At 41.4% G+C, this 264,465-nt stretch overlaps 12 protein-coding genes, 1 long non-coding RNA gene and 1 other non-coding gene across 28 annotated transcripts; 6 read left to right on the forward strand and 8 right to left on the reverse strand.

Annotated features, from left to right (window-relative positions):
* The first annotated feature begins 476 nt into the window (after positions 1 to 476).
* vipr1b (vasoactive intestinal peptide receptor 1b) lies at positions 477 to 52,997 on the forward strand. The gene is made up of 13 exons (XM_026179607.2): positions 477 to 714; positions 10,478 to 10,568; positions 12,905 to 13,015; positions 33,390 to 33,490; positions 35,788 to 35,885; positions 37,968 to 38,100; positions 41,046 to 41,199; positions 41,331 to 41,391; positions 41,545 to 41,617; positions 45,266 to 45,357; positions 45,988 to 46,117; positions 47,979 to 48,020; positions 49,884 to 52,997. The coding sequence occupies exons 1-13, from the start codon at positions 664 to 666 to the stop codon at positions 50,073 to 50,075; spliced, it is 1,329 nt and encodes a 442-aa protein (XP_026035392.1). The 5' UTR covers positions 477 to 663; the 3' UTR covers positions 50,076 to 52,997.
* Positions 52,998 to 85,380: 32,383 nt separating this feature from the next.
* sec22c (SEC22 homolog C, vesicle trafficking protein) lies at positions 85,381 to 88,843 on the reverse strand. 2 transcript variants are annotated; one of them, XM_026179615.2, is made up of 7 exons: positions 88,704 to 88,843; positions 87,273 to 87,484; positions 86,883 to 87,046; positions 86,547 to 86,726; positions 86,273 to 86,391; positions 85,832 to 85,897; positions 85,381 to 85,731 (listed from the first exon to the last, which is right to left on the reverse strand). In XM_026179615.2, the coding sequence occupies exons 2-7, from the start codon at positions 87,452 to 87,454 to the stop codon at positions 85,531 to 85,533; spliced, it is 912 nt and encodes a 303-aa protein (XP_026035400.1). In that variant the 5' UTR covers positions 87,455 to 87,484; positions 88,704 to 88,843; the 3' UTR covers positions 85,381 to 85,530. The 2 variants fall into 2 exon arrangements, with proteins under 2 accessions (XP_026035400.1, XP_026035401.1); XM_026179616.2 differs by lacking the exon at positions 88,704 to 88,843 and adding an exon at positions 88,026 to 88,166.
* Positions 88,844 to 88,945: 102 nt separating this feature from the next.
* On the forward strand, positions 88,946 to 106,350 carry nktr (natural killer cell triggering receptor). Of its 7 annotated transcripts, XM_080306014.1 has the most exons (19): positions 89,039 to 89,114; positions 90,985 to 91,063; positions 91,613 to 91,687; positions 93,991 to 94,098; positions 94,603 to 94,647; positions 94,926 to 94,949; positions 96,022 to 96,109; positions 96,392 to 96,417; positions 96,919 to 96,948; positions 97,601 to 97,746; positions 98,468 to 98,687; positions 98,871 to 99,038; positions 99,159 to 99,246; positions 99,438 to 99,586; positions 99,667 to 102,348; positions 103,048 to 103,131; positions 103,334 to 103,393; positions 105,288 to 105,389; positions 105,628 to 106,350. In XM_080306014.1, exons 9-19 carry the CDS (start codon positions 96,929 to 96,931, stop codon positions 105,695 to 105,697), a joined length of 3,789 nt encoding a protein of 1,262 aa, XP_080162140.1. In that variant the 5' UTR covers positions 89,039 to 89,114; positions 90,985 to 91,063; positions 91,613 to 91,687; positions 93,991 to 94,098; positions 94,603 to 94,647; positions 94,926 to 94,949; positions 96,022 to 96,109; positions 96,392 to 96,417; positions 96,919 to 96,928; the 3' UTR covers positions 105,698 to 106,350. The 7 variants fall into 7 exon arrangements, with proteins under 7 accessions (XP_026035394.2, XP_026035395.2, XP_080162140.1 ...); XM_080306013.1 differs by lacking the exon at positions 96,392 to 96,417 and having other exon boundaries at positions 89,089 to 89,114; XM_026179609.2 differs by lacking the exons at positions 94,926 to 94,949; positions 96,392 to 96,417 and having other exon boundaries at positions 88,946 to 89,114.
* Positions 106,351 to 108,360: 2,010 nt separating this feature from the next.
* Positions 108,361 to 135,171, forward strand: zbtb47b (zinc finger and BTB domain containing 47b). Its single transcript, XM_026179617.2, has 6 exons — positions 108,361 to 108,566; positions 127,090 to 128,472; positions 132,290 to 132,437; positions 132,885 to 133,000; positions 133,822 to 133,966; positions 134,580 to 135,171. Exons 1-6 carry the CDS (start codon positions 108,564 to 108,566, stop codon positions 135,026 to 135,028), a joined length of 2,244 nt encoding a protein of 747 aa, XP_026035402.2. The 5' UTR covers positions 108,361 to 108,563; the 3' UTR covers positions 135,029 to 135,171.
* Positions 135,172 to 141,390: 6,219 nt separating this feature from the next.
* On the reverse strand, positions 141,391 to 145,489 carry klhl40b (kelch-like family member 40b). The gene is made up of 6 exons (XM_026179619.2): positions 144,211 to 145,489; positions 143,888 to 144,048; positions 143,681 to 143,788; positions 143,363 to 143,548; positions 143,027 to 143,176; positions 141,391 to 142,769 (listed from the first exon to the last, which is right to left on the reverse strand). The coding sequence occupies exons 1-6, from the start codon at positions 145,339 to 145,341 to the stop codon at positions 142,658 to 142,660; spliced, it is 1,848 nt and encodes a 615-aa protein (XP_026035404.1). The 5' UTR covers positions 145,342 to 145,489; the 3' UTR covers positions 141,391 to 142,657.
* Positions 145,490 to 146,791: 1,302 nt separating this feature from the next.
* On the reverse strand, positions 146,792 to 154,464 carry hhatlb (hedgehog acyltransferase like, b). Its single transcript, XM_026179620.2, has 12 exons — positions 154,284 to 154,464; positions 152,234 to 152,377; positions 150,865 to 150,932; positions 150,663 to 150,776; positions 149,529 to 149,723; positions 149,239 to 149,448; positions 148,801 to 148,972; positions 148,441 to 148,585; positions 148,320 to 148,355; positions 148,034 to 148,235; positions 147,799 to 147,940; positions 146,792 to 147,724 (listed from the first exon to the last, which is right to left on the reverse strand). Exons 2-12 carry the CDS (start codon positions 152,337 to 152,339, stop codon positions 147,513 to 147,515), a joined length of 1,602 nt encoding a protein of 533 aa, XP_026035405.1. The 5' UTR covers positions 152,340 to 152,377; positions 154,284 to 154,464; the 3' UTR covers positions 146,792 to 147,512.
* A 548-nt stretch (positions 154,465 to 155,012) lies between these two features.
* LOC113029814 (glycine--tRNA ligase-like) lies at positions 155,013 to 162,436 on the reverse strand. The gene is made up of 17 exons (XM_080306519.1): positions 162,277 to 162,436; positions 160,814 to 160,915; positions 160,566 to 160,668; positions 160,293 to 160,434; positions 160,134 to 160,222; positions 159,453 to 159,529; positions 159,225 to 159,370; positions 158,992 to 159,141; positions 158,755 to 158,917; positions 158,455 to 158,619; positions 158,237 to 158,345; positions 157,300 to 157,444; positions 157,129 to 157,214; positions 156,893 to 157,002; positions 156,715 to 156,808; positions 155,444 to 155,634; positions 155,013 to 155,349 (listed from the first exon to the last, which is right to left on the reverse strand). The coding sequence occupies exons 1-17, from the start codon at positions 162,319 to 162,321 to the stop codon at positions 155,236 to 155,238; spliced, it is 2,031 nt and encodes a 676-aa protein (XP_080162645.1). The 5' UTR covers positions 162,322 to 162,436; the 3' UTR covers positions 155,013 to 155,235.
* A 1,723-nt stretch (positions 162,437 to 164,159) lies between these two features.
* On the reverse strand, positions 164,160 to 171,128 carry LOC113029332 (glycine--tRNA ligase). 2 transcript variants are annotated; one of them, XM_080306517.1, is made up of 17 exons: positions 170,750 to 171,128; positions 170,207 to 170,308; positions 169,368 to 169,470; positions 169,119 to 169,260; positions 168,701 to 168,789; positions 168,155 to 168,231; positions 167,907 to 168,052; positions 167,672 to 167,821; positions 167,412 to 167,574; positions 167,153 to 167,317; positions 166,962 to 167,070; positions 166,714 to 166,858; positions 166,541 to 166,626; positions 166,354 to 166,463; positions 165,973 to 166,066; positions 165,696 to 165,886; positions 164,160 to 164,667 (listed from the first exon to the last, which is right to left on the reverse strand). In XM_080306517.1, exons 1-17 carry the CDS (start codon positions 170,999 to 171,001, stop codon positions 164,542 to 164,544), a joined length of 2,250 nt encoding a protein of 749 aa, XP_080162643.1. In that variant the 5' UTR covers positions 171,002 to 171,128; the 3' UTR covers positions 164,160 to 164,541. The 2 variants fall into 2 exon arrangements, with proteins under 2 accessions (XP_080162643.1, XP_080162642.1); XM_080306516.1 differs by having other exon boundaries at positions 166,714 to 166,854; positions 166,958 to 167,070; positions 170,750 to 171,080.
* Positions 168,867 to 169,003, reverse strand: LOC113029933 (small nucleolar RNA SNORA84). The gene has a single exon (XR_003273527.1). It is a non-coding gene; the product is annotated as a small nucleolar RNA SNORA84 (small nucleolar RNA).
* A 7,782-nt stretch (positions 171,129 to 178,910) lies between the features above and the next one.
* ctdspla (CTD (carboxy-terminal domain, RNA polymerase II, polypeptide A) small phosphatase-like a) lies at positions 178,911 to 218,748 on the forward strand. 2 transcript variants are annotated; one of them, XM_026179626.2, is made up of 8 exons: positions 179,047 to 179,440; positions 199,588 to 199,754; positions 200,979 to 201,011; positions 205,024 to 205,125; positions 214,682 to 214,738; positions 215,462 to 215,554; positions 215,643 to 215,828; positions 217,571 to 218,748. In XM_026179626.2, exons 1-8 carry the CDS (start codon positions 179,365 to 179,367, stop codon positions 217,694 to 217,696), a joined length of 840 nt encoding a protein of 279 aa, XP_026035411.2. In that variant the 5' UTR covers positions 179,047 to 179,364; the 3' UTR covers positions 217,697 to 218,748. The 2 variants fall into 2 exon arrangements, with proteins under 2 accessions (XP_026035412.2, XP_026035411.2); XM_026179627.2 differs by lacking the exon at positions 200,979 to 201,011 and having other exon boundaries at positions 178,911 to 179,440.
* A 1,277-nt stretch (positions 218,749 to 220,025) lies between these two features.
* Positions 220,026 to 232,288, forward strand: vill (villin-like). Of its 4 annotated transcripts, none has more exons than XM_026179629.2 (20): positions 220,026 to 220,209; positions 224,462 to 224,542; positions 224,676 to 224,750; positions 224,848 to 225,047; positions 225,464 to 225,572; positions 225,869 to 225,979; positions 226,929 to 227,134; positions 227,238 to 227,316; positions 227,414 to 227,512; positions 227,746 to 227,899; positions 228,046 to 228,146; positions 228,250 to 228,387; positions 228,493 to 228,651; positions 228,903 to 229,082; positions 229,192 to 229,337; positions 229,698 to 229,842; positions 230,181 to 230,369; positions 230,607 to 230,675; positions 230,841 to 231,128; positions 231,805 to 232,288. In XM_026179629.2, the coding sequence occupies exons 1-20, from the start codon at positions 220,171 to 220,173 to the stop codon at positions 231,916 to 231,918; spliced, it is 2,682 nt and encodes an 893-aa protein (XP_026035414.1). In that variant the 5' UTR covers positions 220,026 to 220,170; the 3' UTR covers positions 231,919 to 232,288. The 4 variants fall into 4 exon arrangements, with proteins under 4 accessions (XP_026035414.1, XP_080162143.1, XP_080162142.1 ...); XM_080306016.1 differs by lacking the exon at positions 220,026 to 220,209 and adding an exon at positions 221,253 to 221,394; XM_026179631.2 differs by lacking the exon at positions 220,026 to 220,209 and adding an exon at positions 223,075 to 223,225.
* On the reverse strand, positions 232,280 to 246,319 carry plcd1a (phospholipase C, delta 1a). Of its 3 annotated transcripts, none has more exons than XM_026179633.2 (15): positions 246,133 to 246,319; positions 242,659 to 242,817; positions 238,593 to 238,821; positions 238,379 to 238,508; positions 238,046 to 238,274; positions 237,725 to 237,926; positions 237,237 to 237,381; positions 236,938 to 237,090; positions 235,091 to 235,240; positions 234,843 to 234,999; positions 234,643 to 234,759; positions 234,372 to 234,550; positions 233,677 to 233,812; positions 233,433 to 233,582; positions 232,280 to 233,022 (listed from the first exon to the last, which is right to left on the reverse strand). In XM_026179633.2, the coding sequence occupies exons 1-15, from the start codon at positions 246,161 to 246,163 to the stop codon at positions 232,931 to 232,933; spliced, it is 2,259 nt and encodes a 752-aa protein (XP_026035418.1). In that variant the 5' UTR covers positions 246,164 to 246,319; the 3' UTR covers positions 232,280 to 232,930. The 3 variants fall into 3 exon arrangements, with proteins under 3 accessions (XP_026035418.1, XP_026035417.1, XP_080162144.1); XM_026179632.2 differs by lacking the exon at positions 246,133 to 246,319 and adding an exon at positions 244,731 to 245,001; XM_080306018.1 differs by lacking the exons at positions 242,659 to 242,817; positions 246,133 to 246,319 and adding an exon at positions 241,413 to 241,664.
* Positions 246,320 to 250,569: 4,250 nt separating this feature from the next.
* dlec1 (DLEC1 cilia and flagella associated protein) lies at positions 250,570 to 261,679 on the forward strand. Its single transcript, XM_026179636.2, has 38 exons — positions 250,570 to 250,795; positions 250,893 to 251,033; positions 251,131 to 251,287; positions 251,974 to 252,087; positions 252,168 to 252,352; positions 252,574 to 252,791; positions 253,323 to 253,407; positions 253,509 to 253,596; positions 253,887 to 254,060; positions 254,162 to 254,298; positions 254,402 to 254,494; positions 254,648 to 254,738; positions 254,821 to 254,983; positions 255,250 to 255,442; positions 255,554 to 255,630; positions 255,759 to 255,921; positions 256,015 to 256,111; positions 256,220 to 256,350; positions 256,433 to 256,576; positions 256,669 to 256,799; positions 256,929 to 257,079; positions 257,233 to 257,349; positions 257,426 to 257,544; positions 257,639 to 257,818; positions 257,898 to 257,965; positions 258,041 to 258,192; positions 258,536 to 258,651; positions 258,754 to 258,824; positions 259,215 to 259,432; positions 259,560 to 259,721; positions 259,803 to 259,925; positions 260,026 to 260,120; positions 260,268 to 260,355; positions 260,470 to 260,667; positions 260,756 to 260,917; positions 261,002 to 261,152; positions 261,268 to 261,385; positions 261,495 to 261,679. The coding sequence occupies exons 1-38, from the start codon at positions 250,679 to 250,681 to the stop codon at positions 261,607 to 261,609; spliced, it is 5,103 nt and encodes a 1,700-aa protein (XP_026035421.2). The 5' UTR covers positions 250,570 to 250,678; the 3' UTR covers positions 261,610 to 261,679.
* LOC145430946 (uncharacterized) lies at positions 252,533 to 253,574 on the reverse strand. The gene is made up of 2 exons (XR_013911293.1): positions 253,315 to 253,574; positions 252,533 to 252,778 (listed from the first exon to the last, which is right to left on the reverse strand). It is a non-coding gene; the product is annotated as an uncharacterized LOC145430946 (long non-coding RNA).
* Positions 261,680 to 264,465: the final 2,786 nt, after the last annotated feature.

Here is a 264,465-nt window from a genome sequence, read left to right on the forward strand (position 1 = left end):
GCCCCCTCTTGATATACATTTGATGGTAGTGAAATGCAAAGTAGTGACGCACTCGAAGAAGAAAACACTAAGCACGAAAACAATACGCACGACAAATATTTAGTGAGTCAGCTTGGTAAATATTTCATGTTTCTGGAAGAAACATATAAAATTGTATGTCATGTTTATTTCGGATTGTAATATTCTCAGTCTCTCCATAATCAATGTTTTGACTCTTTGAATAATGCAATCATCTATGGTTCTAACACATGCAACACAATACTTCAGAAAATCTGCAGGAAAACACCAACCCACACTTGCAGGGTTTATTCCGCAGTGTGTGTTGCCACTAGCCCCGCTGTGGAGAATCGGCGTGTTTGTCTACAAAAGCATGCATTGTGTTCACAATTAACCAGCCTGACAGACTTGTCAGCAGTCTTCAGGGACGTGACAGGCGGCGTGGAGTTGTGAATGGGAGAGGGGGCGGGTACAGGGAAGCAGACGCAGCTCTCCTGCCGGAGGAGCGCACACAGAAAAGCGCAATCCGATGGAGCGTAGGCGGTTTACCTCACACACCTAAACACGCGTAAACATACGCACTCACTTCTCCTCAAACACCTAAACCAGTCTCCAAAGGAGGTTTTTTTTTTTACCCAAAGAGAATAAAAAAAATCTAAGGACAGGATGGATTCTGCACAGCTGCTCCTTCTGGTGTTGTGCGGATACCTGCCAAAAGTAAGTCTCTGTCTCTCTTCATACTGAAACCATTAATTTATACTTTTACTACAGGCATATTAGATTAAATCCGCTGTTGGACTCTTAAAAAACATTTTCGAGTGTGTTTAATGTAATAAAACAAAAACCCTTTTACTTCTATTTTACTTTTCCTGCTCTATGATATTTCCTGTTCATCTCCTCGTAAGACATCTGGCTTTAGAAAGATAAACTAGGCTGCTTTCACCCAGCAATATATGTGTGGTTGGGTAATTTCAGTAGCTGGCAACGTGAACAGTTGGCTTTAAAAAAAAAAAAAAAAACCGTGAGTGTAGTAAAATAAAAAGTCCTCTAAATTCTTAAAGATCGCACATGATAGTGGTTCAGATCAGAAACCTTTGTGTGTGAAATCCACCAGCCTGGCTGCTTTTTACTTTGTTCCTCCGCCTGTTTGATTTATTGTATACAAGTGGACACCTCATACAGGGCTCCCCACTATTTTCATCCATTCTCCCAGGTGGATGAGTGGAGTAATTTACCTAGGCTCTATTTTTACTACTCTAGTAAATAGTTGTAGTCTCTCTAGGTTTATATAATTACATAGAAAGCCTTTGAGCATTGCCACCTGGCAATAAGTCACCTTTTAGTGGCACTCAGTGTTTCTGCAGGGAGTTTTTCTAAGCCTGCACTGTGAGTGATGGATGCATAGGCTTTCCCGCATCTCCTTAAAATTACACTCACTGTAGACGTAAGCAGGAGTGAGGCATGAGTCTCTGCTGGTCTGCTCGGTTGTACCTTTCGGTCCTTTTGTGAGCAACAAACCGAAGCGCCGTCAGGTTTTGCCTCATTTTTCAGAAATGTTATGTCAATTTCACTTCAGTTTTATTTTTTTTACTACACAATAGCACCGGTTCACAACAGTCAATATTTGAGAATATTTGGAATGTGAAGAGGGCTCTCACTGCATTTCAGTAACTGAGGGCAGAGGTTTGCTCGTTATTCATCTAATCTCTGTCAGGAACCTGTAGTTTCAGCGAACTGAAGAGGCTTTTTGTTACAATTTTCAGACATGTGGGAGAGAAAAGAAATAGACAAATATCTACTAATAGTTATAATTTTGTGCTGATCTGAGTCATCTGTCCCTGAAGCACGGCTTCCTCAATGCTTTCCACAGAAGCTCTTATCAGGCAGACTACACTGTGAACATCTACTGTATTTGCCTGTGTGAGAATTTCTCCCCGCTCACCTCTCATGACTCTTTGATATCAGGCTCAGCCTGACGTTTTAGCTTAGCCAGATGTGTGATTAGTTGACATACTTTATTGGCTCATATGCCGTATATTTGTCTCTTTTTTTCCCCCTAAGTCCTTAGATGGCTGCTTTATAATAACACACCGTGACATGTTTCATCAATATGAATATGTCCAATAAGGAGTTGTGGTGCTGAGTGAAGTGAAGAAAGTGGTTAAAAAGGGTATGTTAGTGGCTGGATGTTGCTGTTATTGATTTAACCGAATGCAGATGGGAGAAGGAGAAGAGCAGGGACAGGGATGAGAGGTGGTGGTGGGAGGTGAGGATGGGGGCAATAATGATTTCTCTTCCTCGTCTCTCTCTGAATATGAAACCAGTCGAGAAAAACCTTAAGGAACTTTTCTTCCAAATAATCACAGAAACCCATTTACGCTGTGGGGTGGTGTGGGAGGTGCAGCACAAACGTATTTTATTTCTTCAAACAGTTTCCGTTCCGATGCGTGAAAATGACTTTTCTGTTTTGGTTCAAGTGTGTAAAAAAAAAGCAAATATATTCTCTGCCTTAATATCCTTATGTGTCTGTACCAGTGGCTGAATGTAACTAAGTACATTTACTCAGGTGCTGTTTTGAATTTTATGATAATTTAAATCTCTACTCCATCTCAGAGACAAATATTAATATTATGTATTTGTCCATAAGCTTTAGTGGCATATTAAAACTATCATATTCCTCCTCTCACGTCGAGGCAAACCGCAAATCGCCAAATTTGGAGATTTTAAAATTAAATCAGGCTGAAGGATATAGTGTTCCTTTGTTGGCTGACAATTCTTTTTAAATATTAGCAGGTTATAAATGTAAAATAAAGCTAGAAAATGCAGAAAACAGGACTTTGAGATGCATAGTTCTCACAGGGCTCTGATCCTACAAACACATGGTGCAGATTAAACCGTCCGACAGTTTATGAAGTTCAAAATAGCTCAACCTTAAATTTCTGCAGCAGTAAAATTCAGCAAACGCATTAATGAATCAGTTATATTACCCCTAAAACATCATGGAAGATAGTAAAACACTTTTACTCGTGGAGTATTTCAACAGTAGTATCATATTGCTTCTTAAAGTAAGCAAGTGAAGGCACTGAATACTTCTTCCACCACGGGCTCTTAAAGTTTAGAGGTGTTTCCACTCTCTCTGCAGTCACACAGTAAGTCAGCATTTCCAAACTTTGACTGCGTAAAAATAGAAATGAAAATATCTGTAGCATTATAGGATTACTTTCAAAGGATAAGCATAAAGAATGCTTCAGAAATAACGGTGTGCAAACAAAAACAGTTGTCTAAGGAAGCAGAAGGCCACAAGAATGCAGTTCAAAGCAGGCCTATATTTCTAAACGTGCATGTAATATGATCTTTTTTAAATACTAGCACGTGCAGATATTACGGTATTGTTTGGTCTCTTCATGCTGTTGGCAAACTGTAATACTTAATCACATTGAAAAAACAGGGGTTGTAAATCTTATTTATATAAATAAGTAAAAGATAAATATGAGGCCTATTGTATAAAAATTAATCCCTGCAACACTCAAAGCCTGCTCTATTATATAAATCTGGCTGTAGTCTACTATTGTGTTGTCCATTATGTAGCCTCTTATGGCAACACAGTGGCATCATAATATGTCATGTCATAGTTTTGTGCATATAAATTAGATGTTGCTGTGCTGGATGTAAAATAAAACAATGATTTTTCGGGATGTTATAGGTGCACGGACATTAAAAGTTATTCATTTGAGCCCATTGGTAGGTGGTTGCTAGGCAACAGGATTACATCATATATGTAATATTGATAAGAACCTTCTGTGGCCGGAGAGGTACCTGTGTGTCAAGTTTGGTTGTTCAGCTCCTGATTGTGTTGGAGGAGTTTGTGGACCAACAAACAAACAAACAGACAAACAGACGTTTGGCCCATTAGGATGTACATGGAGAAAACTGCGCTGTGAAAGACTGATGTGAAATATTCCAAAATTTTAGCTTTATTTATCAAAGATTGTATTTCACAAATACCGCACAATTGATGAAAGCTCACTCTGAACTGATCATAGAGCAACAAGTTGTGTTAAAGCAGAGCTGCTTTGGGTTATTGGTTACAGATATGTGGCAGCAGCTACTCCGTCAGCTAATTTTGGCACTTGTACTGGCAACTGGAAACGGCACTGCATAATTGGAACCACATAAATCCACAGCCTGATGTTTGATCATTCAGAAACAACATGATAATCACTCAAGCTCTTTGAAGACCATGCATAAGCACATTGTTCTCAGTAACTGAGAGCAATTCAAAATACTGCTCAAGTCGTGTCAGACGTGTCCTGTGCTTTTGTTTGTTTGGCTTGCACGGTGTTCAAGCCTTCGTTTTTTGTCAGATTTTTAACAACAGGCAACCATTATGTAGATGCTGCTCGTTTTTGTTTTGTTCAGTGAAGTGTAGAATTGGGAAAAACATATTAGTCCACAATGTCAGACACGAGTTTCACCTTTCATTCTTCTGTCAGCTCTTCCTCCTTTTTAGAATTTGATTGTTATCTCAAACAATGCCAGACTGGGAGCCACTTTGAATAACAACAATCACTAAATACTTCCTTGCACTGCTCACGATGAGGTCTACGCAACCAAAACTTTAAATCCTGCAGGTATTTATTCAACGTTTTCCACCCTGAGACAACGTGCATACGTGTTCTGTGTGTATATGTGCTTGTAGCTAAGTCTTTGATGAGGTCCACTTATCATCTGTACAATTTTGCGTAGTTTGGCGCTGACATTTTGATTCATTCCTCAATACAGTCATCTCCATAGGTGGCTGTCTAAGTGCTTGGTATTAGTAGGTTTCCAGTATCTCAAGCGGCAAGCACTTAGTTTTTGTCTCCTCCTTTTTGAGCCCAGTTATAGATCACTGTCGCATCTCCTCCCCTCCTGTATCACTCCAGCTGTATGAATCCCTTGCTGTGAACTCTGATGACTGTTTTATCATTGGTCTACCTCTTTGTGTGCTCTGGCTCTATTCACAATATACAGGATTATGTGAACTAATAAACTACCTCCATGCAATAGAGAAAGCTTGATCCCAGCAGCCTACAGTAGAAAGCCATGCTCACATTCCACTGCTATGTCTGTTTTCTTCCCTGATGAGGGACTTTGTTTCAGTTTTTCTTCTGTTTATGCAGCATTAGTGGCTTTTGGGAAACGTCACATTCAAAATGAGTTACATTTTGCAAAAGCTGCAAGACACGAAGCAACTTTAATTATCATTGACATTTTTAAAATTGTTGGCTGTTACCCAGATCTTTTTATTATTATTATTATTGTTTTTAGAAAATGCAATTTATTCAAATAAACATAAAAAAAAGAATTTAAATGCAGATTTGTCATTGTAAAGATAATGAGAGTGTTAATGAGATTCAGGATGGCCCTGTTATACTGTGGGGAGTCAGCATGCATAATCCCTAGAGTTGAAAACACAAACAGATAAAGTTTAATTATTTAAACTTATTGAGTCTCTTGCTTTAAGTCCTTTGGTTAAACCCTGCCAGTAGGGGGCAGCAGAACAAACGTGAAATACAAAATATAAGTACATTAATCTCTATAAGCAAATATTTGCATGTTAATAGAGTCTGTATGAAAGGGACACAATTTATTGTCCTGTTTTTTACATTTTATTTCGTAGTCTGATTTCTATTGACCAATCACAGTTGACAGACATCGACCCGAAGTCCTGAAACAGTGGCCATACAAAAGACACCAGACGCCAAGTAATCAGAAAACACCTGACAGTAGATTACAAGTCAAAGAAATTTAGATTTTCACACATAGTTAATTACTCGGAGGGATTTTTCTAAGACATTAGGACATAAAACTGCTTTTTGCTCTCTATTTTTGGTCCCCACGATGAAGTACCTGATAGGACAGCTGGGACTCCGGAGGTAGAGCTGGTCACTTTCTATACAGAAGGTTGGTGGCTTGATCTTCAGGTCCTCCAAAATTTCAAAGTGCCCTTGGGCAAGACACTGAATTTCACTTGACTCTTGATGGATCCATTAGACAGTGTGAGATCCATGTGACTGAAGTGCTTAAAGGCATAGAATACAGTGCTGTATGAATGGGTGAATGAATCTTTTGGTAAAAACATCTTCTGCAGACTCAGAGTAGAAAGGCACTCTATAAGTACCAGACAATTTACTATTTGTTTCGCTGCTAAATTCTGCAGTAGGTTAGCTGCTTAACACACTAAATAACCAATCACAAGGCAGCAACTCAAACCATTTAGGCTTGTAGGGATGCTCAGAATGACCTGCTGAGGTTCAAGCTGAGTATCAGAATGTGCAAGAAAGGTGATTTAAGTCACTTTGGCATGGTTGTTGGTGTCGGTCTGAGTATTGCAGAAACTGCTGATCTACTCGAATTCTCTCACACAACCATCTCTAGGGTTTACAGAGATCTGTACAACTATCAAACATCAAACACCCAGTTCTATGGGTGAAAATGCCAAGTTGAGGAGAATTTGAGCTGATAGGAAGGCAACAGTAACTTAAATTATCACATGTTAAAACTAAGGTATGCAGAAGAGCATATCTGAATGCACAACATGGTAAACCTTGAAGCAGATGGGCTCTGGGAACAGAAGACCACACCAAGGTCTACTCCTGTCAGCTACAAACTCAAAACAGTGGCTCAAACGGTTAGCTCGTGGTGCTAAAATTGCTCAAATCTGCAGCAACTGCATGACACTATCATGTCACTGTGAACCTAATCTCTGATGTTTCTGTCACATAGTTCAGTCAGCCATGAAGTAGCCCAACACAATACAAGTAAGGTATAACTAAAGTGGCCAGTGAGTGAATATTTGACGCTGGGTAATCAGACTGCTGTGGGGTTGTCCAACATTTGGCGACTACAGATGCAAATCAGCTTTAATCTGCATCTGCCAAAGTAAATATAATGTTTTTATCAGTACATTTAGTGCATTGGTGAACCCTATTACAGTGATATCATTACTACACCATTTTGCACACATTTAATAACACTATACTGATAGCAAACAAATATTCTCAATGGTGTAATGATTTTTTTTAAAGGAGCTTTTAGTGACTAATGTAACCGTCACTGTACTTGACATTATAATTGCAGTGGAGATGTTAAATCACTCGTGCACATAATAAAACTTTCTGTCACGGACTGGAGGAACTTGTAGTCTGCAATGTAAACTCACTATGAGGATAGCATTTTCCACTCAGAGAGGTTTCTGGACCCAGATCATCTCTAAAGTGCTTCATTTTTACATTGTCTTACAATCAACATCATTCTAATGAAAAACAGGGTTACTGAAAGGTCTGCCCAACATGAGAGTTAGCAGTTTTCTTTCTTTTCAAGCAGTGCTGCTACCATTTCCTGAGGATATGTTGGACTTTCTGCTGTAATCAGTCACAGGCAAAGACTCTCATCCCAAAGCTGTGTGGATTATGAGAGTGTCAGGATGACCTTCAAGAGAGCAAGCGAGGCAATGAGTAACACTCAGGGAAGGCAGTGCAGTGTAGACAGGCAAATTACAGCGAGATTTTACATGGTTCGTACCGTGCACTGAACTTCATCATTAAAATTGTTTATTTTGCTAACTTTTTAAAGGAAAGCCATCTTATTATACTTTACAATGTTTGAATTATCAATATCCAAGAAGGAAGGACTCAGTCTGGAACCATAGCCCTGGCAGAACAAAAAGCAATCCCAAGTAATTTTTTAAATGTCATTCTTCTGATTGCCGACCGTTAAACAGTTTGATCTTGGGGAATGACTGAAAGGGTAACTGGTGTACAAACTACCATGTCAAACAAAATCAAACCCACTGTGGTGATTCCACAGCATATGGGAGCAACCAGAAGTAGCTTCTTCTGACAGCTTTTCTTGTGTTTGATCAATCATTGTTTGCAGGTCAGTCACTGGGGGCATCTTTTAATTATCTTTATGTTAGGTTAGCAAAGCTGTGACAACAAAGGTGGGTTCCTAGATTCACAGACATCCTCATCAGTTATATATAGTTTTCATCAAAGTGTCAAAGGTGGGGCCGAAGGGAGGCCCCTGGAACAAAATGCAACAATGGGTGGAAGCTACACAGGGGATAAAGAGGTCTCGCTAGTCCTACCACTCTGTTAAAATTTAATATATTTACTGTTGAAAACAGATTATTTCTTATCCGGTTAAATCGCTGTTAGATCTTGTGCATCAGGGCACCTGCTATTAATTACTGCTCTCCTAATGTATGGAGGCAGGAGGTCTGTGCTCGTTACCATCATTGTAACTCAGCGAATGGTCAGCTGGTCAACATCTGGTAGAAACAACCCCCCACCCCCTTACTCATTGCTGGATCCCCCTGTGCCACCCGAATCTAAAAAAAAAAATCCTGTAAGTGCTCCTGTAAGCGTTATTTATGCATGAATAAAAACAGAGTTGTGAAGTAAAGCACTCCAGCCTTCCTGATCTCATTCAAGAATAATTTACTGCTCTTCATAATATTTTAATCTAAGTCTAATATAATGAGTGGGGAGTTGTTTTTGAACTAACTCTGTTGCTGCCAGAAGCATTGAGGCTGCACTAATTTGTTGTTCCCAAAGCTGGATCCCACTTGGATTCTACTATTTGAACTTTAACTAAAAGTAAAAGTAGGTGTCGCTTAAACGTTAAACTTGAATAGATTTTTACTACTAAAAAAGGCTGATGGGGTATTGTTGTTACCCTGTCGGGCAGCTGGACAACTCGATTTCATAGATATACCTGCTAAAAATCTCAGCCGAACTCGAATCTCAGTGACCTCGACCTCAAGGTCAAGGTGAGAGGTCAGGTTTTCTGAACATTTTGTGAATGCAATAACTGTAGGCGTGTCTACTAGGACACAGGGGTAGCACTGGGGGGCTCCCTGTTGATGTTATGGTCCTGAGTGCATGTGATACTGCTTGTTTTTGATACTGCTTACTGAGTAACCTCAGTTTTAAACAGGAATATAACACTGGCAACCAGTTAGGTCAAGTCTCCTATCGCAAAGAAACACGTTGCAGACAAGTTGCACTGATCACAGCAGACACACTCAGACTGATTGTAATGTCATAGAAATCTATGTTTATAAATTAGATGGCAATTGTTTGCAAAGCTTCACTAATGAAGAGTGATTGCAGTCAGTCCAAGTCAGACGATGATTGTTTGGAGACAGGTTGCTTCCCACCAGGTGTCTTGAGCAATCACCTTGACATCGAAAGTGATCATCTAGAGGTTGAGGGTATTGCATGCTTAACCTATGAGCGACCAGTTAATCACCCCATCTCCTTGTAGTTCAATTAGGTCACTGGAAAGCCGTCAATTTTCACTAATCACGCGGGTTAGTGTTCTATTTTTAATCTAGTGTGACTGTGCTTTTGTGCTTCTGTTTTTGTTTTGTGTCTCCCACCTGCCTCTGTGTTCTGCTTGTAGGTCCTCTCATCACTGTTTTATGACAGCTGATAAAGCGGGACATTAATAGCATGTGTAAATGTCACCTCATTTGGTGTTTGACCTGTGGCAGTTAAGACGAATATTGGGCTCATATCAGCGTATGATAATGTAACACTGATATATCAGTGTTCGTGCTGCGAGAGGATCCCTTGTTTAACAGATGAACCTCTGACTATCCCATGCCTCATTAAACTACTAACATGAGACGTGTCCTTTTTCATTTGTGATGGTTTGAGGTGTTTCTCTCGCCCGGGGTGCGCATTGCATCGCTGACTGCTGTTTACAGCAGCGTAATATCATTTGGGAACTCAACCCTGCACTAAGTAGGACATTTCTGGATGATTGATGAGGATCATTTGATGTTTGACAGCTCAAAGGTGGCCGGGACTCATGAAGAACCACTTATAGAGAGGATGAGTCGAACAAGCGTAAATGCATCTTTGTGCTTTAGCCCTCCTCACTGTGACCTTTGCTGCTTTGAGCGTTGCCGCTTGGTTAGCAAGGTGCACACTGAAGCTCTTCACTAGGAGTTCATGAATACGCTCTGCTTCACGCCGACTTTTCTCTCCTCATCTCCAGTGACCTTCTCAAGCTCCTCACTGCTCGTCTTACACATTTTCATTGACCCACCGGCTCTCCACTAGCAGCCGTCATCCTGCATTTTTCAGCGTGTGTTGACACAGATGAACAGTCACAGCAGATTACTCAGTGGCTCCCTTCTCCTCTCCCTAATTTATTTGCACAAGAAAATCTATTTCCCTGGAAAAAAGGCTCAGTTTGAGAACATTTCTTTCTACTTAGCGTATTATTAGTCATTAGTTCAGTCTAATAAAATATAGCATGAAAAGCTGGTGACGGTGACGAGAAAATGTTTACTAATATAACTGCAAACTCATATTTTCTGGTGTTCTTGTGTGCGCCTTGCTAAATAGAAGTTCTTTCTGTTGCAGGACAATAGAGGCATTTTTTCACTCCTGAAACTTAAATGTGCTTTCTGTTTCATCCGTAGGTGCTGTCAGTGCAGATGTGCGACGTGGTGAACGAGATCCAGCTGGAGAAAGAGCGTTGTGAAAATAGCACCTCTGGGAACGTCACTTCAGGTCATTATGGAAAACATATGTAGTCTCTCCAGCTCTTTAGGGTGTGCAAAAGGCTACTTAAAGAAAAAGGGAGGCATAGTTGGTAAATATATAGTAAGGTGAGGTCAGACAGTGTGTGAATGTATATTTCAGAAATACATTTCTTCAGGACATAACAGCCACATTCAGACACGAGAGGGAAAATAACTTTCAAAATAAAACAGGAAGAGACTGAAATAGAAACATGTAACACAATGACAGACAAACAGCAGGAGACACAAACAAGGAGGCACAGCAGTAAGCCACATGCATAACAGTAGTACACTTTTATCCTGTTAAAGTAGCTAAAACTACACCAATGCCTTTTAACTCAGACACCAATTTAGATTCAAAATGTAATGTATGCTTCTCTTTTTGGCCCACTGAGATATCTGCTTGGCCGTCCTTCCTGTGACTTTAGGAACGCAGTGAAATATTGATGTTAAACGTTGTTGGCACTATCTCCATTTCCTTTCATTTTAATAAAAAATCACTACACGTGCTGTACATACGGCATGCTGCGTTAAGGTAACAGTGGAAACAGCGTTCTTTATTGCTGTAATGGCCCTTATTTTTCTACTTTCTTATCTACTTCCTCAACCAGAACATAGTTGAAGTGGCAGTCAGGGGTCACATCCTGAGTAACTGAGTTAACATGAGTGTTTGTGGGGAACCATAAGCTTACAGACTATGGCGGTGCAACATAATACATCAAGGGATCCTTCAGCAGTTCCTTGGTTTTCTTATAATATTTTGGACATTAAAACATTTTGATCGAAAGTAGATTTTAGCTTGTAGCATTAATCAAGTATAAACATTTTATTAAAGGACAATATGGTGATTGCACAATATGTCATAATGAAGCTGTTTGTTTGCTTTGCATTGCTCACGTCATCATTTCCTGGGGTTAACTCGGGTGTTGTCAAGTAAGTCATGTATTTGAAAGGTGCAGCTGAATAACACTTTCAGACTGCTAGGTTTTCACTTTTGTTTTTCAAAATTATTATTTAGAAATATGTATTTTTTATTAGATTTTATTAGATTAATAAAAAAATAATAACTAATTATAAATAAAATAATAAAAATGAATTAAGAATTTAAAATACTTAAAATAAAAACAATTAAAAATATGTTCAAAATAATAATAGATCAAAGAAAAACAATGGTGTGCTTGGTTTCAACGTAACTTTATTCTTTCATGAGTTATTTACAAGTTTCTGACCACTTATAAAATGTGTTCAATGTGCTGCCCATTGTGTTGGATTGTCAATGCAACCCTCTTCTCTCACTCTTCACACACTGACAGCAACACCGCAGGAGAAATGCCAGCACAGGCATCCAGTATCCGTAGTTTCAGGTGCTGCACATCTCGTATCTTCACATCATAGACAATTGCCTTCAGATGACCCCAAAGATAAAAGTCTAAGGGGGTCACCATTGTTTTTCTTGTGACATTACCAATAAGTTTGGTGTGTCACATGGCCCTCTTCCTATTGAAAAAACAAAAGTTGTATCCAAGATGGCCGACTTCTAAATGGCCACCATGGTCACCACCCATCTTGAGGAGTTTGCCCCCTCACATATACTAATGTGCCACAAACAGGACTTTAATATCACCAACCATTCCCATTTTATTGCGGTGTATCCATATAAATGGCCCACCCTGTAGAGTCAGAATTTGATGTAAACAACATGAAAGCATGGGTCCATTTTACCACGTATCACCATCTCACAAAGCTCGAATCATCTTAAACTCAGTATCATTTCTTATATATGACAGTGAGTTCACTGGACTCAAACGGCATCCACAGTCACCAGATCTCAGCAAACCTGCAGCAACTGTGGATGAAAATCTCCATCTTTCCCCCCAAAATTGTTTCATCTGTAGAATAATTATTATTAAGGTAGGGGCCTAACTCCATATTAGTGTCTCTGATAAACTTTCCACTGAGACTCTCAGGCAGTCCATTATCTCAGATAAATGTCAAGCTGATTAAATATTGATTGTGACAAATCAATATGTTTAAAAATAAAAATTCATCTGTTGCTTGAAGACTGGAGGCATAGAAGATGAAACCACCATGAATGAGTTTTTCTTTAACCCATATTATGACATTTACAAAACTCTAAACCTGTAACTAAGTCCCTAAAGTGAAACTGAGTGATAACACGCAGCTGCTGCTTGCCATTAATTACTTATTCAATTTGGCTTTAGTGTTGGACATGATTTCATTTTGTCATCGTGGTGTTGGTGCTTGCACGTGTGTCTCTTACAATATGAGCGATGCCATGTTGATGTTATTATGTTCACCTGGCAGGGTGCCAAGGCATGTGGGACATCATCGCCTGCTGGCCTTCAGCTCGGGTCGGAGAGGTGGTTACAATAACCTGCCCGCCTTATTTCAGCTACTTCAGTGACCATCAGAAAGGTAAATCGATTACATTCAGTGCAAGTGCACAAAAGAAGGAATAACAGATGTTCTCTATGTGCTCTTCCGTAAAATAACAAGCTCAAGAAGAAGAAAACTAACCGTCATTTAAATGTATGTAATTTTCTTTATGAAGGAAATAACTGCTTTGTGGCCAAAAAGCCTAAAGATGCCATAGCAGGACTTCGCTCAGCAGTGCTGTCACGGGCTAACACATTTATTTATTCTTTTATAACTGTGAGTATTTTCATTTTTAAAAGGTTATTTGCATACAGTTGAGCCTTTGGGTAGACACTGAAGATAAAATTTTCTCCTTGCATACAAATGGACTTTTAAAATATCAAGGACAGTCACTGGATGCCCAACAGAAAGCCTGCAGCAAACATCTCAGGGGAGATTGGATTGGATATTGATTCATGAGGCCCATAAAAAGCTTCATTTCATCATTTTTGACACGACAAATCCATAAAATATCAAAAGGTTTTGCATGTATCCATTTTATTAAAATGCAAAAAGAATTTAACCGTGTCAGCCTAAAATCAACCAAAGCACATGATTATCAACTTTAATGTTAAAACAGTCCTATTTATGTAATAGTGGAGCGGGGAACACAGACAGGATAGTGGGGAGAGAGAGAGAGAGAACGGGAGGACATGCAGGTTGAATCAAAGCCAGGCCTCTAGACATGCGGCATACTGTCGTCTGCTCACCCACTGAGCTAAACTGATGCCCACTAGCACAGATTTTAAAAGTTGACTACTGTTAGTGAAGCTTACCGATTAGCTGTAGAGGTTTGGTGCTTGGAAGTGTTCAGCTGACTCAAGCCTCTGATAAGCGGAATAAAACCATAAATATCAAACATCTCAGGGGCAAGCCGATGCAAGCAATTACAAGGGTTTTAAAATGAATCCTAAGCTGTACAGGTAGCCAGTTTAACGATACCAAGGTAAGTTTAATAGGTTCATCTTTTCATTTACGAGTATCAGCATTTTGGACTAACTGCAATCGTCATAAACGTGCCTGGCACGCTCTGGCATATAAAGAACTGCAGTAATCGAGTGTGGCTGTGGTAAAATCACGGATCACATTCTGAAAGTTATTAAAAAAATAAAAGGTCTCATTTTGGCTTTCACTGAGAAAAGCTTAAAAAAAATCTAATCTGCAAATCTCATTTCAGACTCTGTTCAAATTTGTCTTTTTCTACCACATTTTCCCTGATTCCTGATCACGTGCTGTGAGGGTTTTCTGAAGGAATCGATTTTGCAACTTATTAAGTTGTGCTTAATACCTCAAAGGAAGTCGTGGAGTGAAGTTTTACTGTACAGAATTTACCTGCATTCAGTTGGTTATGCAGATGTATAAATGCATAAATTCTTTTACATTTGATTGTAATTTACCACCAAGTCTATTTTATGCTGCTGGAACTGCAGGTAAAAGAGTAAAGATGAGAAAACTAAATTAAAGAATAATTAAATTTAACTTGGATGTGACCACAAATTACATTGCTTTCAACATCTCTCTCTCTCACGAGGATATGCACTCATGTATAAATATAAATATGTTGTCAGAACTATAAGGCAGCAGCTGTCAAAGAGTGACGGTTAAGAAATAAATGTCAAGCACACGAGGGTTAAAATAAATATATTACATCTCTAAATATATTACCTCTCTTGACTCATTTGCAGGATCTGTGTTGCCTTTTGCGATTATATTTTCACATCCCATTCTTTATCTGTCCCTATCACCGGTTTTTCTGATAGTGTCTTTGACAAAAATAGGCAGCCTTCAATTGGTCCATTTTGTGCAGAAGGAGAGCCAAATGACACCTTTTATGTGAGCGTGCACACAGCCTGAAGCAGAGAGAGCTGATAAGCACTGTCATAATACCCGTCATGTCTGATTGAGGTTTTAAGCTGATGTGTTGTCAACCTAATGCACAGAAAGCCTATAGCTATGCTGAGCTTGCTGCACAGTGAACTGCACTGTTAAACAACTACGTCATCGTGCTGTGTGGAAGGACATTGTTCTGATTGAAGTGTCTCCACATAATACTAGTGTTCTGTGTTGAACCTGCAATGTGTATGTATGGTGCATATAGAATTTGAAAAAGCGCTTGATGTTAACGTTAAAACTTCACTGAGGTTACTGTAGATGTAATGAATGGACAAAGCCGAGGACTAGATGTAAAGTCTGGACAGACTCGATCACAGTCTGGAAGAAAACTGCTCAAACCCCTGCTTAACCTTTATTCTGGACGACGTACAGACACAAAGTGTTATGTGACAGCTGTGTGCAGACTCCGGAGACAGAAAGTAACTCAAAACAGCTTTAATGCTGAACTCAAAAGGGTAACAAAAACTAAGAATACAAAATACACCTACACAGACTAAACACACAGCAAGATAAAGGCAGATCGCAACAATGACAAACTGAAACACAGGGCTTAAATACACAGAGGGAGCAATCAGGGAATGGACAACAGGAGGGAAACACAGCTGGGGCAAATCAGGACTAACGAGACAAAGAAGCGTAATCTGAACACACTGAGATAAGACAGAGACCTTCAAAGTAAAACAGGAAACACATAACACAGACTGAACAAAAGACACACACTCACATGCAGGCAGAGGGAACAGAGACGTGTGACCAGGGCAGACACAGACACTGACTGGACACGGGGATATAGCGGACAGGGGAGACAGCAACTAAGGATTTCACAGAGACAAACCATAAGACATGACTCTAACAAAAACCCAAAGACTAGAAATGATAAATAATATAATAAACTCAAAAACCCAGGCATCCTAACACAAAGGAGAGGAAGGGGCTGCTGCTGTTTCAATGAACTAAGACAAGAAAAATAAGCAATAAAACTTTTTTAATATCATCTACAAAGTCCAAAAAGGTTATATATAAATCACACTTTTGCAATTGAGCCAAGTTTCTTTCCACCCCAGCTCCCTTCTTACAGTAAATTAACACTTTTTACTTCACCAAGAATGTTTGATCTTGTCAATGGCTCTACATAAGAAAAAAAGCTGAACGGTCATTTATCTTTTTGCAATTACATATTGCCTGTCTTGGATTTTTTTTTTTTGTTAGCTTTACTTTCTTTTTAAACTCGTGTCCTTCAGATTTACTCTCAATGCCTTTACAGCCGAAGCTTCACATCTGTGACTAAACAAAGAAATCTCATTTCTTACTCTCTTTCTTCTTTCAGTTGAGGAAAAGAGAAAGAAGATAGATATTGTCACAGATGGTCTGCTTGAATGGACAGACTATAGTGAATCACTTCAGCGTCTGTGCTGCATTGATGTCTTTGTTTTCGAAAGAGAAACGGATGTTTTGTTTTGTGTGTTTTAGGGGTTAAAGTAGGATTTGACAGACCGGAGAAAAGAATTACGTCAAGGCCGGGTAAGGCTGTGATCAGCTGACCTGTGCTGCTCCTCACTATTCACTACTATTTTACTATTTACTGCTCTTTGTGGATTTAACTAAATTCAAAAAGATACACTCTGAAAAAAATAAATGAAATTTTCACTCTCAATATACAAAAAGCAATAATTCAGAGTAAAATGAAACAGAAATGTATAAAAGCAAAGGTTTATTTATTTGAATACCTAATCTGTAAGGAAAATGTGCTTGGTATAAACTGAACGTGTACAAATCAACATTTTACACTGTAGTTGTGTAACAAAATTAGGTGGAAATTTACATGTAACTAAACTAAATAAAGTCATCAGTTTGAGCAGAAATCTTTTCTTTTCACTCCTTATACGTTGTTGTTTTATGAGCTGTATTCTAACTCATAGACCATATAAAGCTAGTATAAAACATAAACAATGGCATAAACACCTTAAAGCTGCAATGTGTAAAATCTCAATACTAGATATAAGTAGATTGCAGATTGCAGTCGAGTGAGTTTTGTTTTGTAAGCCTCCCAGTTCAAGTGCATAATCCTAGCTAAGTTCACAGCTAAGTTCACATGAACTAAGTTCAAAGCTGTCAGTCAACGTCTGTTTACTCTGCAAGAGGCTGAAAACTTTGTGAAAGAAGTCATATATGAGTCAGTGAAGCTCTCTTCTGTTCAATAACAGCAAAACTGAAGTGAGTTGTTGAGCTGAACTTTTACTGTCAGTAAGTGCTGCTGTTAGCTGCTGTTAGCCTATGTTAGCTGCTGTTAGCCTATGTTAGCTGCTGTTAGTTAACATTAGTGAAACTGTTTTTGAAGTGGATCTAACGTCGTTGTACTGTGGAGGACCCTATTTAAGATGTATAAAAACACAAGTTCTCTTTTCCTCCGCCTTTGAGATGCTACATATTGAGCCGGTCTTTAGCTGCATACATAACTAGGTTAGGCAGAACTCAAGATAGCGGGGCAACATGGTGGCATCAAACTGGTACCTTATGCACTTTTAATGGCTTGATTAATTCAGTTCAATCCAGTTATATATATATATATAATACCAAATCACAACAGCAGTTGTCTCAAGGCAATTAATTAGAAGTTCATTTCAATGTGGCAGTTTGTTGGAAGACATAATTACACAGTGTTAATGTCCGCTACCTTGATGTACCCTAGTAACAATACCCTAGATGCAGCCAGTCTAACATAGTGCATTGCTGTAAACTTTGATGCAGTACTCCAAACTAACCCACCTTTGAATAACACTGATTCAGTTGGTTTCCCAAGATATTTCACAAAAATGTAATCCAGCAATACATCACGTAGATCCAATATCTGAGTTAAAAACTCTAAAATGATTAAGGATATTACTTGCAAATATCCTTAAATTTCCAGTTCATAACTTGCAGGGAAGTCCTTACCTTTGAAAATAATCTCTCATCTTCCTCTGTTTTCCTGTCTTTCTTACATCTTTCTCCATCTATCAATGCCGCACATTAACATTTTTCTTCTCCCTGTGAAATATAGCAGCTGTAATTTAGCTCATTTTGTAACAAGTAGCACACAAACAATTTGTGTGTTTGCTGGTATTTGTTGTGCTGTTTGAAAAGTTGCATTTGACATTTTCTGCCACTTAAAAAAAAACGTTATTCCGTTTATGCACGCTTCTCTTCAGTACCACTAGCTGTCCGCTAAAGTACCACCAGAAAATGGTGAAAGCAGCGACAACATTATTTTCTCATCACTGAGCAAACGTCTCCATGCTGTCACTGGATGTAACACCAGGCACATGAAAAATCAACTCGTTTAATAGTAATATGCATTAATCTGCCTACTGGATTTAATCACTCATCAATGGAAGTGCCAGTCCACTTTAACCCCTGGTTATATGCATGCTATTGCTAGATAATTGATAAACAGAAATCAGTATTTCACGTTAACAAACGTTGGATGGATGGACTGCCTCTGACGGTTTTCATTTTTGCTACACCAAGTACATTTATGCTTTCCAGATGTTATTTCGAATAACAAAATACAAAAAATGTTTTTAATTAAAGTACCAGGAGTATATAAAATATTGTTGACAATGTTTTTATTTGTTTCCTATTTTAAAAAAAAAAGGCATCTTGTATACTTTTTATTTGTATGTACTGCCAGGACTTGTGGGTAAATGTAGAGCAGTGACTTGGTAGTCAACATATGTGCAGTATTATAAACTATCATCTCTAATTAACCTTTTCAACCAATGCATTTGTTGGCTAAAGTTATCATCAAGGGTCTGGATGTGACCCTGGTTGAGCTTTACAAGCTCAGGTGTTGTACTAATTCACTAAATATTTTCTGGGGTGCCTGTAAGCTAGAAAGAATGGGCATTACAACAGGTTGGTAATACGTTTGAAGTTTAAACTAAGAGAATTGCCTGTTAAATTGTATACCTTTATGATATTAGTAAAATGACTCATTTTAATTACCATATGACTTGTGAGGAATGAACAAATGATCTTTGAGTTTCTGGGGGCCTTAGGTGCTGAGGTTGTAGTGGTGTGTCGTTACAGTATATCTACTATGCTGTAAATGTTACTGTAATACACAAAATCTGTGTGTGTGTGTGTGTGTGTGTGTGTGTGTGTGTGTGTGTGTGTGTGTGTGTGTGTGTGTGTGTGTGTGTGTGTGTGTGTGTGAACTCATACATTGTCAGTAGTATATCAGATATAATGATGTTTTCATGTTACCTAGCAAACACCTAGCAATGAATTAAAATGACCCAATTGACCTAACTGCACGATAGTCTCAAGGCTCATTTCTTTATCATTTGTTTCCAATGGGTCAGACTTTCTTGTAATTTTATAAAGTGGTTTAAAGTGGTTTCAAAGTTTTTCTTTGGCTGATTTTTCACTCATTTTCAGTCCAGTCCAGCTTTCCTGACAGACATGAGATTGTATTTCTGCATCATCAAAGCAATTCCCAAAGAGGTATTAACGAAGGAAAATGAAGGAACTAACACACTGACAAAAGGTGAAGAGGAGGAAAAAGATGAGACTTTTAACAACACAAGAAAGGAAATCAGTTAAATCCCAAAAAAGGAAATATTCAACAAGAAACCAGAACCATGGCACAGTACTCCTTATCCTGCTGATGCTCATATTGGTTCTCTTTTATTACTAAATAATGGTTTTAATATTATTATATGAAAAAATATAAAAGGATGTAGTTTCCCAACCATCAACACTAATGACTACAGCAGTTATGAAGTCATGAAATTAACTCAGTATTTCATGGGAGTGTAAAATAAACTGTCAGTGAACAGGAAGTAATATTTCATGAAAATGGAGAGAGAAGTTTAAAAAAGGAGGAGAGTCGTCCTCCTTTCTCTGCTCCTGGCGAGTTGGGTGTCAGTCACTCAGACGTCATATAGTTTTCAAAAGCATGCTGTGATTAACAGGTAATGCAATAAATTAATCTTGCTGTGATTGTTTTGATTCGTTTTGCAGTAATGAGTGAAATCAAGCAAAGCATTATCTCTCACTTGAGTTTAAACCATTCATTTGTGTCACGTGCTGTGAGAGTCTTCGAATGTAGAGGGAACATGATGATTAATCAGGTGTTAGCACCAGCTTAAAGAGTAGTTATTAAGGTGATAGATGTGGATGCATGGTGCATGTAAATAAAATGATTTCTCTTGGTTTTTGTGGGTTAGGCAGAATGTGGTGGTTACAGGAAAATACGATTGAACGACACTGATCATCTTCCCAAAAGATGATTAACTTGAAACTTTACTGAAGTCTTCAGTGAAAATTTTCCGTGACTCCCACCTTTCTCAGATCAACATAGATTGTAAATATTAGGCGATATTATGTTGCGCAGCCTACTGACAGGGATCGGGGACCTGCTACTGTGAATTTGCTTGCGTTAATCTTGTGCTGTTGAAGGTTAGTGTCAGCGTGTTGGACTGATGCGTTTGACTGTGACCCTGGGCTGTATTGAGACGGATCGTTAAACTCTAGTTTGTTAATTCAAGCATTATTACTGGCATTCAAGCTGTTTAGGTTGTGAAAAACCTGCAGCAGGTGACTGCATTTTTCTGTTTTCATTGCATTTGCATGTACAGTAAACAAGCTAGAAACATGAATAGAAAAGTTGGGCAGCACTTTATAATAATCTGTGTGTTAGATATAGGTATCATTATTAGGTATAAGACTAGTAAGGTAATAGCAAGCACTTCATCATTTAGATATCATTACTCCTCCTTATCATGCCATTTATAAATACAGATATGCTTATCCATCTGTTACTATTATACCATATACAGCTGTCAATGTTGCTACATCACTGCTTGTAATAATCATAGTCCTAATAACATATCTGTATTTATAAATGGCCTACTAAGGAGGAGTAATGCTGTATAAATGATATATAATACCTTACTAATACCTTAATCTTGCTCAATAGTGTGCTATTATTATAAAGTTCTGCAAAAAATTGACTTGTGAGTAGGGCTGGGCCATATTATATTGTTAGGCAACGATAGGAAAATGAAATATCGCGATAGAATGGGAGTAAAACGCGCATGCGCAGTGCCTTTGTTTTCATACACACATGGCCGATTGTTGAGTGAAACAGATGAACCAGAATTGGTTTGTAAAAATGGTGCAACTTCCGTGATATGGAACTGGTTTGGTGTTTGTCCGTCAGATACACAACAAAGCACATTTTTTTGCAGAACATGCAAGCGGCCGTTGTTATTGTCATATTTGTCGGACTAAGATGCTCTTAAATCTGGGAGTAATCTGGGTCCTAAACTCTGTATACTTCAGGTCAAACAACACTGCAGCATCACTTAGAGTTAAAACCAGAGGTGGGACCAAGTCATTGTTTTGCAAGTCTCAAGTAAGTCTCAAGTCTTTATCCTCAAGTCTCAAGTCAAGTCTCAAGTAATGTCAGGCAAGTCAGAGTCGAGTCTCAAGTCACTGGTGTAAAAGTCCGAGTCAAGTCACAAGTCTGAAACTTTGAATTTCAAGTCCTTTCGAGTCATTCAAAAAAACGAAAAAAAGCATGTTGCAGTTATATGCTAAATGTAAATATTAGACCATGTAATTTTTAAATCTGTGTTTTTCTCAACACATGACAAAATAGTGAACTTAGAAAATATACACAAATTGTGAAATTGCACCTCTTTAAAATGCAGCTCAATTAAACTTAGCTCCAAGAATAATTTTCACCGACAGTTCTGAGATAAGCTGCATGTTATTCTTGGATGCGCTTGTAGGACCGGCTTTAAAATCGCATGACAAAAATATCATACACATTAAAAAAAACTGCATCACCAACGTAGCCTGGACAACATTTGCTAGTTAGATGAAGTCAGCTATCTCATCGTAGCATATTTATATGCATATTTATAATCATACGGTTCTTGGAGTGAGTGCATACACTCATGAAGTTTAGTAACTTCAGGTCACTGCAACAAGCCCAGGTACAGTTTACCGACGGATGGGTGCAGGACCAAGAAACGCACCGTGTAGAACGAAAGACCATCGTACGTATCATAAGTTTACCAGTCTCACAAACTGTCGTCATAAATACACATTCCTTAACCGTTTATTAATAGGACCTTTGAGCTCAACGATAATTAATTAGTAGTGGAAATAATTTCTGGTAGCATCACAGAAATGTAGCAGTGACAATAATATTGTATGCTGTAATCATACTGGGCAATTAGTGATACAAAAAAACCCGTTTTATCCTGTGAATAAAAGTATGTTTTTGTCAATGTACCATAATAACAGAAGCGAAACGCAATATTGTGTCAGGACAATTCACTATTTATGCACAATAAATAAAGGAGCATAGCGCGACAATTTCTGTTCAGTGCCAGACTTGCTTGTAACCTATATCACCAATTATGTTATGAAAATGACGTATTAACTACTAAAAAACACTGACCTTCGTGTAAATGCTTGGAGCAGACTAACCTGTGAGCTGGAGTGTTCTGGGACGTTATATTTGATCTTTGAATGGCTGCAATCCAGGCCATCCGTCGCGTCTTTGTTACTTCGGAAACATGGCTCGAACAATTTCTCTTCAACGACGTAATCCGATAACAACCGATCTCTTTACCCGTCGGCTTCCCGTGGCTGTCATGCGACCGGCTATTGCAGTTAATAATACAACAGCTTCTTGACATTTTTGTGTTTCTTTTTATCGCTGTATAACTGATTTCAATTGAAAGTCTGTGTGCGCTAGTACCTCTTGCCACGAGTTCCCAGAATCCTTTGCGGTTCTACCCGTGAATGACGTCACATTTTCAATCTCTATATAATATGCATGTTAAATTTTATATTTGGGGTAAAATATCAAGTCTTTTCAAGTAAACAGGTTCAAATCCAATTCAAGTCCCAAGTCATTGGTGTAAAAGTCCAAGTCAAGTCACAAGTCTTAGAACATTTTTTCAAGTCAAGTCTAAAGTCGTAAAATTAATGACTCGAGTCTGACTCGAGTCCAAGTCATGTGACTCGAGTCCACACCTCTGGTTAAAACCTGTCTAAATTCTTTCATCTTTAATAAAACGATCAGCATTGCTGCTTTACCAGGTGTAACTATAAAGTTTAACTTCCAGGCATCCATGAAAACAAAAGTTATTACATTTAACGGAGTTAGAAGTTAGCAGGAAGCTAGCGGAAGTTAGCTCGCTAGTTTCGCTAGTTACCTAAGCATGATATTGCATGTTCTGACTGAGAGATTTCTGAAAAAAAATCACACGTACAGCTCTGCTATCACTTCCAACATAAATGAAGACAGGAAACTAAACAGCAGTGACGTTTGTAGGGTTACTGAAGTTGGGCTAGCTGGTATATAATGATGTGCTACGTGATCGCTAGCGACACAGCTATGTTAGCATAACATAAACAGTGAAGCTGGAGGACGAACACTAACACTTTTCCACTTATAAAAGTTAACGTGAAGGTTCTTCATGGTTAGAGACAAATGCAATCGCATGGCAGGATGCTGTAAACGGACCAAACTTCAGTCAGTAGAACAACTGAGATAATCCATCCACAATACGAGGTTAGTCATTAATATACTGCAACAACATGGGAATAGAGCAGCTGCCAGAGAATTCAACATTAATGAATCAATGGTACAGAAGTGGAGGAAGCAAGAAGAATGAGTTTAATAAAGTTTGATTTATCTGACTGCTTTGTTTCGCTTAATGTGCCTTATAATCCCGTGCACCTTATGGTCCGAAAAATGCGTACTGCACACTGCAGTTTAATGTTGCAAAGCACCTCTTTTTAACTTCAGTGGATATTATACATGGTTATGCTCAGGATATGTCAGCCCATTTCTACTGGAAATGCCTTTTGGTTAAACTTTCAGCAAGGAATTTGCATTTGCACTGTTACATTTTTATAAAGCTTTAATGTACATAAAAACCAGCTTCTTGTTTAAGTGAAAATAAATGGAAGGTTGTCTTTTTGCGCTAGTAATGTTGTGGAGTTGTATTTTGTCTCGCATCAATTATATCGTCGGTTATATCGTTATCGCAAATTTTCAAATATATATCGTGATAAATATTTTTGGCCATATCGCCCTGCTCTACGTGTGAGTGCTAATAAATGTTTACCCCAACAGGAAACAGGAAGCCACACGATGGCTCTACAGCCTAACGGTGACGTTTCATCACCTGGGATGTCTAGCAGAGTCCCTGCACCACGTTTGTATCTACATCTTAAATAGATATGCAACTTTTATCACTCAGAAACAAACACAATGTGCAGCTTGAACACAGTCAGTTTCATGTGCTCGCGCATGCATTTGGCACAAAACATGAAGAAGGATCTTAGAGTAGTTTCGGTAAATGAAAAGAGTTTATTTAATTTATTTATTTTAATCAACTTTATTGTAGCACTAAAGGTGTAATATAATACTGTTTTGTCAAGCTGCGGGGACACACTGGTTCACTATAAAGATAGTTTTTGCTATAATCTCGTAACACATGGATTCATATTCCCAATTGCTTCTGATTACATTTAACTGTGCCCTTAAAATCTTTAGACCCATTTTTACCATCTCATATTCAGACGTGTTCCTCCTCTGTGTAACCTCTCTGGCTTCAGTTATTGGACATGCAGCTTTTAATAGTTTGAGAAGTATATTAATTCACTGACGTTCTTTACAGTTCTTTTTTATCTGCCTCTGATGAAATGTTTGGATATTAAATTAAGCATGGCAGGTGAACAGTGAAGCACGGGATCAAATAACATTTCCTGACACAAACCTCTCAGTCGTTTCCATTCCTCGCTGAGAGCCATTTTTAAATTGGTGCTGATAGATAGCCATTACTTCTTTGCAACACCTGCAGGCTTTCTCCCTGCTCCTGGCTCTGTGACCCAGCAAGTTAATGTTACCCTGACTGATATGTGCTAATATCCAATCACTGTCAGCTCCACTGGAGCAAAATATGGCTGATGGGGCTTTTACTGTTACAAATCCATTTACACTAACTGATGTTCCTCACAGACAGACAGACAGAGAGATAGACAGATAGATTTGATTTAACCATTAACATAACATAGAGTCATAAAATGGTATGTATAAGGATGTAGCTTCTGGGTTTGAGGCCTTAAACCTACATCATCTGGTTATAAAATAATTGGTTAATTATTAGAGACAAAAAGGATGTAAAGCAGACTTTAAACAGTTTTTTAAAATTTTGTTTTTAGGATATAAATAGCGTGACAAAATAGCTCAGGGAAGACTGTAAACATCTCAAAATGTCACCGTTGTTCTTTGAGGGCTGCTTCTGTCTTATTAAGATGTTTTTAAACTCGCCTGTGGTTTGGCTTTAGGTTAAAACCTGGCCTGTTGTTCTGATTATTTGTATAATGTACACCTGTTTTATCTACACAAATGAATCAAAATATGGTAACAAATGGTAACAAATTATTAAAAACACGGGAATTATTTTATCTTCTCCACTTTTCTTGTCAGATTTTGCACTCTGTGTAGTAAAATGTGACCTCGAAATATCTTTATGTTTCATCTACACCCACTCCTGAGCGTCACAGCTAAGCAAAGAGAGACTTGAGCTTTGTGCAGTGGTTAAAAAATGTAATTTAAAACCTCTAAAGGTGAGTAATTAAAAGGTTAAAATTCCTTTATTTAACCTGTAGCAAAAGCAAAATGGAAAAACACCAGCTTCTGTTTGTCAGGGATTTAGAGACGCTTGTTTTTTTTGACTTAGCCCAACAGCTGATTTGTCTTTTCCAGTTTTAAGGCTAAGCTAAGTTGACAGGCTTTGTATTTAGCACCTAACTATTGGAAAGTGAATCAGCATCTTAAAAAAAATTTATCACTCCTTTAAATTGTGTTGAACTTGTGTGTTATTTATTTCTGGAAAACACTTCACTCCACAAACTGTGCCTTTTCTTACTTTTCTTACTCTTAAACTTTTTCACAAAGTTTCCAAACTTAGCACCTCTCTGTATATTTTCCCGGCTTGTATCCAAAAAGCAGATGTGGCTTTTTCAACGCTGCATATTTTTTGGGTGTGATGAAAGCCAATCCATCACCTTTTAAAAAGCCAGTCAAAATTCCCCTGAGCTTTTTCTGCAAGCTGATCTCTTCTTTTTTTTCCCCCCTCTGGAAGTGAAGATGCACTCATACCTGCATTAGCCCCTCAGAGAGTCAAACAGCAAATTAGAGTCCTGGGGAAATTTAACACTTCATAGATGGTAGATGGATTTTCAGCACTACATGTACAGATGCCTTCGTGAAAGAGGGTGAATTCAAAGCTAAAAATCTTGGATTGGTTTAAATGGACCTGTGAGTTTAAAATCACCACAGGCAGTATTGCATGTTGGCCAAATGTTGGCAAAAGAACAACCAGTAAAAAAATTCAGTTTATTCATTTTTTACCTTAATATATATGTATTCTTTTTTTTTGTTTTTTTTAATTTAAATAGTGTTTTCCTTAAATATGTAATATATTAGCTAGGGGTGGGCGATATATCGATAGAAACTATATAAATTTGGCCAACGATAGAGATTTTGACTATATCGCTAAAAAAACAAACAAAAAAAAAAACTATATCGCTCTATCGCGATAGCGCATGTTGATGATGTTATCAAGCTGCGCCTGTTTTGGTCGAAAGCATTGCGGCGGCTAAAACCATTATCATCTGCAAATTATGGCGGGCGACAGTCATAGCAAAGAGATGAAGCACTTTTGAAATATGGGGAAAGCCAAAAACTGCGCTTCCTCCACTTCCGTAACATTGATTCATTAATGTTGAATTCTCTCGCAGCTGCTCTATTCCCATGTTGTTGCAGTATATTAATGACTAACCTTGTATTGTGGATGAATAATCTCAGTTGTTCTCCTGACTGAAGTTTGGCCCGTGTATAGCATCCTGCTATGCGATTGCATTTGTCCCTGACCACCATAATCCCTCACGTTAACTTTTATCAAGTGGAAAAAAGTTGGCGTTCATCCTCCAGCTTCACTGTGCTAATGTTATGCTAACATAGCTGTGTCGCAAGCAATCACGTAGCACAACATTATATACCAGGTAGTCCAACTTCAGTAACCCTACAAACGCCACTGCTGTTTAGTTTTCGGTCTTCATTTATGTTGGTAGTGGTAGCAGAGCTGTACGTTTTAATTAGTTTCAAAAATCTCTCAGTCAGAACATGGTATGAAATGTTTAGGTGTAAACTAGCGAGCTAACTTCCTGTTAACTTCTAACTCCGTTAAATTTAATAACTTCTGTTTTCACGGATGCATGGATGTTAAACTTAATTGTTACACCTGGTAAAGCAGCATCGCTGATGATTTAATTAAAGATGAAAGAATTTAGACCGTTTTTAACTCTTAGTGTTCGTTTGACTTTGGTACCTGAAGCGGACGGAGTTTTGGACCCAGATTACTCCGCGAAGCTCCTCACTACAGCAGCCGTGATGCTCTGACAATCCATCAAGCAGTGCGGCTTACCAAAGTAGTACTAAAACATTTTTTAACAGATTTCTGCACGCCCAAATCGGTTCAAGGTCAGTAAGCACAACCAGAATTCATACATAAGGCGCACTCTCGATTTTTGAGAAAATGAAAGGATTTTAAGTGTGCTTTATAGTGTGGAAAATACATTATACAGAAGAAAAGAATATATCGTGATATATATCGTTACCGCACATGCTTCAAATTATATCGCGATATGAATTTTAGGCCATATCGCCCAGCCCTAATATTAGCATCAGTAATAATATATATATATACATATATATATATATATATATATATATATATATATATATATATATATATATATATATATATATTTGTGCCGAGTATAATCTGGAAGTCCCGAGGTCAAAATGGGAGATGCCCCCAAGGGTGGTGGAGAATGACCGAGCTAAGATCCTGTGGGACTTCCAGATACAGACGGACAAAATGGTGGTGGCTAACCAACCGGACATAGTGGTGGTAGACAAACAGAAGAAGACGGCCGTAGTGATCGATGTAGCGGTTCCGAATGACAGCAATATCAGGAAGAAGGAACATGAGAAGCTGGAGAAATACCAAGGGCTCAGAGAAGAGCTCGAGAGGATGTGGAGGGTGAAGGTAACGGTGGTCCCCGTGGTAATCGGAGCACTAGGTGCGGTGACTCCCAAGCTAGGCGAGTGGCTCCAGCAGATCCCGGGAATAACATCGGAGATCTCTGTCCAGAAGAGCGCAGTCCTGGGAACAGCTAAGATACTGCGCAGGACCCTCAAGCTCCCAGGCCTCTGGTAGAGGACCCGAGCTTGAAGGATAAAACCGCCCGCATGGGCGTGCTGGGTGTTTGTAGTTTAGTACTTCTGAAAAATCTCACCCAGTTAATGGGGTAAACTTTACTTTAAAATCAGTTTTTCGTACTATACAATGTGTTGTGACAAATATAGTTTTCTTAATGGAAATCTTTGTTTCGTCCCTCAATTTTCTGTTATTCACTTGAATTCGCTCTTTTTGCTTGCCCACCGTCTTATCTGTCTCTCAGATTAAAACCACGATTGACTTTTAGCTACAGCCACTCTTTTGTGATTGCTTCACCTGTAATAAGAGGCATAAGTAAAGAGAAATGGCTTTTACCCGAATCCAACTCATCTCTCTCTCATTTTGTGTTAAAAAGCTGTCTTTTCTATTCTTTAATCTTCGGTCGGTGCATTAAGGAGCCATGTTTATCAAAAAGCCCACACTGACAAACGCAGCCGCTGTCCATATTTAGTAACAGACTTTTGTGTTTCAGTAAAATTTCTGGGAGCTTATTAAACCCAAAGCGTACTCCTCTTATCAGCCTTAAAACACAAGGATTCAGCATTACACTTATGTCATGTGTTACATTTAGAGATCTGGGTCTCTGCTGTTTTTGTTCCCACCACTCACCAACACACACTGGATTAAAGTGAGAATATTACCTATTAGTTTCTCATTCAAATAACATCATAAAACTGTAACTAAACTATTTTTTTTATTATTTTGATTTCATCAGTCTCTTATATTAGCAAGCCTCCCTGAGTTTTTGCAGTGAATTTTGCAGGATTTCCTTTTGGGATTTCAGGATTTCAGTCATCATTTTGGGAATAAATATCTTTCGAAGTGAAATCCATTGCAGTGCTAACACAGACAGGTCGACTTCAATTCACACTGTCATTCATATCTATGGCCGAGTCACCACCTAACCTAACAGGCATTTCTTTGGACAGTTGGAGGAAACTCATCTCACCTCTAGTACATTTTTGATACCACAACATCAAAAGTAGGAGGGAGACCCAAAAAAGACAATATTCTGCTGACAGTTTTTAAACGTTTCTTTCCCAAATCAGCTTTTCTGTATTGGAGTTCACTAATAAAAATTATCTAGCTTCAAGTAGAACAGATTGAAACTGCTCCCACCAGAAAAAGTGGTTTTTTTTTGTTGTTGTTGTGGATTTAAACCCACCTCCTTCCTTCCAAAAAGCAAGTTTTTTTTCCAGTTCATGTTTTTTTGCTAAATTGTGTTGTGTTCTTTTGTGGCAGCGATACCAGGGACACAAACTAAAGGCAACCATGGAAAAATTACGTTACCTTTGCTGTCATGGTGGGGGGATTTCCCTGAGCGCTTGTGATAAAAAAGCTTGTTTACTGACATGCCTGGTGGAGAAATCACAAGCTTTGCTTGTTGTGAGCTTCTTGTGCTCTCACAGCTTTACACCTGAGCTGCAGCTGACATTTGAGTGGCAGCGTTAGCGCTTTGTCAGAAAAGCTGTGGAATTTATTTAAAGTCCGAAGTTCTGAGTTAGGTAAAAAGTATATATGTAACAGGCAGGGAGGTCGGTGGCTGCAGTCATTGAATATATGAATATCTGGAAACCTATTACAAAGACAAACAGCTAGAGAGAAAAAATGTGTACATGAAATAGAAAGCTTGATGGTATTACCCGCTGATAACAACGACAAAGAGTGAATGCAAATAGGCAAATAAAGAGAGAGGGAAATAGTTTGAGGTAAAGTCCTCTCGAGGGATACAAAGACCGCAACTGCATGTCTGGAATAAATCTCTTTAATCTTCAAACTCTAAGCGTATTGTAAATATTATTTACAATAGTCACATATTACATACGGTAAATATTATAGATGTTGCGCATGTCAGCATCTGGATGTGCTGCGTCATGCTGGGCATCATGATTAGCTAGCGTGACTTTAACCAAAAAAGACAACCAGGACTGAGCCGCATCATTTTCCATCTAAATATCAATCTGACGTCAAAAGCAACACCAAATGCCAAAATGCATCAATTAGTGCTGAGAAGCAGTCCGAAATATCCCAGCACTTAAATTTGTAACAATCTACTGGCTCGTCAAAAATTCGATTAGAGAAAATTGCGAGCTACTAGACTGTGGCTATTAGAGATCAAATGAGTAGGAGATTTCTTTGTGTCCCAGCGCTTATTGAGTTTGCAGTTTGGCAAAGACAAATACCCAATAAAGAAAAATCAATATCAAAGAGACGAAAATAATCGAATAAATCTTTGCCCTTACTTGAGTCATAATTGATTCGAGGGCATCTGTAGCCTTTGTGTGAGCTTTATTAAATACGCTCATGTAAATGTACTCTTTTTTTTTTTTTATGGAAATGACAGAGGACAAAAAGGAAATTAAACAAATTAGCATCAGAAATGATGATAAATTCAATATTATCCTTCATACTTGAGGGACGAGTGAGATAAGTTCATTCATAAATGGCATTTGAAGATGCTCCTCATAGAGACATGACCATTGTGGTGACTATGCTCCAGCTCTCAGAGGGCTCTCCGTTTCTCTGCAAATGGCTCAACCATGTGACCAGACAGCAGATCTCCACTTATGCAGCCTGACAGCATCCTGACAAAACATTAGTCCTGCATGAGAATTCACAGATTAAGCTGTTAGTCAGCGTAATGGGACTCTCAGAGTCCGCCGGTATCGCCTCTTATTATTATTGTGAATTGTGTCCATGCAATGAAAAAACAAACAGCAATCATGGGTGACTTTACTGGTGTGTTTCTGCTGAAACTGTTAACATGCTAAATAAAGTGAAGAGTCCTTTGAAATCAATTTTCTAGCTTTTGTTTCTGTACTTGAAGGTGGTTGAATTAAAATTTTGCTTTTTCTCCCCCTCTTTTCTTTTAGAGTGGGATTTGTTTGGATTATTGTCAATTTCTTTTACCATATTTAGCACTTTTTGTTAAACCATATTCGAAAACATCTCTTATCAAGTAGTGGGTGCTGACAGACAGCCTATTTTCCAACTCTTTTGGGACATTGGTATATAGATTTCTTTCTGTAATCTAAGCGATCCATATAAACACAACATTTGTTCAACGGCTCTATGCTTCAAAGTTTTATTTGTGAAATGGTCTCGAGTATAGGTCAGGTCACGCTGCTTCTTGGCGATTTTCTGCTTTGCCGTTCAGCAATACCCTGGAGTAAATCTTGTGGAAAGACCGAATCCCTTCCACCCAGACTATAAATGAACATGAGTCCATGTGCCTATACGATTACTTCAAGTCAGCTTTAGTCAGTGTATTCATTCAGGATTCTCTGGAGGATTTAGCTCGTGCCGTTCGCTTCAAAAATTGTCTGAAAAGTTGTGTGGTGACAGATGAGGAATGTGGAAGATGTTGATTTAATGAGCCTGATGTTGTGTGTGTGTGTTTACTTACGCATCCATGAAGGTGTGTTTGGCAAATTGGGAAATTGATTTATGGTAAAATAAGACTCGAGCATCTGAGCATGATGCGTAAATGCAGTCACAGAAGAGGTATTCAGTCACATGACCGCTCTTATGCTGTAGAAACAACCTCCTGCTGCACATTCTTTCATTAGCAGCTCACTGCCTGATATCATTTGGTTATAAGCGGCTTTGTTTATATGCACAGAGCAGCTTGTCTGTCGGTCACATTAAAATTAAGGTCTTTTAGTGGTTAAGCTGTTTACATGAACAGTTGATGCCCCATGAATGAATAAACCATGAACAAATTTCACAAATAAACCAAATGACAGAGTTTCTGCTGCAGAGTGAGAGAAATAGTAACTAAACATCCTTAAAATAACGTGGCTCAATATTTTTTGTGACCATCTAAAGAAGTCTCTATAGGAAATCCACAAAAAAGAAGAAAAAATAAACTCAATCATAAATATTAGAAGTGAAAGTTCAGTTCCATACAAATCAATAGAAATCAGGTTATGGAAAGCAGATAATATCGGTCACAGATTTGTGTGATTCTCTTTTATTGCATACTTCATTTCAAAGTCAGGAGGTTTAAAAAACAAAAGAAAAGCTATAATGAAAAAAAAAGAAATAGAAAAGAACAGAAAACTCAAAATATCACCCTGTGACAGACTGCGACCTGGCCAGTGTGTACCCTGCTTTTCGCTCTATGGTAGCTGGGATTTCTCAAGAAATTGTGTTTTTTCTAGGAGTGATTTATACCAGTTTTGAAAGAAAGTCTCACACCATCCAGTCAACGCTCTCTGTCAATATATTATGGAATTATGTTGTAATTAAATTAATCTGGTGAGGTGCAAAATGTTGAGACGTGCAGTATGAATCACTCAGAAGGTTCCAGCAGAATCATTCATTTATTGTTTTTTGCCTACGTATATCATCTTACAATAGAGCCAACCTGATATATCAGCATGGTCAATATCGGGCAATATATCAGTACCAGCATTTACAACAGAATTAAAAACATCAAGAAGAAATAGAAACATCCTTCAACCATATTATGAGTCCTGAGTGCTGTTTCATAGTTTACCCACCAGAGGGCACTCTGCAACCTTACTGTCACCAACACCAACAACCAGCTGATTTTAGCTGACAGATGGTACACAAGTAATATATACAATTTGTAACAATTTTTTGCAAAAAGATTATTATTATTATTAAAATGTAATCTGATATTATTATAACTCATAATTAACAAATCAGGAAAATCTGAAAGAAAACATAACCCTCAATCTATATATAATATCTATAGTAGACCTATCATGATTAACATTTTTAATTATTTTTATTCATATTATCATCAGATGTTAAACAATAGGCTGTTAGAGTAAATTTTAAGCAGTATGTTGTGGGCATGGTAGTATTATCTGGTGCATGCATTCTTGCCTGGATCATTATGTGGGGTTAGATGAATGGCAAGATACGGATCAGTCAATATCTGTAACAGCAGAGTGCCTTTCTGCAGGCTCAGGTAAAGTACAAGTCAATAGCGGCTCACATTAGCAGGAAAGACTTTTTGTGGCACTTTGCAGAGTTTGGTTTTTTTGCCGTTGTTTGCTGTTTGCAGTGACCTGTTGGGTCACTGACAATGTCACAACGTGTCCAATTTGAACCTAATGGGTGGCAGGCAGAGGAAATGTAACGCTTGGGTGGCTGTGACCTCTTTGGTTCTTCTCCGTCTCCAGGTAACCTTTCGAAAACCTGCACAGAAGATGGCTGGACCGAGATGCATCCTATTGACATTGCTGTGAGCTGTGGATACAATCTCAACAGCACTAGCGATGATGTGAGTAGACTGACACAGTCTCATAGTGAATGACCAGAGCTGCACAGCGGGAAATGGTGTCCAGAGCCAGCGGTCAGGAAGAATTGAATGAGAAGCTCTTTTCTTTGCTCTGTGGGTGGGTGTTATTGGCTGTATTGGGGAAATTACTGTATTGATTGGTTGCCACTGTGTACCTCATATACGCTTTTGTTCACTCCTATGTATTGAGTTGTCTCAAGTGACTGAGTCTACAGAATATATAGAATGAAGCTGTCAAAGAATACTGTTTATATTTTCATGTACAGGCTTTTTATTATTGTTGGACTAAATGTCAATATAATATAGAAATGTACAGAAATGTCAGGAAACAGCAAGATGAGGAAATTAATGAACAGCTGTTTGTTAGACTGCATTTTAAGAAATTTTCTTATAAAGCAAAAGTTAGCAGGAACACAGCAACATGCCCAACTAACTTAACAGCTTAATGCAGTATGTTCCTTAGTATACCGGTAGCTTGTCAATATACAGAGGAAGGTGCATTAAATTCACTGATTCATAACTGTGAAGTGCTGAGTTAGAACCCGAGATACTTTGACTAGTTCAATATAAAGTGTGGAAGTAGATAACCCGCTAGTCTTTACAACGCTAAAGATAGCATTACTTAGCATTACTGCATTGCTAAAGCGTACTTATTTCTACATACTGTATTTACATAGTCGCTAACTTAAAATTGTAATCTGATGCATGCAGGTTACGCAGTTCTGCAAAAAAAAGTTTTCCGGCTGCATGGGATAATTTTGGGTAAATTTGATGTTTTTTAGGTACTGAATCTAAAAATGATCTCCATTTCCCTCACAGTTTTTCTTTTTTACAAAACAGGAGGAGTTTACATTTTAAAAAAAAAAAGCACAACAGCAATGAAAAAATAAATATTTTATTACAATTAACTATGCATAATTTTTCGGAGATTCCTTACCTTTTGCTATGAACAAAATAAACCTGTTGGGACATGATCATCTGAGCTCCTCACACTGCCAAACCCACCGTACACTCCCCCTCCTACTGACCCCCTCAATCCCTCGCATTTTCTATTTGTATTTCTCTTGAGTCTCGCTCTTAGAAACATTCAATTCATGTGAGAAATCATTAGTGGATACGATTTTTTGACTCAAGTATAGGATACCAGATTTCAGTTTAAAAGGGGAAATGAAACTAAAAACATGAGTTTTGCAAGAAAACCTGATGTGATGGAATTTTTAAAACGTTTTTCCCGGTTTCAGTAAAAATCCTAAGCAGTTTTTTGGTTGCAGACCTGTGCTATTTAAGAGGAATACATGTTTGTGTACAGATTCAACAAAGAGTAACAATGTGTTCTGATAAATGTATATTTTAACTGTAAAGATAACCAGAGTAGCTGTACCCTGTGCTAGTCATACATTGGGAGAAAGATGGGATTAGAAAGTAAATCTATGGTTATAAGGTAATTTGGTTTGATGCTGTAACAAAAACATTCGTATTGTAATTAAAATACGAATGTCTTTGAAACACACTTGACATAATTGACACAGACAGGTCAGTAATAACTCCCGCCTCCGTTATCAGGCATTATGAGTCATTAGAAGTTATTCAGAATCCTTCCAGGAGTAGGACCAGAATAAATAAATCAAATGCTGCTCTTATTTAGTTCAGTTTTACTGCAGCCAGAGCTAATCTTGTCCGTGTTGACGAAGGTGGAGCAGAGTGAAGAGTGGATGTGCACTGCAGGGTGGTAAAAGCTTTCTTGGTGGGCACTTTGCTCTCTGAGTCAAAGAGGCGGCCTCATTAGTATGCCACATAGGAAGTCAGGAGGGACCTGGCCCGGTGAAGTACTCTAAAAGGAATTTGATGTCCATCTTACTGCAAACATGATATGTGTGAGTGTGCCAGAGGATGCAGGAGATCTTAATTTAATTTCCATCAAGCGCACAACATACAGTGGCATGGCAGTAACATAGCGAAGCTTCTCTGAAAGGATCCAGAAATTCAGGATGCTGTTACAGTATATCGCATGACTGGACTGATCCAGTATTTGGTAAGAGAGAGACACAAATCCGTGGTTCAAGAGCTCTTCAGTTACAACACTTAAAAATGACAGGAGTGGAGCCTAAATGCTTAACAACAATAATAAAAGACATCTCTAAGCCAAAAATTGAAACAAATCAATGTTTTGAATGGTTAAATCAACTAACACAAGTGATGTCACTGTTTGAGTGTGTAAACATGCACCGGCTGTTTCCTTTTCTTTGATTTGTTCTCTGTTTTTATGTTTCTTTGTGCAGGGAAAGTTTTTTTGGCAAGTGAAGATCGGCTACACCATCGGCCACAGCGTCTCGCTCGTCTCGCTTTCTACCGCTATTGTGATCCTCTGCATCTTCAGGTATGTAGATGCACAATAGCTCAGCTGTTTTATATTAAGTACTTATGTGCTATTTAATTGCACTCACTGTGAATTTCATTCCATCTGGATTAACTTATTTTTATGTGGTCAGCTGTTTAGAAAAACGATGACCGGAACAAAAAGTGAGACTTTTGTGAAGAACATCAGTACGTGCTATTATCTACAAAGCACGCTGACAGTGGCATTATCCCTGCCGGCTGATGTGACATGAACATTGTGACAAATTGCACATTTCTGTGTCACGCGTCAAACACTTTTCACTGGAATTTGATCGTCTCTGATCACTGCAGCTTCACACCCGAGTATAATAGCAGGCTTAAACCAAGATGAAAGATACAAATAGCTTCCAAATGAAATAAACTGTCACTCAAACTCTGCTATCTTTTGATGGCGCATGCAGCACTTTGAAGGTTAGACGTTTGAAGTATTGCGGGATAAAAAAAGGACCGGCATTTTTGCTTGATAAGCCAGGGAACGATTGTAACCTCCTCAAGTGCAATTACAGTTCTGAGGAAGAATAAGAAGCCAGCTTTAGATTGCAACATCTTCACCCTAAAAGATAATGAATGGACATTTCAAGAGTGACTCGCATAATACCGCACATTACTTTTTTTGGAAAAACTGCTGTATGCAATTTGTCTGCCTGAGTAAGACGCAAAGTGAACTTTTCTCGCTGAATGCTGCAAAGAAATAACTTTTGTGTACAAAGACTGTATGTGTAAATGGGTGGGCCACATTCGAGCACTTCTTCTTCCTGTGTGCTACACCCCCTCCAAACACTGTAAAAACTCTATACTCTATATACTGTGCAGCTGCAAAAATTCACACCTAAGTGCATGAGCTGTGAAATGATGTGTGCTGATTTTCATTTCTTACATGGAAGCTGCTTTCTCTCAGTGTACTGCCATCCATTTCTCTTCATGGCCGCAGTGGTGGAGTAACATTTATTCTGAATTTTATTTTTGGTCACATTTTTCTTTTTGAGTCTTTTGCCGATCATGTCACCGGAAAGTGCCTTATTGAATTAGTTGCTGATAAGAGGCACTTTTCATGCTTTCTGCAAAGACAAGCAATAGGTGTCAAAGTGTGTCCACCTGAGAGTTTTGCTCACCGTCACGCACCCAAAGTCACAAGGCCGGCCATGGTCAGGGAGATAAAAGGTGTGAAGGTGTGAAATCAAAACAACCCACAGATTTGAGCCAGAAAGAGCATTATGACCGTCGGGTATTATGAGCAGTATTAGTGCTATATGGTTCACTACACGCATTTCTAAAAGGCAACATATGGAGGAACCCCAACACATTAAAAGTAGATTGGATGAACAGTTGTTGAGCTCATACAGACATTAAAAGTCAGGTTTACAGTTTCTAGAGTCAGATGTGAGACCATCTGTCTGACACTAAAGGCTGACCGAAACTGAATAAAGAAGAACTAGAAGAAAGTAGAAGTAGAAGAAAAATAGGGATTTAAATGAAATAGCAGTTGCTGTTTGATGTGAGTATAAAATCTGGATAACATTGGTATCATGGCAATTTACTCTCCTGGGAATGAGGTACGGTTAAATGAAACTGTTATGATGTCCAAGGGAACATTAACTGACTGGGCACGTGCTGTACTCCAGGCGAATATTTACCTGCCCAGACAACAACCATTTCTGACTTAAAAAAGTGATCGAAGCTATTAGGAACCTGTTTTCCCCAATTACCTCTAAAGTATTGATAATGTAGTCAGCAGAAGAAGTGTTAAAAGAACTGATGTTTTAGGACTACTTGTTTCTACTACTGTAACTTCTTGGAAATCCACCTCTCCTGCCTATTTTCAAAGGTGTGTGAAGAACCATAAAAACCATTTATTGTGCTCTAAAACTGATCCACCCACACAGTGAAAGGGAACTAAGAAACTTAATTATGATTTAACTGTCTGTGAATTGCTGTCATTTTAAGCTATTAACTCTGAGGACATTGTGTAATTAGCATGCAGGGCCTCTTTATTGAATTCTCCGCGTGTCTTGTCGCTTTGTCTTGATCTGTTTTCTTGTATCTCTCATTCTGTGTGTCCTAGGAAACTCCACTGCACAAGGAACTACATCCACATGCATCTATTTGTTTCATTTATCCTGAAGGCCATCGCTGTCTTCATCAAAGATGTGGTTCTCTACGAGGTCGGGGAGGTGGACAACTGCTCCTCGGGCTCTGTGAGTTAATGCTGCTTGTTAATGACTGCTCTCCTAGAACTTCAGATAACTCAGCAAGACTTCAATACAGTCAGTATTACAGTACATTCAGTACAGTATTAGTACAGTATTGTAGCATCACTGATCATTATTGATAATTACTGACATTTTAAGTTCTCATATCATAGCTGATAAATAACTTAAAAGTTTTGAAAACGGCTTGTGTCAATTTTCAGTTTCAATCTCACAACAAAAGCCACATATTAGCCAAGTATGTTAATATTAAAATAGTAATAAAAACATGGACTTACAGCCCACAGTCTTTGATTGTTGTCCTTTGGCTTTCAACCATCACCCCTTCACAATGAGCCACAGTCCAAAGCCCCGTCAGGTGTGTGGCCAATAAAAATGAGGTTCATGTTACAGAATTTAGCCACACAATGAGCAGAGGCTCACTCTATTTGTTAGTGAGCTTTGTGGTCGGCTGCACTACGTTAATGGACTCGCTGGGTTGACGGGAGCCAGCTGCTATCATGGCACATTTGAAAGAGACATTATAGAGACGGGTCTGGTGCTGCGGTGCTCATCGTGACCCCAACATTAGTTCCATTACAGCTGTTAGCATTGCTTCTGCTGTGTTTATCTGTATGTGTGCAGGTGTTCTGCATGCTCCATTCATTATCTCTTCTCATACAGCTGGATGTTTGCCATAGTTAAACACCCGATTAATTCAAAGCATATTTAAAAAATGCATTTTTTTAAGGTACGAGCATGGATCCGTGTCTGAGCTTCCTGTTATTCCCTGTTTTTCCAGTGGCATAATATCTCACAATTTATCCTCCTTTAGCGACTAACGGCAGGCTTTTTAAAACTCAGCTCCAGCAATCAATTTGTACTGATTTGCACATATTAAACTAAGCAGCAAGGCTTAGGCAGCCCATCTGGGTCCGTTTTCTTCCCCCTCAACATGCCAAGTGGGAATCAATTTATATGGGTTACAAAATTCCTGTCAGCCCAGTAACAGCTGCTTCAATGAGCTGTCCCAAACTTTAACTCCATGCACAAGGACTAAAACAGAACAAGACATTTCTGGATTATGTGAATATTTTCAATACAGCGCATGTTTTTGGAGAAGCTAGAAGCAAGACATTTCATACATAAAGACTTCTGTCTACTCAGACGGGTTGCTCGTTTTGTCTATATTCTGCCTGTGTAGAACATAGACTGCATACAAAAGATTGCCAAGGCCACTGAAAACAGAAAAAAAGAAATCACTCACCCATACAGGAGACTTTTTAGACAGGCTGCAACATATTTTTGGTATTAAAAGTGCTGCAAACAAAGTCAAGAGACCCAGTTCTTGGATTTAAATTAACTGAGTTGATGACTAGCAGAGAGCCACCAGCACAATGTCAGCCTCGAATGCTAGTTTCTTTAAGTCTCCTAGTCATTAAAAATCCTCACGTTCAAGCCAGATTCAGATATTATCAGATAGCCATAGATTATCATGTTTATTTAGCTTTCAAAACCTATTTCCCATCGAAAAAATTTTTTTTTAAATTCAACATCTAAACAATATATCCATCTAAAATGTACTACAGTAGAAAGTGGCTATAACAGAAAGCATGTCGTGATTGCATTTTGCATTTTAGATTTTTAAGAGGTAGGTTCTGTCCAACTACACATCATTATTTGTTTGTTCTTCTTTCAACTCTATTGTCGTGACAAAGACCTGACAGCTTTTTCTGATTTTCTTTTCTTTATTGTGACTTTGTCTTCTTTACTGTCCACTTTTCTCTACCCATAATGCCCTTCAGCCCAGCCCTTCCTATTGTGTTGCTGTACTCCAGCTGCTAAAGTGCTCAATGTATTCACTCTTACGGAGTCTTTTTAAAGGAGCACAGTTTATTGGTTTTTCTTATCCGTGTGATGTCTTCTGCGTAGGATCTCCGCGTTGCTCACTCTAAAGCTGCTTGTACAGGCTTGTAGATCTGACCAGCAGAGTGAATTTAGAAACACTGCAGACAAAATCAGCCTTTTTATACATGTCATTGTGTAACAATGTCAATAGCAGCCTGCCTCCCCAGCATTCAGCATCGGCAAGCTCAATTTTGAATGAACTCATCCACCCTCACGCAAACGTTGTTCAGCCAACCAGAAGAGAGCTTATTGTGTTTTCCTGTGCTATGGAAATCTTGTGAATGCAGACTACGCAGAAACATTTTATTCAGCTATCATAATATCAAGCAGAATGAGCACGCCCAAACAGGCTGTGAAGGTGTATTGTTTCCCAGCGAAGAAGCTTATTCCCTATCAGGGCATCTACTACTACTACTCATAAATCTACTAATTCAGCACACTTGCCACTTCAGTCACACTCAGCTTCGGCTAATCTCAGAAGCTATGGGTCATTTTGTTCTTTGGGAAAACATTCTTTAAATCCAATCTTTCGTAAATGCTTCATGAGTGCTTCAGTGTTAATCCTGCTCACTTCCTGCATTATATTTCGGAACATTTCTGCACTTTGGCAGCTTTTCTTTCACTGAATGAGGCAGAGAGCTTATAAAGTGCAGGCTGAATAGGACACAGATTTGCACTACCTTTAAAGCCATTATTTACAAAAGTTTCATAAGTAGTAACTCGCTTTTTTAGTGCAATATGTCCATGGAATTTATTGATAATAAAAGAAGCATTTGAGTGAATCTCTGCTTCCAAGTTATTAATAAGGGCACAAGAAAAACTAATTGTCATTCTACTGCAGTCATAGGATTCATATTGATATAAAAGAACACAGATATATACCTGCTTTCACCAACAGGAAACAAACAACTCCAATTTATTCTTTCATTTTCTAAATGCAGTTTTTGGCCACAACTGGGAATAAATTTCACCGTATCATCTTCAACATAAGGTTGTCCCTGTTAACTAGATCATTGTATGATTCATGCTTTTGTGTCCATTGCCAGGTTGGCTGCAAAGCAGTGATTGTGTTTTTCCAGTACTGTATAATGGCCAGTTTCTTCTGGCTGCTGGTGGAAGGCCTTTATCTGCATGCATTGTTGGCCGTTTCCTTCTTCTCCGAGAGGAAGTACTTCTGGGCTTATATTCTGATCGGCTGGGGTGAGAAAGTCTTGTTTCTTGTTCTATTAGCGAGACCTTATAGAGTGTCAGCAGTACATGAACTACATGTCGAGAACCTTACAGCTGGAATCCACAGTAACATTTGGTTGTATACTTTTTTTTGCCCCCAGGCGGTCCAGCAATTTTCATCACAGCTTGGAGCATCGCTAAAGCCAACTATAATGATGTGGGGTGAGAGACTAGGGAACTGCTAGACCAGAATCGAGCAGAAAATACTCTTTTGTGTTGTTTTGTTTGTTTGTTTTTTTGGGGGGGGGGGGGGGGGGGGGGGGTTGCTTTGTTTTGCTACATCTTATACATTAAAACTCTTTCACGTCTTACCAGGTGCTGGGATATAATAGAAAACACCGATGTGTTCTGGTGGATCATTAAAACTCCTATTTTGGCATCAATTCTGGTAAGTTCATGAGCTTTAAAAACATTTTCATGGTTTATATCAGCACTAGCCAGCTTGAGCTAGCTCTTTCAAAGTAAATGGCACTAAGAGTGGAAAAGTTGTCTTCATTCGTCTATTCTGAGTGACACAAAGACTGAAAAAAGCACTTGAAAACAACAAAAACCTATCTCTAGTTAAGCTGCACGCAATCCAAGATATATACAGATGTACTGGTAAAAGTATTCTCTTGCTATCCAAATCATTGAATTCAGATGTTCCAATCACTTCCATGGCCACAAGTGTATAAAAGATCTAGTCATGCAGACTGCTTGTACAAACATTTAGGAAAGAATGGGATGCTCTCAGGAGCTTTGTGAATTCCAGCGTGGTACTGTAATAGGATGCCACCTGTGCAACAAGTCCAGTTGTGAAATCCCCTCATTACTAAATATTCCACAGTCAACTGTTAGTGGTACTATAACAAAGCCATGAAGTGGTAGGCCACGTACAAATCACAGAGCGGTGAACTGTGCACCTCAGTTCACAGAACTCGCCAACTACAGATATCCAAACTTCATGTGACCTTCCGATTATCTCAGGAACAGTGCATAAAGAGCTTGATGGAATGGGTTTCCATGACAGAGCTGCTGCATCCAAGCCTTACATCACACAGTGCAAAACAGTGTTGTATGCAGTAGTGTAAAGCACGCTGCCACTAAACTCTAGAGCAGTGGAGATGTGTTCTCTGGAGTGACAAATCAGGCTTCTCTGTTTGGGCAATCTGATAGATGAATATGGGTTTGGCAGTTGACAGGATAACGGTACTTGTCCTATACACTGTGCCAAGTGTAAAATTTGATGGAGGGGGGATTATGGTGTGGGATGTTTAATCAGGAGCTGGATCTGCCCCTTAGTTCCAATGAAAGGAACTCTTAATGTTTCAGCATACCAAGACATTTTGGACAATTTACAGCTCCCAACTTTGTGGGAACAGTATAGCAGTATGCCACTTCCTGTTCCAACATGACTGTGCACCAGTGCCCAAAGTAAGCTCCATAAAGACACGGATGAGAGAGTTTGGTGTGGAAGATCTTGACTGGCCTGCATAGAGTCCTGATAACAACCTAGCAGAACACTTTTGTGCTGAATTAGACTGGAGACTACAAGCCAGGCCTTCTCGTCCAACATCAGTGTCTGACCTCACAGATGCACTTGTGGAAGAATGGTCAAAAATTCCCATCAACACATAAAGCCTTCCAAGAAGAGTGGAAGCTGTAATAGCTGAAAAGGGTGGGATGACATCATATTAAACCCAATGAATTTAGAATGGGATGTCACTTAAGTTCATGTCCTTGTGAAGGCAGACAAGCGAATATATTTGGCAGTATAGTGTAGAAACAAGTTATAGTATTATGCGACAAAAGGACTCCAGAAGGAAATAGTGTCCAGTCAAACCGATAATTTAATCCATCATACTCAGTAAAACCACAGATATGGACTTTTACACTGTGGTTCTGTGCTCGTATTCAAGTCTTTGATGAAATTCAGACAGAAATAAGCTGTTAAAAGCAGCTGCTTGCCTCATTTTTAAGTCACAGTTTCAAAGTCAAGATAACAGGCTGCTGGAAAAAAGTTTAATATTTAGCATGCAAATTTGAAAGCAGAAAGGTAATTTAAAAAATGAGTTTTTCTCCAGTGCACGGATCAAAACCCCAAAAGATAAAAATGCTAAAGTGTGACAGCTCAGATGCAGATTGAACCGCATCTCTAGTAAGAAAAACAGACTCTAATCTCTGCGTGAGTGAGACTATTTCAGAGGAGTGCAAAGCGTTCAGCGGATCCCATTGAAATACTTCTTCCTTCCTTCTCTTAAATGTACTAATGTGCACCCTCATTGATGTTTTATTTTGCAGGTCTGTAATTTCCTAACCATTTTTTTGTTCAAATAAAAGTTTACAACAGTGCACAAGAGAGGTGAAGAAGAGAGTGCAGGCAGGGTGAAAAGACTTGTGTCAAGGGTGATTTGTGACAGAAGGATAGCAGCAACAGTGAAAGGGAAGCAGAGAGTGGGGAACAAGATGGTAGTGAGACCTGCTATGATGTATGGTTTGGAGATGTGGCAATGACAAAAAGACAGGAGGCTGAGCTGGAGGTGGCAGATCTTGAGATTTTTATTAGGAGTGACCAGGAGGGACAGGATTGGAAATGAGTACATCAGAGAGACAGCTTAGGTCTGGACATGTGCAGAGGAGGGATAGTGGATATACTGGACAAAGGATGTTGAATATGGAGCTGCCAGGCAGGAGGGAAATAGTAAGACCATAAAGAGTGTTGAGTGAAATAGAGACCGATGATCTGTGGCGATGAGCAGTTGCAGTTGCAGTAAAAATAAATGCTTAGAGACATATGCAATAGAGAAACGTTGCCAAGCTCATGTGTCCATTTGAACACAATAAAATTAAAGCTGCATGTTAGTGAACACTGGTAGCTTCACACAGTGTTAGTTAGCATTTACACAACCCAACACATGCTAGTACTCAGGTTTTTCTTTTTGCTAATACAAACTTTGTGCTTGAATTTCATTTAAATGGTTTAACTTTACTACTTGAACACTTGTTTTGGTCTATAGTATGCTAATACTCAAAAGTGGCCCACTTTTTAGAAGCCTGCCTATAGCTTTACTCGAGCATTAAGCTAATTTAACGATACCAGAAGCATTATAAAAGTTGAAAAGAAGAACAGACTCTGGCTAACAGCATGCAAAAACCAGGCCAAAGTCCAAAAATGTACATTTTTCACTTTTAAATTAAGAAAACAGATTTATTTTCTATGATTTTTTAACTCTAATCTTTAAGTTGTTGTTGTTTAGTAATGATGTTGTCGCCATGGTTATGAGATTTCTAGTAACTGGCATAACATATGTGTGTTGTCACATTACCTATTTGGTCACTCGTGAAGTGACCTGAAGTGAACTTAGCATCTTATCAGCTTTCTTAATGGAAGTAATCGCTATAGTAACAAACACTGGAAATATTGTCCGGTTGCTCCTGATTACGTCATTTCTTGGCCATTTTTGTGCAGCTGGGGTCCACAGCCTACGTCTTTTTGTGTTCTGCGTCACATTTATAGAAAATCTAGTGGATGCTTTTTGAACCTTTTGCAAAGAACCAGCTGTTTTCTGTGTTTAAATATTTGTGGTTAGCTAAATCATGAGTGGTACTGATCTTCTCATGGAAGGCGAAAAAAAAAAGAAGCTTTTAATATAATTTCCAGCTATTAAAAGCTTGCTCTGGACAAAGTGTCATAGCAGACGCCTACTAGTGTCCAAATGGGTCTGTTTAGTTATTTGCTAGCAGTTGTTCCCAGAGGAGGGTCAGCTTCATTATTTAACATGAGTGTCAGCGGCCTTACTGTTAGTACACTCTGTTTTTCTGTACTTAGCCAGTGACTGATAGCTGGGAGTGCATCATGATGACTGATGTGTTGCAAGTTCACACTCACAGCCCAAATCATCAGTTTAGAAATGCTCATTTTCCCACAGGCCAGCGCCACAATCCAACGCTTCTGTTTATGAGTTGAATCTCACAAACATCTCCCCATATGCATTAGATGCAGTGTGAAATGCCTCAGTGCTTTTCTCACATGACTTTTGTAATGTATTCTCCACAGATGAACTTTATTCTTTTCATCTGCATCATTCGGATACTTCGCCAGAAGATAAACTGCCCCGATATTGGAAGAAACGACTCCAACCAGTACTCGTGAGTGTAATTAAATTTCTTTTTCATGCTGGAAGTTTGTTTTGTGTATCAGCTAATAAAGGATGAAATGTCACTGATACGAACGAGGGTGTTTGGAAAGAGCTCCGCCACTTCTGTCTCGGTGGACATTCTGTGAACATTAGCTGCTTTTGTAAGGATAAACAAAGATTCGTTTGAATAAACTTGCAGAGCAGCAGAGTAGCACGCACTCCTGAGTATTCTTCCTGTAACTATTGCTGCAAATGTAACTTTTTTTACGCTCAGAGCGATGCAGGGATAACTAGTCCTTTTGGATTTCAGAAAAGAAAATCTTAGCATGCACAGCACACTGTGGTTTTCCACCATCCAGCAGCTGCTTTACACAGAGATGTAGTGCTATATGTATTTAAGTGGTTTTTCATATGATGGAGAGCATCTCATAAGCCAGTCATAATGCATGAGCTATTTTCCAACTGACACTTTTCATGGTGTTTCCCCCCCCCCCCCCCTCCGTCTCTGGTCTGCTGAGCTGAAATTTAAAATGAAAAGTACTCCTGAGCTGCATTTCATTATTGGGGTATACAGAGACAGATTGGATGCTGGTTTGACTGGAGGGAGGGATTTGAATTTGTTTTTGCCTTATCATTTCAGGCGACTGGCAAAGTCAACGCTGCTTTTGATTCCGCTGTTTGGGATCAATTATATAGTGTTTGCATTTATCCCCGAGCAAGTGAAGACTGAGCTGCGGCTGGTTTTTGACTTGATTCTGGGATCATTTCAGGTATGAGATCAAATGTTTTTGAGGAAAAAGTGATTGTTAAAAAAATACCTGTAGATTCCTAAAATCCAGTGCCTTAAAATAAATGTAGTCTTCTAGAAGTGTGGTCACTTAAACTTTTAAAAAGTCCAAAAATAGTGATTTGGCATGCTTTCAGCCCTGAACTAGCGAGTGCTACTATTAAAGAAAACTGCATCAGGTCTCCAAGCACTTTGCTGGCTGGCTCAGTGGCACTGTCACTGTTTAAAGCTCTGATGTTATTTCAGTTCATCATTTAATGAGGAATGATGGAGAATGCAGCCAGACAGCACAGCTGCATTACAACAGCTTGGAAGATATGGAAACCTTTCCAACACAATCCTCTCCTTACTCCTTTTATTCCCCCTTCTTATTACAACTCGACTCCCATTTGTTTTGTCTGTGTAATACATTTATGACTGTCATGACTGCCACATGTTATTTTTTACAGCTTTTCCTCTGTTGCTTTGGCTTAATTAAGACAGTTAAAGCTGTAAGAAGGTATTTGGAAAACAAACACAAGTGTCTACAATCTTTATAACCAAGAGAGATTAAGTCTTCTTCATGAGTTAAATAGTTGTGCTCACCAACTACTTTGTTAGGTACTCGTTGCTAATACTGGACTGATCCCCCTTTTGCATTCGGAACTGACTTGATTCTCCGTGGCACAGAGTTCCTCAGAGATTTTGGGCAATATTGACATGACAGCATCAAACAGTTGCTGCAGATTTGTTGGCTGCACATCCATGATGTGAATCTCCAGTTCCACTACAACCCAAATTGAGATGGGGTGACTGTGGCGGCCATTTGGGTACAGTGAATTTGGCTAATAAAATATCCCCAAACACCATTACACCACCATCACCAGCAGTCTGGTCTCTCGATACAAGGTAATCCAGATTCATGCTTTCATTTTGGTAACACCAGCCTACCACGTTTTTCCAATCTTCTGTTGTCCAATTTCCCTGAGCCCGTGAGAATTGTTGCCTCCTTGTCTTAGCTGACACGAGTGGCACATAATGTGGTCTTGTGCTGTTGAAGCCCAGCTGTTACAAGGTTCAGTGTGTTGTACCTTTAAGCCCCTTTTCCATTAGTACCTACTACTAGTAGTCAGATCATCAAACCCATTTCCCATTAGGTCATAGTACCTGGTACAGGTACTTTCTTAGTACCTGCTTGCCCGGGTTTCCAAGCGATCTGAGCATGTGCTAAAATGTGACATTGTCAGACTGCATGCACATCACAAAGGAGTGTGGAATTTCTCGGGACTTGGATCAGCTAATGTCACATACTGTCCAGTTAGCTAACAGCTGAGGGCCATTAGTAGGAGTGTTGTAAAACACATTTACTGAGCTTTAGCGCACCAACGTGTCACCAGTTTGAAAACAAGGAAGAGCCCACTCAGATACACCGAGGAATCGGACTGGACATTGAAGAGAGAAAGGAGTAAGGAGGTGGGAGGGAAAGATGACGTAAAAAAAAAAAGTGTAGTGAAAGTTTGTGGATTATACAGGGGTTTCTCGCTTCTTACACTGCAAGGGAGAGCATTAACCGTGAGGTGCATGAGAATAGGGAGAGCGAGGGAAGTCCAGTGAATCATACAAGTTAAAATCATGTCTTGTTGAATCTCTCAGATAATAATAACAGTTCCACAGAGTAGGTATTCAGATTTGCTAAAAACACGGGGAAACCATCCTTAGTGCTAAGATCTTAAAAAGGATGCCTCTGGAACTGAGAAAAACTGTAAAAATAACAAATAATTGATAAGACGAGATGATCAAAGAAGAAATTTAACCATTACATCCTCTGCTCCTGCTTTCTTATCAGTGTTTTTCTTTCCTTTTAGGGCTTTGTGGTCGCAGTCCTTTACTGCTTCCTGAACGGAGAGGTAGGTGATGTAAACACTGCTGATATAAACACACCACAGTACTTCCACACAGAGATAGCCTGCAGTCGTGCTCTCATTCTCAGAAAATGTAGTTTATCTGTAGTTTCTCCGTCGCTCCCTGTGCGCACCATTTACATTCACACACAGTCCTGACAGGTAGATGGAGCGGCGGGTATGAGTCACCGGCGCTTGTCGTTCCAGCTCCTCTCTTGGACCTCCCCACAGCATATTTTCTGCACTTTGCCTGCAGGGTGGGAGGGCTGTAAAAAGCACACAGTCTTTTTGGCAGGGAGCTATTCAGTGATGTCTGCACAGGCTCTCTGTGGGCAGATTATTTATGTTCTCAGTGCTGGGCCAGATTGAATCTGGGCTAGATGGCGAGGCTTCACACTATGCTGCCTGAATTTTAATCTCATGCAACTTCCAGGTGTCCTTTACTAAGTGTGGAAGATTTGTGCACTGCTGGTAAGATATGTTAGGTTTAGTTGTTGAATTCTCGGTGCTTAAGGAATGGCAGACATGTCGATAGCAAGAAAACAAATATTGACAAGGTAGAAGTGGAAGAAAATGACTGAAGAAAAAGCTATATTGATTTTCTTTTTGCCTAAATAATGCAAAACAGTTTTTAAAGTGTCATACTCTCGTAAAATTCATGCAAAAGAAAAAACTGCTGGACTCGATTGCGAGGCAGGACTGTCTTTAAAAAAGAAGATACGTGGGTCCAAATGAGGGGTTGAGGATTTTCTGGAGAAGCCGGTGGAGAGTGTGCAGCCAGGTTTACTTAACAAGGAGTTGGCCGAACAAAGTGACGCAAGCTGGTAGAGCACAAGGAAGGACCTAGACTCTAGGTCCTAGAGAAATAAATGTGAAGCCTAAGTGTTCTTATTGCTGCTGCCGATGAAAGCACATGATGGCGAGTGTGTGTGTGGATGACTGTGTGTGGGAGGGGCGGGTTGATTAGTCGATGAGTGTCAGGTGTGCCAGCCAGAGTCCAGTGGGAGCTGGAGCAGTGCCGCATAAACAGGGAAACATATGCACACGCACATACTCAGAGAGTGAAGGGAGACCTTGGAGATGCACGCACTATTTGGGGGAAAAAATGAATGTAGTCTAATCCAGTAATAGAAGTGTACAGTGTGCAGAATAACACAAACACCTGGCACAGCCCCTTAACCTGTAATACATGACACAAAAAAGCAACAAATTTCCAAAACCTGCAACTGACTGTAGATAATGTTCCAACATAAGCAAATATCTGCAAAAAAACAACAAAAAAGGCACATTTAAAAATATTCAATCCTCCAGCAGAAGGTTTGGTTCACTTTCCTCCCTCTGACATGGTCTAAATGAAAACTAATGTCAGTGTCGGGTACTGCTTTTAATGGCGCGCCACCTCAGCGCTGGCGGCGTTTAATTCTGTGGATTTTCTCTGGGTGCTTTTCATTTTTTCCCCTCCGTCCTTGAGCTTCGTCTGCTGCTGAAAATCACGCCAACCAATTTGTTTTTCTGTTTAATTAAAATGCAGGTCACCCGCTTTTAAGAGAGCTGCAGTTTTTATAGTCGATTATTCAAAATCTTCTAAATTGTCCAAATTTGTTGTATGAAATAAATTCAAGTAAAACACTTGGAGAATGACAGAGGTGTGTAGGGAGTAACAGCAGGGCCTGTCCACATGTACACGGGTATTTTGGAAAGCATTTGGCAGCATTTTGTCCTTTTGTTAACATATAAACTCTGTTTTTGGTCAGAGGTGTCAAAAACATTATCAGTGAATTCCCAGCAATGTTTTATGTTGGTAAAGAACATGTAGCTCTACTTACTGAATAAACATGTAATTGTCCCTTTTGCTCTAATCGGTTTCAGGTCCAAGGAGAGATCAAGAGGAAGTGGAGGAGGTGGCACCTGCAGAGATACATGGGCTCAGACACCAAATACCAGCACCCGTCTATTGGCAGCAGCAACAACTTCAACACCCAGATCACCATGTTGACACGGTGCAGCCCGAAAACTCGCCGGGCTTCATTATCCTGTCACGATGACTTGTCTAGCATCTGAGTCACAGTGACACAGACACACAAAATGCTGTACAAAATGCTCTCATGCCAAACATTAGGCAGAACATCGCAGCATATATAAGCTTTACCATAAGTACTCTTGGGTCATGTGTGTGGTGCAGAAGATGGAAAGTGATGAAAGGATTGGAAAAAGAGATATAAGGACACGATGTGACCATAATCAGCTTTGAAGCAGTTTGTAACTGTTCCAAAAAATACATTTAAATGAGAAGCTAAGTTGCACATTGCTTAACAAACAAAGCGTTTGCGGAGAGAGTCATTTTTGCGCAGGTCACCTGTACAGGTGAATTCAAGTCATATCACTACAGCTCTTATTTTTTAAATATCCTGTGTGCTTAGGTGAGTGGGCTGGTGTAACTCTGAGCCTTGTGCACTCCTGCAGCTCCAAATAGTCAAGTTTTGTGCTAAAGCTTTGGAAGAAATTGAGGTGATGTATTTTTCTAACAGCAGCATCACAGGCTAACAAAGGTACTATACCAGAACTGGACTGTGAGGGTGTGTTTGAGTGCTGAATGTAAATAGTGCTGGAAAATTTGCTTTAAAACATACTTTAGAGTATCCAAAATAAGCATAATACTACACTTCCCCCCCCTTTGCTGTGTAGGAAGACAGAAAAAAAGACAGGCTTACAGAGCAGGAAACTTTATTTCCATAAATGCCAAACAGATTAGGCTTCAGACCAAGTGATGCTGATTCACAATGATGGGTTTGGAGCACAAATGCCCTTCTCTGCACTATCATGCTCATGAGAGACCGGTTGCCCTTTGCCTTCTTTTATCAACACAGCCTTCCCTCTTGGCGTGTGCGATTCTGAGCCTATGATTAGGTAGATATTTTTCATTATTTAGGGCACTGTGGCGGTTTTGTGTCGATCACTGACGAGTGCCTGGGTTTGGTGTGTTGAACCGACTTCTGCGGTCTAGTCTTTGCTGGCTGTTGGGCAGTACAGCAGCTCTGAAGAGGAGATGTCCATATGCAGCTCATTCCTTGAATGTTTACATTTACTTGGGAAGAGTTATAAAAAATGATGCACAGTCAAGTGTGCAGTGTAAATAAACTTGGAATGCTTGTACAATACACATCACATTGTGGTTATAATAATAGTAATGAATCACTAAGTGTCGTTTTTTCAAATTAAAGCATGACAGGATTCAGAATCTTCTGAATCTCCATTATGCATAATATTTTTTGAATTCTTCAGGTTCAGACTTACTTCTCCATCGGAGGAGTCTGAACTTGACAAGTCAGCAGAGAATATTAGATCCTGTATGCAAAGCAAAGTGACAAGGATGACTGGCCCTGTCACAACGATGCTGTCTTTGTGCTTTTGACCTCGCGTAGGTTTGAAAGTAAGGCTTGTACATACTAGAGGGAACAACGGGGGGATCCAGCTTTACACGGGAGGAAGGAAATCATCTCAACCCACCAGTGATTTAAAGGTTTAGATCATCATTAAGTTTAAGAATAATAAAAAAATTCTAATGTGGTAATATGTGTCAAGGAAATATTGAATATCAATATATCGCCTTCAGATTGCTGAAAGTAATAATTATACATTTAGAGAAAAGGAAAAAGATTGGAACCACTTTCATATTGTGGTCAGAAGTTTACATACACTCATCATGCAGGTGAATGACATGCTAATTTTGCAGCGACTTCTTTCTTGATCAGCACTTCACTGTGGACAGTGACACTTAATCCTTGGCGGTTCCTGCCTTGTTCCTGAACATCTAACCAATTTGCTCTCATCTAAGGGTGACATTTTCAGTCTTCTTCTAGACCAGGGGTGGGCAATCTCAGTCCATGAGGGCCGGTGTCTCTGCAGGTTTTAGATGTGTCCTCGAACCAACACAGCTGATTTAAATGGCTAAATTAGCTCCTCAACATTTCAGTGTAACAGTGTAATTTAGTTAGACTGCGTTTTTAGTTCTGAGTTACATGATGACCAGATCACATAATGCATGAACCCTAGGAATTCCAAATAGTTCACAAACATTACTGACTCTAGCTTCATATTTAGTGTGCACACATGAGTCAATTTAAGTCGCAGGATTAAGGCAAATAGACACATTTGCCAAAAAGCACCAAATCACAACAACAGTCACCTCAAGTTGCCTGATATTGCAACTTATAGACCATGCAGAGAAATCCCCAACAATCAAGCGACTGCCTACAAGTGACCATTTGGTGACAGTGGGAAGAAAAAAACCCTTTTAACAGGAAGAAACCTCCGACAGAACCACACTTGGGGAGGGCCAGCCAGGACAAAAGGCACATTGCGGAAGAGAATCAGAGATTAAAATGTCATTTTTCACGTTGCTTATAAGTGTGTGCTTAAATACTCCTACATTTTTTGCGTCTGTCTTTTGTCGTCAGTAACTTTAGTGTAATTTTGTGAATTTTCCAGTATACCTCTTAAAATGGTGAATGTAAATAGATGTGTACAAAGTGGGAAAGCAATTATATTAGACAGTGTTTCTCAAATTCAGTCACATATGTCTCTTGGGTTGATTGTTTTGGTTACCAAACATTAAAAAGGGATAATATATATATATAAGAGTGCACTTAGAGTAACTATGTGCAATGTAAATCTGATTTTTTGTTAACTGGATAATGTGTTGTGCATATCTGGGTTTAAGATCATTTGTTTGGTTTGCTGTTGTGCGGTTTGTGTAAGACTGGTGTAAAGCATTACATTGTAAATCTGCAGTTGTACAATTTGGTCACATCTGTGTACACATAAAGCCATGCTTTCCTTTTAAAAACGGCTCAATGTGCTAATTAATTTTGCCATTTTAATGTGTAACTTTAAAGGTGTTATATTAGCAAAAAACTTACTTTACCAAAAAACCTTTCTCCTCGTGTATTGTATGAAATAAATTATTCAGAAACACACGAGAAAGTGGAAGTCTAGTATCCCTTTGTAAAGTTCCTCTGTGCTTCAGTATTGTTTTAAATTCCTATACCTTTAACGTAAAATGAGCTTTTTTTGTGAAAGATATCCTATACCATGCTTTTGTTACCAAAGTAAGGCTTATTTTCACAAGGGCTTTTGGCTACTCAACAAAGGCTCGGCTTTAACCTCCTAGGACCTGGCGTCCACATATGTGGACATCACATTTTGGGTTATTTAGACTAAAATACTCAATTTTGCTCTACATGGGCCTGATATCCACTTACGAGGACATTATACTGCTACTGTTCTATCAAAATTTTAAACCAATATCCTCATTTTTCTTAAAAACATAAATAATGTATAAAAAAAAAATTTGGTCATTCTTTTTTTTAACATTCATCGGGCCCAATATGCCCAAATATCAAAGAGAAATTAGGCGGTTAAGTCACTTATTTCTTTATATAACTCTGAGGAAGACTCACTTAAAGCAAGTTTTTCATGCAAATATGCTAATGCCTGCAATAAGAACAAAAATCTGCCCTCCTTTCCTTGTATATTTAAATATTCACATTTTACACCCATTTCCTCTTTGACCAGCAATTCTGATCATGTTTAGCAAATAAAAATGTGTCTATTTCAGGACAAATTTCAGCTAATATGAGTGCGTAATATCATCACAAGGGAGTACATTCGATTCTTGTGGCAACAGCGTGTTTGTAGCAGACAACCCAATGGGTTGAAAACACTCCCTCTCTGCACCCCACACAAAAGTATTATCCCATTAAATGGCTGTAGTTTTTCCCTTCATTATGTGCCGTTACAGGTCACAGTGCCCTGAGAAGAACAAAATATCTTAAAACTTACACAATACACTTTTTTCCCCTCCCGGGGCTTCAGCTATTCAGTTAAGCAAAGAAAGAATAATCAGATTTACATAAGTGGGCGACATATATTTATATATATATTTAGAGAGTATCTTCCACCAAGGGCGGGCCAGTGGTTTACAATGGAAGAACTCACTGAAATCTCACAAATATTGAACAATCCTGACAATATAAACTTCTTGACATAAAATAATCATTTATGCCAATAAGATTTGTAAAGACTTGAAGAGTTCAGTTGTTTGACATCTGCGTCATCTTTCCACTGCCTTAAAGATGACAGTAATGGTCCCATGCGTTAGGAGCTAAGCAGAACAAACAGTTAATTATTGCTGGTGGGAAAATGGCTTTAAAATTCATTTTTAGCGTTTCATGTAGAAAATGTATTCATTATGTTTGTAAGATGTTGTTGCTCAATTTGGATACCCGGGTTAGTAGTACATTTCTGCACCTCACAAACATTTACACCTATTAAAGATGACAAAAACGTGAAAAATACAGGAATTTTGCAGAGGTTTGTCTTATGGATTTTGATTTTCTTAATCGAATTAAAACAGCTGATTGGCTAGTGTGTCTGATTTTGTGTTTGTTACATTGTGTTGCAACATCAATGAAATAAAATGCTGCATTAAAAAAATCACTACAATTTGGCCCTCAGAGATATTTTTCTTTAAGTAAAAATATACAAATATGAATGAAAGTAAAGATTCGTGCACCTCAAACTGATTTTCAGTATTTGATAGATATGACTGACCCTCAGAGTTTGCTTTTGTGTATAAAACTTCAGCTATTAAAGTTCATCCTTATGTTGTCCCTCATTTTAATTTCTACAATTCACTGACTTGAGTGTGGGGCACCTCGTGCGGAGTTCAGCAACATAAAGAAAAACAAATTCAACAAAGACAAGGCTCTGTGTGCCATAAAAGATTAACAACTACACTGCTTCATGCCCTGTTCCTCTGATCAGCTGCTTTTGGGTCTCATTTTTCATTAGCTCTGTCCATGAAGGCAAATTGAGCTTGCATATAATGTGATTACCAATGCACTGGAAAGGTAGCAAATGTAAATAAATGGATTAACCGGTTTGGAGGATTCCGCATGAAATTCAATGCAGAAAATAAAAAGAAGAACCTTGAGGCTTGTGTGTGATCATCTTTGTACGTTTATGTTTATGCTCTGCTGTTGAATATCGTGCAGTCAGATGAAATGTTTGGACTACTTTTGGTCTAGACTTCGAAATTTGTCAATGTAAGGTCACAGCTGTGAGATTTCATGAAGACAGCGTGGGATGCAGACAAGACAGAAGACGGATGAAGTTATTTTCAGATTCCCTGTGACTCTTAAAATGCGAGACAGGTGTCTTGCCTTTGAGCATCATTCAGTATTCATAGCACTGGTTAAATATTCATGTGACAAATAAGGAGAAGCTTGGAAAGGTGAACGACTGAGCAAACAAGTGAGCTCTGTGAGGCTGTTTTGATCACATCTGCTGATTAAAAGAGACATTGTCTGCCAAATCCAACCTGATCTGTGGCTGAGAGTCAGTAATAAATACTGAAGGTTTGCCTACTTTCCACAGGTAGTGCAAATCTAGGACTGAGTTATTGTACCCCGTGTATGGGATGGCTCCAGTAACTGGCTGTAATTCACAAAAATATACCCACTAACTGATGACAAATGTTAGACTTTCTATGTCATATGAGGAGCAATAGCAGTGATTTGCATATAACAGAGAGTGTTACAATAAACTTTGATTTCTCACCTTGAACTTTATGACCATTTCACACATTAGCATGCCAACCATGACTTCCAACCAATGCATGGTGATTTTAAAGAACACAGTGGCCCTGAACTGACCCGGCTCAATGACCCCCAAAGATATTCTGCCACGTAAACTCCCCAGTAGTTTCCCTCAAGCAGCCACCTCCACACACTTGAGGCAGGACTGAGAAGACTGCCATGTGCACACACAGCAACAAAGCCACTGTGGACAAATCCATGAATTTGAATAGATTTATTTTTATTTACATGGTTGCGTGGAGTGTGGTCTGGGTCTCCGATGCAGAGGAGGGGTGGTGCAGTGGGTTCAGGGGCCAGTGCTGGGGAGGCTGGCTGGGGCTGATCTGGTAATCAGCCTCTCCCTATATCAGGAGGTCACTGATGAGAGAGAAATCACTGTAAATAAAATGTCACCAACCCTTCAATATTGTATACATGACAGGTCCTTTGGTCACAAACACGAAACTTTATTGTCATTTTTTTCAGGTAAATCGCCTAATAAATAACTGTATAGTATTACTTTTAAACAACTTTTTGACAGACATAAAAAAATAGTGTTTTCTTATTTTTATGACAGGTAGTCTAATAAATCAGTTACAGGTAAATTACTTATGTTGCACAACTGCCCTTACATCATAAATAAAGGCCATTAGGTCACTCTTTTGAAAACTCAATCAGTGCCACCGCCTGACCCCCTCACAACCAGCTGATTCACTATTTATTTATTTAATTAATGTAAAATAACTTTGGCATCTTTAAATAAACCATGAAAACTTACAGCACATATGGGTCAAAATTTTGCATTTTTTGAGTATCTTTGAGTCCTTGTCACTTTAGAAACACAGAAGATATCCACCTGAAATTCGTAAGGAGATGTTCAGTGCTAAAATATCTTATTTTTTTTCCAGCACTGTTGCACTAACATTATAATAATGGGATATATATTAGTTTAAAGCAGGGGTCTCGAACTCCAGGCCGGGCCGGTGTCCTGCAGATTTTAGATCTCACCCTGGGTCAACACACCTGATTCAAATGATTAGTTCATTAGCAGGCCTCTGGAGAACTTCAAGACATGTTGAGGAGGCAATTTAGCCTTTAAATCAGCTGTGTTGGATCAAGGACACATCTAAAACCTGCAGGACACCGGCCCTCGAGGCCTGGAGTTCGAGACCCCTGGTTTAAAGTAAACCTCCACCAGTGTGATGTCAAAATGCTGATTTAATGCTAAAAGTGCATTTTGTGTAAACTTATATCATCATGTGGGATACTAAGTGGTCGGTCAAAACAAGTTGCAGCACATGAAGGGACTCTTTTCATCTACATTTTGAAACCAGGCTCTATAACATAGAGTAACAGAAACAAGCAGATCGATCACTGAGGTCAAAGTTCAGTTTGCAACCTCTGACACCTGTAATGTGAGGTATAGGATGTCATTTTTCCTTTTGATCTCTATGGCTGCCGAGCTGCTCTTTCATCTTGCTTTTAAAAAAATAAATGCTCAGCTATGATTAAATCACACCCCAGTTAATTAGAATGAAACACATGTGCTCATATTCAGTATACATACAGTGATTTATCACCACCAGCACATTTGCCTGGTTGGGCATGAATCATGCCTAACCAGGCAGGGTGTAAACAAGCTTGGGAAATTACACCACACATTTATACAATCACGGGAAGCTTGATCTCACGTATGAAATGAATGCACAATTCATCAATGGAAATTATTACTCACATAGCATTTAAAGTCTTGTCTGGGTCAAGTATTTGTATTGTTTGAAAGTTCTTGTGCCTTCATGTGGAATTTCTTTGCAGCTAAATCAATTTAATTAACTCTTAACGCACAACTGTATCCAAAATTAGGTTTTTCTTGCATTATCAGATTTAGATTTAAAAGCCCTGCAGCAATGTCGTGAATCCACCAAACGTCCAACTTCAAATTAAAAAAAAGAAACTAAAGAAAAAACTAAAACACCTGTTTAAAAAGCAGACTGTGTTTTGAAATAATGACTTTTCATCTGATTGCTTTTCTAATGTTCATTTGCAGCAGCTTTGTAGATAGCTCACACAGGAGCGGTTAGTGTGGGACTGATAGAAGAGCCAATTTCTGTCTATCTCTGTGTTCTTATAAAAGGACAGGAGGTGGATGAAAGCAAAAAGAGTAAAGTAATGGGATTATGGGGGGTATTTTTTTAAAAGGCTTTACATCAACACCAGAAAAGGGCAAATGAAACACACAGAGCTCAACGCGTGCTCTTTACATGCATGAAAAGATGTTTAGAAAAGTGCAGACTTTCAGCTTTAATTCAAACGCTGTAGCAAAAGTATTGTAATAACCGTTTAGGCTTTACAGCCGTTTTTATTCGCAGCCCCCCGTTTTCAGAGGCTCAAAACCATCAGTATGCTGAGAAAAATGTGAATAAAATGGAACGCAACCCAAGTTTTATTCACAGCAGAACATAGAAATCATATCAAATGTTTAAACTGAGAAAATGCTGCATTTTAAGAAAAATATTACTTCATTTTGAATTTAATGGCAATAACACATCTCAAGAAAGTTGGGACAAGACTAAGTTTACCACTATGAAATATGCAGGGCCTTCTGCTTGTTAGGATGCCTGGGTCGTTGACCCAGGGTTTTGAGTTTATTATATTATTTATCATTTCTATTCTTTGGTGTCTTCGTTAGAGTTATGTCTTATGGTTTATGTCGCTGTGTAATCCTTAGTTGCTATATCCCCGTGTCCAGTCAGTGTCTGTCTGCCCTGGTCTGTTCCCTCTGTTGCAGTGCCTGCATGTGAGTCTGTGTCTTTAGTTCAGTCTGTGTTATGTTTTCTGTTTTATTTTTAAGGTCCATGTCTGATGTTAATGTATCTGGTTTTGCTTCCCCTTGTCTCGTTAGGCCTGATATGCCCCAGCTGTGTTTCCCTCCTGTTACCAATTCCCTGATTGCTCCCTCTGTGTATTTAAGCCCTGTGTTTCTCTGTGTCCGTGTTGCGATCTACCCTTATCTTGCTGTGTGTTCTGTCTGCGTAGGTATATTTTGTAGGCTTAGTTTTGTTACCCTTTTGAGTTCAGCATTAAAGCTGTTTTGAGTTACTTTCTGTCTCCGGAGTCTGCACTTTGGGTCCTTCTCCTGCCTGCACACAGCCGTCACATAACACTGCTGGGTGGGAGCAATTGTTGCTCCAAAACTTGAGTATACCTTCAGCACTGATGGTGCCTTTCCAGATTTAGAAGCTGCCAGTTTGATGAAACGTACCCACACTATACATATCAGTCATGCAGGCTTTTGAATTGAGTGCTAATGACAAGTGATGGTCCTTCTCCTTACTACAAAGTGATTTCAATGACAGAATCATTCCTGCTTTTAATGCAGTGCTATCTCAGGGCCTCATAATAATGGGCTTCCAATATTATTTTCAACCTTGCGCACAGCGATTTCTCCAGATTTCTGAATCTTTCAAAGATGTTATGTGCTGTGGATAACGAGAGATTTTAAGTCTTCATAATTTTTTTTTTATTATTCTGAAATAGTTCCACAATTTGTAGACACTTTCATTGTTGTTTTTTGTGTGTTGCTTTTGTTCTTTTTGCAGATTGCTGAACCTCTGTTCATCTTGAACTTCCTCTGATCATCAACTCCCCACGCTGCCACCTACAGAAGTTCTCTGACGACTCTGCCATAGTCGGCCTCATCACAGGTGAGGACGACTCAGAGTACAGACAGTGGACTCTGGACTTTGTTGACTGGTGTCAGCAGAACCACCTGCTGATCAACGCCGGGAAAACCAAGGAGTTTGATTGACAAAATGGCGCCGGTGAGGTCGGCTGCCGTGCTGGATGCTCTGCCCTAACTTCTCCACTTTTTGCAGTTTTTCGTCACTTTTTGCTATATCTGCGATAATCTTGCATGGGCATCATGGAAAACACACAAATCCGCTACAGTAGAGACACTTTGGTTTCTATTGGTCTGCAGTACACGAACATTTCATCATGTTTAACTCCGGACCCAACCTGGCCAAAGGAGATCCTGAGAGAGAACAAAGGACGCGACCCTAAGCGACGGCCTCGAGGTAAAAGAGCCGGCATCAGGAACAGGCTACGGGCTCGCGCACACCGCGCACCCATGCCCAGTATCCTGCTAGCCAATGTTCAATCCATCGAGAACAAGCTTGATGACCTCAGAGCCAGAATCAAGTTCCAGAGAGACATTCGGGACTGCAACCTCCTCTGCTTCACCGAGACTTGGCTGAACCCAGCGATACCAGACCACGCCGTGCAGCCGACGGGGTTCTTTTCGGTTTACCGCATGGACAGGACAATGGAGTCGGGGAAGAAAAGAGGTGGTGGAGTGTGTTTGATGGTGAACAACAGATGGTGCGACAGCACAAACATCTCCCCACTCACACGCTCTTGCTCGCCCAATCTGGAGCTTTTGATCGTTAAGTGTCGCCCTTTCTATCTCCCTCGGGAATTCACTGCGGTCATTGCCTGCACTGTTTACATTCCGCCTCACGCGGACTCGGACACTGCCTTATGTGAGCTACATGAGGCTCTCACACATCAACAAACACTTCACCGAGATGCCGCACTCATTGTTATGGGAGATTTTAACAGAGTGAATCTCAAACGGACATTTCACAACCTTCACCAGCACATCAACTGCCCCACCCGGGGCACGAGGACATTAGACCACTGCTACACCCCGTTCAAGAACTGTTACAAGGCTCAACCCCTGCCGGCATTTGGAAAATCGGACCATTCCGCCATCTTCCTCATACCTGCTTACAAACAAAGGCTAAAGCAGCATCCACCAATCAGGAGGGAGGTCGCTCGCTGGACGGACCAATCGGTGGCCGCGCTGCAGGACGCACTGGATGACGCAGACTGGGACATGTTTCGGCGCAGCTCTGATGACATCAACATGTTTACGGAAGCGGTTGTGGGATTTATCGGGAAACTAGCGGACGACACAGCCGAAAGAACTATCATCCGAACGTTTCCCAACCAGAAGCCGTGGGTGGATAAAAACATCCGCGACGCTCTGAGATCACGCACCGCTGCCTACAATGAAGGGCTTGTCTCCGGTAATATGGACCTATACAAGGCTACGTCCTACAACGTGCGCAGCGCGGTCCGAAAGGCAAAGCGGAGCTACGGGGAAAAACTAGAGTCACAGCTACGACAGTGCGACTCTAGGAGCCTGTGGAAAGGACTGCGGACTATAACGGACTATAAACGACCAGCTTCTTCAATGATGAATGCCGATGCTTCACTGGCTGATGAGCTGAACACGTTTTATGCTCGCTTCGACGCCGCAGCAATTAAAACAACAAACGGCTGCGCACGCTTGGAGTGCACCAGTGAAGAAAATGCATTCGTCATCACAGAGCATGCCGTGAGGAACACCTTCAGGAGGGTGAACACCAGGAAGGCAGCAGGACCAGCTGCAATCCCTGGCCGGGTCCTTAGAGCCTGCGCTGATCAACTAGCACCGGTGTTCACGGAGATCTTCAACCTCTCCCTGGCCCAAGCTGTGGTTCCCACGTGCTTCAAACAGTCCATTATTGTCCCTGTTCCAAAGAAACAACAGCCCGCTTGCCACAATGACTACCGTCCAGTAGCACTGACTTCAATTGTGATGAAGTGTTTTGAAAGACTGATGAGAGATCACATCACTTCTTCACTTCCTCCCACCATCGACTCACTTCAGTTTGCTTACCGGACTAATCGTTCCACAGACGATGCCATATCTCACCTGCTCCACACATCCCTGAGTCACCTGGACACTGGCAGAGGGAATTATGTTAGGATGCTGTTCGTGGACTACAGTTCAGCATTCAACACAATAATTCCCTCTAAGCTTTTCACCAAGTTGACGGATCTAGGACTCAGCTCATCACTGTGTCAGTGGATCCTCAACTTCCTCACAGACAGACCCCAATCAGTGAGGGTAGGAAAACAAGTCTCCCCCTCCATCTCACTCAGCACTGGAGTGCCTCAGGGCTGTGTTTTAAGCCCCCTGCTGTACTCACTGTACACTTATGACTGTGTAGCCACATCCGACACCACCTCCATTGTCAAGTTTGCTGACGACACTGCTGTTGTGGGCCTGATCTCCGACAACATCAAGACGGCCTACCTGGAGGAGATTAGGAACCTGGAGACCTGGTGCCAGGAGAATAACCTCCTCCTAAACATCAGCAAGACTAAGGAGCTGATTGTGGACTTCACTACAAAGCAGGCGAGGAATTACAAACCCCTCATCATCAGTGACACGCCAGTGGAGAGAGTGGACAGTTTCCGATACCTGGGTGTCCACATCACTCAGGACCTGTCATGGTCCTGTCACATCAACACCCTGGTTAAGAAAGCCCGTCAGCGTCTCTTCTTCCTCAGAAGACTTAGAGACTTCCATCTGCCACTGAAGGTGCTCAAGAACTTCTACTCCTGCACCATCGAGAGCGTCCTGACGTCAAACATCTGCACCTGGTTTGGGAACAGCACCAAGCAGGACAGACGAGATCTGCAAAGGGTGGTGCGCTCGGCAGAACGCATCATTCAATCAGAGCTCCCTGACCTGCTGTCCATCTACACCAAGCGGTGCAAGTCCAAAGCTAGGAAGATTATGATGGACCTCTCCCGTCCCAACAATGGACTCTTCTCACTGTTGAGGTCTGGGAAGCGCTTCCGCTCCCTTAAGGCCAAAACAGAGAGAATGAGGAGGAGCTTCTTCCCCCAGGCTATTTGGGCCCTGAACCAGGTGTAGGACTGAACTCTCCCAAACACGTCACTATAAGACTGGACTCTCACACACGTCACCACACGCACCACCACACATTTCCTATAATCCTATAATTTATAATCCTTATCTTTATAATCTCTTCTGCTATTTGCACATTCTTTACTGTAAATTCCTAAGTTAATTTGTAAATTTTTGTAGTAAATTGTAAATATTGTAAAACTTTTCTTCTGTCATTTAATGGTCGGGCATTGTACAGCTACAAGCATTTCACCCCCATGTCATACTGTGTATGGTTGTGTGTGTGTGTGACAAATAAAATTTGAATTTGAATTTGAATTTGAGTTGGTGGTGGACTTCCGGAGACGCAGACCCACCACACTGACACCGGTGAACATCCAGGGAGTGGACATTGAGATAGTGGACTCTTATAAGTACCTGGGTGTTCACCTGAATAATAAACTGGACTGGAGCCACAACACTGATGATCTTTACAGGAAGGGTCAGAGCAGACTCTACCTGCTGAGGCGGCTGAGGTCATTTGGAGTACAGGGAGCGCTTTTAAAGACCTTCTATGACTCTGTGGTGGCATCTGTCATTTTTTACAGTGTGGTATGTTGGAGCAGCAGTTTATCGACAGCTGAGAGGAAGAAGTTGGATAAACTCATCAGGAAGGCCAGCTCTGTTCTGGGATGCACCCTGCACCCAGTGCAGGTGGTGGGAGATAGAAGGACTCTGGCCAAAATAACATCTCTGATGGACAGAGTCTCCCACCCCATGTATGTAAATGTTGCTGAACTGCAGAGCTCCTTCAGTGACAGACTGCTGCATCCTCGATGCATGAAGGAGCGTTTCCGCAGGTCCTTCCTCCCTGCAGCTGTCAGACTGTACAACCAGAACTGCTCCCAACAAACATAGATGTTTACATCAATGCTGTAACTGCAATAAGTTAATTAACCAATTCGCACCACAACCTGGTTTGCCTCTTACCTGTAGTTATTTTTATTTAATTTAATAACTGTACAGTACTCTATAGTAACCATTGTCCTTAATGTAAATGTGTAAGAAATTTTGTATGTTTCTGTTCTGTGTCCTGTGTACTGTTTGTTTGTATATGTGTCTTTTTGGCTGCTGTTACAACCAAATTTCCCCTTGTGGGACAATTAAAAGATTATTCTATTCTATCTTTACTTCTGAGAAACCCTCTGGCTGTTTCATTTTAGCACCACTTAGTTTTCCAGCCTTTTGTAGCCCCTGTCCCAAAAATTCACAAATTCATCAGGGAACAATTAATTGAACAAGCAAATTACGATTTCAATTCACTAAACTCTATCACCATTCTGATTGCTCCAGCAACAGATAACTTGACTTTGTGGTGAAACTGGTTCTCATCCGCTGTTTCTAAAAAGTCAAGAATGAACTTTGAGGCTCAGCTTTACAGAGAACATCTTAAAGTCCTTAAAAAAACTGAATATTTGTCAGCTTCATGAGTTATAATATCAATCCATGGCAGACATGGATCCTTAGTCAACTCTGTCTGATAGGCTTCAAATCCAAGTGGCATAAAAATAAACTTGTATGTCTATATTATTCTGTGTAGAAATGGCCAAGCTGGATCCCTGAGCAAGGAACATCAAAGACTCAGGGCTTCTGAATTGTTGAACGTATGATAAGCATGAGGAAAATGTGGTTTTGCCTTAAGGTTTGGAGTCCCAGACTTAGATTCACCACATCACAGCTGGAACATGATGAGAATGTAAAACCTTAGCCATTATTTTTTGCAACAGTAGACATCTAAAGAGTGCAGACTGCAAAACTGAAAAGGTGTCTGGATGAAAATAATAAGTGCTTCCTTACAGAGACTCCAAAATCTAAAGACATAGGGTTTGAATTCGACAGTGTATCATGGAGGATTTAGATGATTTTGTGTGTTGATATGCCCCTAAGCAACCAAGAAATCTGTTAATTTAAAAACCTGCACTGTAGTCACAAATACAATAAGGAAAATGTAAGCTTTAAAGGTGAAGTTCATTGCTGCCCACAGCTAATAAAATAAAGAGAGAAGGAGAAAAGTTCATCATATTTTTTTACACTTTTGATATTGAAGGCCTCCACAGGGAGACTGTAACACTCATGGCACCTGGAATGAAAGATGAATGATGCGTCTGAAATTAATGGGAAAGGCCAAAGTGTAGGCTGTCAGCTGAGCAGTGAACCTGAGACAAAGATTAAAAGGATAGAAATGGCTGCCAGGGTGACTCACCTTGATTAAATCTGAGAGTAATTTCATATAGTCCTACTTCAGAAGACCGGACCCTGCAACCGCATTAAACAGGACACTTCTGAATAACGTTTTTTTTTTGGTGAGTTTCTGCGGTCACAGTCATGTTAACCCTCTCGGACTGAAAAACTAAATTTAACCAAATCATGTCAATAATACACCTTTAAATGTATTTAAATGGACGTCATTATAAAAGTGTAAATCACAATCAGAACCTCTCTAAGTAATGTTTCCAATCCCACTGCTGATGTTAAGGTGGGTTTGGCCAGGTTTTAGGGGAAGTCAGATTTTACTTACTTATGTTTTACTTGTATGTTTAGAATTTATCAGTTTCAACTAGAGATGGACCGATCCGATATTACGTATCGGTATCGGTCCGATACTGACCTAAATTACTGGATCGGATATCGGAGAAAAATAAAAAATGTAATCCGATCCATTAAATATCACGAAAGCACCTGGCAAAACTTGCAACACGCCGTAACTCACCTCAGAACGTTAGCAGTCGGAGCAGTATGCATCACGTGATAGAGCAGCTGTGGCATGCCCGACCTGTCGGTGGTCTGGATAGCATGTGGAGCTTCGCTAGCAACCTGGCATTTCATCTCCGACAAAGTTATCCCCGAGAGAAGTAAAGCAAGTGTGTAAGTCCATCTCTGAATGTTTGTAAAGCATTCCCACGTTAAGCTTAACAAGCGACTGCCTCTCGCTCTCCAGCTGCTACTTCAATCGTGAAACTGCTTAAATGATCAGCTGATCGGCTTTTCTGTTGCGAGTCCGTGTCTCTTGTTTGTTCCCTTTCAGTCGATTCACTCGGTACAACACATAAGTATGGGATATCACGCCCTCGCGTGTCCTGGCTGAAGAAACCTTTATTCACGCCTTTACGGCAGATGACGTGTGATGACACGCGCAAGGCCCCGCCCGCACATATAGCCGCTGCCATCACCGTCATCCCTCAGTTCTTACGCTCTTCACCTCGCTGAGAACACCTCTGCTGAGTTGGGCTAGCTAGCTACTGCTAGTTAGCTCCGTTGTCTGCCAACTTGAACCTAGCTTAACTGCCCCTGTTGGTGTTAGCCTCCACCGCCCAGCTGGTGCGTAGGCTGCCCGCGGAGCGCTATTTTCAAGTTTTTCTTGTGCAGCGTTTCCCTTTGCGTTTTGGGAATGGACTCCAAACCGAAGCGAGCAAAGCAGAAATCTTCTGTTCGCCCCTGTCCTCAGGGATGTGGTTTCTCTTTGCACGACAGCGACCAGCACGATGCCTGCCCTGTCTGCCTGGGGATCGTCCACGCTAGGAGAGCGTTGACGGAGCCCGAAGCTTGTGCGTTTTGTCGCCAGCTCCGACGCTCGACCCTGGAAAGACGGGTGACGTTTGTGGAAAGAGTGCTGGGACGCTCGGCTGTCGCACGGCATGACCCTCTTCTTTCCGAGTCTGGAGCCCCGGCTTCGTCCGAGTCCGAAGACGAAAATTTTCAGGTCGATGTCCCCGCGATTAGCTGGGCTGACCACATGGAATACGTTGACGGGTTAGCCGATGACGGACCGGAACCATGCAGGAGCGCTGACGGGCTTCAGCCTGGGTTGAAGCCCGCCAGCGCTCCCCAGGAAGACGATGACGTGCTGGACATCGGCCTGGACATCCATGGTTTGTCGGAGGATGAGCAGGAGAGCTCATTGTCGACCCAATATGCCGCCGCTGCTGCGCCGGTCGGCCACGATGACACCTCTCTTTTCTCCCTGTTTCGCCGTGCCGCTGAGAAGCTGCAGGTGGACTGGCCCTCTCCTCCACCAGCTCGGAAGCCGTCGCGGTTTGCGGGTTTTTTCCTTCCACCGGAGCCCGCAACGGCCAAAAACTGCCTCCCCATGTTCCCAGACTTTCTCTGCGAGCTAACAGCGTCATGGGACAAACCTCTGTCTACCCGCGTCACTGTGCCCGGCTATGGACAGTACATGGAATTGGACGGCGCCGAGGGAGCTGGTTTAGCTAACCCACCCCCTATGGAGCCGTCTCTGGCTGCTTATCTGGCCCCGTCCCATAACCATGGTGTCGGTGGCCCCGCAACTCTGCCGTCCAAGCACTGCAGATTCTCGGCCTCGCAGCTGGAGAAGATTTATCGGGCTCAGGCCGGCACCGCTCGAGCCATGAGCTCCGTCACCATGCTTCAGACGTACCAAGCAATGTGCCTGGCGGAGCTTGGATCGCTGGTTCCGGAGGACAGCCCGCTGTCACCTCTTCTTAACGAGGTTAGAGTCACCACGGATTACATCCTCCGTGCGTCTCGCTGTGCAGCGCTCTCCCTGGGCAGAGGGATGGCTTCGACAGTGGTGGCGCAGAGGCACCTGTGGCTGACCCTCTCCGACGTCCCTGATAGAGACAGAGCTGTGTATCTGGACGCACCAGCGTCTGCGGCTGGGTTATTCGGACATTCACTTGAAGCCATTCAGGCTAGATTCGATCTGAGGAAGAAGCAGACGGAAGCTCTGCGCGACATCATCCCCAGACGCCAGCCCAAGCCCACTGCTAGCTCTCACAGGCCCGCCGCTCCTCTGACAGCTGGCAAGAGACCGGCGCCCACTGCTGGAGTGGGAGGGCCGCCGGCGAGAGCACGTACTCCGGCCCGAGCTCCACGCCAGTCGGCCTGGGGCAAAGGCCGGGAGACGCAGGGAGACGCTGCTCTTACCCCTCTGTTGCCGCACAAGAGGTGCCGCTTAAGTTCTGTTCAGGTTGTCAGCCCCAGAAGGCGCTGCACTTCCCTATCGCGGTCTCCCAAGCACATAACCCCTGCACACGGTTCAGATGTGTTGAATGTTCAAGCGACCACATCGAGTGTTCCCGCTGTTTTTCATTGTTATGCCCCGGAAAAGGTGCACCCAACAAAATGTATAAATGTACATGTTCCCATGTTGCAATCAATAAAGAGTGTTGTTTACTCTCAAACAATCTCAAATGCTCAACCTGCAGGCGAAATGAGCCAGGTCAGGCAGGGGATGCAGTCCCCTGCAGACACACTGGGGGGCGACGGCGCCCCGCCGTCAGTGCTGCAGGCCAGCCGGCTGGCTGCTCACTTCCCTCAGTGGCGCGCTTGCGCCCCCTCTCCGTGGGTGCTGCAAACCGTTGCCATGGGTTACCGGTTGCAGTTCCGGGTCAAGCCGCCTCGTTTCCAAAGAGTCGTGAACACGATTGTCAACCCCGAGGCAGCCTTGGTACTCAGAGAGGAAATACAGGCGCTATTACAGAAGAGAGCAATGCGGGTGGTCCCCGCTTCGGAGACGGACAAAGGTTGGTACAGCCGTTATTTTGTCATTCCGAAGAAAGGGGGAGGGCTTCATCCCATCCTCGACCTGCGAGTCTTGAACACGTACCTGCGAACGTACAGGTTCAGGATGCTAACACTCAGACAGCTCCTGAGTGCAGTCGGCCCGGGAGATTGGTTTGCGACAATCGATCTAACAGATGCTTATTTTCATGTCGCTATACACCCGAAACACAGGCAGTTTCTGAGGTTTGCGTTCGAGGGCGTAGCCTACGAATACCTAGTGCTGCCGTTCGGGCTGTCGCTCGCTCCCCGCACCTTTACGAAATGTGCCGAGGCAGCGCTAGCGCCCCTCAGGAAGAGGGGCATCCGCATCTTGGCCTACCTGGACGACTGGGCTCTCGTGGCTTGCTCCAGAGAACAGGCGGAGACGCAGCTGTCGCGGGTTCTGTCACACATTCAGACACTGGGGTTCTCTGTGAACTTTCAGAAGAGCTCGCTAATCCCAGGTCAACAGATCGCTTTTCTCGGTCTGGAAATATGCTCTCTTTCCAGCCGCGCACGGTTGTCAGAGCACAGAGTGGCCGCGTTTCATCGCTGCCTCGCTCAATTTCAGCTGGGACGCAGACTGCGTTTCCAGACGATATTGCGCTTGTTGGGCATGATGGCATCTATGATCGCCGTAGTGCCGCTTGGGCTGTTGAAAATGAGAGCGTTTCAACGCTGGACTCTCTCTCACCGTTTGTGTGCTTCGCGTCACCTCCGGAGGAGGCTGCCGGTAACTGCGTCTTGCATGCTAGCTCTCCGTCCTTGGAGGGAGCCCGGGCTACTGCACCAGGGCTCTCGGATTGGGAGGGTGTTGTTTCGCAAGGTGGTGTCCACAGATGCTTCCCTAAGTGGGTGGGGAGCGCTGTGCGAGGGTGCGTCAGTGAGAGGGATCTGGTCCGCGGCTCAGCGCCAGCTGCACATCAACCACTTAGAGCTGTTGGCAGTGTTCTTAGCTCTAAAGCGTTTCCGTCCAGTCCTGCAGGGCCAGCATGTCTTAGTCAGGACGGACAATTCAACAGTGGTGTCTTATATAAACAGGCAGGGAGGAACACGCTCTCTTCCCCTGTTGCAGCTGTCTCGCTCTCTGCTGTTATGGTGCAGTGTTCATTTTCTGACTCTAAGAGCCACCCATGTCCCGGGCCACCTGAACCTGGGGCCGGACCTTCTCTCCAGGGGGGGTCCTCTGGTGAGAGAATGGAGGTTACACCCTTCAATAGTGGCTCAGATTTGGGATCTATTTGGCGAGGCGCAAATAGATCTTTTTGCTTCCAGGGTGAATGCTCACTGCCCCCTGTACTTCTCCATAATCGACCACGATGCACCCTTGGGCTTGGACGCGCTAGCGCACCAATGGCCAGACGTGCTCCTGTATGCATTTCCCCCAGTGGAAATGATATCTCCAATTCTGGAGAGGGTGCGTCGGCATTCCCTCTCTCTGATCCTGGTGGCCCCTTGGTGGCCCGCGAAGTCGTGGTATGCAGAAATAATCAGCCTGCTTGCAGCAAGTCCTTGGCAGCTTCCTCTCCACAGGGATCTCCTCTCTCAGGCGGGGGGGGAAGTGTTTCATCCGCGCCCGGATCTGTGGCACCTTCATGCTTACCTGCTGAGAGGTTAAACTTGGTTGCTAAGGGTCTGCCACCTAGTGTGGTAGCGACGATTCAGAGCGCCAGGGCCTCGTCTACTAGAGGCTTGTACGCTTACAAATGGCGAGCCTTCGAGCGATGGTGCCAGGACCGCCACACTCTCCCATTTCAGTGCTCTATTGTGGATGTTTTGACATTCCTGCAGGAGCTGTTGGATAAAGGCCTTTCGTTTTCAACGATCGAGGTTTATTTAGCGGCTATATCTGCTTGTCATATCGGTTTTGACGGGGTGACACCAGGTGCGCATCCCCTCGCCGTGCGTTTTCTGAAAGGGGTTCGCCGGCTGAGGCCCGTGCTTAAGTCCAGTGTCCCGGCTTGGGACTTGTCTTTGGTGCTGGAGGCCCTTTGTGGCCCTCCGTTTGAACCCGTTGAGTCGGTAGATATGAAACTTCTTTCGTATAAGACCGCATTACTTCTCGCTTTGGCCTCGGCGAAGCGAGTGGGGGACCTTCATGCGCTGTCTGTGCATCCTGCCTGCACACAGTTTTCTCCTGATGGCCGCAAGGTCGTATTGCGTCCGAATGCCGCCTATCTTCCCAAGGTCATGCCTGCATCTTATAGTTCAATGGAGTTTGAGTTGCTGAGCTTTTGCTCCCCTCCTTTTGAATCTGAGGAGCAGAGGAGGGTGCATTCTCTTTGTCCGGTGCGTGCGCTACGCACCTACATTGAGCGCACTCGGGATGTGCGTTTGTGTGACCAGTTGTTTGTCTGCTTCGCTAATCCGAATAGAGGTAGAGCTCTGTCCAGACAGAGGCTGTCCCACTGGATTGTGGAAGCTATCTCGCTGGCATACAGCACCGGAGGTTTTGCGTTGCCCCACGGGGTGGGAGCTCATTCCACCAGGGGGATGGCGACCTCATGGGCTCTTTTTAGAGGGGTGCCTGTGGCTGATATTTGTGCAGCGGCTAATTGGGCGTCGCCGCACACTTTTGTGCGGTTTTATCGGTTGGACGTTACAGCCCCTTCGGTGGCTCATGCTGTCCTTTCTGCTGGGTCTACCACTCACTAAGGATGTGGTGGTCCCGTTCCGGTTCGGTGGCTGCTCTGCGGGGCGTGTATATAGGTCCCATACTTATGTGTTGTACCGAGTGAATCGACTGAAAGGGAACGATTAGTTATGTCTATAACTTCTGTTCCCTGAAGGAGAGGAACGAGGTACAACACAGGGTGGCCCCACTGAGCAGTTGGCTCGGTGAAGAGCGGCTATCGAACTGAGGGATGACGGTGATGGCAGCGGCTATATGTGCGGGCGGGGCCTTGCGCGTGTCATCACACGTCATCTGCCGTAAAGGCGTGAATAAAGGTTTCTTCAGCCAGGACACGCGAGGGCGTGATATCCCATACTTATGTGTTGTACCTCGTTCCTCTCCTTCAGGGAACAGAAGTTATAGACATAACTAATCGTTTTTGGCCCACTTTGCACCAGAAAGAGGAAACCAGCGGCTGAACAACAGCAGAACGTTTAAGCTTGATAAGCTGTTGTTACAATTTATTTAATATTACTTTCTACACCAGGATCTTTTTCTACGTAGCTGACGCTGGTAACTGTGCAGGGGCGGATCTAGCAAAGTTTAGCCAGGGGGGCCGATAGGGCATGAACAGGGAAAAGGGGGCACAAAGACACACTTTTCTTTCTTATTCTCATTTAAAATGTCGAGCTTTTAATAAATAATTATCTGACACCCAAAGTTTTAATTTGATGTAAAATGAATAGAAGTCAATTACTGTATATAGTGACTATTAAGTCTAATATACCCTAGTAAGCTATAGTACTTTTTACTTTGGGAAGGTACCATCTGTGCAGTCTGCAATTTTGTTGAAGAAAGATGTTGAATCTATTTAATATTTCTTGAAAAATAATTGATTTCTGTGCATTTTTTTTCACACTGCATCAAATTAAGGTTGATTACGTCGATTAAGCATCATGAGGTGGAGTGTGAGGGGTGGTTCCCTATTTTTTATTTATTTCTTTTTGTTGTTGCTGGGAGTTGGAACCCTATTAGTTAGGTTGCTTAATATTTACGCTAAGTACTCTTTAAAATACCAGAATAGGGAGGATGGTGTAGGTCTAAGTTTATTAGATTGATCAGTATTGCTGAACTATGAAATATTTTTTTTGTATACAGGTATAACAGAATAGCTTTAGTGTAGTTGTTGTTTTAAACTTGAGTATGAACTTGCAGACTTGCAAAATGCAGCAAGATATTTTAAAAAACAGTTTTGTTGATTAAAAAACACTATATCGGATTCATATCGGTATCGGCAGATATCCAAATTTATGATATCGGTATCGGTATCGGACATAAAAAAGTGGTATCGTGCCATCTCTAGTTTCAACTTATGATTCACCTATTTTCAGCAGTTTGATCAATACTTGGTACTCAAACCTTTTTTTTTTATCTATACCTAAGAACACATACATTTTTTCAGCTTAAATAATTTAGTCAATAATTTATTTCAAATAATTATCTATAAGGGGAAAACAATTATCCATTATGTACCTTCTTCCTTTCTCTGCTTGCGATTTCTGACACTTAAGTACTCCCACAGTTCAAAGAAATGGAGTTAGTGGGGTTAGGTTAAATGATAATTCCAGATTGCCCATAGGTATGAATGGTGATCTGTCTCTCTGTGACAAACAGGTGACCCGTCCGCAGTAGCCTGCATTTCCCTCCATGACAGCTGGGATAGATTCCAGCCCCCTACGACTCTGAAATGGATACGAGGATAGATGAATGTATCTACTACTTTTGGGTTTTCTGTGTGAGCTATTTCATTGCTCTATCATTATTCTTCCTATTTTAAAATACACTCAACAAAAATATAAACGCAACACCTTTGTTACTGCTCCCATTCCCCATGGGATGGACGTAGAGACCTAAAATTCATTCCAGATACACAATATAACCATCCCTCCCAAACAGTGGTCACAAATCAGTCCAAATGTGTGGTAGTGGGCACATCTGCTATATTGAGATAATCCATCCCACCTCACAGGTGTGCCACATCAGGATGCTGATCTGACATCATGAGTAGTGCACAGGTGTACCTCAGACTGCCCACAACAAAAGGCCACCCTGGAATGTGCAGTTTTGTCTCACAGCAAAATGCCACAGATGCCACAAGCAATGAGGGAGCGTGCAATTGGCATGCTGACAGCAGGAATGTCAACCAGATCTGTCGCCCGTGCATTGAATGTTCATTTCTTAACCATAAGCCGTCTCCACAGGCGTTTCAGAGAATATGGCAGAACATCCAACCGGCCTCACAACCGCAGACCTCGTGTAACCACACCAGCCCAGGACCTCCACATCCAGCAGGTTCACCTCCAAGATCGTCTGAGACCAGCCACCCAGACAGCTGCTGGAACAATTGGTTTGCACAACCAAACAATTTCTGCACAAACTGTCAGAAACCGTCTCAGGGACGCTTGACTGCATGCCCGTCGTCCTCATCGGGGTCTTGACCTGACTCCAGCTCGTCGCCGTAACAGACTTGTGTGGGCAAATGCTCACATTCGATGGCGTCTGGCACGTTGGAGAGGTGTGCGCTTCACGGAGGAATCATGGTTCACATTGTTCAGGGCAGATGGCAGCTGAGAATGTCCCAGTTCTTGCATGGCCAGCATACTCACCGGACATGTCACCCATTGAGCATGTTCGGGATGTGCTTGACCGGCGTATACGACAGCGTGTACCAGTTCCCACAAATATCCAACAACCTCGCACAGCCATTGAAGTGGAGTGGACCAACATTCCACAGGCCACAATTGACAATATGATAGACTCCATGCGACGATGTGTTGCACTGCATGAGGCAAATGGTGGTCACACCAGATACTGACCGGTTCTGGGTCCCCAGACCCCCAATAGCGCAAAAAACTGCACATTCCAGGGTGGCCTTTTGTTGTGGGCAGTCTGAGGTACACCTGTGCACTACTCATGATGTCAGATCAGCATCCTGATGTGGCACACCTGTGAGGTGGGATGGATTATCTCAATATGGCAGATGTGCCCACTACCACACATTTGGACTGATTTGTGACCACTGTTTGGGAGGGATGGTTATATTGTGTATCTGGAATGAATTTTAGGTCTCTACGTCCATCCCATGGGGAATGGGAGCAGTAACAAAGGTGTTGCGTTTATATTTTTGTTGAGTGTATATACATTACCTTCACAATACTGAGACAGCTTACTTCAACACTGTATCCACATTGTCCTGAAAAGTTATGCGTTTTTACTAATCTTCTATTATTTATTTGAATTTTGGGTTTTCAAACTTGTATCTATTGCCCTTTACTTATACTTGTTCAGTATATGCGATTATGGTTTGAATCCTGGACAAGCCCCCATTTGTTATGCCTGGCTTATTTAGGATGTAACAACAAAAGTAGAGTTACAGAGCAAAAATGTATTGATCATAATTCAAAAATGGTGAACAAAAGAAAACTGTCATGGTCCTGGGTCGGTGACCCAGCGCTTTTAGTTTATTATCATTTTCTAGTTTATTAGATTGATGATTATTATTGTTTGAGTTCTATGTGGTATATTCGGTCTGCCTCTGAGTCTGCGTCTGTGTCTCTGTCTGTCTATGGTGTCACCCCGTCTGTTTGTGAATCTGTCTGTTTAGTTCTGTGTCTTGTTTGGTTCCCCGTGTCTGAGTTTCCTGTTTTATTATGAAGGCCTCAGTCTGATGTGAGTGTGTTCAGTTTACGTTTCCCCTGTCCCGTCAGCTCTGATTCCTCCCAGCTGTGTTGCCCTCCTGTCTCTCATCCCCTGATTACTGGTGTGTGTATTTAAGCCCTGTGTGTTCTCCTGCCTGTTGCCGGTTTGTCTGTGTTACTCTGTGGTCCACGGTGTCCTGTCCCTCGTCTGTGGCGCGCTGCCTCTCACCCCATTCTGGTACCCTCTTGGGTTTGTCATTTAGCTTTTCCAGTTTAGATCTTTAGTTTTGTCTTCCCTCTTGCCTGTTTTGCCTTCTCACCACTGTGTAAATAAAACATCACCAGCATTATCATCTACTGCCTGCGTTTTGGGTCCTTTCTCCCTTCAATACCACACGGCTCGCCTCGGCAGCCGTGACAAAAACGAATCTAAAGCTACATGTGGCTTAAACTTGGAATAACTACAACACAGTCAAGCCAAAGCAAATAAAAAACAAGTGTTCCAGGAAGAGAGAGACACATTTCTGAAGGAAATCAGCTTGCATATGCTCCCAATCAGGTGAAGTCATTTCCTTTATTAGATGGGAGAGCTGCTAATTAGAACCTGCAGGAGAAAACAAAGGGCAGGCCTACTACTGAAGGCATAGGACAGTCAAAATACAGAAAAGCACGTAGCATGATTACCCCTGTCATTTGCAATGGAGCCTAAATGAGGCCAAGAGATAGCTTCTGATATACCCATCTTTCACACAGTGGGGAAAAAACATTTTTCTTGGTGTATATATATTTCTAATGGAGCTACTGACATGAAATTTTCAGCAGAAGCTGGTGAACCTAATTGATGACATAGAAAAAGGCAGTTATTAATTTGCACTGATAGAGGGCAGGATTGCTTTCTAAACATAGAAAGATTTCAGCTGGTTTCTTGAATTGCCCTTTTGCACATGCTTTTCTTCACATGTTCAATACTAATTCACTGTATCACTCCACTTTATCGCACATAACTTAATTTATAGAATTATTTGTTTTGATTTCTTTGCATGTGTGGATTACTCTTGTTACCAACATCTGGTGAAAAAAACAACTCAATAGCTTCCTTAGAGATACATTTACTGAAAAAATGTTTATATGTTTTGTACTTATTTTCCCCACTGTATGTGGGAAACAGGACAAGTGGGAAACCTACCAAACACTAGACATGCAAATAAAGAATAGAAAACATTAGTTTAATATTTACTTACCGTATTTTTCAGATAATAAGGTGCACTGTCGATGAACGGGTCTGTTTTCATACATAAGGCACACTGGATTATAAGGCGCATTAAGCAAAAGAAAACAGTCAGATAAGTCAAACAACTCAACTCATTCTTCTTGCTTCCTCCACTCCCGTAACATTGATTCATTAATGTTGAATTCTCTCGCAGCTGCTCTATTCCCATATTGTTGCAGTATATTAATGACTAACCTCATATTGTGAATGGATTATCTCAGTTGTTCTCCTGACTGAAGTTTGGTCCGTTTACAGCATCCTGCCATGCGATTGCATTTGTCCCTAACCATCGGGAATCCTCATGTTAACTTTTATAGAGTGAAAAAAAGTTAGCGTTCATCCTTCAGCTTCACTGTGCTAATGTTATGCTAACGTACCTGTGTCTCTAGCAGAGATGGGCAGTAACGCGTTACTTGTAACGCGTTACTGTAATCTGATTACTTTTTTCAAGTAACGAGTAAAGTAAGGGATTACTATTGCAAAATCGGTAATTAGATTACCGTTACTTTCCCGTAGGAACGCTGCGTTACTGCGTTACTAAAACCGTGATTTTTTTTGCGAGAATGTCTCATGACAGTGACGTAAGCAAGTGCGACGTTGGTGACAGCAGCTGTGTGCAGATCAACAATGGATAATATATCGAGTACAGGAGAGAGTATGAGCGTGCAGCGTTTAAAGTGTGGAAGTACTGACCTTACTTTGAGTTTGATTCCATAAAAAGTGACAAAAACATTAGCGTCCATCGTGCGTGGGAAGAAAACTTCTTTTTACAGCGAAAAAAACCCCTAAACTTCCGAGCAAGCACCGAGTAGCTACGACGTGATGGGAAACTCACAGAGACACTCGTGCAGATTCTTCAACTGACCGCAGCACACCTACACCAGGGTAACCCTCCGCCTGCCCTGCTCCTGCTTTACAGGTGAAAATAGAGCAAAAGGACCACTGAGTCTTTGACTTTATTTATTTTCTGCTGTGTTTTACTTGCATCTGTTTGAAAGAGTGAGTGAAAACACAAAAAATATTTTATTTTATGTGCTGGAATGTGTAGAAAATAGGTTTAAATGTTAAACTAATTTATTCAAGTCAGAGAATGTTACATATAATTAAATGTTTTGCTTGATGCATAAAGTTAAAAGATTAAAACTGATAAAACAAGTTAAAAAAAGAGACTTTTCCATTTGATTACATTTTGTATGATGGATTATGTAGAAAAAGTAGAATTGGGCTGCAAGATCTATCACTTTATCACCTCTTCAGGTTGTAAATTGTGTTTTTAAAAAGTAACTAAGTAACTAAGTAACTAAGTAATTAATTACTTTTGAAAATAAGTAATCAGTAAAGTAACGGGATTACATTTTGGGGGGAGTAATCAGTAATTAATTACTGATTACTTTTTTCAAGTAACTTGACCAACACTGGTCTCTAGTGATCACATAGCACATCATTATATACCAGCTAGTCCAACTTCAGTAACCCTATAAAAGTCACTGCTGTGCAGTTTTCTGTCTTCATTTATATTGGAAGTGATAGCAGAGCTGTAGGTTTTATTTTCAGAAATCTCTCAGTCAGAACATGCTATATCATGTTTAGGTGGAAACTAGCGAGCTAACTTTCTGTTAACTTCTAACTCCGTTAAATTTAATAAATTCTGTTTTCATGGATGCATGGATGTTAAACTTAATTGTTACACCTGGTAAAGCAGCAACGCTGATCATTTTATTAAAGACAAAATAATTTAGACAGTTTGTAACTCTCAGTGATGCCGCAGTGCTCGTTTGACTTTGGGACCTGAAGAGGACAGAGTTTTGGACCCAGATTACTCCGTGAGGCTCCTGACTACAGTGGCCATAATGCTACAACAATCCATCGAGCGGTGCGGCTCCGTAGCTTACCAAAGTCGTACTAAAACATTTTTTGACAGATTTTTGAGCACCGTGTACCACATAAAATCGGTTCGAGGTCAGTAAGCACAACCAGAATTCGTACATAAGGCGCACTGTCGATAAGTGTGCCTTATAATCCCAAAAATATGGTACTGAATAAACTGAAACGAGTCTATTGTCGATCAAACCACTAACAACCACCCAAACTTACCTGTCTTTTATCCAAAAAACTAACCTAATAATGGAACTAGCACACACATCAGAAGGAATGTTTTTAGTGAATACTTCTGCGCTTTAGGTACCTGTGCAAAGGTTTCACAAGCCATGGTTGTTCCAACTTATTTGGAACGCTCCACTTGTGGCTCACATTTTACATGCACTCTCTCAACACATGTGTTAAACCAATTAACATTCAGATTTTTAAAATGTAATTCCATTTATATAACAATAAGGATTTTTAAGTACCCTGTGAACAAGTGCTCCTGGGATATGCAAACATACACCGTGCAGCAGCAGTACCTTCTTCAAACCACAGCTTGCCTTTTTTACTCTGTAAACTTGTTTATCACCCAAAGCGGATAAGGCAAACAGTGCTGCTGTTCTGTAAACATGTAGGAGGAGAAGTGCAAAAGAAATGTGAGCCATAAACACTTCAACAAGACCACCCAGCTGTTACGTCTATTTGTTAGGGGAAAGAGAGCTTCTCGACAGCAGTAGCCCCCGCCAATTAGGATAAAAGGGGTTAATCTCTGCTAATGAGGATAACATCTGACACTCATTGTTTAATTTAGATGCAATGTGGCACTGCAGGATTATATGTGAGCTCCTTTCTAGGTTGCAACTTCAAATATTTCTTTCTTTATTTGATGCGAGAACACTGATAAACACTTAAAAGACTGTGCTTTACAGAGATAACACAAATATGTCAGTGCTTTTGAATTAGTGGAAACAGAGACAATCTGTCAGAGTTGCAGGATACTTTTATGGGTTCAACTCTCAGATATTAAATAGACACTTGATATAGTTTTAGGCTAAAGATCTTTAAAGACCAATGCACATTTCAATGAAACTACTTTAGCATCATTCCCATCTCTGCAGAGCCTGGCATCAAAGGCTGAATATGTTCTGGACCAAATGTTAAGATTCAGACACCAACAACAAGAGAAGAACAGATACAAGACACTTTATTTTTATTTAATAAAAGACTGACAGCTTTTCTCATTACTCTCAAGGCTGGTCCTGTACCTTCAGCTGCATAAAGATTTAAACCCCTGAAAAGCACATCAATGACTCTGAACACTGACCCTAATGTGGAATGCTTAATTTTCCCAGACACAGCAATTTACTGTAAACAGCTTCTTTTTAAAAATCAATTTACATTTAGTCAAAGAAGCCTGATTTTTTTGTAATATTCTAAAATATTCATTAGAAACAAAGACTTTGAGGATTTAATATAAACATCCTATACAGTGCGTTTACACCCTAATCTTCTAAGGCTTCTTTTATGGCATAAAAAGCATATTGTTTGTTCGAGTCAGCACCAGCTAATCTGAATCGACACATTCATAAGGTCAGGCTGGAGATCCTTCTGCATTCTGAATGGCCTTTATTCCTCACTAACACGTCATTGGAAACATTCATCACATAGGTTTAGTCCATGCTGACATAATAGCATCCCAGTTTCTGCAGATTTGTTGGCTGCGCATCCATCCGTGACACAAAACACCCAAACCCAAAGGTGCTCTTTTGGATTGAGATGTGGTGATTGTGGAGGCCATTTGAGTATAGTGGATTCAGTCATGTCATGTTCAAGTAACCAGTCTGAGATTATTTGAGTTTTATGACATGTTGTGTTATCCTGCTGGAAGCAAGCATTACAAGATGGGTACACCGCAGTCATAAAGGGATGGACATGGTGAGGAAGGATACTTATTTATGCTGCGGTGTTTAAATGATGCTCATATTGTACTGAAGGGCCAAAGTGTGCCAAGAAAAACATCCTACACCAGTACACCACCATCAGCCTGAACAGTTTATACAAGGCAGGATGGATCCGTGCTTTCATGTTGGGGGCACGCCAAATTTAGACTGTACCATCCAACTATCACAGCAGAGATCAAAACTCATCAGAAGTTTTTCCAGTCTTCTGTTTTCCAATTTTGGTGACCTCGTGTGAACGGTATCCTCCGTTTCCTGTTCTTTGCTGACAGGAGTGACACCCAATGTCATCTTCTGCTTCTTCTTCAAGGTTTAAAGTAATATGTGCATATCTTGGCTGTAATGATCGGTTATTTGAGCTAGTGCTGCCTTCCTATCAACTTGGTCATTCTCCTCTGACCTCTGGCATCAACAGATAACTGTTGCTCACTGGATATTTTCAGACCATTTTCTGTAAACCCTAGAGATGGTAATGTGGGAAAATCCCAGTAAATCAGCAGTTTCTGAAATAACCAGACCAGCCCGTCTGACCCCAACAACCATCCCACATTCAAACTCATATAAATCACCTTTCTTCTCTATTCTGACTCTCAGTTGGAACTTCAGCAGATCATCTCCAATACTAAATGCACTCATTTGCTGCAATGTGATTGGCTGATTAGATATTTGAATGAACAACAATATCATAAAGTGGTTGGTAAGGATATATGTGGACTTTATTTACTCCATGTTTAACCCTTGTGTGGTGTTCATATTTTTGTTACTCAGCCAGTGTTCATGGGTCTGGTGGACCCGCTAGAGTTTTGGCTTTCCAAATCAACACTATCAAACAATTTTATGTTAAATTACTCAACAGATGTTTACTTCATCCCAATTACAAGCCATATGAACAGCAAACATGGTTAATTTTTTCCCTTTACCTTTGTTAGATCACATTTATGAATTAATGTGCTTCTCGTTTTTTTTTGTTTTTGTTTTTTTATAAAATGTTATAAAAAAATAAATCAGTTATAATCAAGTGGAGTGAGTGGAACACATTTACACGTGAAGCAATATGTTTCACAACTAAATGGGATCAGCTGCTCATCAATGGTGACATTAGGCCCAGGTTTGTAAAACAGGGGGAGGTGGTGCACACACTTATCCCACACTGTCCTGATGGCAGCTAGCTTGTCTCACTGCCGTCGAGCTGGTCTGTCGTCTCGGTTATCATAACGGATAATCCTGGAAATTTTGTGGAAGTTTTCCAGAGACACTGATGAACGGAAAGGTTCTTGCCGGTTTCTGCATCCCACAGGGATTCTGTGGATTCACCTTTGGACCTGAAAACTCCTGCAAGGATAAGAACCCCAAAGTAGGCCTTTGAATTGAATTTGGTCCATCTCCTTCCACCTCTCTCCAAAAACACACCTTCCTTCTAGATTACTGCAATCCAGAATAATTTTCTGGATGGAATCTGGGATGAAAAGCTCAAATGAAGACTTGATGTCCTGCACATGAGTAACTGTCAGCCGTGTTGGCCCTGGCTTATCACAGTAACAGCTCTGCAGGGTGGCTCATTTCTTGGGCAAGAAGACCATTCAATTTCACCAGTTATTGACATCCATATTTCTTCACTTGCTGTCTGGTGGGCTTGTTCTGGTCCTGGAGCTGGCAGCAGATGGGGTGCTCGTCTTCGTTTTGTTACTAAATGATGCTCAACCTCATCCTCTTCTTCAAAGTCACTGTCAGACTGAATTTTCAGAAATGTGAAATATTCTGAAACCTCTTTGTCAACATCGTCATCCGAAGCCCCTCTCTCTTCCAAAATCAATTGGATGGCCCTCACAGCAGATAATCTTTTGCCATCTTGATCAGTTGTGATAAAGAACCACACTGGCAAAGTCTTATTTATAGTATTATGCCCCTAATTTGCAGGTGGGACAGGGTATGAGAAAATAAAATTTGGATCCCTCAAGAAAGAGGGTAAAATGTGCGGGAATGTAAGAGCAGACGGTGTTGATAGTTGAATTTTCAACAATGTTGCAACTTTGTGCGGGAGCAGGAGGGGAAGAAAACACTATCAGCAGCACCAGAAAGGAGGAAGACAGAGTGTGGGAACACAGGACCTGCACTTTCAACACTTTTATTAGACCTGGGTCCAGTGGACCCGAACACCTTGTATGTAATGTAAATGCGTGGGGGGAGGTACAGTATGAGGTCATTGAAAATTAGTTCGGATTTATGTTCTTCACAGAAAATAAGCCAAAGCCAATGAATTTCAGGTTGAAAAAATAATTAATTGTTTAATTTTTCTTTTGAGAAAAACTGAAAACGGGTCTCACAGACCTGAACACCATACAAGGGTTAATGTCATAACTTTAAAGCTTCTCTATCAAGTGTGTTGTGTAACCTGTTGCAACACTAGTAGTTTTACGCACATTTTCTCCCTTCCCAACAGGCTTTATTCTATCTTTGATGTTAAATACATAAATAAAACTATATTTACTATATTATCTAGTGTCACAGGGCTGTTCCACAATATTCTCCATGTGTTTAAAAGCTTCAAAACATTTTTGAGTTTCATTTGTTTCTGTCAGTGACTGCAAGTCTCTTTGACACTGTAAGAGCTCCATCTGGTGTAATATTTGGAAAGTACACTCAGTGTGGTCAGTGTTTCAGGTGTGCTGTGGCATATTATTGGCATATTATTTCTAATTTGGTTACTTGGCCAAAATCTTTTTTGATTTGTTTTGCATGCAATTTCAGATTTAAAATTCTGCATATAGACATATATAAAAGTTAAATGGGCCCATTAGTCAAAGTAATTAACATTTTTCATGTTGGTACTGTTCAATCACTGCTGCAGGTTTTCCTGCCATGAACTCACAAAGCAAAAATAAGGAAATGGAAAAAAAGACACTATTTATTAATGAAATGTCAGTTTTACCAGATGGGGAAAATGCCCTGTAATCAAAAGCGTTTTTGGCAGTTACAATAAATGACACAGTTCCATCATTTTCAATCATTATAAATAGAGTCACAAAACAGTAAACCCACAATTTATACAAATAACTGTTCTTCATTTTAAAAGAGAAACCGTCCAAGGATTAGAGACTCAGGCTGGTCTCGCGAACATAAAGGGTTTTCTAACCTGCAAACTTGAAAACTGTCACATTTCAGTTACAGGCTGCATTTGTACTGTATGTTTTCTTCTAAAAACAAACTTTATCCTTCGTTTTCATTTCAAGAGGAAAAAAAAAATGCTCCAAATGGTTTGGTTCAACATCTTAAAAACATTTTGTTACAAATCATTTGGTCAGCAGTGTATTTAAATACAGTTTCTCTACTGGAAAATGCTGAATCAGTAAAACCTCCTACATATCAAAAATATTAGCATCACCAAAATCCTACGCACAAAATATCCAGTAGCGGCTGACAGGCATAGGATTTTTAAAACCAATACCGAACAATATTTTTTCTTCTGGCTTCACAAAACATAAAGTTCCCGAACATTTGTTATCTGTAATTTCTTTATGAGTCCTTACTGAGATATCATGACAGCGTACTTTAAAAATAATCTTGCTTTATTGTCACAACAAGTTGCAGATTACTCGTTTATGCTCAGCCAGACTCTACTCAGATCAGCTGGTTGTGTTTGTGGCGTTCACACTAATGCTGCCCACAGAGATGTTGCAGAGGGTCCTCTGGTTCACACACTACACCAACATTCATACCATGGATGAAGGGCGTGTTCTCCATCTCTCCTTTACTTTTTAATTTTTATTTAGGATGGTTATACATAGATGCCGATATCAACAGCGAACATACCCGCCGCGCCAATATAACAGTTGGACTCAATTAATCAGTAGCATAACAATTAAAAACAAAATTATGTTGTTTGAACAGTTCACTATTCCCTAATCTACTTGAAACCTCGCAGCCCCAGTGAACTTCAGTGAATCTAAAGGCTTTTCATCAAGCAAATGCCAGGAGTTCAGGATAAAACAACCTTTTTAAGAAAAAAGTAAAGTCTAGCATTACTAAAGGGCACACATGTGTAAACTGAAGCTACATTACAATAAAACTAATGAGCTTTTTTGTCCCTCTCTAACAGTGCAATAAAGTTAAAGACCTTCGGATTGATGTAAGAAATGCAGCCTTTAAAAGTCCTCGAACAAGGGATCAAACATTAAAAAAGAAAGGATGGATTTTACATAATTCCTGATGCTACATGTTTAACTAACTCTATAAAACTAACGATCTACTTCCTCTGATATTGAGTGCAACTTTTAGCCATTAAAAACGGAGTGCGTAAGAAAAACAAAAACTGACAGTAAAATTATTCTTAGTCTACTTCTTCAGCAGCACAGCAGTGGTATTTATCTAGATTTCTATGTTTACATCAATGTGAGAAACAAATATTGGATCTACTCCACTCCCTAGGAAATAGAGGCTTTTGAAACAAACCAACAGGTAAACAGAAAACAGGAACATATTCAAAGGATAATTTCCATAACTGTCTCCATAAATAGTGCAGTTTTTCTAACAAACTGCAATATAATCAGTGCTTTTACACGTTCACATACTTTCTCATATGTGGAAACATGAAATAGGAATTACACTGGAGAAGAAGGATTACTTATTGTTGGAAATGCGTACATTCAATACAAAATATGCTGTTTAATATCCTGTTATAGGTAGTTAAAAAAAAAAAAACCTTTCATGTTCTTGTCTATGAATTTTAATAATACCTTTATAAGAAGGGCTTGCTTCTTCTTTTTGCATCTTTGTGAATGCATACCAGACTCCCAAGGCCCGTACTATGAAGCTGGATTTGGCAGACACTCATCTTGCTCCTTTGTCTGCAGTGGGTGTGTTGCTTTCAGTCTCTTTTATGTGTTTAACCTTTTCATGTTTCCCCCATTGTATTATTTTATCTTCCTTTGTAAAATCAGCTGCTATACTGCCAGCAGTTGTCCACGTTTGTGATTGGTCAGATACTGCCAACACCACCCCTTTCAATTGAAGGTCCAAAGGAGACCCTGGGTTAACTTCAGGGAGTCAATAATTAGCTTCACGTGACTGCTGAATGCCAGCGTTAGCAAAAGTGAACAGGTAGCATAAAGACACCCTGGTATGTTGAACTTTCTTCATAGTACAGGCCTCAGGAAGAACAGCTAAGGCCGACCTTAGCAATAGCTTAATAAAACAAGCATATTGATATCATCACAATTTAGAGATCAACAGCAAGCTTATTTTGGAGATGAGGTGAAACAACTTTCTTCTAACGAGGGGTCTAAAATGAGTCGTTGTTAAAAAAACAAACAAACCTCAAAATCAAACCACAGCTGAACATATGATTAACACATTCCCTTTCAGAACAGACTGTGAAGTTGCTAAATAACGAAGCCCTTAAATGTGAACCTTTGCAACGAGAAGCTGAGCACTGGCTATAAAATATATAACAAAATAAACCAAACCCATCAACCATATTTGCACTGCCACACAGAAAGAAGTAGAGCAACCATAGCTTTATATTTACACATTTGATTTTTTTTTTCCTTTTTAGGCTATAGAGTAATTCAGTTAAGCTACATTAAATAATTTAGTTATCATACGCCTACCAGCGCAGGACGGACTATCTTATTTTCTGGGAAAAGTACAACTGAAATCAATTTTAACTTGATGTCACTGAGTGTAAAATGATTATGAAAAGCTAATCAGTGCTCTGTGACAACAGAAATACTGAGCTGGGTGTGAGAACAAATGCATTCAATTATAAACCCACCAACATAACGGGAAAAACTTTGACTGAAAAAAAGCTCTTCCATCTTGTTTCAAAACTTTTCCCAAAAGTTGGGCTTGACTGGGATTCATCAGTGTTGTTCTTCATATGCATTTTTTCCTGGTTTGAGGTTAATCGGAGCATTTTAAGAATCCAAAAATCACTGCATTTTCCGATATTCTTGTTGTACACAAATGTACAGAAAGTTGGAGTACATACTGCACATGAGAAAATACGAGCCTGTTATTGTACTTTTTCAATCTTTTGTTAAAAATCCACAAGACATCTTCGTTATCGTGGATCGAGCCGATTACGTCCTCGCTCTTTCTCGCCTGCACTGAAAACTGCAGCGGTGCAACAAATTTCGCTGTCCTGCGCTCCTCAGACGCCACAGTCGCTGGTTCTGTCTTGGACTTTGCGAGTCAGGATGAGCACGGTAGACAAGGAGGCAACGGAAACGTGGAAGAGGAGCTGCCACGCGTTTCTCAAGCCGAGCAGGTGCAAGTTGCATAGGACGATCACACTTAACAGAGTGAAGCACTTCAGTTTCTTCACAGATGAGTGGAAAAGGTAGAGGTGGCACTACGGAGCGATTCACACGGAGAAGCGTCAGAGAAAGATGGACGGCAGCATATTTCTGTTTGCAATCAAGAGTCAAGCTACTATGTGAACTACTATTTACCTGAAAAACACAGCAAGCAAATGCCAGGAGAAATGCCACAACATTCCAAATGCTTTCATAATCATCCTGCGAAAACAAAAATAATACATAAACTTTTAAAAAAGTTGATTTGTTTTCCGGTCTCAGTCGGCTTGCTGCGTTTATTTCTGATTAATTCACCCAATTTGTGCACACCTCATGATAACAACTCAGCTTTCACCGTAAAATGCTAATGCACAGCGGTCAGTTCAGCCAGCTTACCTTATCTGTAATTAAAATTAGCTTACGCAAGCCTATTTCCAAATATCCCGACTTAAACAAACAAACAAACAAACTGGTTTGCTATGCAAGAGAGAAAGTTACAACTTATGATTGTTTTTCACATCATTTAGACTCCCCAAATAAACAGCACCATTAATAATATTTGAAATGACAGTAATCAGATGCCAGCACTAATTGTACCTGGAACGTGTACTCCATGAGGTGAACCCCACGGATAACATTCAAAGACGCACACATGATATTGAGGATGAGAGAGAGGATGCCCGGGGCCGTCACTGGTTCCAGTCTTTGATTTTGACCTGTTAAACACAAGAAAGCGACAATATAAATACTTCAAAACAAGAAAACACAATGAGAAGCAAGAAAATATCCTCATTCCTGCATTACAAAGAATTCATACTGGCTGTCAAAGGCAGGAAGCAGAGTGCTCTGTTTCAAGTGCTTTTAGCCTTACCAGATCCAGGACCCTGCTCCATGTGCCCATTTGCAGTGCCATTGGTTAGCTCCACCTCATCCAGGTTTATTACTTGAGGTGGATGGATCCTCAGCTCCTCCTGGACTTCTGCCAAAGTCACCTCTAGGGCCGGGCCACCACTGTGGTTGTACTGCTGCTTCAGCTTCTGAATAATGCTGTCTGTCAGTTGGCAGCAAGATTCAGAGGTAAATTCAAAGATTTAATTTATTTAATTGTGTGTTAACACATCTTAAATTTAAAGCAAAAGAAAGAAAAAACTTTTGCAATCCCAAAAGACACTATCAAATCTATATGAGGCAATTTCGCTCCCCTCACCAAATTCCAAAAATGGATATGGCCTGGCTGCCAAGGCAACAACAGTGCTTTTGAAGCATGCTGTGAACTCCCAGCGCAGATCTTCCAGGAAGCAGAAGGCTTTAGCAACAGGGAGGCTGCAGTGACACACAGTCATGTAGGATACACCCTCTGAAGAGACGAAGCTGAACAGGTGAGAGGAGAAAAGGTGTTTAGTAAACAAACAGCCTGAAGCAGCGTGACGTGGATGCCCCTCTGTTCACATGGACAACACTGCGTATGTCGACCGTACCACAAAACCAAATACGTGCCGATTTGCTTTAAGGCTGTGTGTTGTGCATTTTTGCAGTTAGACAGGTTCTTATGAATCTGTGTGCTGCTGCTGCTGCTTTTCGTTTGTTGCGTGCTTACTATATATTGAGCTCCTGGCCCTTAATGGTCCCTCTGTCGGGGAAGCGGGCCAGCGCCTTGCTGATGGTCTTAATCTGCTGCTTCCTCTGCTGGAGCTCTCGGTTGTGTTCAAAGTCTGTGGAGGCTGACAGGGGGAGTCCATCCCTGACCCGAACCACAAAGGCAAACAGGATCACAGACATTATCCACTCGGTCCATGAAGCACACACTGCCTACGCAGAGCACAAAGCAAGATCAGATTACTGTTATCATATTGATTGGAATAGCACATTTAAGTTGGGGATATAGTGCTGATGATAGCTGTTATATAAACTGTCAGTAGTATAAATAAATACAGCTAGTATCATGCTAATAACACATAAAATAAACTGAGCTGTTAGTCTTACACTCAAATTTAGTATTCTATATTTTTTACACTACATTTTCCTTTCTTATCAAATTGTGTGTTATTATTCTATTATAATAAAATACTTCATGTAGAATATTTTGGTCACAATATTTCTTCTTCTTCTTCTTTCAGCTGCTTCTGCCCCCATCGGACCCTATCCTCAGAATTGTCCTCTGGCACACCAACTCTCCGCATGTCCTCTTTCACTATACATCAACAAAGCTCCTCTATGGTCTTCCTCTTTTCCTACTGCCTGGCAGCTCTGTATCCATCCACTACTCCTGCTTTCCACATATCCAAAGCATTTCAGCCTTGCCTCTCTAACTCTCTAGCTCTAAACCTAAATAAAATCTTAACATTCTCACCTCTGGCACCTCCAGCTGTGCCTCCTGTTTTTTTGTTTGTTTTTTTGTCAGTGCCACCGTCTCCAAACCATAAATGAAAGGAGGTCTAACTTGCAAACCATCTAGTAAAACTTCCCTTTCACTCTTGCTGGTATCCTTCTGCCACTAATCGCCCCTGACATTCGTAACACTCCCACCCTACCTGCCTTGTTTTGGATGGTTGAATCCAGGTATGTAGCCCATCGACATTCATTACCTTTCCTCTCCCTCTTAGTTTACTAACTTTCATTCCTCTTTTCTCCGGACAATACCTGCACCTTTTCAGGTTCTCTCCCACTTGCTCTTTCCTCTAAGTACAAATCCCAACGTTGTCTGCAAACATCATATACCAGCGAGACTCCTGTCTGACCTCACCTGTCAATTTGTCCATCACCATTGGTAACGATATTTGTCTACGTGAAATGTGATATTGTTTTCATTAATTCTCCTTACATTAACTAACTAAATAAATAACTTTCCGAAAAAAACTAAACACTGCATTTCAGACTGCATTAGGTTTAGTTGGTGTGAATAGATGGTAACTGAACAGGGAAACTGCGTAGGTTTAAAATCTCTGTAGTCTCTGTAGTTAAACACCACTTAGAAATCTTTGAGCTAAGACAATTTAAACACTCGTAACAACATCTCGTTGCAGCTTACCTCATTATCATGGGTTTCATGCTGCACCTTGTCCCTAAGCTATTGTAGTTGAGCTGACTAATGCATCTTATCACAAACAAAAACACGCCATAAGCAGGCAGGAAACCCGCCCCAGCTTCGCGATGCAAAAGCAATCAATGATCGATAAAGAGAGCCGTCCTTAATAACGACTTATAATAGCGAAGTAAGACCTTAAATCAAAATTAGTCCAGCGAGCTAACTTCAAATGTGCTTCCTGATACAACAAAACCACAACAAATCTTCTACGGCAAGCCGAAAGGGACAAAACTACTAAACTGCCCACCCACCAGTCGGCTTTCTAACCAGCACTCGTCACTCAAAAAAGGGAACTCAAATGCTAAGTGGCGACCGTCAGTGACTAGCTGATTCTTGGCTAGCTACTGTACAGAGGTAAGTTACATAGATCAAAGCTTTTAATAACCTTTGGTAGGATTTTCAGCGTTGAAATAAATGCTAACAGTCTCTGCAAACGAGTGATTTTTTTTTACGTAAGCTGCTTAGCTAACTTTAGCCAGCTCCTAGCTGTTAGCTCCGCCGCTTTGGAAAAGCGCCTAACATTTGTGTGAACAGTGTTCTCGTTGTAGCCTGGGGAGATTTCACACCGTTTTAATACTCGCAGCATGGCTTAAACCCTCAGTAACCTTAGGTCGTTTTCAGATAAACCCGAGCTACAAGGTGTGCCGTGCTGGCTGCTAACGTTGTACAAGAAATGCAAAAGGACATTCTCGGTTTCTGGGTTTACAGCATTGTTTTAAGGTTTTGTGTTTTGTTTTTTGTTTTGTTTAGTTTTGTTTTGGGGGGGGGGGGGGGGGGGGAGTGCGCTTTAGTGGTTACTGTAGTCTGCATGACATGCAAGGTAAATATCTAAAGAGCTCAGTGGAGGAGGGACTTCTCCAGAAGTTGGTTATTGTTTTCTATTCGTAGCAGCCACGATCTAACTGTTCATGCAGATGCCATTCCTCGTTAACCAAACATAGTCAAGGCTAGTAATATGACACGAGTTCTGCTGTAAATGCAATGCAGCTCTGCTTATCTGAAAAGACAGGCCTCTTAGGCGGCTATGTATAGATTCAGTATTATCATCTTGACACCTTGATATACTTCCTCCTGTGCAGTAATGCCAGAAAACACTCCAACTTAACACCAAGCTCACTTCTCTTCTTGTGTTCTGGGGGAAAGCTAAAGTTAAACTATAGCTAATAACACAAAACACTGCAGCTCATGTTCACTCACATCTCTGCACAGTTAAAAAAAGAAAAGAAATATTGAGCACATACCATGGACATGAAAAGAAGAGAATTTGATGAATGCACATTGCTGAGAAGTTGTTGTGATTTCTTTTTTTTTTTCTTTTTTCCCCCCTCTTCCGTACTGTGTTGCACTTTCATTACTCGTAAAGCTCTTTGGCAGTTCAGTCTGCTCACCCACACAAATTCCAGATAGACCAAACATTTCCTTGTACTGTAGCTGTCATTAAAACTGCATTGCTCAGACTAAAAACATTGTGGTTTTCCAACTCATGGCTCAGCAGTAAAGCTCTTCAACAAGTTGGTGCATGGTTTTGAGGAGATTTCTTTTGTGTGTGTGTATGTGTATATATATATATATATATATATATATATATATATATATATATATATATATATATATATATATATATATATATATATATATATATATTTATATATATATATATATATTATATATATATATATATTATATATATATATAATATATATATATATATATTATATATATATATAATATATATATATATATATATATATTATATATTGTCACATGATGAAGGTAAACATTGGGATCTATTGATGGTGCTTGCTTTAATTGTCTGCTGGGTGCTTGTCCATATATAAATCAAACATGCTCAAACTAAAAGCTGTAAATACACTTCCAGGTTATTGTTAATGTTACAAAGCAGGCTCAGCCAGAGTGGTGACATTTCAGTGTTTGTCACAGAGCAATAAATATACAGTAAGGAGTCTGTGGTGCGCTCTGCTCGGATTTGCATAGCCTCTGTATGTCCCCACAGACTTCTCTCTCTGTCTCTCCCCTACCATTGCTCTCTCCTCCCCTTTCTGTTTCTTCCTCCTTTGCTGTCATTTAGTCTCTCCGTTGTATACAGCCTCTTTCCAATGTGCTGTGTCTCTGTTGGCTTAAACATACGTATAAAAAAAGGGGGGGGGGAAGCATTGTTTTTTGTTTTTTTTTATGCTTAGCTTCTTTTGTTTTTGCATTTTAGGTCATCTGGACTTTGATCGCAATGGGGGTGAAAGACCGCCCTCAGTGTTACTTTGATGTGGAGCTCAACCGGGAGCCAAGTAAGGGAAATCCTTATCAGTTTACAGGTGGAGGGAATAGTTAGTTAGAGCCTACCTTAACTTCCATACTTTGAACTGATATGTAAAAAAAGGATTTTTAAATTAATGTTATGTATAGATTTTGTTTTTGGTGTTCAAGCTTTTCATTGATATTCATTTACAAAATGAAAGTGGCTCACTCAGTGGTGAATAAACTTGATAGACTGGTTTAGCGTCAGCTGTATCTGTGCTGAGAGGTTATATTTCTATATAACCCCTGATAGCTGCTCAGAATGGAAATATTGACCAGACTGTTTTAGTGACTTTATCCTGAAAGATGTAGCTGATGCCCTTCTTCCACAGCTGCCCCTCACATAGTATCAGACTTGCCATTAGCTACAGAGAGGTTTCTGTAATAGAAACTTGTAGCTTGTAATAGAAAATGTAGCTGTGAACTATTAAAGATTGTTTCCGGTTGTTTACATGTTGTTGTTTATATGTGATTTATTTTGACTTTGTTTAAAGATGATACTTTTAGTGACTCTTCTTTCCCCCTTATGTGTCTTGTAGTTGGGCGTATAGTCTTTCAGCTTTTTTCGGATATTTGTCCCAAGACCAGCAAAAACTTCCTCTGTTTGTGCACTGGTGAGTAATCCTCATTCAGAGATATCTTCCAGTCAAATGTCATGACCTTACAGCATTTCGTTAATCGCATATTTGAATAATTCTGCTTAAAAATGTGATTCAACATGGCAAAACCCAGACTAAAGTGCAAGATTTTCACTACTTTAACTCTAAAATTTCAAAACTACTTGATTAACATGGAAAAACACATTTCATTTATGTAGCTTTCTTTTCTGTGTATTTGTTTAAATTCATTTTTATCAAATGTCAAATTGTCCCCAGTGGTTTCATAACGATGCAGGTAAATAGTGAATTGTAGCAGGTTTTTAAATCGCCAAATAAATAATCCACCAGATAAATAATCCACTTTGTTGACAAAAGGCTGTTTATCGATCAAAGTCTGCACAGCATTATCACCACAGGCTAAAGACTGAAGAGTCGGCAGGATCGCTGATGTGGGAATTATTGTCCAGCGGTAGTAGTGCGTCAGCACTCGTTGGTAGTCCGTTGAGCCACCTGCACAGATTGTCCGTTGTCAGATAGGGGCAGTGTCAAAAATCTCTGGGGTACTCCGAAGCTGCAGAGAAGAGTGATGGCACTATTGCCATTGCCATTCATGGCAGATTGCACAGTGTTTTAGTTTCATTTAGTTTTGTTTCTGCAACACTGAGTTGAAGACACGTATGAAGTGTATGATAGTCAGTTTTTAATTGCCATTTTAATGATATATCCATACACAAGCTCATAGTTTGACACACTACACATGGAGGGAAGCTACAGCAGTTTGAAAAGATTAGACTTTCTTGAATAAACACACACGGCAATGTCTTTGCTTCCAGTTTTGACTTCTTTCCTTTATCAGCACTGACGTGGCGACACCTAACCTTCAGGAGAATACTGCACACACTACCTGCGCTTTAACAGTGAGCGTAAACAGAAGTGGTTCTGTGACAGTGATAACATCAGCGTGCAAAGCGACTAACTAAAAGCTGAAGTGAGGGGAAAACAAAGTTAAAAACAACAAAATTCATTTACTGCACCACACCAGTCCGTAGTTTTCACGCTGTATCTTTTCATCTGTGATGGATTTTTTGGGGGGTGCTTAACTTCCTGTTGAACTTTGAAGGAATTTACAGAAACATATTTGCAGTGGTTTAAACCTCTTTCCAAAGGCTCGTCTGCTTGTACAAATGACCATAAATAAAGTGTTAAAGGGGCAAATTTCACTCGCTGACTGATCGAGTCACAGCTTTAGAGACGAGGTTTTCTCTCACAGTCGAGAAGTTTGCTGAAGTTTAAGCGTCAGAAACTGTTCAATAAAATAAAATTTCTGACATAATTTTGAGAGATAACGTCCTGTGATGTGCTGCATCACAGATGTTGTCAACCTCATCTGTTTGGCCTTACAGAAGTGCAACTTAACAAGGTTTATCCAAGCACTGCAATACAATAGCAATGAGAACGTTATTAAATAAGTGAAATAAAATGACAATAACGTAATAAAAAACATACACCATTTTATGACTTATGTTGTGGCTGCTCTGTTTTCTAGATATTTCATCCCACAGAGCAGTGTAGTGTACTGTAGAGGCAGTGGTTTGCCTAGAGAAAGTCATAAATCTGCAGACACATAGCCGAGCAATCCCCCCGTCTCATTTTTCACCCTACCTGGCCAACGGGAATGCGATGGCAGCAAAGGCAGACATGGGAAAAGGCTCGTTAGTCTGTTCCTGAACCAACACATGCACAGACAGCACACCAGTGAAGCAGTAATACACACCCGCATTCAGCTGGTGCAGTTTGCTGACTTTCTCAAAGTTTCTAATGTGTCCTTTTAGAATTGGATCAGCTCACTCCAAAGGAAACCAAACCCCTGGAACAGTGCCGAAGCCAAAGAAGTAAAATACTAAACCCTTAGCTTAGCTTTTCAATAGGACACACAGCCTCTTTCTGCTGAAAGCCACCTTCAACACATCACCGCATCTAATTAAATCCTGCCTTCACGTCATTTCACCCCAGGAGTAAGGGGACTCTGGAGGGTAATAGCTTTGGGCCAGTATTGTGTCCCCGGTTAGTATTGGTCCAGTGGAAGATTTATTAATGAATTTGGCAGTCCTCCAAGGGAGTACCAGCAGGATGCCAGACCAAAGGCATATAGCTTACTGAAAGCCACCACCCAAATGTGGTTTTCATTCCTTTGTGGCAATATTAAAAGCCTTTTGTTTCTTAAAACCATCTAGTAAACACAGAAGCACTTTGTGTATTAGCAGGTTGAGTGTTTTTGTTTTTTGGTGAGAGCTCAGTTAACATGAATGTCATTGCAGGTGAAAGGGGAACTGGGAAAGTCACAAGGAAAAAGCTGTGCTACAAAGGCTCCACGTTTCACCGAGTTGTAAAAAACTTTATGATTCAGGGAGGCGACTTTACTGAAGGTAATGTTATAATCCCCCGTTTACCTAAGAACGTGTTCACAGTGCTCCACCTTTTTCTAATTTGCTAGTTTGTTCGTTTCAGTCCAAAATCTAATGAAAGCCAACAGAGCGTAACACAGCTTATGTGAGCGGGGCGAAAAAACCTCTCATTTGGGTTGTTTTAAAGATGGATTAAATGCTCTCCAGGTGGGAAATGTTTTTCAATAATAACATTAATTAGAGGCCAAATTAAAATGGGTAAAAACTGATCAAAGCTGTTAATCTCATCAAAGTGCCAACATACCGTAAACATGCTCTGCGGCTTTGTTGTGGGTGTTCATGGCAGGAATCCAGGAGACTACAGTTTCCTGAACATGGCAGCCACTTCAAAAATGAGCCCAATAAACATGAATCACTGCTGCCTTTGCTGATGAGGCAGCATCTTTTTCAGCGGCTACACACAATTACACTGCTGCAATATAAAGAAGCTGCTGTGAATTTATTTGACTTTATTAATCTTTGCAGGAAATGGAAGAGGAGGGGAATCCATATATGGAGGCTACTTTGAAGGTATTTGGAATATCAAGTTATCTAATAATCTAATAATAGTGATGCATATCTATACTAAAAAAACAAAGCATGCATATAAAGTTGCATAGATGGTTAATGGGTTTTGTGTGCGAATTGTTCTATGTTTGACTGCGCTGACCTTCACTTTTCCATTGTGTAGTTCTTCTATGTAGTAACAGCAGTAGGCTTTATCAAATCAAGATGGAGAGTAGGCATTCTCTTTACTGAAAGCTACAATCTTCCTGCCTAAAATTTTCAACATATTCTCTTATTTATAGAGTGGTCTTTTGCAAAATGAAAAGGTAAGAGATGTACACAGCTCCGTAACACCATGCCAACATCGTCCCCACCACCTTCCTCAGTCAGTGAAAGCAGTGCAAATGCTCGCAGCGTCACAGATTCACATTTGTACTGAAAGGTCCCCCCCCCCCCGCTCAGATTAGGGTTTTTATGTTAAATAGGTGGAACTAGCAGGACATGGAGCCAGAACCAGACGGGTGGTTTTGCTCATCAGTAAGAAGATATTCCACTTTTAACTTTTATATTGTATATCATCTCTTTGTTAAAACTGTACATTACGGGGACTATTTTGTTTTTGCAAAGCACTCATTAATCTCCAGCTTTGAAAAACCCCTTGAAACTTGAAGTGATCCAACAGCGTCGCACCGCCTTATGTTACTGTTACAGCCGTAACTGCTTTTTCTAAGCAGGGCCCTCAAAGTAAGCACTGTCAGTGATGGTGCTTACTTTTGAGATGGACCAGACCCTCGTTGAGAATCTCCTAAATCAGTGGTTTGGACATTTTTCTCTAACTTTTTAAAGCTTTTAGAAACAAAGCTTATGTCACCCTGCTAAACCCAAGGGTGAACTCCAGAGCAATATGTAAACCAGACTTCTAAACACAACTTGCAAAGTTCATTCCTGGTAGCTGTGCAAGCAAAAGATAATGGTTCCTTTTATAAATTCGACTGAGTGTGTTTTCTGGAACTCCTACAGCGGATTAACCCTCGAATATATCAGAATGCAGCTCTGACTTGAAGACTGTGATGTAAGGTTGACTTTGAGAAATGCACGTAATATATTGCACACATCAGCAAGCAGATCTGCTTGTAGCTATGATGTGAACAGAAACCAGTGTGGTACCTTTTCATCTGAAAAGTGCAAGTTGTTGAAAGTCATTACTGGTTTGGTACTTTATAAACAGACTGCAGTAATATTTGGCCCAACAGAAACCTTTTGTTAGAGCTGACTTTATGGAAGGATAGGTTGGTGAGACAGCGAAAAGCTTTAATGAATTAATAAACCTTTTTGTTTTGTTTTTTTTAAATGATTATTTTTATTAACACTTGAATCCTCTGCATCTGCCCCCGACAGATGAGAACTTCACTCTCAAACACGACAGAGCCTTCCTGCTGTCGATGGCCAATCGTGGGAAGGACACCAACGGCTCACAGTTTTTTATGTGAGTAACTTTTAAATTAAAACATTGCTTTTAAGAACTTACCCCCCAACCACCATTATTTTACTGTCATTCTTAAGAAAGTTTCTTATTAGTTTTTGCTTTCTATCCCTTTTTTTTTCCTGTTTTGAGATTTTAGAGTAGAATTTGTCATTAAGTGTGACCATCAGCAGTCCCTTCTTCTGTGTGCAGTTAGTTTCAAAGTGCAGAGAAACATTGGATTCATTCTTTTTCACCTACAATTGTTACATTTTTTCTCTTGCCGTTTTTGTGTAAAATTTACAGAAACTCTAGCATCCTGCTCTTCCAAGGTAATGTGTCTCAAAGGCTGTGTTTCTCTCTCTCCTGACTGTATTTATCATTGAGTAGTTTGTCTTTGCAATTGTTGGACTTGCTTAAATATTTCACAAATGGCTTGAGGTGACTCAAAATGTTATTTTGGCTTCCGTTGTCACAAAAGCAGGTTCTGAACATACGATTGACATTTTCCTCCATGATTACAAATTCTCGAAGGAGGAAATGTAGATATGTAGTCTTTGTGCAAATTGATTTTTATAACAGAAAAAATGATAATGTAATTTACCACACTCTGCTGTTGAGTGTTTTCCTAATTGAGTTGCAATCAGATGTCATTAAAGAAAGGTTTGTTGCACAATTCCTTTTGAGATTTTCCCTGTGGTACAGTAGCATCCCCGCTTTGATCGAGGTATTTGTTTATTGTTATTCTTTTCTCTTTTTTCCCACTTTCATGGCCCGGCTTCCACCTTTGGTTGACTCCCCACCTCACTTACTGCTGGATTATCCATAATCAGCACAACTAAGATGGCGCCTCATCTTGATGGGTAGGTACATCTGATATTATTATTTCACATTCTAATTCTATATAGAAATCTGAAAATGAGACTTTCAGTGTATTGATATGAAACTTTTTGGGGAAAAAGAATCCCAACATCCCAACAACTATTGTTAGGTTTCTATGTTACTAAACTGATTATAGCATGTTTGGCGTTAGTCACACAGGCTGGCAATCACTCAGCAAGCACCTGTTGCTTAGGAAAGATGTGTATTCCTTGACCGGTTGCTGAATATTTGCTGGCTGTCACTAAGTGAAATGGGTTGCAAATAGGTTGGTTCACCAAAAACCCTCCTGGTGGTTCCTTTGGTCTTTAGCAGATTGCCTCGGTCACTCGTAGTTTGCATGGAAGACGCTGTGCAAACAACGTAAACGGACAATTTTACCGAGCATCAGGAAGCAACCTCCAGCAGCCACTCGCAGTTGCTAGCTGTTAAGCAGGCCTGTGTGAGTGGGATTTTAATAGATTAGAACCCTTTTGGTAGTTTTCAAACTTTAGCTCAATGTACTGTGCTAATGTAGGATATTCTGTCATAGGAAGTTGATTGAGGCAAAACCTAAATGCTCTCCAGGGCTTAAAACTAACATAATAGTACATTTAATGTTGCTTTTAGTTTCAAGTCTGTCTTGCGTCTATGCAGAGTCCACGTCGTCTTTGGTCTGGTCATCTCCGGATTTGAAGTGATAAAGAAGATTGAGGGGCTGAAGACTGATTCTGCCAGCAGACCGTACGCTGACGTGAGAGTGATCGACTGTGGTCAGCTGATCACCAAGTCTGCAAACGATGGTACGTTCAGTAACCTTCTTAATTGGAAGGATTAGCTTTGTTGTATTTATTCATTTATTTTTGATAAGTAAATCTGATGAAAAGGTCCCATGCATCCTGGGTACTGTAGTTTTTGGAGAATTGTATCCAAATTTTTTCTTTGATCTTTTAGAAGATACTATTAGACAATACCCTTAGACCCACTGTATGAAATCTTTGGGTTTGTTTAGATTAGATGTGTTGCCACTCAGCCAGTGTAGTGTGACTGTAAGTTTTGTTATAATACAAAAGCTTTAATAGAATATCTGTAGTGAAAGTTACATATTTTATGCTCATTTGTTTTTGTTTCCAGTGAGGGATAACGTGTGTTGCCTGTGATTATAACTGGCTCGTATTTCATGCTCATGTTCATTTTGTTGGCGTTTGGATGCCAGCGTCTCCCCCCGCCACTGGCATTAACACGGGGCGTGTAACTGGATCTTCTGTTTAATGAGGATCAGCGAGGTGATCTCTGTGGAGTTCAGTTGGCTTCAGCCCACCTGACTCTGCCAGGGCTGCTTTCATTGCCTTGAACATACCAGGAAAGAACAGACAAAGCTTTTCTTGTACTTGTACCATCATGAAAATGACTCCTGGCGTCTGAGCTTTCCCTCTTCTTTTACTAACTATACGAGTCAAGTATTCTTCAGAATTAGCACATTTTAATTTATTTCCACACGTTCTGTTGTATTTCTTCCTGCAGTGCTAGAAGGCAAGCGGAAAAGAACTTCCCATTCTGCTGACTCGTCCCTGAGCTCCCATGACTCGTTCTCCCAGTTCTCCTCAGTGGAGTCTGAAAGTGAACTTGATGAAAAGCACAGGCGTTACAAGCAAAAGAGACATTCGAAAAGTAAACGGCCTAAAAAGAAAAGGAGACTGTCAAGGAAGGACAAAGATGCAGATAGTCTGCCTTCCAAGCAAAGGTGATTTTTATTTATTTTATTATGTAAGTTCTTGTTCATGATCACATTATAACGTTTTTTAATAAATACTTACACATATCTTGTGTGTTGTCAGTTTTCACCAATTGACTGTATAGACTTCAGTACTGACATCTGTAGGAGCTTTTTGTTGTTTTCTTAATAAAAATATAACTGCTGTCACAGCCCTGTGGGAAGAGAGCTACGAGAGGGAGAGAACGAGGTGGAAGAAGAGAGGGAGCTGGGTGGGAAGAGAGAGAAGCCCGTTGTTCGGCCAGAGGAAATACCACCTGTGCCAGAAAACCGCTTCCTGCTGCGACGGGACATGCCATCTCAGGAAGATAGAGCAGATATGTCAGTTCAAAGTTGTGCTTCATGTATATACTTTTTTTTTATTAATGAGCAACCAAAACACTAATCTAAGTAAACACAGCAAGTGCTGCAATTTGATTTCAATTTCAAATTAATTTTCAGAGTTGAAAAAGAAGAAGCAACTCTTCCAGCTGACCCGAAACCAGCTGTGTCCAAGTCTGGACGGAAGATCAGAGGCAGAGGAACGATAGTAAGCTCACCTCAACTAAGATCAGAGATTGCTAACATAATGTATATGTAAATATTCAAATTTTTGGATTTCTTTTTGAGTCACAGGAGTGAATTTTGTAAAACGTGTTTATCTAGTCTAACTCTTATGCAGAATTAGTTTTAATGAATTGTTTGCAAATGCACAGTTTTTACTTTTTTTGTCTTTCGCAGCGGTATCACACTCCTACGAGGTCTAAATCACGCTCTGCATCTGTAGAGGAGCGTGGAAGCAGTGAAACTCCACCGCACTGGAAAGAAGAAATGAAGAGAACCAAAATTTATCAACCCCCAAGCATCGAGCGGTGGAGCAAAGGAGACAAGTATGACCAAGTGTTTTCCTTCCTAACTTTAAACACTAGTTTTCCTTCTATTTGCTTTCATGCGTCTTTTGGCTTAACAGATTGAATGACCATTCCTCAAGCAGATGGGACAACAGAAGCGACTCTGCGTGGTCCCAGTCTGCAGAGCACTCCTCAGACCACAGCTCGGAGAGGTCCAGCCAGCGCTGCCAACAGAAGAAGGCAAAGAAGAAATCTAAACACAAGAAAAAGGCCAAAAAGCGGAAACATAACAAGAAGAAGAGTTCCAAGAGCAAACATCAAAACCAGTCAGATGGAGAAAGGTCTGTGTCTTCAGAGAAAGGGTGCAGAAAATCTCATTCGCTAACTCGTTCTTCTTCGAGTCAACACCACTCTTCAAACAGAAGGAGACGCCGATCCTCGGGGTCATACGGAGATTCCCGATCCTACTCTAAGTCATACACATCCAGTCGATCCAGATCTCAAGGAAGGTCCCTGTCTTACTCAAGATCTAGAAGCCGGTCTGGATCTAGAGGGCGATCTTTCTCTAGATCTAGGTCTTGGTCCCATTCTCACTCCCGGTCTAAATCAAGGTACAGATCCAGATCTTTGACGCCACCCAGAAAAAGGAGTTTTTCCAGATCTCCGAGAAAGAAAAAAACAAGCAAACCAGCCACCATGATCCCTGTGAGTGAGAAGCTTCAAGAGAGCAAAGTCGCACCTGTCCCCAGACTGCCAGCTGTCCCGGCTCCTGAAAGTGTCCCTGTGATCCCATTGAGCGACAGTCCACCTCCCTCTCGCTGGAAACCGGGTCAGAAACCATGGAAACCCTCCTACATCCATATTCAGGAAATTAAAGCTAAAGTAGCTCCCAGCAACATTTCCTCCACTGGGCAAGCAGTCGATAGCGCAGCAGATAAAGCTCAGACTTCAGCTACGCCAAAGTCTCTGCCAGGTGACTCTGAAGACAACACAGCACAAAAACCTTCACGGCGCTCACGTAGCAGGTCATCCAAGAGTAGATCTTACAGCCGTTCTTATAGTCGCTCACGGAGTCGGAGTTACAGTAGGTCCAGGTCCAGGTCCACTCATCGGCACAAGAGCAGGTCATCGTCCTACAGCAGATCAGAGTCTGAAAAGTCCCCAAAAACAAGTAACGCAAAGAAGGAGTCACTAGACAAGGAGTGGAAGGAGTACTACAGTTCTCTGAGCAGAGTAAAGAATTTGGATAAGTTAATTTCAGTAAGCCTTAGTCAAGATGGTCACTCAGGATCGGAGAACAGGACAGACAGTGAGCGCAGCCCTGGTGTCATTGGCTCTGTGGAGCAAATAAAAGACAAGGGAAGCTCAGAGGATCTGGAGACGAAGCATTGCAGTTCAGTGCCAGCAGAGACTTTTAATAACAAGTCTGAATGGGACAGTGACAGTGATAAGGTGAGCCAGAGCAACAGCGCTATCCCATTGAAAATGCAGATAAGGGTGGCTCAGTATGCCGAGTCTCTGGAAAAGAAGTTATCTTCGATCTCTGGATGGAATTCAGAAAGTGACTCTGAAAATTTAACAGCCAGGACATTAGCTATTTCTGAGAAAGAGGAAGGGGAAGCTAGTTCAGAATCGGATTATGAGATTTCCAGAAAAACATCTGATGGAGGGAATGCTCCGGCAGCTTCTGGTCAGTCAGAGGAAAGCCCAGAGAAAGCGGCAGAGCCAGAGAAGCACAAGAGCAAGAAGAAAGCTAAACGTAAGCATAAACATAAGAGGAGAAGTGAGAATAAAGGCAGTTCCCACCACAGTAAGGACAAGGCCAAGAAAACTAAGCGAAAACATCAGAAGCTGAAAGAGACTTTTCACTGGCAACCACCTTTAGAGTTTGAAGAGGAGGAAGAAGAAGACGAATCCAAAAGGGAAAGACATAGTCCTGGAAGAGTTGTTAAAAAAAGTGCTGATGTTAATAACCTCAATGCAAAGGACCAAACTGCAAGCTGTAATCCTACTAAAGAAGAAGAAAGGGGGCAACAGAGGACAAAAGAAAGTATCAACAAAAATGCAAAACACACTGAACCTCATCTAGAGTCATCCAACAGGAATAGCGCCAGCGATTCTCACTGGCCAAGTGTCCAGGAGCCGGAGACATTAGATGACATGGACATTTGTACTCCGGAGCATGATGCTGAAATTGTTGAACCTTCAGTCTCATGTCATCCTCACAACAGCGTTCCTAAAATAACCCTAAAATCTACCTCAAACTCTTCTGAGATGGAAAACAATGACACTGCTTTATCTCATAGCAAAGAACAGTTTGCCGTTAGTTCCACAACAACAGCTGGCGGATCGCAAGACAAAGGAACCGCTGGCAAGCCTGCTGCCAGTGTAATCAATTTAAAATGGAGGCCACTGAAAGGAACGTCAGCTGTACAGACTGTGAATGCTCCCCCTGTCACTGTGAAAAATGTCCAGGCTCAAGAGAACCAGACCGGCAACATGCAGGGAGTGAGAATGGAGATAAAAAGCAAAAGCCGGGTCCGACCGGGATCTCTGTTCGATGAGGTCCGTAAGACCGCGCGGCTCAACCAGAGGCCGAGAAACCAGGAGAGCTCCAGTGAAGAGAGATCCCCCTCTGTGGGAAATGCAAAGGGAACGTCACGCACACGGTCTCCAAAGACGTCCAGGTCCTTGTCTAGAAAGTCCCGCTCTGTTTCCAGTCACCGGTCACGCTCCCGGGGGTGGTCCCACTCCTACAGCAGGTCCAGGAGCAGATCCCGCAGCTCCAGCTCCTCCTCCAGGTAAGTGAGAATAAAGCACTGCGATGATTTACAGACGCCACCTTTGAATCTTAATAAATTGTTTGATGTGAGTAGGAATGGTAATCAAGGACCGTTTTTTGTAGAAAACCGATTCCCAGTAGTCCAATTCCTTGGGACTATTAGTCTGGCTGCTTATCGATCAATCTTGCACTCACGCTACAATCAGCTGACTTTAATTCACGTGACAGAGGAAAATACCAACTTAGTCTAGAGCGTGGTTATGTACGAGATCAATGGTAAAGTGGAAAACTGCATCCAGGACAGAAACAACCGCATTATGCTGCTAACACAACTTCAGTTCTTTGCAAACAGCATAGTATAACAAATTACTTGTCCCAGTAGTAATTAAGTAACGTGCTGCATGACTTTTAAGAAAAGTGTTGTGTGTAACAATGACTTTTTGAGTAACGACTCTAACACTGATCACAACAAAGAGGGGAAATCTCAACACGCACAAACATTTGACCCACAGCATGCATTTCATTTAGATGAATGTAATTTCTTTACTGCTGTTTAACAATGGCATTGACTCTCAAAACTGAGCCAGTGAGAACCCAATAACAATTGATAAGAGAATCGAATGGATAAGTGATGCTGATAATGGAATCGCTAAATTCTTTTCAATTTCCATCCCTGAATGTGAGTGAGATGTAAGTTACAGCATCGTTGCTGTTTTAGGAGCCGTAGCCGGAGTTGGAGGAGACGTGGGAGAGGACGATCTCGCTCTCGCAGCACCACGTACCGCAGTTACAGGAGTCACAGGTACACTATGAAACACTCATGGGACAAGTGCAAGATCTGATAGGGAATATTCTGTAGTTGGCATTTTAGATTTCTGTGTTGATTCCTAAGAAGAAAACTCAAAAATGTCTTTATAAATGTGCCCACAATGTTTTAACAGTTACTAATCTATGATGTTGAAGTTAAACGTCTGATTTTTGGTGTTTTCTGTTGTTCCCGTCAGCCGGACGTACAATAGAAGTCATTCCAGAAGCCGCTCATATATTCGCCGGAGAAGATCCAGGTGTGTGAGGACACTTAAGTCACATTTAGAAATGTGGAATTGTTCATAGAAACGCAATGAAGTATGTTGAGCTTAAAAAATGGCAATATAATTGTAACTGAGAACACGTATAAGTTTGTAAGAGATCAGTTGATTTTTTTACAGCCCTCATAATTTTGGCCAAATATCGCTGAGGTTGTGAATATTTTCTGCTTCGTCTTATTAAGCAGCAGGTTTACCAGCAGGACTGTTGGTCAGACAAAGAAACGTTTAGACTTTTGATAAATAGTATAGATATTTCAAAACCTAAAAGCATGTGCAGATCCATCAGTATTTTCAATAACATTTAATGTGGCACCACAGAAGATGAATGCTTGAAACTGGAAAAACAAAACTCGGTACAGTCAGATTGATGGGATTGTTGTAATGATCGGACTTTAGACCAAAAACAGGATCCATATGTCTTAAGATGGACACAAAACTTTGAGCTGAAGGTCTTTAAACAGGGCTTGAAAGGTTTTACAGTAGGGCTGTGCGATATGACCAAAATCTCATATCCCGATATAAGACATCTATCGTCCCGATAACGATAAAAATCACAAAATCTTCTGTAAATTCTGTGAATCTCGGGCAGCTCGACTTGCGTGAAGTGTTTCCAGCTGGGCGTCGTGTACCTGGAGTCGAGTGTTTTAACTGACGCGTGAAACTATATATTTTTAGACGTAAGTTGTAACGGCCGCCGTTTCTTTGTGAGTATTTATTACACGGCGTGCTGCGGGGAAAAGCCTGTTCTAACGTTTGAGTCTAAGGTTTATTTTTTAGCACCTGGCGGCTCTTTTTTGCTTCTCATCCCTAAATACTCTACATACTATTTCACGTGATTCAGTTTATTTTGAAAAGGCTCAACAGGATCTTGAGCTTTATTGTGAAAGGTTTATGTGGAAAATAAACAAGCGGACACGTGATGCTGTTACCGTTGTTGTTGCTAACGACAACGCATAAAAACAGGCGCTTGTCCGTTCGTCGTGTGGTTATATTAAATATAAGAGAAAGAGAGAACTTTAAGAAATTAATATAGCCACTACAGTGACCATCAAAACGATGAAAAAATATTGCTGTAAACAGTTTATTTTGCGACACCACGAAACAAACGATAGCGTAAACTGAAACGATAGACGTTTTTATATCGTCATCCGATCTATATCGTTATATCGAACAGCCATATTTTACAGGGTAGTAAAATTAATACTGAAAAGTCTGCTGTTGGCACTAAATGTCACCTTTTAAAATACAGTGTGTCAAAGAGAATCATCAGAATTAAAAATATATTATATTTTATAGTAATGGACATAAAATCTTGAAGTAAATGGCTTAATATAAAATTTTACACACAAAATTGAAAATATCCACAAGTGCTCAATGTTAACACACGGCATCCATACGATAGTCAAACTAGTCCAGTACTTTTGCAAGCACATCTGGAGCCACAGCTGTTGTTACGTATCAGAAACCACATGAAACTCACCAATCCGCTCTTTCTAACAGTACATTCTAACAGCCGATTCCCTGACACATTGTGTTCCCTTATACAGTGATCTGTTTACCATTGTTGAGCTTGTTTTTCACCGATTACAACTATTAAAATATTTAAATTCTCAGTGATGTTGTTCTTGTTTGCTCATATCTATTATTGTTGGACTGCATGTCCTTTTAAAATGATAAGTAACCCACTTTTTGCTGCTTAAAAATAGTTAAAGTTAAGCTTATGAAGCCCTGATAATTACTTTTGAGCTGTATTTGTAACCATGTCAGAAATGGGTCTTAAAGCTCTACATGTCATGACTGAATTCGGTGTCATTCTGTTGCTATTCCCAAAATAATATCTGTGTTGTCACCTGGCTGGATGTTAATGCAGGTCAGACTCCTATGACAGCTATTCCAGTCGGAGTCGGAGTGTGAGCAGGAGACGAGGGCGCAGGCGAAGTGACAGCTACAGGAGCTCAGACCGCCGATCGCGGTAAGACTGAGTTCCCAGGTGAACTCTGACAGACACTAACGATGTGGCCGGTCTCACTTCAACCTTTTCGCCCTCTCAAATCTTTCTGTCCTGTTGAAAATCCTTGTTTTTTCACATGTGTTTTGGTGTATTTAAGATAAAAGAAGCCAAAACACCCCACTAAATGTTCTCCACACGTCTGTGCATTGTAAACACCTCTGCAGTGCCTCAAAGGTGAAACGTTTTCTTTTGTCTGCAGGTCGTATGGCTCGTCCAGTCGCAGTTCTTCTAGGCGCAGGAGCCACAGTCGCAGCAGTCGGTACAGCTGAGCTGCGCCTTAAGGCAGCCTGCTGGTTTACACCCGATGAAAAGGATCAGAACCACAAAGTCTGGACAATGTCATATATTCAAAGATCAGCTCCTAAAGCTCTAAGAGGAAGAATTAAATCCAGTCTTATGGTCAGTTTAACATGGTTGTGTATGTCCACCTGGCACAAGCTGGCATTATAATTACTGAGGAAATGAATGTAAATTTATAAACCACTTTACAAGCTGATACAAAGGCCTCCTTTTTGGGGCTGTCACAACAAGTGGCTGAAAATCTGCCAACACAGTCCATCAAACAGAAAGTTTGAAAGTGAAATATACTCTATACTTAATACTAATATTATGACAAATATGCTCTAAATAATTTTATATTCATGGATTGTGTTTTCTACTTCTTTTATACACTGAAGTTGTTACAGTTTAAGAGTCCAATCGTCTCAGTCTTGATGTGTTTTTGAGGTTTTGCATTAAGCTTTGAAAGTTTTCCTAAAGTCATCACTGAATGGAATAATTTGTTTTTATTACCTTTTTTTTTTTCAGTGCTTTTATTTTATTGTATCATGAATGTTCAAACTAAACTCAAAGTATGGTACCACAGATGTAGGTTTATTCAGTTCTAAATGTTTACATTTAATAAATACCAACACATCTTGAACTCTGGTCTGGTATTTTGTGTTTTTCTTTGCTTTCTCAGGATCTCTGAATTATTTGTACCTCAGCAATGGTGCCATCTACCTTCAGTTTATATCTGTAGTGTGTTTAACTATGTGTGCTTAAGAGAACAAAACAGTAAGCCCCACCATGAAGTGCTAACTGTGCCATATTCAGTCAAACGGATGATGTGGATTCCAGTTTTCTTTCATTACAAATAGAGCAATGATTCCAATCATGTGTTACTTGTTCTAAGAACTGTCCATGAGCTACATGTTATGCTCAATAACCACTGTATTAGGTAGTGCTACAGTTTGCCTTTAGGACTGCTAAATTCCTGTAAACATTCCTCAGAGATTTGTCCATATTGACATGACATCATCACACAGTTGTCGGCTGCACATCCGGGATGAATCTCCCGTTTCACCACATCCCAAAGGTGCTCTATTGGATTGAGATCTGGTGACTGTGGAGGTCATTTGAGTACAGTGAACCCACTGTCATGTTCAAGATTGTGCTCAAAACAGCCTGGAGAATGTAGCTACACTATGGTCATAAAGGGAAGGATGTGGCGTTTAAACTATGTACAGTCGGTTGGTACTAATGAGCTCAAAGTGTGCCAAAAAAATATCCATCACACATCACAGCACCACCACCAGTAGCTTGAACTGTTATTATGATGCAGGATGGATCCATGTTGTTTATGACAAATTCTGACTCAATCATTTAAAAAAAAAAAAAATCAATCTTGTCCAATTTTGGTGAGTCTGTGTCAACTGTAGCTTCAGTTTCCTGTTCTTTGAGTGGTGCTGGGCGTGGTCCTCTGCTGCTTCAAGGTTCAGTGTATTTTCAGAGATGCTCTTCTGCATACTTTGGTTGCGATGAGGGGTTATTTGAGTCACTGTTGCCTTTGCCTTTACATAAAAAACGGTCATTTTTCAATGTTATAGAAAAGCTAAGACATCTCCCAGATTAAAAGGCGTTAAAGAACAAAAGGAAAATAATATATTAAGCTATATCGCTTGTTCTTTTCTCTTGGTTTGTCTAAAACGTTGAATTCCTGGTTTACCTGAGCAACCTAAACCGCATAATGTGTTTGTTTATGCCTCCTGAACATGAATTAATACAGGTATGGGACTTTCTCCATGTTGTAATTCTTCCCACCTTGCTATGATTCTACAGACAGGATATTCAAAGGAGGTGCTGTGGTGCAGGAATCTCACAGGGGGCCTCGAGACAAGCATGATTTACCAGATGCAGAATCAGTCTGGTCCATTTTGGTCCGATCCGCCACCTTTCTCATGAAAGATCTTGCATGGAGCTCCAGAGTGAGGGTTTGGAGCCCATTCCAGCCTTGTGCAGGTCCACAGTCGTGCCTGGATGGAATTGAAACTAGCATGAAAATGAGAGACTGTTTATTTCCTTTGAAGGGAGCAGACCACTGGGTTCTTCTTGTATATAAAAGATGGGCGATGTGGTTCCGTTAAGTGTTTCAAAGCCATTCTTGGCCCCCAGTAGCAGGTAATGGGGCCCTTATGTAAAGAGGGAATTGCAGTGCGGATTTTTACTTGAAATTTTGCACATTTTGTGGATTATCTCTTAGTTACCATTTTGCACAATGTGCATAACATAACCATATTTCTGCGCTCTTAGCACGCACTCAAAAAAAAAGAAAGTTACGATAGCGCACATGTGTGGCGCCAAATGAAGTTAGGATGACTTCTGTAATATGGGAAACCGGTGAACTCGCTGACCTCCGCATCTGTCTGCCCGCCCTGACGTCACACCGTTACAGGAGCGCACAGTGAGAGAAAGCGCACCCGGGGCTTTGCGCCATCTACGCCTGCGTCTGTATTCCTCCTCCTAGCTTTAAAACGCTCACGTGCAGTACAAAAGGAGGAGAGAGAGAGAGAGAAGCGCCTGTCTCGCAACTCCAGCGTTAAACAGTACCGTGTCCCTTTAAAAACGTCTGACAAAAAAGCCCATATGATCCCTGAGCTCCAATCACCAATTCCTTCTGCAAAAGCAGCCTCTGCATTTTTGTCTGTCTGAATGCTACAGCAGCACGGGGGGGAAAAAAGATTCAGGATAAGGCAAAAAAAAAAAAAAAAAACTGGAGAAATGTGACAATCCAACGGTCATTTTCATGGCGAGGGGGAAACTGGTGCGAAAGGAGTTATTCTGGGACTCCTTTGAGCCTCGAAACGCTGGATCAAAATGGTAGGCTACAGAGCAGAGCTGCATTTTTGTTTATTTTTTTCCCTCTCCCTCTCTCTCTGTCCCTTCTTGATCTCTTGCAAATTTGAGCTACTTAGCAGGCCGATCAAACTTGCCACACTTGCGCGTCGTCGCGATCCCCTACAGCTGGCTGTCACACGCGTGTTTCGTGCTTTGTATCGTTTGCGGTGAAGTTTGTAACTTGCCGACATGGCACAAGTTGAGGGGGCTGGTGGTGGCGGTGTGGGGGGTGGATCGAAGCAGACCCCCTCTGAAAGAATGCGATGGCTACAATAGCCACATTGATGCGGAGAAGGAGTTAAATTCCTTCATATCGGACGCTTCTGCAAAGCACTCAGGTCGTGACTGGTGCGAGTGAAAGTGCCACCTTTCCCTTCCTTCTCCAAGCGAGCCAGACAGCCGGTGCAGGACAAGTTAGCGAGGCTTTCATGAGAGATGCCGCTCTTCTCGTCTCCATAACTTTATTTTGATTGCGGCTGACACTCAAGTAGAGGTGAAAAGAGGTGGAGATGGAAAACATCACCAGTGAGATCTGATAGAAGAAGCTGCCTGGTTATAAATAAATAAATAAATAACGCAAACAAAGTCCAGCTGAAGCAGAAAATGTGCAATATTTTATTGGCTTGTGACGAGTTTTCTAGGCTGCTGCATGAGGTCAGTCGCTTTAGGGAGACGACTGATTCGTATTTGTACTGACTAATGCTCTCCTCGTCCTCTTGTCAGCGTGGATAAGTTGTGTTTTCCTCCACGCGTTAGCAGATCGGAGGGTGATTGTGACGGAGAGGCTGAGTTGTGGGAATAGAGGCCGACAGTACAGAGGCAGACAGTCCGCTCTGTCTCCAGGGTCATTTTAGGATGCCTCATTAGGAAAGCATGTGGAGCTTGATGCAGCGGTGGAGTAATCCCAGTACGCGTTCACATCTGGAGGCTTGGGTTAATATCTGGGTCAGGTCAGCGGGGTTAGCCCTGGTGCTCGCTGGGTGGCTTCTGGTGGGAGCGAAGAGGGTGAGGGAGGTCTGATTGATGTTGTATTTATGTTCTACTTATTTATTTTATTTTTTTCTCGTTTTTTTTCTTTGCAAGTGCAGAAGAATAAACTGAGGTCAAGTGCACAGTGTGCATGGCGAATGCAATGCACCAGAGATCAGACAGAGTGAATCTTTTAATTGTTTTGGTGATTATTTCATAAATTAGATTGTTGATATATCCAAGGTGGGTTAATCTGGGCTTATGTTGATTTTAATCAATACCGAATGGCTGGATTACACAAAGGGTTTAGCAGCAAAGACAACAGGTGCCCACGGTATCATGGGGCCCATGCACCAGATCCTCACTATGCAAGTGTCTCTTAACATTATTATAAAGTCGTTCAGATGACCAGAAATAGAAAAATAACTCAGTGGAAGGGGCAAAAAGTGAAAACGACAATAACAAAAGCTACACCTATGGGACAAAATGTGTAAGGTGACACACGACAGATGGAAACAATCAACAGGGACTTTCAAAATTAGTACAGAGACACAGTAATAAATAAAAAGATTGAAAGTGGCCACAAAGATTAGTTGAAAGGGGAAAAAAAGAGACAGAAATCAACCACAGAGGGACATAAAACATCCTAAAAAAAAGATGCAAAATACAAATATGAATGGGCGCAAGAGGTGCAAAGCTACCGCAAAGTGATCTTTAACCTGTTGAGGTGCAGTGGTTAGTGCTGTCACCTCACAGCAAGAGGCTTCTGGGTACTATCCTGCTCGTTTGGCTTGGCTGCGATGCTTCTGAGTGCAGCTTGCGTGCTCTCCTTGTGCCTGCGCTGAGTTTAGTTTGGTTCTGCTTCTTTTTCTCCCACAGTTCAAAGGTGTGCATGTCAGACTAGCTGCTGATTGTTAATTTGCGTGTCCAGCGTGCACTCTTGCTCTCTTCCCATCTCAGCCTAGTTAGACTTCAGCTCCACCCCGACAGGTTTACTGTTGAAAATGAATGGTTGGAGTCTTTTTTTTTTCCCCATATACTTTGCACTGAAGAGGGCGTTTGCATGGAGATCCTCCTATTCAAATGAAAAGACTTTATTTGGCTTTTTTGTCTTCATTTATTGTGAAAATGTAAATCTGCCTTAGTTTCGCACACACTAAAGACACTTATACTGTACGTTTCTGGCCCCGTGATACAGTTTGGCCTCAGTCAGCATTGTGAGGTCCTAAGCAGCTCCTTCTCTATCCTCCCAGGGTGCTGTGAGTTTTTACGTAACTGCCTATTCAGGGCATTCTTGCCCACCCTTGACTTTGAGGCTTCACTGTCTCTGGGTGCTGAGTGAGAGAGCTGTCTTTAGTCTTTGTGACAAGTGCAGTCATTCCCCGAGACCCAGCAACAAACTCCCGCAGACTTCTCCGCTCTCTTGGAAACTCGGAGCATGCTGTAGGTGCTGCTAATTTATGCCCCTGAGATTAAGAACAGTGGACAAGGCTGTGCAGACAGCAAGGTCAAACTCACTGGGCTTATGTAAGGTTTCCTTTGTTCTCGTTGGTTCAAGTGGCACCAGCTTGCTTGAAGTACACTCAGGTTGTTGTTTTATTTTTTTACGTTTTCAAATAAAGACGTGGATTTATTCATTCTCAGCAGTGCCACCCAGTATTGTTGTCTTTGTATCCAAGGGGGGAAAGTTACTCTAATTTAACACTATGGCATTAAAAAAAAAGAAAAAGACATTGAACTCCATTATCAAAGAAGCCAGACAGCTTTTTATTTTCCTAATGCTCGATATGAGGATTTCTATTAGCCTTTCATTGTCAGGCATTTAAAGATATTAAGAGAGTTTAAAACGGAGCGGGCTTCTAAAGTGTTCTTATAGCTTTTAGCAAAATTCAGGTCAGCGAGAGAGACTTAGGAGAAGCTTTAGTGCAGATGAGTTTTTGTGCTGTTTTCAGACACTTGCCAAGCAGAGAAGAAGGGATCCTTGATCTAGCAGTCATAAAAATGTGTCATAGACATAGATTAATGTTTGGATTTTGAATGGGAATGACATCATTATCCGTTTTAGCTGCTTATCTGTATTAAGAGTAGTATAAATAATGAAAATAATGCACAGAACTGATTTGAAACGAAAAAGGTCAAGTTAAATTAAAAACCTTGTGCCGCCTTAATATAATATTTACTTATTCAGGATTAAGCCTTAAAGGAACAATTTGATGCATAAATGCATCTAGAAAAAGATAGAACTTGATTAAAGTATGAGCCATGAGATGGTGAGCTGAAGCTGGGCCAAAAGTATGAACTTTTACCGGCATCATCAGGGAATTGCACCATTGTTCTCACCGGTGGCCTCACAAATCCATGTTTGAGACCCTGAACTAACTTCATGCTAGATGTAGCTTTATATAAAAACAAGCGTATGTTTTCTTATCTCACAAAGCAAATGTGTACATTTGCAAAATGCGTTAACTGTACTGCTGCTGGTGTTCCTTTAAGATTGCATTCATTATTTCCCTGCTGTCCACTTATTGGTTGCAGCTATAGAAAGCTGATGCTCCTACTCTACCTTTTTCCCCCCCTCCTTCTCTGTCCTCTCTGACCTTCTCATCAAACACATCAACGCCCAATGCGAACACACACACACACACGCACACGCACGCACGCGCATTTTGCCACAGCAGAGAGATTCCTGTGATAAGGAGCTCTTTAGAGGCTTGTGTTTGCCTCCTCTCTTTTTGTGTCATGCTATGAAAGGGATAATGAAGATATCAGAGTCTCAGCCTGTGTAATAACCCTCGGGTATGTCTGCACCTGCTCTCTGCTGCACATCAGAGTTATCTGTTGTCTCTAATAGATCACTTCAAAGGTGCATCTTTCAGCCAGTGTATCATTCACATGGACAAATTTAAATGTAGTCTCTTCGGACCTGATTTTCTTTTTTTCTTTTTTAGAAATTAAAATATCTCTGCAGTTTTTTGGGGTTATTTGGTGCCACAGGTATTTGGCGTCACATCCCTGCGTGTATACACGCATGTGCACCCGTGTCGTGCACATGTTATGACTCCAGTGGGGCGGTGGTGTGCGAACCATTGTAACGTGTGTGCGAGGAGGAGATGCCAGCACCACAGGCCCCTCTCTTGGCCGGGGTTCCTGACTCAGCGCTTCCTCTCCCAGCTCATTGGCCCAGACACAAACTTCCTGGCAGAGCTTCAGTGCGGACACTCTAACCTCATCACCCCACCTCCCCCCCCCCTTTCACCCAGCTCCTTTGATTATCCCAACCGCTCGTCATCTCAGTTCCAAGCCACCGGCGGTTGATGTCTTCTTTCAGCGTCGCTTCTGATTGGGCAATGCAAGCACTGTCTCCAGCCTCCCCCAAACCGATAAAACCCGTCATCGACCAGTTCTCAAAGGACTGGACGCTAAAAGGACTTTGCAAATCGTGCGGCCGAGGCAATCCCGCTCACGCTGTCAAATTTTAATGTACTGTACGTCGCCAAGATGCTGCTCATGCCGTGTTCTCATCCTTATTTTTGTTTGTGCTCCCCAATTTCATGCTCGGGTAAACGCATATCAGTTGTAGATTGGCTTGTCACCTGTGGTTGCATTAACATATAGATGGAAATGTATTTAAATCCAATCAAGGAAGCTGGTGGAGATCCACCAGGGCAAAGCTGGGGCAAGTCCAAACTGCTAGATTAGGATGAGGGAGGGAGGGTTGGGGGGGCAACAGTGTGAAGGGGAGATTGGATGTCTAGGATTAGAGCAGTGTTAATGCTGATAATATTGTCTTTATTAATTGCAGCCAGCAGTGAATGCTGTGGTTAAGAAAGTTAAATGTTTTAATAGGCTAAAGGGAATAAAATAATTAGCTAAAGTGGTGGAAAGAGAAACTGAATAACCAGCAGCAAACTGTAAAGTAATTTGGAATTTACCTCATCCTATATCTGGAATCGTCTCGCTGTACATTTTACCTGAAACCTCATTTAGCTTTCAGGTTGTTGATGAAAGTTGTATAGAGTTCATTTGACTTTTTCCTCTTTGGATTTGAGGCTTCGTGCCTGCAACTAACAGTGATTCTAATTACTGAGCTTTGCACTTGGACTTTTCCAACAGAAGATCTGCTGTTCCCGCATCAGTTTGACAGAAGACATTATCCTAAAGCCAGAAATGTAAAAATACAATCATTTGTGTCTTTAATGACAAGTAAGTGAACCACTGGATAATCCATCCATCCACTTTCTGTTGCTTATGCAGGGCCATGTCACGGGGGCAACAGCCTAAGCAGAGAAGCCCAGTCCTCTCCCTCCTCCAGCTCATCCGGGGAATACCAAAGCGTTCCTTGGCCTGCCGAAAAATTTAATCCCTCCGGCCTACCCCTGGGCGCCTTTCTCATACTAAAACATGCCCAGCACACCTCACCAAGAAGGCATCCTCGTCAGACCCACGGTTATTAAAGTGAACTAAAACTAAACGAAAAACTACAACTAGATGTGAAAAACCTAAAATAAACTAAAATTAAAACCAGGTTTTTGAATAAAAACTGAAATGATTTTGTGAACTTGTAAAACTATCTAAACTAATTATTTAAAATATAGAGAAAAATAGATTTAGTTTTGTTACAGCTTGCCTGTTGAGGCATTGATGAACATGTTTATTGAGACTGGAAGTCTCCAAGACTGTGATTCATCTGCTTTCAACAAGTTTTTCTTGTAATACCTGTGGCTGAGACACATGCAAAAACAATTAAAAGACTAAAACTAACGCTGAGACTAATAAAGACTAAACTAAAAACTAAACTGAATTACAACATGCACAGATGCAAGCAAATATTTAATAAAAGGTAAGCCGAGGAGCTGGCTGAGGAAGGCTGTTCCACAGGTTGGTCGCAACAACCTCAGGAGAACGATCATGTGGTTTTAAAATCAGAGCGAGGGGAAGTCAGGAGACCCTGGTTAGATCGGAGAGACTGTCTGTAATGATAAGGTCTTAAAGGCCTGTCTATGTAGAGCTTTATCTTTAGTAACAGGATTTTAAAGTGGATTTTGAATTTCACTGGAAGTCAGTGAAGGGATGCAGGAGTAGGTATAAGTTCCAGATGACTGAATGACAGAAAAGGTTTGTTTTTTTTGCAATATTTCTTAAGTGAAGGAAACAAAAGTGGGCGAGCCAACGGCGTAGGCCCTGCCGGTCCAATCCCCGGCTATTTAGTTTGACTCCTCCACCCATGGATGAATATTCTAATAACCTCAAATCACTGCAGGATCTGCTGATGAGACCTACCACACAGTTCAGGTGAATGTTGAGCCATTCATCTGCCTCAGCTCAGACGTGTTATTTGGATGTCTGGTGTGAATAACTCTCCTGGGGTCATTCCACAGCATCTCTATTAGGTTAAAGTCTTGGCTCTGACTGGGCCTCTCCAAAAGGTAGATTTTTAATTTGGTATATTAACTCGTGCGCCTCATCCATCTTCTGTTGAGCTTCAGTGGGCAGGCAGCCACCCTGATATTATTATGCAAGATACCTTGATAGACTTGGCAGCCCTGAAAACCTCTATGCTCCCTCCATCGTAGTTCACTCTGGGACTGTGTTCATGTTTGTAATTAAGCTGTATCCGGCGCTGGATGTTCTTCACGAACAGCTCGTTTCATTAGCCCTCAAAACATTTTCTCAGCAGAGTTTAGGAAAGAGCTGCAGCTTTCTCTGTGGTGTCCTGCCACGGACAGCGTGCCTGTTCGGTGATTTTCTCATGACATATTTACAAACAGTGTTAACTACCTCCAGTGGTTCATTTAAGTTGTTAGCTGCTTCTCTGGTCTTCTAATTCACCTCAATGAGCAATCTGCAGTATGTGTCAGTCATCTCAGCGGAGTGCCTGCTCTTAGGGAAGCTCACCCTAGAACTAAACTGAAAGGATTTCTAGACACTTTGGCTGTGGTTCTGTCAATAGTTAAACTGTTCATGTGTGACCTTTACCAGCTGTATGCAAATGAGGAGTTTTTGATTGGAGCTCTTCTCGTTCAACGTTCACAGATGCTTCTTATGAGAGCTTTACCTCACACCTCCGCTATCGTCTTGATTGTACTCCAGGTTGCTCACTCCTGACTCCAATTAGCTTGAGTTGATGTCGTTAACCTCAATGATCGCATGTTTTTCAAACCCGCGCTGTGTGTCTTTTTCGGTGTGGGCGAGAAAGTTGAAACATACTAGGGTTTGCTTTTGTTTTTTTTAAGTACTGTAACTTTATAAAAATCTGAACATGTTTTGAAAAAAGCCCCAAATTATATGTCACTGGTGTTGTTTACAACTGATGTACTCACCTTTTCTTGCCATTGCCTAGTGCGGTAACTAATGGCATCATCCAGAAGTCATAATATGCTGACTGAGGAAAGTGTTCCAGAAATTACATGCGTACTGAACAATTTTGCACCATGCAATTACCTTGAAACACCAACCATCAGTGCCAGTACAGCCTTGCATATCAAAGCAAGAAGCAACACTTCCAAAAAAATAAGCATGTCTTAATTTATGATCCTTATAAACCATAGAAAAAAATAAGCTTATACATAGGTTCAATAAGGAGATCTGTAATCACTCATCTTCCTGCTTTCCTGGGTTTTAAGCTTCTGTTCTTTACATCAATACCTCAATGCTGACATCATTACTCTTGTTATTACTCTGGAAATTTGGTTCTGCCATGATGGGTCATCAGAGTCTAATTACCAAATACACTGTTTAATTTCTCCATACCAACAAATCATATATAATCAGATATTCACTGGCAAGCAAGTCTTCTGTCCAGACCCTACACCCCTGCTGGACTATATATATAAAACTCTTGTGTTATTGCCCGTCTAGTCTGGACAGATGTGGGCAGATACTTTTGCACTTATTCTGTTTTAGCTGCACAGTGAGTCAGTAGCTCTCCATTGATAAATTCCGACATTATGGCCCTCATCTTCTATGTTGAAGCCTCTGGGCTTAACATTTCTTCTGGTGGACACCCTGCACTGTGAGTAATCTTACACATTTGGATGTCTTTGTAAGCTGTTGCTACATTTGGAGCTTTGGTCCTACCAGAAGAAACTTTGCAAGTTAAACATCATGCTCACCCCTCATTCACCCTTCACCCTTCATTCATAAATCTCCAAGAGTTGTCTTCAGCAGTGGAGCGCTACTCCAATGCTTTCTCTTGCTTTCTTTTCTACGAGTTAATGCTGATGTTTTTATCTTCCTGTCATGTTGGACTTGGGGCCAGCTCGATGCTACGTTTACTTTGCGCACCGTCTTGTGTTGCACAAAAGTATGGCTGGGCCCCATTTTAACTTCCACTGATATCTCAGTGCCCAGCTTGGTATCTTAGTGTTTTGGAGACAAAGTCATAGTGGTTTGTTCTTCTTCTTTTGAAAGCTTTACTTAAGTTAGAAAAGTTGTAGCTATTTTTAGTTTCCAGTAAGTTCTCTTAAGGCCCTTCCATAACCAGGTTTCATAAGCAGCCTGTGGTTCATAGTTGTAGTGTTACCATTAACTGTCAGAGTTTTCATTGGAGGACAATTATATTTGTATTTTTTAAGGATTGCCCTGCAGTTTGGTGGAATGGTTGGAATCGTTTTTGGCTTTGAGTTTGTAAAATCGCAATTTAACACCATCATCTTCTATTGTTCTTTAAATGTGGTTGGAAAATAGCTTATAGGTGGATTACTAACACTACCAGTCTTTCCTTAGATTTGACATTTTCTGTAGTTTCCATGCGCAGGTATCATAAAAAGCTTTAAAAAAAAGTTTGCATTGCATCTTAATTAGTATGTTGTCTAAAGATTATTTTTTGTTTTTGTTTTATATATTGTGTACCGAGAGTAGTTTTTAATATTCTGATATTTCTGACCACACAGCTGTTTGATTGTTTATGATGGCTGATTTTGACTTTTTCCCAATCTGCCTACACTCACAACTAGTTTTCTGCATTATATACATAATCCCTTAGTCTACTATCACAAGGTGTAACTGTCAGCCTTAATACCATTATTATCCGATAAACAGCGCCTGCCTGGAGAGTATTAAACTCCACTTTAATGTGGCTGTGCATGTGACCGTGCCGTATGTGTGACCTTAGCAATGAGCTACCCGCTGCTGTGGCTTCCCCTTTAGTCATTGAACACTGATTTTTATTTGCATTTTTTATCATAGTACTGTAACGATCACCACAGGGCTTGTTAAACGCAAGACCTTGTCACTTGTGCTATTATCAATCTGGCTCATTTGTGCAAGAGCAACACGTCTGATGAAGGGATAGCGGGAGTCCGGTTATAGTCGAGCCTCACCTTTATTTCTGCAGTGTCGTCACCTATGCCAAATTTCTTTACTTCCTGTTTACTGAGGTAGGAGCAAATGCATGTTTACAATGAAGGAATGCATGCAGAGTTGCGGGCTCATGGTTGGATGTGCTCATGCATCCGCTACTGTATATTCTTCTGTCTCAAGGTCAGCGGCAGGTCGCTGTGCTGATTGGATTTAGAGAGCAGAGGAGGGAGTGCAGACTGCAGACAGACGTGATATCTTCTACTCGACACAAAGATGAATTGCAAGGCAGCAGGCCCACGGCACAGACATGTAAAAGGCCCAAACCACTCTCAAAGAGCCGTACACCAGAGAATAACATTCATTTTTGTGCGTCTTTGTGATTCATTGGTGGTTTGCAGCTATTTTGTTGGGTGATCATTTTAATCATTTGGCTTCCCATATGGTTATTTTGCATCAGTAGTTGTTCTGTGCCCCTTTGTTGTTGTTTGAAGTGTATTTATTAACAAAAAGACACAGCTTTAAAGTTTTTGGCTTCAGATAAGGTCCACAACTTCAGGTCTTAGGGGGCCTAACGGTGGACTGCGCCTTGGGGTCTGAAAAAAAAGCTAATACTAAAATGCCGTAAACCTGAATTCTTTCTCGTGGTCAGTAGGGGGCATTCTCTGTTGAAGCTTGTTTTCTGCCACTGAGACAAAATAAGGAAAGCGCAATCAATAACTCGAAGTTTCAAGTTGGGTATCTCAAACTTTTGAGTTAATAAGCTCTGCCAATCAGAGCTTCCTGATTGGCAGAGCTTATTATCCTTGCTAACAAGTAAAGCTTCCAGGAAAGCTTCCAGCCAACTAGGATTTCCTTGTTGGCTGGAAGCAGAAGGCGCAGATGCAGGCACACTCAAAATCAGGTAGTGGCAGCACCAGTGAGCTACCAGTGTAGTGCAAACATGAACAAATTGGCGCCAGATTCTCCAGCTTTGAATGCCTTCTAGCAAAGGATAACTTCACAAAAGATGTGAAATCATTGTGGTCATGTCGAACTATTGGACTGCTAAAGTCTTCTGCCTTCTGCTTCAGAGTAACAGCAAAATGTGTAACTTCACAGAGTTTCCTGATTGATAGAGTTAAAGGCGCTAACTTGATTGTAAAAATCTGATTACAAACATAAGCGTTGTATTGAAATCTCTGGGAAAATTACTCTCACCTAAGTTGGTACACATCCACATTAAAAAGTCTCCCAGTAAATTGGCTCACTTGCTTGTTTTAAGTCTTATTGATTACAATGCGATATTTTTTTTGTTAAATCGTGGTTCTTGGTGGCAGTCATAAGACAATAAAGCAGGGTTTGCTATAGGGTGGGGCAACTTATAAATAAAAAGCAACTGTACGAGCGAGCGGTTTCTCTCGGTTTTATCGACCCCACGCTTGTGCAGAAACAGGAACTCATAAATGAATGGGTGATACAGTGGCTACTTCCATCTTTTTTATACAGTTTGTGTTGGTAGACCTATTCAATAATCTATCCACAAGCTGACAGTTTTGCGGCAACTTTCTGTCCGTACTTTCCACGTATCACGAGCAGATTTCACCAGAGGATTAAGCCCTGCCAGGATATTCGCCCAGAGAGTCAGAATTCACCTCTCCTGATCAGCATCTCTGGGACTAAACCTGTTGTTTGGCGTCAGCAGCAGGGACCGGTCTGGTGAGCACACAGAGGACACAGTGTCAGTCATTACCCTGATGACTTTTTAATGGCTGTCTGATTGGACTCTGCCAGAAATGACATGCCCTTGTCCCGTTCTGTTTGGTTTTGTTTACTCGTGAGCTGATTATTTTCCCGCCACGTACAAGCGTCTGACGTTACTGGGAGACTGAACTTGCTGCTAAAAAGTGGGTGATCCGTCTGTGGGGACTTTATAATCAGGCCTGTCATGCTATGCTCCCAACTGACGATGACTCAGGGATAAGAGTGTAGGGGGTGGGCACTGCTCTCCTGCCATCTCCGTGCCAGTGAGTGAGATCTGCCCTGACACTGTGCCCACTCTCCTTCCTCTGGGTGTCAGTCACGTCGAGTCGTGCGCCGGACCCCTCAGCAGGAAGCCTGGCTGTGAAGAGGGCTGCTGAGTGTGCTTTTTAGTGCAGGTTGATGTGCTCTGCGGGTGGAAGTGGCATGTCAGACCCCACAGCCGTCTATCGTCCTAGTGGGCGACAAAGGAGCCGGGAATGAGCTCATGGGATTGCTGTCGTCATGCACGCGGATGGCTGGCAGATCTCCTGCATCCCTGATGCTCATGTACAAATGGAGAGACTTCACCGTGCATATGGAGAGTTTAGCATGCACTTATTTGTAGATCCCTTCAATGAGCTTTTTGTGAGATTTGTAGTGAAATCCTGCTGAGATTAGCAGAAACACTCTAAATCATTGTCATTGGCAGCAGCTTTGTGATCTGATGAATTATATCTCTGTTATTTGAATTAGGGCCACGTTAAAATGTCAAAAACATCAAAAACACAATCACATTTCACATTGTTTTTTTGATTTGTTTGTTTTTTGTTCTTTTAGGTCAAGATAAAATCCAAAACTGATATATTCAGGTGGCCAGGATCACATTTTGCGTATGGACGCTTGTGTTTTTGTAGCAGTAATTTCTGTTGTTCAACAGTTGTTTGTGGCCCGGCTCACACTTGATCTGTTTGTCTCAGTCACTGTTATTTGAAGTACATGAATCATGCAATACAGTGTCAAAGAGATGCCAGATAGCTTTGTCGAGGTGTTACTGCAGAGTGAGACAAAGTGAGAGTGCAGTTAACTTTGATTTTGGATTTTATTTCTACAAAGAAGGTCTGTGCCGCAACCTGGAGCTCTCTATTTTGTGTGTGAGTCGGACTGGAAAAACGTCCTCTGGCACTTTCTCCAAGTCTGCAGATTAAAGTTATTTAGCATTTTAATATGAATATGATTTTAATGTTGTACTGGGACAAAAACCGCAAGTAATCATGTATTGTGTCAATTATGGTTCTTAAAAAGAGACAAATTGCACAAAAAATTGCGATCCAGCATCCAGCTGCACATGAGATGATGTAGTATCATCACATTTAAAATGCTGGAACATCAAGTTTTTCCCTTTTTTATGCTGTGAAAATTCTCAAACAGTCAGTTATTATTTCTTTGCTGTTGATCAATTTTCTGTTGATCTCTTTTCTTCCAATTCGTGTCTGAAACACTGACAAAAAGTAATGACCATCTACAAATAGATTGTCTAAGGCAACAGTAATATTCCCATTGAAAATAAATGCTCAATAATATCCTTTGCTAATACAGTCACCAGCCACTTCAGCTCCTTGTAAACACAAATATCTAATCTGCCAGGGACATGGCAGCATCCTTGTGTCTTTAGGCGTGCAGACATGGTCAGGACGACCTGCTGACGTTCAAACTGAGCATGAGAATCAGGAGGAAAGGTGATTAAAGTGACTCTGAATGTGACACAGCTGTTGTTGGTCTGAGTATTTCAGAAACTGCTAATTGGCTGGGATTTTCCCACACGGCCATCTCTATTGTTTGCAGAGAATTGCCTAAAAAAGACAAAATATCCAGTGAGGCACAGCTAACTGCTAATATCTAATCAGCCAATCACATGGCAGCAGCCCAGCATATTTAGGCATGCAGACATGGACAACATGAGCTTTAAACTAAGAAGTTTGGACAGAAAAATTCCAAAAATTAGGAAACATTCTGGGAGCGGCGGCTCTCTTGGAGAAAACGCCTTGTTGAGACAGAGGTCAGAGGAGACTCCTTCGAGCTGATAGGGAGGCAACAGTAACTCAAATAACCGCTTGTTACAAACAAGGTACACAGAAGAGCATCTCTGAACACACAACCTTGAAGCTGCAGCACACTGGAGCACTCCTGTCAGCTGAGAACGGGAAACTAGAATTTGCAAGGGTTTCACTAAAATTGGTGATTGATCGGCCCAAACCAGTACCAGTAAGGTGTACCTAATAAAGAGTCCAGAGACTACATGTATTGAATTGTATGTAATTTTGCAAAGCTAGCTTTACATGCTTATTACTAATGTGAGCCACAGCGCTCAGACATGGTTGTGATTTAACTGGTGAAACAGGTATTCAGTAAGATAGTACAATAACAGATACACAGTAGTGGTCATTTTTGCTCTAGCCAGACTAGTCCCTTTTGAAACGATGAAGAAGCTGATGTAAGAGGACACTGAGTTCAGTCGAAGCAGTCTGTGGGCAGACTGAGAGAAAGCTTTAACCCCCTGCAGTGTTTTCCCCCTGGGACTCCCTCCTGCCTGAATACAACCTGCCCTCCCTCGCACTATTGATGCATCCGTGACTCGGTGCTATGCTCTGACATTGGCCCCTGCTAATGGCTCACCGGTCAGCAAGCAAACAAGACAGCCAGGGTAGATGTTGTTTGCCTCTCTCCTCGTAATTCAAGGTGTGTGTGCAAAACACTGACTGAATTATGTAGATTTCTGGAGGAAAGCACACGTCTCTGCTTTGTTTTAACACAACCAAAAATGTTAAAAGGGGTGAACAACACTGAGTTTTACTGTGGATACGGATTAAGACATGCATGCGCTCCCCCTGCTAGTGGCCTCGCGATTGTTTTTAACAGATAAACATCATCTGCGTTGCCTGAATCGGACTGGGGAACCTTTAAAATGGCAGCTCTGCAGAGGTCACGGAGCAGTCGCAGCCTGTAGTCAGACCGCGCAGTGATCGAGACTTTATAGAGCAGTAAATCCACCCAGACTATCCGTGAAAAGGTGTGGGAGAGAAGGAGCATTCTCACCAGAGAAAGTCAGATTAGAAAGAAGGGTTTCATCCTCACGCTCAGCTCTGTCTGGCTCAGGTCCAGCTGCCGAGGCGCTGCCAAGAGCAGACCATTGGCTCTGACGTGGCTGAGCCGGGTGAGGATTCAACACTTCTGATTTTTTTTAATCACTTTGACTGACATATTAACTGTGGGCTTGACTTGCACCTTAGAGTTTGACTTCTGTATGAAGATAAATAATTAAAGCAACACTAATTTGACAACAATAATTGGTTTTTAAAACAATGCTCTCATGAAAGATGCAGGCACCTTTTGGTCCAACGTGACCCAGTTCCTATTCCATCACCTCTTTATCAAAATAAAATTAATAATAAAGACGTTTAAAACCACCAGTTTCTATTAAAGCATTGCTACTGGCAGTTTGACACATGCACACATACTTGGGTGAATTATGTTTTCTTTAATACAGCATCCCATTATGACCATTAAACAGTAGCTGGCTGTGGATTTGTATAATCTGTTGCCTTTCAGATTTTGACATTTACAGTCATTCTAAATCCTCCATCAGGTCAATTAGTGTAATCTTTAAATGGGAAGTACTGTGAAATAATAGGTGTACAATAACAGTACAGCTGTGGTTGAGTTAAATATCCCAAGTAAGTCTTCAGTGGATGGAGTGTTACCTTATTAACCTATGCCAACAACAAAAAACATGCTTTATTGCTTCTATGGGGCTAAAATGCATCAGCCCTGAGAGCAACCTTGCAAAAGACAGACCTGCTAAGCCATGGGTGGGATAATAATTTTTCCAAGGGGCCACATGAGAAACTAGGAATGTTGTGGAGGTGTGCATCAATGAGCTAAACTCATTATTAATACTATCTTTATAAGCTTATTGATGCGGCCCTCCACAACAGTGCCAGTTTCTCATGTGGCCCCCGGGGAACATGAAAAGTCCACCCCTGTGCAAAGACCTCTACAGTGCAAAAGGATCCTCTCAGATTGTTGTGTTTGGCAGAAGATGAAATAAGCTGCGTGTAAAGGGTGCGCAGAGCTTTGATTGAAGCCGGTTTAAATGACGCCTCGTGTTGGGCGCGTCAGTAAATCCCCCTGGCGGTGTGTTTTTCGCAGGTCAGGCCACATATGAATAATGTATTGGGAGACATCTGACTGAGAGGCTGGTTAAAGGTGGCTCTCTCTCTAATGACAGCAAACAAGCTCTCTCGCTGACATTTCCAAGGAAAGGAGTGAGACGGAGAGAAAAGGGGGGTGAGCGAGGGAGCTAATGGCAGACAGGGATCAGGGGAGTCAGATGAGTCTTTCAATTCAAAGCACTCAGTGAATTTGTTTGGATACAGTGTGTTGAAATGTGACAGATAACTTTGTCTTTGACACACGGTGTGACATCCACGGCAGCCGTGTCGTAACTACAGCTATTGGCAGATAGATTAAATAATTTAAAAGCATCTGTCAAGATGAAAATAATGGATTTGTTCGCTGATTTAAACCTCTCTGTCATCTAGGAACTTTTAATAAAACATGTAGACATCCACCTGCAGAATGATGAAGTTATGCACAACCAGTTACTACAGATGAAAGACTTTATCACTAGTAGCTAGCTAGGTAAATTATACCAACTCCTTGAGTTGGCTAGGATCTCTTTTTGACTTTCTAGTGTTTTGTTTTGGGATTAACGGTTATGAAAGCGGTGAAACAAATCTCCATGGTGCTTTGTTACCTCCCACCTGGGCTGACCTGCTGCCATAATTACTGCTGTTAAGGTTTCCTTTTATTACTAATAGAAGTATGATAGGAAGTTAAGGAGGTGTTGTAAACGTAGAGCGGCTCAGTGCTTAAAGAAAACAGAGATGGTGAATCAACATTTGGTCAGACCGCCTTTATTCTTCAACACAGCCTGAACTCTGTTAGGGAATCTTTGTTGTCATTTCTTTAAGGAGTTCCAGGAATGAACTCAGATTTTTACTGACAGCTTTCTAAGCTCTTCTTCTTCTGTTGGCTGCCTTTTCTCCTGATTCCTGTCAAAATGATCCTACACTGCTTCAATAATGTTGAGATCAGAGCTCTGGGGAGGTCAATCCATCCCTGATCATGTTGCATTGTGTGTTTTTTATTGCACTGGCAGTACAATCAAACCTTAAATGTACATTTGGAGGCTACTTAAAGATGGACCACAGACCTTAAAAGAGTAGCTTGGTCTTCTGCTATACTGACGGCCACATTTTTAGCCAGATGAGTGTAAGTATAAATAAAATCCACACATTAGTCCATAATATCTCATTCAACATTTTAAAGCAAGTTCACATCCTAGGTAACAAACCTAAGCGGTCGTACGCTCACTTTTTGTGAGTCAATGTGGAAAACGGTATGTTCTGCCTTATAATTCAAAATATAGTTATAGAGAATAAACGCAATCTTTAAATTAAAAGATGCTGTTGGTTCTTTTATTTTCAGTCGTGGATGTATTTGAATGTATTGGTGCTCCTCTTCTAGAATTTAATCTTTGACCACATTGTCCTGTTTGAATCCCAGAAGAAGAAGCCGATCGTTATCACCATAGGAACATAACTTCCAGTCTGCAACTTATACTTGATCTGATTAAGGCTGCTGCGTTTTGCCCTTGGGCGATGTCTGTAGCCTTGCATGGAGAGAGATAACCCGATCTCCTCTCCTCTAGCTCAGAGTCCAATTTAGCAGCTCAAAACTATGAATAAATCTAACACTCCATAATTGAATTCTTCAAACAGAGCAGATTTTCAAGGTTAGGCCCCAATGCAAATCCATTTTTCAGGCTGCACAATGAAAAGTCATTTTCAATGATCTTAGGAATAAAATATGTCGTGAAGCAAGGAAAACAAAGTACTTTTACAATAAAGGAGACGCACAAACATTGTAGGAGACATGAAGTGTGATTCATGCCCATTAAAAGTCTGTCTGTTACTTAAATACCATAGTTGTTATTGTCTGACAATGAAATGCATTATGAATAAAATGTATTTCCTTCTTTTCTTTGTTACATGTTTCGCTCTGCACATGCAGCTGAAAATACTCAAAAATGAGAGGTGTAGAAGTGTAATTGGGGCTTGCTGCTGTATCGTCTCTGGCAGTGTGTTAACCAAAACAAGGCTTGTATCAATACTTATCCTATTCTACCTTCAAAAGGTGCCCTGAATTATAATTTCCATTAATTGTTTGGAGGGTTAGTTAGTATTTATTCAGCATGGTTTCCCTAATTATTTCTCCGGACGTGTTTTGTCGTGTGCATAATTCGTCATTCCTCTGGGACAGTGTTGTGAGTGGGTGTGCTGAGAGAGCCGGCTAATAGGGGGGAAATGGCATTGAATACCAATGCACAGAGCAGTCAGTCCTTGCAGAAGAGGCCAGACACTCTGTTTGTGTTTGTTGTGTTCGGCTGTGTGTGCGCGCGCATTTCTGCTGTCTTTGCATGGATGCACATCACATATCCGTGTGTGTTAGAGTGTGTGCGCGGTGTTTGCTGTTCTGTCCCCACTCACATCCCGTCTGGATCGAAACCCTGCCCTTCCTGTGCTAAAATAAACCCACCTTGGGAAGTTGAGGACCTTGCACAGAGCGCTGAGTGTTACACCTTTTGATTTTTCACTGACTTGTGTCTTGCTTCTTAGATGCGGCGGGTGAATTTGTGCCATACGTCACAGTAAAAACATAAAAGTTTATTTCAGCATAATTGTAGCTCTTGTTACATTTCTTCTTATTTTGAGAGAGATCATTTGGCCAAAAACGTCCATTTATTATGGTTTATCTACATTTAAAACATCTACCAGTACCAAATACAAGAGCATTTATCTGCTCAGATCATTTGCCCTCTGTGTTTGTATATGTTTTTACAACTCAATAAGAAAATACACCCAATGAACTGATGAAGTGACCTATAGCTACATTTCAAAAACTGTCTCAACCTTGAGTTTTAAACGATCCCATTAATGATTGACTTTGAGTTCTGCGGGTGAGGAGATGCTCGTATTGATCCTCTAAAAGGAGAAACCGTCTTTCAAAGGAGGTTTTATGAAAACACAAATCCCTATTGAGCCAGCCTAAGTTACAGAGGCCTCACGGGGTTTCTCCACACCACTGAGCAATCCAGCAGCCTTTCTAAAGTTACCTTAGTGAACACAACTCAGCATATTTGCATAAGGAAACCTGGGCACTTAAAGGACTTGTCCTTCTTGGCTTAAATCCACAATTGTATGTTAACTGAGCAGACTCACTCAGATTAAGGTAATGTATTATGATGAAAAGCTCCAGAACAGTAACTGAAGGGGACACTGTCGTGGTAGTTTTGATGGTGAAGTTTAAAGAGCTTCTTTACTATAATATTTATTGGCTTTTGAATGATTATGACACATTTTTCTGTCTCACTTCTTCCTTTCACTTTCTCTTACAGCTCATAGTGGAGAAAACAACAGACTTCCCCTCTGCTGAGTTCTCTCTAGTGGAGGATGTGGCTCTGCACTTTACCTGTTTGATGGACAGGCTGAATGAGCAGCGCCTCTTCCAGCCTGACCTGTGTGACGTTGACATTGTTCTTGTGCGTCAGCACAGCACCTTTCCGGCCCACAAGGGTGTGCTGGCAGCTTACAGCCCTTTCTTCCACTCGCTTTTTGCCCAAAGCAAACAGCTGCGGCGGGTGGACCTGTCGCTGGATGCCCTGACCTCTCAGGGCCTTCAGCAAATCCTCAACTTCATTTACACCTCCAAACTGCTGGTGAGCAGCCGCACTGTCCGCGACGTGCTCAACGCCGCTACCCTGCTTCAGATGAGCGACATCGCAGCCTCCTGTCACGACCTTATCAGCAGCCACTCGCTGAGAACCACCTGCACAGATATGGCCAATCAAGAAGGGCATGCCAGCAGTGAGCCGGCTTCTGTAGCGATGCCCCCTAGCCAGATGTACCGTGAGATCAAACAGGAGTCAGAGCTCGGCAGGGTGTACACGAGAGAAGGAAACAGCCCTTTTTCTGTCAGAGTAGAAGAGACAGGCAAGACGGCTTCTCAGGCAAAGCAGTACTACCAGAAGGAAGAAGGCCCGGGAAGCGGGGCCAGCACAGGTGTGGCTACTTTGTGTAAAGTGGAAGGAAATGGAGAGGAGTCAAAGACAGCAGATGGCCACGCCTCCTTCAACAGAGATCAGATCATCGTCGAAGTCAACCTTAATAACCAGACTCTTAACGTCTCAAAGGGATCAGAGGGCAAATCGGCCACTTCTACAGAGACTTCCACCATGTTTGGCCGCTGCCGTAACAACCAGCAAGATTCAGAGGGCGATGAGGATAATGAAGTGGAGAACGATGATACAGATGGAGAAGAGGATGTGGAAGATTTGAAGAGGGGTGACATATTGGGGCAAAGTAGTGAAGAGGAAGATGAGGAGGAGGATGAAGAAGAAGAGGAAAACACCCTCAACATTCCAGGCTTGGAGCAGCCAGCTATGATGGATCGACCTCGTCGGGGCACCAGAGCCTTGGCTATGGCTGGTACCACTGCCTCTCTGCGGCAGACGCTTGCAGAGGCCACGCTGGCCAACCAGCGGCAGGGTGGGAAGAGGGCGTTGGACCTGGAGGGCCTGGGCCAAAAAGTGAGGCTGGAGGAGAAGCAACATTACCCATGTAAAAAGTGTCCTCGCATCTTCAACAATCGCTGGTATCTAGAAAAACACATGAACGTCACTCACAACCGCATGCAAATCTGCAATAACTGTGGAAAACGCTTCCTGCTAGAGAGCGAGCTGCTGCTGCATCAACAGACTGACTGTGAGAAAAGCATCCAGGTACGATTAAACCATAATCATTGTATAACTTATATGCTTGGGGACTATGTCTTTCAGCTAACATAATATAGATCTATGAGAATTGTTTTTGGCAGTCCAGATGTCCGATCCCGGACAAGCCCCCATTATTATGCTAGGTCTAGCTCAAATACATTAAAGTTAATTGAAAAGATAAGTCAATAGGATGAATGTGGCGTGAATAAGGCACGGCGGGACCACGGAGCAACGTTCAGAGCCATCTTTATTTAATTCACGTCACACCACAACACACCCAAACCCCTGAGTCCCCGTGTTTTTAACTAGGCGGGCGTGATTAAGGATGCCATGCAGGTGCGTCCGCCCTCCCTGCACGGCACCGCAGACCACGCCCCACTACATACCCCCATCGCCCGATTGAGGCCGGGGAGCCATCCGGTCGAACCTACTCCCCCACCAGGAGAGGGAATCAGCCCGGACAGCTGGCGCCCCCAGGCCAAGCGACGGGGAGGTGCGAGTTCAGGTGGCCGCCCGCGAATCCAGCGGCGCAGGCCAAGCTGGTTCGGAGGTCGGACGCGTGGCAGGTGCACCCGGCGTGGCCGGTGCACCCGGCGTGGCCGGCACAGTAGTGAGCCCCAGCTCACAGGTGGCTGGGCAGAGGTGTGGCGTGTACTGGCCTCTGGTGGTGGTGGTGGTGAGGCCGGTCTGGCGAGCACGGCGATCTCAAGCGTGGCGCACGCCTCGCTCGCCCGTTCCACTTGAGCAGGCTCCCTTGGCACGGGGACCTCCAGCTCCTTGCGCGGCCCCTCCGTCACCGCCGTCGCTCCCCGCCGGAGCAGCCCATCGCGCGACTCCTCCATCACTGCTACTCCCCCCGCCGCCACTCCCGGCTCGAGCAGCCCCTCGCGCAGCTCCGCTGCTGCTGCTGCTCCTGCTTCCGGCTCGAGCAGCCCCTCGCGCAGCTCCTCCTCCCCCAGCCGGCGCAGACCCTTGTGCGCCTCGTCTGCCGTCTCCGGTTGGAGCGGCTCATCCACCGCTCCCGGCAGGAGCAGCCCTTCACCCGGCTGTTTCCCCTCCTCCGGCAGGCGCAGATCCCCGCGCACCTCGTCTGCCACTTCCGGCTGCTGAGGTGCCTCACGCGGCTCCTCCACCGCTTCACTGTCCTCGGGACACACCTGTGGGGGTGGCGCCCAGGCCCAGAGCAGCGCCGCCAGCTCCCCAATCCTTTCCTGGTGGCGCTCGGACTGGTCCTGCAGCTCTTCCTGCTGGCGACGCACCTCCGCCGCCTGCTTCCGCTGGGTGGCCGCTATTTCGGCCACCATCTCGGCCAGCTCTTCCCTTCCCTGGCTCTGGTCAGTACCCGCCATGCCGCCTCCTGGGTTTCGGCACCAATGCAAACATACACGGCAGACCCAGTGGCATTTTGATGCTTTTTATTAAAGCTTTGACGGTTGCTGTCCACAATACTCACAGAGATGCAGCTCTCCCGCTGCCCGCTCAACACTATCACAACAACCCAACCACAGGACCCAGTACAATATTTAATTCGGCGGGGCGTGATTGCGGACACCGTGCAGGTGCGTCCGCCTCCTCTGCACGGCACCGCAGGCCACGCCCCGCCACATACCCCCATCGCCCGACTGAGGCCGGGGAACCATTCGGCCAAACGTACTCCCCCCACCGCGAGCGGGAGAGGGGATCAGCCCGGACCGTCGGCGCCCCCGGGCCCTGGCCAAGCGACGGGGAGTTGTGAGTTCAGGTGGCCGCCCACGAACCCAGCAGCGTCGGCGAAGCTGGTCCGGAGGTCGGCCGCGTGGCAGGTGGACGCGGCGCGGTCGGTACGGTCGTGCGTCCCAGCTCGCAGGCGGCTGGGCAGATGTCCGGCAGGCACCAGCCTCTGGTGGAGGTGAGGCCGCTCTGCTCACCCCGCTAACCTCGGGCTTCGGTGGCGCGGACTCCCTTAGCACGGGCACCACCGACTTATCCCGCGGCTTCTCCGCCCCTCCCGGTGGGAGCAGCTCACGCTGCACCTCTGCCGCTGCCGGCTGGAGCGGCTCCCCTCGCTGCGCCTCCGGCGCTGCCTCTACCGGCTGGAGCGGCTCCTCGGGCGCCGCCATCGCCGCTGTCTCTCCCGGCTCGAGCAGCCCCTCGCGCAGCTCCTCCTCCGCCGCTGCTGCTGCTCCTGCTGCTGCTGCTCCTGCTGCTGCTTCCGGCTCGAGCAGCCCCTCGCGCAGCTCCTCCGCCTCCAGCAGGCACAGCCCCTTTTGCCCCTCGTCCACCTCTGGGTGGAGCGGCTCCTCTTCCTCCGGCAGGTGTAGACCCTCGCCCGCCTCGTCCTCCGCCTCCGATTGGAACGGCTCCTCCACCGCTCCCGGCAGGAGCAGCCCTTTACCCGGCTGTTCCTCCTCTTCCGGCAGGCTCGGACCCCCGCGTGACTCGTCCACCACCTCCGGCTGCTGAGGTGCCTCACGCGGCTCCTCCACCGCTTCACTGTCCTCGGGACACACCTGTGGGGGTGGCGCCCAGGCCCAGAGCAGCGCCGCCAGCTCCCCAATCCTTTCCTGGTGGCGCTTGGACTGGTCCTGCAGCTCTTCCTGCTGGCGACGCACCTCCGCCGCCTGCTTCCGCTGGGTGGCCGCTATTTCGGCCACCATCTCGGCCAGCTCTTCCCTTCCCTGGCTCTGGTCAGTACCCGCCATGCCGCCTCCTGGGTTTCGGCACCAATGCAAACATACACGGCAGACCCAGTGGCATTTTGATGCTTTTTATTAAAGCTTTGACGGTTGCTGTCCACAATACTCACAGAGCTGCAGCTCTCCCGCTGCCCGCTCAACACTATCACAACAACCCAACCACAGGACCCAGTACAATATTTAATTCGGCGGGGCGTGATTGCGGACGCCGTGCAGGTGCGTCCGCCTCCTCCGCATGGCACCGCAGGCCACACCCTGCCACAATGAAAAAGTGGTACAAGTGACCTCAAAGGTGCTGCAGAGTGGACTGAGAAAAAGGCAGGGAAGGACACATAAACAAGGAAGGAACCCATATAAGCTCAGCCAACAAGCTAGCAAAGGTGCTTGCCCATCAGATTGGAGCTTGGAAAACTAAACACGTAAATAAAGCAGGATGTAACACCAATAACTAACCTTAAAACTTGTTACTTCCTGGCAGTGCTAGCTACAGTTGTCAAGTTATATGTTTTGCAAACACTACATGGGTAAAAAAACAAAACCCTAAAAAACACTATTTTTGATAAATTAAGGTTTAGCTAAAGGTGTGAAGCCAAACCTATGTGTTGTTTGAATCAGTTAAACTAAACAGGAATTTTGTTTGTGGTTATTATACCTGATTTTTGTCAGTCTTTTTTGTAAGACAGCCCTCACTACACACCAGAACTGTTCCTTTAAGTCCTAGCAGTGCTACCTGTTCTGACATCAGTTTTATTTTAGGAAGTTGTTTTATAGAAAATAAAATAAAATGTTTTTTTAATGCATAATTGTTATTTTGTTTCTAATTAATATATGCATAATTGCAATCACTAAAACCAGTTGGAGTCAGTAACTCAGTCAAATGGCAGTCAGTAATAATCAGTTCTGATATGTCTCACTACCTCCACTATTACCCCTCGGCACCGAGCAGCTGGACTCCTGCTGTGGTTTTGAAGATCATTTGCTTCTTTAATCTAGTGACTCTAATTGCTTTTTTGCTACAGTGCATGCTCAAGTGTCTGTATAAACACACACACACCTGGATTGTATTTGTAAAGACTGTTCCAGATCACAATCTGTTTAATATCTCATCCCCAGTAATCATTCCATGCTCGCTCTCTTGTTTCTTCAAGTGTGTGACCTGTGGCAAAGCCTTCAAGAAGCTGTGGTCGTTGCACGAGCACAACAAGATCGTCCATGGCTACGCCGAGAAGAAGTTCTCCTGCGAGATCTGTGAGAAGAAGTTTTACACGATGGCCCATGTCAGGAAGCACATGGTCGGTGAGTGACAGTAAAATCAACTATCCTGGTTGATCACTTTGTTCCCGTGTGTTTCTTTAGGCTTCCTTTTTCCACATCCTACTGATTGTTTGGCAGGATTTGTTTTGGGTGTTGCTTTCCTTTTCCATTTTCTGGAGAGATAAGCATCTTACTTCCCAGATGGGCTTACCTCACTCTATGCTACTGCAATTTAAGGAGTTCCTATTATCGAAGGACTATTAATAATATGGTCCTAATTAGCCACTTTCTAGTATGGGAGAGATTGGATAGTCATATTCAGACTTAAGATGGAAGAAAAAGATGAAATGGACCCTTTGCCCTCAGCATTTATTTAGTGAAAAATAACCTCAGTGTTGTTCCTTAAATGCTTAGTTTAATTTCAGTCATGAGTGGCTCAGTATTGAATCACACAAACTAAGCATGCTCTGTGTTTGTGCCTTTGTGTAGCCCATACGAAGGACATGCCATTCACCTGTGAAACGTGTGGGAAATCATTCAAGCGCAGCATGTCCCTGAAGGTTCACTCTCTACAGCACTCAGGAGAGAAACCCTTCAAGTGTGAGGTTTGAGCTCCTTTTATACACTGCAGCTCTCCACTTTACTTGAGTGATGAGGTAGATTTAAAGATATTTAAAATTATTGGCGCTGGGAGTGTCATTTAAATCTGAGAAATTCACAGGTTGAGATCAAGTAAACCAGAGTCAGATGTCCAGATGTGCCGGTCTCGATTAAAAAACACTGATCGTTTTAAAAAAAACCCACATAGATCTAGTCAAAGCCTCTCTTAAGAAATGAGAAGTATAGATGAAATTATTTCAGTGAAAGAATGTCTGTTCAAGTTCAATTTGGGAGTTTTTTTTTTTAAACAAGACTGTGACAAAAGACCACCAGCAGGTAGTTATTCAATACTGAAGCGTTTCGCTGGGTGCTTATAGTGACATCATAAATTAGTTTAGGTTGGCTGAGCATAAAGACAGAAAATGGGGAAAATGCTACTCGATTAGATCAGTCCTTGATGATAGAGGTCCCAGCTGGCTGCTGATTATGTCTAAGGTTCACCATACAGGCATGAGAGTGGTATTAAAATCTACTTGTTTAACCCTTTGCAAGAAAGCCTATTTTTAAAAAATATCCACTTTTTTTATGAATGAAAACTGAGCGCCATGTCTAATAGGTTCACAGGAAGGTAAAAAAAAGGGCAGTTTTGATTTAGTAGTACATTTTACAGCCTTGCTCAAGTCAGTCCCAGTGTGCTTTGTTGAAAACACCATACACGACTTCTGCTTTTTCTCCACAATGACTGAAGTACAACCTGTCGAGTCCATCTTTGACAACCAGCTGTAAAACGACTTTGCGTAAAACTGTTTCCTGTGCGCCTTTTCAGAACTGCAGCGAGCGCTTCCAGTACAAATACCAGCTCCGCTCCCATATGAGCATCCACATCGGACACAAGCAGTTCATGTGCCAGTGGTGCGGAAAGGACTTCAACATGAAACAGTACTTCGATGAACACATGAAAACTCACACTGGTGAGTCCCTTTCTTTTGGTTGTGTTCATGTTGCTTCAGGGCAGAGCAACATTTATTTTAAAGGAGCATTTAAAAAAGAAAATATTGCAGAGCTGCAAACACTGACACCTTTGTGTCTTTGCAAAGCTTATTTGCACACCCAGCAGATGTGAAGCACTATTATCGTTCATGTTGGAGTTTTTGTGGCCTCCGTGTATTCTTTTGATTTAACTCAGCTTTGCTCTTTAACAAAACTGCTGAGAGAAACACGTGACTCTTTAGCTGCTTGATTGTTTTTATCTTTTATCCGTTTGTTGCCGTGCAGGTAACACCAATTGGACTGTTAGAGTTCTTTTACTGGAAACAGCTGCCTGCCACAGCTGGAAGAGATTCTGGTGGAGAGCATTCAGAGTGAATTAAAACAGTCAAGTCACAGGCCACAAATCAAAACTCTGTTCTGAAAGATACTGAAAAGGTCAGAGGAGAACTGCAGAGTTACTGCAACCAGCCGCCCTCCACGTCAGAATCATTTGATGTATGGCGAATATAAAAACACTGATTCTGTGGCATTAAACTTAACGATGCATGTTGAAAACGTATCGAGCAGGCGTCTTTTGTGTCTCCCGTTTTGCAGGAGAAAAGCCGTACATCTGTGAAATCTGTGGGAAGAGCTTCACGAGCCGGCCCAACATGAAGCGCCACCGCCGCACCCACACCGGAGAAAAGCCATACCCGTGTGAGGTGTGCGGCCAGCGTTTCCGCTTCTCAAACATGCTCAAGGCCCACAGGGAGAAGTGCTTCCGCGTCACCAACCCCATGGTTCCCGACGGCAATGGTGACCCCCTGGGCCTCGACCGGCCCTTGGCGCCACCCGCTGCGGACTCTTCCGGTCAGGCCCAGCTGGGCACGGCACTCCCTGCCACGTCCGTGACTACACCCGCTGCTGCCTCTAGCCCCCACCCCCTCCACAGCACCCAGCTGTCCCTCCCCCTGCTGCACTCCATGGGGGGGCTGCCTCCTACCCCGCATTTACCCCCGCCGCCTCCACTGTTTTCTGCTGGTAGGATGAACTCCAACAACTAACAAATCTCTGTAGCATTGAAAGCACTTTGTTACTTTTTGTTTTATTGTTTTTCTTTGAGCTTTTAAGAGGACTCCTGCAGAGGGAGAGTGATGCGCCTCAGTGACATTTACACAGAGGAGAAGAACAGAAAAAAATGCTACATGGAGGCCTCGTCAAAAAAAGGAAAAAAAAGGAGAAAAAAAAGAACAAAGAACACACACACATAGTAATAAATAATAATTTTTTACTCTGTTGAATACAATAGATAACCTCAGAGTCCAGTAGGACGTTTCACCGTTACTTTTCGACTCATAAATTTCACAGATGTGTCCTGCTTTCATTTGGGATTTTTTTTCTGACAACTCGCCTCTCTCCTGAGCCTTGCACAATGTATTGATTGTAGCATCTTTTACGAAATGGTAGGAAGCGCTTCCTAAATCTCCACTCATACTGGGATCATGAGTAGAGGGAGAACCACGTGGTAACGAGAAGAAATGATTTATTTTTTGTTCTCGGCCAAGATGTAGCGAGCGGTTCTGGTCAGACCCAGCAATAACCAAATGCTGATTTGTCTTTGAGCGTATACATGTATATGGCGTTGCCAATAACCAAATCCTGTTAGCTCACCTGCTATAGTTAAGTAATGTAATTCAGCATTTATAATCGATCCTGCACCTTACATTTAACTCCAGTGATATTTAAAGTGTACTCCTAACCGTCTTCGTTTTTATTATTGTGAATAGTGTGTAATTCGTGGCACGTTACGTCATTTCTTTTCATTTTTTTCTAAGGACTTAAGGAGAAGTCGGCCGTGCAATGCAGCGTGTGGCGTTCGTGATGGTGTGTGTGCGTGTTTGAGATGTGAGGCAGAGACTTGAGATAACAATCGTCAGATCAACATTTAGCTAATCAACATGCGAGCTTTCCCGAGTCAGGAGATGGAGTAATTTGTCGACTCTAATCTTTTTTTTGTTTTTTGCTTTTTTTTGGCTTACATTAAGCAGGCGTGCATCGTCTCCTGCGAGATCTGGCTATGAGATGTTATGGCACTTTTCTGTGACTTGTTAGTAAAACCTGATGTACTCTGACCTACAATATACGTGTAGGATGAAATTGAGTGTTACTGCTATTGTTATTTACTGCTTATTTTCCCAACTAAACACTGTCTGTGTGTTAGATGAGTGTAGGGAGAGCAATGTTCACAAAAACGTGCTTACGTAGCCGAATCAAATGGCCACATTTCATTGCAATCTGATGTAATCCGTGTTGTGAAGTGATAAATACTAAATTATAATCTAACAATTAAAATTCTTAAAGAGTACTGGCAGAGATACATTTTTGGCACATCAGATGTGGCCACTAAAAGGAGCCCTTAGTGTTGAATTATATTATAACAGAGTGATTTATTTTTGTTAAAACAGTAACGTGTAGCAGCTAATTAAAACTGGGGAAGCACAGCGTAATACCCCTGAAAAAAGGCTTTGGCTCTGTGTACACTTTTGGCTATTGTGTGTCATAACCATAGTAGATCTGGAAAAAAAAAATCATGATCCGAGTATAAACTGCTTAAAGGAATAGGTTGCAATTATCTTTATTTGCGTTCTTGTTGAGAGCTGAACAAGAAAATTGGTACCACTCAAATATCTTGACTATTTCTTAACCTGCACACCATAGTGACCAGAAATTGTAATTTTTTTTGTACAAATTTAAGATATTTTACTTGTGATTTTTGCGTCGAATTTCACCGACCACTTCATTAGCTACACCCGTAAATTGGTCATTCATGCAAAGAGCTAATCAGCCCGTCACATGGCATGTAGACATGGTCAAGACAACATGCTCAAGTTCAAACTGAGCATCACAAAGCTGATTTGAGTGACTTTGAACATGGTATGGTTGTTGGATTCAGACGGACTGGTCATAGTATTTCAGTCTGAAAAAGACTATAACATGAAAATATCAAGTGAGCAGCAATTCGAGCAGATAGCACTCAAATAAGCACTTGCTCCTAACAAGTTGTGCAGAAGAGCATCTTTAACATATTAGCAGCAGAAGACCACACTGGGCGGCACTCCTGTCAGCTAAGAACAGGAAACTGGATACACGGGCTCACCTTTGCCATTTGGATAGCAGGGAAGAATTAGGGATAAGGAACATGAAAGCATGGATCCATTCTACCTTTGGTGCTGGTGATGTAATGGGATGGTGGATATTTTCTTGGCACACTTTAGGCTCCTTAGTAGGAACTGAGCATTATTTAAACACCACACCCTACCTGAGTATTGCTCCTAAGCATGTCCATTGCTTCCAGCAGAATAACATGCTGGTTCGAATGATCTCAGACTGGTTTCTTTAACGTGACATTGAGTTTACTGTAGTCAAATCCACAGTCACCATATCTTAACAGAGGTCCAATAGAACACGTTTGGGGTGTGGTGCAACAAGAGACTCATATCATGGATGTAGAGCGAACAAATCTCCAGCAACTGTGTGATGCTGTCATGTCAACGTTGAATCTGTGCCATGAAGATCTAAGGCGGTTCTGAAGGCAAATGGGGTCCAACAACAACTAGCAGGGTGTAACTAAAGAAGTGGCTCGTTAAAGTATTTGCACAGAAAATGCAGAATCTGTAGGCAAGTGACGAGGCTTTCGGTACCAGAATCATTCTGGTTTTCTTCCAGTAGTCATCAATTCCCAAGAAAGAAAGCATATGCCAAAATGCAGTTTCGGAACCTTTGTCTTTTATCATTTAGTCAACCTTTAGGAAGCCGTCACCTAGATGTGCTGGAAGCGTCAAAATACTGTCAGTTTTCCCCAAAGGTTAAGTTAGCAGGCTAGTTTTTGGTTTTCCTGACTGGGAGAGTGTCACTATCCTCGGTTTTATATCAAATCAATTTAAGAGTGGTGCCAATCACTTCATGTAACTCCTATTTGAAAATTAAAATAAGAACTCTTGTTTGACACTTCAGTCGATTTTGCATTCGTATCGGTCTCTGAATACGCACTATCATTCTGCTCCCGCTCACTTTATCTACTTATAGCCTAACTGTAGTATGGCATTAACCTGTAAATATTGTTAAGATGTGCTTCTTCCTTGTGATTTATTCCTCATGTTTACATTCGGAGAGTCAGTTGAATGTGCCCCAAAATGTGTCCTGGCTGGTACTACGGAAAGTTGGAATTTGTGGACATGCTTTTGTAAATGTAATAAGCTGTTTTATATTTAAAAAAAAAAAAAAAGCACCTTCATGTAGTCTTATGTCTAAGCTCACCCCCTATGTATTTCTTCAATTTCCACGGTTAAACCGTTAGGGCCACGTCAGACGTAATTTAATAATGGTACACTTTGTGTTTTTCTTCATGTGTCCGATACCTGTTTTGTATTTTGGTTTGCTGCTTTTGTACAGAGTCCTGTTTGAGACTGCCCTTTAAATGATTTAAAAGTGTAGAGTTCTTGAACTTAATGTAACTGAACAATATTCTGGCTGTGATTACAGTGAACTCCAGGATTGGAAGTGAGCTAAAAATGAGACATTTGGAGCACTGTGAGGAGGTAATGGCCAACACTGTCAAAGTCAAATGAAACTTTATTGTCATTCGTGACCATACAGTGAATAAAACTCCTCGATTAATGTGCAGAAGAATCTAAAGACATAATAAGACATATAGACATATATGAAACATGCCAGTTAAGATTTAATCTGGTAGGCTGATTGTTTAGTGCTGTTGCTCTCTTGTGGCAACTCGGTAAACTGCACTCCAACCCTTAGATGTACATTAATGTTCATAGTATGTGTCTCGTTATCATCGAAGAAGCATGTAAAAGCTCAAAATTGAGATTTTTCCCACTTCCCTGTTTTAAGAAGCACTAGCCCAAGAGACAACATTGAGATACCGTGGTTACAGGTTGTGTGTTTGCCTTACATATGGAGGGATTTGAATGTTTTTGCGTTATGGATAGTGACAGTAGCTGACAGTAAAGGAGGAAGTATAGTAGTTTATACTACTGATTTATGCACTTTTGTTTTGTGTTTCCAGATACAAGGTGAAAATGGGTAGCAGACATGTATAAATTGAAGTAAATTCCAGCATTAAATTCCTTTTAGGTTTTTTTTAAGGGTTTTTTGTTCAGTGTTGGTCTGAGTTTGTGGTTAGTAAGTTGCACCTTAATTTTGTTTCCCTGAATAACTTTACTTGCTTGTGGTGTGGCATGTGGCACACCGAGGATGACTCTGTGTTATGCGTCAATCCGCTGGTGTTTCTGCATTCTGGTCAGTCTCTTTAATACTGTCCCACTGTTTAACAAGTATCCGTGACTCTTCCTTGAGGGTGCAATCAGTGCAGGCGGTTTCTGACTGGTTTGCTCACTTCCATTATCAAGAGAAATTACTCTTAGGTGTTTCCACTTTGCCTCTGTTGAAGGGACTTAATATGTGACTATTCTTTTTCATTGCATGAGAAAACATAAGGGAAGGACGGAGTTGCCAAATTCAATTACGAGAAAAACTTTTAGTGCACTTTATCCTTCAATCTAGTGGAGATACAGATATAGTAGCAGTTTCCTTGATCCTTCCTTTCCTTAAAATACTTCCTTGCCTTAAAATGGGAAATTATCAAAATGCAGTTATTGACTAAATGTGTCCTTGGCAATGTTCAGTCCTCTGAAGTGAAATTTAAAGAGAAAAGGGACATCAAAAGTGTACCTGTGTGGAATCAGACCAAGAAACCGGCTGTAAATAAAGGCTTCCAAGCATGCATAGGATAGGAAATCAAAATTCATCATACTGCTCATATTTGAAATGATTTGATGATATTTAAAGCTCAAAATAGTGTATTTGTGCTAAGAATATATTTATTTTATAACACTTGCACATTGTATCAAATATAGTATAAAGTGGAGGACACAGTAACCAGAGGAATTTGGGTATAAAACTCTAAATTGACTTGTTAATCCTCCTTTGTTTGTTTTTGTGAACTAGTCTTCCTTCAATCCAGCTGCAAAGATAAAGGCCATCTGTGACATCAGAACAAGACTTCAATGAGTTGTAAAGAGGAAATGTATCAGATATGGACATTTATTATCCCAGATATTACCTAAATTGTGAAAAATGAATTAAACAGGCTGTTTTATTATTTTTTTTTAAGTGTTTTACAGTGAAACGGCAGTAAAGCTACGATTGTTAGACATGAAAAGGGAAATGTTGCACAGTGTGCAGGAGTCCTGTATTCCAGGCAGGTTGACTCTATGTATTTTGATTAGCCAAATTCTAATTTACTAAGGCTAGCAGCCAAAGGCTTGAATTAGATTAGGCAAAGGTGGACCTGTCCTTGTCCTTAAATGAAGGTTTGTCAGTGATTAAGTGGGTGCCTAGACACCACGGTGACTGTGCATTCTGCAGTGCACCCAAGGTTGCCACATAGCAAACTGTGAGAGTGGCACTTCGGAGAGTGCTCATGGGATTACTAAGTTAGGTCTCTCTCTCTCTCTTTTTTTTCTTTTGAAAGCTGCTAATGATGAAGTGTGTATCCAAAAGAATTTTATTCTGTGGCCTTCACCTTCAAGAAAAGTGTTGGAAATATTGCTGTCTTATTTTAGAAACTGAAACTCATGATGGATATTGGAGAGAAAGTATTGTATTTCTTTTTGTTCTTGAGTAAAGAGTTGATTTTTTTTCTGTTAAATCTGTTAGTGTTTGGGTAAACACATGGAGCCCCAAAACTGACAAATCTAATGATACCAAAAAGTAGCATTGTTAGTGCAATACAAATGAGATTTTAAGAGGTTTCACTTGTTCGAAACCACTCGAATATGGACAAAAGTAATTGACCACACACAAGGTGTAATGTGTAGGTTGCCCAGTACTTCTGTCCCAACAGTCTATATTTGGTTGGGTTCTTAAATTTTTTGATTGAGATGAAGCTAATTACCTCCTGGTTTTCACTAATGCCGCACACATTTCCACTAATTGTGAACAAGAAATTGTGTCAAATTTGATTACATTTATAGACAAAGGATTCATCTATTGTGGAAAAAAATGACAAGATCTAAAGCTTTTTATAAAACTTCAATTTACTTGGTTAAACTTTGAAAAGCTAACATAACAGTCTAAATGCTAGCACAAAAATAGTCTTTTGCAGTCTGTTGTGATGTCAAATGGCAAACTGTAGATTGACTATTACTAAGAAACTTTGTTTTTGAATACCTGTTGGCAAAAGAATAGATTGATTAACACTACTGTATGTAATGCTGGCTGGCATAGTTTCATGATAGCTGCCTAGCTAGCCAACAATCCTTGTGGGCACTGTTTTCAGCTAAGCTAGCCACAAAGCGCTCTAAGTTACTCCACAAGTATTACATGAATTTCAAATTAGTCACTGCCATTAACAAATACTCATCCATATTTATTATATATGCATTAGGAGAATTTAACACATGGTGAGGAAAATGAAACATCAGTAGGTCAAAAAGCCTGAATGAAGAAAAACGAGCACGTGATTTGGCAAATAGTAACTGCAATAGTAAAATGAGAAAACCACAGAATACCTGACTGAATTAAATAACTTTGTGTTTGTTTTACTGAATGTTTTGTGTGTGTGTGTGTGTGTGTGTGTGTGTGTGTGTGTGTGTGTGTGTGTGTGTGTGATATTCCTCAATTCAGGTTAAAATGAATCTTTTGCTACCTTTTGGCAGTTTGAGGGCTCCATATGAACTAAAAGTGGGAAACAAGTGTAATTTTTGCATGAGAAAGTTTAGTTGTTGTTGTTGTTTTTTTTAACATATGTTTTATGGTGGCTTTCCCCTGTTTTTGAGTGAAGCTACATGTGATGGTAACCATAAGCATCAATGCCATAGTCTATTCAAAGCTGTATTATTCACATTCGCATCACATTGCATTTCCCTTACTCATACTGCAGCGGTGTTAAAGAAACCATAATGTGTACTGTTATTTGCTGACTCTCTATAATGTTAACACTACAACTTAGTTAACTCTGGTGTACAAAGCCCATGTGTAGGCAGTAGTCGTCACGTTCAGCTATGATAAAATACTAAAAACAGTACAAGGACAGTAGTGTCTAGAGGTGCTAATAACATTAGACTGTATTTTCTGTCTTTTATTGTATTATTGACTAGTGTTTACTGTCTGTAACACAACAGAGCGTAATGAAATCATTTCAATATTAAACAGTATAGATATATTATTGCAAATTCAGATGTGTCTTTGTGTTTTGTTTTTTATATTACAGTAGTGCTTTTTTTTGGCAACTTTGCTGCCATCTGTTGGGAAATGCTTATATTTTCCACTCGGATTTAGACACTTTAATATTTTGATTTATTCCACACAGTGCAACAGGTGTCTTTAGGTTACTGACTCTGTAGTTTTAGTCTGAATCAGATTTAAACTTGTAGAAAGACATATATAAAATTATTATAGATCAAAAAGAAACAAAAAAACAAATCCACAGTATTAGTTTGTTATAATTAGAAAAGCTACAACAAAAAATCTAATGCGTAAAATAAAACGGAAGAGAACAATGAACACATTGAGCTGAACATTGATGTCTGTGGCCCTGAACCGTTCTTTGGACTCTGGTACAACAACTGTGAACTAAACAGGTTCATGTTCATAAACGGGGACTGGAGGGGGTTTTACATCTTGGTGAGACGCAAGGTATTCAGTCGCACCCCCAAAACTGAAGCCCCTGAGGCGTACTTGATTTCTTTCAGGATCCCATTCCACTTCTTCTCCATCTCATTATACCTGAGGAGGTTAAGAGACAGTCGTCATTGTTTTTCCCAGGGCTCCTATCTCCCTCATTTGCGTTTAAATTTAAGTAATTAAATATCCACTATGAACTGAAGCAGGACGGTGGCATCTTATGTTGGGTTCACTGAGTAACATTTTAAATACTAACACAATTGAGTAAATACTAAATATAATTAAGATTACAGTTGTGCAAAGACAATTTAACAGTTGAAATAACTTTCTTTTTTTTTTTAAAGTCTGTTACGATCTACCTCCAGATGTCGTTCATCTCTTTAGGAAGAACCTCTTCGCTGTCCTCTAAAGGCATCATGGCAAAACCTCCAACGGCGTAGAGGGAACCAGCCAACGACACGAGATTCAGGGAGCTACGTTCCTGAGGAAACGGCACAAAGTCGGACCACCTGCACCGCGTTAACACACACACAGAAAAATGTTCAGTTAGATAAACCATTTAGCCACAGTTTTATTACATTTATTATGATGTGTTGTAACTTTACACTGACTGTGTGCTTTACAACAGATAATTAGAAACAAACTAAACTAAAAAATAAAGTAAAAGAAAAGAAATATAAATATAGGAAACTCACTTGTTGGTAGCGATATCATACACCTCCATAGTGTCTGTCAGGCCGTTGTCAGTGACGCCTCCTGCCACGTATATTTTGTTTTCATGAACGGTGGCTCCACATAAGGAGCGTGCGTGCTTCATGGGCGCGAGCTCCTTCCATTCAAAACGCTTGGCGTCGTAGGCACACATCTTCTTTAGACAGCTCCTTTTTACAAAAGGGACAAAGACTCACAATAGTGACCTCTGAGATAAAGAAAACCCTCCTTTAAATCCTGAAGCCTTTTAGGGTCACACTTTTAATATGAACATTAATATTTTGCTTGAAGCATGTACTCACTTGTTGTCTCCCTTTCCTCCAATCACGTATACAGTGTCATTATGAGATAATGTTGTATGGCCGTAAACTGGGTATGGAATCGGCTCTGATTCGCCCCATTTAAAGGATCTGTGAATGACAAAACACATTATGTAGTTAATTATTAAGGATGACAAACTGAGTGCTTTTTCCCTAAAATTTCATACATGAACTCAAGGCTGTACTCACTGTCTGTCGTATACCAAGACTGAATCCAGCATGTGCTCCTGCTCCTTCAGCTCCTTTCCTCCCAAAACAAAGATGGAGTTCTCAGCCTCGCCCATTCCAAACAGAAAACGGGGAGAAGGCAGGGGAGGCATGCCGAGCCAGTCGGCACTGACCGGGTCGTACTGTGGTCACAGGAGTCAAACATTTGTAAATGTTTACAGTGTACAGAACTACAGTGTAGAAAAATATTTGCACTGAACTATATTTGTATGTGTACCACATGTAATTGGAAGTTTTTCATCTTCTCTTTTCTTTCTACAAACTTTGTCTTGACCTTCTCCTACCTGCAGGAAGTATGAGCACAGTGGATCATCCTTGTTCTGTTCATCAAAGAATAATCCTCCGGCCACAAAGATCTGGTTCTCCTTGGTCACCAGGCTGGCGTGGTTTTTGGGAATCTGTGTGGAAAGTGATGCCAGAAAGCAGTCGTTCCCCGTTGGGTCGTAGGCCACAGCGCCAGCATCATTAACCATCAGGATCAAGTCTCTGACAAACATCCCAAATCGAAGATTATCATTCAGGATGCTTGGGAGAAGGCCCTCTTCATCATCTTTATCTTCACTCTCTCCATCATTCCCTGCTCCACCATCCTCCTCCTCCTTGCTTTTTCTTTTTTTAACTTCTGGCATTTTCCCAGCGTGGGCATCCTTAACCAGCTGGAGTTTCTGCTGCAACTCGGGGTTAGAGGAGATAAGTTTGTGTTTCTCCACTTTTTCTCTCAGATAGTCCTCATTGACAAGACGCAAACGAATGCAGTCCAACAAATTCGGCAGCTCTTTCTCTCTGGTCTCTTTGTTCCGGGACACCCAGTTCATCAAAGCTTCAAATACCTCCTCTTCTGTCTCTACGTTTAGATTGTCATTTGATAAAATGGCTGCCAGCTCACTGGGAAGCAGCTGGAGGAATTCTTCATCTCTGGAGATGAGCTGAAAGCGCTCGCAGGCATAGTTTCGAGCAGAGATGGCCAATCTGGGACAGTCCAGCATCAAGCCGAGCCTGAAGATAGCCAGACAGTTGCTGAGGCTTAGGCGCTTTTGTAAGAAAGACACACATACAGTGAAAATTGAAGGGATCTGGTACATATTAGCGACAGCAAAGATATCCTGGACATTCTGCTCTGTCACATTGATCTTGGAGGTGTACAGATACTTCACGATGAGCCCCATGACACCTGGCTCCACATCCTCCAGGATAATTTCCCTCTTTTTGCTCTCGTCCAGGTCAGAAAGAAAGATGGAGCGGAAGTATGAGCTGCAGGCACACAGAACGAGCCGGTGGCAGGGAAACTCTTTGTCTTTGATCTTCAGCACACAGTCGACCAGCTTATCATTCTCCAGCAGGTCATAGAGGCCATCCTGGAGTAGAGTCTGCTGGTACAATCTGGGCTCATCCGCTGGGTTTATAGGCAGAGCCATCGTTCCTGGCAGAAGAAGTATGAAGAGCCTTTCAGGGGCTAAAGAAATCAAACAAAATGTATCTCCTCTATAACTAAGCTGTTCTAGTTTCTAGCCTGGAAAGAGGATTTAAAAGAGTATTCAGACACACCAGAGACAGCCCACTTCCTCAGCTGTCCTGACCCTTCAACTGAACTCCAACTGGAGGTTTATTTATAGACTGGGTGCTTGGTGTAGAGCAATGGGCTTTATTCTGGAACTTGAAATGTAATATCCATGCTTCCCCTTGTCCCACCTCGAAGTCCACACCGACCCACTCCCAGACAGCTGACACACTGCTTAATGGGAACTGTGTCCAGCATGAGTCATGGCAGACCCTGGAGTACATGGTTTAGTAGGCTTCTCTGAGGGGGTCATCTTAGCATTTTGTAGCATTACATACATGTGACGATGACTCTGTGGAAAACAGAGGAAACTCTGAAATGACTAATAGATTTATTTTAATACACAGAATGTTTAACATAGTGTTCTTGTTCATTTCAAAGAGAGAGTTATAAATAAGGATTTGGCAATATATTTGTTCAGCTGCTCTTTTAGACCAGTCTTTTTGCTAAGCTAACAGTTCTCAGTTTATTGGTGATCTGATAGGCTGCCACTACCACTATGAAAATTATTGTTTTCTAAAGAGCTGAATTAGTTTAAGTGTTGTTAAGAAGCAATTTATTTTATTTGAACAGAACCAAAACACTTTCATTGAAAAAGAAAGGCATGTAATAACCCAGGTAAAATGGGCCATTTAAGGTTTGACTGTCTTAGCTCTTTAAAAGCTGTCTTTAAAAGTAAACAGTACTTAACATTTAGCATTTGATGTGATTCGTCTGAGATTGCAAGGATGATGGTTCATTTTGCCACAGAAAACTCCATGGTGAGTGACCTGACTTGTTAAAACTTACTCTTCAATAATAAGGTGAATAAGAACCAAATGAACATCTAGACATTTTGATTCATAATCCATGTTGTGCTGTCCTCTGCCAGAAAAATGCAGATAATTTTCTAAATTAAGCAAATTTGTATGAAAAAACATTTTTAATTACCAGCCCAATTTACCCTCATGTATTAGATAAAATGGGTGATTCATTTCAGGTAAAGTGGGCCACCCTCTGAGTTGAGTTTTTTAGATATTTTTTAAAGTTCCCCATTTTAAAAATATTTTGATATATTTCTTATTCTATGTCTTACATTCCATTTTCACATTACACTACCTGAAAAAAGGATGAAAGAAACATGTTGATATAGAAGTGATAAATGTGACAGACATCAAAAGTGTTTTAAAAATACAACTAGTGGGTAGAGGAAAGGATGAGAGGGGCTTTGGCTGAGTACAGTGGGACATTTTCACTGATCAGCTGAACCATTTTACCCTGAACACTGCTCGTGTCAAAAAACATGGGACAGCTAATGTCTCAAAAGCTGTAGAGGCTCAAACACTCATGTTTTATTGCATCAGTTTAACACAAAAATATTAAAAACATTTCAGGTAATCATGAAAACACAGTTAAATGTCACACATATTTTTTTTCTTAGTGATTTGCCAAAATTACCTGGTAAATTTACCCTAACAAAAAAAGGGAACCTCCGCCGTTTGATGTTATTAAATCCATTTTATTGCCTTGTTCTGGTCAGAGCAGTGATTCACCACAGGTGTCTGTAGCACTCCCTCCCAACAGTATTCAAAGTGTTTTCCATGTGGAAGCAGCAAACAGGATTCAGTGACAAAGTGCTGATGTAATGCAACAGAAATGGCTCACGGTACTATGACAAGACTCAACACTGACTCATGTAGTGTAAAAAGCGCCAGCAGTTTCATCGGAGAGAACAAAAACCTGCATAAACACACAAAGTACAAATGTTTTCACTAATCTTTACTTTTGCTCTAGACCAATCACAGTCCCGACAATGTAGTTTTATTGTTAGTCCTGGTTAGTATACAGGTGAACTTCACAATATGTTACAGTAAATATTCATTTACTGTAATTTTTTTCCATTAAGTTTTAAATTCTCCCTTAGGTAAAAATACTTAAAATTTTATTTACAGCGAGCTTGTCTGCATCCATTCAAACTCATAATACTGTTAGCATTTGGACAGAACTCACAATTTTCATCATTGTAACCATTCGTTAAAAATTAAATATCTACTCTGCTTTTTCTTTGCTGGGATCTGCGACTGGCTGAGCAGCAGTGGGTGCAGTTGCAGAGGTGGTAGGACTGGTGGCAGCGTTTGGAGGCGGTGCCGGTGGGAGTGGATCGGGATCGTCTATGAGTGCCTGTCTCCTCTCTTGCTCCTTGATCACTTGAATCAGACAGTAGGTCACAAACATGACGATGATGGTGGTTATGGGGAAGCCTGGGAAGGTAATTCCTTGTTAATAAGCTGGTAAGAAATGGCAAAGTTGCCTCATAATTAACAACCAAAATCACCTTTTAGAAGCAGCCGTTTGGCAACCAACTTTGCAAAGTCCAAACTGTTCAAGGCCAGAATGTTGTACAACACAATGCTCCAGAAGTTAAAAGTGTTGAAGATGGCTCTGATGCGCCGAGACATCGCTTCTGACATTGCCATCTGCAAATCATATTTATATACAACATGCACGTTAAATCCCTTATCCTTTATAAACTGCTTATTGATGTGTACAAACAAACTCATCTGACCAACCTCAAAAGAGCTAAATGGCTCCACGGAGAAGAATTTGCCTGTCCACAGCTCAAAGTTGAGACCAAAACAGTTCAGGAAAGCCCAGACCAGGACCACCTGACAGGGTCCCAACCAGAGGATGGTGATGCCGAAGGTGCACAGTGTAGCCACAAGCTCCTCCACCATGTTCTCGTGCTTTCCACCCAGGTAATTATACACATACCTGTGGATTAGGGCTTCATCAGAACCTTTGCTTTTCAAATGATTAACATGACTTTAATATTGGTGGCCTTTTGGAGACACTCACTTGCACAGCCAATCGTTGATCCCTCTGTCGAAGTGACTACAAAACAAAATCAGCTTTAGTACTATAGAATTATACCACATGTACGCCTGGAACCACTCACTTGTGTTCAAGCCTCACTCACGTTTCAGCAAACACATAGAGCATGGTGATGCATTTTGGTGGTTTAGGAGGGTCAAGGTGATCCAGTCTGGATACCGTGTTGATGACTCCAAACATCACAGCTGCTTTCACCCAGTCATACACCAGGTTAAAGTAAGCCAGCCCCACTGGAAACAATGCAGTGACATCAGTTCTGCTGCAAGTTTCCTTTCATCTCAAATAATTGAAATTAAAACTGGAAATTTTTCATGTTAATGTTTGTTTGCATAAAGTCAAAGCTTTTAATTATATGTTAATGTTCAGTCTTCATTTGTGCTTTTTTTTTTGCATGCCGTTGGGTTTAAAAATATTAAAACGGGAATTTTCGTGAAGTGGCACAGACCTAGAGCCCAGTCAGACAGGTGCTTCATCAGCTTCAAGTCAGTGGGGATGGTGAGGATGTACATGAAGTGGAAAAGGATGTCCACTACAATGATGACGATAAGGTGGATCACACCGTGCAGGTTGATATTCCACATCTCCCGCTCTTTCCTGGTAAGGTCACACCTGTTGACCTGCAGAGGGCAGCAAACACACATCACAACTACGGAGAAAGCCAGAAACTTTCAGCCTCTGCAGACAACAGGCCCTGTTATTTAGGGATATTTTAAACGTCAGATTTTTTTTACTGATGGCGACATAAATGCATGTAAACTTTACATTGTGTGTTCTAAATATCTTCATGAGCAGTAAAGAAAAGTAAAAGAAACCATCAATTTTAGGTCACACGATCGTCATACTTAATAATTTTGTAACCTGTAAAGAATCAAATTAAACTTACTTGAACATAAAATTTATCAAAAGTCATGATAGGCCCGAAATAGAAGAAAGGGAGGTAGAAGTTGTACTTGAGCAGCTCCAAGATGTTGTAGTTGCCATCTTTTCTTTCACAGTTCTCCAGAGCAAAACTCATACAACGCATGATTGTAAACCCACATCCTCCATAGAAGAAAACAGGACGCAACTCAAAGTCCCCTTCCACAAAACCTGCCTGTTTAGAGAAGACATGGGGAATCGACCATGAGAAATGTATAGACAATACACTGAGGTGTTTGGGTGCCAGCAGCTTACCTGCCAGGAAATGAAGGGTTCACACTTGAATGTAGCCAGCGTACAAAGACCAGTGACGAAGCAAAGCCAGCGGATTTTCACTAAAGAGATGCTGTAGAGCAGGATACAGTGGGAGAGGATGAGGGTGACATAGGTCCAGCCCATGCTGGTCCACACAGCAAGCAGGCCATACACCATATATACCAAGGACCGATACTGTGGGACAGAAAAATGGTGTCACCCTTGTGGTTTAAAAGTTTTCATACATTCATCATGGGCATGAATATCATCTTTAACGAGTGAATGATACATACAGGGTCACTTAAATCTTTGAAGGTTCTACAGTGGTTTTTAACTTGATGAACCCAAGAGATATAAACTTGCTCCAAAATCAACATCCTCTAGCTCAACTGAAATTTACAGCAGCCCACATGGACAAGCCAAATATCTCATGGAGAATAGTTTTTATGCTCAAATAAGAAAAAGATTGAGCCATTATAACACATATACAAGAGGTATGTTAGGACAAGTAAAGTTGAGGCTTTCAAACCGAAGAACAATGTCCCAAGTGTCAAGCATGGTGGTGGCAGCATCATGCTCTGGGGATGTTTTGGTGCCACTGGTACTGATACATTGCACAAAGTGGACGGAACAATGAAGACTGAGGACAACCTCCAAGTTTTTAACCTTCACCTCAACAACCAAACGGTTAAAACTTAGAAGCAACTGTGTTTTATAATGGCTAAAGCAGGCTAACATTAAGCTTCTGGACTGGCCTTCCCAAGGGGTTGACCTCAACCCTGCTGAAAATTTTTTAGACCACACTTAAAAGGCAGGTTCATGCAAGGAAATCAGACGATTTAAATGAACTCTTGTGCACCCAGTTCTTGTTTTTAAGGTCATTAAAGATGTATGGTGTTAGATCATACCACCCTGGGAAAAGAGCAGCTAAAAAAAACAAATAAAAGCTCAGCTGTGACAAAGAAGATTTTGAGGTTGCCAGATAATGGTGAGAAATAAACTTGGGTTCATTGCAGTTCAGTGCTTCACTCAGATTATTAACACTAGCAGTAAATATTGGATCTGTCCTATACTACATTAATCCGCCTACAGAAGCTCAATGAAAACAATCCATCAATCTGTCAGGAGAAGCACCTGTGGAGCCAGCATGGAGCAGATCTTGGCAAACAGCACATGACCAGAGAGCGCAAATATGATGTGGTCTCTAAAGGTGGAAAACCACATCAGCCACTCGAAATCTGCAGTTTCCTGTAGACCAGCGAGCACAACAATATTAGAAATATGAGAACACTTCTGCAAACAAATGATGACAAATGAGCTGCATTCATTTTCTTACCATTTTCCTCCCAAAGTAGTACCATCCTGGCTTCACGCTGGTTTTGAAAGTCTTTCTGTTTGCACTGGCTAACAATGGGACAATTGGGGGGCGGGGGGGGAATACAACATTTTATAGTTTGGTACAGAAGCCAAGTGTTTCTGTGCACCGTGTTTTCTTTTCTTGCCCTTGAGTGCAAATGACAAACCTTTGCTAGATTGACAGTGAAACAAATGTAGGCCAAACAGAGGGACTATTTTCTTCTTGTGCTCAGTGGTATTAATACCGACACCTGTTCTCCTCAGCGTGGTCTACATAGCTCAGACTCCTCAACCTTACACTGTGACACTTCCCCCATATGTATACTTCACAGTGTATTGTCTGTACGTGACTGTGCTACAGTCTCAGATGAACTTTGCATTCGAGGAATCTAATGTATGCTGATCAGGAAAAAGAGGAAAATAATTTAGTCAAGCTTTGTTTTAGTCCTTTTTATGATTTAATTTGCAAGATAATTTGTTTATAAAGTATAGATAGTCTAGGATAGAGTCACGGAATTAATATATGATTAACTAGTACTTCATAGGTATTTCTATGCTATAAATATAAATAGATATCCTTTAAACAAAATGGTCTTCTTAGTAGTTTTCTGTCACCTAGTCCTGTGCTGGTTCATCATATTCTGTACACGTTTAGTTGTTGGTCACCTCTGGCTCAAACATCATTCAAGAAACACATGTGACCAACAAGCAAGCAGAGGGAACTAACCAGGAGCTAGATGCAGGTCTCTGGCGTGTGGCATCGACCGACAGGTCCACCTGGACTTTCCAGTTTACCTGGGAAGAGTACTCACCCAACTCTAACACTACACTGGTCCTTTTGAAGTTGAGGTTCTGATTAACTCTGTGTGTGTCTGTCTTAAGCTACCCCAGAATATGAGAATTGACAGCATGTGGAACGTTGCACATATTCCAGTCGAAACCCACTTAGTCCAGTCTGTTGTACCCCCTTCCAACCCCCCTCCAACCATCTGGGTCATTGATGGACAGCTTCCCTACACAGTTAGTAGCATTTTGGATGCTTCTGTGCAGAAACTCTTGAGAGAAATTTGCAAAATTTGTTTAAAGACATTCCTGTGGGAAAAATTAAGCTGTGGACTTACCTGTTAACCTGACATCAGACCTCGTTGTGTTAAAGCTTTCAGATACAATTCCTGGTATTTCATTGTTGTAAATAAACCTGTGAACTTTTAACTCAGAGTCCTAAGTTTGAATCCACCTGCACCACCAGTTAGGACAGTTTTCATTATAAATGACCAAATACAGTAGGCTTAATATTCGGATGCTCTTTTTCTGTGTGCATGTGTGTCAGTGTGTTAACTCATACTCACAACTGGACACCTCAAAGATCCAGCTAGTGGCCCAGAACATGGCCAGACACAAAACAGTGTTGTAGAAATAAATCTCATACTTGGGAAGAGCAGCTTTGAGCCCCATGGCGATGCAGTCAGGACAGCACGGAGCTCCGGAGGCTCCTGAATATAAACCACAGAGAAGTCAGAGTACTTTAATCTGTCTGTCACACCTAAAACAGGCGGTGCCAAATAGCATTCCTGAGTTATCCTGCCTACAGTAAGACACATATGCCAGAGGTTCATCCCCTTTCCCCTGATGTTATCTTTTATTTTGGGGATCCTTTGGATCCCAGTCACTGCTGTACGACAGGAAGGGTGGCACATTATTCTTCATGAACAGCTGTAATCCTAAAAATAAACTGAGCCTCACAAAAAGTGTCACAGTCCTACTGCAGTATTTGTATGAGGGCATTTATTACATTATTTTGCATAACCCAACTAAAATAGACCTCTAATCCATCGCTGATTCTAAATTTAGGTAACTGTCATCCGTGAACTTTCTGTGACACATTATCAGAGATGGAAAGTAACAAAAGCCATTTGCTTCCTCTTAACCTGTGACTATCACAGAGGACTTTCCACATTTTTATTGTACTTATCTTTGTACATTTATCAAATGGATTAATAACTGCTAATTTTAAAGATTATTAGTCCAGCTGTCAACGAAGTTTCCACATCCGTTATTCAAAGGAAAGCAGAGCAGTAGGATTTTTTATTTTTTAACACCTCAGAGTAAAAAACCATCAGTGTTGCTATTAGATCACTCTTACTAACACATCAGATTTTAAATAGTACTTTTAAAATGGTATGTTGTTTTTTCTGGTTTATTTACACTTAGGTAGTTTAAATTGAGCAATTCTTAAGCTTTTTGGGACCAGGAACCACTTATAGGATTGCAGTTTTTGACTTAACCGATGATTTACTCAAGGATTTCTCTATGCTCACAAGCTAGCTAGCTGGCTAACAAGGTAAGCTGTGTATAGCAGCAGTGGCTGATTGCACCCTGAGATCTACGAATGACTTCATGACATGATTGGTCACGATGCTGTTGTATCAGAGTTTCTAATAGTCCAGTGATAACATGGGAAGAATTAAGTCACATGACATGCTGGTTTTACTGGCATTAATTAATCACACTTTTCATAGTCGCCATGTTGAGAGGGGTGGAGCTGACAGAGGAACTGAGAGACACTGAAATACCATAGGGGTCATGACTTTTCTGTTACATGGGAGGCCTGCCCTAAAACATATTGTATCATTATTATTTTTATTATTGTTAATATTATTAGTAGTAGTATTTTGACTCTAATAGGTACCAGAATTTGCTTTAGTAAGACTAGAAACTAGCAACTAAGGAACAGTCAGAGTCAGCTATAGCAAAAAATCAGTTAAACCTAAATGAACTGTATTAGTAGGCCTGGTCGGATAGTTTAATATTTGACGGTTAAACGTATCTTACAAGATCATATTTGATTTGATTTGATTTGCATCTGCATAATAAACTGCATAATTCACTATAAGCATGCCCTCCTATTGTGCCAAAGAGTGGTTCTTTTCACTATTTATCTTTTGCTTTGTGGATTCTGATGCCTCTTCTTTGGTACAATAAGAACCTGCTTTCTCCTCCTTATTTAATATATTCTGTTCCAAAAACCTTGCTGTATAATGCCTGATTTTAAGCTTCAATTATTTAAGAATATTGTTTCTTTGACTTGTTTGACACATTTCTCATTTCTCATAAAAAGGTGGAGGGTAAACTGACCGATTAGAATTTAAAGTGCAGCTGCTGCTATTTTTAACTAAACGATTTCTCTCTGATGAATTGCAGCTTAGGCTTGCACACAATGAAACAGCTACGTGTTGCTATAAGAGAAAAATCAAACTCAGCTAAATGAAGCAACAATGAACTACAGTAAAACCCCTTCCTGCTTTCTCTTCATGGTGTCTGAATGAGATGCATGCTGTTGAAATGCCACACGGTCATGCACTTCAGTTTGTCCTCCACACCACCTGTTGTGATACTGACCTTGATTGCAGTAAGCCCAAAGTAGTTGTTAAAGAAAATTCAGATTGTTTCAAAGGCACTTTAAAATGTCACATAAAAAAAGAACATGGAAGGAAAGATAAAGTTTTGCATCTGCTGTGCTTCCACAGAGTGCAGGTCAAGCTGCAGGTCCCTCTGACTCCCTGAGAGGGAGCTGCCACCAGTTAAAGGTGACATGGTGTATTTGTACTTTGTCCACTGACACAGGGGGGGCGGAACGGGAGGACTGCTAAAACAGTATAATAGACTATGAGCCACACAACATTGGACATGTATTCAGGTCGCCTATATTTGCTAATAAGCAGCAAATAGTTAGCAAAACTCACTCAAGCCATATGTCGATATTTTCACATTTAATACTGAAAAGTCTGAAGTTGAAGCCCTCATTATATTTACATAGTTACATGTACTCATGTCTGCATTGCGTCACACTGCTTAACATAACATACTTTGAAGATTTGAGGAACTATTTTTACTGTCAAAAGAAAAAAGACCCAGATATTTTATCTGTAAAAAAATTTTCCATTCTACATGTTGCCAGGTCTGTTTTGGGATGGTCTAAGCCTCCTGCAAATTTGAGCAGCCTGAAGCTCCGTGTCTCAGATTCTAACAACAGCTCACTGGGAGATATAAAACAACACGCAGTGCCAACTAGTGACAATATCTCAAAATACAATACAGTTTGTCATTTAAGCGGCAAATGAAACGAACTGTAGGACAAATATTTTGTTGTTTATTTGACAATCAAACGTGACAATGTAGAAAATTATAGATTATTAAACCGTTCTCCTCCTTCATAGGAACAGTTCAACATGTCAGTTGGTGATTTGCTTGAGCAACACTGTTCTCCAAATGTTATCTCCAATTGGAGATAGGTTTTGGGGACCTGTACAGAGTGTGTCCCACTTCGTGAAATGAATGGGTGGATGGATGGTTACTCCTTCTTGCTGGACTCCTGTCCTTCAAAGATGGGGTACTTGCTCTCCACTTCAGCCCACTTCAAGGTGTCACTAGCCAGATGTTGTATAATGTCTGGCAACTCTGTGATCTGTGATATATTTTAGTAAATTAGTATCCAAAAAACCAATGAAAAAAAAAACAGATATGGCACTTTCAAAAATCAAAACAGTTAACTGGTTTACCTCGGCCCTGATTTGCCTCATCGAGTCACGGTCTCTCAGAGTGGCCGTGTGAGGCGTCTTGTTCACTGTGTCAAAGTCGATGGTGATTCCAAAAGCCACTCCGATCTCATCTGACCGCGCGTAGCGCCTCCCGATGGACCCTGAAGAGTCGTCTACTTTGTAAGACACACCGTTTCTGGTCATAGCCTCAGCTACAAGGAGGAAGATGATGACAAAACCATTACATTTGCTTAAGTATGAATATATAGCTATTAGCTGGGTGTAACATTAAGACTATAAATAGGAAGAGACTATTGCCAACCTCTAAAACTTGCTAAGTAATACTACATGTATACTCAGTATTCCAAGCCCTACCATGACTTATAACCCTGGCAAAGTCACTCAGTAATCTGAAAAAGAGAATGTAAAAGCAGATGCTTTGGCAGTTTGTTGGTCTGGAGCACTCAGGTGTGTAATAACACAATTCCCAGCAAATTCAGCCCAAGGTCAGACCGTGCAACATGCACAGGAATTGCAAATGCCGCTGGAGCTATAGCTGAGACTCTGCAAGCCTTAGCATGTTAAATGTTAAACTTCATAACAATACAGACTAAACAAGTATGACTAGTTTGGAAGGTTTGCCAGGACAAACATATGCTATGTTTGGTGAAAACAAAACACAGCATGTCAGCGTGTGCACCTCATAGCAACTGTCATGCACGGTGGTAGAGGGGTGATGATTTTGGCTTGTTTTTAGCTAACGAACTCGGACACCTTGCAGTCACTGAAAATCAAATATGAGGACATCTGTCTGACAACTAAAGCTCTGCTGAAACTGGACGATGATCCCAAACCAGCAGCAAATCTATAACAGAATGGCTCAAAAGGTAAAGAATAAAGGTGTTGCAATGGACCAGTCAAAGTCCACACCTCAACCTGATTGAACTGGTGTGGCAGGACATTCAGAGATCTGTGCATAAACAATGCATGAGAACCAAACAGAAAACAATTAGTTAAACTAGTTACTGGAGAAAGCACTGGGAACAGAGATACACCCCATGATTCATGATGGGGTGTATCTCTGTTCCCAGTGATCAACTAAGGGAAATAAGAAAATCCTCTATTTAATTTGGCCAGGCTGCAGACAATGTCAGACTAAAGCTAAACCAAGCTAAGCTAACTATATCCTGGCTCTAGTATTCAATAGTATTCACCAAATACTATTGAAAAGAGCATTTGAGTATTTAACTGTAACAGCCAACACTCTACTGAAATGGAAAGACTATACTTACCTAACTGGTGGATGAATGGCACAAAGTTCTGGTTCTGGCTCAAAGGCAGGATGGAGCATTTGTATGGAGCCACAATGGTAGGAAAGCTGAAATACTGACCACAGAATAAAGCACCTTAAATCAAAACAAACACGTAACTGTTACTCAGATCTGTTTTCTTGTTGTGGAGTATTCTTACCGTCCTCTGTTCATCCCCCTCCCGGATGTGGAATGAGTGCTCGTAGATCGAGTACATGATTCTGCCGATCCCAAAAGAGGGTTCAATTACATTGGGAATAATCTCCTCCACTGTGACAGGGTAAAATAGAGACATTTGAGAGTTGTTGTTTTTTTTTGTTGTTGTTGTTTTTGCCACCCTTCCACAATAACTTGCCTACTCTGGCATTAAAAAACAGGATTGATGTCACCTCTTACCATGCAGGGTTTTCTGGAACCTCTTCACACTGACCATATCTTTAGTGAGTTTGAAGGTTTTGCCGTCTGTCTCAAAGCTGAACTCCCTACAGACAGAAACACAACATCAAGTCACAAAATGCTTCATAAATGAACTTTATGGTTGTTAAGAGCATGAACGTCATTAATTACCCTGTTTCACTGAGAAGCTTTTCCTGATCGCTGATGTAGCAATCATCACAGACAGCCAGGTACTCCAGAGCCAGCTTGGCATCCTTTTTGTAGGCCATTCCAATGGCACTTTTGTTGGGCTCAAACTGGATGACATTTACTGTTTTGTATGAACTAATTAAGGCATAAAACTTGGGAAAAAAAACATAACAATGAAGAAAGGATGGATAAAGCCACTGAGACATCAGCCACTGGTTGGTGAAGCCTTGGCTTAAGCATTTTGGCCATCGCCATCTTGTGTGTTTGAAAGAAGACCCGGCTGAGAAACACTCCACATCCTATACATGGTTTAGGTCTATTTTACTCTAAATAGGACTTTAATTTACAATATAAACACTACATCTATATCAAACAGGGCTTAAAACTGGCTACTCAGATCATAAACTCATAAAAAAAAGTGTTTACTGAGATCATAAAAGTGTAGTAGGGTTCTTTTCTCAAACTATATTGCCTCTTTTTGTAACCATGAGCCCCCTGCTGGCCAATACAAAGAATGCAGGTTGAAGACAGAGGCTTCATTTTTCAAACCTGTATCCACAGCCTGAGTGATTTTAGCATGAAATCTAACACTCCTCCTCACCCCCACGCAGTCGCAGTAATGACTCCCCCTGCTTGAGCTGGTTCTACTGGAGGTTTCCTGCTGATAAAAGGGGAGTTTTTCCTTCCCACGGTTACCAACTGTAGGGTCTTTACCTTTTAATATAAAGCTGTTGGTGTGAATTGGTGCTCTTTAAATAAAATTGAATTGAAACGAAGGAAAATTGTTCAAAGGCAAAAACCTATATTGTAAATAAATAAAGTTGGATATTTAAAATATTTTATTAATAGGCTATAGGTCTGACCTGACACATTTAGTGTAATTATAGTCAGGTTGTTGGACTGGGACCACAGAAGGATATGGGCTCTTTTAGCATCTTTTCTGCCACCAGAGGGACTTTGGTAGCTCTGGAGTGACACGAAAGGTCGTAACAGGAGCGATCCGCACAGCCCACAATTTCAATCCAACCCTGAAGAAGAAAAAACACAAAGGTGCAACTAAAATATAAAACTGGACGCTGTCTTTATAATGCTTTAAATGGTTTTATAAGTCTGTTAGTGGAAAGAAAAAATATTTACATAGGAGGTTTTGGACTCAGCATCCCAGCAGTCACATGCGTAATGAGCCATCTCGTTTTCCATGTGCTGACGGAAGCGCACTTTGTCTTTGGATAGTCCCACTTTGATCAGATACAGGTAGATTCTTCCAATGAAGTAGCCCAGCACAGAGTTGTTGATGACTCCCTGCAGCAGAGAGACAGTGAATGTAAAGATGTGCGTCAAATACTGAATTAAATACCAAACTTGCTTCTAACCATTCATCTTTCATCTATGCTATAGTTTTGGTGCTCTAAGGTATGTCAGTAAAACGACACCTACCTGCTCCACAGCATCTCCCAGCCTCATCATTTGTGCTGACTGTCCGCTTGTCTGAGCCTGGGAGGAGAACAGCATGATCTCCAGGTCGGCCACATTGGAGAATTTAGGGTGGACCTTCTCATTTGGGTCGACAAAGTGCTCGATCTCAGCCATGGTGAACTCCCTGCAAGCAGGAAATGCTGATATTTCACCCAACATCCCTTTTGGAAGGCAGCAATAATTCATTCTAAGCATTACCTAACACGAATGAGTCCAGAGCGAGGAGATATTTCATTCCTGAAGGAGTTTCCGATCTGAGCAGCAGCAAAGGGAAGCTTTCCCTGGTTGAACTCCAACAGACGTTTGAAGTTGAGGAACATTCCCTGAGCTGTTTCAGGTCGCAGGTAGCTGCAGAAATACCAACGTGCACAATTTCAACACAGCAAAATAATAAACCTTGAAAGGAATGTTGCAAGTGCAGATATGAGTACCCAGGCATGTTCCCTCCAGGCCCGATGGACGTCTGAAACATGAGGTTGAAGGAGACAGGAGGTGTGAGGTCATTTCCTGTGGCAGGAGACTTGACGTTGTATTTCACAAATAGATCGGCCAGCTCCTGCTGAGCGTAGTTATCCATCTGAAACAGAGGGACCACAAATGCATCACAGGATTATTTCTTCACCAACACACCGGTGCGTGTGTGTTTGCGAGGCACACACCTGTGTGATGACATCCTCCAATTCATTCACCTGCCCCGCTGAGCACTTCTCCTCACACATCAGTTTCTTTAAGTGAGCTGTGAGGAATAAAACGAAAAAGAAGATAGATGCAAGGATTAACACGCACATTTTTAGATTATTGTTTCATTGATGCTGTTTGTCTGTTTGGTTTTAGCCAATAATGAGATCTAAGAAAACCAGCCAGTCAATAAGTCCTTTATATAAAATGTACAATATAAAAAGGTTAAATGTCATACAAATAAACCCATAGACAACACAAAACTATCTTCATGTGCAAAATCGCTCAAAATATCCCTTTAACTAAGCGTACAAGGTTAAAATAGGTATTTATTACACACTCTGTTTAAATGTTAAATAATTATTCTCATTTTCTTTCTTTTTTAAAAGGTCTGTTGAGCTGCTTGACCGATGTCAGGTGGAAGAAAAAACTTATCAGTTATCTGTGCAGCTCGAAATCAATTCCTCAGAGGAGATACTAAACAGCAAGGCAGGTAAAAACCTGTTCAGAACTCGCTCTGCAGGGAAATAAATATCACCAAAATATGTCTCACATCAGCAAGATTATGATGCTACTCTGTATTTCTCATAGTTCCTTTAGTTTTCTGTCATTTTCTGTCCATGTCATGAAATCTGACACCTTGTCAGAAAGTTTAAAGCCACCTTTGAGAAGATGATCTGCCCGGTAGCATTCGCCTGTCTTGGCATCTTTCACCATGTAGTCAGCAAATTTATCCACATGCCCAGAAGTCCTGAAACAAATGGGGAGCTGGTTATAGGACAAATCTATTAGAAGCCAAACTTGAATTTGTGCTTACCTACTTGAGGACGGGCTCGGGGGTCAGCATGGTGCAGTCGATCTCCAGGATCTGCTCCTCCTGGATGAAGTGCTGCCTCCACACCTGCAGGATGTTGTTCTTCAGAGCACAGCCCACAGGCCCGAAGTCGTACAGGCCGCTCACACCTGAGGGACAAGTAGTTTTTTTTTAATAAAATAAATATTGATTTAAAAATGAAGCATTTCCACAAGTGTTTTCTTGGTTTTTCAGCTTTTCCTGTATCAGCTTCTGTTATCCTTCCTTTCTGCTACCTTACCTCCATATATGGCAAATGCCTGATCATAGAAGAACCTCCTCTTCAATGTATCTTCCATCTTCACTCGATCCACTGTGTCCTCTTTGGGCTGCAGAGCCAGTTCCTGTAATGGGAAATGATGGTGTGAGGCACTATTTCTTAATCAGAGTGGGGGTCATAAAAGTTAGCAGAGAGGCACGCGAGGAAAAACATGTCAAACTGAAAGCAGAATCAGTGCAAAGGCCAATCAGGAGCTGTGAGACTCTCACCTTTGCTTCAAGAGTCTTTTTCCGTGATTTCAGCTCTGCAGCAGCTTTGCTCACCTCCTGCTCCGGAGCACCTTTCTCCCTTAACTCACGGACCAAGTCACCCTGCAGAACAGAACTACACTTTACCTCCTCTCCACACTCGAATTAAGTGGTTTTTCAGTTTCAGTAACAAAGGTAACCTGCGGCTCTTTAGTCCTTATAGTGCGGCTCCGCGAGGTTTGGGAAAATAAATTAGAAGTATTTAGCTGAAGTATATTTTATTTATGTTAGATCTTTTTTTAACTTGTAGTTCTAAATTGGAAGATTATTGTGATATTGAAATATAAAAATAAAATTATATTCCATTATTTTTTTCATCGCTCAAAATAAGCGTCACACCCGCGGAAACGCGGTGCATTTATCGAGACTTTCAACCCCAGGTAGGTCAATTATGGATCTTCGGATCCACATTATGTAAGCAACTATTCTCCACCGTGAACTATGTTAAAAAGAAACACCGCTCACGCCTCACAGATGACAGCTTACAGTCCTGCATAAAGATGAAAGTGACTTCGTACAGCCCTGATTTGCAGAAGTTCAGGAGCAGAAGTCCCATTGTAAACACATCACGGCCAACACCCGACGATGTTTGTATGAACACGCTTTTCAGCATCTCTTTATTGACCACTTTTCACACACGGTTGCTGTACGCATACAGCCGGCTGTAGCTTTTCAGCTCACACACCAACACAACAGCATAGAGAGCACAGACCGCGAGGCGTGACTGCGGGTGCCGCTCAGGTGCGTCCGTCTCCCCTGCAGCGGTGATGCAGACCACGCCCCGCCACACACATTGACCAGGTAAAATACATATTTAGGCAGAATATTGCAAATATCTATTTTTCATCTTTTAGCAGCATAGTGCTTTTTTTCCAATTATTTTTTAAAAGCCAGGTCAACGCTCCAAAAGCCCAAAGGCGATACAAGGGAGGCGGCTCACAACGGTTTTTGTTTGCTACATGGATCATTTTCGTTCAGCTGGGTGTCTTTCCTTTTGTTATATTTCTTTAAGAGTTCAAAATGTGTTAATTACATAAATAAAATGTAATTTTCTCATTAGCACTTAAAGGATTTCATAAACACACCTTAGTTGTTCACACAAAGCACAAAGGTAAAAAAAAATATATACAGTGTTATCTTCATTTTAGATGTCAAACAGTATTTGCGGCTCCCAGTGTTTTCTTTTGCGTGGAAACCAGGTCCAAATGGCTCTTTGGGTGTTAAAGGTTGCAGACCCCTGGGCTAAGCAATGCTCTGATACATGTGAAAACAGAAATGGCAGATACTTGAAATGATCATGATCTATTTAGCGAAACCAACTATGATTAAAAAGTAACAAGAATAACGCTTGTTGAAGAGCTGCTGTTGTTTGTTTGAGAAAAGAAATCTGGAAAACGAGCATGATCTTCAGATGAAAAACCTACCTGTTCCCGCACAGCCTGCCTAAAAGGAGCCAGTAATTCTTCCATGCTGACACTCAACAGGTTGCTCTTGTTAAAGTCTGCTTCAAGCTTCCTTCAGTCTGAGACACAGAGAGGGAAATGTTTTCTTCTCTTTTATAATCCGACTCTGGCAACGAGGTTGTTGTGTTGCATCATCCAGGAAGCTCAAATTAATTCTCCATTCCAGGTTGAAAACGAAACCACACTGGTCCTGACTTTCTGTCAACAGTATTGTTTAGTCATTAGCATTAACAGCCTAGTAATACATACACTGTGCAGAACAATGGCCCCAGGATAGAAATAACATGATGTGGCTCTTTTGTTCCTCCATCCAAGTATGAGCTCTGACTACAACACTAAAAGATGTTTTCATTTGACATGACACATTTAATAAATAAATAGCATGGGGCATAAATGCACAACGTGAAACTATTTGATTATTGTACACAGTGAACTTGAAGCCAGTGTGCTTAACTCTGCAAGAAAGTGTTTTGGAAAATTTGTCCTAAACAAGTATAACGGAACATCAGTGATGCCTGGAAGTCAGAAATCTCATCCTGCTCACTCTCTGTGTCTCTGAGACGCTTTATCCTTAACAATTATTTAGTAGCAAAGTAACATCTGGTGTGAACATCTGTCAGATCAAGTCTGACAGTCAGTGCACTGTGATGACCCCCTTTGTGAACGAGGAAGCAGCTGAAAGAAGCTTTGGTAGAAGGCACAGTCTCATGGTTAACTGAGGTGAAAAAGGCTCCAAACTCTTGATCTGTACATGTGGCAGAATTATTAGTTTTTGGAATAAAGAGGCAAAGTAATCTGACTAACCAGCTAAACAAATATCCATTTAGGATGTTTGTGCATTAGGCCTTGCTTTTTCTAAGTAATAAATGTAGTAAATAAATGCAGTAATAAAGGAAGAGCCCACACTTTAAAGCCTTTGTAACTTCACCTTAACAGTGGTGCCTTATTGTGCATGTAGGATCGCAAAAACCTGTTTACCTTTACCCACCTTTGAGAATTTAACAGGCCCTTAATAGAAAAAAAATTAAATAAAAATGAGCTAGTAGTGGAAGTAACAGTGAATCAGTGGTGCCAGCTAATGGTGAAAAATAATACTATCAGTCCTTTATTTTCCACCCATCTTCTTCCAATTCTCCAAGCATCATGGGGGTGGAGGGAACACTGGAGCATATCCCAGTTGTCACAGGGCAGAAGGCAGGGTACGCCCAAACAATTTAGAATAGGTTAAAAATCAACTCTAAGTGCATCTTTGGAAGTAAACCGGAGTACTCATACAGAAAGATCCCAGGGAACCAGTGAATTTGAACCCAGGACCTACTTACTGTTAGGCCTGCTAATCACGACGCCACTGTGCCGGCTGCTGCTTTGCTTTGAATTCTCAGATATGATGTTGAGCTATGAGGCAAAAAAATAAAAGAATCCCACTTTTAACAAAAACAATATAATCATGGTAGGAAGCAGAATATCTGTCATACACATGAAACATGAATCGGTACGCTGCGTTAAACACATCAACTTGTCACGTGCTAAAAACAATTTCGCTGACTATTCTGTTTTTAAATCATGCTGGATTTACTTGTTTCATTCATGTTGGCTCTGATACACCGTTTATGTTCAAACTAATAAAACTGATGCGTTGGACATTTTTAGTCCACATTTTTTCCACTGGAGGGAAAAAAAGCAAACATTCAAAACATGGTTTTAATTTCCGAGCATTAAGATTTTAGTTTTGGAGGTCATCTTAAAAACTCCTGAATTACCGTAAGCTTAAGAAGACATTTTTGAGATTAAAAGCAATCGCTGAGCAGCAGTGGCTCAAAAACAAGAAGAAAATATCACAGCTGTTTGTCCGTGTCCTGTAAGTGCCGACTCTTTTTATTGAAACTGTTAAATATCTCAATCAGATCTGCCTGAAACTGGAATGGTGGACGCTTCCTTCCACTGAAAACACCCTGATTACATTTCTCCCTTTTAACATCGTATTGGCATGGTCGTGCATGGATGAAATGCTGCTCGTCAATGAAACAACAGTCCTGTGCAAGCTTTACCACAACTGTTAAGATATGATAAATACATGACAATTTAGTGATTGCAGTGGTGTGGATCACAAAGAGGGCTCTGTGCGCCACTACAGCTCGTCACAATCCAGTCGCGGCAATCGTCGCGGCGGTGCATAAGCAACGAGTCTGTGGATTTATTATGAAGTGGCTGGCAGACAGGAGAACTCTACTCTTCGCTCGTGTCCTTCTTGCTGGTCTCCTGTCCTTCGAAGATGGGGTACTTGCTCTCCACTTCCGCCCAGGTCAATGTGCCGCTGGCCAAATCCCGAACGATCACGGGCAGCTCGCCGACCTGTGAGGAGAGAAAAAGAGGAGCGTTTTTACTTAATGGTGTTATATGGTGTGTGTGGAACTCGAGGTGAAATGCACTTGGAGTAGGGTTAAGTCATGTTGCAGGTAATTTTACTGTCGAAAGAATTATCAATCAAGTCCAAAGATATGTATGGCTCGTGTCTTGGCATCACTCTGAGCCCAACACAAGTGTAAACCAGAGAAAATGGACTTAAAGCCTAAAAACACAATTGATTTTGTTGTTGTTGCACAGTTTATGCATGCAGCTGTACTGATGAGTAAAAGAGGAATCTCTGTTCCATGAAATGTGAGTGAAACAGACTGAAATACATCATCTGCTGCCACACTAAGAAGCTCAGCCTCGTTGCAGCCATGCATGTCCTCGCATCTTTCCACTCTGTTATTCTTCTGTCGAGGCACATTTTCAGTGTTTTTGTTTGCTTGTTTATCCCTTCTTTTGTTTCAACATGACAATCAAACAGCACCAAGCTGAATTTCATGAATTGTGGAGAGGTGAAGCACAAGCAAAGGATGAAACTCATTGGGCCTTAAATGTATTTCTCTTTGGTCGTCACTTATAGAATCATTTGATCTGATTTTTTTTAAAGTAACAGACATAAAAGCTTACGGTAAATTTTAAAATACGTGGCTGAACAGAAAGGTTTAGGTGGGAGGTTTAACGCCACACAGCTGTCACAGACTCACACAGAGAGCTTTCTCTTTATCGGTTGCCATCATTGTTGGATGTCATCACTTACAATCAACTTCCTGCAACTATCCCATGGATGAACAGCAAGGCGCTATATAAATGGAATACATTAAACACCAATTCTACTGTACAGCCTATGTTTTGGAGACCATTTTTCATACCAAACCACACAAAATGAATGAATGAGCTGAAAGGTTATGAAAATCACTACCATGGTTGCTCAGTTTTTTATGTTTTTCTGTGCTGTGACAAAAGCACCGCCCTAGAGTTTACCTACGCAGCCCTAACACATGTAAAAATGGAGTGAAGTGAAGCAGTACCTCGGCCCTGATTTGCCTCATAGAGTCACGGTCTCTCAGAGTGGCTGTGTGAGGCGTTTTGTTCACACTGTCAAAGTCAATGGTGATTCCAAACGCCACTCCGATCTCATCCGTCCTGGCGTAGCGCCTCCCGATGGATCCTGAAGAGTCGTCCACCTTGTGAGATACGCCGTTTCTGGTCAGCGCCTCCGCTAAGGAGAAAAGAAAAAAGCAGTTGGAGAAAGTGCCATTTTTCTTCTTTGACTGAAATAGGATGTTTGATTTTGGAATCACTTACATAATTCCCTCACAAAAGGCATGAACTCTTGGTTTTGACTCAGAGGCAGGACGGAGCACTTGTAAGGAGCGACAGTAGCAGGGAAGCTAAAGTACTGCAGTGAAAATGAAGACGCATCATTAAAGAAAACCAGCAAAAATAAAACAAAGCATGCAAAAATACTCAACTCTGTAAGGAGCTACAACAATATAACAAAATCAGGCAAATGAAATTAAGTGCTACTCTTTAACTTGTTAGTAAAATACACATAAATCAATCACAAGGATTCAATGTTCCAGATCAAAATCTAATCATAAAGAAATAGATGAAGAGGATGAGTGCAGCAGCACTGAACATGGTGTCATTTTGTAAGGGCAGAAACATCGATGTTGTCAGACTTACCGTTCTTTGTTCGTCGCCTTCTCTGACCTGGAATGTGTGCTCAAAGATGGTGTACATGATCCTACCGATGCCAAACGAGGGCTCGATCACGTTGGGAACAACTTCCTCGACTGTGGATGACAGAGACATTATAAAACCGCTTGCTCCGGTATCATTTCCCCTCACGTTTCTCTTGAGTGAAACTCACCGTGCAGAGTCTTCTGGAATCGCTTCACGCTGACCATGTCCTTTGTGAGTTTGAACGCTTTGCCTTCTGTCTCGATGGTGAACTCTCTGAGGAGCACAAATTTGAAAAACTAACTCTTTCCTGAAAATGTACTTGAAACAACCATCAGTATGATGATTAGCCACAGCACTCACCCACTCTCACTGAGCAGCTTTTCCTGGTCTGTAATGAAGCACTCGTCACACACAGAGAGGTACTCCATGACTATCTTTGCATCCTTTTTATAGGCCTTCCCAATGGCTCCTTTATTGGGCTCAAACTGGACGACATTTACAGTTTTGTGTGGAGAAGTTAAGGAGAAACACCGATCACCAACATCAAAAGGCTCTTTCGTGTTTTGGGACTTTCTCTGAAGTTGTGTTTCTACTTTGATTTAAGGATATGGGTTCTTTTAGAGGCTTTTCAGCAACCAGAGGGACCTTGGTGGCCCGTGCGTGGCACTGCAGATCGTAACAGGACCGGTCAGCGCAGCCTACGATCTCGATCCAGCCCTGCAGGGGACAAACATTACTTTGAGCATCAGCATACAAAGAAGCTGATAAAGCTGTGAGGAAACGCTGCAGTGGGACGTACGTAGGAGGTTTTGGCTTCGGCATCCCAGCAGTCACAGGCGTAGTGAGCCATCTCGTTGTCCATGTGCTGTCGGAAACGCAGCTTGTCTTTGGCAATACCAACTTTAGTAAGGTAGAGGTAGATCCTCCCGATGAAATATCCCAGGACGGAGTTGTTGATCACTCCCTAAGTGAGACAAGATACATTTTTTGTTGCTTTTCATCTTAAACTGACTATTTTGGATTTGACATCATCATTGGTGTTCCAGTGTTATAGCCACCTGCTCTACAGCCTCTCCCAGCTTCATGATCTGTGCAGACTGCCCGCTGGTCTGAGCCTTGGAGGAGTATAACATGATGTCCAGGTCAGCTACGTTGGGGAATTTGGGATGATCCTTTTCATTCGGGTCCACAAAGTGCTCAATCTCAGCCATGGTGAACTCTCTGCACAAAAATATATATCACACAGTCACATTCCCGTTTTCTCTCTCAGCTTAAAAACAAAATATTATTTGAACCAGAGGACACACCCCCTCCTCACCTGACACGAATGAGTCCAGAGCGAGGAGAGATTTCGTTCCTGAAGGAGTTTCCTATCTGAGCAGCAGCGAATGGCAGTTTTCCCTGGTTGAATTCCAAAAGACGCTTGAAGTTGAGGAATATTCCCTGAGCTGTTTCAGGCCTCAGATAGCTGCAAATGCAGATTGATTAAAAATCAAAATTAATGACACAAATGTGAGGAAACGTTTCTGCACAGTGCTGAGGAGTCATTTTACCCTGCCATATTCCCCCCTGGTCCAATGGACGTCTGAAACATCAGGTTGAAGGAGATGGGAGGTGTGAGCTCGTTTCCTGTGGTAGGGGACTTGACGCTGTATTTTACGAAAAGGTCAGACAGCTCTTCTTGGGTGTAGTTGTCCAACTGGAAACCGGTAAGCCCAAAAAATGCAAAATCAGTGATTTACAGCCACGTCAGAAACAAAGGTTTTTCAACATGACTCATTTTGTCTCAATTAACACAGACCTGGGTGATGACGCTCTCCATCTCAGCCTTCTTCTCTGCTGTGCACTTCTTATCAGACATCAGCTTCTGAAGGTGGGCTGTAACACACAGAAAAACCAGACAGTGGTGTTTTTGTTGTTTTTTGTGACTTCCCACCAACATCCCAGCCTGCCCCCAGCACCTACAGCGAGTCCTACAACAGTGCTCAACGTAAATATATGCTTGTTTTGTTTTTGTTCCTCATGCAATTTGAAGTACCTCTGTTAATAAATATTACACACTTTTGTGTTATCTGGGAAAATAAAAAGCCTTTTGGGACACGTCCTCAGTCCATCACAAGCTCTTGGTACAGTTCCAGTGTCTCGGATTCTAGCGGCTGTATTACTTTGTAAGCCCTGCGTGATTTCTGCTGGTCCAGCCACTTCCATCCCCCCCTCAGGCACAACAGCAATACTCAGAATAGGTGACGAGCAGCAGTTGCCCCTCCTGTCTGCAGAGTCCCATTAATAATACAGATCCACCTTTAGTTTACACGGTGCTGGAAAACTAGAAGCAAACCATGCTCACCTTTGAGGAGGTGGTCAGCCCTGAAGCATTCGCCATTCTTGACATCTTTCACCATGTAGTCTGCAAATTTGTCCACATGTCCTGAAGTCCTGGTGAAAGAAATAACATAATAAGTGTATTAATGCCAAGGATTTAAAATGCATCCCAAAGAAACTCGTACATTCAACAGTGTATCTGCAACCGGGCTATGGAAAGCTGCTATTAGTGGCAGCTTCCATGCATAAAATCGCAGAAATCAATGTGCGCCCGTTAACAAAAACCCACAGTTCAGCACTTTGGAGCTGACTCTAGGAACCACTAGGCGCCTTTTTTTTTTTTAGCAGTTTCTGAATTACCCTTTATTAAATATAAATAAACAGCCTATTAAAGCCTAATACAAATGTTGAGACCACGACTACAACAGGTTCAGTGCACCTACTTGAGGACGGACTCGGGGGTCAGCATGGTGCAGTCGATCTCCAGTATCTGCTCCTCCTGGATGAAGTGCTGCCTCCACGCCTGCAGGATGTTGTTCTTCAGGGCGCAGCCCACAGGGCCGAAGTCATACAGGCCGCTCACACCTGAGGAGCATTACTGCATGGTAACAGAACGCTTAAAGACGCCATCATACGCTGGCTTAAGCACTAACCGAAAGCTTAATTTCCACTGCTGGCTATCCAGGTCTTACCTCCATAGATAGCGAAGGCCTGGTCGTAAAAGAATCGCCTCTTGAGGGTATCCTCCATCTTGGTTCTGTCGACGATGTCATCTTTGGGTTGCAGTGCCAACTCCTGCAATTTTTATACAAAGTGCCAAGATTAAAATCACAACAACATCTGAGCATTAAAGTCTGTTCTTGGCCTTAAAACACAGAGCCTTCCTGGCATGGATATTAGAGTTAACTAAAACTAGATGAAAATGCTTTCAGAGGGTTGTGTGTTATTATTGTCAAATCTGTGATGATTTTCCTCAATTTTGGCACTGACATACGCCATCCACATATTACACTAAAATACATTAAACACTTCCAAACAATAACGACACTGAATCACAAATCTACTCTGGAAACAAACTGACACTAAACTGAATTAAAAACAAAAAGTCAAAATAAAATAAAAAAATAATTAGAAAATACAAAACCATAATAATAGCTTTGCTTCCAGGACCCTCTTACTTGCTTTCGTTTACCCGTCAGGTCTGACTCAGGTATCATTTTGTGAGGCATGTTAAGATCTTTTATAGCTCAGTATCTGATCGTCTTATACAGGAGATTGTGAAAAAAAGCTTAAAAATACTCAGAGTGATCTCAAAAACCCAGATTTGATCATTCTTTGTCATTTTGATATAGTTTTCACAGCATCCCAGCCAGGTGGACTGATGATACACTTCTCAGCTTTAATGAAAAGCATCGTATTTTCAGAGTGGTCTGGCTGTCTGGGGGTGTATAAGCACTTGAAGAGCATATCATATATCTAAAGTTTAACTACTCCAGAGTACCATGAGCTCAAGTGGACTTGATTTGCTTACCTTGGCCTCCAGAGTCCTCTTCCTCGCCTTTAGTTCTGCTACAGCTTTAGTAATATCCACATCTGGAGCTCCATCCTGTTTCATTTGGCGAACCAGGTCCCCCTAAACAGAGAGTGAGCTGGCTTCAGACACAGATAAACCAACAAAACCATACTACACGAGTATGGGCATGCTTACAAAAAATATGCTGAAGGATCAGTGTTGTGTAGGTTTTTTGTTTTGTTTTTTGTTTTATTAGCAGTACAAATTTGGCTTCCAATCATAACCACGCCCTTTCCACAAGTGTATGCAAAAGCAGCTGCAACAGCAGCAGCTCAATGAAACGTGGCAGAGAGCGCAGACATAACTGACAGTTAACGTTAGCAGCTAGCTAGAAAGCAACTGATTCATTGACAGCGAGCAGCCGGGTCGTGTTAGCCGGCTAGCCTTACGAGCGAGAAGGCTAATGTGACAGAGTGGGCGGTACTAAAATATATTTAATCACACTGAGAACAAACACTCTTTATCTATAATGATAAAGATAAGGCGATAAGTCCCAATTACCTGTTCTTTCACTGCAAGCCTCAAAGGGGCGAGAATCTCTTCAATGTTGCCGTCCATGGTTTGTCCTTCCGCCAGCTGCAGCCACAGGCTTGTTTTCTTCTTCTTACACAAGCACACCGACGTTGAAAACGGCCGGTTTTTACGCGGGTAGCGAAGCGACTGCCGAACAAACCGGACCGTGGACACCGGGCAGGAGCGGAAAATCTCAGTGGTGGTCCTCAGCAGTGCTGATGCTGTGCCGCGAAGAAGCATGGACCGGAGTAATGCGAGAAAGAGAATGATGAAATCTCTGAGAGCAAGTAAACACTGCTTCCGCCGCCGGGAAGCACTTTCTCTACGCCACACGTACGCTGTGTGCCCATTGTACACTCTCGGCAGATTCGTCACACATGCTGAGGGGTAAAAAATAAATAAATAAATAAAAAAAATAAAAAAAACCCATTATAAATAAAATTTTAAAAATGAATAAAATAAACTGAAATAAAAAATTAGTTTAGATCGATATTTTTTGTCAGCTAAGATAACAACTTAATTCTAAAGTATATATTCTGGATTACTGTTCCATCACCCAGTTATATCCGTTGCCCTTTTGATCTAGCTAATTAATATGTGTGCACAAAATTCAATTCAATTCACTCCAGTTTTATTTATTTGGCGCCAAATCACAACAACAGTTCCCGCGAGACACTTTCTATTCCAAGCTAAAGACCATACAACATTACAGACCCCAGCAATCAGACAAGCCCCCTACGAGGAAGCAAAAAAAGGAGAAAAAATATCCACTGTATTCAGTAAATGTGAATTTATTTGTCTATGGGCCGGCATTCATCAACAAATCTATTATCAGCTCATACAGATCTACAAGCATTTATTTCAGTTATTGACAAAAATAATGACATTTTCCGAGAGAAAAGAATAACTAAAACTGCTATTAGCCGATTTCAGTCTGTTTATTGTAGGGTATGGGCCAGGATTAAATCATTACAGTCATTCAGAAATGGTAACCTTGTGTCTCTCTGTGGATACTGTGGAGTTGTGCCCATGAAGACCCTCTTTCTATCTTCCACTCTTCTCACAAGAAAAGAAGGAAAAACAAACTTATCAGACCTCAGATCCCTCTTTCTTTTTCTTCTTCTTCTTCTTCTTCTTCTTCTTTTAGATCTGTGTGAATCCATATTTTTACAAGATTTTTTTGATGTCTTTTGCACAATTGGCTTTTTTTCTTGCTTTACTGTAAACAGATAGGAGTTTAGGTTTTCATGCTGGGCTATGTGGCTATGTAAATTTAACTTTTTACATGCTTTCCCCTCTGTGATATGCAAAATATTCAGTCTTTTTACAAATAAATATTCAAAGCCATTTAAAGCCGGTAGAATCGGTTCCTGGAATAACAATGGTCTTCAGTATGTAAAACTATTAAAACAGTCGGCTACTGCTTGGATATTGCAGTTACATTCAAAGTATAGGATCAAGTGGCCAAAGATGACATATTAGAATGAAAATAACATAACAAATAGTCCTAATGCCAAAAAACCGTGATAACACTTAATCCATAAAGGAATATTTCATTAGATTAGTTACAAAATAAGATATACAGAATATTCTTTTTGTTGCATATTCTCTCAAGATTATGTTCAGTCTATCACAAGTTTATATCTATTCCACTAGGTGGCAGCAAAGGTAAACTAATGAGCCAATACAGTCCAAAGCGTGATCTGTGCGACCTTTTCTTTCCAACTAGACGTGAGAATACCCAAATTCAAGAGTAGCCAGGGAAGTCAGCTTCATGCCTCCTTTTTCTTCAGAGAGCCAAGGCCCTAAACTGGGGTAGAAGTCTTACATTTTATAGTTCTGTAGTAGTCATACTACAGATCGGTGACACCAAAGTCTTCCCATAAAATCTCTGGTTACTCCCAGGTAAAATAAATCTCCAGGACATTGAGGTCTCTTATATCTTAAGGACTTCTCCTCTTTTGTAAATACACTTTGAGGGACTGAACAGGCTGAAAACTCATAAAATTTAGCATAAATGAAATTCACGAAAAGCCATGAAAAGTTTCATGTACTATGTGATTAACGGGTTTCGGCCATCGGTGTGAGAAAATGGAAATAATTAAAATTACAGTGAAATCAATAAATATAATGAGACAACTTCAGGTACCACTTCTGCTTCATCTGTCATAAATAACAAAGGAACGGGCCACACCTGGTCATGAAACTGCTTATTACTGCTTATTACTTTTTAGTCTAAAAATGGGGGGACTGTCTATAAATATGTATGCAATTCCTAAACAGTTAATGCAGTGCTGTTGTTTTAATTAAAACTGAAAGTCTGCACTTTGATCACATCTTGATAGTTTGATTTAAAATCCACCGTGGTGCTGTGCAGGGGCAAAACTACAAACTTTGTGTCTTTGTCCAACAAATTATGGACCTAACTGTACATATAGTCTAAGGAGCTTGGAAAGAAAAGCATGTGGACTTCTTTAAGTTTGTTTCACCTCTCATCTGAGAAGTATCCATCTCATCAACTTCTTCAGTTCTTCTTCAGCTTCTTGGATGAGAGGTGAAACGTCTTCAAGCAACTTAAAGAAGTCCAAATGTTTTTCTTTCCAAGCTCCATAGACTACGATGACCTGGATGACTGAGAACCTTCACAGACAAACTGTATGTAAATGAAATATGTGGGAAATATTGGCTGATTTTTGAAATTTTTACGGTGCGTTCTGCAGATGATATAAAGCAACATCACCTGACATGTGGACACAAGAAATTTCTTATAGTTCTCATCTAATATGAACCCAGACCTGAATATGCATATATAATTTATATATCAATTACCAATGACCAAAAAAGCAGGGATGCTGTTTAAAATGTAAATAAAAACAAAATGCAATGATTTACAAATCTTACAAAAACATATATTATTAATGGTACCATAGAACACAGGAAACGGAAGGAACAGAGTTATGTTTACTGTTGTGTAGCAGCCTAAATGTTTGGGAACTGAACAAACCAGCTGCTGGACTTTGGGGAGTCCCGGGTCTTTTTTGTTGTATTTTTTGTTTCGTGATGTTTTCAGTTGTTAAAAGGTCCAGCACCTGGACTCTTCTATATGAAGTTAGCTGTTTAACATGTATGTGGTTTAACATTTCTTGCTGAAACATGTAAGGCTTTCCCTGAAAAATGTTGCCTGGATGGGAGCAAATATTGCTCTAAAACCTCAGCATTGATGGTGCAGTTCCAGATGTGCAATCTGCCAGCTCCATAGGCACTTATGTACCCACATACCATCAGAGATGAAGGCTTTTAAACTGAGAGCCGATAACAAGCTGAATAGTCCCATTCCTCCTTCCCTTAGACCATTTTAAATGAGAGAGAGAAAGATCATGTTCACACATGGCTTTTTCTTGTATGATAGAGGTTTAACCTGCATGTATGGATAGCACGGTGAACTATCGATTCATATATATATATATATATATATATATATATATATATATATATATATATATATATATATATATATATATATATATATATATATATGCAGTATTGATTTGGGGCCTTGTCTAAACTTTTTTAAGACATGTTGCTATGATCGAATTCAAAATGATCTAATATTTTTTTCCTGGAACAGGAAAATGTCTGAGTTGAAACATTTGATGTTATGAGATTTGCACATCACTGAATTCTGTTTGTCTATGCCATACATTTTAGATAGGGTCCCATATTTTTGCAATTGGACTTGTACATTTTCTGTATAAAGCACCTGCAACTCTGAGTGTCCCAGTTTATACAAAAGTGTCTTTGGTCCAGTTGCAGCTTTAATACAAATGTGCTGCCTTACATTGCAGGATTCAGGCTACTGTGTGTCCCTTTACACGCTTCACTGTGCCACTGTTTATACAATGCTGAAAGGTATATACAGGTTTAAGAGCAACCTGAACGGCTCAAGAACGTGCAGACACAGAGAGACTCATGCAGAGCGAGAGAGATTATTCAGTGATACCAGCTCCTTACTGAACTACACCCACACTCATAAAACATTCAAGCACCCCGCAGTCTGACAGCGCATTTGAAGGCATTGAAAAAGATCATCTGTGTCCTATCAAAGTTAATATCAAGAAGATATTTATTTTAATTATTCATCAACAGAAATCTGGTGCTGGATAGCGGTGCCATTTCCCCCCGCCTCAGACAGAGAAATGTCAGAGGCTAACAGCGTTTGATGTCCATGATCAAAAAGTGACTCCACCAGTGTTTGTTCTCATATTTCACCGCAGTATTGGTCAGTCATGCATATATCTTTATCCTGCTGGCACGCTCCACTCTCCAAGTACTTGTGTCTTGCAGCTGTTATTGCAGAGCCTAATCTGTGGCCCTGAATAAGCTTTAAAGTTCTTTATGCACTATTTATTCTGGACTGACTTTCTTTGGCTGCTGCTTCAGGGCCACAGTAAACTGATTTCTTTTTAATAGAACATGCAGAAGATTAACAAGGAGGTACTTACGTGTAATATTTATGTGCTGAACATTATATTTATGTGATACAGCTCTCTGATTACCTGCAGATGAAGAACTGTATATAATTGCATGAGTCGAGCAAGTGTAACAGTTAATCGTTGTGGTTTTATTTGTAGTGTTTCATGTGATATGAGATGCTAAGCAGTGCTACACCCGTGAACTGATCTGCTTTGGAAATACATGTTCCTATAATTTTTCCTGTATATATTTATGTTTATGAACTGATATCATGGGATGTTGAACGCCATTAATTAGAGTAACTTCACTCAGTAATCAGTGTCGTTTCCCTCATAGCATCATTGCTGAAATTGGAAATAATTACATTTGAGAACCTTGGGGGCAGCGATTACAAGCTATGAGCAAAACACTGCAATATTATTACTTTTTAATTTAATATGGTAACATCTGAGTAGTTCAAGCATAAGTTAACTGAAGCTTAACTGGGACTTGTATTTTCTGTAAAGTTTCTGTTTGGCCAAACCAAAGTCCTAAATATACTTTTTTCACTCTAATTTGTTCTCCACCAACTCTACAGAATTTTAACAGATAATCATAAACTTTGTACTGAACTGTTAATCATCCAAACATACAAAAGGCACCTAATTCAAGAGCTGAACCAGTGTAAACTGGACTGAAAATCAATGACAACACGTCTGATGGAGTCTTGAATCCTAATTTGAAAATTTTGGTTCAAATCATCGTCAGCATGCACAGAGGAATTCAGGAAAGAGGTGAGACGCTACAGTTTACAGGCATCTGTAAGACGGTGGAGGCTCTGTCATGGTTTATGACTATATTTCAGACAGTGGTGTTGTGGATATTCTCAAAACTGAAATTATGAACACGGAAAAGTGCCTTTAGATTATGATTAGGCTTCATTTTTTCAGCACGACAATGACACAAACAGACTGACAATGCAGTAAAAGCATACCTGGACAGAAAAATACAAAATGCAACACTATCAGTCATAGATTGGCCTCCACAGAGCCCGGACCTTAACATTATTGAAACAATGTGGGATCATCCTGAAAGGAAACAGAAGAAAAGGCAGCCGACATCCAAAGAAGAGCTTTGACTGTCCTTCAAAAAGCCTGGAGAACTATTCCTGAAGACTACTTAAAGAAATGACAAGAAAGTTTGCCAAAGAGAGTTCTGGCTGTGTTGAAGAATAAAGGTGGATGCACAGAATATTCACTTTCAAGCTTATACAAACTCTGTTTTTGCTTTCGCACATGTAAATCAATGCCCTTATTTCCCACTTTCCCATATAAAGAAAATAGGGGTGACTCAAAGACAGTGTTCTAGTCTAGAGGCTTTTCATTCATCAGAAAAAGCCCCTAATTGACCATCGAGCAAATGTGTTTTCTGGCAGCTTATTAACAGGTATAACTGCACACTAAAAAGTTTATAGAAGAATGGATAGTTATGAACATGATTAAAAACAGTTGAGTATCTTTTTTTTTCCAAACAGAAAGGATGCAAAGTGATTTTAGACAACATCAAAGCATTTTTACCATTTTTAATGAAGACATTGGTTTGGTTTTCTTCATTCTTCTTTGTGGGCCACATACAGCCCACTTTGATCTCAAGTGGGCCAAACCAGTGAAATTCCCCTCTCTGTTATTGTAAACAGTGCCTCACATGTAGTTTTCCTACATGATAAAGAAATGCTGCTGTAGTAAATAAAAGAAGCTATCCAGTGGGACAGTCTGTGCTGAGCTGGTTCTGGCCCCTGGGCCTTATGTTTGGCACCCTTGTATTACAGTCTGTTAGCATGATGAACTTGTAATCCATCCAGTGTGGTTATGATTATGATAGCCTGTTTCTAACAGGTTCTTACACAGATATATTTACTGCAACATTTGTATTTGCCTTTGATGAGTTATCTATGCAAAGTGCCCCAGCATGGTTACAGACATGCTCCATCCCCTCAGATTTCAAGAAGCCATGCAGTCTTGACAGATGCAGAAACCTGAGACAGACTGCCAGGTGGGGACAGACAATTGTGCAAAGTGGTTGTGTTGCTGTTACACATACATTATTGTAAACATCACAGCCGAGGCGCTGACCTGCAGTGAAAGCATCGTTTCAGCGGGGAGATTACATACTAATTATCAGAAGCATCGGTTCTCCTGCTGTCCGCGCGCAATCATACACATGTCTCAGGTGGGGTCATTTAGGGCTTTGTGGGCTTCGGCTCCATTAAAGTGACAGCTAAGGTGAAGAGGGACGAACACTAAGAGACGTCATCGTTGGCAACGGACCAGAAAACCACTTTATCTCCCCTGTTGTCATTCTATGGTCCACTGAGGCTGAAACAGCATGTGGAGAATCTGCAGTGCACGCGCAGGTGTATGCGGGATGGTTGTGAGCTACATGATGTAAACAAGAAGCAATTCATTGATTTTACGTGTAATTTATAGGCTGATCTCTTGGTTTCAAAACAACAACGAGCATTCAGCCATCAGGGTCATCTCTTCTTGGGATTGGAGAATGCATTTAAAAACAAATACATTTAAGGGACAGGGCATGTCAGAGTCAAGCTATTATGGGATACTTGGAGTTTAACCCCATTTAGGGACAAACTATGGCGATATCTCAGCGTTTGCTCTACTCTGTGTTATATGCAATGCTTTTTTGAAAAGGCTTGAACATAAAAAGTGGAAAGTGAATGTTTTTGAAGTATATATGAGTTAATTTTTTAAACTATCTTTCAGGAAGGTTGTTTCAAACATACAGCAGTACTTGACATATTTCTTCTGTGGATTTAAGCTGTCTGGGTTTCTTTTGTCTTTTCATGTAATCCCAGACTGACTGCATGATGTGGAGATCATGGCTCTGCAGGGGCCACACCATCTGTTGCAGGATTCCAGATGACCTCGGGTGTAGGTTTGGGATCATCATACTGCGATCTGAACATATCTAATGCTGTAGCTCAAGATTGTAGCACTTCGCAAAAGGCGATTTTTGTGTAAAAGGTTTATTTGTAATGAGAAATTGTTTTAAAAACAACAAACGGGCTAATATTTATCTTTTTTTAGGCAGGCTTTGAGTTGCCAAAGCTATAAAAAAAAGAGAGCTTTTTTCCCCTTTTTTTCTGGAAATGTTTACAGCCATATCATCACCCCGCCCCTCCTTTCTTTAAATTTCGGGGATTAATGCGTTTTTTTTGTTGTTGTTAATTTTTTTTAAACAACTTAAGGTAAATTATACACAGTCACATTTTTACAGTGTGAGATTTTAAGTTTTACTTAATTAGTATGGGCTATTTAGTATTACTCCACTTAAATTAATTTCCTTGAACTGTGAGATGATTTATTTAAATTAGTGTAAAGGGTAAATATATATATATATATATATATATATATATATATATATATATATATATATATATATATATATATATATATATATATATATAGCAAACGTAATGAAAAATAAATAAGATAAAAAATTACAAAGCAGGTCGTAAAACGTGTCCCGAGTCTGCATGCAGTGTGAAGTTTTTCTTTCCCCTCCCTGAGCTGCAGGGATATGACAAGATAGCAACAATCGGTGGGTGGTGGGCGGACGGAGAGGGTTTTTCAGCATGGACTGACGAGGATAATAGAAATGTTGCAGGCGTGTTGCTGTTGTAGTCAGCCTGCAGGGCCGGTAGGACGACGGTCGCCATCTCTGGGTAAACACTGTAACCGTATCACGCAGTTGATATTGTAGTGTGTGGATAGAAGCTGGAGCGTACAGTAGCGGCAGCAGAAGGCGGGGGCTATGCTGCCTGCAACAGCCACATCGGACACGAACGGCTTCGATGCGGGACTGACGCTTTGTTTGTCTCCTGCACATCGGACTGTCACCTCACATTTTGGACCAGCCGTCGTGACCGTTTCTTCCTCTGTTTCTTCTTCTTCTCGCTGATATTTTGTCTCGTTCGTAAGCACCGGGGTATGGGAAGTGCAAAAATGGGATTTTAACGTTGCAAACAGCGGACGCTCCAAAGCCTGCGCACAGCCAGGGGGACTGTAGTGCGCCTGGTAATGTTTGCCAAGGAATAAAACGGTGTAGCCGAAGGTGCGTAACATCTCGTTTCCATGGACAACACGTCCATAATAACACAGGTTGCAAATCCGAAAGAGGAGGAGAGCATTTCTTCAAGTCAAGATAAAGGTAAGGCGCACAGAAATGTCACACATGACTCTTTTTTTTCACACAAAAATAATAATTTTTAAAAAAGCGTGAATTTTCGGTTTCCATGTATTCCGGAGAGCCCGCTGCTTGTTTAGATTGACTCAGTGCCCATCTGCCAGATCTGCAGCCCTCGGTGCAGAGAGGATACTGAGCTCCGGACTGCAACAGCAAGACAAGAGTATCGACGGAAAACCTCCATTGTTCAGCTTGAAGCAGGGAAACATTAAGAGCCAGAGCCCCCAGCTCAGCCTGCAAATATACAGTCTGATGCTGGGAGTCCGCTCTAACTTTATGTCACTCATAGCTTTATTTATTTTAGCCAGAAATATCCCACCAGCATTTTATTACTTAACACATGTGCCATTTCTTTAGGTCTGAGTGAGCAGGGTTTACTACTGGGGGCGGGTACTCTACTACTTCTCCCCCCCTCTGCACTCTCAACATCCCTGTATCTGCCACAGACACTGTAAAATGCATTGAAAACAGCACACCACCAATAACAAGTGATCAGAGGAGGTTGTGGTATTTGCAAACTGCATGCACATGAATTTAAACATGTGATTGTCTGTGCAAGGTCAGAAGACGGTGTCTTTATGCGCCTATCAACATCAAAGTCACTAGTGATAGGTTTGCACACATTTATCCATCTGAGCAATAAAATAGCACTGAAGCAACAACAACAAACAGAAGTTTGCATTATTATCTCTCTTCTGTACATCCTCCATAAAACAAGTATCCTCATGTAACTGAAAGTGTCTTGGCTATTCACGCTGCTGGGAAATGTCCCCTTGCTGCTGAGTTAAAAAACAAAAAGTGGCTGAAAACAACAGCTGCTCTGCAGATTATGCAGGCTGTGCGAAAACACATTTTCTTTTTTGTTGTTGTTGTTTTTTTTTTACGAAAGACTGCGCTTCACCATGTGGCGACGACATGACTGTCAAATCCCCCTCATCAGTCAGGAGTTTTCATTAACTTTGAAAGAGGTTTTTGCCAGTCTCTTTAAACTGATGCATATTTCCATTTTCATTTGAGCTGACATCTTGTTGTGTAACGAGACTCTGTGTGGAATCTGTGTGCACACACTGGGGAGGTACACGAGCGTCCGCGGAGCTCAGGGCTCTGACATTTCCCCCGCCAGCCACCAGCACCCATCCAAGTGAGCCGCAGGGTGCCTGGAGGCCAGAGGGACCACAGCTTCCTGCTACACCCAGTGCTCTGTTGGAGAAAAGGTCACCTTCCCGCATCACCTACCACTGAGCAACACTGACATACACGAGCCACTCTGAGTCACTGCTTTCCCAGCCTGCACTGTTAAAATGGGCTTTGCTTTAATGTGAAATTGACTCCATCAATTGTGATTTATTTCCCAATGTTTACCCCCCTCCCCAGCAGCTTACTGTAGCTTCATAATTAAAACCCACCAAAAACAAATCCATCAAAACTACCACTAAACGTACACATTCATCACCCAGTGAGAAGGAGTAAGATCATCCAGGAAATTAGTTGGGAAAAAAATTAAAATATTGCTTCTTTCCTTCAGAGCGCTTTTTTGCACTTGTTTCCCACACTTTCCTGCCCTGCTCTTCTTGAACAGTAAAACCCAGATGACATGTGGAATCTGACAGTTAATCTGGCAGGATAAAATCCAGGGTCAGTCACTGACCAAAGAAGGCCTAACACACACCCACACACACTTACACACACAAACGTGCACTGTGGCTCCTCAAATGGCTGCTGTCGTACATAAAAAAGTATCAGCAGGGAGCTTCTTGAACAGTGCCCCCGGCCCTTCACTTCAGTCCCTGTCAAAGCAGACAGCAAACAGCACTTGTTGTCCAGGAAAGTTACTCTGCGGCTTGCTTGGGCTCCACTGAAGCCACAAATCATTACACTCACACACGCACGCACACACACTGAATATTTCAGAGCACAGGCAGGCTATTTTCAGAGTCCTATCGGTTTCATTCCAAGTAAAGACGTAGTAACTCATTAGCGCCATTTTTTAAAAACATTTGGTCAGGTGCTGATTAGAGCTCTATGCATAATGGAGGATGTTGAATGAGATGAAGGATTTAATCATAATGGGGATGGTGGATGAAGTCATGCATATCATACATTTGGAAAATAAACATTGCTTGGAGCACGTTCGGGCTGTTTTGCATCACGTTTTTCTTTTTTCTAATCTGATAAAGAAGCAAAATGTTCTGATTCAAGTCTAGATGTTTCGAAGCAACCAGAGTCATCTTTCCAAACTCAAATTACACTTTTCATTTGGCAGCCATTATCATTTTTATTTATTTATTTTTCTGATGCAATGAAATGCAATGGCTGGACTTGCAGCCGAGGAGGGGAGCCACAAGGCCTGCCAGGCTCAGTCTCGCTAAGCAAAATCACTCAGGCTTTGCTCCGATAACTTCACAGCGAGGCAGGTATCAGTGGACGAGCCGTTTACCTTAATCAGATTAGGTCACATCTGAGTTTAGCTCTGCACTCCCGCAGAGTGAGTGATGACAGATACTTCGGGGAAATTACAATCTTGCGCTCGCATTAATGGCAAAGCAAGAGTCTGTTTTGCTTGAAAATCTTACCGAATTGGCTTTAAATTGTGTCTTACTGACTGTCACTATGAAGCTGCTTCTTTTACACACTGATGAATGCATTTGTTGAATTCAGCCTGGAGCCACTGGAACAACTCTAACTAAGAAAACCTTCTTGGAAAACCAACAAATACAAATAACGCTTTTATCCCTTTCTGAGGGCGAGCTATTTGCATTCTCCTGAACAGACGTAATGTCATTCTGCCCATTCTCTGGTCCAGCAGCAAGATTAGAGCCTGGACAATACTTCAGGCCAATGCCAGCTGTGATTTAGTCAGGAGAACAAAAGATCTTAGAGTTAATGAAAATACTTTTATCATTTTCAAAGACTGGGGTATTTGCGATAACTTCCCGGCAATTTTTTTATTTAATATTTACACATTAATCAGCAATTTAACTAATCAGACAGGTCCTGAGAGTATTGCAAACAATGATATCAAAAGAGCTCTCCTGGACAAAGAACTGTTCACCATTTCCACCCTATCATCGTTATTTAACCATTATGTTCGTTTTTATATCCAAGTACTGCAGGAAGCATAGCCCAGCAAACCCTGACATCATTGCCTTGGTCAAAACTGGTCGCAGTAGGACACCAAAACCTGAACTTTAGCTGGACAGACGTTACGTTGTTTCCACATAGAATAGTGCTTAGTTCTTACAAAAGTGAAAAATACAAATATAATTTCTAAGATGGAATATAATGTGTTTGTCTTTTTGAACAGCTAACAAGTTTAGTACACAGTTGCATACGTCCACCTAACATCTTCCCAGCGTACACAGACCAGTATTACCAGAGTCTATTTATGGTTTTCTGCACCTAAATTCAATTTCATTTGTTGTATAGTGAACTCTACATGTCAGACTCTTATAATCATCCCCTTTCTGTCCAACATACCAGCCTCATAAACTCAGGAATGCTAACATTCACATATGAAACCAGTTAGCTCAGTAGCATAAGTAATGAACTCAAAAGCTTTAGATGAAGCTGAGTTGAAGCCACCCTTAAACTTTTTTTGTATGATTGTTCATTTTATTCTAATCAATAAAGACAACAAGGATTTCTAGGTGACGTAACATTGAAGACGTGACTCGATCTGACATTGTAATAACGTCTACGGCTTTAGTTCATCTTTCGTTTTGGAACTACTTTTTCATCCTGACGTTATGTGGAGAAAAGAAATGCTTGCTGGGATTATAGGATGATATTAACATATCTCGCGATAGGCAAATAATAGGGAATAGTATTGGCCAACCTGTCACACTTACGCCATCCTAGATGCTAGACTGTCCTTCACAGACTCCATTAACCTTCGATAATTAAAAAATAAACTCAGTCATTAAAGTACTCAGTCTGTTTACATGCAAGTGGAGATGTATAATGTGAGAAGATGCATAGAGACGAAGAGCGGTCACTGGGATTTCTGCAAACCGATGGCATCTCCAAGTATGATTTCCTCCGAGTCTTCTTGGTCAGAGATTATTTTCGTTGCCAGAGAAAAAGGACAAAAAATACTGAAGCTGCAATTATGTATGAATCTGGAGAAACGCCCGTGGTTTCATCCACTCTTGGTTTTTGAGGTTATTCCTGGAACACGCTGCTGTACATTAATAAAGTGTTTATGATGTGTGGACCACACCTGCAGGGTGTGTGCAGCATTCGGCTAGCGAGAGGAGCTACTGTGAGTTCTGGCTGGCTCAGAGTCCCTCGCACAACCTGCCACTCTGCTGTTTACAGCAATTTTCTATCCAGACCGGGCTCAAGTGTTCGACAGACAATCTTTTACCAGAGCATAGCCTTCCACCTCTCTTGAGAATCACATTGGACTTCTGTGTGCGTACAGCGAAGTCGATATTCAGAGCGGCATTTTGATGGAGAGGAAGATAGAGAGAAGAGCTGGAGTCAGAGCTGTAAAGTGCAGGTCCTTATTACAGATTTATGAATCTATTTCAGCCAGTGCTGCTCAGAAAAGCTGATTATCTGCACCTCCAGGGAAGTGTTGGAGTGTTAGATGTTTCCCAACACATCTTCATTAATACCAATAGCATACTGGACAGCTCATTGGGAAGAATTGAATGTTTTAGCCTAGCCATAAGCTCCTTGACTGAAAAGCTTATTAACTGTTTGTGTGGGATCAGCCCATGTCTCTGTGTTAAAATGAGCATGCCCAAAGCGGAAGTGGGGCGGGTGGAGGGGGACTGTAATAATTTATATCATTTTAGTCCTGCTACAGCAAGTGGTGGAGCATGTTTTTAAAGTTGTAAGCAGCAAATGAATTGTCGTGTGGCCTTTCTGTGTAATGTAGAGTTTAGAGTTAAGAAGATGTGAAGCAGCTCACAACCTTATATTATAACTGTTCTGTATATATGAAACCACAACCAGCAGCTGGTTATACTGTTCAGATTAATTCATTTCTTTTTAAATAGCACCAAATCACAACTACCATCACTTCAAGGCTCTTCATATTATAGGATGAAGACCTACAATATAAAGAGAAAACAATCTGAAATCTACAATCAGACCACCGCGTTGAGCCAGTTCTTGGCAAAAGTGGGAAGGAAGAACTCCCTTTTAACAGGAAGAAACCTCTGACACAACCAGGCTCAGGGAGGGGCAGGAATGTGCTGTGAGCCAAACCAAACCAAGCTTGATTTATCCAATTTTTCAGATGTGAACAAACAGATCTACCCAATCAGATTGCTGCATTGTGCACTGTAGCTCAATAATCCCATTTTACCTCACACACATAGCTAGACGCCGCTTCGAGTCACTCAGCTCTCTGAAATTATTATTCTGCCTCCTCAGATGTGGTCATCTGACAGCCCAAACTGCCTCACTGACATCCTGAAATATGTACTAAAGTGGCCGTGATACAGCTGCAACTCCTGGATTAAGCCATGAAATTCTCCCTGCTGCCTTCTTTTGAATTGGATGAATCCAGAATCTCCGTTTCTTCCTTTTTCTTGTTTAGAAACATCAGCACCGGCTCCTCATTGCTTCGTAGTGACTTCATTTTGATTTAGTTTCAAAATTCAAAATTAGTTTTTTTAGGGTGAATTTTACCCAAAAAATGCAACTCTTGAGTATATGTGTTGAGTAGTGGTGTTTATTAGCCTTAATAATCAGAAGGAAAAAATTGTGCAGCGCTAATTCACTTGCTGTGCAGGCAGTCCCATCCCTCGGTTTATGATGCTACCACATTAAAATTCACTCCAATATAGTTTTCATTAAGGGAAAAATTCACCGTAGCATGATTTGGATGAAGTTTTAATCACATTTTTTCCTTTTGGAGTCATTTTGGCAGGCGGCCTCTAGTGACCATTTACAGAACTGCAGTGTTTTTCACTTCCATGCTTACTTGATTTTCATCTTGACAAATTCCACTCAAATGCCAGAAACTGTGCTCCTCCTTAAAAATATACAACTTTCTATACCAAGGTGCTCAAATCAATTGACATTTTATTATGGCAAGTGTATCTTTAATATTACACAAATAGCGTCTTCAAAATGACTACTTGCACTTGTTCCATAGTTTAATGGTTTACACATTCACCTGACTTCTCCGATTTGATTCCCTGAGGGGCGGCACACATGCTTTTGTGGTTGTGTCAGCAAAGACAAGCTTGCAAAATCAATTACGGTGCCCTTGTGTATAAAGGAACACCTTCAGATTTTTCAGAATCACTACTTGCATATGCTAAAGCAAACTGGGAAGGAACCCAAATAATATTTTCACTACATTTCCTCAGTTGGTAGACTTTGATCCTGACAGCATATTATAAAGTAGCCAATATTCATAAAAAAGTGCTATAATGGCTGGGAGAGTTTTACCAGCACCAATTAGGCTTATCTCGTATGACACAGAATGCATTAGAAAGATTTATGTTGGATTTTCTTCTGCTTGCAATAAAGATTTGAGTGAGAAATCAGCAAAGTGGCCCTTAATGATTAGGTAGCCAGTAGATCTATGGATTAGGAGACACAACGAAAGATGCAATAGCACTGCAATCCATCCTCAGAGAGGCCACAGGGGAAAATAGTGTGGGTGGACTCCTCACTCCCACCCTGGATGACTGTGATGACTTAAACTTTCACTCTGAAGCAGCTGTAACAGAACATATTCCTGCTCTGAAGTCCCCGACTAGCGTCTAGTTTAAAATAGTTTTAGGATATTTCTTGTTTAAACTGATATACGGTATGCCACTAAAACCCTACAGGATCCATAGAAACTTTCTCACAGACCTGACCTGAGGAGAGAGAGATCAAAGAGACAATTTTGCTTAAACCTAAGGTCAGTTATCACTGTTCTCTCGATATTGCAAGTAGAAGGGAATTACTGTTCTCTAAAATCTATTAAAGACAGAGAAATAAGCAGCATGCTTCCTAAAACCCTCTGCTGCTATAAATGCTTGCTAGCATCAAATGTGTCCCAAGCTGTTCTACATTTTTCTATCATGTTTTAATTTTGACCAATTACATTTTGTACTTGTAACTATTTTTGATTCATTCTGAATAAATTGAAGTGTAAAGCTAAAGTTTAAAATGGTAAAGTGAAGTACTTAAAAAGACACCATTTGTGTCCAGGAATAGGGGAAATGCATGCACCACCACTGTTCTATTTAAGTACATTTTTGCGGCATGTTTCGTATCATGTTCTTGCTTAATCAAGTACTAGAAGACCTGAAAGACATGAGTTTATGTTCCTGTTTCTCTTTACCAAGAGTTTCATTCCTGTGTTTCGAGTATGATGGTCGGCCGGTGGATTTGAATTAGACTGACAGTCATGTAAGTGCAGTAATTATTTCACTTTAAAAGTTGCCTGTGGTGAGTGAGCATGCATTTTTTTTTAAAGTTTACTCCTTTTGGAAAAAGCACTCTGGGATGTTCTACAAGCAGCAAAGACTGTTTGAATTTAAGCATATATCAAAATTATTCATGTTTTCTCTCGGCTGGCCTCGAGGAACGCGTGTCAGAACGTGTACATGAAAAACTAGACGTGCAGTTTGTTGTCCCGTTTGTTGGTTCTTCAGCACAAACCAGCTTTGGGTTTTTCTGGGCCTCTTTTTATGTCTGTGTGCTTTGGACTGCGTGTTTGACAGCACTGTGGGGAAGTTTTATGTTCGAATGTGGCCTCAAGTGCAGCTCGTATGCTGTGGTTGCTTGTTTTAGAGCAAATGCTGTTTCAAAATGTCCGGCATGGCCTTTAAAACCACTGTTACAGTAGGATTTCAGTGAAATTCGCTATAAAACAATACACTAACCAGCAGACGTCCATCTTGATCTGGGTTATATTGATTTTCATGAGAAAGCATGCGCTGCAGTTCAAGAAAAACATCGAGCATACCAAACTTCAGCGGATAACAGCATAGTGTTGGGTCTGTTTTCAACTATTGATTTAATTGACTGCAGCTGTCAGGGACATTCGACCCGTCAAACTTCAGACTGAAACTCCTTCTAATTAACTACAGAAGATAAATGACTGACACTCTGGTTCTTCTGGTACGTGCCTGCCATACTTTGGTTTGAATGCACAGTATTGTTGTGGGGTTACATCACCAGCCTTTCCTGTATATCTTGACACATAAGGCATGCAGTGACTGTGAAGAGCAATTCAATGCTCCAAAAGCCACAGTCCCTTTGGAGCAAAAGGACCGTTTGCCGTGCGGCCACAGCAGCCTGCACGCTTTCTGCTCTCAGGGACGCTCCTAAAACGATGGAACTGTTGAGTTCTGGAGTCGGACGTGCAACAAGCTAACGTTTAATTGAGCATCCATCCATCCAAACGGACGCTGTCGAAAAAGATCAATACACTCAGAGAAAGTTCGGGGTCAAGAAAGACCAAGAAAGCGAGAGAGCTAGAGGTGTTTGTGTCAAGGAGGGAGAGAGCAGGAGAAAGCATCTGGGTTGCAGGCCGGCCCTTGACAAGGGGACGGCCTCTATGCATATTTTGCCCTCTTCTCTCTGGCATTTATCATCAGTAATTGGCTATCTGAGCAGCAGATCATGTTTTGTCCACAATGATTTTCTGTCGCCCTCCCTGAATTATGCTGCGCCCCAGTTTGTGAGATATTTGACAGAAGAGCATAAAAGGTTCATACATTTTTAAACAGATGATCCGATAATAAGCAAACGCACATGCCCGCGGGAGATACAGAGAGGCAATTCCCCCCATCCCCACCCCCGTCATCCTCCAGAGGTAAAAGGTGAATACTGTTTAACTGTAAGTCTCCGGGGACTCTAAGTAGGACATTCTCTGTGTGGAAATGTGGAGATGAATGCCCCTCAGAGAGCAGACGCATGAGAAAGTGTAACAGCGAAACACAACCAGGTCTACTACATGCTCACACCAACACATGCACACAAGTATATGACCTACTTGTTTCCCATTCATTCATAACAAGCAGTATTTTAATGAGCAATACTTAAAAAAATCTCTTTTTTTCAGTGCCTACTTGTTTCATCGATGACTTTGTACTTGAGAATAACACTGAATACTGAAAAACTTCATTACTCATCACAGGAAGCACTGTCGTATAATGTCTTTGTTATCTCCGCGGGGCCCTTTAAAGTCTGATATCAGAGATGTCTTTAGGAGGATGTGGAGTTTGAAAGACACGGTTATTTACCATGCTAAAAGGGGCTGTTGATTGCATTCTGGGAGATCAAGTGTGATGGAGTTTGACTCATATTAGAGACTTAATAGTCAGCTTTGATTTTAACCAGTTTTTAATTTCTTTCATTTAAGAGCCCTAATTCTCTAAAAGATCCTCCTACTCTTGGGTCACTGAATAGTTAAGCCTGTCTGTATTAAAGTGGAGCCTAAAGACGTCCCTAATTACATCTCACATTAATTTCTTTACTGTCGTAAAGAAGTAGATGGGCAAGGAGGAGTTCCCATCAGTCACTGAGCCTCTGGCTTTCAGCGCACAGTAGTAGATGAGAATGTACAAGGATATATTAATAATGAACTACCGCAGCAGCCCCAAACAACGTGGGCTGTGTTGCTGTCGGTTGCGTAACTCCACCAGAATAGTCAGATCTCTCTCATTATTCCTTCCTGGGCCCTCAGTGGGCTAATTCCCCCGCTCTTGTCATCTCCTTCATTTCACTGAGCGCTCGAGAAGCGGCATCAGCCCTCATCCCTGAGGGGCTGTAAGCAGGCTGGCACCGCCACCACAGCGCCTATGCCGCTGTGCAACTAAGAGAGGAAAGCAGGGGCCGACCCACCCACGGCTGTGTGTCAGAGTTCACACAGCAGCGGCGGGGATTCGTACCTTGCATGCAGTGTGTGCCAACCAAATGACTTATGCGATTAGGTCCCTGCAAACCACATCTTGGCTCAATCAAATAACTGAGTTACTGAGTAATTTTAGTTATATAAGATTATGTAGGATGTACATGTACATGTAAATCCTCTCTATAAGTAGGCGAAATAAAGCCAGAAGGGCAGCTGAGGGTCAGTGAGAGTGACTAAAGGCATCTGCTGGAACTGAATGTACCTCCACAGCCTGTAATTTTCACCTCAGCCTCAGCTGTCTATGTGGGGAAGTAAGGAGGCTTAATGGGAGTTTATTTTATCATACTGTGCTATTATTGCCCCGATGGCCTAACACATAACCCACCCAGGACCTCGGCACAGTGAACGCACACAGACTGACAGACACAACTGTCAGTCTCAGTTCATCCAGTGCTATCTAACGCCACTCAGCTGTTTGGATCAGCTGAGTGTGTTCGATTCTGCGCGCAGGCATGTAACCAAACACATGTTCGAGTGCAAGCAGATGCTCTTTGGTGTTAATATTGTTATGGAAGCCAATCTGTTGTAATTGTCTCCTTTCTCAGTGGGATTTTTCTCCTGTGTCTGTTTTTAATGAGCAGCAGCGGAGGTTGTTTATAATTCTGTGTTTTCAAGGTTTTTTTTTTTTAGCATCCTTTAACTAGTTTTTGCTCATTGATTTGGATGCTTTAGTCCATGTGTGTTAGCATCCACGACACTAATAGCTGAACTGACTCTTGGTGTATAACATAGTAGTTTTAAAAAGTGTCTTTGAATACAATTATCTGCAGAATACTGAATTGATTTGCTAAAAAAAAAAGAAGAAGAAAAATCTAGTTATAGCTTCTCGTGAGGGAGCATTTGGTGCTGCTAGTCTCTGTTTTAATAAATCTTGAGGTTACACTGTAAATGTCCAGGAATAGGGGAAATGCTTGCACCACCACTGGTGTCTGTTAATTGTCCTGTTAATTTTCTGCCAGTATTTAATGGATTTTTATTGAAGTGTATGGGCATTTCTATCATTGGTAAACAGTAAAATTACATGCATAGTTGAAAGGGAAAAAAAGGAAATAATCCATCCATCCAGCCATCTTCTTCTGCTTATCCGGGGCCGGGTCGCAGGGGCAGCAGCCTAAGCAGAGAAGCCCAGACCTCCCTTTCCTCGGCCACCTCCTCCAGCTTGTCCGGGGGAACACCAAGGTGTTCCCAGGCCAGCCGAGAGATATAATCTCTCCAGCGTGTCCTGGATCTGCTCCGGGCCTCCTCCTGGTGGGACATGTCCCGAGCACCTCACCCAGGAGGCATCCTTGTCAGATGCCCGAACCACCTCAGCTGGCTCCTTTCGATGTGGAGGGAAAAAAATCCTTTGTTTTTAAAAGGGTTCATTAAACTGTATTCTTACAGAATTTTTTTGTTGCTTTCTTCAGTGTATAAAATTATTCACTCCTCTTCCAACTGTTTAATGTTTCATTTCAGTCTTTGCTACCAGTGGCTGAGATCAGATCAGATAAGCGTCACTCAGGTTATTTCACCTGTCATCGCTACGAGTTGCTGAATTTTATTGGTGTCCTATGGTCACCACATTGCTGCTGTCTTCCTTCTTGCGTGTGTCCTTTCAGAGTGTGATAGATATCATTTTCAACAAGTGGTTTGAAACTAGAAGACAAAGTTTTATTTACATTCCGTTGCAGATATGGACATAGACAGCTGGAGATCCGACAGCTGAGTAGTCATTTCTGTTTTACATATTTGAAGTCCACCACCTGGGATGCATCCATAGTTTGATTTCCGCATGGACCCTCACGCTTAATATCCGATGCTGAAATTTGTTACTCAGACTCCAACTCTGAGGGGACCAAAGCAAAAATCAAGGCTTAAGGCTGTTTTCACATGGTTTGTAGTCATACAATGCACATTCAGTCCAATTATTGGTCTGATGTGTCTGAAGTGGGAACAACATATAGAAATAAGAAGGTGCTGTCTTCTGGACTTGTAGATAAAGGATCTGTCCAACTGAGGTCTTGATTCATTCTATGTCTCGTTGCTACGGTTTGTAAACCCAGCCACATCCAAGAATGAGAAGCATGTCCCGCTACAGGAAGACTTTTAGCTCAAACTTGAAGTGTACACCTGGTAGTTGGGTCAGATTGAGATTGGATCACGCCATGGAGTCTGTTTGGAACTGGACCAAAACCACATCCCTCTTGGTGCATTTATTTTGGGCTGCATCTGAGTGTGATTACAGTATTCACATCTGCACCAACGAACCGCACCAAGGGTGAAAATGAACAGAGTTCCCTTTAAAGAACTAACTAGTGTAGCACAGATTTAAAACCCACTTGAGCAGCTATGATATCCTGGCATCTGGCGTAAAACTAACACAACATTTCATAAAAAGATCATCAAACAAACAATCAAACATGGTGGTGGTAGTGTGATGATCTGGGGCTGTTATGCTGCTTTGGGACCTGGATGACTTGTTGTAAATGAACATGTCCTGATCCTCAAGTGCACTTTCGCTACGCAGCAGGACGATGATTAGAAACACATCAGCAAGTCCACCTCAGAATGTCTCAAAAAACAGAAAAATGCTAGAAAACCCTCCAATGTGGCTGAATTAAAACAATTATGCAAAGAAAGGTGGTCCAAAATTCCTCCATAGCGATGCGAACCACTCGTTACCAATCATGGCAAATTCTTGATTGCAGTTCTTGCTGCCAAGAATGGCATGAAAAATTAGGTATAGGGGGCAATTAATTTTTCAAACAGGGCCATGTAGGTTTGAATAACTTTTTCTAAAAAAAAAAAAATTCATTTAAAAACTGCTTTTTAATTTGACTCGGGTTATCTTTGGCTAATATTAATATTGTGGACAGATTTGCCCAAACTGACAACAGTAGTAGTTTTATGTTAACATTAATTTTAATATCTTTGGGTTTTGTCACACATAGCACGATAGCTTGTGATTTCGGAAATTGTAAGTATTTCCCTCCTTCGTTCAAATCCTAGTTGTAGATATAGCACATTGCTGCAGGGATTCCTTCCACACTTACTGTGCGCAACAAGGAATCCCCCCTTTCTGTTCTGGTAGTGGTAGCATGGGACAGAAACAGCTTCTTCACATGATTCTGAAAGCTGTTTGCTGAAGCAATTAGATCCCAAGCTGCAGGCGAATAGTGGATTACCTATTGGTGTACGTGTTTGTGTGAGAGCCCCGTTCTTCAGTCTGGCTGCAGGTGAATAAGGATTTTATCTGAGCTTTAAACAGCTTCTAATGAAAACACCCCACTCTCAAAAATCTCAGTGAGGGGTGGCAGCAGATAATCTGTGAAATTACGCCCTGTTCCCTGAAGGAATAGCAGGATTTTAGCATGTGATATTTGTTGTCAACTTGTGTCACATTTCACCATCTGAAAGCTTTTGTTCAGTTATACAGAACAGAAGACACGTTGAAGTCTTCCTATTTGTTGATTGTCTGTGAACTAGCTGAGTGTACTATTTAAATCCGACCTCTTTTCCATCTAAATTATTAAAGCACCACATTCACATGCACTGTTCTCACGTTTACCATCATACCCCCAGGTACTGTACACTTTACCCGCCTGGCTGCTTAGCTAAGTGTTACTGGAGTGCCGTCAAAGCATGTCGCAAAGGCACTACTAATATCACTATAATGGTATGTAATCCTTCTCACTAATAAAAGTGCTCTTTTGATTGGCCGAAGGTTGTCCTGCACTCAAGTTGTCTAAGTTACATAATTTGTTTTGTTAGCAGCCAGTAGTTTGCCTAAATTTGGATGGTAAGCCTTCAGCTGCAGATAGGATTTGGATTTAAGGGCTAGAATGCTCCATTTACTCAGTCAAACAGGATAACCGAAGGACCTGAGAGTGTGGAGGCTTTTAAACTGTTTGGGAAAAACGGACAATAAAATTCAAATAGCGAGTAATATAAAAACTCTAAACTGCTTTGCTGCTAAATATAAATACTTATGTTTCTATAAGTGTTTATTATACATAAAATGAAAATGATCAACTAACTAGCAAAGCTTTGTCTTAGGGCTCAGCTTCCAATCCAAAACTGCTGTTCAGTGTAGCTGTTTTTGATGGCTTGCAGCTGATCTTGTGATCCTTTCTCCCCATTTTTCCTTCACCTGAGGTATATGCTTTGCCTTTACTTGGAATGCCATCCTTTTCCATGGCAAAACCGTGGATTTAAGACTTAAAAGTGCTGATCCACAAGCCAATTAAGCATTCATACTTAATTGCACATTGTTCCTTTATATGCTGGTGAGAAAAGAACATCGTCTGCAAAAGGAAGCACGATTGAACGTAATGGCGTGACATCATCAGGGTGAGGGGTTTAATTCCACAATGAAAAGAACTTGGCTCTTTGGCAATGAGAAGAGGCAGTTTAAGTGGCTCCTGTTAAAGATGTCCTTGGGGCAGCGCCAGCTGGAGGTTTACCTGGCATGATGAACTGAGACAAAATCTTGAGGTTGACTCATGACCCACTGGAATGATCATACATACCTGCTGGCTTGGGTTTGATCGCCAAAGATGAGCTGAGAGCTGCGAGGATCTATCACAAATGGGCTTCTCTGTCACCTTTTAAAAAGTACTATGAGAAGAGGAAGATACTAAAAAGACAACAAAAACTACATTGTTGTAGCAGTGCTCCCTTGTTATAACAATTAACACTGTGAGTAAATTGTTAACTAATAAAAATAATGGCCAAAAGCATGTATCATAAACAAAAATAAACCTTGAATTGTCTGCCTCTCTGGGCAGTTTCACCCAGAGGGAGATGGATCAAGAGTGATGGACATCCTAATATAATACTATAAGACCTTATGTGGCATTTTTTGTGCCTTTAAAGGAACAGCAAAAGAGGCCAACTCAAAAGTCTCAAGGTAAGGCAGAGATCACAATCCCTCTTGGAGCCTGGAATTATTCCACACTGTGGGTCACAGGGTGATTATCTCTTCCTGTCAAGAATGCTGAGAATTTCCTGCATCCCCCTCACCACCTCCTCTTCCGGCCGTGTTAGTGGTTGTGCCTGAACATGTGGCAGAGAGCTCGGGCCTGGCCGTCTCTGTTTGAGTAGCGTGCTTTTTGCTACTGTTACCTAACATTCAGCTGGAGCTTTAACATAAGCACTGAATTGAAGAGCCGTTTACGCAGTTCTCAGATCAAGCAGGGATGCTGAATCGGTTGAAGCGTATTCAGCAGGGCAAATAATGTGCACCTGCACACATTATTATAAGAGGCTACAGACATGGCCTGATATTGCTCTCTGTTCTTTGAGCTTTGTGTTGGAAAAGGACACTTTCATGCATCACCTTTTACCCTAGATTATGTATCTGTTGCTAACTAAGCCACATACTGCTGAAGTGCTAACTAATTATTATACAGTGGGGCAAAAAAGTATTTAGTCAGCCACCGATTGTGCAAGTTCCCCCACTTAAAATGATGACACAGGTCAGTAATTTGCACCAGAGGTACACTTCAACTGTGAGAGACAGAATGTGAAAAAAAAAATCCATGAATTCACATGGTAGGATTTGTAAAGAATTTATTCGTAAATTAGGGTGGAAAATAAGTATTTGGTCACCTCAAACAAGGAAAATCTCTGGCTCTCACAGACCTGTAACGTCTTCTGTAAGAAGCTTTTCTGTCCCCCACTCGTTACCTGTATGAATGGCACCTGTTTGAACTCATCATCTGTAAAAAAGACACCTGTCCACAGCCTCAAACAGTCAGACTCCAAACTCCGCCATGGCCAAGACCAAAGAGCTTTCGAAGGACACCAGGAAAAGTATTGTAAACCTGCACCAGACTGGGAAGAGTGAATCTACAATAGGCAAGCAGCTTGGTGTGAAAAAATCAACTGTGGGAGCAATCATCAGAAAATGGAAGACATACAAGACCACTGATAATCTCCCTCGATCTGGGGCTGCACGCAAGATCTCATCCCGTGGGGTCAAAATGATCATGAGAACGGTGAGCAAAGATCCCAGAACCACACGGGGGGACCTGGTGAATGACCTGCAGAGAGCTGGGACCAAAGTAACAAAGGTCACCATCAGTAACACACTACAACGGCAGGGAATCAAATCCCGCAGTGCCAGACGTGTTCCGCTGCTGAAGCCAGTGCATGTCCAGGCCCGTCTGAAGTTTGCCAGAGAGCACATGGATGATACAGCAGAGGATTGGGAGAATGTCATGTGGTCAGATGAAACCAAAGTAGAACTTTTTGGTATAAACTCAACTCGTCGTGTTTGGAGGAAGAAGAATACTGAGTTGCATCCCAAGAACACCATACCTACTGTGAAGCATGGGGGTGGAAACATCATGCTATGGGGCTGTTTTTCTGCCAAGGGGACAGGACGACTGATCCGTGTTAAGGACAGAATGAATGGGGCCATGTATCGTGAGATTTTGAGCCAAAACCTCCTTCCATCAGTGAGAACTTTGAAGATGAATCGAGGCTGGGTCTTCCAACATGACAATGATCCAAAAAACACCGCCCGGGCAACAAAGGAGTGGCTCCGTAAGAAGCATTTGAAAGTCCTGGAGTGGCCTAGCCAGTCTCCAGACCTCAACCCCATAGAAAATCTGTGGCGGGAGTTGAAAGTCCGTGTTGCTCGGCGACAGCCCCAAAACATCACTGCTCTCGAGAAGATCTGCATGGAGGAATGGGCCAAAATACCAGCTACTGTGTGTGCAAACCTGGTAAAGACCTATAGTAAACGTTTGACCGCTGTTATTGCCAAGAAAGGTTATGTTACAAAGTATTGAGTTGTATTTTTGTTATTGACCAAATACTTATTTTCCACCCTGATTTACGAATAAATTCTTTACAAATCCTACCATGTGGATTCATGGATTTTTTTTTTCACATTCTGTCTCTCACAGTTGAAGTGTACCTCTGGTGCAAATTACTGACCTGTGTCATCATTTTAGGTGGGGGAACTTGCACAATCGGTGGCTGACTAAATACTTTTTTGCCCCACTGTAAACGTAGAGCCTTCGTTCAAGTCTATCCGCCTCTGTTTTTAATGGCAAGTGCTGCCCTTTAACCTTTCTCTGTTATTCCCAGAGCTGACGAAAGTTGCATTACTATGCAAGGCGGGCTGACTCCACATTCCTCAGCAAGGACACTGATAGAAACGTTTCTGTGTGCCTCAGTGTGTGAAGTATGCTATTTGTTGATCACTGTGTACTTGGCTCTCTGCCTAAACATGTGAACATATGCTACATGCATGCACGAATGTGTGTGTACAGTATGTGTGTTTGCTCAGGCTCCAGCAGCAGTCAACTCTCAGCTATGTTGTTTGTGTCCAAGGCAGAAAGGAAAGCTCTGTTTGTGTAGGGTGGTGGTGCAGGAGGAGGTGGAGTAAGAATCAGACCCAAGTGTAGGCTGTTTCACCACAGTAACTCTCTCTCCACCCATTCTACGCCCTTCTCTCCCTCTGCGTTCTCTCCCTCGTGCACTCCCACCTGCTTTTTCAGGAGGCCGACTGGGGCACCAGAACGGGGCGGGAAAATGTAGACGGCCTCAAAATGGAGGAGCGGAGAATTACACGAAGGCGTTTGGGGCCAACTTAATAAAGAGGGGAGGTGATTGAATGTCTCAAATGGGACATATCAAAAGATATGATCACAGAGTTGACGTTTTTATGTTTTTAATACGGTTTTCTGCAACCGCCATAGGTTTGTTCAATTTTAAAACATATCTGTCCTGGAGATTTCTCCCTATGTCACAAAATAACGAAAGCAAATGGAATTTATATTGTGGTGCGTGAAGAATGACATTTTCCAGAAACGCTAACCTTGTTACTTCAGGCATTACTTTGTCTGTGAATTATCCAGAGTGACACGGTTTAGGAACAAGATGCTGCTGTCATTTTTCACCTGAGTCATTGATAAAGTCATTAACAAAGTAAAGGCTAACAAGTGTTTCGCTTTCTGATTAAGTAATTATAGGTGTTATAGTGTTTCTGCACTAGAAGTTCAAGTCAAAAAGTCAATCTGGCCAAGTGATTTCCCCCGTGTGATGAAACTCTCCGCAAATGAATCTGTGGATGGCAAAAGCCTGCTAAGCCCCAAAAGGGGGATTTAGCTGTTTTTAGCTTGCAAGTTTAGCACATCCAGCATTGCTTGGATGCATTCAGGAACCAATTTGCAACTCTTCACAGCAATAGATAAATTGAAGTAAAGACAAACAAATACTGTCAGTCAGCATGGAGAGGAATGCTAGAATATGTGTTTGCTAAATCAATAGCACAGCATCAACAAACAGTTTGGTGGCTCTTGGGACACCAGTGTTCCTCCTTGGGATTATGGCTCACAAGGACACAGTTAGCATTTAGTTTCTTATGGAGCTTATACTATGGAGCTTATACTATGCGTTTAATTCCACCAAGCTACGTATATGACTTTATGTGGACTGTTTGTGTATGCATATGTGATTGGTGACCTTTATCTACTGAGGTTAATGCTTTCAGCGAGTGCAGTGGGTCTTTCCTATAATCAAATGAATTCCCGTTGTGCTTCAAACAGTAATGCGCTGTCTCTGTACCAGAGTGTATTTACTTTTATATCCGCAAAGAGAAATATAGAATGTCAGCCGACAGACTTTAAACTGTGGATCATGTCTGCATGGGCAAAACATCTCCTTCAGTATCCACGCGGGTTTTAGTAACACAGCAGGTCGCCTTTCTTTTCCAACCATATAGTTGTGTTTGTTTACTGAAGTGCTGCTTCTCTGGAACATCTATCAGAATAGAGGAAGAGCCACACCGAGCTTTGGACTACAAAGATGACGAAAACAAAGAAGACGAACTGCCCACAGCCTGTCAGATCCAGTCTGAGCAACCCGAGGATAGTTCCAGGCGTCTGTCTGAAGGCTCTCAGAACAGGAGCAAGCTGCAAACAGCCCAAGCATGCATGGCTAACTGTGCTGCCTGTGTCACACGGCTGTATGAACACGTTAACAAAACAGTAGCAAACAGGGACACTGTTGGATGCCTTGAAAACAGTGATTTCAGCTAAAGCCAGCCTGTGGACGCTTTGAAGACTTGAACAGATTTGGGATTTCCAAGTCCGAGAAATCACCTTTAAAGCAATTAAGCTGGCAGAACGTCTGCTTCGGGAACACCTTGTGATAATTGCACTGTCAGAATTTAGCCATTGTAGTACCGCTGCTCAGATTTCTATTTTTATGCTCTAATCCTCACTAGCAGAAAATGTAAAAAAAGAACATTAATAGAGGCCTTAAAGACTATTCAAGACTGCTTGTTTCTGTTCTGTCGGTGTGAAAGTAGGCCATGGGCTTCAGAGACTGAAGGAGAAATGATGTAACTAGGGACATACATGTGTATGTTGTTTTCTCCCAGGAGCCTCTGATCAACCCTTCTTGGCAAACACATAAATTTTACTTAATTCTTGTCAAATAACAGAAATTATCTAAGATCTATCTTTCTAGACAGTACACTTTAATCTATGTCTTGACCTCTCTTCTTCTCCTGATGTTAATTAACTGGACTACCTTCCCCAGAGGGCTCTCTCAGACGGGCTATTTTTATCCCAGTGCTCTGTATTGCATGAACTGATGCCTCACTATGTGGTACATCTCAGCTCCTTTTGTCACCATAATGCAGTTATGCACGTGAAACACAGTCCAGCCCCAACGCAGAGGATCGCTCTGTTGTTTCTACTTCAGACATTCGAACAGCAGCATTTGATACACTGAGAGGAGGAAATGTTGAAAAGTCTAAAAGCTGTAGGTGTTTTCTCATGTTTGTATTTTGATGTTGACACCGTTTTTGAAAATGGTAAACCAAGTTCTATCGCTCATTTGGTCAGAGGCACGGATCACTCAGGTTGTTTAGTATAATAGGGATAGATGGTGGGCAGTGTGTCACACTTCTTTACAATGAGCCACTTTAGCTGTTTCCCACTAATTTCAATCAACGCTAAGCAAACCGTCTGCGAGCTATAACTTCCTACTCTCTGCTTTCCAAAGTCAAACGCCATCCATTTATCTCTCCATATCCTTAACTGCTTAAGTATATGAGTTGCAAGTAGGCTTGGAGTCTATCTTGCATGATGATGAGCAAGAGATAAGGTGCACCGGGGATTGGTCGCCAGTCTCCAAAGTCATATTAGTAGCGATTTCAGTGCAGGTCTTTAAGGTAAAAGAATATCATGTAACCGCTCTCCTCTCTTACCCCTTTGGCTTTTATTTCTTTCAGTCTCCCAGTCCAACAGCAGCCTAAAGAAGCATCGGAGCCGGAGCATTTTCAGCCCCTTCTTCTGCTGCTTCCGCAACTACAATGACTACCACGTGGAGCCACCACCTGCCAACAACAAGACACTTTCTCTGCCCCCGCCCCCAGAGGAGAACGGCAGTCCTCCCAAGGTAAAGCTCATTTATCTCTCCTGTCAGAGTTGGCCGCAATCCAGATTCCATACCACTTACATCTTACGTGTCCAAACACAAGAATTAGTTCATATTTTATGACTGAAGTGCTAGTTCGACTGGAGTTCCAGTAACAAGTAACATTTGTTTGGTTTTGTTACAGAGACCTTGTTAGGGTTTGCCTTTTCCTGCAGAGGGCTGAGGCGCACTCAGCCTCGCTGAGCTCCCTCAAATTTTTCCAGCTGCTTCAAACCCGTTGAACCCAGAGGTTGTTTACCATCCACTGCTTGAAAAATACGGGCTCACTTCCCATCTTGCATTCTTCGATATCTGCCTACGCACACAACTGCACACAAAATAACACACTGAGCACGCCGAGAAGCTCCAAAAAAAGACGCGCACTGGCTCTTTCTCGCGCACGAACCCACTACAACGCATGTACGGACACACACAAACACACATATGCACTCGAAAAACCCTCCTGCTTCTCTAATCCCCATAAAGTGGGCCTTGTGTGTTGGGGGGTGATGGATTGCTTGGCACCCATGCCTCCCCCTCTCCTCACTACACTCTGACCAGTGTAGTGAGGATGTGTGAAGAGAACGTTCTGGCTGTGGAAAAGACGCCAAACCCTGAAGCTCCTCTACAAACACAGTGTTCTGCTGCCAAGGCAGGTACACGGGGCTAAAAATGGAGCAGACGTATCACATTTCCACTCCTGTTTACCTGTAAATGTCTCTCATTCAGGGGAGGAATGTGTGGCCCTTTACAGGCACTATACATGTGGTCAGTAATGACCCGCTCTGGACCTCCTCTTAACAAATGAGTTCCCGTTAATTTAGAGTGAACCGAGCGAACCTCGCCATAAAAAGCCTTGTTATAGTACGCGGCTGATTTTTGAGCTGGGTCCGTGCCCACAGTCCCTCCCAACAGTGTACTGTTGCTGGATTTCTGGCCAGCCGTATTTGTTACTATGGCAGCTGTGTTTGTTTTTGACTGAGTTGTTCTCACTTTCCTCTCACCATGTGTACTACACATCCCTTCCCTCTGTCTCTCAGGCTTGCTTTCTCCCCGTCCCATTTGCTGATTGGAATATTGACGTTGTCGATTTCTTTTTCACGGTTTTTCTTTCGCTTCCCTCTTTCTCCCCCTCCCCCCTTGTTTTTCCACCCTGTCTCCCTTAATCTCTTTCTCTTTTTCTCTCTCTTTGCTTGTTTTCTCCAGTGTGACCAGGTCCAGGTCATCCCCATACCCAGTGTATGTATTATTATCTTTTGTTTTTCATCATCTTGCTCCAGCTCGCTAACCTCCTCCCTCTGCTTGCTGTGCCTCATCATTCTTGCTGCATGCAGCTGTTGACACGGAGGTGATTTTTCTTTGCTGTCAGATGAAATTTTGCACTGTCCCCTCTCGCATGATCATGTGGCTTTCAAGGCTTTCCTTTGTGCTGCTTTGTCTCCACTCACAGGACTGATAGAAAGAAACAATTCAGTTCCATCTGCTGTCACATGATTTATGTGTGGCTTTGTTGTCTTTTCCATCTCTACCCTGCGTCTCCAACTATTGAAAGAGAAGAACATGAGAGCGATTTTTCTCCGTAGATCAGATCGCAGCTCCAGTTTTGGGTAAATAAGTGGACAGACCTGATTGAATTAGGCGTTCGTCTTCATAAAAAAAAACTGTTTTATTGGGATTATGCAATCAATGTTAGTCCATTGAAGGGGGGCTTGGTTTCAGCGACTTGTGCTTCATCTGATGTTCACCAGAAAAGGGGAATCATCTGATCCCTGCTTTGTTTGTGCTGAAACGGCAATTCATTTAGCTATTTTGGAATCTATGCGGTGCCTGTGGTTCACTGTAATTTAGGATATTCACACTCACAGCATCCCATATCGCAGCCAAGCTTTAAACTACACCACCCAGCAGACACCTCCCTGCAATAACAGGAAATGCATGCGGCGGTGAGGTCTGCTCTTTGTCTTGACGGGTAGGTCCAAACAGACGGCTTTAAGATCTGCGTCTGAACTGGACGGGTCACAGCTGCGTCGATTGTTGTTGTAACACAGTGTTAAAAGAAGAGACAAAATATTAAAACACGGCAAATATCACAGTAGCAAGCAGAGTCCCAATAACACATTTAAAATGAAGAATTTTTAAATTCTAGCTCCAAAAGCTCATCAGAAATACAGAAAGATGTCAAAAATAACAAACTTTAATTTCAGGTTAATCTTCCCTGATCAGAAAACATCCAATTTAGACTAACTTGAAATGTTTATAACAATATAAACAAAGTATGGAGACATTTCTTATTAAATCTTTTTACCTCAAGATTCTAATAATTTATTTTAGAGCTTTATAAATAAATAATTAAAAAATAAAACATCTAAAACAATAAGACACGTATCACTTGCAGTACTTTGCAAAAGTCTTGCGTCACCTCTCATTTCTTTATAATTTGCTTTTAAGGAGACCGGCTCTTTGTTAAAGTGATCTTGAGCAATAGTTCACAGCTTTTTCACTCACTTTTTACTCCGGTCCTCGTGTCTCACTATTTCAGAGGAATATCTTTTTCTTAATCCACTTAACACTAATCATTCAAGCATAAAAAAACACACCTAACTCAAAGGACGCGTCGGTGTTGTTTCTACACATAACAGACAACTTAGCAACGAGTCGATTTTAAATTGGACCTTTAGGCAACTTCTTATTAGCATCCTGTTGCAAAAGCACAATTTATTTCCATTTCTTTAGCTGAGCCCAAGAAAAATCCCAAAGATAACACAGTCTGCCAGGCATAAAAAAGAGCTATTAGCTAAAAACTTGGCATAATCGGTATGATGTGCAGCCTGTCCTTGATAAAAATTTAAGGAAACTGGCCAAGTGGAGGACAAAAAAAGAAGTGACAGGACTAAGAAAAAAAAACTATCTACAGCAGGTGAATCTGAAAGTCATGTTCTTAAAAAGCAGGAAAAAACTGAGCAAAGACAGGACTTGATAGAGTCGATTCATCTACCGTTCACGGTGGAGGCTCTGTCATAGTTTGGGGCTGTTTGGGATCTTGTCAAAGTTGATGAAATCAGAAAAGCACCATTAGATTTTAATCCATCATGGCTTAATTTATGAGCATGATGATGATCCCAAACATACTGCCAACGTGGTAAAAGCATACCTGGACAGAAAAACACGGACTGACATCAGTCATGGACGGGCCTCCCCAGACCTCAACATTATTGAAGCAGTGTCAGATCATTTTGACAGAGAACTCAACGAAAGCCGGCCAACATCCAAAGAAGAGCTTTGAATGTCCTTCAAGAAGCCCAGAGAACTATTCCTGAAGCTTGTGGCTCAAGACTTTTGTGTGTAGCACAAATGCAAATGTTTTGGTTACTTGGCCAATTCTTGTTATTATCTCAAGTGTTGTTCTCTTACATTTATTCAGTCAGCCCGTTCTCACTCCGACCCATAATGTACTGATGATTTGTCACGTCCCGAGGCGCTCCATGGGAACACGAAAGGTGATCTTCCGCATTCCTATGCTACGCGCCGGATTGTGGATGAAATCGAATAGAATGACGTTCACGCGGTAACACGCGTTCCAGTATTCCAGCCCTAACCTTATCCCTAATGTTAACCACCACCATAATCATGTTAGATAGTGTTTTCCAAAGCGGTTTAAGTAAAATAAACATACGTGTGTAGATTCATTCCAAACGGTTCTCATGTTTTCTAATGTTTCCGAACTCGTAATATTGAGACGTGTTGGGTGGCCGAAAGCATAATATACCGACGATTTGTCACCTAGCGTAAAATGTTACGCTTTGGGAGCGAGAACGTGTTGATTCAGTAGCAGTAGTATAGACATTTGCTTCTCCTCTCTATATGCTCTAATAATAAAGTAGAATTTCTGTTGCAAGGGATTGCATGTACATGTTCTGTGGGTTCCTTGAAGACAAACTAGGACATGTTGGAATTTTCATTTCCTCATAAATCCAAAGAGGATAAATTTGTTTATTTGATCTGTTGCTTCCAGCTGATCAACTATTTTCAATCAGTTAGCACATTTAACAAGTCTGTGAGAGCGCTCCCCGGCTGTGCCTTTGGGAGCACGGTTATTTTAACTGCTGGTGAGAATGTCAAGGTCCCAGTAAGCCTTTCTTTCTTTGTTCAACCTGCATGTGTAAATCACATTCATCACGCCCTGACAGGATGCCATTCAGTGCCCTTGCTCAAAAAGAATGCTTCCTGTGATACATCAGCATGCAGTCCTGCCATTAGGCACTATAATTCAGTCATGGTGGACCAAAAAACACACACAGAAGTACACATACATGCATATGTATTTAAGGCTGGCAGAGTCGTTGATCCCAGCCTCTATGTGTGTGGATGAACGTGTAAATGCTGGTGCACGATCTGTATGTGTGTGTGTGTGGTTTGAGTGTGTGCCCCCCCATGGCCGGACCATCTGCCCCGTGCCTGCCTGTAACCTCAGGCTCACCTCGTAGAGGACAATAGTGTCCCACCCGATCATAAAGACAGCACAGTCACCAGAACTCTGTCATCATGAGGTAACACAGAAAATATCAGCGCCGAGGAGAGTCCAGCAAGAAAAGCAGGCATGTCACTTTGAATATTATCATCTGAAGAAATAGCTCCTAAATTCACATACGATGGCATTTAATTGGACATCAAGTATAATGTCAGGAAAAAACTGCTCCCTGTTGATGCTCTTAACACATTCTGGGGATAGTCTGGAAATAAGCACTGGTGATGTAGAAATCAGGGTCGAGCAGAGATAATTGGAGCTCTTTTTTCCTTATGTAGGATAGTCAGATGAGCTCATATAATTTGGCCAAATCATACAGCTTGTGGCTACACACTAAATCCCTTTTCCTCTCTGTGCATCGACGATTTTCTAAGCAGTTTCAAGACTTCTTGTTAAAAAACTTTAAGTGAAATCTATATGACTTTGTGATTTTCGCATACTTTTAATAATGTAACATCTGCAATCAGAGAAGAAGCATTCCATGTTATCAAAGTGCTGATATATCTCTGAGCAGAAGCTTAGGGACACCCGCCTGCAGGTCATTAATCCTGAGAAGTGTTTCTTGAGTGTCACCCAAAACACCCGAAGTGATCTTATCCAACACTCTGACTGAGCCACCAACACACCGTCAGTGTGTGTGTGTGTGCGTGTGTGGCCGCCTGTTCCCGATAATGCACTTCTCTATATGCTTACCATTAAGTATGCATGTGTGTGTTTTCTCTGCAGCCTCCAGCCAAGTTCCTCCTGCCAGAGGTCAGCATAGCAGACTATGGCAAGAACTGCGTAGTGATCGATTTGGACGAAACCCTTGTACACAGCTCCTTCAAGGTACGGCACCTCCCTACATGACCTCAAACACACTGCACTTTGAAATACGTCGACGCTGCGTTTTGTTTTTCCTCATGCTGTTGCTGTGCAGCCACAGTTGGATTAAACAGAAATAGGTCCTGAAAAATGACTCTACTGAATACGGTCTGAGGACAAATAGCATGAGCCCTGTTAGCATCACTGAGCTACACATAATCGCATGAATCTATGTCCTTCAGAGTATAAAGGGTTCTTAATACCCGTTCGAACAGGTGAGAACGAGAAAGAGCAAGAACAGCTATCTGACTGAGAAGACCTGGAAGACTGATTTTCTCATCAAGTTTCTATCCATGCATCCATTGCAAACTGGGTTTCAAGGCAGGTGAAGCATCAAGCGATCCATAAGAGAAAACAGCACAGCACAGCACACCATTGATGCACAGCATCCACATCAGTGGCCAGTTTATGCTTCTCAATTAATGTAACGTGTCTTTAGTCAGTTGGAGGAAATTCACATGGCAAACAGGAAAAACCAACGAGTTCAAACACAGAATCTTCTTTGTGGTGCTTAATATTAATTAATTAATGAATCATCAAATATCGGTATCGGTCTTCAAAATATATATCAGCCTACCGCTGCACCGCTGGGTTGCCCAACAGTTACACATGATCATACCACATCCACGTCTAATGGTTTTTTGTCATCTAATTTCATTATGATAATTAAAATAATTTGATCTCTCAAACCATAAATAATTCAAGCCAAGTTTCAAACTTAAAATTCATGACATTTGGATATTTGTGGTTTTCATTAGACTGCAATTTGTATGTAGCTTAATTGGTGCCAGCCCTGCTTTTGTTTTCAGTAGTGAGCAGTACTACTTAGAGGCTGAAAATATGCTTAAAATGCTCCATCTGTATATGTAATGGCACATATGTACAGCTATTTTTCACTCACAAACATGTTATAGTGCCTTTTTCAGCCTGCTGCAGGCACTTAAAGGGAAAGCCCAGTATAGTAGGCACTAGTACACTATCCTTGTAAATGGCTCTTGTCTCTCACCATCAAAAGCTCCCTCTACTGACACACCTGGCACACCTAGTGACCCATTTGAGCACAGCTCTGCCCCGGCTTCAACTGATCTCGTTATGCCTGTGAGTACTACCTGCGCTTGAGTGCTTTTGCGGTCAGTGTCGGCGAGCTACGCAACAAAATAGCTCAAAGTAAAGTTGAAGTAGAAGTTTTATGTTCCACTTAAGTGGAACTCCTTTTAATTAAAATGATTGTAGAGAAGAAAAAAAACTTTGAGTACATTGACTCGATTGCTTTGGACTGTAAAAGGACGAAAGGCACACAAACATTGAAGCGGACACACCCATCAGAATCACATGCCAGCAGGTCAGGGCCACACACTCACACACTCACACACAATCATACAGGCTCACCCACACACTAGGGTGTGTCCAATGCAGTGTACTCTTGGTTTGAATGGCTGTGGAATGGACTGTGCAGAAATCCTGGATCTAATACACTGCAGGCCAAAACGAGCCCAAAATTATTCTTTTTTTCCTTTTGATGAAACTCACACACCAGATACCCAGTCCATCAAAATTCATTTAGTTCACAGATCAGTGTGCGGTATGAAATGGATTCACAATGCATTAAATGGAAATACGTTGAGAGAGGAAGAGAGGGAGACAGAAAGTGGCACAACGCAGCATTTTCAGTTCCTTTCAGAAGCATAGCAGGATTTCCTGTAGCTTTCCCGTTTCAAGGTGATTTTGATGTCAAATATTAAGCATTTTCTTTCCAAAGAAAATACATGCTTTCACTGGAAATTACACAATTATAGCAGAATAACAACAACTGACAAGGGATAGAGACGCTGCACAGATGGACGTAGACTAAAAAAGAAACGTTACATAACACATCACATACTCTTGCTTTTATCCTGCATATTATGGATGGGGAGATAAATCCTGAGCCCTCTCTGAGATTAGCTGCTGTGTGTGTGTTAGATGTGCACAAGTAGCTGAAATGAATGAAGACTGATCGGCATGCTGTACACTGTAGTAATTTGAACAGCGTGCATTTGCAAAGCACTTGTCAAAAGATGTCTTGCTCAACATCTGAGCATTAAAATTCCACAACAGCCTTTTCCTCTCTTGGGATCGATTTCCCTGATATTTTTGGGACCTGGCTGCAGGGATGCAGTCCCGTCCAGCTACAATGGTATTAGTGAGATGGTAAATGGCCTGTATTTTATATAGCGCTTTACTAGTCCCTAAGGACCCCAAAGCGCTTTACATATCCAGTCATCCACCCATTCACACACTGGTGATGGCAAGCTACATTGTAGCCACAGCCACCCTGGGGCGCACTGACAGAGGCGAGGCTGCCTGACACTGGCGCCACCGGGCCCTCTGACCACCACCAGTAGGCAACGGGTGAAGTGTCTTGCCCAAGGACACAACGACCGAGACTGTCCAAGCCGGGGCTCGAACCGGCAACCTTCCGATTACAAGGCGACCTCCCAACTCTTGAGCCACGATCAACACCCGCACTTGGTGTCGCAGTCCATCTTAAAGATGTTGGATGGGGTTTAAGTCAGCACTCTGTGCAGGACATTGCAGTTCATCTGATTTATGTACTGAGAAATGGCATTGTCCGGTTAAACTGGGTCTCATCCCTGAAGCAGAAGGGCGAAAAAGTGCCAAAAACATGGTCAAGTTAAGAACTTTGGCCATGCAACATGCAAAATAATCATAAGTTGCTTCCCTAACAGTCTTTTAATACAACCTTTCTTCTTACCTTACCCAGGGACATCTAACTTCTTTTACTGTACACATATGAATATAACAGGCCAGCTAAAGTTTGAATTAATTGGAATGCTAGCCAATGAGAAAAGGTGTATTTTAAGTAATTTGTGATGTTAGGGTATGCTGTAGAATTACATGGAGATGTTTTTAATTGCACTAATTCTCATGAAGTAAAGGTGCGTAAACTTATGTAGAGCCCTGATTCTGAGCCAGAGTGTGGTCAGCAGGTGAAGCAACCCACGGTTCGGCAGAAATCCATAATTACACAACTGCCCGCATAACGTTTACCTTGGTGGCCCCCCCACATATGTAATCCTGCTGCATTTCCGCATCTCTTGCCGACTCTGATCCGAGTCTGTTACAGAGCAGGGCAATTAGCAGCTGTTGTGTGTTCAGTCTTCAGATGATGGAGTGATTCAGCAGAAGAGCAGTAGGCACAGGAGCAGAGCGAAGTCTGTTTCTGCATCTCTGGCTCCGTCTGTATCGCACTCATCTCTTCCCATTCTCTTTGTGACGGTATGCTGGCATCCTTGTCCTCTTTCCAGCTTGTCACAGTTTTTATTTTTATTTTTTTAGACAGTTTTAGAAGAGCTTCAGTCATTTTTGCCCTCTGGTGTAAACATTAACCAAAGCTAAATATCATAATGCAAAACCGAGGCGTAGAATAAACACTGTTTATCTAGGGAGGCTTTTACTGTTAATTGACTCACTCTGGTGTCAGATAAAGGAAGAAGAAAGCACCTCTGGTTGTCACACTGATCCTATTAGACTCACGTATGGACATTTGGAAGGTCAAAGTGCTGCACTTTGTATTCCTATAGCAAACACCCCCTCTGCTGGATGGTACTGAACTGTATTTTCTAACTGGAGTTTAATGCCAGAATAATCGTAGTAACAACACACATGCATAACAGGAAATTTTACAGGCTTTTTAAAATGTGCATTAGTTGCGAGTACTATACATACAAGTTTTAAATAATTGCTCTGTATCTCACTATATTGTAATTAATTTAAACAAAGAAAATGCAATTAAACGTTTGGGCTTAAATACGGGAATCTTTTGATATGGTTTAACATGGTAGCATTAGCATGTTATATTAGCATGTCTATAAAGCTAAATAGCAAAAAAAAAAATCACGATAACTAGACTAGCTGGTTAAGAATAGATGCTCTCTCATTTTGTCTTATCCTATATGCTAGATTTGGGGAAATAGCTTCTCATGCTCCGGTGCAGTGGCTGAGTTTAATACGTCATTAAAGCTGTAGGTAAACGTAGTTCAATTAAAAGCTAATCTGAGGAAAAAGCAACAACAAATAAACAAGTTGGCTAATTAGCCTAGCTTCGACACTCTTTAGTCTTCAAACAGTGAGGGCAGGATCTGATTTTATCTGCCAAATGTTTTTTTTTTTTTGCGGGGAAGGAAGGAGCTAATTAACATTTTGATTAAAATAGCTTTTGAACTTCAAACGCTTGTTTGTGTAGCCACTGGTATTTGACTCTGTAATGCAGAATTAAGCAATAAATTCGGAAGCAAAGTTGTCGTTCCCAGACATTATCAAAGACCAAGCTTTGGAGATTTCTTTAAAATTGAGCAGTGGAATTTAAATTAAGTGATATGTCTAAATAATCTTCAGTTAGTTTTCTTTCTATACAGCAAACTATTATGGAACGCCAGGACTGCCATAATGAATTAATTAAATACACCATTAAATAATTAATTAAATGTGGCAATAATTAATTAAAATTGGAATTAATTAATTAAATAAATAGTTATGATATATGTAATTAATTAATTATTGACACATTTAATTAATTATTTATGTATTTCACGTTTTAATTAATTATTGACACATTTAATTAATTAATTATTGACATATTTAATTAATTATTTATGTATTTCACATTTTAATTAATTATTGACACATTTAATTAATTATTGACACATTTAATTAATTATTTAATGATATATTTATTTATTTCATTTTGGCAGTCCTGACGCCTGGCTCTCATCATGAAATAATTTTATCTGTCAGCCTCACCCATCAAACTCAGGGGGCGGGGTTAACGCTGATCGAGTCAAAACCATTGCTTTGGCCTGGTGGCCATTGTTTCTAGCACACAACCGGCATGTGGAAGCTAACAGAACTGAGCTTTGAAAAACCCTGTTTGTGTGTTACCAAATACCGTTTTAATATTTTTTTAGCCGAGAATGTAGTGGTTTAATCTTCATGTGTCTGGTCGGTTTGTCAAGATACAGCCTCTTTGCAAAAGTGTTTCGATGATTTCGGAGATGTCGTCCCAGTCTCACGGCAAAGCGTGGGATAGACCCGCTCGCCTCGCAAGCAATCCCACCGACAAAGCGCAGGCCCCGGTACACAGCTGTAGTAACCCCCGCTGACTTCTTTTACTGAGGTTATATTTATCGGTGTTTTATTTCCTGATGTTCTTATGTGTCCTACGTGTTTCAGTCGCCAATTCTGAATTATAACTAACATTAAAAACATGTTTAAGGAGGAGAGAGAGCAAATAAATCTGTTTAACATCTGATCTTTGGGTTTTTGTTCAGTAATCAGCATGACCTGTGTATAAACACATAAAAGAGATAACGTTGGTGTTTCCGTCATGTAGTAACTGCTGGCTTTAACTGTACGAAGGTTGTTCGACACTGTGAAACACATACAGACTTCATGATGTTCGGCTAATATTTTTATTGTGAATATTAATCATGCTGACCTCGCTCTGTACACCACGCAGCGAGGTCAGCATATCCACGATATCCTCAGCTCCATGAGTTAACACAAAGTTTCCCAGCTGACTATCTAACTGCCAACTATTCCAGAGACGTGAAAATATACAGCATAAAGAAAAGTGTAAGAGACTCAGCAGCAGATTAGAATAACAGTTTGTGGCGTGAATAAGACACGGCGGGACCACGGAGCAACGTTCAGAGTCATCTTTATTTACATCTCACCACACCACAACACCCCCAAACCCCTCAGTCCCCGTGTTTTTAACTAGGCGGGCGTGATTAAGGATGCCGTGCAGGTGCGTCCGCCCTCCCTGCACGGCACCGCAGACCACGCCCCACCACATACCCCCATCGCCCGATTGAGGCCGGGGAGCCATCCGGCCGAACCTACTCCCCCACCGCCAGTGGGAGAGGGAATCAGCCCGGACAGCTGGCACCCCCAGGCCCCGGCCAAGCGACGGGGAGGTGCGAGTTCAGGCGGCCGCCCGCGAATCCAGCGGCGCAGGCAAAGCTGGTTCGGAAGTCGGACACGTGACAGGTGCACCCGGCGCGGCCGGCACAAGCGTGAGCCCCAGCTCACAGGTGGCTGGGCAGAGGTATGGCGTGTACAGGCCTCTGGTGGTGGTGAGGCCGGTCTGGCGAGCACGGCGATCTCAAGCGTGGCGCCCGCCTCGCTCGCCAGTTCCACTCGAGCAAGCTCCCCTGGCACTGGGACCTCCAGCTCCTTGCGCGGCTCCTCCGTCACCGCTGTCGCTCCCTGCTGGAGCAGCCCATAGCGCGACTCCTCCGTCACTACTGCTCCCTCCGCCGCCACTCCCGGCTCGAGCAGCCCCTCGTGCAGCTCCTCTTTCTCCAACCGGCGCAGACCCTCGCGCACCTCGTCTGCCGCCTCCGGTTGGAGCGGCTCATCCACCACTCCCGGCAGGAGCAGCCCTTCACCTGGCTGTTCCCCCTCCTCCGGCAGGCGCAGATCCCCGCGCGCCTCGTCTGCCACCTCCGGCTGCTGAGGTGCCTCACGCGGCTCCTCCACCGCTTCACTGTCCTCGGGACACACCTGTGGGGGTGGCGCCCAGGCCCAGAGCAGCGCCGCCAGCTCCCCAATCCTTTCCAGGTGCCGCTCGGACTGGTCCTGCAGCTCTTCCTGCTGGCGACGCACCTCCGCCGCCTGCTCCCGCTGGGCGGCCGCCATTTCGGCCACCCTCTGGGCCAGCTCCTCCATTCCCTGGCTCCGATATGGACCCGCCGTGCTGCCTCCTGGGTTTCGGCACCAATGTGGCGTGAATAAGACACGGCGGGACCACGGAGCAACGTTCAGAGTCATCTTTATTTACATCTCACCACACCACAACACCCCCAAACCCCTCAGTCCCCGTGTTTTTAACTAGGCGGGCGTGATTAAGGATGCCGTGCAGGTGCGTCCGCCCTCCCTGCACGGCACCGCAGACCACGCCCCACCACACAGTTATACATTTAATAAATCACCAAATGAATCCAAGAAACGAGCAAACCTGTTCCGACAATTTGAATTTGTATTCCCTCAGCTGCAGACTCGCTGCTGTTTAAATGTTTGAAAAGGAAGATTAGATATAAAAAACGTCAAACATAGACTCAGTCTGCCTTCACATTTGATATGAGGCCAGCACGTATAGTGGCCTCAGCAGGCTATTACTGAAATACACGTGCTATATCATAAACTATGATATAAACAGGGAGGTCCTATTAACATGTTTAGTTTTAAAGGACACCTTCCTGCCTTTAGTCTCATTCATGAGCAGTATTCGTTTTCTTCTAACATCCAGAAGTCTGCACAATGTGTTTCATAGTTTGTAACAAGCCTTTGACAGGTAAACATAACATGACCGAAAAAGAAAAAAAAAAGAAAAAAAAAGAGAGAGAGAGAGAGAGAGTGTTGACATAAGAAGAGAAAATGCTCTCAATTATGGAGACAGGCAAATGGTTCATTTATGTTTGATGTGTGTTTATTCCTCCCTAAATATCGTCGGTGAAGTTTGCCATGCACGTCAGATTTTCCTGCGCATTTTTATACCTCTGCCAACAGAGAGAGAAAAAAAATCACATTCTAACAGACAGCTGGTGCTTAGAATACAGTTGAATAACTATTAAAAAACAGATGATATTTAGATGATAGTTCAGTCTAACACATGTGCCAGTGAACCATTAAACGTCTGTGAAACTATGCAGTTATGAAACGTAACTTTAACCTCAGCCAAACCGATTTGCTCAGTTGTAAATAAAACAGCGAAGTAAACGTGACCCGACAGACAGAACCTGAGTGAATGAAGTCCAGCGTTTAACCACTGAGAGCTAAAACTCAGCTGAGGTTTGAAAGCTGTGTGCTGGTGATTGGACATCAGCCGCTGATAAAGCTGGCTCGCCTATAAAGTGCTCTGTAAGGAAACAAGCTCCAGCAGCTCTGCGCTCGGGGAAAATACTATATTTACTTATCTTGTGCAGTTAAACTGTGACTATCACCAGGTAACTAGGCTGTTTCTTGAATTAGCAGCAGGTGTTAAACAGCTGACAGATGAGGAGGAGGATGCATGCAGGTAAACTGAGGGTCTGCTGAGCTGATCGCTGGTTTCGTGAGAAAAATGTCAGCTTGTTCTTTATGTTACAGAAGCACAGAGACACAAGACCAGGCGGAAAGAGACGATCGTTCGGTGAAAATGAGAATCTGCGAATGCAACATGTGGAACACGGAGAGTGAAATATGTAAACAAACCGGTTAATGTACCCCCTCGGTGCGCTCTGCATGCTAACTGTTAGCAGAGCTAGTGAAATCTCTGAAAACATCTGAGCACTTTTGCAAACATGTTCTATGTTGACAACCTGACCAGACATGTGAAGATTACGGCGCGACATTCGCAGCTAAAACACTGTTAAAAGTGTAGCTGGTGACAGAAAAACGGCCTGTGATTTGATCTGCATTCTGGGATACCTGGCTGCCCCAAGTCTACACAAGCAATCGATTATCTAGGATCGACCTGTTTTGACTTACTTTGCACGGCAACCAATCAAATGTTAGAGAAGCTGCATGGGCAGCGTTAACCCCGCCCCCTGAGTTTGATGGGTGAGGCTGACAGATAAAATTATTTCATGACGAGAGCCAGGCGTCAGGACTGCCAAAATGAAATAAATAAATATATCATTAAATAATTAATTAAATGTGTCAATAATTAATTAAATGTGTCAATAATTAATTAAAATGTGAAATACATAAATAATTAATTAAATGTGTCAATAATTAATTAATTAAATGTGTCAATAATTAATTAAAATGTGAAATACATAAATAATTAATTAAATGTGTCAATAATTAATTAATTACATGTGTCATAACTATTTATTTAATTAATTAATTCCAATTTTAATTAATTATTGCCACATTTAATTAATTATTTAATGGTGTATTTAATTAATTCATTATGGCAGTCCTGGCGTTCCATAAACTATAAGCTCCTACATAAAATTGTGTGTCTCTGAAAACAAGCAGATTTTCCCTGTCACCTGTTTTTCTTCCTTTCCCTCTCTGAAATGACACCGTCGTGCCTCCTACCTAATCCTTTCATCCTCCGTCTTTACACCCTCTGCTCGTCTTCCACCCACATCCCCTCTGGCATCTATCTTCCTCTTGCCTCCTGCTCCTCTCCTCTCCCCTTTTCTTGCGTTAGGAGAAAAAAAAATGACACAAGTCATGCAGAGTAAAAAGGCAGCACTCCTCCTGTCCTCGTTCAAGTCTGTCATCTTGTTCGGCTCTCAGGTTTCTCCCCAGAGTCTCACGCCTGGTTGTTATTTAACACTGAGATACGGAGCACTGGAGCAGAGGGAACCACATTATGCTGAAAGCCTTCATCATTTGCCTGGGGCACCTTACAGGAGTTTTTAACCTGTCTCTCTTTTTAAACCGCATGCAAGCTTGTGGCTGGGCTGTTTACCTGTCAGAGTGAAGTTTTTGAATCTTTTCCTTGTTTCTTGTCATCCTGCAGCCCATTAGCAATGCGGACTTCATTGTTCCGGTGGAGATTGATGGCACCGTTCATCAGGTAATACTGCACCGATATGGAGGGCTTCCAGAAAGGGGCTTGAATAAAACAATATGTGTGAATTTATAAGGGTGGAGACCTTGGTTTCACTTTACTTTCCTCTGTATTTATTATTCCCTTTTATCTCACAGCGATTTAAGCTCAAACTGTTTAGTTGTCTTTGATTTATTCTTTGAATCCTTGCTGCAGTAAAGATAACTGGACAGTGACGCGAGTGTTTCGGCGCACAATGTTGAAGCTGCTGTTGAGTTTGTAGCAGAAGAGATTGTGCACTGAGTAGAAATGTGCATAAAGGGCGGCGTCCTTTTGAAGGTTTAATTGTCTGTGTCCGGTTTGAAGCAAAGGAAGTGATATTGTAGCTGTAACCTGGTTCAAGTAATCCAGGATAGGCTTTCTGCATCTGCTTTGGCCTATGCTTGATTACTTGCACTTGGAGGCAGCAACTAACCTGCAGAGATCTACTAAGAAGGACGAAGATGACAAGCAATGAAAAATAAGACCTCAAAGCATCCAAGTATTGCTCAAATGTTTTAAGTTTCATTTTTGTATCCCAATTTTACTTAAACACAAATCTGCAAGTGGGTAAAATTGAACTGAATAGTTATAGAGCAGCTAAAGAAGATTTCAAGAAGAAGATTTCTTGTTTGGGTTTTTGCTCCAAAAAATGTATTTTGAAAATAAAAGACATAACGAAGACGTGTTCGTTACGTGTCTCGGTTTCAGGTGTACGTGCTGAAGAGGCCTCATGTGGACGAGTTCCTCCAGAAAATGGGGGAGATGTTTGAATGTGTCCTCTTCACAGCAAGCTTAGCCAAGGTTGGTTCCCAGCTGCTTTGACAGTTACAGTAATACTTCTGTTCATTTGCTGTGTGCTGCTCAACCTGATGCGCTTTGGCCTGTTTAGTATGCTGACCCTGTGGCGGACCTGCTGGACCAATGGGGGGTGTTTCGCGCCCGTCTCTTCAGGGAATCCTGTGTTTTCCACAGAGGAAACTACGTCAAAGACCTCAGCCGACTGGGCCGAGAGCTCAGCAAAGTCATCATCATAGACAACTCACCTGCCTCTTACATCTTCCACCCTGAGAATGCAGTAAGTTATTTTTTAAAGAGATTTTTGATCTAAAACATACAGATTCAAAGTCATTCAGTCTTGGTAGCAGGAAGTAGAACACTGTGGAAAAGTCTTGAACCACGCCTCGTTTGTGCATATTCTGCTTCCAAGGAACCGGATTTTCTTGGAATTTTTTAAAGTGGTCTTGAGCAATAGTTCTTCAGGCTTTCAAGGTCTTTCCTTTGGACATTTGCTGTTTTATCAACAGTCCAGTCATTGTGTCTGACCATTTTGTTCTTTCTTCAGAAGTAGGCGCCAGTTTTTTATCCACACATAACAGATAACTTAGCAAAAAACTCTTGTTCACATTTGTTCACATTTCTTTAATTAAATGTATGAAAAATGTCAAAGACAACACAGTTTCACAGACACAAATGAGTATTTTGGCATCGTCTACTAGCTAAAAACTTGGCATATCTCAGCAGTGTGTCATTAAAGAATTTGAGGAAACTGGACAAGAGAAGGATAAAAGAAGAAGAGGCATCTGGCCCTTCAGTTGATGCATCTACTGTTCACTGAAGCGGCTTCAGAAATGGTCTCAGTGGAAAAGTGGCTGTCAAGAAACCATTCATAAACGAGAAAACAGGAATAAAAGACAAATTATGCAAGAACTGGACTGAAAATCTGTCAAGGCCGAAAGGCCGGTAGGTGGGAGTGGACCCAAAAGCAGACTCAATGGACACACGAAAAATGATTTTTAACAAACTTTGAATGCAAGGGAAAGGAAGTGTGGGAACGTAGTATGAGTCCCCGGTGGTCGATATCCAGAGCTTGGGTGCAATGGCCAAAGGTAAGAATGAGGTAAGGGGTCAGGCTTATAGGGATGAAAGGTGGGGAGAGTAGCCGAGTGAGTGTCTGGAAGGGTGTGTGAAAGGGTGAGGTTCCAACCTTATGCTTCCAGTGATCCAGAGATGATGGCAGGCAGGTGTGAGCGGTGAGTCCAAGGAGTAAAGGGTAAATGTGGGATCATCTTGACAGAGAACAGAACAAAAAAAAGGCAGCCAAGATCCAAAGAAGGGCTTTGTATGTCCTTCAAGAAGAAGGAAGCTTGCCTAAAAGATGACAGACTATGTTGAAGAACAAAGGCGGTCAAACAAATATTAACTTTCAAGCTTGTTAGAATTGCATATATTCATTTATAGTGTATTTCCACGTATGTTTGCACGCTTCATTTAATCACTGCACCTATTTTCCGGGCAAAATATAAAGAAATTAGAGGTGGCGCAAGACTTCTGCACAGCACAACTCCTTTTCACATGATCCCAAAACATGTGACATCTTAAGAAGTTTTAAGGTTAAGCTAAATGGCGGCTACAATTGCACTTGTTGCCTAATCAAGAACGGGGTCAAAATACACTGCTGTGATGGAAATAAGTTACTTATGAAGTGATTATTGATGTCGATGATTGTATCTGTAAGACACTGTCAGGGTTTTTAATAATAATAATAATAATAATTTAATAATAATCACCATTGTTCTCGTGCCAGAGGCAGTGTTCCCAATTTTATGAGAGTTCTCAGCTCTGTGGAGAAGTTTCTGCTGCTGCCACTCTTTGATTTATTTCCCTCATTAATTATTTACACAAAACACCCCGACTGTAATGCAACATTTAAGCGTCTATGGTATCTATTGTCAGCCACTTCTTCCTTCTTTAAATAAGATCGGTCTTTCTTTTTCTTTCTGATTCTAATGTAAATGTGGGTGTGTTTTTCTGCCACAGGTCCCAGTGCAGTCTTGGTTTGATGATATGACAGACACGGAGCTTCTGGACCTCATTCCCTTGTTTGAGGGTCTCAGTAAAGAGGAGGATGTTTACAGTCTATTACAGAGCCTAAGGAACAGGTAGCAGACAGCCACTCCAGCTGATCCCTCCTGCCTAAGCCCTGCTGAACAGAAGCCTCCCCTCTCTGCCACGGCCCCGTAGCCCGGCTCCAGTCCTTCGAAGAGCTCTGGGAAGCTTCCCCAGTTGGAGGATTTCAGGCAAATGATCTACTCTTGATCAAAATAAAACAACAGTATGGATTCTCTGGGTTCTTGGACTCTTTGTACAGGACTCTAGCTGAAAAAAGATTCTATTACTGTATGTACATATTAAATGTTTCTAAGCGCAAGACAAGCATAAAGTAATTTTTCTATCAGAGAGAGGAGGTTTTACTATTCCAAGTATTTTAGTTACCGAAAAACGATCAAATACACAAATTTTTCGATTTTTGTTTCGTTTGTTTCTGAGAATCGATGACCTGTTGGGTTTTTGTGTTGAGCAGTGCTATGCAGGCCGTCGTTCCTCGTTTGATTTTTTTTCGTTCTAACCAACTGTGATTTAACTTCTCTTTACAGAATGAAGTGCCTTCATTACTGTGCTGATTTTCTTGTGTCGGGTTATGGGGTGAGCATTTTTATGCTGCATATTTAGTCAATTCTCCAAAAGCGTATTCACTGAATCTTTAAATTGAAGTTGAAAATGAGTCTTTGATAACGTCATTTAATCCAAAAGAAGTGAAATGAACACTTCCTGGATTAGAGGGGGAAGAAAAGTAGCTTGTTAGTCCTGGAAGACTTTTGATTTTCAGTTATGTATCATTGAATTGTTAAATTTACCAAAGGTTTTTACAATTCAATGTGATTTGTGACTAAACAACATCATTTTATCCTCGGCAGTGACTGTAAATTGATGATTCTTGAGGACATTGAAACGCCGTTTAGGTAACTGAAGAAAAAAATAATAATATCTGTGATGACATCACTGTCCACCAATAAATGTTTGAGGAAAAAAAATGGAAAGATTAGCTTAGATATATAAAATTATATTTATTCGGGGAAAGGGTCCTGGGTGCATTGTAAAGAATGCTGTTGAAATCGTACTGTACAACGTTATTAAAGTTGCAAGTTTGCACACTGTCTGTGTCTGTCGTGGAGTAATGATTCTCACAAAACTCACTTAATGGCAATAACTGTGATAATCATTTTACAATGAACTAAAGGACCAGTGCATAGCATTTAGCGATGCCTGAATTCAACTAATGCGTGGGCTGCACACACCAGCTTTCACGAACCTCTGTAACAACCCATGTCCTTAACACAGAAAAAAAACATTAATAAGCCATATGAACAAAGCCCAAAACACAGCAATGTGACAGCTACAGTAAAAAAATGAAAACACAAAATATATGAACTTAAAAACATGCAGAAACATATGAACACTTCATTGATTACAATGTTTACCTGCTCATTAATGCAAATATCTAATCAGCCAATTACATGGCAGCAAGTCAGTGGATATAGGTATGTAGACATGGTCAAGGTAGCCGCTGAAGTCCAAACTGAGCACCAGAATGAAGAAGAAAACTGATTTAAATGACTGGATGTGGCATGGTTGTTGGTGCTGTGTTGATGCCTCAGGAGAGTAGATTGATGGACTTCTCTGAGCAGACGGGAAGGCAACAGTAAGTTACAACCACTTGTAATAACAAAGGTTTGCAGAAGAGCATTTCTGAATCTAGAAGCACATGGGCCACAGCAGCAGACGAGCACACCAGGTAAGAACGGGAAGCCCACAGTTCATGGAGGCTCACTGAAAGTGTACACTGGAGGCCAACTGACTCTTCCCGTTGGCCAGAAAACATGACTCTAAATGAATGATAATGTGCAGATAATGATGAAAGTCTAAATATAGCATAGTTTATCAGTGCTGTATTTAACGTTAGCAGAGGTGACAAGGATTTCTAATGTTTTAGGAGAAATTTTGAAGCAACTGAAGGAAGAGTTTGCCTTAAACGTTTTTTCATTTGAGTTGAAAATCATACCAGAAGAATCAGTGCTGGAGCTCTGTGCACTGTAGTTTGTGACATTTTAACATGGATGAAAAAGCTCTTAATGATGCTAACTGAAGGAATTGCCAAAACATTCAGTGTTTTCATTTGCAATCAGGTCTTTGGCTCTCACACAGTTTTCTTATTTACAATTTTATTCAAAAGGAGCTGATGTTATTGTGTTTTAATCAAAACTGTAAACCCAAGGAAATCCCAAGAAGTTCACACTTGAGCTCCGCTGTTCTCTGCTGTGGCTGCTGGGTTAAGTACATGAATTTATGAGCACGAGCATTTATGAGCTGGTTAATGTGCAACCAAAGGAGAGCTTAGCTTCATGTGATATCTTGATGTGAACTTTTAGCTTCCGCTGGCGTATCAGCCACTTTTACTGCAGCAGTGGATTAGGTATTACCGAGCCCTTTGTACAAGCTTGGAGAGCGCTTGTTTCTTTTCTCCTCAGATATGCAGGGACTGAAGTTCAGTGCAGTGTCTAAGTCATCTTCTGGTCATAATGGAAGCCAAGAGTGAACGAAGAAGTGAGAGGTCAAAGGTAAGAAAAGCTTTAGCTTTCAATTTGTGATCTAAGATGGTTATATAACACTGTAGTGTTCAGACTCGCAGGCAGGGATTGTGTGAGTTATATGACACAAAGACAAGCATAAGCGACGTAACGCTGAACATAAAACAGCAAGATAGTCTGATCTGTGATTTAAGCACCGACTGCAATGCACATTAAGGGGACTTAAAAGATTGCTCACTTACTTTGTAAATGTGTGGGGTACCAGCAGATGCAGGGCTTGGTGGTCTTGGTTGGGAAATAAAAGAGCTTTGATTCTGAAGTGTTTAACAGCAGTCAGCATTCACAGGCTCTTTTCAATTCTGATCTATAAGATCTGGAAGATTCTTGCACTCTTTATTCTCAAGGGTGTTCTTAACTTTCTAAGGAACCAACCCATGATTGTTTCATTACATTAACTTCAATGTACGGCTTAGGAATAATGTTTCCCCCCCTTCTATTACTGTGGAAATGACTTTGGGTGAAACTTTTAATATCTCTGCACATTTTGCAAATAAATGTAAGCACAATCTGCCAACACCTTCTCCACTGGAAGCTTGAACGCCCGGTGCTGTAAACCTTCGATAATGTCAAGCGTTCTTCAAGTGTCGGTGTGAGTACGCGCAGAACGAGAGATTTAGCCACGGAAAAGCGTCTGACTCCTTTCCAATAGCACTCGGAGCTCCCTCAGTCCAATTCCCCCATCTGCTAGTTGTAACAGTTGTAAAATGAATAATTGGTGTCAAGTGGTCCCTGTAATGCCCACTGTGCTGCTGAGGACTCAGACATAAACACAACTGTGATTGGCTTCTATAAATCACAATCAGGACACCGAGTGAAGCTGGGGTCTGTCTCAGTGGCTTTTTTTGACTCTGTGGTGTATTGTGCAACACACACACACACCTCCCTTTCCACCTGCATCAAGTGTGACAGCTGGGAAGAAATGAGAGGGGGCGTATCTAACACCGTGGCACTGTAAATATCGAGATAGAAGATGGCAGGTGTGTTCATACCTGGGTGTGGTAACAAATACATCCAGCCCTCTATGCCTCGCACTGCAGCTTGCGCATAAGAGGAAAAGGCAGCGGTATCTTATAAATACAGACCTTTTACATAAATCACTATCTCCACAACTTGTAGGAACCAGCCAGGACTTCACCACGGCAGTCACAGGACAACGTAAGACCCATCCTACTACTATTTCTTTGAGAATAGCTACCTTGTTTTCTGCTTTGTGAACACACCTCTATTTATTTTCACTGACTCAGTGAAATCTGGAAAGAATAACATCTTTATTATCACATTTAAGGATTTTATAAACACAGGTTTGGGGGGGGGCGGGGGGTTAACCAACGGGATTTTACACGAGTTGAAGAAATACGTACGGTGCAGCATTAACAAAAGTGATTGTGTATGCTCCACCAAAGGACAATGCAGGTTAATTGATAGGGAACCAGTCTTTCCTGTCTGAGTAATAGAAGCAATGCCGCTCGCAGGTTTATCTTTCCTGTGTTATTTGCTCAAGTTTTCAGTAATTGTTTTAAGCAGGGATCAGATTGCACAGTTTATTTATTTTTTATAACAGGGATTTGCAACCACAGCTGAAGCCACTGATAACTGGCAACCAGGCGTGATCGTAGTTGAGGTGATTACTTTCAATTAATCAAATATCACAGTGGCGTCACTTCTTCATCTAGATGTTTGTTTTTTATCCGTATGTTATAAGGAATAATCTCTGTGTACATACACTTTACAGCTGAATGTGTGCTCTGTTTGAAATGGAACTATGGCATTCCTGTCAAACTCTAATGGGTAATGGACAAACGTGCAGGGCAGGGTGTACCTTGTTTTTAAGAAAAGGGAAATAAAATTTGGGGACTACGTTTTAACAATAAAATAATAAAATAAATAAAAAGAATGACATTTAAATATGTATCGTGTTTATTTCTCAAGCTGTTAACAGACGCCCTCCAGTCTCATGGCTGATAGTAAGGTCACAGGGCACGACCAAAGTTTAGCACAAGTTTACAGACACTTTGAGATTGCATTACTTTTTAATTTAGACAAAGTTGAGTTGAAAAGCAATAAAACACACCCTGTTTTTGTTCACTGGACTTGGGTCATTATGTTTGATAGAGCCCTCCCTGTTTTGACCTTTATCTAGATAAATTTTTGCTGTGTAGCTGATATTTCAATCGACTCATTACGATTAGATATTTTAAGTCTTTATATTTTTGTCAATATTACACCTGTACTTAACATGTACATTTGGCAACATACACTTTTGGCACCTAGCTCTACTGGATGCCTAAACTTGGATAATCTCTTTTCAAAGCTGCTCATACGCAACCTGATTAATTGCTTTATAAGCTAACATTAAGACGTTAGCTTAAAATTAGCTATTTAAGCTCAAGTGCTGTCTCTTCATTTTCAAATCTCACCTGCTTCTTTTGTTTGTCGAGTGTGTGTCACCGCTTTATCAGAAGACATAAATACCAGAGCCTGTTAATAATACTATAAAGGGTGTGGTTAACTAAGTGTTCATCTCACACCACCAATCACTGCCCGGGTAGATATTTTATTACTAGACCCGGAACAAAGATTAGAGCTAGTACATGTAATAGTGCTTTATATTACTTATCCCAAGAATAAGTTCACACATAACAACCACATCTACTCCAGCTGTTTCACAATGTCATATTATGGCATCAGTGTTGCAAGTGCATTCATAATATGTTCTTGTTTCCATACAGCCTAACGTTGGCTCAGCTGGTGATACTGTTTGCTTATCAGTGCTGTTGCTTCTGATATCCCAGTCAAGAGGCTGTTAAAGCACCGCTGATTGCAGGGCTTGTATTTTCCTACAGCACCAAGCTGATACTCATTAGCAGGATTAGAGGTGCTTTGCTGTCAGAGAGTCAGTCCTTTGAAAGCATTCACTTGTCATTTTGGAGACATCTGTTTCCAGTGAAAAGACAGCGATGCCAGGATGAGGAAGAGTGAGGAAGAGGTCTCTAAAGTGAAATATTTTTTCTGTTCAAGTACTGTTTAAGGAGTCAGGAGTGAACATGTATTTTTCAGTGTGCTAGTTAATCTTCTAAGTATTTATCTCTTCAGAGTTTGTGCTAATTTTATATCATTTAGCTGTTTTATTTTTCGTTACTTTTTTCGTCTTCTTTTTGCAAAAAACAGTTAAAAACAAACAAACAAACAACAAGCTTTAATTAATTCTTATAGTTTTTACTCTTTTTCCACAGCTAGCTAGCTATTACCTTTTGCTGAAAAGCTAAAACAAGCTAGTGGTGGTGTCAGTGGACAACATGAATAAAAAGGAGATCATTATGTAACAGGGATAGCTTATTTTAATCACATGGCAAAACACAGTGAAAGGTCCATAGACTGTAGCCACCATAATGTCATCTCTTAAGTTCTGCTTTTTTACCCTCTTTTTTTTTTTTAAAGGCCTTGACCATACTTCTTGTTGTAGTTAATCAGTTTATGCTAACGCTATCAACCTGGTTTGATTAATAAGGTGTATGCATTAATGACTGTGTATTAAGAGGGTTGCTAGCCTTGGCTAACAAAAATACAAGCTTAAAAGCAAGTGCAGAAAACCTGTTATTTTTAAGATTTTTTTTTTCTTTTTTACTACAGTCAAACAGTGAACGTCCTCTTTCATTTTAAATATTGTCATAATTTACTAAATGAATATTGCCCTGTGTTGTGCTTAAACTAACAAGATCATAAACTCATTAGAAGAGTGTTTACTACAGTAGTAAAACCATGTCAGAGGTTTCTTGTGGACATTACAACTTCTTTTCGCATTATGAAAAGCTGCCCCCTTCTGGCCATTAAAGCTAGTGTAGGTTAAAGGCACTTACATGTACAGTGACATCATTTTGTAGAACTAGAAGTTATGTCCGTCTTATATCTTATAAACATATCTTATAAACAGATACCTGGTTATAACCGTGGTATAACAAAAAAACTTTTCGCTAAGCGTCTTAACAGCTTGCTGTCACATTGTGGCATAAAGATGTGTTTTTTGGGGCATTAACAAATGTGATGACACAGTATGTAAACCCTAGCAAACCTACATTCAAATTTAACAGTGAGAATATTTTGAGTTTAATCTATAACAATTAAGACATTAGACGCTCATCAATAGTTTTCATGCAAATATGTAAACTGTTTGTGACAATAACGATAAGTACACATGTTTTTTTTTTTGTTTTTATGTTTACAGTTCAGCAGAATGATGAATGAAAACAATAATGCATTTAAAAATGTCCGCCGAAAGCCAGGCCTTCAGATATGGACCGTCAATGTGAGTCTAAAACGCATTACACGCACCCTATGTTGTTGACATTGTTGTCCACACTGCTGAGCTTTATGTAGAGCTGCGGCATGTTGAAATCTCATATTTGTTTGAGGTCTAAATGGTTGTTTTCTTTACTCAGAAAATGCAAATGGATCCCGTTCCACCTCAGGCCTTTGGCAATTTCTTTGAGGGAGACTGTTACATAGTTCTATATGTGAGTAAAAAACTGGGTGATTTCATGAGATATATAAATATATATACATATATCTCATATATGTGTCACCTCTCATGCTTTTCATTATTATCATCAGATAAGTGAGAATAAAGGCTCCCGCCAGTCTGCTGATATCCACTACTGGGTTGGAAGAACCTCTTCTCAGGATGAACAAGGTGCTGCTGCCATCTACGTCACCCAGCTGGACGAGTACCTGGGTGGGAGTCCGGTCCAGTACAGGGAGGTGCAGGGCTACGAGTCACCGCGGTTCAGGAGTTACTTCAAAAATGGCCTGATGTGAGTTCCCGATGAAGGCAGCTGGTGTTTGAACGAAAGGGGGATGGTGATATACTCAAGGGAATGAGTCTCTCCTATACACACACAAAAACACACACACTTATGTTGTAATCTTCCTGAGTCATGGCTTACAACACTAATCCGCCTCTATGAAATGATTATGACACAAAACACACTTGTTTTCTGAGGCCTAGCATTAAAAAACACCAATTTCTCTTGCCCAATTTATTAACCTTTAACCTTTAGTTGCATGTTTGCTTTATGGTTATACAACCTTAAGGAAAAAAATCATACTGATAAGAAAAAAGATGTTCCTTTAATTTTTTATTTTTTTAAATGTCCATTCAGTTTCAAGTCACTGGGTTTATATTTTTATTGCACTTGAACTTTGGTAAAGTAAACTTCTCTCTCCACAGCTACAAGAAGGGTGGAGTGGCCTCAGGTTTCAACCACGTTGAAACAAACGCCTACAACGTCCTGCGACTGCTGCATGTCAAAGGGAGGAAGGATGTCACAGCAACAGAGGTATTCAGAAAACAAATTAAAGGGATATGAAAGGCTTTACGAGAGTCTTACTCCCTGCCTCCCTCTGCTGCTATCAGTGGCTTCACACAGTCACGCTACAGAGAGGTGTTGGCACCCCTCCTTAAACAGATTATGTCTTGTTGTCGTAGCTGTCTGTGTAGGTGTTAATTGCCCGAGGGGTGGTATGAGAGTGTGATTAATTAATACGCTGTATTGTTTCAGACGGAGTGTACTGTCCGTTTGAATGTTATTCAACTCTCCACTGTGTTTGCGTTTGTGTGTGTTTTTCCATGCAGGTGGAGGTGTCATGGAGCAGCTTTAACAAAGGAGATATATTTCTTCTGGATATCGGGAAAGCTATAGTGCAGTGGAACGGTCCCCAGAGCAACAGAAGAGAGAAGCTCAAGGTAATCCTCTGCACTGATTGGTTACAATAAGCAGCGGCACGAGAAGTAGTCAGATCTCGTGAAAAATACACACCGTGGAAGCAAAGTGGGAAAGAGGAAAGAAATTTAACATTTTACGAACAAAAAGGTGATAAAATATGTCTGCACTAAGGCTGTTTCTGACAAAGGGAGAATGACTAGATTGACTAATGACTAATTTAATTTATTCTTGTGTGTCAAGTGAATTTTATGAACTCAGGGCCTCGGTTGCATTATTGCATCATTGCACTGAAGCACCGCAGCAATTTCCTAATGTTGTAAACCTGCTCAACATTTGGCAATAAACCCCATTCTGATTCTGATTCTGATTCTGATTCTGATTAGGAAGGACATAGAAGGTGTGCCAAATCAAACGTGCATCCATCCACTGTGGCAAACCCTTGGAAAATTAAGGAGCACTGAAAGTGTCTGTAAAGTGATTTTTTTTTTTAATTCTTGAAACCTGTCGGCTGTGGATCTTCAATAATGTACACCACTGCCTTTAGCAGTAAGCTTTCAGTTGTCTGTGAAATTGGAAACATGCATGCAAGAAGAGTTAGGAAGGAATGGTAACAACAGAAAAGGAAAAACCAACAGCTTTTATTTATTTATTTTGAAAAGCGCTATATAAGAATCAGTCCATTTACCTTTTAGCTCATCAGGTAAAACAGGTGGTTTGATCTCCGCCTGCTCCCGTCTGCATGCAAAAGTTTCCTTGGGCAAAATACTGAACCCTGAGTATTAATGTTAGATAAACATTAGGCACAGAAAAAGTGCATGTGTTTGAATGAGATATGTGTACTATATAACAACCAGTTCTTTTACAGTGATAGTGTAGATTTTTGTGTAACACGTGAACCTTTTAGTCGCTGTTGTCACTGAGCGAACAGTTTTCACTTTTGTGTCTTTGTTTCTCCCTCCGTCTTTCCAGGCGGTCTTGTTGGCTCAGGACATCCGGGACAGGGAACGCGGAGGTCGCGCTCAGATCGGTGTTGTGGAAGGAGGAGATGAGCGGAGCTCGCCCGAGCTCATGAAATTCCTGACGACTGTGCTCGGACCAAAACCGGCACAGCTGAAGGAGGCCACTTCCGATGATGTGCCTGATAGTGCGCAGAAAAACAGTGTCCGACTCTACCAGTAAGTACATTATGCTTCCACTGCATTGATCACACAAAACTGTAGAAACTGATTTCAACTATTTACCAATATCACACCCATTTTTTCTGATTTTCTTCCTCAGCGTTTATGACAATAGTGGGAATCTAGTGATTCAAGAAGTGGCCAAACAACCTCTGACACAAGATCTTCTGAAATCCTCGGTAATTAGTGTTCACTCTTTGAGAATGTTCCCTAGATGCTAGTATTAAAAAAGAAAAGTGGTTCAGTTTCAATGTTTTTTTTCTTTTGGGGTTTCAGGACTGTTTCATTCTGGACAACAAAGGGTCTAGTGTGATGGTCTGGAAAGGAAAGAAGGCCTCCAAAGAAGAGCGACAAGGAGCTATGAATCGGGCACTGGTGAGTATACAGAATGACGACACCAAGGATCTCTTAGTGCCTCCTGTTCTGTCTTATAAATTAATTGTGTAAATTTTAATCCTCTTTCTCCTTAAATGATTTTGGATAAATATAAATTCATCGTTTTATTCTTTTCCAAGGATCGCATGGCTTGAGGGGATTATCTCAGTTTTTATGTGCTTTTTTGGAGATGTTTTTCACTACAAGTTTTGTCCATCAATCTTTTCCTACAGAGCTACATTAAAGCAAAAAAGTACCCAGCCAGCACCACTGTGGAGGTGATGGCTGAGGGAGCAGAGTCAGCAATCTTTAAGCACCTGTTCAAATCCTGGACAGACAGAGACCAAACTCAGGGCCTGGGTACCACACACAATGTTGGAAAGATAGGTAGCCTCTTCAAATCTACTGCTCAATCCACTTCTTCAAAATAAATTCCAGCACAGTTAACATATTATCTCTTGATATGCTATTTAATCTTATTTGCTGATATTATGCTGTTCATCATTAACTCTGAACATTTTGTGTCCGCACAGCTAAGGTCGACGACGGAAAGTTTGACGTGATGGAGCTACACGCGCGCCCTGAACTGGCAGCACAGTACCGCATGGTGGACGATGCATCAGGAGACGTTAAGGTGGGAAAACATATGCAGGAATACAGACAAACACAGTGCAGATACTTTTCAGACTTCAGTTGCATTGTTGCGTGTTGTTTGAGCTGTTGTTTGCCTGTGTCAGGTGTGGTGCATTGAGAATTTGGAACTGGCTGAAATAGACCCAAAAACCTACGGGCAGTTTTATGGAGGAGACTGCTACTTGGTGCTGTATTCATATAAAAGAGCAGGCCAGCAGCAGTACATACTCTACATGTGGCAGGTCAGTGTCAAACCAATCTATGCTTCCTTGTTCTCCATTTCCTCCTGCTTCTGGAAAACTGACAAGCACCTTCAATGTGTAAACGTCTTTTCTTTGTTACTTCAGGGACGCCATGCCACAAGCGATGAGATTGCAGCAAGTGCCTTCCAGGCTGTCAATATTGATAACAAGTACAATGGAGCCCCAGTTCAGGTCAGAGTGGTCATGGGAAAGGAGCCCCGCCACTTCCTGGCTATTTTCAAAGGCAAACTTATCATTTTTGAGGTATGATTTTATGATTTTCACACTGAAAAGGATTCTTAACTGGATTAGAAATTCTCACCAATGACTAAAAGTAAAATATCTGTATGGTTTGTGTGTGAAATTATGACACATGGAAGTAATCCAGCAAAATCTAAATTAAAAATGAGATTTACATGGATACGATAAAAGTATCCATGATGCAAAAATAGATCGATCAAAGCTTTAAATAAAAGTTGAAAGAAACTGGAAACTCAATGTGTGTGTGTCTAAAGGGAGGAACAGGTCGACCTGGTGTGGTTAACCCTGCCAAAGATGCCAGGCTCTTCCAGGTGAGAGGGACTAATGAGCTGAATACTAAAGCCACAGAGGTGGTGGCCAGGGCCGCTTCTCTAAGCTCCAATGACGTCTTCCTGCTGAAAACTGACAATATCTCCTACCTGTGGTATGGAAAGGTATCTATCATGGGGCTGTGTAGCAGGCTTTGAAATAACATAAATATTAGTTTAGTTTGTATTTGACACATTAAAACCATTTCCCCCCTGATTTCTGCTTCTATCCCAGGGCTGTAATGGGGATGAGAGAGAGATGGGGAAAGCGATGTCTGATGTGCTGTCCAGGCATGAGAAGCGGGTGGTGATGGAGGGCCAGGAACCTGCTGAATTCTGGATAGCTTTGGGTGGAAAGGGCTCCTATGCCAGTGACAGGAGGTAAAATATTTTAATGGCAGCATTGCTTTTGCATATTATGACAAAAATAGGATATTTTTGGCTTTTCGCTTAACAACACACTCCAGCAGTCAAGTATTTACAATGAAGGGCGCTCAATCTGGGTCCAGAAAGTAAAAATATAGCCAGTAATAACAAATTAGCAAGGACTTCAGGATTCATCCAAAAAGGCCCTTTAATCATATTTTGAACCATTTCCAAGCTTACATTAAATCTGTCTGGATTATTTTTATACCAAGGTCAGTGGAATATGCCCAATGTCATCATACACAGAGAGAGAGAGAGAGAGAGAGAGAGGGAACATTATCTGCTGTTACGACAGGACGGCCTGTGTCATTTCAGATTTGAGAGGGAGGAGCCGCTTCACAGTCCCCGGCTGTTCGAATGCTCCAATCAGACGGGGCGCTTTAAGATTACTGAGGTGGATGATTTCGCCCAGTGTGACCTAGATGAAGATGACGTCATGTTGCTGGACACCTGGGAAGAGGTAAGCAATCAAAGGAGCTGAAATCAGTCAGACCCTGCCGTTGATTTGGGGCCTGCTTCCTGTTTATGAGCATCTCATCAGGAAGATTGTGAAACTCACTGCACATTAACTGATAGATATGAAACAAACACTATACTGTATTACACAAGCTTATTGTTTCCTCCTGCTATGGTTTCTAATTAATCTATACTGGTGGTAGTGACTCAGCTCAAGGTTATTTATGTAATACTTCACACGGAAAGACAGAATCAGGCCTAAAGCTCAGTTTTTGGCAACTTACGCAGCAGACTCTTTGAGTAATTTGTCTCTTTTTCTTGTTTTCTGTCTCTGAATCTCAGCTTTTCTTGTGGATCGGTAACTCCTCCTATGAGTATGAGACCAAAGAGGCGTTGAACAGCGCGCGGGATTACCTGAGAACTCACCCGGCTGGACGTGACCCTGACACGCCCATCATCTTTGTCAAACAGGGATACGAGCCGCCCACCTTCACCGGATGGTTCAACGCGTGGGATCCCCACAAGTGGAGCGTGAGTTTATAACAGTTTCCCCTTTCATCTTTCTGGGATCCCATAGAAAGCATGATCAAGGCATTACAAATTCCCATTACAATAACATGCAATCAATTGATTTAATCATCTCAGAAGCTAGGAACAACTTACAAACACAAGTGGATGATTCAATGGATTAATTGAAGATGAAAAAGTCACTGCACGAATACTAACCTTTACTGTGACGAATCTTGGTTCCGTTGATCTTCTGAACAGGGAGGCAACTCCTATGAGGAGATGAAAAACAAGCTGAGTGATTCAACATCTATCTCACAGATCACTCTAGTAAGTGACTCACACTGATGTGCTAATATCACAGCTGTAATACCTACTAACATCTTTAATGTCATATATAGTAGTGTTGCTAACCTGTGAATGTCTACATCTCGGAGGTTTACCTTTGTTTTTTTGTGAAACTGCTTCTGTAAAACTTCTCTTTCGTGGCTGCAGGACCTGAAGAACACTAAGCTGAACAAGACTCCCGCTGGGGGAGGTGGGGGTGGTTACAGAGCACCTGGGGGCCCTCTAACTTCTCCGCCACCCAACAAGGCCTACTTCCAAGATGAAACAGATTTTTTCCCCAGACCCTCTAGTCCTACAAGACCCCAGTCTGGGATGTCCTCCTCCTCTGCTAGTTCCTTGTCCTCTTCTGGAGCTGGAAAGTTTTTTGACCCTGAGCTCCTCGTCAACAAGACTCCAGACGAGCTACCAGAAGGAGTGGATCCCACCCAGAAAGAGGTGTGTGTGCAGATCAATTATAAATGGTAAAAATCAGCATTTGATTATTGTTTAACGTCCTTCTCAGGGCATTAATTAACACCTTTAAAAGTGACGTCTAATCATGACAATTACAATTTAGAAGTTATTGTTTTGGGGTTTTTTTTTTAGTAAAATTAATCACGTCACCATAAAAAATACTTCAATATGATTCGACACCTATTTAGTATGTTTACCTGCAGCAAAGCAGATTTTTGTGACTGTACTGCCATTTCAAGTCAAAACTCCACAGCCACCAATCGTGTGATATGTTGTCTAGCATACACAAAAACATAATATGCACTTGTTAGCAAGTTAAAAGTATTATTTCCATCAGATGGGATTCTTTCATTTCTCTGAATTTGGATTAACATGTAGTAATATAAATGAAGCTATTTTAATCATCAACTGAAAAGGTCACTAAACAGCTGCAAATGGATGAAAAGTGACTACGAAGAGATTAAAAGTGACTGCAGAGCCACATAAAATGCTTCTAGCGAGTCATGAACAACCACAAAAAGACACAAAGACACTACAAAGAGACAATATGGGGCTTTCCAAGAAAGGGTGGGAGGCCTTGCCATTGTCTGTGCCTAGAGCTCTGTGTACAGCAGAGGTCAGTCTAACCGTTTCCCATCCTCTGTGCTCCGATTGGCAGGATTATCTATCTGACCTGGACTTTGAGAACCTGCTCAGTACTACTCGCGCAGACTTCCAGCGCTTGCCAAAGTGGCGCCAGAATGATTTAAAGAAGAAAGCAGGAATTTTCTGAGAAGGAATCACACATCTCCAGCCTGTCTGCTGAGAAATCCGCTTGTAAACCAAACTATACGGCAGCATTTTAGCTTCTGACCTTCATCTCAATATTTTGTTTTGCTGTCAGAGGGGTAAAAAAAAAAATCGACCAACATCCCAAGTTGTTTAGATTTAACAAATGGTATTTATGATTATGACCATGAATGTAACTTGTAATAATTTAAAGGACGTGACTGACATTTCTAAGATTATTTTTTTAATTATTCTGCTTTATATTTATCTGTATATTTTTTTTTCATTTCATGTAGATCATACTGAGATGATGTTTTGCTAGCATTTTATCTGAATCACAAATGCAGTGAATAAACAGAAAACCATTGACCGGGGATTCGGGGAGTGGTTTAATTCAAGAGCTAGTGCAAAAATGTGTGAACTGTAAAAATGCTGTAGAGCAATGGAAGACACAAATAAACCATGACACAAAATATTAGAACTTGTTTCAGGCACCATCTTGAAAATCTTCTATATACAATGCTGGGAGCATTTATAATGCATTCATAATGAAAGGACAGAAGCACACAGACACACTATGTCACTTGCTATCAACATTGTCATTATCACTCTTATGGCATCAAGATGGACAAAGTTTAAATCAAGTCTCATAAGACTATCCCGTAAAGCTGCTGAGAATCTAGTATATTTCAGGTGGGATTCACACAAAACTCACATAATAATGCACATTAATTAAACTTCTCCAGAGAATGGTGAATATAGTTGGCTACTTTTCCTCTCATTCACTTCATTCTTTCTTTGTCACTTTAAAGGCTCTCCACCAAACCGGCTTTTAAAAAGCTAAAATTATACAATGACCTAAAAGTGTCAGACACTTGTGAGTCAGCAGCTGTGGTATGTAAAAAAACAAAACGAAAACTAGAGTCAAGTTATTTAGCTTTAAAATCTGGGTTTTAAATTCCATTAGAATTTACAAAAGACGTGAAGTTGGTTTGGTTTTCTTTTTGCAAACAGGCCTACGGGGCATCCAGGAGCATGAGGTGCACAAACAGACTGGCAGAAGAAATGTTGTCCCCTCTCTTGTTGAGCACCGGGACATGGCGATATCCTGGAAAACAGGAAGCGAGCGTGAGCTTTGTCAGCAAAATGAGAAGCTGGTTCATAAAGCGTAGCACAAAAAAAAGATGCAAAACAATCACTTGAGCTATGATTTACATGAATTTGTATCTGTTTAATTTCTGTTTTGTTGCGGTCCACACAGAAGAATTAAATAAGGGAGAAAAAGTATGTTTAAAGTGGAACTAAAGAAGATAATAATGTGATAATAGTGCACAAAGAAAGTCAAAGCTGTGAGCGAGCACTGAAAAGAGAGGATACTGTCTTAACACTTCCATATTTTAATTACCGCACAGACCATTTCAGTCATCGGCCTCTTCGAAAATTAGATTGTTGCTAACTCTGAGTTGGTGTCGCGTTGCTTTATCGTGTTAGCTTCATCAAATCTGTGAGCTTTCTTACCGTTCTGTACGCTGGTGAGTGGCAGACAGTACTGCCCGATAAAATCGTTCTGCGATGCTGTGTCGTGGTCCTCCAACAGAAATCGCACCAAGGCCAGCTCTGGCACACTGATGTCAAACTGGAATTTCTTATTCCACATAGGGTTGAATCCTGCAAGGACGAATATCTGTGTTTTTCTAAATTCTTTGAAAAAGTGTTTGACAAGTAAGTGCACTTATGCTATACTTGCACATATAACACTCACCATTATTTTCAATGTGATGTGTTTCCTTGCTGGCATTGTCTGCCTGGACACCATGGATCTCCACCTTCACCAGAGGGTCTACAATGGATTTTTGCTTTTCCTTGTTGATTTTAGGTAACTGCTGAGCTGAGATCACCTGTTGAATTGTGAGACAAAAATGCACAGACGCGATCACGTGACAGTCCGACTACAGTCTACGTTCAGATTTGATTAGATATCTACAGCATGATGTCCAGCTTCCACAGCACGCTTCGATGCTTTCACCACCAGCATGATGATTAATCTGTTTATCAAGTGGTGGCATAATCAGTTGTTAAAAAAGGCTAAAAATCCACTTTCTTTATTTTAAGTGCTACTAGCTACTGTGCAGATCATAACTAATAATACAAAATGTAATAAAAGGACTTGAGGATTAAAAAACATTAAAAGTAGCTCCTCTTTTCAAGATAGGTTATGTCAGTAACTATTCAGCCAATGATTGTGTTAAAATTCCTTTAAATAGCTGCAAGCTGGCAAACAAAGATAAAAGGATTCAAACTTCTAGGCCAGAGCTAGGGGAAATGATTAAAGCTCATTAGCAAGTTGACACTACACATACTGTAAACTTTGTGAACTTTGTTTTCTTTTAAAAAGGAAATTTCACAGGACACCGTTAACCTCTAATATAGGCTTATCTTTCTGGAAAAAACTCCCACCATGACATGAAAGATCTTCTTCTTCAGCCACGACCCTTCGGTAAGTGCGTTGGGGTTAAACTGAGAGGACAGGTTTCTCTGAAATTCAGGTTTCAGGATGTAGCCGCAGAAGCCGTTCATCAGAAACCGTCCCTGGTTTAAGTGCATCTCCTTGGAGTTAGTCTGGAAGTTCAACGCCACTAAAAACCAAATCAAAGAGGAAAAAGCGTCAAACTGTTTCATTAGTTTTAATTGGTTTACGTTAGTTTGCTTGCTGCGTATTGGAGCACACCTATCTGGCAGCCAACGTTCCACATGGGCACCGGATTATAGTTGGAGGAGTCGGTTCTGGAGCCAGCAGGGTAGATCCTGCTGAGTTTGTCCATGTTGTGGTGCATGAAGGCAGTAGCTACAACAAGTTAAAGCAGATGTTTTTTTTAAACTGTGAGTTCAAGCATGGCAATAAAGACAGTTAATGCAGCGTGCGTTTACCTGAGGTCTCAGCCAGGTTGAATGCTTTACTCTCCTTGAAGGACGACATTTCATAGAAGGCCTGGTTTTCTCTGGCGTGTTCAAAGCTGTTAAAGTGCACGCTCTTACAGTAGATGACGATGTCTGAGAGCTCTTTGTCGAGTTTGATATTTGATTTCTGAAACAAGAACAGAGAGACAAACGTGAAATCTGAAACTGAAAATTGTTATTTCAATTTCTTGCAAATGAGTAAAGAGCCTTTGGCACACCTTTGGTTTTTCTTTCTGGCTATTCTCCTTACACTCTGCAGCTTCGTCCTCCTCAGACACGGTGCCATCCTCTATCACGTTGTTATTGGTGAAGATCGAATCCAGTTTGTTCAGTCGTTTTCCCTTGATGAGGAACTTTCCCTTAAGTGCCTACAAAGAGACACAAAATCTGTTTTGTTGTGTCATTTCTAACACTTAAGGTACACACGGTGCTGTGCTTTGGAAATCAAAGTTGCTTTGCTTAATATAGACAGGCACACATTTAACTGTGACAACAGAGACTGCGTTCCTGATAGTCACCCTCCAAACAGCCAACAGACTAAAGCATAACTTAAATTTGTGTTGAGGCTGAAAATGCCACAGGCATCCACTTCATGGGAGCTGAATTTTTTAAAAAAAATTATTTCCTCTCTCTCTCTCTATTTCTCGTCTTTTTCAGTTGTCAAGGTCTTCCAATCATTTTGCAGCAAATTCCCAAAGTAACACATAAAAGTGGGGGAAATAATGATTTGAGACCCCTGCCGAATTTGTAAGTTTGCGTACTTACAAGGAAATGAACAATCTGTAATCTTTATGCTAGTTTCCTTTTAATGGAAAGGGACAGACTGTTATTTAAAAAATCCAGAAAAAGTACAATAAGCAGAAGTTAGAAACTGATTCAGCCGTCATTGAGGGATGTTTTTAATCCCTTTTTATCCTCAACCAAAACATGACTTAGTACTTAGGTTCTTGTAGTTGGTCACCAGGTTTGCACATATCTCAGCAGGGGTTTTGGCATTCATCTTTACAAACACGCTCTAAATCTTTTAGCTTTCTTCCCAAAAAGTTTATTTTGGTTATCTGGATTTTCTTGTCTCCCACTCCCAATGAGTGACAAAATGTTTCTCGCACTGAAAACCCTACGCCCACTTTTGGGGATTTTCTTACCTGAAATTTTAGCTTTTTGGCAACTCAAACTTTCAGCTCCCTCTCCAGCTTTTCTGAAGGACTGAGGTCTGGAGACTGGGTAGGCCTCTCCGTGAGCTAATGTGCTTATTCTTTAGCCACTTATTTGTTGCCTTGACATAATGGTTTTGGTCACTGATTTGAATGCTGGGTCATGCCGGAAGACCCATCCTTATATATATTTTTTAATAAATATTCAGGGAAGGAGGTTGTCATCCAAGATTTAATGATATATGGCTCTGTCCATTGGCCCCTCAGTGAAGTGAAGTCATTCTGTACCCTTAGCAGAAAAACAGCCCCAAGCATAAAGCTTCCACCTCCGTGCTTGACTGTGGGGATGGTGTTCTCTAGATCATATTCACCATTTCTCCTGTGGAGAGGTTGGAATGGAAAAAAATTGTTTCTGTGGACAGATGAGCTCTATACACATAAGAACCCAGTCAGTGGGAATCAGCATTGTGGCTGGGTTGTAGGTGATCAACACTTATTTCATGTATGACATGTAAATCTGTTTCTAGCATTTATTATTGTATTGTATTGTATTGTATTGTATTTGGAGACTAAATTCTGTTCACTAGAAGTCTCTGTTATCAAACAAGGTGTTGTCTCAAACACACTCACTCAGCTGTTACAGCAAATCATTAGCTACTCAGTAGGCGCAAAGTGAAACAAGCTTTATCTGAGGCTATAGATCGATGATGTCTTGTATCACATTAGCTTTGTTTCCTAAACAAAACTTGGGTCACGTTAAGGAAAACAGCAAAGTGAGAAATCTGGCACAGTAGCGTGTTAGGAATGAAAATGTTAAGGGGTGGTCTTCCTTTGGTGATTTTTTTTTATTAGGGTAAGGATCCCAAGATGATATATCGTATGTCAGTGAATACAGATAATGGGTTCCACACCTCAGGTGATGGGAAGTTAGTTGGCATGGTGTCACCCAGAGGCTTTTTGACCAGAGCGTCACCCAGGAAGAAGACCAAATGACGGGCCATAAGCTTCTGTTGCTCAACTGTACAATGGTTCTCCAGAGACAGAATCACTGGGTACTGGGAAGTCTGGAAAACAAAGGGAACAATGTGAAGGTGAACTTCAGACCTTTTCCAGTTTCTAATGTGTTAAGGCGAGGAAAGGGCTGGGAATTCAATGCGGTCTCCAACATAGGCAGAGTAAAACATCCAAAGTCAGTGAATATCTCACGTACTTTGAAGGCGTAGTCTTTGATGGCTTTGATAACATCTTTGAAGAGCACTTTGGATGTGAGCGTATGGCCATGGTAAATAACAGGTTCTCCATTAGCCCCGTCCCAACAGTCCAGCTCCACGCATCGGCAACTCTTCATCAGCGCTCTGCAAGCAAAGAAAACATTCATGACCAATTAGTGATTTTACATCCCTGAAACTCATGAACTTTGCCTGTGAAAATAGAGAGATTCCTGCGCTGTGACTTCTGTTCCACCAAAAACTCCTGGATCCCAAAACAGTATTTTATAAAGGCCTAGGAACTACTAGGGTGGTCTAAAACAGGCATGGCAGAACTTCCGTTCAGTCTACCTGGAGGCTGATGCATATTTTTAAAAGATAAGCCATTAATATGATAAAAAACATCTATCCAAAGTAGCACATTTATTCCATGCTTCTATTTCACCTTTGTTTAATGCTGTCAGTATAAAAGTAATTCTGCAAAATTTACTTTATGTAGGCTTCTGTGCTGCTTGGCCCTTTGAGTTGGTCTGCCATCAGGTATGTGTTGTGTGAGGAGGAGATGTAGTAATGGTTGAGGGGCTGGTTCATGTCCTGATACACAGATCTGTGGGCTGGGTTCAAAATACAGCCGTCGTCCTGCTGCAGGTACATCAGGAAGCCATCTTTGGTCATGCAATTGTTCTGCTTTGCTGTGACACAAATGGATGAAAGTGTTGAGTGGAAAATTGTGTATAACACAGTTGAGTTAAAGCTTTAATAATATGGTTACTATAATTTTATCATTCCCTGGTGTCCAGAGTAAGTCTACCTGTTTTATCCACTTCATATTTCTCAATCAGCCTGTGGGCGTCCTCTGCAGTCGCCTGCTCCCGCTGCTCGTTCAGCAGAAAGTTCAGCAGGTCTCTGTCGCTCATCTGACCCTCTGTTTGAGCATATTTCCCATAAATGATATCAATCTCCTCACGGCGTGTCAGCATCTCGTAGAATTGCTTGATCTCTTCGCCTTCCAGGGTGTCTGAATTGGATGTGTCACATTTCTGTGCAACACAATCAGTGAATTATTTAACCAGATCTAACATTTTATGAAAGATTAACAGTGAATTTCAAAGATATATTTTGTAATTTTTTGACAAGGTCTCACCTTAAAAAGGTCCGCTGCGTAAGAATCATCAACCTCAACATTGATCTGCCTCAAGAAGTGTTTCACCTCCTTTAGTGTCATCATGTTGTCGCCATTCTTGTCAGCCTTACGTATGCAGCTGAATATCCAGCTGGCATTCAGATGTAAGGATTTGATGTATTACGCACAAAAACATGCAAACACATTTCTCTATTTAGGAGTTTGCTAAGGATACTGTTCGCTCTTCTTCTGGTTACTGAGGTTGTGCATGTTGTTGATGATCTTCTCCAGGCTGCTGACCCACTTATTTACATCTTCCGGAGATTCTGCCATCAGGTCGAGATTCTTCTTGCGCCCCTTGAAGATGATGGAGAAGCAGAGGTCTTCAACGCTGGCATCGGTGTATTTTTTAAGGCCCTCAGAGTGGCGGCCCTTTCGAACCGATTCAATGTCATCAATGGAGACTGTTTGGAGAGCGAAGGGGTGTTTGTTAGAAAGTGTGGCCCTGAGAAATCACTGAAGGTTAGTGTTTTAATAGCCTCAAAGTCAATATTTGGTAAGCCCATCTGTATTCTTCAATACAGCCTCTATCAAGACGATCCCACACTGCTTCAGTAATGTTGAGGAGAATGTTGCTCTGGAGAGACCAATCCATGACTGTTAGTGTTCCAGTTTGTTATTTTCTATCCAGGTATGCTTTAATAGATTGGCAAAGTGTTTGGGATCACTGCCATGATAAAAACAAATGAAGCCATTGCCATTCAGATGCTTTGCAGATCAAAATCTGACATGACCACTGGCTGAAATGCAGCTCCAAACAAAATTTTTTCCTCTTTCTTAATAACATGCTTTTTGGACACTTTTCATCTGCAGTAGATAGTTTTTTAGGTATTGCACGGTGGGTTAAAATCTCACTGTACTTTTCTCCATGCATAATTAATTTTAACAAGATCCTCAAAGTCACTGCTCGAACTGCTCCAATTCCTCAAATTTTTTAAGGACACACTGCACACCATGCCAGGTTTTTAGCTAGTAGCTTGTTGGGAAAAGTTATTTGAAAACAATCATCGTGTACAAGGAGTGAACTGAGGAAAAGTGAAAAAGCAAAATATTTTTAAAAATTCAGGTATGACACCTCTAATCTATATCATAAAAAGCAAATTGTGATTATTTTAATATATTCATTATTAACTGCTATGTTGTCTAAAATGTAACGTCTTTTATTTCTGGCATTAACAACAGCTATCGGGATGGTAGCATTCAGCCATTATTATCCCTTGACACACAGTCTTTCCTAAGATAAGTCCATATCTTGTGGCGGCCGACTTTTTTGTCCCAGTGGTTACAACTGAAACTGTTTTTCTATCTTATCTACAGGAAGGCTTTTGTCTCAGCACGCCACATCTGTTGCCTTCACTCACAAATCTGCAGCACAAAACTTACGTCTTCCAGGCAACTTTCTGCATGCACTGGTGGGACCCCGACAACATTTATGAATCAAAGGCTGACTTTTTGATAATTTATGTGTGTAAAAAATGCATAATGTGGTACCAAGAAAGAGCTACCGTTGCTTTTTTAGCAAGCATTGTCTATTTACAGGACATCAAAATTAGCATAACATTTTTGTTATATTTTAGATCACTATAAAGGCTTAGCCAATGGCCTTCACAAACTCTTGACAGCAGCTAAATGCTGCACCATGTTCACGAGCTAGTCACTATCTTTTTTTGGTACTAGACAGTGTGTAAACAGTTGGCTTATCAGAGCTTTTCAGTGGAAACAGATGAATCCTGCTGAAAACAGAGCTCTTGACTCTTGAGGCCATAAAAGCAAAAAATTAGGTAAAAGACGCTAAAATGGTCAACCAAGTTGAGTTGGGCAATAATTTCATTACAGATAATCCTTTAAATACTTGCTAGGATGAAAAAAATTGATGTATGCAGATTAATCTGTAATAGACTATTTACAACATTGCAACAGCAAGTCTTCATGAATGTCCTGCTGTCAAACGTACTACTAAATCATGTTTATAATAAACCAGATTGAGCCATTTTACCCAAACAGTCTTAATGTTTAAGAGTCGTTTTTAGACCTAACAGATGGGTTCTCCAACATTTTGTTGTTATCTCCTGTAAACCTGAGTTCTTTTGCAACACAAACCCATTCCAGATTTGATTTTGACTTTACTGCACTTTAAAACATTTTTACACAATCTGACCTCTCCTGAACCTCTTTTCAAACACATGCACCCATACAATCAAAGTGTCTCGGACTAAAATGTTTATCTATATCACCCATACAAAGACAACATACATACACAAAAGGTCACTGCACACTGATGCAGCCAATGCATCGGAGGCCAGCTCTATTGTTGTGCAATAGAGCTGGCCTTAATGTACGGAAGAGCATGCACTGCCGCGTGTGATGTCATTGCACTACACAGCAGCACAGGCCCTTGTAACAAAACAGCAAAAGACTCCAGGCTTAGCCATGAGGCCATATATTATGGCTGGGCCACAATCACTCCACATCTACTCCCTGCATCCCAAAGTTAGAGATTTAGATTCCTTCATTCTACTTTAAAGGAATCTAAAGTTCAAAATAGGTCAAAACAAAAACAACACATTGAGGGGGCAGTGGAGTGAAACACACCCATGTTTTCCAAGCCCTGCCTCAGCTGATTGCTGGATGACTAAAATACCTTAAAAGCACTCAGCAGAAAAGGGAGTGTTTGGTTGATCTGTGCATGCACATTATCTCCAACAAAACAGAGGTTGTGAATTTGGACCAATTTCAGGGAATCCCATCTGGAGAGACTTGCCACAATGTCCAAGTCGTGTTATCCGTGTCACGCAGACATTGTTCGAATACCACATGAAATGTTTACACAAAGAGAGTTTTGTGATGGCCTGACGAAAGTTCACTCTGTTGTTTCTAACAGTCTTTTCCTCAAAGGGAAGTTTGAGTTAAGGGTTAGATAGCCATGCCAGTGAGCGAACAAACAAAACAAAAAGAACAACTTTGAATGACAGTCACTCTATGTTCCAGTGCTCACCTGTAATTATTAGAAAAAGGTCATAATACAATGAGTGTCCTTCTTAGGGTGGCTGGAATCCACATTAGAAAGAGTAAGGACCTTGAACATCCAGAGGGAGCTTTGAGTACAGCTGTTAAATACCAGTTTGGGCATCTAATTAGGATGTCTCATGGGCAGTTTGCTTTGGAGGTTTTCCAGGCTTTCCCAACTGGAAGGAAAACCCAGGGTGGAACCCAGAATCCACTAGAGCGATTATATATCTCATCTGGCCTGGGAAAGCTCCCCTAGGAGGAAGGATACGCACAAAATAATCGATTGATAGATTAATGGATCAGTTATTGAGTGGATCAGTGGATGGATTAAAACCTCGTTAAATTGCCCAAACTAAGCTATGCTGTCAGTGACATAAGTAGGCTAAGCCAGCTTTTCAAGCTGACAAATTTGACTTGAGTAAAGCACAGCAGCAGATGCTCTCATGAAAAATATGGTAAAAAAAACAAAACAATACATGCTGTCCTCCCACAATCTCCTCTATTTTAATCAAAGCGCTTTAGAGCTGACTGGTAAATGCAGCTGGAGCCCACAGGAAAGCAATAAAATAGCAGCTTATTTCCGTAAACAAAGAAATTCCTGTGTAGGCCCATCTGTAAGAAAGCTCGGTAACGTTAGAAAACATCGTGTTTGTAAAGAGAATATTAGAGTCATTATTCTCAGTGTTTGTTCAAGGCTCAAGTGCAGGGCAGAGGTGAGCTTGGAAACCTGAGCTACCTGAGTCCCAGTGGATGCACACATGCTGTACATTCACAGCCAGACAGTGGCTCACTGAACCGAAAACCTAAGGAAAATAGTCTCTCTAACACACACAGACAAACATACAGCTGGGAGTCACACTAGTATTTCCCAGTCCAGCTTTCGCCACACCACAGTACCTATCAGCATGGAGCTGTTTTCACACATATTCACTACTATTGTCATATGAGGGTGTGCTTGTGTGTGTGTGTGCTGTAAGAGAATACGCTTTTGTTAAGATCTGAAAGGAGAGCTCTTAGCAGACAGAATAATAGAAGAGCGGTCTGCGGGTCAAAAAGGTAGATGTTCTCATCAGACTAAAATAATTTAAATGGAACACAGAACTTGTACATGGACCTGCAACAGACTGGAGGCCTGTCCGGGATATGTGGAAGACAATGGCTGGCTGGATGGAACGCTGGGCATGTAAATATACAAACATATATAATAAAGTAGGCACAGAGGTTACACTCACAGGTGTGGTTTTGCTTGAATGCTTTTTTCGACTCATGCGAAAAGGTCTGGCAGTCTTCCTCCAGTTTGAAGTAGCGGCCATGCTTCCAGGATTTTGAGCGAACCTTGACCAGTTTTCCTCCCAACAACAAGAACTGGAGATCTGAATCTCCCTCCAAACCTGCGGGTGTGAGGACAAAAGGAGCAGTCACGCAAGTTTCTGCCTTCTGTATTTTAAAATATACATGAAGTTCCAGGAAACACTTGGTTAGATATTGCAATAAACTGAGCATTAATAGGAGAAGTAAATAAATGTTCTAAATAAAACTGATCAATATCCTATCAATACTTGCAATTTTAGCCATGTTTAATATGAGGATGCACCAGTTTAACAGTATATGTGACAGAAAATGAAGATAAGCATTATTAGTTACACCTTAAATTAATTTATAGGTCCCGTATGGCTGTCATACACGAGAACCAACAAAGAATTTTGGAACCATCTATATCTAGAATAAAATCTAAGCTATGTGCAGTCCTGTGTCTTTTTTATCCCCAGCACACCTGTCGTACTGTAGTACAGTGCAGTGTATCACAACATTTCAGACAAGTAGAGACAATAGCCTATCATTCAGGTGCAGCAATTTTCTGAGTGTTGCATTCTGGGAAGGGTGTGTGCTATCATCCGAATGAATGACTCAAAGCATATTTGTTAATCAGTGCTGGCGTTTATCAGTGTAAAAGTGTTTGTTTCACACAGCTTTATGAATTATAAAATTCTCTCTAACTGAGACTGAGAATATGCAACACTTTCTAAGTAAACAAAGGGCATTTGAGGATAACACATTAAATACGACTCAGAAGGGAGTGTTTTTATGGCTGTGGGCAGGATCGCAGCATAACAGACATTTCTTTTTCGCCCAGATCACACCACAAGCCCACAGAGGCTGTTTATGAGTCTCTGGCCTCTCTGCAGCCAGGGAGGAGGACTGGCCAGCGCTGCACCACCCCTGCCCAGTCAGGCTTTCTGTTGGAGGCTTTGCTCTGAGCACCTTCTACGTGTTTGTCAAGCCTCTTTTCTTGTGATCTACTTCACTGTGAAGAAGAGCAGCCTGCTTTCAGTCATCCAACAGCTTCATGTTACGAAAGCAGGCGCTGACATGTTCCTTACGCATCAAACTTCTCTGTTTGCATTTTTTTAAGCGAACTAATCAGTTTCAGATGGGAAGAGCTCTTTACTGTGTGCACCCAATTACACAAGCTAGCACAAGAAAATTCCAAGAACTGTGAAGTGAGAGGGAGGCGTGATGGCACAAGTTCACGTCATATGTTTGGATGCCAAACAACCCCCGTGCCATAAATAAAAAGACTAGTTTGACGATCAAAAAGTGAGTCTTTGTCACATTGGAAAACCATTCCCACACAGTACAATGTCATGTGACCTGAGTAGGGAATGTGACTATTTCAAACAATTATATTTTCCTACAAAAACACGTGTAGGACATGGTTTTTAATTGCTTAACAGGAATGCAGTGTTGTTAGATTACGACTGTGTTATAAATGACACAATAAAATGGAAAGAAATTTAGATATAAATACTGTGCTGCCCTCCTCTGTGCAGATGACTAATACCCAGGAAACTATGCTGTCTAGAAGGGGAAACAATAAGAGACAGAAACCCGAGAATCGAACACCGCAGAGGTTTTCCCCTCAGCTCATGAAGTCTTATTGAAGTTTAGCACATCCTGTGTCTGTAGTCTCATTTGTCACCTCGTTTTCAGCTCCATCACACAGACCCTTACGCTGCAACTTCCCTAACGTCAAAGAATTTACCGCTCCAGGCAACGAGGAAGCTACCATAAAGCGTTAGAGTGCACGGATCAAAACACAAACCTTATGTTTATTCTCAACGTCACGACAGAAACATTTATCGTCCAAGGCTGCACGTGATTGGTGATATTTTTTTTTTCTCTTGTTTGAAGATATAAAGTTTCGCAAAATCCATGTTATCCAAACATTACGCGCACGCGCCTGCCAATGTTGGCAAAACAGTCGAAGGCGTCTCAAGCGCGTTTGCACCTTTGGAGGACTCACCCAGGCGTTTTCCGTTCTCCTTCGCAACTTTTTTCAGGTGTTCCAGAAATGCTTGTTCCTCGGATTTTGTCCTTTTTGGCCGTTTATGAAAACAAGACATCTCGGATAAACTTTCTTGTTTATCCCGGTGGGATAAAGAGACTGGCCGGTCGGGTCGATGCTCGGCGTTAAAGAGAAGCAACACGTAGATCTCCCCTCATGGGGCGGGTCCCAAAAATAATCTGTTTCTGTGTTAGAGCTGCAGTAACTTTGCTTACCTGTCCTTGTTTGCACACTCTGAAGGAACCGTTCAGCGCTATGAGGGTGTGAGTCTGCTCTCATCTAACCTGTAATCTTAGTGATAAACTTTTTAAAAACTTCTAATGGTCGGAAACACATCTGACTGGCTTAAGTGGGCCATCACTCTCACAGAGTGAGGTTTGTCTGCAATAATAAAAGGTCTTGTGCGCTTAAAGAAGAATTTTGCGGTTGCTTATACAGAGGTAAAAGGTTACAATATGCCTTTAAATAAATTTCTATGTAAAAAAAAAAAAGCAGTACGCGTTTTACACATCACTATTTTCATGTCTTGACGGGCTGCTGTAGCTGCTTCCAAACACAAATAAAAGAATTGTTATATATCTATACGTTTATGAATATTTACGTAATAACCATTTTAGTAATGAGATGTGAAACAGCGCCATCGTAAGGGAAAAGCGGATTGGCCTGTAGTTTAAAAAATTGCAAATTTAAATAGGATATTTAAAGAGCGAGGGATGTTTTAATATCCACAAGGATGTGTAAGAACTGCAGCTCATCGATAAAAACCTGTGCTACCTGATCAACGATCTCTGGGTGTGGTTAGAAAGCAAAGTGGAAAATTAGATGAAACGTAACACCTGCAATACCTTCAATATTATTCGTTCAGCTCGATGAAACGTGTCATTGTCGTGGTAACAGAAACATGTCACGATGCCAAAACCAGGAGCCCACCTCACTGTTTTGGATGGCAAATGTGCGTTGAAAGAAAACCAACAGAAAGCAACCAAGGAACGTGAGAAATTGTGAAGCATTTCTCTAACCAGGAAACCACAATGTTTTTTTGTTTAGAAGCACTGGCTCCTTTTTTTATTTTATGATATATATGTATAAGTATTAAAAGCTCCTGTTGATTAATATTTGTTATTTTTGTCTCAATTTTAGACATTAGACAGGAGACGTTGTTATTTATTGAGGAGAGAAAAAGAAAACAGACCCAACTTTCATTCAAACATCAAAAACAAACATGGGTTTGGTGAAGCTTGCTTAATAGTGCTCCAACTGGCACAAAATCGATAAGTCAAACACATTAAAAAACGTGCGCTTTTTAGTGCAAGTAGACTAAATCAGTGCGCTCACATGCACAGATTTTTGAGCAACTCACCAAGTTTGCTGGATGTGCCATTGAGGTCCATTTTTATATCAGCTAATAGAAATCACCATGTGCAGTGCAGCAGTTCCCGGGCTGAATAACAGGAGCTATCCTGGACATAAAACGTGTCTTTTTGCCCTGTGGAGGAATAAATCCTGTCCGCGGTGCCCTCCACACAGTGTGCAGTGAATGCCAACCCACTTGGGACGCTCTTGCGTGCTTTCGATTCCACACCCACTGCAACACCGGTCGGACAAGTAAAGCACTGTGAATATTCTTATGTCTTCTTACAGTGAAAATTACACATGTGGAAAGAAATACTAATTTTGCTTTCATAAAGTCAAACTTAAACCTCCAGATAGTTTTATAATGTAGCAGCATCGACCTGACTGCCATTGTGCGTTATTTGTGCCATTCTGGCACCCAAAGTGTGATGTGATTTATTCAGGGTTTTGCCCCATTCTGGTACAGAACTGCCATTTAAAGCCCTCGTGCTTTAGCCTATCCCTCTTTGCACTGTGCAGGGTTAGTGTTGTCATTACTCCACAGCATACCACCTCCATGTCATCGTCACTTCGGTTTTCTTTTTAAAAACACATCTGATCTCGAAATCTCACTCTAAAGCCTTCTGACCTCAACACACAATGAGAACTGCTCTAAAGAAACAGGTTGAGCAGTGGAAAAAGAAAAACAAGCAGGACCAGATTTTCATTCTCACAGAGTCAATCTCTTGTGCACGCAAGAATGCTCCTGATCAATTGTGTGTGGGGGTTTGGGTGTGTGTGTCACTTAATGTGGATGCTTTGCTTTGAAACATAGGTAAATAGTGTTTGCTTGTTGCACAGACTCCTTTTAGTTGTTGACAGATCTCTCTTTGTGCCGCTTTATTATGAGAGTCTCCCTGTTTTCTCTGGCCTGTGAGCCCTTGTGTTCGAGCATGTCTTGTGGGCAAAAAAAAAATGCCTGACAAACCACAAGGAGGTACAAAGCCAGCCTCACAATTGGCCCTTTGACAATCCCACTTGAGCACCATATGAGCTGATCGACACAGTGAAAGATTTTGTTCTGGAATCGTTGGCCTCTTCAACACAAACGACTTTCAAATGTGTTTAAATAACACTGCTTGGTGCAGCAGCTATTTCGAGTGACACAGGCGCATGCCCACACTTTAATGCTTTGAAATGCAGCTTGCATTACACAAACAGCTAAAACCTGTTTGTTTTTTATCTTCCCACGTTGTACAATGACAGACAGCTTTTTTTTCCTGCGAAGTTTCTTGGAAAACTAATTGCATGTGTACAGAAGAGACAATATGATAGTGTGGTATGTGCTTGTTGTGTTTTGGGTATATCTGGTTTCATCGGGTGGTTTATTGTCTCAGACTGTTCACTGTATCAGAGCCAACTGAAAATAAGAGGGATTTTATCAAATTCATTCAACTTTATCAAACGCTGAAAGAGTCCTGTCATCTGGAAACTACTGCTTAGACTCTTTGAGTTTAAAAATGATGAGCTTCACACTTTAAGTTGCTTCGGTCAGCCATCCAAAGCAACTGACATTGCTCAAGAGAGGTGGAGAAGAAAATGTAGCCAGGGTGGAGTGAGTGATTGTCAGGGGTGATTTGAAACAGAAGTGAAAGGGCAGGTTTACAAGATGGATGTAGTGAAGACACCTGACACCTGACGCAGGTTCAGGTGTCACAGAGGAAGATGCTAAGGATAGGGCGAGATGGAGGCAGATAATATGCTCTGGCATCCCCTAAAGGGACTGTGGTCAAGTGAGCCTTCATATGCAAAGTCACCGTCAAGCTAGCCGCACCCCCAGCCACAAACACAATGTTGTTGCACTTTTCTTACGCATGTTACGGTACGGGTGCCAACTCCTGCCATTTTCACTATTTTACCTCTCAATCCAACTTCAAGTTTTGAAGTATTAGCAGTTGATATATATAATTATAAATTAATTTCTAATTCCTGCACTATGCATTGAAAATAAAAAAAAAACACGTTTATATATCCTGTAAGAGTTGATAATATATTTCCAAAGCAATATCTTCTCACTATACTGTACATTCCTGTTCACCCTGACCTGATCCCCAACTAAGTAAAATTGCTGCACTGTATTTTTGATTATGTGTGGGGTTTTTGTTTGTTTGTTTGTTTGTTTTTTTATTACAGGAAAACTGTTAAAGGTGACGCAAATATTTCACTGGATTCTTACTCTGGATCACCCTCACTCTTCCTCCTCTGGCTCACAGCCCAAAGAACTGTATGATTTCTGAGAAAATTACAGTACTGTGCTTTGAATATTCTCAACTTTGAACTGATATTAATAATAATGAAGTATATTTTATTGATCCCTGTGGGGAAATTACTCTCTCTGCATTTAATCCATTCACTCAGTGAAGCGGTGGGCAGCCACTAACCAGGCGTCCGGGGAGCAGTGTGTAGGGATGGTACCTTCCTCGGGGGTACCTCAGCGTAGCTGTTCAGTGGAACCGAATCCCTGTCCTTCAGATCGTGGGGCGACCATGCTATCTACTGAGCAATCCCGGTCCCGGCTTTAAACTAAAACTGCAAAGGGTGGCACAAATATTTCACTGGATTCTTACTGTAGTTTACCCTCACTCCTACCCTTCTAGCTCACAGCCCAATGAATTGGATGGTTTCAGAAAAATTTAATAGTAAACTCTATCCCAATTACATTGGACAGAGTTTACTATCCTGAAGTGTTGTTCGTGGCTGAAAGGGTGAATCAGTTAGAGGCAGAAGGAGCTCTGCTGCTTTACAAGTGTGGAATGAAGCAACTGTGATGAGTTGTCACCTTTTGTGGCATGCTCCACTCCCACTGGTAAGCAAACTGAAGAGGATCAACACTGATGCAGGGGCGGATCTAGAGAGGTGGCATGGGGTGGCATGTGCTGCCCTAAAATGATCTCTTAATACTCCTAATGCCACTTTAGCTTTGCATATGACAGTGTTCTTTATTAAAATAAGATAACATTAACACTTTGAGCCCAGCAACAATTACAGCTGAATATACATTCTAAAATTGAATATATTGCATAATTGTACCCCCCTTCCACCATTAACAAATGGTGTTATGAGTGTTGTGAGTGAGTGTTATTAACCCTCTGTGTGCTGCAACTCCAAATCACATGACCGACATGTGAAGCTGACATAGCAACAAGCTGCAGCCACCCTGAGTCTCTATTTTATCTCGTGTTGAAAGTTCTTACTTCAAAGTACATCAGTTTTAAAATTTTAATGACAAGCCACTAAATCCAGAGCAATGATTAATTTTTTTTTTATAAGCGGTTAAAAAAAAGTAAAGAAAGAAAAAAAGCCACCTCTTTCCTATTGGTGGAAAAATGTACCATGTCGACCTGTTAAAAAAATGGCAACATGCGGGATTTGGTTGTTGAGGAAGAGGGGGAAGTTTGGGGAGTTTGGGCAACAAGAGCTAACGAGTGAGAGAGTTTTGAAATGATAGATAGGTGTGGAGTTGTGTTGGGAGTGTGTAGTTAGTACATTGTGTTGTCTTATGTAGTCAGTGTGTAGTCTAAGGAGCTTCTTTAAGTTGCTTGAAGACTGGATGACTGAGAACCTTCACAGACATAGTCAGTGTGTAATGTATTTGCTGTTTTGTTGTGTGCCAGTGAGGTTATTAATGAAATAAGACAATTTGCAGGTGCAAAAGACCTCAGCCCAGCAAATGATGAAAAACATTTGTTCATGACAGTGCAGATTTCTGACATTTTGTGTAAATGTAAGCAACAATTTGAATTTTTCTAACAGAAAACAGTGTGAAACCCAAGTTAGACTTGTGTTTGTAAATGAATCGCCCCATGTTGTGTAGCTTTCTGGATTTTATACTTATTGGGATACATATTTATTTATTATTTTTTGTAACTGAGATGTTTAATTATGTGGGATACAGAAAATAATTAAGTTATAGATTACATTATGTGCTTAAAAAACGCTTTGATTTTTCCACCTCATTTGATTTCCATGGCACCACAAGAAAATTTCTCTAGATCCGCCCCTGCACTGACGACACTGCATTGGTTGGGCGTATTGCAAATATTTCAAAACTGGAAGTGGATCGAGTAGCAAAATAGTGATAAATGGCAGGATACAGAAGACTCAGGTGTTTTTAAGCCAGTCAGCACCCATACCGTAATACGCGTAAGAGGTACGGCTGGCTTGACCGTTACTTCACATGTCAGTGCTGCTCACTTGACCGCAGTATAAAGGGAGCAGAGAAGAAGAAGATACTTAGAAGTGATTTGAACCGATTTCAATAAAACTAAACTAAACTGTCGTCCTAATATTAACACGAATTAGTACTACTACTACCAATAATATATAATTTAAATTTACATATAAAAATGCTAAAACGTAATTTCCTGTCTAGAAGGAAGTTTGGTTGTTGCTATAGCAACCCCATGTAAGAAAACATGGCTGACAAATTATGAAGTCGTCGCACCAGTTTATAAATTACTTAATCTAAGCTACGAATATATCTCTTTCTTACTAACACCTCTGTAACATTTGGCATGATCCATTTAGCTACAGTAGACGTGTCAGCTATGGAAGAGGAGCCGGAGACCAGAGGAAAGCTGCGGGCTGACCCTTCTGTGAACACTCACAGACCCGCGTGTGGAAAATCCCAGGTAAGATCCACCTGACACCTTTAAATGTCTAGGGAACATCAAAACTAATGATAATAATACTAATGAAAAAGCTAACTTCTCTTTCGTTGTATCCCAGAATATTTCTCATGTACTAGCAAGCATCTTTAAGCATCTTTACACAAACGACATAATTAGAAAAGACACTGTGTCCAACCTAGTTCAAACAAAACGTGTACGAGGCAGCTATCATGACAGATACGTTGAAGAACTCCAACAGGTAATCATATACACTCATCTACAACTTGTAAAAAAAATCACTGTCAAAAGTCAGCTGAAGAATAATACAGTGTTATTTTTCCCCTATTGCCACACAGGTTCATTCGGAGTATGAACAGCGTATTAAGCAGGTTGACATGCTGGACAATCACATGATTCAGGCCAGTGCATGTGCTGCAGCCAAAGAAAACCAGGCCTATGAGAGAATGAAGGCGACAGCAGGAGATGTCTGTGATCATCAGGAACTGCTTACAGGTGAGATACTTTTAAAAACTTTAAAAACTTTTAAAAATATAACTGTGTTATATTGCTGTAATATACTAGTGTTTCTGTCCCTAAATGTATGGCTCAAAGGAACCTAACATATAAGATGTCATGACGCTGGTGGCATTCAACAAGATTTCAATCATGAAATTACAAACAAGAGGTGGGAGCTCCGGCTAAAACAAAAGAAGAAGAAGTCTGTGAACCAACCACACAGCGGGCTATTGGATTCAGGCTTCTCTCCTAGTAGTTTTTGTAAACTAGAGTAATAGAAACGCAACAGAAAACAGGTCTGCTGGTAACTCCAAACTCAACTATACTTAGTAAACAAAGCTGATAACAGAAAGATAAAGTCAGTGCTCATGGAGTTGAGGGATGAGGAATGAGGGACCAAGACACTAGTTGCTGACCACCACTGCGTTGTCTAGGTTTATATGTGTGTGGTGAGCCTTCTGCAACCAATCGGCACTAAGAATAAATCAGAGAAGTGAGAGAGTAGTAATGAAGGTGAGAATAAGAACACAAAAAGATGATGAGGGTACTGATGCACTGAGATTGTATGTATCTCTGCACTCATGTACCAAAGAGCTCATCATGCTTGCTTAATCCCACCATCTACATGTGTTTATTTGTTTTCAGAATGCCTCATTTGATTCGATTTTTATACCTATTTTCAGTCAAATCAGCCTTTTCCTGGTGTGTGGATGAAGATCTTCTTGAAATGAATAATCTGATTTCCCCAAAGGATTACTTGGCTACACAAAAACCACATGTACGAGCACCAGCAGCAGGTATCTGACCCTCTTTAACATTTATCTTAAATTTATTAGTTGCCAGTGATTCGGTGCTACAAACTTTCTTTTCTTGTCAGAAAAGTGGAATCCTGCCAAACCGACCATTGCCTTCACCATGCATGTGTCCCGAAAGCCTCAGGATGATGGTTACACAGTCATTCGCCGCCCAGAAAAAACGGGCTTTGTAGACATCCAGTTAGACCACAGTGTGACCTTTGAGTCCTGCTCAGACACCCCAAGGAGGAAGGAAACTCAAAGGGAGGTGAGGAGATTGATAAGATCTTTATATATCGCTGCTGATCCCTTTTTCCTGGGCAAAGGTCGAGTAGGTATTTTAATTCAATTTTTGTGTTTCTTCTCCAAATACAATCAAAAATAATAATGATTGGATAAAAAGGTTGTTAAACAATAGCAAAAAAAGACAACCTGGGAACAACGTGCATTCAAATTCAAAATGTAATTCCATCAAAATCATCTTCCAAGCCAAACCAGACCAAGCCTAAGCCAAAATGGAAGGGTGAGCCAAGTGTGAAGGATCGAGCGGATGGCTGGGAGAAACTTCTGAAGCTGAAAGATCGACAGAGCTTCCTTCGCAATCCGCGCTTCCTTCCCCTAAATTCACAGCAGGGCGGCACGTCCCTCATCAGGCCCAGAACCAAAGGGAAGGCAGAGCCTGAGAGCAAAGGCGCTAAAAAGAAAAGGTAATTAAAGAGAATAAAAGGCTTTTTAATAATTTCAAGGAACATCCTTATCATTTTGTGATAAGGAAGCATGTACAGTTAAGGCACATTGCTGATAGGACATTTTTGCATGGGAAATGCAGGAAGCTCAGGCAAGACAATCCCCTTCAATATCCACAGCAAACACGAGTATCATTTACCTCAGTGGAAAACAGCTGTACCCCCTTTGTGCCATAGCAGAGATGTGTAAGTTGATACTCTGAACATGATGTAGTCTCACATAATGCAGTCAGGCTGTTTACATCAAATGCACGTCCCCACACTCTACTAGACACACACAGAATCAATATGTACTGTACATAGATAAACTCTGCTGGTACAGCCAAGCGTCTCTAAAAAAAAGACAAGCTGACTATTATGTGTGTTGTGTATTGTAGTGTGACTGAAAGCCACAACTGATTGTTTCCTATCTTTCACTTCCCGTGAGCCTGTCTTTATTGTGAATACACACAATGCTCAGGTGCGGTTGTGTTTGTACTCTTACTTTGAAAGCCCCGCCGAGGAGCCGATTCCAGTCTTCCTAGCAAAACCTTCAGTGGTGGTTTTCACCAACTATAGTGTGGGAAACATCTATGAGGTGTGTTTCAGAGCTTTTATAACCAGACAAAAACGGAATCCTCCTTTTTCTGTGAATTGGTGCACTGTAACAAGCCCTTGCCCTGCCCTTTCCTGTCTCAGACTACACTGGAGCTTAAAAACGTGACTTCTTCAAGCCGCCACATCCGAGTGATCCCTCCTACCACTCCTTACTTCTCTATTGGCTTGGGTGAGCTCCTTTTGGTTCTGATTGGATGGTGCATATTTTCTTGTTGTTGATGTGGTGAGGAAATAAGCAAGTGTGTCAAAGTGTAAGTGACTGCATTAAACAGGAATGCCACAGAGCTTTAACCACAAAAAAAAGTTTTCATTTTGGAATACAGTTTTAGCATTCCTGTGGAGACAGCAGCTCCTCTGTATGCCAATATTAACCTCACGTTTTAACTTACACTAAGCTATCTGAAGATAAGCAGTACCACACAAAATTCAGATTGTTGTCATTGTGATACGTTTTGGCAGGGAGATTCCCAGGTGAAGGGGGCGTTGTTGCCCCGGGGATGAGCTGTAAGTACACGCTGCGTTTTGCTCCAGACTCCTTGGGAGACTACAAGGACTATATAGTGGTGGAGACCCAGGCGGAGGGCCCATTTGTGGTACCGATTGAGGCATGGAGACCTCCTCCTATTCTCACCTGTATGTTTTCACTGCAATCTGCCCCACCAATTTTGTTGTTATTCACATTAGTTACTTCATTTGCCGATGTACTGCTGATATGCTTCCCTCTTATTCTTCAGTACCAAGAGTCCTGGACTGTGGTTACTGTCTCATTGGAGGAGTCAAGTTTGTTGAGTTTCTGTGCCAAAATGTGGGCCTCAGCACTGGGACCTTTTGCATTATTCCCAAGGACGAGTGGCCAGCTTCAAATTTTAGGGTAAAAAAACTGACACATATAAATATATCAATGTTTTAATTCAGTTTTTCTGCAACCAAACAGCTCAGTCTCATTCTCATTAGCTCCAATTTTCTTTATATAGTCTTTGGCCAGAACATACTTTTCTGAGCAGCCACCCTTTGCTGTCAGTCCCTCCCTTTTTGTACTGGAGCCAGGAGAGGCCACTGTTGTTGAGGTGAGTCTGGATTTAAAATCAGGTAGAGTAATATGTTAATTCAATTCTTCTTTGTTTTTTCCTTTCAGTTCCCCCACCTCTGACTTCTAATCAGCTGACTGTATCTATGGAAACTGAGCATGTAAAAAAAAAAGTGTTAATGTGGATTTACAGGTGGTTTTCTTTCCAACCACCGCTGAGAAGAGCTGCCAGGTTTTCACTGTTGTGTGTGACAACTGCCAGGTGAAAGACATTTCCATTGAAGGTAAATCCCAACAAGAGGCATTGCTAAGAGCTATGCTCCGCAATAAATTATGCATTGTGTGTAATGTGCGTTTGCTTCTCAGGTGAGGGCCAGCTGATCGCACTGGAGCTGGTGTCTGTGTCTGGGGGGGAGGAGCCTCCTGTGGTTGGAGAGGTGCATGACCTTACTGCAGAGCACTTTATCCGTTTCAGCCCATGCAACCCTCACTCTGTGCAACAGAAGAAGCTTGTCATCAGAAACAATGTGTAAGAGTCGCACGTCTCATGTGTTTTATAAGCAAATCTCTTCCTTTTCAAATTTTTGGCCACAGGGTAACATAAGATAGGGTTCAAGCACCCGTACTAGCTGTATTAACATTGCTGAAGTTTCCCGGATGGAATAATGAAATGCTAATAAACTCTGTTTCTGACTCTGTGTTGTTGTTTTTTGCAACAGCAAAATTCCTTTCAGAGATCAGTAAATAACACATTTTATGTCTGTTTCTTTCTCCTTTCTTCATCTCGGAATAAAGCCACTTGGAGCTTCCTTTTCACTGGCAGATCATGAAGCCCAACTTGCATCCTCTGCTTCCACGGGAAAGCCCTGATGCCTCACATATCCAGTTCCACTTGGCCACAGACGAGGTTTTCCATGTCAGCCCCTCAACAGGCATCCTGGCTCCCTGCCAGGACCAAGAGTATCTGCTCATCTTTTGTCCTAAAGAGGTAAAGAGGACTCGGGATAAATAGCTGAAAAAAATAAATAAATCCAGCAATCATTGTATCATTGTGGTAAACAATGTTGCATTTCTTGAATGAAGAATGTGTTTTCTCAAGTTAAAGGATTATCACAGTGTCTGCCACTTAGTCCTGAGAGACATCCCCCAGCTGCCACCAGAGCCTTCCGACAGCAGGTTGATAAATGTTAATATAACAAAATAAAATCACAAGCTCTCACACATGATGCTTACTAAACAATGCCTGCCTTGTTCATTTTTTATTTTTTTGTATCTAACAAATTGTATAATTTGGGGAGATATAGCGTCCTTCAGCCCGTGCAGCCTGGCTCCAAGGTAACAAGCGTCATCATCATGGAGATAGAGGTCAAGGGGTCAACGGAGCCTTATCAGATCTTGCTGGAGCCTTACGCCATTGTGATCCCCGGAGAGATTTTTATTTGCACACCCACTTCAAGGCAGTTCAAGGTTAGTTTCTAATAGTGGAGTTAAATCACTTCATTCTGCTCCCACATCGCTATTATTAATGAATTTATTGTTTCTGTGTTGTACGTGCACCAGATGTGGAACCACAGCAAAACCTTCATCTGTTTTCAATGGGAGAGAATTAACAGCAGCTGTCATGTAATAGAAGTGGAGCCATCGTCTGGCAGAATAGGTGCATTACAGAGTTGATCTGCTTAATGGTGCAAAAAAAGTATAATTTTTAAATGTTTATATCTTTTTTGTTTTTTGGCTTGACAATTCTTTACTGGGCCGTATCCAGAGGAGAATGAATGTTTTGACTTCAGTCTTACTGTGACGGGAGGGAAAGCAGAGAATATTGTGACTAGTTTGGTTTGCCACATACAGCACCACCATGAGCCGGTCACTCTGGCTGTAGAAGTCTCCTTCAAAGTAAGATTGAACCACACAGCATAAATGCATTACTGTAGCGTCTATTTTTGTGACATTACTATCATTTGGTGGTGTTAAACAGGGCCCCACAGTGACTCTCAATGTGCCCAGCATTGACTTTGGACCCATAAGACCCAGAGAACAGACTCAGACTACCCTGCTCCTTACCAATACCACCCAGCTGGAAGCCTCTTGGATCCTGGAGAGAAAGCATCAAGACTCACAGGTACATAGGAAACACGATAAAATGAAAGCTAGGCTGACTGTTCATTCTGTTCATGAAGTGACTCCATATAAACAATCTGTGTTGCTGCTTAGATCTCAGTTGAACCCAGCAGGGGTCTCTTGCCTCCCTTGGCCTCTTGCAATGTGGACGTGCTCTTTAAGCCACATTCCTGCCAGCTGTTTGAAACTGAGCTGGAACTGACTGTGGAAAATGGGACAGGATGGTAAGGAAGCACAGTCACATAAAACAATGTGATTCCTCCTTTTAGTCTAGAATACAATCCACAAAAACCATATTAACCATATTAATAAGATGTGAGTAAGTAACAGCACTACCTGTGTGTTCCCTACAGTCACCTGTCAGTGCGAGCAGACGTGCAGTCGTCCCACGTCTGTCTTCTGAACTGCACGCTGTCCTTCCCTGAACTTTATGTTGGAGCTTCTGCCACAGGCACCGTAACTCTTTTCAATCAGACCCTGCTGCCATCACAGTTCAGTTGGCTGGTATGCAACACAACATTCACTGTATTAAGTTGCACTAGCGTATGCAGGAAAAGGTTGTTTCAGTACATATTATTAATGGGAAATAGATCTTTCTCCATGGACATGTGGGCTATATCAAGCTTGTCTTTTAATAGTTATTGTTGCTTTGAACAGGCCGAGCTGCAGGGCAAACAAGCTTCACTGTGTTCAGCCACCTTTGACCCCTCCTCTGGTACTCTGGGACCTAAAGTCAGCATGGAGATCACAGTGACTTTTACTGCTCACACAGACGTAAGTGCTAGTTTGCAGCATTTTTTTGAACACACCTAAAGTTTGAAAGAAAAAAGTCTCACCTTTTTTCTTCTAGCTCGAGCTGACCGAGGTTGCTGCTGTCTGTGAAGTCCAGGGAATGAACTCCCCTCTTGTTGTTGGAATTGTGGCCAAACCCAAGAAACTCAGTGTGTCTTACAGTGTGCCCGGTGTCTGGTAGTGAACTTGCCTTAAAGTCTTGCATCTAAAAATCCACTGCATCAAATAACTCCGTTTCAGATACTGAAAAAACTGTTTTTTCTCGTTCTAGTCCAAATGGTCAGAGTCCTTCAACACCAGTACTTGAGTTTGGAGATGGTGTCATTTTGAAGAGTGCTGTTAGCAAGCAGTTACTGATAACCAATCAAACTGCTATCCCGGCTCCTTTTACCGTAGAGGCAGAATATTTCACCTGCCATGCCTTGAAGCCAAATAAGCAGCCAGAGAAAAGGTGAAGGGAGCTGAATTATTGATCAAAGTATAACTCTGCTTTGACAGAAAATCTGACACTGGCTGCATCTTAATCGCAGATTTGCATACGTCACGAATCCGCTCCACTCTCTTCAAGCTAAGAAAGCAGAGGAAAAAGCACACGAGGGTATGCATCATCTTCAGATTGTGCTTTTGATATAAAGAAACAAGGAACTGACTCTGTTTGTTTGCTCGTTGCCAGAGTTTGTGAGTAGCCTGCTGGCTCATGGAAAAGGCGCCGCTTTTTTTGTCACGCCACACACGGGGACACTCGGAGCGTTTGAGAGTCGGGCTGTGGACGTGACTGCCTACACTGACATGTGGGGGGAGTACACAGACCACCTCATATGCAAAGTATGTTGCCACAGTTTAAGCTAATAAATGTGATGTAACTGATGTAATAAACTGGATATAAAACATGGATGTAGCTACTAAGTCTTAAAAGGTAAAGCCATTGTAGAACTACCTTAAATCTGCATTTCTTTTAATGGCCAGCAGGTGGCGACACCTGTTTTCTGCTCTACGATCTCAGAAAACATGTTCCTGATGAGTTTATGGTGTCATTTAGTACACACTGATGTTCATTTTGTAAACTGTGGATAAAGCAGGGAGTGATTGTGCAGTGTGTCTTGAGTTCTATGGTGAATCTGAATGGCCTCTTTCTTTATTTTAATTCAGTACTTTATTTTTGATCCAGGTGGGGGATCTCAAGCCTGTGCTTATTCCCATCCATATGACAGTGAAAGGCTGCCCCCTCTACTTCCAGATGACGGGCCCACGAGCACAGGATCAGAACCAGGGACCAATCATACAGTCTGTTCCACAGTCCTTTTCCCCAGCTATTTATACCTATATTTGTGTATTTTTAATGAGCGGCTATCTCATTTAATGAGAAATACCTCTCCTCATCATTAGGTTTGGCACTCATGTATCGGGTGGTGACACCGTTTCTCGTTCTCTTCGCATCAACAATCCCACCATGTTTGGTAAGTGTTCTCAGTAAACACTGTGTGCTGGAAAAGGACTTAATGACCCTGTCGTTTCCTGTCTGAGGGACTAACTGCATTCCAGCTTATTACTGGAATAAAAAATATCAAATGGGATTTATAATAGAGCTTAATAGATCAATATATATATATAATATATGTATATAAACAGAGCTTCGGCTTTACTGGTAGCTGCTGTTTTGGCGCTTTTAGGTGTTTTCGAGTGGCTTTCGGTGCTTTTGAGAGTGCTGTCCTTGCCATTGTGAAATCCTATTATCTGCTCATCAGTCAACTGGAAAGCACTTTGAATTGCACTTGCCCGTAGGACATAAATACAGCTTGAAGAAATAAGTTCTAAATGATATAATGTAAATGTCGGCTCGGTGACAGATATTCGTTTGGACTGGGAGACTTACAACGTAGATCAGAACGACGGTAAACTGCTGGACTTTGTGGTGGTGTTTGGAGACGCTTTCCCCCTTAAAGATGCTGATGGCAACGAGGTGCTGAGCAGCGCGCTGAGGCTTTCTAGCTTCAATGAAACAGCATGGGAAAAAACACGCACCACAGTTTCTGAGGAAACAAGTGCTTCTCTCCAAAGCTTGACTGTGAGTATATATTGAACACCATGATGCAGATGCTTAAAGATTTTACCACACATCCTGTGGGAAAACCTCATAAACGCACATTTTCTTCTTTGAATGGCTCGACCTAGCTTTCCTGTATTGATTTCAGGATGTGGAAGAGGAAGAATATATGTCTGAAGATGAGCATGGGGAAGAAGAGGAGACTTGTCTTTATCCCTCTCTTGGAAAGAAAAAACTCATATCTGTCCACATCAGGCCTCACATGGGCAACCTCTCAGATTACCCCTTCTGCATCACACCGCAACAAATAGTACGGTCGGAGGATTTTAGCCACGTGCTTGTTGTCTGTTATTTCATCTGAGTAATGATGCTTTTCTTTGTAAATCTCAAGGTGATTCCAGCAAAGAGCAGCAGAGCCATCCATGTGTCTTTTACTCCTTTGACCCTTTCTGGGGCTGCTCGTAAGTCCAGATGTGTCGGCTTGGCTCTGGGTTTTATGAACCTAGACTCCGAGGTAAGCTGTTGTGATTCGATGTTAAATCCTGGGAAATGCAAACAGTAGATAACTGTGATCCAGCCTAAATCCTTATACTTTATTGTTGTGTGTAATTCAGCTGGCTGCTTGTGTTCCCGGTAAAGTTGGGAGGGCTCAGGGTTTGGATTTAGAGCCCGTCAGAGTGGATCTACTAGCAGCCGTTCAGACTGCAGCGTAAGCAATTATATTCCCACCCGGACACGTAATGCATCCTGCTCGATTTATGTTTCTTAAATTAAAATAAGCTGAGGTTAGGTAAAAGCAGCTCAGAGGTGGTCTGATTAAGTTGCATATCTTCCTCTTGACTTCCTGTCGCTGCAGGCTTTTAGTGCAGGCGGAGGAGGACGATGGGGTGCTGGAGTTTTGTGCTTCGGCCGGTGATTTACTGATGGCAAACTCAAACAACGAGGTAGGTCTGAGAAGTGTACAACACTAATCACCAGTGCTCTGACATGCAAGTGCACACATGAGATGTTTGTCCCAAGTTAATTTTGAACAGTCTATTTTTCTTTTTTTTTTGCAGATAGTAGTGCGTGAATTTGACATCACACAAAGCTTCCAGCTGAAAAACACTTCAGAGATGCCCCTGCACTTCAGCCTGGGGACTCAGCCTCCGTTTTCAGTGGTCAAACCAAAACCCAGAGGCCCGACCAGCACCTCCAGGAATCCTCCGTCTGGGGACAATCAGTCTTTAGTGCTTAAGCCACAACACAGCATGCGGGTGAGATGAGTCATGGATGCAGCAGCATCATTAGAATTTGATTTACACAATTATTTGTAAGTGTTGCCCTCTTTTGTTTAAATACTAGGTGAAAGTGGCCTTCCACTGTTCCCTGCCTCTTCTGGACCATGTGGAACAGACAGATGAGGAAATCCCTCCTGGGGTGAAGCTGATCCACGGTGCAAACGGGCAGATGAAGCTGAGGTTCGAGCAGAATCTCCTGATTCACTACAGCAACAACACCCTGCAGGTTAGGGACATCTGTTCAATGCGTGTATAACAGCTCGGTTGGGAGCTGCTATATGACCTCACATAGTCTATTTGCTCTGTGCAGACGGTGCCACTCTGCGCTCATCTGGATCTTCCAACACTGCGTTTATCTGCTGTCAGCGTTGACTTTGGGCTCTGCTATGTGGGCCAGACGCAAACCAGAGAAGTAAATCTGTACAGCTGTGGAGCCCACATGTTCTGGAAATCTATTACAAGTAATCACAAATCAATCAGTGACCTCTATGTTGCCTAGAAATCTATCTTTCTATGTGAAGCCCAAATTGCTTTGCATAGCATGTCAGCCTTACTCGTGTCATTCACCCTGTGCAGAGTCAGTTGAAGGGGACTCCCATGTGTTCGGAGTAAAACCTGACTTTGGACTGCTCGGGTCCAAGGAGCACCGCGTCACCAGCAGCAGCCAGTGTCTTCAGATCAGCTTCACTCCCGGGTAATGCAGCAAACCATTGAAAGAATTTTTACTATTGAAATCGTAAACAGTAAAAAATACCCAGCTAGCTTTATGTAACGCGTTCAAAGTGTGGTTATGTGTGTTTCAGTGACGACAGAGAGTTCAGCACTCTCCTGGTTATCCGGTCTCCTCTCATAAAGACGTCTGTCACGCTGCAGCTCCGGGGAACAGGATCCTTTGATGAAATGTCCAGGTCGAGCTAAATAAGCTAAAGGTGTTGAATCTCTTTATTTATAGTTGATCTGTAAGAATATAAATAAATATAAAAGGTCATTTCTGCTCTTCTTTTATTCTTTATGTACAGCGGCATTAAAGTGCTTGCAGCGAACACTAAGTCATGACTGTTTTCATAAAGACATTTAATTACGAAAAGATACAGACAGAAAGATGCAGCATGTTAAGACTCGCAGTAGCAAACTCCAACTTCCTGTGTTTAAATATTAATTAGTGATTTATCCAGTAAAACAGCAATGTGGCTTCTGTTGGCACATAGCCTTGAGGCCACTTCATTGTGAAATAGCTATATAATAGCTACATTCACATGTATCATACAACTCCAATTTTAAAAAAAGTTAGTAAACTTCAAAATCTAAATAAAAGGAGAATTCAGTAGTTTGCAAATGTTCGAACCCATATTTTAATCACAACAGATCATAGAACAGTTATGAAATGTTTAAAACTGCAGCAATCCACAATTTTAAGAAAAATATTGGCTCATTTTGAATCTGATGTTAGCGACACACCTCCAAAAAGCTTGGACAGTGCCGACAAAAGGCTGAAGAATTAAGTGATTCTAAAAAGAAACAGCTGGAGAAACATTTTACAGTTAATTCGGTGCATTTACAGCAGGTCAGTATCGTGACTGGGTATAAAAAGAACATTTCCCAAAAGCCTTTCAAGAAAAACCACTAAACAAATTGCATCTACAAATTCTGAACACATTTCAGAATAATGTTGCTCAACTTAAAATTGTGAAAATTTTGAAAATCTCATCATCTACAGTAACATAATATCATCAAAAGATTAAGAGAATCTGAAGAAATCTCTTCTGTGTTTTTTTTAGATGTCTTATGCAGTCTGGAAAATTTGAGGCAGCAGCTAACCCTCCATTTTAGTCCCAGTGGACCTAAAAACCATGCAAAATGCCCAAGAGACAGTAGCCAGAGCAGAAAACTGCCAAAGACACTAGAAAAGCTTTGAACATTGCTTTAAAAAAAGACTTTCCCAGTATTTTAAGGGTTCCCTGAGGTGCTCCTCTTACTGACAGAGAGGCCTCATTGATTCCCAACAAATCGATATCAGCCACAGTTTGCATGTGCATTTTTTCCATTTTTCTAGGAGACCACTTAGCAAAATGTAAAAGCTAGAAGGATAAGCGCCAGTATGTAAACATGTTCATTAAACATATACTCTATTCTAACTGGTTTTCCCAGCACTCGTAAAGGCAAAGGTTCAATACTCAGCAATCAGTTTAAAATTCATTCTGCATGGTTTTTTACACATGAGACACATGAATATTAGTATGATTTTAATATTTCTGCAGATGGCCAATAGACAAAGGTTATGTTATATACTATGACCTATATGTAAGCGTATATGACTCAAGTATATAATGGTATAGTATGTGGTTTGTCTCTGGGGAACCCTCCTGATCTCCAAAATTCTCTCAGGTGATGCTAGAAAAAACCCCAAAACAAATAAAAAACATGTGAACTCCCCCACACTCACAGGCTGTGAGTGTTCATAACAGCTGCATGCCGTGTTCATCTGCAGCACAGTTTAGCATCTACAAGCACTCAAATCCATAGAGAGATGCAAATGTCCAATTGATATTCATTGCACTGAAGCAGTCTTACAGAGAGCAAGGGCATGTCTGATCACAATAAAACACTGCTGTTTGGAACTAATCTGATGCTGAGCCCAAGGTCAGTTAAGCATTCGTCATTCTGATTGTCTCCCTCCGGGTTTTGTTTTTATGCCCATTGTAAATAATTTTTGGTACACAGGTAGCCTTTTTCCCCCCAAGATACAAATGAAATGCACAATGCAAATGCTCAGCAATCAAATGAGAGGCAAACATAGTCAGTGATGTGTGGTTAAGTAGAGCATTTGATCATTTAGTGAGGTGTAATACTTATAATACAGTTAGCAATGTGCTGCCATGTGTGTGTGCTCCTATTAGCTGACATGCAGGGAAAAGATACAGATTATTATTCATGCTAATGGTAAAATAGTATCACAGTGTTTGCAGATGCAAGTGTTCGTGCTCTTTATCTGACAATTTAAAATGCTCAAATGGAGCTATGATGACAGTCAACAGGCACTGTCAACCCACTGAGATCAAGTGAGGGGAGTTAGAAACACTTCAGCTGCACTGATGAAGCAGGCATGTGTGGAGAACTGATCACTGCCCCACCACCACCAAAAAAACAAAAAAAACAAAACCAAACCTTTGCCAGATTGATCTTGAAAATGAGCGTTTTATTCTCAGTGGGATTTTTACCTGGATATGAAATAGTTCATATCATCCCAAATATCAGTGTTTTCCAAGTCTGGATGGATAGAAAAAAAGACTTCTAACAGCTTAGTATGGATACAATGAGACAAACACTGCTGGCCTGTCTGCACACCAGATGTGGAGTCCTGACAGAGCAGCATGATATGAAAATTTGACATATATCTAATCAGACTCATGCTTGCTCATCTTGCATAACCTTTAAAGTGGCAATCCTCAACCCATCAACAGCTGTGTCACGATTTTTGTCCTTTCTACCGCATGCTATGTATCGACATACGGATACAATTAAAATCACACACTGTAGTTAATTAAAGGAAACAAACAGGAGGGAAAAAAGCATAAATACTTCCCCCAAAAAACAATGACATTTGGATTTTAGCTCGTCTTCCTTTGGTTGGGATGGTTGAAGTTTGTCCAATCTGATTATGCCTAATGCCAACTTCATAACCTGCTATGTCCACCATATTGCTCACTACATGTATGAATCAATACCAAGGCTGGTATTGGTATCTGACTCAGTAGGATTGATACTTTGTTTCTA

The sequence above is a fragment of the Astatotilapia calliptera genome, chromosome 9 (assembly GCF_964374335.1).
Source record: "Astatotilapia calliptera chromosome 9, fAstCal68.1, whole genome shotgun sequence".
NCBI classification, from domain to species: Eukaryota; Metazoa; Chordata; class Actinopteri; order Cichliformes; family Cichlidae; genus Astatotilapia; species Astatotilapia calliptera.

What these genes read in the sequence shown, in the direction of transcription:
- hhatlb (XM_026179620.2), bottom strand. Translation starts at nt 152,339, where the DNA reads ATGGGGCTCAAAGCTGCTCTTCCCAAGTATGAGATTTATTTCTACAAC. An exon ending in GATCTTTGAGGTGTCCAGTT is followed by an intron (nt 150,933 to 152,233) that starts GTGAGTATGAGT and finishes TCCCATTGTTAG; the next exon opens with CCAGTGCAAACAGAAAGACT. An exon ending in TTGATAAATTTTATGTTCAA is followed by an intron (nt 148,973 to 149,238) that starts GTAAGTTTAATT and finishes TGCCCTCTGCAG; the next exon opens with GTCAACAGGTGTGACCTTAC.
- vipr1b (XM_026179607.2), top strand. Translation starts at nt 664, where the DNA reads ATGGATTCTGCACAGCTGCTCCTTCTGGTGTTGTGCGGATACCTGCCA. An exon ending in GTGATCCTCTGCATCTTCAG is followed by an intron (nt 35,886 to 37,967) that starts GTATGTAGATGC and finishes TGTGTGTCCTAG; the next exon opens with GAAACTCCACTGCACAAGGA. An exon ending in AACGACTCCAACCAGTACTC is followed by an intron (nt 45,358 to 45,987) that starts GTGAGTGTAATT and finishes TTATCATTTCAG; the next exon opens with GCGACTGGCAAAGTCAACGC.
- zbtb47b (XM_026179617.2), top strand. An exon ending in ACTGTGAGAAAAGCATCCAG is followed by an intron (nt 128,473 to 132,289) that starts GTACGATTAAAC and finishes TGTTTCTTCAAG; the next exon opens with TGTGTGACCTGTGGCAAAGC. An exon ending in ACACATGAAAACTCACACTG is followed by an intron (nt 133,967 to 134,579) that starts GTGAGTCCCTTT and finishes CCCGTTTTGCAG; the next exon opens with GAGAAAAGCCGTACATCTGT.
- vill (XM_026179629.2), top strand. Translation starts at nt 220,171, where the DNA reads ATGGAAGCCAAGAGTGAACGAAGAAGTGAGAGGTCAAAG. An exon ending in ACAGAAGAGAGAAGCTCAAG is followed by an intron (nt 225,980 to 226,928) that starts GTAATCCTCTGC and finishes CCGTCTTTCCAG; the next exon opens with GCGGTCTTGTTGGCTCAGGA. An exon ending in TGGATCCCACCCAGAAAGAG is followed by an intron (nt 231,129 to 231,804) that starts GTGTGTGTGCAG and finishes TCCGATTGGCAG; the next exon opens with GATTATCTATCTGACCTGGA.
- ctdspla (XM_026179626.2), top strand. Translation starts at nt 179,365, where the DNA reads ATGGACAACACGTCCATAATAACACAGGTTGCAAATCCGAAAGAGGAG. An exon ending in AGAACGGCAGTCCTCCCAAG is followed by an intron (nt 199,755 to 200,978) that starts GTAAAGCTCATT and finishes TGTTTTCTCCAG; the next exon opens with TGTGACCAGGTCCAGGTCAT. An exon ending in TCTTCCACCCTGAGAATGCA is followed by an intron (nt 215,829 to 217,570) that starts GTAAGTTATTTT and finishes TTTCTGCCACAG; the next exon opens with GTCCCAGTGCAGTCTTGGTT.
- dlec1 (XM_026179636.2), top strand. Translation starts at nt 250,679, where the DNA reads ATGATCCATTTAGCTACAGTAGACGTGTCAGCTATGGAAGAGGAGCCG. An exon ending in CCAGAGCCTTCCGACAGCAG is followed by an intron (nt 255,631 to 255,758) that starts GTTGATAAATGT and finishes GGGGAGATATAG; the next exon opens with CGTCCTTCAGCCCGTGCAGC. An exon ending in GAAAGCATCAAGACTCACAG is followed by an intron (nt 256,577 to 256,668) that starts GTACATAGGAAA and finishes GTTGCTGCTTAG; the next exon opens with ATCTCAGTTGAACCCAGCAG.
- nktr (XM_026179609.2), top strand. Translation starts at nt 91,006, where the DNA reads ATGGGGGTGAAAGACCGCCCTCAGTGTTACTTTGATGTGGAGCTCAAC. An exon ending in CACCAAGTCTGCAAACGATG is followed by an intron (nt 97,747 to 98,467) that starts GTACGTTCAGTA and finishes TTCTTCCTGCAG; the next exon opens with TGCTAGAAGGCAAGCGGAAA. An exon ending in CGCAGTTACAGGAGTCACAG is followed by an intron (nt 103,132 to 103,333) that starts GTACACTATGAA and finishes TGTTCCCGTCAG; the next exon opens with CCGGACGTACAATAGAAGTC.
- klhl40b (XM_026179619.2), bottom strand. Translation starts at nt 145,341, where the DNA reads ATGGCTCTGCCTATAAACCCAGCGGATGAGCCCAGATTGTACCAGCAG. An exon ending in GTCTTGGTATACGACAGACA is followed by an intron (nt 143,789 to 143,887) that starts GTGAGTACAGCC and finishes TGTCATTCACAG; the next exon opens with ATCCTTTAAATGGGGCGAAT. An exon ending in GAGATGAACGACATCTGGAG is followed by an intron (nt 142,770 to 143,026) that starts GTAGATCGTAAC and finishes TAACCTCCTCAG; the next exon opens with GTATAATGAGATGGAGAAGA.
- sec22c (XM_026179615.2), bottom strand. Translation starts at nt 87,454, where the DNA reads ATGTCTGTGATCCTGTTTGCCTTTGTGGTTCGGGTCAGGGATGGACTC. An exon ending in ATATCCATTTTTGGAATTTG is followed by an intron (nt 86,727 to 86,882) that starts GTGAGGGGAGCG and finishes GCCAACTGACAG; the next exon opens with ACAGCATTATTCAGAAGCTG. An exon ending in TCATGGAGTACACGTTCCAG is followed by an intron (nt 85,898 to 86,272) that starts GTACAATTAGTG and finishes TTGTTTTCGCAG; the next exon opens with GATGATTATGAAAGCATTTG.
- plcd1a (XM_026179632.2), bottom strand. Translation starts at nt 244,830, where the DNA reads ATGTCTTGTTTTCATAAACGGCCAAAAAGGACAAAATCCGAGGAACAA. An exon ending in ACGCAGCGGACCTTTTTAAG is followed by an intron (nt 238,275 to 238,378) that starts GTGAGACCTTGT and finishes TGTGTTGCACAG; the next exon opens with AAATGTGACACATCCAATTC. An exon ending in AGAAGATCTTTCATGTCATG is followed by an intron (nt 233,813 to 234,371) that starts GTGGGAGTTTTT and finishes ACAATTCAACAG; the next exon opens with GTGATCTCAGCTCAGCAGTT.
- LOC113029332 (XM_080306517.1), bottom strand. Translation starts at nt 171,001, where the DNA reads ATGCTTCTTCGCGGCACAGCATCAGCACTGCTGAGGACCACCACTGAG. An exon ending in GGCCTTCGCTATCTATGGAG is followed by an intron (nt 169,261 to 169,367) that starts GTAAGACCTGGA and finishes AATGCTCCTCAG; the next exon opens with GTGTGAGCGGCCTGTATGAC. An exon ending in TGGAGAGCGTCATCACCCAG is followed by an intron (nt 168,053 to 168,154) that starts GTCTGTGTTAAT and finishes ACCGGTTTCCAG; the next exon opens with TTGGACAACTACACCCAAGA.
- LOC113029814 (XM_080306519.1), bottom strand. Translation starts at nt 162,321, where the DNA reads ATGGAAGAATTACTGGCTCCTTTTAGGCAGGCTGTGCGGGAACAG. An exon ending in GGCAGGCTGTGCGGGAACAG is followed by an intron (nt 160,916 to 162,276) that starts GTAGGTTTTTCA and finishes TCTGTTCTGCAG; the next exon opens with GGTGACTTGGTCCGTGAGTT. An exon ending in TCTGGACTCATTCGTGTTAG is followed by an intron (nt 158,918 to 158,991) that starts GTAATGCTTAGA and finishes TCCTGCTTGCAG; the next exon opens with GGAGTTCACCATGGCTGAGA.